This window comes from Phyllostomus hastatus, unplaced genomic scaffold, assembly GCF_019186645.2.
Source record: "Phyllostomus hastatus isolate PE091 unplaced genomic scaffold, TTU_PhHast_1.1 phas_contig_40, whole genome shotgun sequence".
Lineage (NCBI taxonomy): Eukaryota > Metazoa > Chordata > Mammalia > Chiroptera > Phyllostomidae > Phyllostomus > Phyllostomus hastatus.
This window is the reverse complement of record NW_025333872.1, coordinates 88,841,032-89,057,250: the sequence shown is the minus strand read 5'-3', so window position 1 is coordinate 89,057,250 and position 216,219 is coordinate 88,841,032. Positions and strand designations below refer to the sequence as shown.

The 216,219-nt window shown below is 47.1% G+C and overlaps 1 protein-coding gene across 5 annotated transcripts; it reads right to left on the bottom strand.

Moving 5' to 3' along the window:
* Nucleotides 1-5,686: 5,686 nt before the first annotated feature.
* On the bottom strand, nucleotides 5,687-212,175 carry PLEKHG1 (pleckstrin homology and RhoGEF domain containing G1). Of its 5 annotated transcripts, none has more exons than XM_045843148.1 (17): nucleotides 211,977-212,175; nucleotides 158,273-158,337; nucleotides 87,771-88,282; nucleotides 60,639-60,739; nucleotides 47,612-47,681; nucleotides 42,263-42,309; nucleotides 38,057-38,207; nucleotides 34,617-34,748; nucleotides 32,368-32,550; nucleotides 32,179-32,274; nucleotides 31,901-31,987; nucleotides 26,619-26,652; nucleotides 24,184-24,261; nucleotides 22,548-22,586; nucleotides 20,535-20,557; nucleotides 15,419-17,066; nucleotides 5,687-9,266 (listed from the first exon to the last, which is right to left on the bottom strand). In XM_045843148.1, the coding sequence occupies exons 3-17, from the start codon at nucleotides 88,179-88,181 to the stop codon at nucleotides 8,191-8,193; spliced, it is 4,176 nt and encodes a 1,391-aa protein (XP_045699104.1). In that variant the 5' UTR covers nucleotides 88,182-88,282; nucleotides 158,273-158,337; nucleotides 211,977-212,175; the 3' UTR covers nucleotides 5,687-8,190. The 5 variants fall into 5 exon arrangements, with proteins under 5 accessions (XP_045699104.1, XP_045699105.1, XP_045699106.1 ...); XM_045843149.1 differs by lacking the exon at nucleotides 211,977-212,175 and adding an exon at nucleotides 211,133-211,200; XM_045843150.1 differs by lacking the exon at nucleotides 211,977-212,175 and adding an exon at nucleotides 162,291-162,315.
* Between the last annotated feature and the right edge of the window lie 4,044 nt (nucleotides 212,176-216,219).

The following is a 216,219-nucleotide window of genomic DNA, read 5'->3' as shown; positions in this document are numbered from 1 at the left end:
ACAATGTGCAAGTAAAGTGGGAAGAAAACTAGTTCAAATGTCAAACACTGGTTTTCCATCGGCTACTGTCAGCCCTGTACTAGGTGCTGGAGATACACCTTTATTTAATTCTAAAAAATGTAGTGAGTTGAGTTTTGTCCTGGTTTTCAGTCTTGGGAAACAGGGCCAGAGGGGTCACTTGTTTTTTTTTCTGGCAGAGCTGGGAGTTTACCTGACTTCAACAAACATGTTTTTAATCTTAGGTCTTTTTCTGTATTTTTCATTGTGGGATGATTGGCACGTCTGACACGCAGCGACTTTTGGGTATAGGAACAGCTAACATCTCCACCCTGTGAGGTAGGTGTTAACACGGTTCCCCACAGAAGGAGGCAGAGTCACAGAAGTAATCCTTGGGGAAGTCGTAAAACACGCTGGAGGCTTATTCATCTCATTATGAGTCATCTCACAAACATTCATAAGACACTGCTGAATAAGGGCCACTGGCTGCAAGGGTGAAGATTGCCCTGTCCGCAGGGTTATGTGGGAAATCTTTGTATCGTCCTCTTAATTTTGCTGAACCTAAAATATCCTCCCCAAATAGTCTTTTTATTTTATTTTATGTTTTTTTTAGAGAGGGAAGGGAGGGCGATAGAGAGAGAAAAACATCAATGTGCAGTTGCTGGGGGTCATGGCCTGCAACCCAGGGATGTATCCTGACTGGGAATTGAACCTGCGACACTTTGGTTCGCAGCCCGTGCTCAATCCACTGAGCTACGCCAGCCAGGGCATTATTTTATGTTTTTTAATATCCAGTTCCTGCTCTCAGGAAATTCCAGTAGTAGCTCTACCATGGTAGTGACAATTGGCCGCTCCCCCTGACCCATGCTGACAGTAGTGATGTTTGAAGAGACTGTGGAGACCTGTGCTGTGTGATCCCTTTGTGCGAAGTGTCCAGAACAGACAAGTCTGCAGAGACTGAAAGTCCTTAGTGGCTGCTCACAGCTGGGGGTGGGGGGATGGGGGAATTGGGAGGTCATAGCTCATGGGTACAGGGTTACTTTCAGAGGTGATAAAAATATTCTAAAATTAATTGTGATGATAGCTGCAGAGCACATTTGTGAATTTTCAAAAAGTCATTGCATTGTACACTTTAAATGGGTGAATTGTACTCTATGTGCACTCCATGATTGAGATAACATTTGGACATATGTCAAAGAAAGTTTTCAGTATAAGGAATATATAACTGATATACATACTGGGTCTGGCAGAGGTAATCCCTGCTTGGGTGTCGTCACTAGGGTAATAACATGGGTGTAATGATTTATAGTTTTAATTCGAACATTTCACCTAAAATGTCATGTGGTGTGCTTGAGTGTGATATTGTTATGTTACAGAATTACATGCTTATGATTTTGTCATAAATGAGTTTGTAATAAACAAGGGATGTTATTTGTGCCAGACCCTGTGTATATCTGGGGGAGAGAGAGAGGGATGGAGAATGTATATATTATAATATATATAACATATAATAAATAAATATATTTATATAAATTTTATAATATAAAATTTAGAATTTATTATTAAAATTTAAAATTTATAATTATAATAATTATAATTATAATTTATAATTATATTATATATTATAATATATTATAATATTGATAGAATATATAATATAGTCTTAGAATATATATTATAATATATTATATATTATTATATATAATATATAATATATATTTATTATATACAGGGAGGATATATATATATATATAAAATCTCCTGATATATAGAGAGAATTTGCTCCATAGCAGGCTCTGTGCTAGGCATGTAGTTAAGGAATAACTTGAAGGAGACAGGCACAGTCCAGGTCACACAGAGTTCACAGTAGGGCACACAGGCATATTAATGACAGTTACGATGAGTGTGATGGTCCCGAGTGTGCAAGAGCACTGGGAAGAGGCCCCTTCCTGGACCTGAGAGTCAAACAAGCCTCCTGGAGGAGATTCTCTTGAAGGCAGTACACAGGCAAGGCTGATCCGGGGGTCAGGCTGAGGGGAGGACGGCTGCTGGAAGTGAGTGTTCTGAGTAGAAGGGACTGCATGAGCAGAAGCCTGGTGTGCAGGAGACGGCCGGCTCCGCCTCTGAACTTGAGGTGCTGGATGGTAGGAGAAGGAAGAGCCTCCCCTTAAGACATGGAGTATGTGAGCATGGAGCCTGGGGGTGGCCCAGAGCTCACAGGGAGGGGGTGTGGGACGATGAGTGGTGGCGAGAAGCTGGTTCAGGGAAAAGAGAGCTGCATGGGGACGGGAACAGGAAAAGGGGGTCAGAGGGGCCTACGTCCGGGCATGGGGCCCAGGATAACAGGGGTATGAAACATGGAGACAGACGTGGTCCAAAGGCCAAAGAGACAGACCCAGCAAGTGTCAGGGAGGTTAGGAGTATAGCGAGTGTACTTGGACTTTTCACGGGTTGCACTTCCATGGGCGTTCTAGTGCTGGACGGACAAGGACAATGGTCTTGCAGGATGGGCTGCCTGAGGCTTGGATGCCTTGCTTGGACTTAGAGAGGAGCTCTGCATTTAATGCGGTTTTCCTGAAGCTCCCGGGGAGTGGCTCGGCCTTGGGCTCTGTGTTCAGGGTGGAAAGCAAGGACCCAGAAGGCACCCACCGGCCTGATCTCTAGGAGTGCGGGTAACACACACCCACGCTGGTCTGCAAAACCCACATCATCACCACCCAGCTCCGCAGGGGGGGCCAGAGGTGGAGACAGTTGGCACACGTTAGTTTAACCACACTGACAATAACCTTAGAATAAATTAGTAGATGTATAATTACTGAGCCAAAGATTATGAATTTCAATGTAATTGAGCCATGTTACTAAGTTCATTTCTGCAAACTGTATACTTATGACTTATATTCTCATTTAATTGGTAGAAACCATCTTCTCCATCCTTGACAATTTGGGGTAATAATTTAAAAAAAAATTTGAATGCCATGGAATTACATGATTGTTCTGCGGCAACTCTCTGTGGGTCTCCTGCATTTTGCATTTCTTCCTGTCTCGTATTAGTTTTGTTCCAGCTGTTGTTGCAAAGACATTTGTATAGCAAACTGACTTAGAAGATAGTGTCTCCCTCTGGGGCAGAGGGCACACTTATTTGCTAACCATCTGCCCTTTAACTAGGAGTAAAGGTAATGTATTTCCCCAGGTGCAAAGATCAGGCAGGTATGGCAGTAGCCCTGAACTGGGGATTCCTAAATTTTGAATTCTTCAGCTGTGAAACAAAGCAAATCCTGCGTGTGTGTGGTATGCCCTGGGCTGCTCTCCATGCCCCTACCCCCACCCCAGCGCCTGGAGGAGCAAGGAGAAGCAACGCAAATGTGAAGCTCATGCTCCTTGCTGTGCTGGGAGTGATAACGTCCTTTGTCTCTGACCTAGGAACCTCATGTCTTCTGCCAGCATCCATGACATGGAGGAGGCTCACTGGTTAGCTTGGAGTACAGTCCAGGACACTGCAGTTCTTAGCGGTAACTTTGGAGCTATCAGGGCTATGCAGGTTTTCTTCTGGACGACAGGGGCTGTGCAGGCGACAGGAGCAGCTCCTATGGGGGCACAGGTAGATTCGGGAGGGATTTGGAGAGAACTTGCTTCTGCTTGTGTTTGGTGACTGTTTTGCTGGTTAGGAGGAGGATGGAGGTGAGCGAGTCTGGAAGTGGGGAAGGCAGTGGCGAGACAACCAGTGAGGAAGCGGTGGTCATCGGCCACGAAAGGAAGTGCACGCTACAGAAGGAGGCTCAGAGAACCAAAGGGGCCCTGGACCGGGTAAAAGGACAGCCCTAGTGGAGATGTTCCAGAGTAAATATCCTCCCCGTACGCAGGAGGCAAGTCTAGGCTAGACATGGTGTTTTAGGAGACAGAGTACACGTGTTAGTTTAAGCCTTGGGTGGGTTGGTATTGGAGAACAGAGGGGATCCTGAGGCTTGGAGAGGCCAGGCAGTTGATACAAACTAGCGAAGTGGACCAGGTGTGAAGTTTCCCCCAAGAAGCAGTAGGTTCTGCAGACCTGCTATGACATATGTTTCCTTTACATTGAGGAGAGCCTTTACTTGCTGTCTACAACATTTCCATTCAAGTGCTTCAAGGTAGCTCTAAATGTGCCGACAGAGTGTATAATGGAGAGCAAAGGGAGTCTGGATTTTCACTTTGAGATTCTCTCCTCAGACCTCACAGAGTCGCCTCGCTGCGAGACACCTCTTGGTGTCCCACGCTCTAAATGACTTGTAAAGAAAGAAAAATGTCAGATGAAATGTGAGAATGCTTACGTCTTTATACTTTTTTTTAACAAAAAAAAATACTGCAAAAGCATGCCTAAGAAAGCCCCAGGCCTTATCCCTAGGACAAAGTTAAAGGTAAGGACATGTAGACATGCGTAAGTTAGCAAAAAATGCTGAGGCCGTTTCCTTTCTTGTAATCTGGCTTGGCCGACAGAGCGGAGTGTGGTCAGCACCGTCTGGACGGAGGCAGTGACGTGACAGGGGCTGGCTGCGAGGGCGCGTGACGCAGTGTTAATGTTTGCTTCTCAAAACAGAAATTGTAAACGTTTTTGCGAAAGAAAACTCAAGACAAATGTTACTAAATATTCATGTTTAACAGCTATATTTATAGCTCACTTTCCTTCTGTTGTTTTTTAAAGATTTTTTTTTCCTTCACCTTTGGATTATAGTTTATGTGTAGAATTTACGCAGGACATGGTTTTCTCCTACTGTCATCTTCGTCTCTAAATTGCATTCTTATGACTATTTTTTTTAAGCCCCCATCTCCTGGCTGGCGTAGCTCAGTGGATTGAGCGCGGGCTGCAAATCAAAGTGTTGCAGGTTCGATTCCCAGTCAGGGCACATGCCTGGGTTGCAGGACACGGCCCCCAGCAACCGCACACTGATGTTTCTCTCTTTCTCCTTCCCTTCCCTCTCTAAAAATAAATAAATAAAATCTTAAAAAAAAGAGGTCTTCCTTAATCCCCTTTAAAAAAACACACAAAAAAGCCCCCATCTACTGTCAACGTTAAGGTGGAAGGGGAAGATTCGGTGAGTCTGATGGGTCCTCGGTGTGATGTCGGGGACTCTTCACTCAAACAGGCTCCGAAGAAACATGGACAGCTGTTTTCCTCTGCACGAGGAAGGCAGGCAACATACGTTTTCATTCCACGGGAGTAGGTTGTTACTTATATTTGGAAATAGCACTGCTTTAGGAACTGTCTATAATTATCAATTTACACCCACATGCTTTTGTTCTCTACAATGTTTTTGTGTATCAGAAATATTCAGAACGTGAAATTACATGGAAAAAACCCTTAATTTTTGTCCCAAGATTGTATAATTTTTGAATTCAATGATGAATTAGGTTTAAAGGATGTCTTGTTACTACAAAACTAAAAAGAAAAAAATGAAAGATAACTGAGTGACACATATAACTTAGCCCCTGTGAAGAAAACAAATACCACCCAGGACATTAAATTCAGTATTTCAAAAGTACAAAAATCCAAAGGTACAGAGAACGGTCAGTCATGGAAATGTGGTGAATCACCACTACCCGGAGCCACGCCCTGCACAGACCATACGGCAAAACAAAATGTTTTAACTAAATGTGGTTTGGAGAAAGGTGGACCTCTCTAGAGGAAACACATTAATTCACACTGAAAGTAACTTGGTACTTTATAAACTTTATTAAATAATGAGCATTACTTTCATTAACTTATATACAATATTTAAACTATGTTTTCTTAGATGCATTTGTTTTGTTTTTTTTTTGCACAAAGAATAGAGTAGGTGAAAAGTGAGCTGATAAAAAAAGTTGAACCTTCAGTACACAGACCTAATAGAAATGTGACATGGTTTGAAGTACATACACCCCTTCTTCAGTTATATACAGCCTCACCCACCTCCAAAACGAACTATTCCAAACAAAAGCACTTAATTGATAACTTTGAGGAAAAATACAAACATGAGTTTATATATATACACACACAGCTCCCAAAATCTGCATCCTGGGGACAGACGCCATCTACAAAATTAGAGCTCTGTCCTAGAAACTAAAGAGGACCATGTAGACGTTCTCTGGAGCAAGCCGTCCACACTGGCCGTGGGGCGTGTTCCCACAGGGCATATCAGAGCTGTCGGCGAGACCCTGGTGTTAAGAAGGAATCATTTCCGAGAAACATGGACACTGCAGAATTTTGGTGGCAGAAAGGAAAAGGCAAAGTGCGAGACCGCATTCCTGGGATGACAAGAGTCAGGTGACTGTGTTTTCCGCGCACTGACAAACACCCCCAGCAAGTCTAGGAACATGCCTTCTCACAGTGCCGGTCTTTTCTGATACTGCTGATCTTGAAAACCCCTACCACATGCAAAGAAAGGGATGGAAAGAAGAAAGGTTTCCAGAAGCATGCCATTTAGTGTGGACTTCGTTTTTTATAAGCGACAAGAAGCAAGAACAGTGTGGAGAAGCAAGAAACCTGGGTTCCTTTTTGTTATTGAGAAAGAAAAACGAATGCCTTAGGGACCTGTGTGTACAGTAACGGTGGTAACATTTTGTGTTTTACAGTTGAGAAAAAGAGGCACAAGACTTAAAAGGGGGGAAAGAATGAGGATAATTCAATGATAAGATGTCCCTGATACAAATCGATACCCTTGCTCACCTTCAGGTGAAAAGCCCAGACCCCTGGCCCTACTCACACTCTCCTCCTTTCACAGTGAAAACTGGGCAGGGCGGGGAGGGAGGCTGTGAAACTGCTCCAGGGGAGGCTGCAGGAGCCGCTGTGGCCCTGACCGGAGTCTTCACTGAACTGGTGTTTTTTTTTTTTTTTATAAAGGAACATCGGGCCCGACTTCACGCTCCTCTTCAGCGTCGTAGATTTCGCCTTCTACTCACAAGGTTTCGCTTTCGTTTGTAGTTTCCCTCTACAGAGAGTTACGTTAACCCGACCTACCACACAACGGCGATGTAAAGACCCTAGTCACAGCATGAAAGGTGCTTTTAGCCAGAACTCGTCAACCAAAGATGCCCTTCCTGTATAGCCTCAGAACAATGAGAGAAGGCGCCCCCACGCTATGTCTATGTCGGCTTTAGGGAACAGATTTCACTGCGGTGGGGGAAATCCTCCAGGCTGAGATGAGGTCACTGGGCTGAGGACAAAAGTCAGGAAAGGACATGTGAAAAACGGCTCTAAAAAAGGGGAACTTTAAAGTGCTTTTTTGTATTTTTAGCTTGTGGTTTTACTTCAAGTTGATGAGAGCCAGGCACAAAAAAACAGTCAGACCAGTCCTGTTGGTCCCAGCCCTCCCACTGATACCTGAGCAGGTAATCCAGCTGTTCCCAGATGTCAGCCCATCTTTCCTAACGGTTGAGTCAACTTGCATTCTCTTGCCCTTGGTTTTCTTTAAGCCGTCGAAGGAATCACTTGTTATACCCTAGAAATCATAAAATAAATGCGACGAGCAGCACATTCTTCAGGCTTTTCCAGGAACCCTGGTAAAGATTTTTGTTTCTGAAAATCGGTCTCGTTACCTTCTGATTCCCAGTAGTTACACAGGTTCTGCGTTACAATAAACGGATGCAGGAAAACCAGACTCGAATCCCTGAAGTGGGCACCATGGGCTAGACTCCAGTGAGAGCTTCAACTGTTCTAGGGTCCTGCCACAAATGAAACGAGAATGCCAGATATGATAAGCACAATCCTTTAAACAGCTTTAGTTTTCTTTTAAAAACAGGGGAAAGCTCCCCTGCTGCCTTTGGGCCAGTCCTAAGACGTAACTACTCGTGGCTTCTGGATAATAAGAGAAGCATATTGCATTTCTTACAGTCTGGGCACTATTGTCAGAAGATGGGAAAAGAGATATGGCCATCTTATTAAAAAAAAAGAAAGAAAGAAAAGAAAAAAAGAAAACCTAGACATTTTCAAGTAAGACCGACGCACGTGAAACGCGAAGACGACCAGCATCAGAAAACACAGCAATGCTGACTGACATGGCTGCAGTACAGTCCGGGCCGGGTCATCGCCGGTCGGAGAAGTTGTGCTGTGGAAGGAAGTACATTTATTTACACCTCTGGCGGTTACAAGACTGTTCAGGCCGGTGCACAGAAAACGCCCGCCAGGCTCCGGGACTCGTGAGCGCTGCAGGGAGGCAGTTCGGGCGGGCGGCCCCTGCTGAGAGCCTAGGCAAAGCTGCTGGAACTAAGACACTGGAATTTCTCCCGCAGACTCTGGACGATGTTCTGCTGATTGGGAGACGGACTCCTCCAAAGGTAGTCGTTCAGTTTGTCGGACTCGCTGTACGGTGTCAGGAAGGGTGACACCCCCAGTCGGCCGCTCACCGGCCTTTTTGCAGTGCTCGGACTGTGCACCGAGTAAGGCGCGTCCTGGCGGCGGACACCATCGGGCAGGCCGGCGTCCGCCGCCTCCGGCTCCGGCTTCCTTCTGCGGCTGTGGGACGCCTCCAACTCCGACTCGTCCTCTTCGGACTTGATTTCCACGTAGTCATCTTCGTCTCCTTCCGTCTCTTTGAAGTTGGAAAAATAGTTCTGGGTGGCTATTTGCGCATTTAAGGGTAAATTTCGATTGACGACCAGAACTTTCTGTGAGTCTTGGAGAGTGAGGTCTGAGCGTTTCCCAGGCCCCTGCGGACAGGAGTCGCCCGCGCCCGCGCCCACGCCCGGCAGCAGCTCCTGGTGGCTCTCACACCTGGAGCTTCTGTGTACAGACGGCAGCTGCTTGCTCCCCGTCTCGTGGGGGTAGTTGATGGAATCCCCTGACTTGTTTATCAGGATGGAGGACGACGACTGGGACCTGTTGTAAGGCTGGGCTTTCGCGCCGACCCCTTTCCGGCCCAGAGAGTTATAAAGGTGGCCCTGACACGCGCTGTCTTTGTTGGGCTGGCTGACCACCACGCTGTGTCTCTGCAGGGGCCCCAGCGGGCGGTCAGCCGTCTGAAGGGAAGGCACCGAGCAAGCCGGGGACAGGTGTCGGGGAGTGCTCTTGGTGTTGATCTCCAGAGTGGGGTATTTGGGCTTCGAGGTTTGCTCCGGCGGAGGACAGAAATCTGCTAATTCTCCATTACTGTAGGTTGAATGCAAAAGCCAGTCCTCACTCCCGCGCTGGGCCCGGGAAGGTGACGCAGTTCTGAGGTTGGGGGATTCTCGAGGGCTGGCCCAGCCGTCCTTCGGAGTCTTAAAGGGCGACTCTCTGAATACAATCTGGTCATACAGTTGGGAATACTCAGCAATCCTGGCACCTGGGAGGCAAATATCAAAACAAAAACATATACAAGATTATTCCTACATGAGAAGATTAAAGAAATAAGAACATAACTTTCCAACCTATTTTAAAAATTTAAATAGTCGACAGGACTTTTTAAGTTTGAGGATGACTAACCATTGACTACTAAGCAACACAAGCTAATAAAATAACCCACAGTTTAATAAATAAAAGTGCCACCTAAAAGTTCATTTAATTTGAGCTAACTTTAGATGATTTTATTTCAACAGTAGGTCTGTGTTTGCTATTTGTTGTGAAAATATCTAGTGTTCTTTATAAGCATGAAATAGTGTCAGTGCTAAAAACGGACATCATAAAAATAAGGAAGTCAGCGCTAAACCCAGGCCAATGAAAAATACGTAGGCACAACAAGAAACTGACTGTACTCCACCACGCAGTGGCCACCCCTGGCTCCTCACCAGCCTTCACTGCTCTCAGACAGCTACTCTCAGAAGAACCTGCTCTCTCTGCGTCTGTTCCCAAACTCCTGGTTTCCAGGCAGACCCTCCACAGCCCCTGTCTGGGGAGACAGTGTCCGTGGGGGGGGCCTCTCTCTCAGTACTTCAGAACTGCAGGCACTGATGGACCCGTCTGTCCTTTCCCACCCCCAAGAAGCTGGGCCCTGAAGTCTGTGCTTCCAAGACATTAAGGATGAACGATCTGTGCGTGTAATCGATACCCTACTGCCTCTCACACTGGTTCCAGAACAGGATTTGCCCATTAGTTCCACAAAAGCCATTGCCACTTCAAAGTGATCTATGGGGCCATTCTCTGCTCCCCTTCTGAGTGCAGACTTTTCTAAAGACATTCATGGAGCCTTACTATGAATAGAGCATTCTCTTGGGCCAGGAATGATTTAAGAGAGAGAGCCCAGAGATGTCAATTTCAAGAGCAGTTTCCCTCTGAACCCCCAGTCAGGTACCCCCGTGGCTACCCTAGAATCAAAGAGTTCCATGTACCCTATAACCCTCAGACCACATCTCCGTGGTCTCTAAGGAGGGACTCTATCCCATGTAGGACAGTCAGCAAGTGACATTATATTCTCTTCTTCTTTAAGCTATTTATATTTTTAGTAAACTGTTGTTAGTAAATTATTCCATAATTTAAACTAAATTTTTAGTTCAATTTCTGCCATTTCTCTTGAGTCTATCTTCTGCGAGGACAGAAAACAGCCTGCTGTTATTCCGGGTGCCCTTTAATTACAATCCCCTCACATTACTTGCTCCTTGGTCCCCCAAATCAGGGTAAACAATCTCTTTAACTTCTCATTATAGGTTCTACATCAATTCGTTTAGGTTTTCAAATCCAAGTTCCTAGGAATGACAGAGGTTATTAGCTTAGACTTTCTAGTAATAAATGCTTGACTATTACACCTTCCATAAAGGGCATAGTAACAACTCTCAAATACCAATTAAGACCTGACAACCCCTTAGGAGACTGAAAGTCTACACAGGCACCAAAGTCCCCATGTTAGCCATCCTGGAATCTGTAGTACTTATTACATGTAGTATATATTTATAGATATATCCTGAAATCTATATTTATTACATACATAATATACATAATGTAATATTAACTATGAAACCCAACAAAGGTAGCTGAACCTTTAGACGTAGTCATTGCTTAGCAGTCCCACCTGCAAGTCCGAGGGTTCTGCCCAAGCCATTCTCACCCACACGAGGGCCCTGGGCCGGACCCACAGCTGACCTGGGAAGGCTCTCAGCTTTCACAAGGTTCCAAGAAGATAACAACTTTGAGGAACGCAGTGAGAGCTAATTAAAAAATTCGCTCACACTATTCTGTACCCAGAGGTAACCACAGAGTCTTGTAAGAACAATTAGTTCTTGACTTTAGAACACCGTGGCTCAGATAATCTGAAATCATGTGTCATCCAAAATATTTGTAGTATTTCCCATGCCTTTTTCTCCCTTATTACACTCTTCTTCCTTTGCTTGATAAAGTCCTCTTTATCTCTCAAAACCTTTCATAAGCCCTACCCCTTCCACGAATCTTCTTCTGATTTCTCTTCTCTGAAGTCTTATATACTTCGTATGCACTTGCATATACTTACTGTGCAACCAATAGTAAGTTATTGGTTGTGCACAAATATGCATACCTGCCTGCATGCACACACTCTTGTGCTGCTTGTTGTTTCATATGGGTGAGTTTATTATTCCAGCTAGTCCGCCAGCTTTTCATCTTGGGGAACAATCCCTACAGAGCCCCACACATAGCTGAAGACAGAAACGGGTCTCAGGAGCTACTTCATCACTCAGATAACGTCTGGACTGCCTCCTCCCATGTTCAGCATGGTGTGAAAACAGACGTGCCTCCCCTAAGACCATGCCACCGAGAGCGGAAAGGCAGCCTCGAGGTCGGGGGTGTAGCAGGACACGAGGAAGATAACCTCTGGTTAAAACACTCCCTACAGGTAACTCATAATGCATACAGTTTACTTTTGGATAATAAAACAGTTGGCCATTTATAAATTCGGAATAAAAAGTATCTCGCAGGTAGACAATATACTGTGTCTGTCCAAGTTTTGTTTTGTTGTTGTTTTGGTCTAAGCTCGACCTTCTAAGAGTGACTATAACTTGCTTGATGCCAGTGTGAATGAGAGAGAAGCTTCTAGAGCAACAGCTGTCATTAGATTTCCTGAGCCAGATGTGTAGGAAACAGCCAGCCCAAGATGACACCAGCCTAAAAAGCTTAGTGTCGGCCAGCGGGATCAAAGTCTGCCCCATCCTGGGTCCTGCCCTTACAGTCTGTATAGAACCTGCACATTATCACTATGTGACGACCCCAGGGCTTTCTCTGGTTTCTTTTGTGAGTGAGTGTAAAAGGTGGGACTTTTAATGATTCCAGATAAAAATGTGAAGGGATGCTTGTTGACAGAAGTATGAAATACACTGTTTTCAAGACAGAGGATTAAAATCAGCATGTCTGGTATTGCTGGAGATGTAGAAGGAAGCGTAAAGTGCTCTTTGGCCTTCCCTACTTTGCCCAAGGAGGAAGATTTCTCGAGCCTGAATGGCGTTTCCTCCCGTGTAAACATCTCAGAAAAGGGACCCCCAGGCCTCGCCGGCCTCAGAGGATCTCAGGAGGAAGCCAACAAGCTGCATCGCGCTCTAAAAGGTGGGAGTGACTAGACCTGGTTGGGTGAGTTCTGGGCGGATCTGACCCGGGGCCTGTAGACCCCGGCTAGGGAGTTCAATAAAGGTGCTCGAGAGTCTCAGCAGGTGAATAGCGTGCTCCTCCTTCCGGACAACACCGAGAGCAAGCTCCTGGCAAAGTGGCAAGGCCCACACGAAGAAGTCTGGAGAAGCAGTCCGTTCGATTACGATGTCCTGTGCCCAGATAAACGAGAGAGAGAAAAGGAGTCGTCACGTCAACTGATTGAAAGCCTTATGGGCACAGGAAGCGGTCTCCATCCACCCAGGTGGAAGATTCCTCAGGTCGGAGAGGCGCGAGGCCCGGGGACGACTCCGCTCTCGGAAGATGACGCGGGCCAGAGCTTCTCCTCTTTGTTGGGGAGACCCCGACAGCAGCCCACCAGGTCCAGAGAGGACCCAGGCACAAAGCCGAGGAAAGAGTCCGTGGGAATCCCAAGTCACACCCGCAGGCAAAACAAAAAGGAGAACAAACCGAAAGTGAAAAGCGAAAAGAAACCACAAAGGGAAATCCATTCATACTTGTAAGAAGGGTCCTACAGGAGACTGTTCGAGGCAGCTAGCTACAAGCCATAGGCTCAGTGCTTCCGTCAGGGCTGAGCTTTGCATGTGAATGGATGGTCTGTGTTCGAAACCACCAGGCTCAGGGGAGGGCCACCTCTTAACCAAGTCTGCCGGCATAGAGCGTCAGCATGAGAAGCTTCAGTGTCTGGTTTTCTCTCATTCTGAGGAGCCCCAGCCCAGATTCAGTCCGTGGGTGCCCCGCTAACTCACTACCAGTCCCAATGCCACCTGTGCCCCCCAAAACAGTCCTTCTGCAGCTGGAACCGAGCCACGTTCTCCAGGAACACCAACAAAGCAGCCAGGCCATCTGGCGTTGCGAAGGGGACACGGATTAAGTCAAGCGGATTACGGCAAAGAGAAATACATGCGATCCAGCCTCTCTCACATTCGTACAAAAGTCACCTTTAACCTTTATTTAAAAAGAACATCTCAAAGAGAGTCTGCACAGTTTTCCAGGTAACAGGTCCAGGGCCTCACTTCCCTGTCTGTTCAGAAATGTTGTTACATGATTAGCTCTAGGAAACGAGTAGAGCTTTAGACAATTTATAAATACTCTTGAAATTGAAACAAAAAAACAAACAAAAAAAGTTCCCTATAGATTCGTGTCATGTAACTTGTAGATTCCTCTAGGACTCGGATATCCCCGTCTTATTCTCCAGTTTCCGTGAAGATAAAGAAACCAGTCCCCAAAAAGGAGGACAGTGGCGTCCACCGGGCAGAGAAGCCACGTGGCCACCAAGCTCAGCATCTGAACGCAGCCTGACCCTGAGCCGTTGGGCTTTCACTTTGAGTTGGAGAACTGTCTCCTCTCATTTGCTACTACAGCGGTCCTTTGTTGGAAAATCTAGGGCAGGGAATCCTCACCTATGACTGAAAGGCCACACTGGTTTAAAATGCTACGTCCTGGGCCCACCCCCAGAAATCTCTCTGGATCTGGAGGTGAAAAGGTCCTCAGGTGAGAAAGCCAGTGGCTGGTGGGGCGGGGAGAGGGGGGGTTCTTCTCGTGACAGTTGCGTGCTTTATTCTCGTCTCTGCTCCACCACCCAGATCGGTGTTAAGTTTTGTTCTCCGGGGCGCTCTCTAATTTAGCCAGGGGTACGCACTTCTTCACAACTGAGAAAGAAGTCAAGCCATGACCTTCTCATTCCCCCGGTCCTCACCGTCCCAACATCACACCTGAGGTCCAGGTTTAGTTCTGCCCCACCAAGGAGGCTGGACTGAAAGAATCAAACTTCTTGGAAGCATGTGTGAGAATCCCAAACGCACTATATGCATTGGTGTTAAGTGCATCATAGCAGCTATTTAAAAAGAAAAAAAAAAAAAAACAACTAGTAACCAGAACACATGAGAAAACAACTGAGTGATAGGATGAACAGGTAAAAAAAAAAAAAATGCAGAAAGGATTCCTTTTTGTCTGTTAGGCCAAGTAGGGACTTTTGTTGGGATTCTGGAGCAAGGAGCTATTTCATTCCTTAAGGTTCCAAACCGTCAAAGCTCACGGGAGCTGCTCCTCCAGGCATACTGATGCAAGGGGAAAAGCCCGAGATGCCGCAGGTGAGACTGACCGCCATTTCCCACGGTTCAGATTACGTTAGCGAAAAGTCTCCAAACATCGAATCTGCGGTGACAATGACACGTGCACAACAAAACCCTCTGGGACCACGTCACGCTCCGACTCACGTGAGTCAGTGAAGTGCGAAAGGGTCCGTTGCTTGCTGGTGAAGGGAAACAGACTTTGCCACCCCAAAATATCCCTTTGGGGATGTTGACTATTTTAAGCTGGTTATTTTTTTAAGGAAAGGGAGATACCGGCAAAAGCTTTGACCTCCCCCCTAACTTCCTAGAAAGAATTTAGATAAAGGACCTGCTTCCGGAAGGGAGCCATCATTATATAGTTTAGTAAAAACTAGTGACAGACAGCAAGGAAGCTACCGAGGCCCATTTGTTCTAAGTCCTCTGTGTCCACGTGAACGATGGCTCCCCAGACATGCATTTACCAAACATCCCTTTTCTCCGTGTGCAGGGCCTCCCTGCCCTTTCAAATCCCCAGCCACGCCCCCTCCCCTGCTTTCTCCTTAGCTCCATCCAGAATGACATGTAAGCCTCAACTGTCTAACGTGCCCTTGAGTCTCATGTTCTTAAGGCACCCCCACACATATGACTACGGCTGTAATAAATTGCGGACATTTTCTGATTACGAGCCCAGCCAGAAGAACTCGCAGAGCTGGGAGGAAAATTAGATTTCTGACAGCCCACATCAGTGACCCCGCGGTCTCCCTCCGAGAGAAGGCACATTCGAGTGGCACACTTCTCCCGGTCTCAGGGGACCTAGCGCCTCAGAGCTGCTCTGGCATCTGCCCTTCGAGAAGGCGGGAAGGCAGTGGGAGGAACGTACCGATGGCTGGCCCTCCTTGCTTCTTGTCTTCCAGGATGGCTGCCAGGTCTTTGGGCGCAGACTTCTGCTGCTGGCCGGCCGGCGGCTGCTCCAACTCGGGGCTCTTCACTTTCAGCAGCTGGTTTGCCTTCTTGATCTTCTGACTGTACTGCCTGGCCATCATAAACACTCTGCTTCTGGTCTTGTCTGTGGCGTCCGCCCCGGGGTCCGGGATGTCCAGGTCAGTCTGGGACAGACTGCTGTTGGCCAGGTCGTAGGGGTTCTCCACGGGAGGCACTTCGCTGGCCAGCGGGAGCGGGTTCAGGCTCAGGAAGGAGCCCTCTTTGGACAGGAGGTCTTCGTCCAGGGGGCAGCTGGCCCGGCTGGCTCTGCCGGGCCTGTCCTGCGGCGGCGTGAGGAGGGCCTGGCGCTCGGGGAGCGAGAGCGTGGACAGCGCCCGGCCCGCGTCCCGGCTCAGCTCGGGCGTGCTCTCGGCGTGCCGCCGCTCCTGCACGTCGTCTTTGCCGACGGGGAAGGCTGCCAGGAGCCGGTCTCTAGCCTTGACTTCGTTTTTCTTGATGTAATTCTCCAGGTCATTCCAGATTTCGTCTACTTCCTCAGAGAGTCTGTCCGATATAGACTGATCGGCGAGAGGCAAGTTGCAGCTGAAAGAGTTGTACAGCAGACTCAGGTAGTCGTTGCTGTCGGAGGGGCCCGGGTGGCTGGGCGTCTCGTCCTCGCTGAACTGCAGGCTGTCCTGGGACACGAAGGGCCTCAGGCTGTCACAGCAGGCGAAGTCGGCGTCCAGACCCAAGAAGGTGCTCCTCTTGGGACGCTGTAGGCTGCTGCACTTGAAACCCAGCGAGGGCGGGTCCGGGAGCCGGATGGTGTCGTAGATGTTCTCCTCCACCACCTCGAGGTCATGGGTGCTTTGGTTGGCCGCCTCTCGCCCTGTCAGAGGTGGGTCTCTGTCTGTGTGCACAGAGCTCTTCCCGTGGCCAGCTAGGCTTTTCGAGAAGGCTAGCTCCGGGGTGCTCTTGGGTCGGACAGAGTCCCTGGTTGACTTCGGGGGAGTGGATTCAGCTTCTTCCCGTTTAGCGACCATGACTTTCAAGTCCTCGTAACTTATGTTGTCATAGACATGGTTTATGTCATCAAGGGTCAACTCTATAGACGACCCAAAAGGAGTCATTGAGTCCTGCCCTTCAGTGTTAGGGCCGTTCTGCAGTTCCCTGCGGGGACTGTACGGAGAGCCATCGCTGTCCCCGATTCGTATTTCAGGAGGGCACGTGTTGCTCTCGCCGGCACTGCTAGCTCGCCTGACAACCCTGTGGCCGGCACTGGTGGTCTCCGTGCACTCGATCTGTCCCATGTGCCAACTGCAAGGGCGACTCGAAGTGCCGTCTTCACACAGTCTGGCAGAGTTCAAGTCCGAAGAGGAAAAGGATGGCACGAACATCTGGTAATCATCTTCATCGTCCTCGTGCTCCTGTGGGGACCGTCGACTGGGAAACAGGGCTTGCCTGATCTGGTGGTCCGTCCAGATGTTTCTGACGGCTCCACCCCCGCGAAGCACGCTGAGGATGGCAGGACCGCTGGCCTGACTGCCCCTCTGGGCTGGAGACGGCGCTGCCGAAGTCCGCTGGGGAGACCGCGGCTCTCTGGACACCTGAGGAGGACGGAAACACAGCGATTGAATTGCAGCACCGTGGACACATCACTTACAACGTTCTCCTGCATTTACACGCGGCCCCTCCCACTAGACTGTGAAATTCATAAAGAAAATGATCAGTAAACATGTTGATTTTAACGGAGTTGAAAAGCACTTCAGATTTTTTTTGCAAAAGGGGCAGAAAGGACAGGGACTGGTATTTACTTAGAAATGAGCTAGGCCATTTGCAGGCACCCTCCAGACCTGATGTTCGCAGTCACTCTAATTAGAGACGATGGCACCAGTTTCACAGGAAGGACATCTATGCTCATGAGAGCTCAATAGCTTGCTCCCAGTAGTCAGTAGAAAGGCTGGGACTCAACCTCCGGTCTGACTCCAAATCCCTTACCCCAATGCAGGGAACCAGCTAACCACAGAAACTTCTTAGCTACTGCCAATAATTCCGATGAGTGCTTGGCACATAACATATAAATGCACATATATAGACATCAAGGGCCATGGTATCCAGTTTGTATTTGAGGCTTGACTCCTAGGAGTCTGAATGCGGCGTTCGGTGTCCCAGGATCCCGTCAGTGATCCGACTGCACGTCCCCAGGGCTTCCCTCAAATCTGCAGACCTGCCGTGAACCCGGCTAGTGCTGCCTTGGTTTACAGGTTCTAGGCAAAGCCTTTGCTGCAGGCATGTAGTTTAATCTACCGTTGAGCTGCTGACACTTTTACTTACTTTCAGAATACATTTAATGAAGTAATACTTAGATGCTTGTTAGGAAGTAAAGTGTGAGTGACATTAATGATGTCCAATCAGAGAACATAATGGGGTCTTTTATAACTTATAGATGGGTCTCACTACTGTAGACTGGGAGTGGGTTGCCCGCTGAGGTCCCTGTAGGATACAGATTCGCTTTGAAGAGCTAATTTGGAAGGGCTAAGATCCGTTCAAAATAATTACTATCAGGGACATATTTTCTGATCAAAACACTGCCGTAACCTATCAGAAATGTCAAAGGAGCAAGAATTTTTCATTACTTGTCAACGAGACTGGGATACACATGGCCTTGGGCCATCTCCCTGTCCACATGTCTGTGTGCCTGCCTGCCTGTTTATCAGGGAGGGAAGAGAAAAGTAGGGAGGGCAAGCATAAAATCTCATCCCGGGTGTTATTTTTCTATTACAATTTTAAAACTGAAAAAAAAATCCAGTTAGTTATTTAATCTTGTGCTCATTTTTTTCCCCACAGAGTATAACTTCGGACCCTTCGAGGTCTAGGAATAAATGAATGCACATACATGGGCATGTGCGTGCACACATGGGCCTATGTGCACACACATGGACATACGTGCATCCATGCAACTATACATGGTCTTCCATTCACGTCTCTGTCTTCTTCACCCTTCGGTACTCCTCCCCTTTAGTCTTACCCAGACCGCACTGGTATGTTTATAAAATATAGGTGCCTAGTAACTACTTTTATAAATAAAACAAGTTAGTGTTAACTAGCTAACTCACAGCAAAACACTTTGAAAGTATAGTAAAACAATTTTGTAGACAGCCAAAAATAACACCATCTTAAAAATCATCCCAGAAAAATCCCAAGACATCTTAGATACTTAGGAAACCTGAACTGGCAATATCAAAGTGTATTTTTAAGGTAAGTACACTTGAGATGAAGTGCTTTGAGATAGCAGTACTCTGGAAGCTGAACTGTTACATCCAGTACATCGTCAGGAGAGCGGAAGGAGCTCTTAGGTTAAGAAACAATCAGTGTGTGGACTGCGCACAACCTAGAAGCACGGAGGTTAGATCCCCGAGTCTCACTGGAGCCACGGCGAGCCTTCCGCCCCTGGTCCTCCACACCCTCAGCATTGTGGCTGTTTAATAATAATACAACAATAACTGTCACTTGTGAAGCACTTGCTTTGTGCCAAATATTGTACTGAGCACTTTTAAAAACATCATCACATTTAAACTTCATAATAATTCTGTAAATTAGGAAACTAATTTTTGGTCATGTTAGCAGCCTGCCTGTAGTCACAGAGCTCGTCAGTGGCAGAACTGGGTGTGCGTCCGTCTTAATGCACAGCCTCTGTGTGCGCCTAACCTTTCTCTCTGCCCCCTCCATCTCTCTCTCTCTCTCTCTCTCCCCGTGTGTGTACGCATACACACATATACACATGGCATGGGAACAGACATTCTGGGAGAAATGATAAGATATTATTAAGGACTATGCCCTGTTAGGAACTCTTTAGTCATCCTTAATCTGTTCTCCTTGCATTTAGCATTTGTGTCCATACTATTCGCAGACGGAATTTGAGCACTAAGCAAAAAGTACATTGGTGCTTTAGTTCCCTTTTGTCTTCAGATTTCATGGGATTTAGCTATTCCCCTTATAGAAACTTGGCTTGATCTCTATTGTAGAAATTTCCCAAGAAGCTGTTGAGATTGCATCTCTGGGTCTGATAGAGTGGGCCCCTCACCACCCCCGGGGCCTGGCTCCACCTCAGTTCGCCGCCTTAAAGAGCCAGGCACCGCCACCCCCCTTTCCCCTCCAGCATTTGTTTATGAAAACAAACTAGGTTAAAAAAAATCAAAATCTCGTGTCATATTTCAGGACAATCAAACAATTAATGTTGATACGTTTTAAAAGCATGCAAACAAAAATATGCACTACCTGAAGAACCCTCCCTGCCCTAACTTTCAGAAAAATCACTGAGAGATAAGACTGTATTGATTTTCAGACATTTAATGGGATCTAACCTAAAGCTACAGCCTTTATTAACAGGGTCACTCTGGCCGTGTGCTAAGGCGTGGTGTAAGTGACAGTTATGTCCTTGTAGACATGGAGCGTTGAGGAGAAAGTCATGATTGCTTCTCTAAGAACCGTTCATTGAGACAACGGATCAGGAGCCATGTGGTGGGGCACGGTTTACTTCGGTCAGGGTGCAGCAGCTACACTTCCTAAGTCATAAATCCAGATAAACATCTTCCAGTGGAACATGCCGTGTTTTACTCCCCCCTCCTAACTTTTTATCGGAGGAAGAAAAATCAGAAGTTGTTGTAGCAAAATTGCGTGGTATGACACAGGACCCCACCTCTTACACCACCAGAGGGCCATGTTCTTAGCAGGGGACCTTTGTGCCTGAAGGCTAAGGCTTGGAGAAGGGAGCCATACACAGGATGCAAGAACCTCAGTCTTACATGTGCAGAGGCACAGGGCGACGTGGGGTGTACAGCTGTCATGACCTAAGGTAACCTTAGGGCTTCTGAGAGGCGGGGCGGAGGGATGAAGGAAGGATTGCCCTAGTTCTGAGAGATGCAGCTGGGAGAGATAATAAAGATGCGTCCTCACCTAACTCTCCTTCCAAATGTGAAATAATTCTTTACATTTGGAACACAGGCTGGAGATGAGATATATAAGGGTACCGATAAAAATAAACGTTTCAAAATAAGGAACGTAAGAGCACTTACCTTTTGGATGTCTTGTGCTGTTCCTGAAAAATAAAAGTTACTGTTTTAAGTCTGTGGCTTAAAAATGTATCTCATGTATAAGTACTCATATTTTATAGGACTTTTACACTTATGGCTCATAATTAAAGCCCAAGAGGTCTTCTGGGCCCTTTGGACCTGATTTTCAGAACTGCTACACAGTTATCTTGGTTGTATGCCCGGCACTATAGGTAAGACAACCTTACATCCACCAGAGAATGATCTTCCCTGATCCCTCAGAGCAATGGGCCAGTTCATGTTAGTAAGTTTCAAAAGCCACCCCCACAAATATGTATTACCTGAAAAAAAAACGCCACATAGACTTAGCCATGGAAATCATTTAAACATAAGACATTGTATTGGCTACAATGGAAAGACACAGCATGTATTGACAGGGTCACCTTGGCATTGTGCCAGGGAGTGGTGTACCTAGAATTCTGGGGATCGATTTACGGAGCCAAACCCTTACAGGGACTCTTACATGCGCCTGGATTATGTGCATTTCATCGTTAAAAGTTGCTTAATTAAAGAAGCATATAAAGGAAAAAGGGATCAAACCTTCTCCACGAATCCCAGCCAGTGGAGGTAACCGGACTTCACAGTGTGATGTTCACATTTCCAGGTCCCTTCCCGCTGCCCCCATCCCACCACAAAGCTAAGTGTTTGTTTTTAAAATAAAGGTGCAACGTGAAACATTGCATTTCTTGCTAAATATATGTGGACATGCTTGTCAGTAGGTAGAGATGTGCTTCCTTCTTTCTGACAGCTGCAGAATAGTCCCTATAATGCACATTTTAAATGTAAATGGATATTACCACATTTTGCTCCAAAAAGGTTGCAGAAATTTACACATGAAGAGTTTCAAAGTGCCTGCTTTCCTGTATCTGTTGGTCAAGCTCATGCCCCCCCCCCCCATTATCTCACTTAAATGTATGACTTTTCTCATGACTAACACAGGTCACCATTTATAAACTTTATTGGCAGTTTGTGTTTCTTCTGTGAAACTGCCCAGTTATATTGTCTGTCTTTTAAAAAGGGTCCTATTTCTCTCCATTTTGATATATAGAATTTTTTTTTAAAGATTTTATTTGTTTATTTTTAGAGGGGAAAGGAGGGAGATAGAGAGAGAGAGAAACATCAATGTGAGGTTGCTGGGGGTCATGGCCTGCAACCCAGGCATGTACCCTGGCTGGGAATCGAACCTGGGACACTTTGGTTTGCAGCCCGTGCTCAATCCACTGAGCTATGCCAGCCAGGGCTAGAATTTCTTTTAATAATAGGCATATTAATCCTTTTATACCTGTTAACTATATTGCAAATGTTTTATATCATTTGACTTTACATTTTATAATGGGGCACTTCTACTTACATGAGGCGGTGGAGGGGGGAGACCCAAAAAACCCCCCAGAATTATCTTATGGAGGGCAGGCCCCTTGCAGTACAGTCTTCCCCACTAGGTGAGCCTTCTCAGAGCCCATCTGTGTCAGTGCACCAACTGGTGTTGTTGTGAGAGGCTGCATTAGGATCCAATGAATTCTTTTTGAAGACTCAACGCGTTAGCCCATTTCATGACAGGGGCTTTATGAGTGCACCTGCCCGCACCTCACTGAGTGTTCAGCAGTTTCTGACCCAGAGGGGCATGGCTGCCCTGCCCCACCCACCTTATTCTCCCGATTATGCCCCTAGCAATTTTTTTTTGTTTCTGTGGATGAAAAAAGTCCGCAAAGGGAGAGGTTTTGCCAATGAGCAGTTGAAAACAACATCTTGATGGATATATGGAATCATATGGAGAGTACTTTGAGCGTGACTGAGGTTGAAATATGTAAAAATAAAACCACAATTTTTTATAAATAAATCCAAGTTGTTTGGGGTCCTCCCTTGTAGAAGTTAATTCAGCCTGTCAATCTGTAATTCATCTGGTGCTTTTTGGGTGTGTAAGGCTTGATTTAGTCAACATCAACAACGAAGAAAAAGAAAAGCTATTTTAGGACTTACCACTGGTCTTCAAAACTTTATGTGATCTTGAGGAAGGTTCTGGGAGAAAAAAGAAGGCCAGTGTCATTTGCAAAACCAAATCAAGAATTTTTTTCCTCTACAAGTAAATTATTAGTTTCTGGGCAAATTATTTCAGCTCTAGACACTTTCCATCAGAGTCACCTAAGGCGCCACTGCTTGGAGATCCGTAGCGGCCAGACTCTCGCCTCATCAAAGCTGTGGGGCAAACCCTGGACTGTGTGGTCAGGAGTCACGGAGAGACACCAGCCCTGCCAACCGGCGTGGCAACTCCCTGAGCTGTAACTGCCACCTGTAACAACTGCCAGCTGATAATGTTCGACTTTATACGCTCAGGCTGGACCCCAGCCCCAAGCCTCAGGCCTCAGCTGCCGACCGCCAGTGTGGCATTTCCCTGGCGTTCCCGCAGACCCAGCAAACGCAGCAGGTCTCCGCCTGGGCTCCCCAGTCTCCCCCCACGCCTGCTCCTTCATCTGTGTTTCTTATCTTGGTTCTCACTGACTATATCCTGCAAGGTATCGACCAGGACCTTTGCCCTGCTTTCATCCATGCGTCTTGTGGGTCCTGGGAGGGCTCCACCCCACTCACTAGTGTCGTCACCCAGCCTCATCATCTCTCACCCAGATGGGAGAGACAGCTTCCAGTCTGGTCTCCCTGCCCACCTCATTTTCCGTATCCAGCCAGAATTCCGTTTTCGAAGGGCAAATATTTCATGGCTTGGTATCTTTCCGTGGCTTGCAGGATAGAGCTCCAACACTGGGTGTAGCCTACTAGCCTTCCACAGTCGGGCCCCTCTCTGATCTCTGGCAGTATGTACCTCTCTCTCTGCTTCACCTCGCCCGCCCCCACCCCCAGCTCCACCCCGTGTTCCAGCCGCTCAGAGCAACTGGTAACAGATGTCCCATCTGAGATATGCTGTCTCAAATCCCAGGCCCTCTGCGTGAGCTAGTCTCCTCCCCCATCTGCCTCCTGAGCCACTGGGTTCCATAGGGGGTGCTGTCCTCTGCTTCCCGAAGTCTGCTCTCTGCTTCCTGGAGGGCTAACCTCTCCTTGGACTCCCAAAGGAGCCTCCCATCCAACCTCTCCCGCAGCTCTACCACACACACTGGCATTTAGTCACTTCTTTGACTTCCCCACTAGACTATGAACTCCCGGCAAGCAGCAGTCATGTGCATTATTTATTCTTGCACTCTGGTCCTCGGCATGGATTAGGTAGGTACTCAGTAAACAGATTCAAATGAAAAACAGATAATGTGAGGTCTGGTTCAGCAACTGCGTGTCACAATTTTAAGTTTGATTGTTGCTATGTGTCACAGGATAAAATGTTTTCACTGGTGACGGTAAATAGGGTTTAAGTGCATGGGTGCTGATGGTAAGATGCTATGCAAAGCAAAATTACTTGATTAATACGTGTTATAATCAATGGGAAAGAGAAAGTGAGGTAGAAAAGAGTTTTAGAACAAAAGCTTGAGAGCCCTATCTTGATGCAGCCTCAGTTTTACTGGGACAGGCTGTGAACGCCAGAGCCAGAAGGAAAATGCCTTTTGGAAAGGGACTTTCATCAACAGTCCCCCCCCCACCCATACTTAGGACACTGTGATCACAATGTTCGAATTACCAGATTTTCTCCTCGGCCGGTAGGGAGTGGAAAGTGCTTTCGCCTCCCCCTCAGGGCTGTAACAGAAGCCTGGATAATCTGCAAAGACAACGCACGCATCAGAATCTGGGTTAGGCGGGGTTGGGATTCCTACGCGTTTGTGTTTATTCTCTTTCTCCGACATCATAGCCCTTCTTGAACCACAACTGGTGTTCAACACGCCCCTCGGGTCTTGGTTTATGTTGCGACTCCTGGGTAGCAAGTTGAGTGCCCTCTCGCCCTCTCTCTCTCTCTCTCTCTGACTTGCTACTGCCACTGTGACCCACAGAGGTCAGAAAATGCCCCTAGAACAAAACTCGGTGTGGCTGAGCGTGTTACCGGGCCCCTGACAGATAGACGGCGGTGACGGGCTGCACGCAGCGGAGGCCCTGTCGGGAAATAGCACCTGGAGAGTTCTGTGAGGCGTGTGTGCCCGGTGGCGAGCCCTTCCTGCCCCGTGGGCGCGCCCTCCAGTTCGGTGACTGGTAATTAGTCTGTCTAGACCTGGCTCCTTGGAGGTCTGATGAGTGCTTTAGGTTCTCTTATCAGAAGAGGGCTTTCATTTGATTCCTGTTGTTTGTCTGGCCGCCCCAGCTAAAGGGCGTGTAGAGCAGACTTTGGATTAAGGAAATCTGGTCTAACCCTAAAGCACTGCAGCACCTCAGTGACCATCTGCATGCTGGAGCCCAAGGATGGAGTAACAATTCAAGGAGGGAGCTGTAGACCGGTGATCTTCAGATCAGGGTGAATGCTATTCAGAGGCATCTAAAGTCTGAGAGAGTTCTGAGGGTTATAAAGACCACATACACTTCTCCAATGTTAGTGGTAAAGTTGTATGAATGAAGCCATTTCTTCCAGTGGACTGGCCTACTCTGTTCACACTCGGCGAAGTCCAAAGTCAGCGTAGGGCACATAAGGTTATTTTCCTAGGCTAGGCTGGCCTGGCCTGGCCTTGTCCGGGACCCAGAAGAGAGAGAGACATGGGGCACCAATCTGTGGCTTGAAATTATTCTGTGCACCATAAAATCTTAATGGTGCTCAGGAGCTGGCCCAGACCCTGGAAATAAGTAAGTCATTTCACTACATGGAATTCATCGCAACAGGGGCTGGCCTCTTCGGATCCACCTCTCCCTCCACCTTTCCTCCGAATTCTCACCTGGCCATTCCCGACCTTGCCTTCTCCTCAGAATGCTTTTATTAAAATCTTAGAGACTTCCACTGAGTCAAATGTGGGGATTTAGAGACCCCAGGGCAGTGAGCCCAGTGTGGGGATCACCCCTCAGAATCTGGTGGCCCTGAAACGGGGACTCCCAGCCACCGTGGCAGGGGCGCTCATCTCGGTCCCTCGGGAATGTTTGTTCTTCCGGAGTCACCCACCAGCTGGCTGGAGGGTCAGCGAGTCAGTGTTCACCCTTGGGGAAAGACTCTTCAAAAGTAAGTGCCTTTGCAAGGTTTTAGTAAAAGTCTGTCAGGCCTGGCTGTCAGGCCTTAAAGTCATCGCTTCCCTTTTTCTCCCACTTAGCCTGGGAGGTGACAAGACTGTGATAAGTGCTGTAGAACAGGGTCTTGTTTTATGGAAGAATGGAAGAGACTTTGTATTCATTCTCTGCCTGCTTGTAGAAGCCTAGAAATACAATCGCCTCGGTGGGGCAGTTGTGATTTTGAAATGTGGGCTGTTATCGGGAAACCAGGAACTATCTAGTTGCCAGGAGGCCATCAGATAATCCACAGTGACGTTCTCTGGGTGGGTGAGGTGGGAGGCGGGCTGTGAGGCCTCACCGGTGGGTGCAGGCGGAGATGGGGGGGAGCTGACCCTAGAAGTGCATCTACATCGCTACCGTATTTTGCCATATATAATGCGCTTCTGTGTATAATGTGCGCGACTACGTTTGTTGGCCCAAACTGTCAGGAAAAAGTCTTCTGTTTTAATGTTGCAATTCAATTATTTATTTATTTACATGTAGGAACAAAACTGGTTATCGTATTCCAGGACATTATTTTGTGTACGGATATCGTTATTGCTTTCTACAGTTACACGTTTAATGCATACACATAAATGAAAGAATAGAAACATTTATATAGGTACGGAATCACTATTACCCATGTATAATGCTCACCCTTATTTTTCCCTAAAAAATTTGGGCAAAAAAGTGCGAATTATACACGGCAAAATACGGTAGTCAATACAGGGCCCTCACCTCACTGCCAGCTGGGGGACTCACAGAGAAAGTGGGAGGAATCAGTGGAGAAATGGATCGGTGTGTCGGGAAGAGATAACACTGCCTATTCTGGTTTTTGAAACAGTGGAGCGCTGCTACTTCTTACAATTGACACTGTTATAAACTTCAAGTTAGAAAAATGGGATAGATACAAATAGAAAATGAAATTCCAAATTCTGTAAAGAAAACCAGACTTACGAATGGCATCCATTTCAAGTATTGCTTGCTTGGCCTGAAAGAAAGAAAGTGTAGCTGTCATTGCAATGACCTTTTCTTGCGGGGGCTGCTTTAAATTACCAGTCCTAATATGGGTCTTAGCCCACCAATAAGGGGTTTTTGAAAAACTTTCAAATAAATTCATTCTTTCTTTGAGGCATTAACACATATAGTTCAAGGGATTCAAACAAAGAAACGCCCCCATGTGGGGAGTGGATGCTGCACCCAGAAGCACCAGAGCTAAACCTCAGCCCCGCCCTGGAAGGAAGGAAGGAGGGAGGGAAGGAAGGAGGGAGGGAGGGAGAGGGTGGAAGACAAAGGGAGGGAGAAGGAGGAAGAGAGAAAACAGAAGAGAAACAGGGGGTGGGGTTAGGTGGGAAGAGGGGAAGAGGGGAGAGGAGAAATAGGAAACATTTCACCAAACAGTTCCAGAACCAGGCTGGTGGTTAGCATCTGTTGGTCAGCTTATTGTAAAACGCAGCTTCCTGCTGCCCAACCCTGATCCCCTGAACTCAGCCCTTATCTGCTGAACCAAAAGCCCAGGGGATGGGGCCTGGGATCTGCACAACTGGTCTTCCCCACCTCACTCAAAAAAGATTGCTGCAAATTTCCTGTTTCCCTCCTTCCAAATGCTACGAGATTATCATCAGCTAACTCTCCTGGCTCCCTACAGCACCCTTGCACCTCCCACCTTTTGTGTATGCCCTGGGATCTCCCAGAAGGGGATGGAGCTGTGGTGCGGTGCGAGCAAAGGGCTCTGAAGGACTTTGGGTTTGTGATCTCGCTCTGGCACTTGCTTGGTGGGTGCTCTCTCGTCTGTGAATGCGCTCCCCCAGCCTGAAGAAGGTCACAGGGCCTGCCTGCCAGAGCTGCTGCTGGAACCAAACGCTAGGTACTCGGCGCCCCCCCACCCCCAATGGGCCTGAGGACCTTGACTTTCACTTCCTCCACACATACTTCTCCCCACCTCTGCCTCCGCTTCAAGAGTTCCATGCTTTGAGGCTTTGAAAAATTATTACTGTTGTCGTAAGTTATTAATATTTCAGGGAATTTAAAAGGATAAGATAATCACCATAACTGCCTGAGGATTAAAAAAAGAAAAAAAACTAGGTTGGGTAGCCTTTCTTGCTTCTTTAATGTAATTTTCATTTTTTAAGGGTAATGTAACTGAATCTACAAACATTATGCTAAAAATTACCTTAAAAGTTCTTTTCCTTGTATTTTGCCACAATCTGTGACATCACAGTGAAAATATTTAGACTGAGTGGCAATCATTTTTTTTTTAAATGAACGGGGTGAGAAAGAAGACTTTATTCAGTCTCCATAACTTGGAGAAAACACGCTTTTGTTATAACACTGATATTTTTATCATCCATTCAGACTTTGAGATTACTTGTTGGAATTAATTTCAAATGCACCTGTTAGGTCAGTTTCTGTGTAGTGCAATTACAGAGCCAGGGGAACATATACAAGCAAAAGTCTCTACCTTCACCTTTCTTCTCAGTTAATCTGGGCGAGAGTTCGCTTATACACCGTGTATGTGAACAGGCCATGTGACTATTTCCAAGAACCTTTTGGGCATCTATCAACTTGACCTTAAAGTGCTATTCCCACACTTTCCACTAGGGGTCAGCCAGGGACCATCACTGAATTAAAGGACTGGAGGGGGCTGGGAGGAACTACACTGATGAATTTCCCACAACTGTGTTAGCATTATCAGGCTGGTGACGCATTTTCTGATGTTAAAAAAATTCCCCATTATGCGTTTCCTTTATTCAATGGGAATACCTTTGGATAGTTTTAAGAAAGCAATTAAGAAACAGTCAAGAAAAGAAGTGAAAATCCAAATCAATAATCTGCTTAAATAAACGAGAAAATTATGATATCACCCCAGTGGCTAAAGGGCATGAAATGAGTGTGTTTGCATCACCACTGGAAACGATGCGGTGCAGACCGGCTCTCTGGAGCCAGGCAGACCTGGGCTGGAGCGGGCCGGCCGTGCACCACCACTAGCTGTGCGTAAACTGGGGCACATCGCTCACAGCCCCTGAGCCTCTGTGTTCGCTTCTCCGGAGTGGGGGGGGGGGGGCAGGGCCTCTCTCAGCAGGTGCTTTGCGTGGGGTGAGACAGGAATATGAAGTACCCAGCACAGTGCAGGTACGCTCAAGGAGGTGTAGCTGAAAGAGAATTAGATTCTAAAAGGAAGTGGGCTAAAAGGTACAATTCTGTAGTGGCCGTTTGTCACACAAAGGAAAGACTGCCTGGAACACACACACACCTAGCGAGCGCGCAGGAGGAGGGGGACAGGTGTGTCAGCCAGTCTTGTTTCGTCATGGCCTCTAACTGCCCTTGGTAGATCTGAATTCCCAGACAGGTAAACACAGGTGGGGCGTGTCAGAGACACCCTGCCACTGCTCAGAGGGGCATAGCAAGGCGCAGGCCGGCAATCGAATGACTAACCGAGAAGAAAGCGCAGTCACCTGTCTGCGTGAGCTACCTGACATCTGGAACCACCTGAGACTCCTGCCTCGGATGGAGCACACACCCCTGCACACTCATTTCCTGGGCACGACATCATTGCGGGCCACCCCTGAGAAGGCGCTGCAGGTGCTTTTCAAAATATACAGGGGGCCAAACTGACCCTGGGAGAAATCTCGTGCGTCCTTATTTTCCACCCAGTTCCACTCTCGAGGTCTCACCCCGCTCTCTGCCCCAGTTCCCTCCTCCCCGCCCTGGCATGGACCAACCAGTTCACCATCCATGCGGATACTCCGTGCTCCGCCCTCACCCGGCTCCTTGCCACATCCTCTCTCTAGCCTTTCCTGCCACTCCAGAACAGCAGCATGTACTCATAGCTGCCCGCAGAACCCTGCTGCCACCCAGGGCTGCCCTGCCTCAAAGGCGGGGCTCCCAAGGCCCCTTCTCCGGCTACAGACCTCAATACTTCCACCTTCAACTCCCGCCAAACCAGTTCTCTGACTTTACAAGGCCACGCCCCTCCCCCCTTCCTATTATCCTAGTTGGTTTCACCGTCCCCTCAGCCTGGAAATCCCGCTCAATTGCTGCCATAGGTGCTGGTGGGCACCCTGCCTTCCCTGCCCTGTGAGCCTTCCCTCACCAGCCCCCACCGCTGGGGGACCCATGTGCACCGTGGTGCCTCAGCACTAGCTGCTGAGTTGCTGAGTAGATCTGAAAACGATCTCACCCCACTGACTCACGGTGGCCAGCTTCAGCGCGGTCTGTGATGCCTTTCCCAGGTCAGTGTGGTCGTCCCTACTGACTGGATGGTCCATTTCTTCAGCAAGTGTCCTGGACCTTTCCGCTTGCAACCCCATCTTTGCTTCCCTCGTGCAGCAGCTGACATCACCACTGACAGCAGTGAGATCGAACCCCTGATCTTCCCTCTGATCCACCTCAAAGCTTCTCTGTCCTCTCTCACCTTTCTTCTCCCTGAGCCCAGGAAAGACGTGGCTGGCCCTCAAAACTGACCCCTGGACCTGAGCTTCTGATCCCCTCCTGCCACTCCCCCCAGGCCACACTCCAAGGAGCATCCCTCCACTTACCCTGACTGTCTCCCGCTTCCCCTGCCTCCTTCCCCTCTGGTTTACGTGTCACGTGACCCGTCACTCCTCACCTTCAGAAAGTGCCTCGCTTTGATCTCATCTTCCCTCAAACTTCCTCCCTTTGCCTTCTCTGAACTCTGTTTAAAAAAGATAAGCCTACACCCAGTCCGTTCCTCCTCCTGCCTTTTCTCTTCCACTCGCCATGGTCTCTCCCTGGTCCCTGCGTGGACAAACCTGAGGGCTACTTTTCTGTTTGCGTCTGTTTTGCCCTCTGCAGCGTCTGAGGCTGGGACTTCGCTCCCTCTCCCTGAGATTCTTCCCTTCCTTTGTTGCCACGCCTTTCTCCCCGTGGTCTGACTGCCTCCCTGCTGCTGGTCCCTCCGGTGTTCCCCAAACCCCCCACCGCGCTGTAGATCGAGTAGTTGTGGGGATGCCCAAGGGTTCTCCCCCCTCTAGACATTCTGCAGGGCCCTCCCAGCAACCCCAAGCAGTCCGGGTGGAGAGAGCCTCCAGACCCACAGCTTCCAAGACCTGAATTTCCACCTGCAGCGGACCCACCCCGGCGCACGGGCGAGCGCTCTGCCCTCTCGCTCCCATCCGACCGGTTCCTCCCCTCTGCCGCCTATTTTGGAGCTTACGACACCACCCTCTTGGCCCAGCTCCTGACTCATCCCTGACTCTCATTTCTCCCTCTCCTCATGCACTTAGTGGGCAAACCCCTGTTCCCTCTGCCCCGGTGATGGGTTTGGCATCTGCTCCCCCTCGCGTGCTGTGGCTCCTTGGCAGTGCCCCTCGTCCATTTTCCAGGCTATTTCGGTGGCTCTCGTTAACTCCCCTCCTGCCTCCAGTCTCACCCCTCCCATTCACTGCCCCACTGCTCCCAGAGGCACGCTCTCAGAGCAGGGGGCAGGCTGTGCCATCCGCTTCCTCCAAAACCTTCAGTGGCCTCCCGCCACCAGCACGATCCCGACTCCTCGTGTGTGGGGTTGAAGCCCTTCACAGCCTGGCTGGCTGCCCTCCAGGTCTCCCGCCTCGCCTCCAGCTCCCTCTCCTGAGGACTCGGCCCTCCCATCTTGGTTTTGTTTATGCTGTTCCTTCGGCTTGATTTTCCTCTCGCATTTCCTCCACTTAATAAAGACATTCCTCATCCTTCAAGATACTGAAAGGCATTTTCCTTCCTCTCCCCACTCAACTGAAATTGAATACTTTACCCTTCCTCATCACTTGGCTTATACCTTCACGAATTCATCCTGTGTAGCAGATGGTGAAATAATAATGCACGGCCAGCTCCCTCGCCTCCACGTCCCTTCCCAGCAGAGCCAGGGCCTGGCTGGCCTCACGCCAAGCCAGCTCCGTGCACCGCCCACGCCCAGCGCACCTCCGGACAGTTCTCACGGCTCCCTTGGTCTCCCACTCGTTCTCTAGAAATTTACTGGTAGTCTTTTCCTTATTTTTTCTTCTTTCAAGCCCCCAAAGAAAAACACAATTTAAAAAACAAACCAAAAACCAAAACGTCTCTGCAGTGTCTCACTCACTACATGTGAACCCTCTCGGTGCAAACGGCTGGGTTAGCCGGTGCCTGGCGGGCCCGCCCTCTCTCTCTCTCCTTCATGTGGAAGTTGGGCGTTCACTGCTGCCTGGCTGCCTCCCTAGGACCTGCATGTCCTCACACACCGCTGTGCACTGGCCTCGCAGTCTCACCTTCGCTGGAATCTTGGCCGCGTGATTCTCCAGGATCAGCCTCTTCAGGTGCAGAATCCACAGGCGTTTGTCCTGCTGCGACTTCGCCTACAGGAAGGAGGTTCGGACAGTCAGACAGGTCTGGCCTCTGCCGCCACCGAGATTCCCAGGTCCCTTTAAGCCTCTGACGGCATGGAAAACACACCGTGCAGCCAGAAAGCTCTGGGAAGCCTTCCTGGCGCAGGGTGCTCATTGTCACGGAGAGCGGGCCTCGCAGGGAGCTGGGGCCTGGCTTTTACCTGAACCGTGTGCTGCAGCTTGGGGTTCTTGTAGTGGAAGACGCTGAAGCTGAGCGGCTCCTTGGGGATCACCTCCACGAGCATGAGGTTGCCACACTGCGCGGGGAGCAGAGACAGCGTGAGGTCGCTTGGAGGGGACGCAACAACGGGCCCCCGACGTCCCTGCCCGTGACCACCCTGCCCACCTACCAGGATGTGAGCTTTGTACGTAAACGTGTCGTCTCGCTTCTTCGTGATGAGAAGCGCCTTGTCGAAGAGGAAGAGGGTCCGCTCGTTCTTGGCCCGCTGGAGGCGGAAGGTCCCTTCCAGCACCAGCTCCCCGTAGCTGGTCAGGTCGGGCCCCTTCCAGTTGGTGAGCAGACTCTGGATCTCCTGGAAGACCAACAAATGGATGTGTCTTGCAATGGCACAGGAGGCGGGTGGCGAGGCCGCGAACGCACGGCGGCCCGTTCCTGGAGCCTCCAGAATGGCATCTAAATACCTGCGACAGGGCCCAGGGGATCTACGTGGGGTCTGACGGGGTCTACCATCCACGACATTCATCCACATTTCTGGGTGGTGTCGTTTAGAGTTAACAGAAATGAATCCGTTGTTGGTTCACAAGATGCCAATTACTTACTTCCATCCTAGATCACCCCCCTCCCAGGGCTGGCTGCGTCAAGAGGCCATTGGTGTGTGACCTTCTCAGTAGGCATCCTGCCCTTGACTTTCTCAGCCCCTAGCCTCTGGACAAAACCCTTGAGAGCTATGGACCCGGATAACTTCTTCCAGAAACGGAAGTCCACACCATGTATCAGTCACTTAAAACTAAAGCCTGTGGAAAATCATACAAGACATGTCATCTCAGAAAATTCCTGCTAGTAATCCCATTTATTTAGGGAAAGGAAATGAACATTTCTTCCCCACTAGGTTTTGGATGGAACCTGGTAAATATAGATTGATAACAGGACTCTGAAGTTTCTCTGGGATGTACTGTACATCCACATCGATATTTCTTAAGGAAGCTGGACGTATTACTTTGAAAAGTGAAATGTCCGCAAACAGAATCTAACTACGCAGCCCCCAGGACAGACGAATGAAACGTCTTTGGTGGAAAGTGCACGTGGAGAGGAAAGGAGAGGAGTCGGAGCCGGAGGCGGAGCCAGCGGCATCTGCAGAACGCCAAACAGATTCGCAAGGTATGAAAACCTAGTCCTTTAGCCATGTTTGGAAATGCAACAGACATCATGTCTGACATTACGTCCACAAAACATTCGAACGATGAAGCTTTAAACCCTTTTTATTGCTACAAAAAACAGACATGGCCTGAGAGATGAGAACATCCCTTTCCTTTGATTTTTGATAGTGGATTGCATCATACCGCACTCTGGCTGCCTCTCAGTGAAACCCAGGATTTTGTTCGCAGCTCTGGGCCAAATAACGTGTCTTTTATTCCTGAGTCAGGCACGGGTGTTCTGCGGAACCTGGAGTCACTCTGGGCTTTGTGTCTCACTCCAGAGACACCCAGGAGCCTGGCTACTTCCTCTGGGCCCACACGGCCTTTTGTTTTTTAATAAAGTATCTTTCGAGGTGCCCAGCACATGACCACTGGCTCAGCATCTACCAAAAGTTTTCAGGGACTTAGGGCTCAAAATGCTGGTTCCAGGAGGAGCCTTAGCAAGCCCTCGTCTGTCTTATTTTAAAAATGAGGAACCTAAAATGCAATGGTGGTTCTCATCCCACAGGAAACTGCAAAGGACCTGGCTGCAGACTCAGCTCTCCTCTCTCGGGGTCCCCTGTCCCACTACCACACGCATATCGACCACCTTGTGACTGTGCATGAACGAGTGACAGAAGACTAGAAGTTTAAGGAGAAAAACAAACAAACAAACAAACAAACAAACAAACTTTTAAACAGCTTAGAGAGAGTTCATTTCAACAAGAATTACTTCTTTGTGCCCTGGCTGGTGTGGCTTCATGGACTGAGTGCTGGCCTGTAAACCAAAGCATCGCTGGTTCGATTCCCAGTCAGGGCACATGCCTGGGTTGCAGGCCAGGTCCTCAGTGGGGGGCACGTGAAAGGCAACCACACATTGATGTTTCTCTTCCTCTCTCCCACCCTCCCCTCTGCCTAAAAATAGATAAATAAATAAATAAAATCTTTAACTAAAAAAAAAATTACTTCATTGTAATTAACATAAGATAAGGCCTCAGGAGACTCAACATTTTAACTTGGATCACCGAAGGGGATATGAGCAAGCAATTCGTTTAAAAGTTACCACGGGACTTGGTCCTAAATATTGTATTCAACGACATGGGCGTTATCGGGGTGCTGATCCTTCCTCAGGACCCGGGGGAAGACCGTGACCGAGGTGCAGCACCGAGCGGCTTTGACACCGGGTCTAGGAGAGGCCGGCGCACCTGCAGCAGCGCCAGGCGCCGCCGCCGCACGAGCTCACCTGCAGCCGGACCGCGTGCTCGTGTTTCCGCTTCATGTCGTTGATGTGCCAGGCGACCCGCTGCATCGTGTCGATGGCGTCCAGCACCACGTCGTAGCCTTCTGTGTCCTTGTCTAGGTGGTTTTCTATTTCCTTAAAAAAAAAACAAAAACAACAACCCAAACTAGATATTTTCCATTTTTCTCCATTTATTCAAGGAAACAAATGTCAATTAGTTCCCCGTGTTTTATTTCTGCTTAATTACTTACACACTACCACCCTTCTTTAAGAAGTTGAGATAACTTCCCAGAAACACCGAGGACAAAAGGGCTAGATGGGAAAGAAAAGGGAGCTAGGAAAGACAGAAGTGGATTGGAGTGTCGCGACAAAGAGCAGGAACCTGCACACAGCCGTCAAGCCTCACGGAGAGAGTATGGTTGTTGCAGCAGATGTGAGAGTGGGCATTAGAGTCAGATTTCTGAGCTTCCTGGGGCCCATGTCAGAGAGTTCTCGCTCTTACAGGATGGCAAACTTACTTACTCTTTTTCTCCCAGAGAGAGGAAGTGTCTCACACAGGGCTTGATGAATAACACATGACTGGAAAATAGCATATTATCTTTAAAAAACCCTTCCACGGCAAGTGCACATTCACGTAGTCGAGGCATCGCGGCCCACACGGTGCTCGCCAGAGACAACCCCCCAGCGTGCGGAGGAAGGCCTCCGGGTTCTCACGCTCGCTCTCTGACGGTCGGCACTCAGCCTAGCGCTGGGGTCCACGATCCCAGGAGGGAAGAAAGGGCGCGATCTCTGCTCTCATTCTTCCCAGCACGGAAGACACATGTCCCTAGAATCCTCGAGAGTGTCAGGACAGAGACTATCGCACAGTTCCTTTAACCCTTTATCTTCTCAACAGTGCCCACCAGAGAGCTGGGTGGTCAAGAAAGGCTCATCAAATTGAAGCTCTATCTTCTTACAACAAAAACAACAATAACTCTATATAACTTTGTAAAAACAGTAAGAAGATATTATGGTCCCTCAGATCGTTTCCATGACATTCATCATGCATATTCATTAAGCTAAAGGGTGGAGGTGGAGTCTTATGGTAGAACTTAGGAAGATTGGCTCTATCATTTTATAGTCATACTTTGCAACTCTTTACTTTTACTGAGTATTCACATTTTCCATCCAGCTAGAAATTGGAAGGGAACTTACATCTGCTTTCACACTCAGAAAGGGCCTATAAAACTGTATCACCAAACTAACAACTCCCAGGAAAGGCCAAGATCAACAGCAAAGCCCTGGATGGGTGGCTCAGTTGGTTGGAGGGTCATCCCGTGCACCGAAAGGTGGCGGGTTTGATCCCCAGCCAGGGCGCATACAGGAGGCCACCGATCAATGTTTCTCTCTCACATCAGTGTTCCCCTCTCTCTCTCCCGCCCTTTCCTCTCACTCTAAAATCAATAAAATTTAAAAAAAACACATATCCTCAGGTAAGGATAAGAAAACTTTTTTAGGAAAGAGGTCAACAGCCAAGTTAAAAACCATTCACTTCTTGTTTTAGCCTGAGAGGCAATCCTGTTCATCAGCGGACTCAGGAGCACGGAGTGTGTTCTTGGGCGGATCTCCACAGACGGCTACACAGCTTTGAAGCGATGTGGGCAACACAGAAGGGGCGCTCTCAATAAAGAACGAAAGCAGAAATACTTCCAAGGCATCCGGACGTTAGATTTAGATGACTCTCACGGCTGTTCTCCCCTCTTCCCTTCCTCACCAGCTGTCACAGACTGCGTGTTCGGGTCGGCCCCCGAACGCCTATGTCGAAATACGAACCCCTCACGTGGGGGCCTCTGGGAGGTGATGAGGCCATGCGGGTGGGACCCTCACGGGTTAGTGCCCTCAGGGAAGAGACCCCCGAGAGCTCTCTTGCTGCTTTAGTCCATGTGAGGGAACAGGGAGACAGCAGGAGGCTGCGACCCCCTGGGCTCTCACTGGAACTCAACCGTGCTGGCCCCCCGATCTCGGGCCTCTGGAAACGGTGAGAAATACATGTTTTTGCTAATGCCACCAAGTCTGTGGTACTTTTTTATAAACCCAGACTGACTAAGACACTGGCTATTAACTTATAGAGTAAGGGCTGATTTTTCTATCAATTAACTTTTTGTAAGGATCACGACTTGTTATATCAGACATGCTTATGTCACTGAGATCGTAGACATTTACTTTTGATTGACAGCTCTCTTCCTGCCTAGAAGTCCATATTTAGAGATCGTGGGGACATACTCGTCTTCGATGTCATATTAGCAGAGTCCAGCAGCGGTTTGTCCCAAAACAGGCATTATTTATTTAAGAACTATTTGGACACTGATTTAGCAAATTAACCCCACTAATCTAACAAGTTATTAGCATCAATTTAACAGTTAAAGTGCTATCCCCGATGTGGCTTCACAGGGCACCAGATTCTGCAAAGATGAGCCACCCAGGCAGCCAGACAGAGCTGGGAAATTTCTGGTAAAGCTGTAACATAAGGGTTCTTAACATTTTTGATGTGTATGAACTGAGCAATCCTGGCTTGTCTAAGTTAGAAACCTGGGGTCATTTAAAAAGAGATACCTATAAATTGCAGATGTGTTGACATGCAGAAAAACTCTGGATTGAAATCTCTTTCCTATTTTTTTACTTATTATTATTATTATTTTATTTTTATTTTTATTGATTGCCTGTGAGCCGCAGTGCACACGGGCAATTTACAGCCCCGCCCCGGAGCCCAGCCCCTAACCACCGCGCCAGGCTGTCTTCCTCCTACTGCATTGGCTATCCGATCCTGCCTACACATGAAAGTTACTTTCAACAACGCTTTCCCCCCATTTTTATCCACTTCCTTGGAGGATGAGAAATGAGAATGTGAGTGCTAAGTCTGCCTTTGTGCCTAAAGCCTCCTTGAATTTTGCAAAAAGAACGGGAAATGATATAGAGAACAGATACCCTGATGGGACGCTAGGCCCAGCTCAAAGATCACTCATCGCGCTGCTCACCTGTCTTCTCCCCTTTCAGCCCCTTCCCTCTGCCCCTACAAAAGCTGATCTGTGACAAATCGCTCTCCCTCCCAGCTGCCTACTGAATCAGGGCGCATGGAAATAAAACAAAACAGAAAAAGCCTGGTTTTCATTAAGATGATAACTCCCCTGCGTGAGACGGCCACGGCCCAGAGTGAGGGGCTCCGGAGCCCTCTGAGAATCGGAGCTGAAACGAACCTTTCCTGGGCTGCTGTGAATGGGGTGCAGGCCTCGGACATAAATAAATCTAATTCCTCAAAGCAGATCAGTCCGTTGTAAGGTATGAGTGTGGAGAATGTTTCCATATGTCCCCAGCCTTTTCTGATCTTTTTTTTCTCCCCTAAACCTAATACACAGACACTTAATCCTCATCCTCTGGAAAGAACCCCGGCCCAGGCAGAAACTCACGTGCAGAAGGAGGTGATACTTGAGGATCCGCTGAACTGGCTTCAGGAGATACGACCCCAGGGGCAGTGAGTGTTTCAGAGTTTCCTGACGCTCCCTGAAGAATTTGGCCAGGGTCTTGTTCCTCATGCAGTCCGTTAACACAGCCACAGATCTGCGAGAAGAATAAATATCGTCATCTCCATGGAAACGCCTGCTTAACATGGGTATTCTGGTTTTAAATGCCAGTGCAGGTATAAATGCCCTAGCACAGGTAGGGAAGCGACAGCGCTAGGGCTAGACGAGAAGGCCTCCGGGTAAGTTAGACCGAGGTGTCCCTCTGGGTGAGTGAACTAGCAAAAGGCACTCTAACGGTGACGGTAACAGAGCTTCTAAGTAGCAAGCTCCTTCCTTCCAGGGATTTGGCCCCTACAAGGACGCACAGCTTAGCAAAGGGGATGCCCACTGGCTGTTAGCCCCCACCTGTGCCCCATCCGGGTGTCTCTGTGCAGTGCCCGAACCACACATCCGTACTCAATGTCCACAGGGGAGATGGCAAGGAGGGGGCCCTTTGCACTGAGAAAAAGCAGCTCCTTCTCCCCAGGAGATCCAGCCCCAAGCTGGATGTTGTCACCCCTTCTGCTGCTGTCTTTGTATAATGCACAAACGGTGTGCCATTACGTGCAGGTCTTTGGAGACCTTGCCCCACAGTTCAGCTTCCCTCTGCGAATCTTTGAACAGACCCTTCTTTCCACCTCCAATGGCTGTGCTTATTCTAAAGACAGCTCCTGAAACAGCTGGGTAACCTGGCTCCTTAAGGAGCGCGCTGCACGGAGTGGATTAGAAAAGGGGGTCGCAATGCCTTCTCTGTTCCCGCTCCCCCAAAGGTAGGAAGGACGGCCCTGGAGCACCCTAGGAGAACAGTTGAAACAATGCTCAGATCTTCTACATAAGGCAAGCTGGTGGGCTTGCGCAGTCACACACACATATAAATCAAAGCTTTATGATCGCATAACTTAGAAGGAGGCAGGTGGAAGTCATTTCTCCCCAAGTCAGTAACCTCTTTTCAGAGTTAATTTAGGAGATCAGATAGAGGCAAACAACAAAATAAAACTCCTGGGAAGGAAGGAAGATGCAGGTCTCCTAGTTACACCATTGGAATCTCTTTGGAGCCCATCTGCTTTGAGAAGTATCTATTCACACAGGTTTATTTTCCCCTGAACTTGAGATTTTGATACTTCTTTAAAAAAATTCTATAACCAAGGAGCTTTTGTCAGAGTCAGGATCAGCTGCTCAGGGGCCACGGGCCACCCGACGGCCGCAGCTCTTGTCCGAGGGTGAGAACCCTGCCCCAGGCCCGAGCGCCCTGAACTCTGGATTCAGGGCAGCGGGCGACATCTGAGGACAGCGACCTAAGGGGGCCTGGGCCCCTCCCTGGGGGAACCGGGGCGGCCTGTGTCTCTTCACAGAGGAGCCACTGGGGCGTGACTGGTATGAGGAAGGTGGACATCTGTCAAGGTGTGCTGGCGACATTTAATATCACCAGCCCGCGTCTGAAGGGGGAGGGACAGTTGTCAGATGGGCCGAAACCCCTGGCCCTCTTGGCTTACGACAGGACGGGAAACTTTGGGCCTCGGAGAGCAACCTGACCAGAGACAAGCGGGCAAAAGAGGCAAACTTTTTCTATGACTTTGAAAACCACAGAACTGGGCAAGAACTGGATGGGCCTGCTCCACTGAAAATGCCTTAAAACGTCTTTTTTTTTTTTATGAGAATGTCTTTCAAGCATCTCCAATGCATTTTTTCCTTCCTCAAGTCAGATTCAAAATAAAAAATCACTTCCTCCAAGAAACTGCCCTTAAAACTCATCACTGGAGACTTACTCCTCCTTTATCTCAGTATATTTTGCTTCTATTGCACATTACTGAGTTCGCACTATATTAGTCTGTATTTATTAATTTGATCTTCTCCAACTCGCTATGTATCCCACTGCTGCATTCAGTTGGGTCCCGATCCTCGAAAGAATATACTCTGCCAGGAGGCAAGGGGGAGGGTTCCTGTTTCTTTTCAACATTCACCCAACTCGGAGCCATGCTGTGGGTGACAGGCTCTTAAAGACGTTCCTTCACAAATGGTCTCGCCTCTCCCCTGAAGACAGAAGCCTCGTGCATCAAAAGGTGCCTTTACTTTGTACTCTGCATTCTTATTCCTAACTCAGAGAAATCTTAATATAAACTTCCGAAATTGCAAATTCAGAAGTTCTTCTTCAAACGACCTGCGGAAGACGAGATGGGCACAGCCCTCAGCTCCCGGCAGGCCCCTCGAGGGCCCGGGGGCCGACCGTCCTGTCGGGTCCGGAACTGTGTTGACTCTGTAGAGTCCCAGGGTGTGCTCTCTTCCCTCAGGAAGACGCTGAGCTGCTGACTCTGTGACTTCTCTGCACGAGGGCCGGTGCTGGCGTCCAGCGTGAGCACCACGGGTTTATTAGTCTGGGCATCCTACAGTTCCCTGACACCCCTGCAGACATGTGGAAACTTCAGGAGAGAATCAGGGGTGTCCAAACCGCAGCACGCAGGCTGTACTTGGCCCAGGATGGCAATGGATGAGCCCCAACACAAAATCATGAATTTACTTAAACCCCTTTTTCTGCTCATCAGGTTTCATCAGTGTTTGTGTATTTAACGTGGGACCTAAGATAACTCTTCTTCTCCCGGTGTGACCCAGGGACGCCAAAAGGCTGGACACCCTGGACGTGAAACCGTGTCAGCTGTGGGTGGGTCTACGGAGGTGTGTAGGTGTTAAATGTACTAATCTGTAGGTGACTGTAGGTAATCTGTGATCTCTAGGGAAACCTGGGGGAAGTATCAAATAAGTCGCCCCAGCCCGACATCCTGACCGATACCGGGAGGAGGAAACCGCAATCCCCAGTGGCGAGTGTCCTGCCACCAGGAGGACCGAGGCCCTGGCTCCATGCCTTTCAGTCCACGCTGGCTCTCTGGGGCCACTTGAGCCGGGGCCCCGCTGGTTCTCCCCACGGAGCACCATGGGGGGTTCAGCCCGCGGCTTCTTTTCCAGGTGGGGCCCACCACCCACTTGCTGCTCAGGGACACGTCTCTGCCATGACCGGCGCAGAGCATGTAAAACCGCCCTGGCTCTCCTCGTCCTGGCTGGCCGCTGGGATAACAGCGCAAGGATCATGTGGGAAAAGGGACCACAAAAAGGCATCGGGGCTGGGGGTGGGGTGCAGAAACCTTACGAGGATGCAGTAGCGTGAGGTCTGAGGCTGGAAAAACCTCTCGGGGCCCCTTGTCAGCTATGGGACCCTTGTACCATCAATAGACCTACTGGAGCCCCATTCCTTCACCCCCGCCGTGGGGATGGGGCAGGGTGACGGCAAACTAGCACGGGCTGGGGACCTAGGACGTGCTCAGCACTGGGACGGCCCTTCTGCTTTGCTTTTAACCCCCAGGCATCTCTGGATTGCTGTGCAAGTTCAATTCAGCAACGTTTATCACTGACAGCGCTTTACAGTGACTAGGCATCAGTAAGCGCTCAATAAACGTCTCACGCACAAAACAAGACATTCAGACAGTGGTCTCAGGCCTGACTCCTCACTGAGATGGTCCCTGTAACAACGTCCAGGGGCTGCACTGCCCCCGTCCCTGAACTGCCCACCTGCCAGCGCTCCCAGTGTAGGCAACACGGAGGTGGGGTCCAGGGCGGACCATAGGTCCTCTCTTCTCGCCTAAGCTTGCCATGACCTTTCCTTTCTCCGAACTCCACAAAACTCACATAGGTCATAGAACTTAGCTAGCAGAAATACAACATCTTGTCCCCGGCCAGGTTATATACACTCAGTATCATTGCTTCTGATAGTTTTAAAGACATGGCACTCATACAAAAGGGTTAATAGACGAGACTTGTAGCCAAATACACTGGTTTACTGGGTTTTCCACTGAAGGACACCTAGCAACCTTCTGGTCTCTTTGAAGGTCTTGTGTGACTCTCCCTACCCTGGCTCTGCTGGGAGCCCGAAGCCTGAGCGGAGCAGTGCTGGGGGGCCCCCCACCTCCGCCCCCAGTAACCCGTTCTCAGCAGGTTTCCCAGTTTCCCCACAGTGTGCAGCACAGGGCCAGGCAGGTAGCGCCTGCCGCCGACAAGCACTGGACCGATGGACTCGACCGGATACAGAAGCGGAGAAAAGTACTCCCGAGCACTCACGGAGCTTACCTCGGGTAGTTCGTGCAGTACTGCGTGTAAATGTGGAACTCTTCGCTCTGCAAGGAAGCAAAAGAGGCGTTTATAGGCAAAAAAGCAGAGACAGCAACATTCACTTAAAAACAATAAAAAATAACAGCATCCGGGCTTTAAATTTGTCTCTCTGATGATGTGAGCCTATATCTCCTGAGTCCGTGTGGCAATCATTTGTGCCATATTATCTGTCTGGTGTTATATCTAGAATTCACATGCACTTGAACCCATTTGAGTTTAATAAACACTTATCGAGCATCTGCTGTGTTAGGTAAATTCGAAGGTAAATACGAAGAGGAAGGAAATAACGTTTCTGCCCAGGTGCTCATCGTCCTTTGGTAGATTATACAGTGTGGTGGGGGAGATGTAAGTAGGTCATTTACATGCCACGTGGTGAGAACGTAGCAGAAGCACGTGCAGGGCCTGAGCAAGCTGCTCTATGTGCCTGCAGGTTCCTCCTCGTGTATTCACAGAGCATACCTCGGACGGTTCGTGCAGTTCTGGGTGTAGATGTGCAACTCCTCACTCTGCAAGGAGACAAAGGGCTCCTGACCTGACCTAGAGCCTCCGGCAGCCGCCTCGTTTCCTGGTGCAGCAAGAAGTTCCAGCCCTTCCTGCAGGCTGCCCTCCCACACTCATTCCTATCGGAGCCCTGGCTCCCTCAGGTAGGAACAGCACTGGGAACCCCCAGTGTGAGCAGCAGGGATGCTCTTTGCTGCTGGGGTGATGATTAGTTCTAGGCCTTTTCAGTGGGCAGAGTTAGAAAAATGGTGTGGTTTTTTTTTTTTTAAAGATAAAATGTATCCTTTAGTTCATACTAATACTTGCAATTCAGATTCACGACTACAGCATTTTTATTAGCTTTATTCTTACCCTGTATTTTCTTCTGCCTACCAATTCCAGTTCTCAATGACACTACCATAAATACTCATTTGCTTTATCCCACAATACACTCAACAATTTCAGGGTAAAATACTGACACCACCATAGGTGATATATCATGACAGAAAATGGTTAAGGGTGTATAGGTTGAATATTGTCCATAGCATCTTTTTTAATCAGTTGGAATTTCCTCTGCGTGATTATATAACAACGTGGATACACAATTAGGCTAATTCCACTTTGCTTTCAGTTTTTGGAGACTGCTTTTTTAAACTTTAGTTTTGCTTTATAATTATGTAAAATATGTCCATGGTTTCAAAGTCAACTCTACAAGGAAATGCACAGGCAAAGAAGCCTACCTTCTATTCCTTTCCATTCTAGTTTATTTTCTCCTTTTCCCTGTCAGATGCCAATATTTAGTTGTACAGCTTATCTTCTTTATTTAAAAAATACACATTTGAACACAGGCATACCATCCCTCATTCCTAGATAAATGAAAACAAGCCACGTCAGTGGCTCGCAAACTCGAGTGTGTTTCAGAATCACCTGAGGGCCCGTGAAAACACAGGCACTGGGTTTGGGCAAGCCCCCCAGAGTTTCCGATGCAGTAGGGCCGGAGTGCGTCCTGAGAATTTGCTTTCAGACAAACTTCTAGATGGGACTGGTCCAGGGACCACACTTTGAGAACCACAGTGCTATGCATACTTTTATTCCTTCCCCCTGGCACGCCCTGCCCCTCCCTGGTATATACAGAGATATTCTTAATTTGCTTTCATTGCTTCCTAGCACTCCGTTATGTGCTTCCTCAACTGGCATCTCGTTTATGGACATTTGGGCTGTTCTATGTATTTCTATATGTATATGTATGTATACATATATAAATGTTCCTATAAATTGTATATATCTACACAATCCAACAATTGTTATTGCAAAGCATAGTGTCCCACTTATTGAATTTTTATCCCTGTATCTTTGGAGCCGATTTCTGGGAGTAGAATGGTTGCACTAAAGGGTGCATTGAGACGTGCTTCTGCTAGATGGAGCCAAATTGTCTTCCGACAGGCCTGTGCCGTTTGGTTTTCCGGTAATTGTGGGAGTACCTGTTTCTCCATGGCCTCGCCAGTTTAGAAGGCTGCCAAGCTTTCAAGCATCATACTGTAAAAAACCCAAATTAGCTGCCAACTTCTAAAACATAGGTAATAAAAATATCTTGAGTTCTGGTTTCTCCTGGAAAAGCAGTAGATCCACTGGTCCTGGGCCCACAGATTCACATGACACTTATGTCCCCAGGAGACCAGGCGAGTACTGAGCTGGCGGCAGCCTCCCATTCATGCACCGTGTCCACTGGTTGAGCTCTGGAGAGCACCGGGTGGCCAGCCCTGACTCCAAGGACGAGAAGAGCAGAGTCACTTGCCCAAGGTGTAGTAAATTAGCGTCAGAGGCTGGAGCTTTTCTCTGCGTTTGTGCTTGCACCCTCTCAGTTTTTTTTTGCTTCTTTCCTGCTTCCTGCTACACTCAACCTGGGACTGAGCAATGCCAGGTTGTCTTTCCTTAATTTCTGAGAAGTTTAGGATTATTTAAAATACCACACTTAAAAATCAATGACCTCAATGAAAATGTCTAAATTACACCCTGTATTTGACCTGTGAAGACCATCCCTAATGAAGCCTCAAGACTTCGGGGCAATTGAGAATTTCTGTGCATTTCGTGACATCATGACTCTAGTTTTGTGTTAAAGTTGAGGGATTTGATTCAAATTGGCTTTATATTGTTAATATAGGACCAAGTGTATATATGACCTTAGACCTGTAAGATCTGTCAGCATTTCAAACAACAGCTCTGCACAGAAATCAATAGTTCCTAGTTGGTTAATCCTTAAATGCCTATCGATATTTGCCTCCCCAAATCCTTTTCAGGAGTATTTAGGGGAAAAGAAGGCAATGATAAAGGAATTATACAAAAATAGATATTTCCTTCTGGTTACTCAACTCTCTCAGACTGCAATGAGAGAAGATGTAGAAAGGAGACATTTTATTATGAAAAAAAACAAACAAACAAAAATATAAGGTAGTCAGGGCTGTCCCACTGAGCACATAGGGTGCTCAAATGTCTGTTGAATCAATCACCACTCCCTCTCTCTCACACACACACACACACACACACACACACACATACTCACACACTCACTGGCCTGAGATGTTTCCCAGCACACCATGAGAAAGGCCTAACGTACACAGAGCACATGGATGAGGCAACACTGCCCTGACAGGAATATGGGCGATCAGCACTTCCTGAGGACACTTCCCGTACGTAAGTGCACGTCTGGGCCCTGGAGGGAGGAGAAAGGCCCCAAGGGGGCTGAAGGCCATGCATCACGGGAAAGGAGGAGGTCAGCAAGGGGAGCTTGGGCCTCTGAAGCCAAGCTTTGTCTCCTCGCTCAGCGCTGCCCAGGGTCAGCCCCCGCGGCAGTCAGGGGAGGAAGCGAGGGTGAGGTGAAGGCAGGAAACAGGTAAACTTGCTGCAGGTGTTTCTCAAGCCCAAGGAGCACACAAAGGCTCAGCTGGGAGGCTGCTTGGCCCGCCCAGTAGGGACCTTTGTCTCCGTCCCTCCTGCCCGTGCGCGCTGTGTGGGCCTGCTCTTTCGTGAGCAGCAGGTCAGAGGCCGCCCTGTGCTCTCCTGCTGTCAGTAAGGATTTCTGGAACCTCCACGGACCACGAGAGCAAGGTCAGGGTGAATCTCTGTGCAGGCCCCAGTGATTCAGATAAAAGCCCAAGTCAACCACCAGCTTTCTTTCTTTCATTAACAGCCTGTCAATTAACGCAATTTTCCATTCCTCCCCAGAGCGGGGCAGCTGGTTGTCTCAGCAGACATGCCATCTTCTGAATTTCGGGGTGCTGAGTGAAGAGCAGGCTGCGCCAGCACCAAGCACTCCCTCCTCATTCCCTGCTTCCTCGGGAAAGTGCGGGGTGCCCAAAGTCAGTCTTCTAATTAAACCTGGCAGCATTACAATGAAAAACTAAGATTTGGGAGTTGGCAACACAGCACATAAACAAACTTTTATGTGAATAATTAAGCCAGAGCTAAGCATATGCTGGACCGTCTTTAATCAACTTGTGATTACAGTTACCAGTAAAAGCCCGAGCGTTTCCAAAAGCCTCCGTGTTGTTTACGTGCTGTGGTTATTTTAACATATCTTCTTTGATATACTTGGCATATCTTTCGACCCATTTCTCCCGCTTTCATTTTCCCTCTCTTGTTCAAACTCCTACCCTTTAGGAGGATTAATTATGACACAGGCAACTCGGGGAAGGAATCGCAGGCAACCCTGTGAGCACAAACATTTCACAACTTCACACACCCACACCCGCCCACAAAGTCAGGCGCATTTTATACCCAGGGCCATCAGCTGCCTGTAAGGAGCCCCACTTAGTAAAACCCAGAGTGTGATGTTTGGGGTCAAAACCGACGGAGGGATTTGCAGCTGGCGCAAATGACCCTGCGGGACAGGTCCGGAGCCTGGGCAGCCGGGGAGGATGTCTCCCGGTTCCCATGGCCTTGCAAAGGACTCTGGGGCTGAAAGTGAGGTGCTCATGCTCAGTTGGCCCCCAAGTCCCATCATGAGCTGCTCTTAAACCTCTGTACAGGTGAAGCCGCAACTGCAGATATCACACAAAGTTTTGCTGCAGAACAATTTCTGCTAGAGGTTTTCCAGAGGGGAAAAAAAAAGAAAAAAAAAAAGCTGTTCATTTTTTCAGAGACACTTTGGATAGGATCTGTATATAGTGGGTAGCATCTCCTGAAAGTAATGTTGCAAAGGATGGCCTTGTGTATTTCAGAATTCTGTCTCCTGTCCCAGCACAGGGTGCGAACCAACTGTCACGTAAGCTTTAGAAGTCGCATCTTTTCCTTGTGTTTTTCTAAGCCATCAATGCAGCTTAAGAAAAATAACAATGAATTTTTAAGATGTAAGAGAATAATTCTCCTCCTTATCCCCTAACCTAAATGATAATTATATAGCCTAGGGTAGTGCCATATTTTTATATATAACATATTTATAACCTAACTCGTCTAGTGGTATTTTATATTTATTTATTTATTTATTTATTTATTTATTTTTCTAACATTCTTCTATTCCAACTTTCCCCCAATGTAAAGATTTTGTTTTGTTTTGTCTTGTTTTCTACGAAAGATGAGTAACATCACTCAGTTACTAGATGAATTCCAGGAAAACTACTAAGTTAGTATTTCCTAACTTACTGGGAACACTAACAGTATTTATTTTTTCCTTGCTGATAAAAAAAGAAAAGAAAAAATGAAACCAGCGTGAGAGAGATTAGTGGCTAGCTTCACCCCACATGGAATAAGCAAGTCATTTTAACTGTGGAGTGAAAACAATTTGGGCTCTGTATCTGTCTGGGTTGGCCTGGAGAAATGAACCCCGCTTACCTTGGACACGAAACATTCTGCTATGGCCACAGGGTCATTTTCACAGTTTTCCAAATCTTGCAGAAGTTCACTAATAAAAGAAATAAAAGAAAATATTAGACTGTAGTCTTATGGTCAAAGACATTTTATATCATTTAGAAGTTTAAACGTTTGCATGGCTTTTACAAGGAATCATTTAATTGGGTAACTGAGGACCTATTGCCACTACATTCAAGGTTTAGGTAAGGGACTTGCTCGAGGTCACGGCGGGGTAAGGATTTAAACACTGGTTGGATCTGTAACTCCTCTGACTAACACAAGCCTTGTGGATGGTCTCCTCGTCTGCACGGGTGCTCACCCACAGCCATCGAATAGTGTCCCAGGCACCGGGTATCGTGCCAGCAGCAAGAGCAGACACATCAGTGAGCAAACTGAGATTTGGGCCCTGGTCTCCTGGAGCTTGGGGGTCCATGGAAGAGTCAGACATTCTGTGAGAAATTACACTAGCAAATATAAAAGTTTAAACAAAGCTAGTGCTCTACAGAAAAGATATGTTAGTGCCATGACTGGTGTGGCTCAGTGGATTGAGGGTGGGCCGATGAACCAAAGGGTTCAATTCCCAGTCAGGGCACATGCCTGGGTTGCAGGCTGGGTCCCCAGTAGGGGGCACATGAGAGGCAACCACACACTGATGTTTCTCTCCCTCCCTTCCCCTCTGTCTAAAAATAAATAAATACAATCTTTAAAAAAAAGATATATTAGGGAAGAAAATGTGTTTTCATCGATGTAAATCTCTATTATTTTTTAATGGTTCATTATTTGAAGTGACTGCATCAGATTTCATTGAGTGGACATAGCATAATCAATTTAACTAATTTCCTACTACTGGACAAAACCCTACAAATGGAATTGCTGGGTCAGAGGGCATCCTCAGTGCCAGTGTTAACACATTTCCAAATTGCACTTCATGTAAGTTGTATTGATATATATTTTACTGTGTTAAGAGTTTATTTTAGTTAGCTGTGCACGACATATTTTGATAAAAAAACTCAAATAGCACTGCATTCTGTTTCCCATTTTCGACGGCCTCTCTTTAGAAGAATCTTCAGCTGTCACTGTTTTCGGCTGCTTCGATGTTTCTAAAGAGGCCGATATTGCATCTTCATTACTTTTCAGTCTTACACATTCTGACTTCTGAATTTCCCCAGACCTACCTTCCTCCCATCTTCTCAAGGAGTTGTTACAAAATTTGACTAAAGACAGAGCTTATAGTTTTAGGTATTATTACATTTTAAATATTATTCTCATCTGAACCCTGTGGTATACCGTAATTACATTTCCTTTCTTGTTCAACCATGCTTTCCCTGCATTTAAAATTCTCTCTTCCTTTTTTTTTGTGCTTCGTATCAACATACACACCACGAGTTTATTCCCCAGCTCTGCGCCAGAAGTGTGTCGTCTGACTGTGTGCAAACACCAGATTATCCGCTGGTTGTGTCCCTCCCTGGTGACCCCCTCTGGGAGCCCCGCGTCCTTCCGCCCCCACCGGAACGGCTGCGTTCTCTCTCCAACACCACCCCGGGGATGCCCTGTACCCGGCTCCCGTGTTGGAAACCTGGTTTCTTAGATACCATCTCAGATGTATTTCTTCCTTTGGGAGGTTACCGAGCCCAGCAGCTTTCTGAGTAGGGGTCATAGGTGGTCAATTTTCTGAGACGCTTCCTATTTCAAAATGTTCTCCCTTCGCACTTGGCTGATTATGTCGGTGGAGAGAGGACTCCTGGCTGGAAGTCATTTCCTCTGAGTATTCGGGAAACTACCTGTGGCCTCACGAATTCTGATTTATGGTCCAGGCTCTACTTGACCTGTTTCTCTGTTCTGGGAGCTTTTGGAGTTTTCTCTTTGTTAACATAAGTCTGAAAGTCGGTGATGGGTGGCTTTGGGGTAAGTCTTTTTATTCATGAACAGAGCCAACTGGAATATTTGGGAAACATTCCTGAACGTCCGTTCTCAAAGTGAACCCCAGGGTCCCGAGACCCATTCGGGAGGTCCAGAGGGCCACCACTTCCCTGAAAACACTCTGGCCCTGCGCTCCCACTCTGTCGTGAGAGTGCAGTGGGCTTCTCCGGGGGCTGTGTGGCCTGGAGCGGATGGAAAGCAGAAGCAGATTTGAGAGTCCTGCTGTCTTCCAGGAACTCAGACAGTGCAGAGATGTGCAAAAATACAAAACAATGCCAACGCACCTAAAACGTTAGTGGGAAGAGTAGTAAAATTAGTCTTCTAAAAATCTGTGGGTTTCTTACTGTGATTATTGAATACGCTGATATTTCAACAATTCCTCAGTTTTCATTTCTATCATAAACCATAGACAAAAACAGCTTTTTGGATCCTCTGTACTTTTTAGGCACATACCGATCCTGGGGCCACAAAGCGGAGGCACCTCCGACTCTGAAGACAGCTTTGGTGTTTCCTTCCCTCCGTTTCTCTTCTCCCTCTTTTTGAAGCTCCCGTTATCCACACTTTCAATCTCCTATTTTCTTTCTTCTTGCTTATTGCTCTGCTTTTGGGGACACTTCAACTTATTTCCCATCCCATTTTATTGAATGCATTTTTATTGTCTTATTTTTCATTTCAAAGTGGTTTTTTTTTGAAGTAAGCACTTCAGATGTTTCCGTTCTTACTTTATGGAGGTAAAATCTTTTATCTCTGAGGATGACACTGTTGTTATTATTTTGGACTTTTCTTTCCTGCTCCTTGGTTGTGACCAAGCTCCCTTTTCTCTGAATATCCTGGCTTCTGTCTTTCCTGTTAGAGGCTCTCCCCAAATGTCTGGGGATCTTCCCTTGTCCTTTTCTATTTGAAGGTGAGACGCCACAGAGCCGGCCGCACACTTTGCAGGGGTTCACCTTGTCACGGGAGCTCCTCACTCCAAGGCCGAGGATCCCGTGATGTCGGTTAGAATCTTAAGAGTTCTTCATGCGGATTATGTCTCTCAATATTTTACCACATTAAAAATGAAAACAACTTTTAAAAATCAATCAACTCACTTCATGACAAGTAGAAGCCTATGTTAACCTATATAACTTTCTGTGAGGGTTTTATAAAATAAAAAAAAAGTTAGAAGAGTGGCATTGCTTTACATTTTTTGCAGGTCTCTAACATCTACTTTGACCCGGATGGAGTCTCGTATCTGCTTCTGCATTCGGTCTATTGCAATCTGTCGTTTTGGTTGAAGTGTATAGAAAAATTTCTGGCCTGACACACACGTGTCTACTAGAAAAGGGAGGAATGGTTTAATGGCCTTTTAAATGAGTGGGACTATTTTTCTTGGATATTACGTTGAAACCCAACAAATGGTAGTTTCTCAGAGGTCTGCTGGGGTCTAACACCGCACCAACGTACTACACCCTGTTCCTCTAAAATCCTTCGGTCTGTCTTGCACTTCGAAAGGATCTTTGACCAAATGTATGATTTCAGGATAGTCCCAATTTCAAACATTCCTTCCGAATATTTTTATAACTACCATCCCTTTGTGAGAGTCTCTATAGTTCGGAAAATCTGGTTCTGATATTTGTACCAATACCTTTTACAGGAGCATCTGAGACCCTGCTCCCCAGCACATGTCATCAGTTTGGCTCGAATAAATGAATAAACATTCAGAAAAATCTTTATAGGAAGATGGGTATGATTAAATTAAAGGCAGTTGCAATCTAATCGTTGGGGCCTAAACACTGGATGGAGATAAAAGGCTGAAGGGAAAGAAAAGCCAAAGCAGCAGCATCTGGGCTAGTGTCCCCCGTTCCTGGCAGACGCGGTGCTTCGGACGCAGGTTTTGTGTCCCGGGCTTTCAATAGAAACCCTCTTTCCGAGCGCAAAAGAATTTTGAGCAGAATCCGTCATGTTACTTCTCTGTTACTTCAGCTTGACAGAAATAGTCCTGACAATGTTTAGCTCCTTGTGTTCCAAATGTTGTGCTCATCAGGCTCCCTTGTGAGCTTTCATTTCATCTCGGGAGCTGACTCCCCGGCAGGAGGAAGCGACCCACCCAGGCCCTAGGTAAAGCTCACAGGTGAGCAATGCATGGCACTTATTGCTCAAGAACCACAGATCTGGGAGGCTGCTCGGTCCCAACCCCTAATTTTAAGGGGAGGAAACCATGGCTCATAAAAGGGAGGCGGCTTACCTTGGATCACACAGATAGTTATTAATGGCCACCCAGGGCTGGGGTTAGTGTCAGGGCTCCAAATCCCAGTCCTGCACTCCATTATAAACACATCTCCTGAAAGATGTGTTTGCTGATTGATTCAAGAAAGCTAAGGGCTATGTTCTGCATTATGGTGTCTGACTACATGGCAGGCCTTGTTTGAGTCATTTGGCTGGCTTCCCTTTACAACTTTTTTTAAAAAAATTTAATCTTTATTGTACTTTTTTCCATTACCATTTAGTCCCCTTATATCTCCCCTCACCCCAGCTATCGCCACGCTGTTGTCCCTGTCCATGAGTCCTTTCTAAAATAAAAGGAGGAGCTTGGCGGTGTGTCTCGTGCGAGGCATAGAAAGGAAGCTCCTGTGGCTGGAGCGTGACGAGCAACAGGGAGTGGGGAAGATACAAAAGGAAGAGCAACTATAAACTAAGATGCCATGTACCACGGGTGCACAGATGGCGCCACGGGATGGGGTATGGCAGCCACTGGAGATACTCCATAAAGATCAGACGCCGGACTGTCCCTTTCAAGTTGCAGCCTAACGGGGTGGGGACTAGGTTTCTCATCGCACCAGTGCAGCTGATGACAACTCCACATGTACATGACCGGGAAGAGGTGACCGGCAGACTGTGTTTTATGCTCAAAACTAAAGTCCTTCAGGCTTGGGACATTTTCCCTTTTCCCTGAGTAATTGTTTGAAATATGTCCCCTTTTTTTGAGTATAACTATAAGAAAGAAAATAAGATTTTTTTACTTGCGCTCAAATCCCTTGTTTGGATGGGAAATTAGAAGAAACGCTGTTCCCTTTTACAGGATGTATTACGTAAAAAATGTTCTCTGACCACTGACATGAACTTGAAGTCGGAAATTGTATTTTGACCTTGAAGACTCAACTGTCCTACACTGAAAGAGATTCAGGCACGGGGCTTCTTCCCTTCTGGTCTGCAACAGACTCTAAGCACCACCTCCTTTCCCATCCACCGGTGTCGGTCAGCTCGCAGTGTAACACCTGGTGTCCACGGGGCACATGTGCACGTGGGAACAGAAGATGGGGTGAGACAAACAGTGCTAAACGTCCTCGGTTTGAGAAGTTCACAGGAATAGAGGCTGTGGTTAAAAATATTTCTACCATTGTGCAGAAATTCAAAACATTTCAGTGGTATGAAAATGCACTACAAGAAATGATATCTGGTCCCACCTCTCCTTGCCTTACTGTGATATGTAGCCCATGATTCATCTTCTAAATTACCTTTCAAGGGAGAAGAAAAGCATGGCCCACATCATTTTTTTGGCTTTCTGGCTCTGTGAAGCTTTCACTAGCCTCCTCAGATAAGATTAATTGCATGTGCCTCAGAGTTCTCAAAGCATTTTGTTCGTGCCTTGATTATAGGACTTACTGCCTCTGCCATACAATGGTGTTATTCATCCCCACACTACCAGACTTAGCCCAGCATTTTATATGCCGTGGGGATTCCACATAGGTGTTGAAGGCGAGTTGAAAGAAGAAGGAAATTTTTACTCCATTTTTTGAAGAAGGAAGGGAGTTCTGATGATTTTAATTTGCTAAAAAATATTTTTTTAAAATAGAAATTCACAATGGAGGAATGGTCTCTATTTCCTCCGTGTTTATTCTTAAAGATTCGAGTTACAGTTTCAAGAACTCTATTTTAAGAGAGTGATGCTTTATAAAACAGCTGGCATTTCTTCCTTGTTTGGTAGTTAAAAAAAAAGGTTTTGAGATTTTAGGGACAAGGTAAAATGGGGAAAGTGGCTTTTTTTGACAGACCTAGTTTCCTGACCATTTGGGGATCTCTTCCAGACACCAAGCCAGAGACATAAATACCTAGGCTATCACAGGGATCAGGACAGAAAAAGAGATTTTGATACACAGAAAGAAAAAGATGAAGTCTCAACTGCATTCCAAAACATTTCATGTTGGAAGGTTTTGTGATATAACAATTCCAATCTAGTCATACACCAAAACTGAACAAGGACTATATGAGGAATTATATACTATTATCACTTATGAACATGAATGAAAAAATTCTCTAAAATTTATAAACAAATCAAGCTTATCAGTGTGTAAATATATAAAACATCTACCTGTGACCAGGTAGAGTTTATTCTAGTAATGTATGTATAATTCAAATCAGAATTCCTATTAATATAATTTACCAGATTTTCAATAGGAAAGAAATCACATGCTAATTTTCTTAGAGGCATAACATTTAATAAGATCCAATATTCATTCCCAATAAAATCTTAGCAAAATAGGAAAAAGTGTTTATCTTACTATCAGAGCAAACATGAAACTTCATGGTAAAACAGTTGAAACATTCCCACTAATGTCAGAAAGAAGATAAGGATGCCCACATCCAATCAACATTCTATGGTGGGACTTACCAAAGCAATAACACATGAAAAAAGGTGGGGGTGGAGGGAGGTTAGAACTGTAAAGGAGGAAAAAAAAAAAAACTCTTCTAATTTTCAGATACCATTGTCTGCGTAGAAACTCCTCCCCCCCCAAAAAATTTATAAGCCATTATTAGAACTAATGGGAACATTTAGAAAGTTAGTTGGATACATTATCAACATAAAAAAATCAAAAGCATTCCTAGATGACAATAATAGTCCATTAAAAATAGAAAATTAGAAAATATAAAAGTTACATGTATGAATATGATGAAAAAATTATAAAACATTATTATAGGACATTTAAAAAGGCTTGATTAAAGAAAGATATGTTTATGGATGGGATGATTCAATATTGTAAAGATGCCAATTCTGCCAAAATTAATCTATAAATTAAATGCAGTCCCAATAAAAATGCCATCAGAGTTCTTCGCTGAACTCACCAGCTCAAAAGAGTCAAGAAGAGCTAAGCCAGTGCTGAAGAGCAGCAACACGGGCTCAGTAATGAAGACAAAGTGGTTGGCACAGGGACCAGCACCTCGACTGACGAAACAGAGCACAGAGTTCAGACACAGACCCACGCACACATGTAACCTGGCCATGGGAAGAACATGCAACCACAAGTCAGCATGGGAAGGATATGTTTTCGACCAGCGGTGACGGAGTCATGGGCTAGCCAGATGAAAATAAGAATCCGACTTTCCTAACACATGCCATGCTCCCACCAATTTCAGTTAGATTAAGGCTATCTGTAAAAAGCAAGATGATAAAACTTGTAGGCAAAAATAAATGTATGAACTGAGAACAGGAGATAATTTTTGAAACGCAACACAAAACCCACAGACTATAAAAAGTATATTTATTTAGTGTAGTCAAATTCATGAATTATACAACTCCTTTGAAAAGAAACCACAATGAAAGTCAAACAGAAAACCAAGTCTCACACTAGGACATGATCTGCAGCTCACATAACCCACAGCGATCACTAGCCAGAATTCATCAACTACTCCTCTGCAGCAACGTGAACAAGGAACCTCCCAACAGGCAGATGAGCAATGGATGTGAGCCAGTGAACAAGAAAAGATGCTCAGTCTTACTGTAATCAGCAAAAGACAAAGTAATGTATTCCCCCAATAGAGTATTATATAGCAATTAAAATAAAATACAGTGATAAATCTCAAAAACAGTGTTAAGTGAAAAAAAAAACTGTGAAAAACTGACACAGTTTATGCCATGTTTGAAATAAGTGAAAGCATGTTTCATGTTTTAAATAAGCACTTACATATAGAGTCATGGCAAAAAAAAAAAATCACACTTGGAAATGAAAAACCAAGTCTTGGCTGGCAGTTACAGCTATGGTGGCACATTGAGCCAGATTACACTGGCTTGTGTGCGCCAACTCTGCACAGCTCGTCCAACTTCCATGTTTAGCGATGTCTTGTCGGTAGCTCGAAATCTGCTGTGATGGAGCGCTTGCACGGCAGGAACTGGCAACACTCCACCTCAGGTTTCCCTTCCTTGTTCTCACCCTGGAGAGCTGGTTTGCCGTCACCGTGCCATTCTCCCCAGAGTGAAATGCAATCGGGAGGGCTGCACAGGGGGGCTTCCACACGATTTGTAATGTCTTTATGCTTTAAAGACTTTCTAAGGCAAACATGGCACAAGGAAAGGCTTTTTGATAGAGTGGGGTGGTTCATGGGTGTTTACTCTGTGCTTTTCTGTATTTTGGAAATATTTCCTGAAGAACAAAATCTACTCAGATGAATTTTTCAGGGCAGCATAAAACCACTTCCTTTTTGCCCTCTTTAATTTTAGAGATTTAAATCGTGTTTAGTCATAATAATATATGTTGAAAAACCTGGACCTGAACTAATAATAGAAACTTTAAAATTATTTCAAGCCCCAGCCATAGATTTGCTGGGTACTTCTACCTTTGAAATCAACTGATGTGGGGCGATATTTAATAAAAGGTTCATAAGAGGCAGTAACATGAAAAGTAATATCAATATTATTACTTAACCAATTATAATAGCAAAAATATCCAAGCTCTGAATTTAGACTCCAGATTTAAGAGAAAGGAAATAAAGATGAATAGGGATAACCTAGTACAATTTAACTGTAAAAGTTTAATGAGAAGATCTTGAAAATAATAAAATACTACTACTAATAATAGAGGTTTGACAAAAACCAAGGCATTCAAAATAGTCAGGACTATGTTTCCAGCTCTGTGACCTTGAGAAAAGGTCTTTCCACACGCACAGCAGACCGCGAGGGCCTGTTGGGTGGGCGCCCAGTCTCTGAGAGGTGCGCCTGATCTACCTCTAGGAGCTAAGAGGGTTAAATGAGGTCATGCATGTGCAGGGGGCTACTGAAATGTGCCCTACAAAAGGGACAGGCGCAAACTCGGTCACGTATCATTGTGTCACTGTACAGACATCTCACAGGTCATCACCACCACACTCATTCGCTCTGACTTGCGTTATTTCAGAGGTGTCTGACTTCCTGGGTCCAGGAACGCCACAGAGAAAAGAACAGAGGGCCAGTCCTGGAACCCAAAGGAATTCTCACTCTTCCAACTGTTGCAGACCCGGGCTCCCGTGCCCAAGCCCCGCTGCCAAGGCCCCATCTGGGTGATAGAAGTCCCAACTCCATTCTTATCTTTCTTGAAATGAGGAGACGCATGAAGATCTGAACTCCAGGGAGTAAAATGGCCTTCCCGGATCCCACCACAATGGGTCTGGACTCAGAGGAGCCCAGATGAGGCATACAGGGTGATTGATCACACACGAGACTCTACAACCTCTGGTGCGAAGTAAGCGCTAGATAGACAGCCGGTGCCGCCAGCTTACAGCCAATCCACAGGGGGGCGCACGCCCGGGCCTCCCAGCGCCCCGGCCCTCGTCCCTCCTTACGGTGCCTCGGGTGGACTCTGGAAGGCCTGCTCTCACACCCGCACGTGACGTGAACATGCAGACTCCACGTCCCCTAGTCCAGCTTTTTTATGTCTTTTCTCTATTTTCCTATTATTGTGGTTATTTGACGTGGATAGTGTTTTTCAACCATGGTGCACATTACAAACATCTGAGGACCTTTTCAAACATCCTGATGCCCCGGCCCCGCACCAGACCAACTCATCAGAATTTCTGGGCATAGGATCCACCACACTTTAAAAGCTTCCCAGGTGATTCCATCCAGTATGTAGCCCCGGTTGAGAGCCACTGTCTCCGAACATGCACACCGGTTTTCAGAGTCTACTGAAGCAAGTGGCAGAGATGCAGCAGCCCGGGCATTTTTGACACCCTAGGCTTTCAGAAGGGAAGGATGCAGACGACGTGCTCAGGGAAAGCGCCTCCCAGAGGCCGGGCCTGGGCTAGGGGTCAGGGACTGAAAGATGGCGAAGGAGACGCAGATCCGGCCCGCCAAGAGCTCACCTGTACCAATTTCAGTACGGAAAGCGGGGGAGGATTTATAATTTGCATTGTGGTTCAGTCTCATAATGGCAGAGCACTGCAGCACTTGATAACGGGGTTTTACTATATCAAAATCACCGTCAGCACTGGTGAACATTTTGGTGTTTACTGTGTGCTGGCATTGAACTAGGCACTTTAAGTGGGTCAGCTTCACAATAACCACATGAGGTAGACACATGTTATTGTTTCCATTCATTCATTCATTCATTCAGTCATTCCACGAAAGTTCTGATGCCTCCTATTGGCCAGGTGTAGTTCTAAGCACTTGGGCAATCAAAGACCAGATGGACCCCTGTCCCCAGGGAGTGTTCTGTGAGTGGGAGTGGGGAACAAGGAAACAAGGTCCCTATCCCCAAAGTCAATCACATTTTATGTTAGAAATTGCTAAATTCCAGGAGAAAAAGAAAGAGCCAAACAGTTAATATGTGTGTTAACTGTTCCTGGGTAAGGGGGGGGGGGCGGGGGAGGGGGGCGGGGGGGGGGTTCCTGGGTAAGAGCATTAAGATAGGAAGATTTGAGCAAAGACTTAAAAACTGAGCAAGTTCTTTCTTTTACTTCACTAAAATTCACCAAAGGGTATATACACGGTTCAGCTGGGATGCAAACCCAGATATTCTGGGAACCCAAGCCTGTGTGTGTGTTTTTTTAAATTTAATCTTTATTGTATTTTTACCATTACCATTTAGTACTCCTAAACCCCTCTTCCTCCAGCAGTCACCACACTGGTGTCCATGTCCATGAGTCTTTTTTTCTTTTGGCTCAATCTCTCCACCCCCTAACCTCCACCCCACTTCCCAGCTGTCATCCTGTTCTCCATCTGAGAGTGTGTCCCCATTTTTCTTATTAGTTCAGTTTGTTCATTAAATCCCACATATGAGTGAGATCATATGGTATGTGTCTTTCTCTGATGGGCTTATTTCGCCTAGCATAATGTTCTCCAGGTCCATCCATACTGTTACAAAAGGCTAAATTTTCCTCTTTTTTATGGCTGAGTAGATTTCCATTGTATAAATGTCCCATAATTGTTTTATCCACTCATCTATGGAGGGACACTTGGGCTGCTTCCATATCCTGGCAATTGTAAGTAATTGTAAATATATTCATTGCAGTGAACACAGGGGTGCTCATGTTCTTTCTAATTAGTGTTTTGGGTTCCTATGGCTATATCCCCAGAAGTGGGATAGCTGGGTCAAAAGGCAGATCCATTTTTAGTTTCTTTGAGGAACCTCCATACTGCTTTCCACAGTGGCTGCACCAGTCTGCATTCCCACCAGTAGTGAAAAAAGGGTTCCCCTTTCTCCACATCCTTGTCAGCACTCGTTGGTTGAGTTATTGGTGAGAGCAGTTCTGACAGATGTGAGATGGCATGTTACCGTGGTTTTGATTTGCATCTCTCTGATGATCAGTGGCTTTGAGCATCTTTTCTCATGTCCACTGGCCATCTGTATGTCCCTTTGTCTGTTCAGGTCCTTTGCCCATTCTTTAATTGGGTTGTTTGTTTTTTGGAGTTGAGTTTTGTAAGTTCATAAATTTTGGATATTAACCCCTTATCAGATGGATTGACGAATATGTTCTTCCACTCTGTGGATTGTCTTTTCATTTTGTTGATAATTTTCTTTGTTGTGCAAAAATCTTTTAGTTTGATGTAGTCCCATTTGTTTATCTTTTTCTTTTGTTTCCCTTGACTGGGGAGATATATCTGATAAAATATTGCTACAAGCAATATCTAAGATTTTGCTGCCTATGTTTTCTTTTATGATTTTTATGGTTCTGGGTCTACCTTTTAAGCCTTTGATCCATTTTGAATTTATTCTTGTGTATAGTGTAAGAAGGTGGTCTAGTTTCATTTTTCTGCACATATCTGTCCAATTTTCCCAATACCATTTAGTGGATAAACTATCTTTAGCCCTTGTATGTGCTTACTTCCTCTGTCAAATATGAATTGACTATAAAGATGTAGGTTTATTTCTGGGCTCTCTATTCTGTTCCATTGATCTATGTGTCTGTTTTTATGCCAGTACCACGCTGTTTTAATTACTATGGCCTTATAGTATGGTTTGATATTAGATAGTGTAATTCCTCCAACTTTGTTCTTCCTTCTCAGGATCACTGTTGCTATATCAGAGTCTGTGCTCTTAACCTGCCGATTACCTGGTCTTCCAAAAAGTATCACACTACTTTATAGTAAGTGACTTGCTTGTCCAGCCCCTTCAGCTCCCTGCCTGTCTTGTTTACTAAGGAAATTATCTTAGCCCAGTGCCTGCTACATAGCAGGTACTGAATACATGTTTGAATTAAATTAATCATTTTAAATTTTAATTGTTAACTAATACAAATTAACATATATGATTTAAGTATTCATTGTGTGTTTACTGTGTCCTGCCCACTGGCCAGGCAGAAGGACATTTTCGGAAGCGCAGTGGAGGTGAGGATGCTGCAGACGAAACCCGTGGGGAGGTTTCCCCATTTGTATCCTGTGAGAAGGACGATACCACTGCTCTGCCAGGGAACACCGGTCTCTCCTCTGAACCAGAGGATGCAGCAGGACAGGATATTGAACACATGGGAGACTCGTACACAAACAAGAATGCTTCCGGGGCCCTGGCAGGTGTGGCTCAGTGGATTGAGTGATGGCCTGCAAACCAAAAGGTCACCAGTTCGATTCCCAGTCAGGGCACATACCTGGGTTGTGGGTCAGGTCCCCAATTGGAGGCATGTGAGAGGCAACTAATCACTGTATCTCTCACACACTGATGTGTCTCTCCCTCTTTCTCCTTCTCCCCTCTCTCTAAAAGTAAATAAAAGAAAAATGCCTCCAGGTGGAAGATTTCATGACGCAAAAGCCCACACAATGTTATGAAGTCAAATCAAAGATTCCAGGAAAAGTTTTCTTAGTCCATATTCATTTGAGAGAAATTCATAATGTCCCCACGTGAGAGCAATCTTTTGAGTACTCACTTACCTATTGAAGTGGTAGATATCCTGTATGTTTCCAAAAAGGGCTGATCTTTCTTCTGTCCCCAGAGGGAGTTTCGTTTGGTCCCTGATGCAGTCAAGGTAATCCTGAGAAAGCAACGAGAAGGCTGTTTTAGATGCTGCTGTCCTCCTGCAAGTCACCTTTAGTTTGCAAGATGCATCTTTCTATCCATGTCAAGTAATTATCATACAGATATGCTCAACTCCACTCTGAGAATACAGAGTCTCTCTTTCATCAATGATGCTAATACTTAACGTATTTATAGAATGAGGATAGTGAGCAAAGAAAAAGAATGTTGTATACATTAATGATCTGCCCTCCAATAGTATTAGAACTTCTCTAGATGGATACTATAATGACCACAGTAACCAATAATAGAGTTTTGACATAAAAATAGCATCTGCTGTTTCTTTGATATGATATCATGACATGATAAAAGATACTCCAAACTTCATACAGTGAAAAACCAGAAATGCAGATCTTAAAATTTCTCATCACAAGATACAGTGAAAAACCACAAATGCAGACCTTAAAATTTCTCATCACAAGAAGAATAACTTGTAACTATGTGAGGTGATGGATGTTAACTAAACTTACTGTGTTTAGTCAACACACTGTATACAGTTAACATACTGTAACACTGTTATACATTGTCCACCTTAACGAATGCAATGCTGTATATGTCAGTTCTATCTTAATAAAACTGGGAAAAGTGACAAGAGTCGATTTAAACATACCCTTTAAGATAGGAAGAACTCATTGTTACAGGACTGAAGTCTTTCCCAAATACCAATTTATTTCTTTTAAAAAATTTCTTTTAAATAAAGCACATCATGCTACCTACTAGGCTATGTCAAAGATCCATGGAAAACTTCGACATGATTTTACTTGCTGAATATTTTTATTAACAGAGAAACAGCTGCAGACAGAGCCAGCCGGGACTCAGACCCACAGCGGGTTCAATGTACACGGCTTAGAAGCTATTCGAGCTGCTGAGAGCGGGAAACTCCTTCCGGCCCTGAGTGCCCAAGAGTTCAAACCCGAGCATCCCTGCTCCCCTCAACAACGCCCAACAAAGCTAGCTCTGTAGGAGGCAAGAACACAATAAAGAAAAAAGTGAAAACAGCTGAAATAACATAAATTAAAAAAAAAAATCAGTGCAAGTTCCTGCCCTGAGTGTGTACCGTGCCCCTCTACCGAATGCCACAGGGGCTTCGGCGGCACGTGGAGGTAGTGACCCAGCGACAAGTCAAGCAGACCATGAACATCCCAGCACTGGAACCTCATTCCGGAGTCCGTCCAGACACAACGAGGTAGAGGCAACTAGCGAAAGGCGAAACTGACATTGAGGAACCATTGGATAATTGTTTCTTCTCTCTTAATCACCCACATTCATTCTCTCGTGTGCTTTATGTTCCACAGATGAAGAACAGGCAGGGTTTCATCATTAACTTCCTCAGTGGCACATCTGACAGACGGCATCAAACAACTTTCAAACATTCTCGTTTTTTAATATTAAGATCACTGTCATGCATGAACCAATGTTCATTTTTTTTTGGAAACAAGCTTTGTGGTAACATCTGTTCTTCTTAAGAAAGTAGTCATCTCAATACGAAATGAGTCACAAGATTTAAGTGCAGTTGTCATTAAAAACCCACAATAGCAAAACCTAGTCTCCTTACTTTTATGAATGGAACAGTTATTAAGAGGCTTATGTATCTGCCTCAGAGGACACAGAGTTAGTGCCCACACAAGAAATGCTAAAGGAGGTTAGAATTGATGTAACAGCATTTTGAACATGTTAAAACCTAAATTACATTTCCTCAAAAAAAAACAAAAAACAAACAAACCAACAACATGTGTTCACTGTTATTTTCATAAAATTATATATGGTCCTAAAGGATGGGCTGACATTTAACTTACACTAAATAGTTGTATTTGACAGTTGCTTAATACTTTAATCAGCATTTTAAAAGGACAAATTGCACATAAAATCGAGAAGGTAGAACAGACGGATGCGCATGGGCATGAAATGAAAAAGTGAGTCAGAAAGCTGTGGATGAGCACAGTCCGCACCCTGCTGCAGGATGAAGGGAGAGACGGGGGCGGTGTTGCCTGCACCAGATCCACCTGGCCGGCTGCACTGGGGCTCAGCGAGACGACGAACAATCCCTTTTCTCGCTTCAACTGCGAAGCTTGCTCGTTTGCAGAAACCCAAAACTAAATTCTCCATGCGAGGGAAAGGCTGAGTGAAGGGGCTTGAAGAATTTCATCTGGGGCGAGAGACAAAGAACCGTGGCCCCTTTCCAACCAATGCTGGCCCCTCGCCAAGCGAGAGCGGTTCAAAGCCCCAGTCTGTGGTGGAGAAACTAGGTTGTAAAAGCTGCTTGCTCTGAAATGGTTGAGAAAATAGATCGTCAGGAGTCCAAATTTTTGTAGGCCGCTCTAGAAAACAGATCAAAGTCACATGGCCACAACTTGTTCCCCCCGCTGATCATAATTAAGTCCTTTAAATATGATACTTTAACCCTAACCCAGTTACTGAAAACTACTGTAGCATGCACTGCATTAGCAGCTGTAATCATCTGAGGCCAAAATGAGAGGTTTGAAGCTCAGTGATAATAACAGCTCATTCTGTGCTCAAATGACAGAGGAAAGATACCAATGAAACTTATTAGAGCCTGTCATGCTGCTTATTAATTTTATTGGCTTGATGTTAGTGCCTGTTGCTACCCTACTGTTAACAGTGAGGGGCCACTTTGAAACTTTCGCATTGGACAATTACTCTCCAAGGGAATCAAGAATTTCCTCTACTTTGGGGAGATTCACACAGAAAAGAACTTTTCACCATTTGGATACTTTTGTTATATAGTTTTAAATTTTGCTTAGAAAGCATTTATTTTTCTATTCATTTATGCCCTTAAGATTTCCACCATTGTAATGATTTGTACCTGAGTATCTTTTTCTCATTAACTTTTTCATTCCTTGTAATGTCTGTTATTGAAAATATACAATAATCTAATTTGGTGCTGTTTGAGGTGTGGTAAGTGAACAGGATCCAGTTTGCAAACTGCTGGTTACCGGCCTGCAACAAAGTGCAGAAATCAAGAGAAAGCATGATCTTATGGCCCAAAGGCCGGCAATTGACAACATGTAGAAACTTACAGCATTTGGGCAGAATGGGGTCTTTTGAATCTAATGATAAATTTGGACTTGTATTTTGCATGTCTGATTTTTTCTGTTTTATTTTTCTAGTAATTCTTTGTATTATTGTACTTTTCAAAAGTGTCAGTGTGCAAGTGATGCATGATTGCGAAACACAGACGCACGTCCCTCATGATAGAAAGGCTGAGAAGCAGAAATGCTGCAGAAACTGGGGAAGAGGCACCGGCTGGGTAGCCCAGTTGGTTAGAGCATCATCCCATTATGCCAAGGTTGTGGGTTCGATCCCCAGTTAGGGTCATACAATAATCCGTCACTGAATGCATAAATAAGTGGAACAACAAATAGGTATTTTTCTTTCTCTTTCTAAAACTCAATAAATAAAAAAAATTAAAAAATAAAAGAAACTGGGGAACTTAGATTCAAATTCAAAAAGGTTGTGTTCATAAATCCTGCTCACATTTCAAAATTCTACCCACTGATTTTATGGCTTAACCTTTTCGATCTAATCTCTGTTGTTAGCACTTCCAAATTCCAAGTCTTGGATATGACTCCTGTGTAAGGCTTTTCCATCTTTGTTTCGGAGGATGCACCCTTTCCTGGTTCCTCATCCCCTCCACCTTTTTCTAGAAACCAGTCATCTCTTCATCTAACAGCCTGCCTCCCGAATGCTGCCACAGGTTGCGTGGAGATGCCACGTGTACCGCAGTGACTGACACTCGTGCGTCCGTTTTCAGTCAAACAGCGCAGCCACATTCACGCATTCAAACCCTCCTCCCCACCTTTTTTGAGGACACAGGAACGCATGCCAAGTTCTGTTTTACAAGCTAGGAATTAAAAAGATGAATAAAACATGATCCCTTCCCCCAAGGAGCTCCCTGTGTAGCTGAAAGACAAGTGTAAACAAATAAGTACAATACGGTGGTGTTGAGGCCACAGGGCTGGTAAATATTCAGTACTCAGGAGAGAGGCTGCCCACGGGGCAGCGGTCAATTCCAAGCCAGGGAGAGGCTCTACCGAGGAGCTGACAGGGGAGCTGACTCCTTAAGGATGACCAGGAGTCTGAAAACAGAGACGGGAGTAGGAAGGACAAGACCACATCCAGGAAGAGAGAAGAGTAAACAAGCACGAGGTCGTGGAATGCGGGGTGTGGCCAGGGAACCAACAGGAGCCCAGGTGGGTTAGAGGGGGCAGGGCGTGCACATGCGCACACAGACCTGGAGGTGGGGCTGTCACGGGAGTGAGGACAGGACTGATCCAGGAGAATCTTCCCTGCTCTGCAGGTGGTATGACGAAAAAGGATGTAATGAGACCAAACACCATCCCAGCATCAGTAAAGAAAATGCAACAGAAGCTATAAAAGTGCCGGTGGGGAGGCAGAGCAGCGCCGGTGGGCGCAGACCCAGTCCGCCACAAGTTGCGTGGAGGGCAGAGGTACTGACCCGGGGCGAGAAGAGGGAGAGAAAGGGGGCCGGTCAGGGGTGAGTGTCTCAGTGTAAGTGACCGAGGGGCAACGTTGGCTTTCAGGAGGAGGGAGTCTGGGCCCTTCTCTCTTCTTTCACTTCCCACTTCAAGGGTGACTGGTGCTGTCCCCCTAGCTTTCGGCACAGACAGTAAGTGAATTAAAAGGCATTGATACCCAGTGGCTGCAGCGTGGAGACAGCCAGGGAGCTCCCTCTGGGGAGGACCCACCAGCTTTCATCCTTCCTTTGGCTCCCTTTTCCAGGTGGCTGGGGAGGCCGAGCATGGATCTAGCGCTGTTTCTGCAGGCTGAGAGGGCAGAGACCTTGGCGATGCAGTTCTGGGCCTTGGGGGCTGGCTGGTCTTCCTCACACCCAGATAACACACTTAAAGACACCCCTGGGGATTCGCCGTGGACAGGAGACGAGGCGTGTCTTTAGCCTGGCTCATCCAGATAGTCCAGGGCTCCCGCTCCCTTATCTTGTTCTTGTTAAGGTCAAAGCTCCCAGGAGAAGTGCGGGTTTCAGTTCCCAGCCATTGTCCTTTGCACACACCAAGCCCTCGGGGACCGTCAGGGCAGACACAACTGGTTCCCGGTCCCAGGCGCTGCCCACATCTCCACTCGGGCACTTTCTCTTCCCATGCCTGGGGGAACTGGAGCGAAGTGGGTGGTCACTCTAGGACACCCCTCTAAGAAAGGTTTGTCGGGCACAGGAGCTGCGAAGCCACATTGAGCAGTGTGCTCACGGAGCTCTGGGGGGTGGGGGTGGGGGTGCAGACCTGCCCAACTGTGCAGTTTCGGGGTCTGTCTACTGCAGCATTGACAGAGGATGGGGCCCAACCGCTCTCCCAGGCTTCTGGGCCCGGGGGCGTGTCAAGGGTTGGCCTCGAGCGGGCAGCTTTAGAATAATCTCAGCGCTAGTAAATGACTGACAGACAGATGCCTCTCTCTGCCCCTCTATCCATCCATGAGTCTGCTCATCTCTGCATCCATGCATCCACCCATGAATCCGTGCATGCATGCATCCATGCACCCACCCACCCACCCATGCATGAAGCATCCATGAATGAACAGGCTGGTTGGTGTGGGAATGGAGAAGGTGGCGGGAGGAGGCCTGGCGTGACGAGAGGGGAATAACTAGCAATGGAGAAGGGATGAGCACTAGTGATGAGCACAACCAGCAGTGACGAGCACTGAAGACGACGGAAGGCGGCAGTCAGGGCGGAGGTGAAGGGACGAGAGCAGCGGTGGAAGGCAGAAAGAGGAGCCCCCCTCCCCAGGGGAGGCCGGGCAGGGAGCTCCGTCTGTTCGCGTGGGGCAGGGACTGGGCAAGTGGACGCTGGTCAGCTTCACTCTCTGCCCTAGACAGGATTCTAACAAGCCAGAGTATTCGAAGTAAAAAGTTCCCTCTCCATCCACACAGGCCTTCTTTTTCTTCCCCAGTGTCATCCTCCAGCAGTAAGCTGCTTAATGATGTATCATACACAGGATTCTGGGGTATATTCTAGGGCATAATTATATCTTCCAAAAATGAGATTCTATGCTTCATTCACAACTTTGTGTTTTTTTCCATTCAATATATATAAATACCCAATTCTTAAATGTAAATACAGTTCCTTCTCATTCTTCATAATGGCTGCATTGTATATAATGCACTTAAATAAAGATTTCTGGGGGGGGGGTGCACCCTATGTGCTAGTCATGGTGTGAAGGGGGGCATTCAGAAATGAGTAACATGTGAGCCCTGTTCCCTGAGGTGCTCGCCAGAGAGAGTAAGGGAGGAAGACGTGAAAAGAAGTAATTGTCACAGTGTAACAGTTTAACTGTTAGAATTATTTACAAAGTGCTGTGAGAGCACAGAATACATTTTCAAATGAAAGAAACCTTTATCTTCCTCCCAAGTAAGCCACTAAACGGGGTTTATAGTAAAATTTCCTGCTGTAGCCTGCAGATAAGGTATCAGAAGTCTAATCTTCCAGTTAATCTCTCTTTTTTCTCTATCCCTATCCATGGGGGAGGCAGGTACCGCCAAAGAAATGGGTGAAAGCAGGGGTCTCTGGCCACGCCCTCAGGCTGGAAACAAAAGCTCTGATTGTGGGAACAGCGTTTTCCCTGAGTTCATGTAATGTAGCCCCCACACCACAGAGAACTGGAGGAAAATACAATATATCACCAACATGACAAAATCTGTCTGCCAGTGTGGGTGGGGGTGGGCAGGAAGGCGGGGCAGGAAGAGACAGCAGGAGGAAGGGGAGGATCACTGGGGTGGGGTGGGGAGGAGAGGGGGAAAGACAGGTAGGGAAAGAGGGGGAAAGAAAAGGGGGGAGAGGGTGAAAGGGGAGAAAAAAGAAGAGGGAGAGGGTAGATGGAGTAAGAGAGAAAGACACATGCACACACTTGAGAGAGAGCACAGAGAGGCAGAAGGAGGCAGGGAGAGCCGGAGAGAGAGAGGTCTGTCTGAAAGTTAGATCAGCTTGCTTTACTGCTGCTGTGTCAGTTCCCCCTCCGTTTTCCTAAGTGGTGGCGTGGAGGCTGGCCTTGGCCGGCGATGTGTGGACCTCGGTGTGGACGGCTCTCAGATATTGGAGCAAGAGAAACTCCTGGGAGGTTTTAGCCTCACTTACCTTCTACAATCCTTTCAATACAAAAGACATCACTAAAAAATTCCAGGAATGGCCATTCTCCTTAAGCTGTGACAAATGATACCTGTGCCTGTTTAGTCACCTCTACTCCTTCTCATCTTCCCCCTGGAAGAAGGGAGCCGGGGGCTCCCCTCCAAGAGAACACTGGGGAGCTAGACCTAAAGCGGAGGGGGGTGGTGGCGGGATTGGGCGGTTCTTCCAGAAAGAGAAACTTTGTTGGGGGGCGGGGGGGACTAGACTTCTGTTAAAACAGCAATATTGAGTACACAGAACAATAATAGTCTTTGCTTGAAGACAGTAACAGCACAAAAACCATTTTCTATTGATTTGTTATACATTCATTTAAAAAATCATGCTTAGAGCTTTCAAATCACACTGGAGATGTTCTCAGATGCGAAAGCTCTTCTTAGACTACGAGAGGTGGACACACCCCAGGAACAGGTCCTGCGGCACACTGGAGATCTCCCCATGAACATGTGAGACTGGCCATCCCCCTGTCCTGCATCTTTAATCCTGTCCTCATGTCTAGCTACCAGATTCCAGCCCCCCCCCCAAAAGCAGCATTTTGGGGATAATCTCTGTGCTTATGGAATGCACAGAAATGTAAAATATCTTCAAATCTTCAAAATGGGCAACCAGAGAGTTTACCGGAACCCTGGGGAGGAGAGCCTAGCACACCCACCCCCACCCCGCTCCCTGGGGGCCCTGGGCAGGCGGGGAGGCCAAGGAAGTGCACCAACCACTCCCTTGGGAGGGAGCCTTCCAGACGCCCCACTTTCCACCAACTCTCTCCTGACATTTTCCTCCTCACTGGGTCAACCTTACTTAGCAGGATTTATTGTTTTCTTTTACTTTACTTGACTGCCTCATGCCCTGCAGGTCCCAGGGCAGGGAAGCCAGCAGACAGATGCAGTTAGGCGAGGCTCTAATCCTGTGCGGGAGAGGAGCGGGGAAGCCTGCTGAGGTGCTGGAAGGACGTGCTGTCCTGGCGAAGCCTTAAGTACCTGAAAATTAGAGACTGATTCATCTCAGTTATAATCACGCCACACTGCTGGTGTAATTCGAAACACGGTAATTAAGGAAAATTAAATAAAGCCCACAGGGTTTTGTATATGGGAAAGAAAATAAAAGATCAGTAAAGGAAATGTATATTATTAGATCATCCGAAGTTTAACTCCTCTTCACTGCTATTTACTATTGCCATCACCTCTGTTGTTGTTATTATTACTATTATTATTATTACCATTACTATTATTTTATGTTTATTGCTAGGTACTGAGCTTTCTGCTTTATATGCATTATCTCATTTCATCTTCACAGTGACCCCAGGAGGTGGGCCCCATCATTAGTCCCATCTTATGTGAAAGCTTAGAAAGTTTCCATTGTCCCCCAGGGTCATACAGACAGTGAGTGACTCAGCCGTCGCACTCAAACCAGGACCAGCTGAGGAGGCCTGGGCGCTGAAACGCTGCACTACCGCTTCAGAGTTTTTAGTCCTTAACACGGGGTCTCTAACCAGCACAGGAGGTTGGCTGCCTGCCTCTTCTGTGGGACTAACTGTGACTTTTATTAGATATAGGGCTGGAGCCCGCCGAAGATGACAGTGCTCGCTGACTAGGCACCTCCCGTGTGTCAGGACCTTCACAGCCTCGAGTGAACTGGTGTCTGTCCATTCACGTGCTGACCCTGCTCCTTCCCCTTTGCATCGACCACACCCCTGGCTGTGCTTTCCCACTGGCCAACACACCAGCGTTCAACTACCCGCCCTTGCACTTTCCACACCGGCTCACACCTTCCGCCTGTTCCCAGGAGCTCCTCCTCCCTTCTCACGAGCACGTGGTTCCCGCAGACATCCCCACCTCCAGTGCCACCCGGCCAGGCGGGGCAGCCATCGCTCGCGAGTTGCACGGCTCTCTCCATGCCGCTGCCCCACAGCCACGCGCCCGCTGGACAGGGCCAGGCTCTCGGAATCATGGCAGCTGGATTCTTCCAGCCCTCCCAACCCAGCAATACTCTTAAATACATACAAGCGTTTATGAGGTGAAGAGCTCGGAAAGCAGAATGTTTGGAGGGGCGAGGAATCGCTGTGAAGTGCAGATCAGACACGCAGCGAGATCGCAGCTGGGAACGCACGGGCTTCCTTGGAGGGAAAGGCCGAGGTGCCGTGATGGAGGGCGCGAAGGCCCCGTGGAGGAAAGCTGCCTCCCGCATGGGGGACGAGCAGGAGCAGTGGCGTTTCACTGCCTCCCCCGCCGGGAGCCACACAGGAGCGAGCTTGTTCGAGTCACTTCCGGCGTGCTCTTCCGAAGACAGTCTGGGCTCACTCAGCGAGGCTCCCACTGCTCCACAGAGCTCCGCACGGCACTTCAGGTCACCGATGGCCTAGAGCCTACACTCGACTTTGAAATGTGGCCTTTGATTTCTGCAGCAGAAGTACTTCCTGATCACAGACCAAGCAACCCAATCACCACCCACACTGCCCCTGAGGACTCTTCGTTCTTGGCACCAGCAGTTTGGAAATAAGGACACTGCATGACGGCCCACTGAAGCAGACAGATGCAGCCGCAGGGTACCATGTACACATTACCAGTTACTGTATCTTAACCCAATCGTGCATGGGAGAGTAACAAACTATATGGCCTATCTAATGCGTTATATCACTTTCTAGTCTCTTCTCCTAAGACAGAAACTGTAATACAGGTAATTCTCATAGTAATTGGTCTACATATGAGGGGGAGCCCCAAAAACCAGAATTATCTTCTGGATGGCAGCCCCCTTGTAGTCCAAGCTTCCCCTGCTAGGTGAGTGTTCCAGGGACCCATCTGTACCAGTGTTCCAGCTGGTGTTGTTGTGAGAGGCTGCGTTACACTTCCGTGAATTGTTATGAAGACTCAACACATTTGCCCATGTCATGATGGGTGATTTACAGGTACATCTGCCCATACGGCACTGAGTGTTCAGCAGTCTTTAACCAAAAACAGAATGACCCCCATGCCCCACCCTCCCTATTCACCTGATCTTCCCAAGCACATATTCTTTTTTGGTTTCCCCAGCTGAAAAAAAGTCCTCAAAGGGAAACGTTTTGCCAATATGGAAAAGGTGGGGCGGGCGGGGGGGGGGATGGCAGAAGCACTGAGAGGCATCAAAATTGACGAGTTCAAAAACCGTTTTGAGCAGTAGAAAAGTCTCGATAGGTATATTGCATCCAATAGCGACTACTTTGAAGGTGACTCAAGTTAAACATATAAGAATATGCAATTTTAATTTTTAATAAATTGTGTTTGTTTTTGGTTCCTCCCTCATAGAGTAGGTGCTCATGTAGTGCTCATTTGACTGATATGAAACAAGACTTTACAGACAAAAGCCTAGTGCTCTTTGTGCTAATTTACTTAGAACTCTAAACTTAAAAGGAAGTTCCCATCGGGCCAAAAGGCAGGGACTACCAGGGCGATATTGACCAGCGAGAGGAAGAAGCTGGAAGACATTAGCTGACTTCCCATCTAGTGAGTCATACAGATTGATAATCACCCTCAAGGTCAAGCGATTCTACTTGAAAACTGCAGTGCAACGAGGCTGTATATATTGAGATAAAGAATCTACACAAGGACGATCCCTTCACCAGCGTTTTTTCAATGCGGATGGATGTGATTATACTCGGGCGGGCTGCATTAGGTAATCCGGGCTAAATATGGAAATGCATAGGCTGAGCTGTTCCGTTCATTGTGCTGGAAACAATGAGGAGCCCTGGGGGCGTATTTTATGGCCTCCCTGGCTATACAGTTGTTGATCTCATCACAGTAAGATCTCAACCAGAAGTTATTTATTGACACAGAAACATCGAGGGTGTGGTGACCTGGGGGGAGGGCAGCAGGGAGAGGCACTGTCCAATGTGTCAAAGAAGAGAAGGTGGGCCAGCACGATGGGACGCTCCCCAGAAACTTGACCTTCTCAGAGCACTGGAGGCCCGGTCCCCACTTGTGCCCATAGGGTGAAATGTGTGACTGGAGGAAAACGACTCTTTCTTCTCTCTGAAATCTAAAGCAATGTTATGGTCATCTTGTTACGAGAGAGAGATATCCAAGGATGAGGTTTCCGTAAGTGGTTTTCCAAGAGATTGTATAAGCTGAATGTCAACAGCGGCAATTTCACACTCTGAACAGAAGTACACTCCGTGCTTGTTCTTGCAAGAGATGCGGTGTCCACCTGCGGTACACTCCTCTCCCAGGACAGCAGATCTCCCTGGGGACAGACTGAGTCACTGGGGACAGGACAACGGACTCCTCACGGGGGCCTCCACTCCCGTGCACTGCTCCCAACTTGGGGGGGGGGGGCGCGTTGAATGCACTGGCTGCAAAGGCAGGCACCTGGGTCTGAGCGCCAGACCTTGGGGAGGTTACTGAACTTGTGAGACTCCCCTGTGTCTGCTGTTCTAGAGGGGAGGTACGGCTACCCATGTCTCACGATCACTTGCAGGGGTCACAGGAACAGGGCCACTCTGCACAGGGTACCCAGCTCACATTGGCTGGTAGTGCTGCCAGGGGAACAGCGAGACTAGTGCCTCTTTTAGTTCTAAAGCAAATGAACTCTATCTGCACAGGGACAAGTCATAATAAAGAGTTCTCCACCACCTTTCCCTGCCGTAGGAGGGAAAACCTCCTTGAGCAGCTTGTTATTGACCGTCACTGCAGGGACAGAGTCTGGACGTTGTTAGGGAGTCATGCATACAAAACCCCACGATGCTCAAGAGTTTCCCGGACCCTAGTCCTCTCTCGCCTGCTGTGTCCAGTGGACAGAAATTCCTACCTGTCCTGCCCAGCTCTCTTTTGAAACTGACCACTCCTCTCTCATCGCTGCCTGGGCCTTGGTGTTCAACTCCCACTGGGACCTCTGCAAGGACGTCCTAACGAATCCCCCTGTGGCGGGTCCCAGCTGCTCCGACTTCCCAGGAAGAACCCAGTGTGGTCTTTCTAAAGCTCAGATGTGATGGGCCTGCTGCACAAAATCCTGCCGTGACTGACTGGTCACAGCCGTTGGCTCGGAGGGAGGCCCTTTGGGGCTCTGCCTACCGTTCTGGGCTCTTTTTAAACTGCTTTCTTGCCCCCTCCATTCTGTCCCCGCTCCCCAGCCCCAGCACACAGGCAGGACTCATTCCTGGTCCTTTCTGGCCTGTTTCCTGGCCCCTGTTCTCTCCTGCGTCTTTGTCTCTGTTCTGTTCTCATGGCCAAGATCATCCCTCCTACTGGCATAACCTGCTACCTCCTCCTTCAAGATTCTTCCCCCAAATCTGTCTCCCATCCTTCTTACCCCTGTCTGGGTCAGGTGCTCCTGGGCGCATTTCCATTTATAACTGCATGATATAAAGGAAGCTAGGGTAATCACCTCGCATTGCTACAGGAATCTCTCTGTGGTTCCTTCTCTCCCACAAAACTGAGGGCAGCCATTGGCAGGGCAATGCATTAGCTCTCTCAGCACTGTGTGTTTGCAGAATGAGCAATTGTGGGGGATTTCTGCAAACTGGATCAGCCTGCAAAGCAGGGAGGCAGAGCCTGGGAAGGCAAGGGTTAACGCTCAGTCCCGGCTGATCCCTCAAGCTCTCCAAGTGGCCAAAGTTGTATTGAACTGTAACCCAACCCAGCATTCCTCTTTGGCTCCCTCCCCACCCCTTTGTCTCAGGGACAGCATTTTTACCGCAGGCCCTCTCAACTCCGACAAAGGTTCCTACACTAGGCATTCCCTTTTTAAGTCCCTTCCCGCCCACCCAACTCCCCCTTTGCACAAGGAAAAAAAAACGCTTCCCTAATCAAAAGTAGATTAACTCTCACCCCTCGCTCTCGGAGCATTTGCATGGGGAACACCATTTAGGAGGCTACAAACAGACCCCCGGGGCTGAGTGATTTATCTGCTGCTCCACAGAAAACAGGACAAAGGCCGCAGTCTTTTGGGCAATTCTGTATTCACTGTGGGCTGCTGCTGGCAGCCAGCGCCCTGCCCTGCTGTCTCATCTCCCACTTAAAGCCTTCTGAAAGGTTAACAGCAGAACTTGAAGCCCCATTATAAAAGCTCAAGGGACCCTTGTAACATTTCGTGTTGCTCTAGAGAGAGGCAAAAAAAGGTTTGTTTCGGAAGAAAATATTTTAAAGTGTGGTTTAAAGGAATGGCTCACACTGCCTCCCGACACACACACACACACACACACACACACACACACACACACACAGCCCTTTAGGCAGCGTGCAGTGAAAACTAAGGAGTAATTTTGCCTCAGTGTGATTTTTTTTTTTTGAAATCACAGACTTCGCTGCAGCCTGTCTCTGAGTGGCCTACTTTGGGGGGAGGGGGTGCTGATGACTCAGGCCCCAGAATCATGATGAATTATTCTATATCACTTTAACAAAACAAAGAATCCCCACACTGAGAACAAACATTCCACTTTGCTTTCTTTGGGTTGGAGGGATGCTTGCAATTTTTCATCACGCCTTTATTATTTTCATAATTTTTTCCCCTATAGAGCAAGAATGGTTCTCACTTTTCATAAAGTGTCTTCTCATTTTTGCTAAGGGACCAGCTGTGATGCAAGAATTTCCTCTAGGTATTACAAGTGAGTAATAATGAATGAAATTCTGACACATCCTACAACATGGGTGAACCTGCGAAACATTCCGCTGAGTGAAATGAGCCAGACACAGAAGGACAAATACGGATGGTCCCCACAACTGCAGGGGCAGACAGCAAACAGCCTGGGGTGGCCTGGGGTTGGGGGGGGGGGGAGCGTGGGGAGTTACAGCGAATGCAGTGGGCACGGAGTTTCTGTGTGCGATGATGAAAAAGTTCTGGAAACGGACAGTGGTGATAGTTGTACAACAGGGTGAATGTGCTCGGTGCCCATGAACTGTACACTTAAAAATGGTTAAAATGGTGAATTTTACGTTACGTACATTTTACATCGGTGAAAACCATTTAAAAAGTCCGTTATTATAACAATCGCTTTACTTATGAAGGCCAGGCATCAGACAATATATTTGAGGTGCTATACCCAGTATAATAAGCTTTTCGTGCTATTCAGGCTCATTGGTAAGGACCTCAGCTATGCTCTCAGCTGTAATTACGAGTACAGCTCTCCAGGGAAACCGAGGACAGTCCACCCCATTCTCGGAGTGGCCTCACACCAATTAATCTGCTAAGGGGCTCCTCCCTCTGCTCCTTAGTGCTTGTCACAGCCACCCCCTCCCAACCCCTTCCTTTGCTGTAGGCTAGGAAACCAAATAATTAAGCTTATTTTAAACATGTAGGGTAAATAGGCTCTTAGTGGGAGCTTGGGGCCTCTCCTTGGGTGAAGACAAGGATTTACTGTTTGGTGTTTGAAATCATCTATTTTGGCTGCTCAAAGGACTTACTCATTTCCCAGTTCCATTCTTCAGAGCCGAGGCTGGCGGGGATGCAATCTCCACTCATCCTCAGAGCTCGGCTTTTTGAATTCGACTCATTTACAGAGACGACGCTGAGGTCAGCCCGGTCGTCTGTCCACGGGCACGCAGCTGCCTGTCGGCGTGGCCCCGAGGCCGGGCCAGGGCCCTGTCCCGTATGTCAGTCTCACTTGGACTCGGCTCAGATCAAAACTCTCAAAATAATTTCCCCCTGCCACTGCAGCCTATGGGTATTGGAATGGACCCCCACTACAGGCAGGTATGTCGTGTAAACTAAAACCCACAAGGTGTATCCTTTTCAGATTGCCCATTTAAAACAATTTTCAGAAATAATACTTTAATATAACTAGAAAGCACAACATTAGTATTCTTTAAAACCTACCAGAAATTACTGGCCTTGTCCAAATACTACTACTACTGCTGCTAATAATAATAATGGCTCTCATTTGAGTGCTTACTGTATGCCTAACACTCAGCTAAGCATTTTGCATGGATAATCTTATTTAATTTTCACAACAACCCTATTATTCCCTTTTGCAGGTAAAAAAAAAAAAAGGTTACAGAGAAGTGCAGTAACTTGTCCAAGGTCATACAGAGAAAAGGCAGAGTCAGGATCTGGATTCAGTTCTTGCGTATTTTAGCATTTCGTCATTTTGTTATATTCCCTGGGGGGCGGGGAGGTAATCTGTGCTGCTGTTAAATGTCTGTTGTTTCCTTTAGAACAAAAGAGGAAAAACTCCCGGTAGGACTGTAGGCCTCAACACTGATTGATCGCCTATGGCATGTGGAGAGCTTTCGGAAAAACTGATGCCACCCCCCAAAACTCACATTTCATTTAGCCCAGGGTCCAGCTCAGGCAGCAGGTGTTATAAAAGCTGTCAGGTGCAGCCTCTGCTTTAGAAAAAAGTCCTGTATTTTTTAGCTGCTCCTCCTAACCGTATTGCTTAGGTGATAAGTGTGAACAGCTCAAATAATAGCCCCCTTGATCCCGTTTATGAGGCCTCCCTGTCCTCGGTGTGGAGCTAGCTCCTGGCCAGTTAACAGTGTGTTCTTCATCACGGATCTCTCTGTGGTTTACTTTTCCCCATTTTTGACGCAGGGATTTTCTTCTACTGGATTTTCTCACCAAAAGTGGTTTTTGAACATTCTAGATAATTTTGACTATTAAGTAAATTTACTCAAATTATTGGGGACCTTCTTTACCCTACTCCTTTTCATACAGGACTGGGAACTTCAGAGCCAACTCCGACTTCAGAACAGGACTCAGACCAAAGGGTCCCAGAGTGTCCAGGGGTCTGTTAATTGTCACAGTGGCCCAGCTCGGACAGACTCCCTGGTCTTGTAGGTGACAATTTCTTACGCTCAAAAGGCTGCTTATACCTGTGCTGGGGGGAAAGGGCCATTTCACAGGTGGCATTAGACTCGCCCCAAGAAGTTCCAAGGAAGTGACCGACTGTTCCCACTTCCCCTCTGTATCGCCGCTCTGTTTTGTCTCCTCTATGTAGCGGCCGGACACGGAAGTGACAAACTCTTCCCTTCACTCACGTCTGTTTCATCCTTGTTGATGGCCGAGATGTAGGAAACTGGGCGAGAAAAGTAATAGGTTTCCAGAAAGTTTCATTAGCAAGAATGCATGAGGACCCTCCTTAATTGGTGTGTAAGGGGCACTCAATAAACGTTTCTCGTTTTTTTCCCCAGTTGTTTCTAAATGAAATGGGTGGGAAGGAGGGCTAGGACACAGTCCCGGCATTGCCCTGGCTCAGCTGCAGGGGATGGGCTGGAACAGCTACCTTCTGCAGAGTGCTGGCAGCCGGGTCTGTGCTGAGCACTCCCAGGCACCGTCTCAGCCCATCCCCACCGCGTCCTAGGAGGTGCTCAGTATCTCTCTCCTTTTACGAGGGGGAGACCACTGATCACGGAAGTTATTCAATGTCAAAGGGAGTAACTGACAGAACCAGGATTGGCACCCAGTTGGAGAAATCACTTGGTCCTCTGAAGAGCCATTTTCTCGCCTACAGAAATGACCAGGTGGGATGAGAGCATTCACTCAGCCGACATGGACTGAAGGCCCGTGGTCACATACATTGCTGACACTTTCTTTTCCTAGAAAACTTAACCAACGCCTCTCAGCCTTTCAGTGTCTATACTCAGACTTTTTTTGAGTGTTTTCCAGTTCTAAAGTTTGGTGTGATCCTACTTAATCAAAAATTCTGTGCAACCAGAAGCGATCTAAGTGTCCACCAAAGAAGGAACGGATAAACAAGATGTGATACATCCATATACGAAGAAAGACCATCTGACACAAGCCACAGCACAGGTGAACCTTGAAGCCAGGAGGCTGAATGAAACCAGCCAGACACAAAAGGGCAAATACCGAGTGATCCCACTTCCGTGAGGCGTCTGCAATAGTCAAATCCGCAGAAACAGGAAGTGGAACGGTGGTTAGGGGAGGAGGGGAGCAAGGCGCGTTATGTTTAATAGGCACAGAGCTTGGTGTTGCAAGACGGAAAGAATTCCGGCGATTGGTCGCATGACACTGTGAATGTGCTGGTGCCACTGAACCGTGCACTTGGAAATGGTTAAGATGTTAAATTCTATGTTATATGAATTCTACCACAATGTTAAAAAAAAAAAAAGATTGCCCGAGGCCAAGGGAAGGGGGGATGAGGAGTGGCTGTTTAAGGGGCACCCAGTTTCAGCCCGGGGTGACGGAAAAGCTCTGGAGGTGCACGGTGGGGGTGGCTGCACAACGTGAATGTGCCTGATGCTGCTGAACTGCACACGTAAAATGGTTAAAGTGATACACTGCGTGTGTTTCCCCGCAATTAAAAAAGAGGTGACAAAATTCCATGCGGGCTGCTGTGCAGAGCAATGCCATCCCCCCGTGAGTGGCAGAGTAGTCTTGGTGGGCGAAGCAGAAATCGAAAACAGAAACGATTAGAAAACAGTTGGCCACCAAGTTTTGTAGACTGACAAGCCACGCATCAGCTCGGCCTGCCTCTGCCTTTTCTGGGTGTTCCAGAGCAGGCTGCCTAGTCTCTCTCTCCCCCTCTCCCCCCCTCCCCCTCCCCCCTCCCCCCTCTCCTTCCCCCCCCCCTCTCTCCCTCTCTCCCTCTCCCTCTCTCCCTCTCTCCCTCTCCCCCCCCCCCTCTCTCTCTCTCTCACTCCTCACACGACCTGGGTAAATTCTTCCATACAATTAGTTCCACAAGGTGCAAACAACATCTATTCTTTGGGAGGAATTTCTGGCCACAGGAAACTTCTCCCAACTGCAGGTTGGACGGCTTAGAACGCAATTTCCTGAATTCTATGATTTCCTGCCCACTCAGTGTAACTGAGTCTTCAGGACGGCACACACCCAGAGGCAGCACGGTTCCAGCTGCCCTCAACAGGTGTCCTGCTGACACTCAACAGGGCCCGTGTCAGCAAGTCTTCAACAGCATTTTGCCCACGGGCAGTCTTTGAAATCTGTGAGCGGTCCTTTGGCAGACTAGTAATAATAGCGACTCGGTCACCAAAATTAACTGAAGTGTTTGAAATGCCTTTTCCTTAAAAAAATCAAAATGCTGCCTTACAAGAAGAGGCTGATGGAATGGGAGGGACGCTCCAGCGGCAGGCGTTTGTGCGTGAGCTGGAGCGCCCCAGAGAAAGGAGCACACTCAGTCCCGCCTGCGAAAAGCACACTTTCTCCTTTCTCCTTCTCATCCCCGCCCCCACTTACATCGTCAGTCCATCCTTTCCTTTAATGCGCTGTCTGGCCTCATCTGCCAGGGCAGGTGGGAAACATTGTTCTAATTTTAACATCAGAAACACTGATGGTCACCTCTTCAATTTCCTTGGAGAACTCAAGAGTTCCACAGATGCCAAATGCTATGGTTTATGCAAGAATATTTGATGCAATTGCAAAATCCTTTCGGTAAAAGAAAAAATATTCTAACCGTTTGTATTTTTAAATAATCGTGGTTGTCGGTCCAAGATTAGGGTAACAATCTGTTGGTTTCAAAAATATGAGTAAACTATCAAACTGCTAAGAAAGCTTGAAGTTCTTTTAAAGCATCATTTTTTTCATATAAGGTGGAAATAAAGCTGCATTAAGGATATGTTTATCGTCTTTGTTAGTTTTATTTAACACAAATGGACACATGTTTTTAACAACTGGTCTAGCGCTCTTCTTCCTTCCTGAGGGGACGGGGCAGCGGGCCACCCACCAGTGACCAGCCCTAACAGTCTGAAACTCTAAATACAGACAGTTCTGCTTCGACGTTTGTTTTGGAAACAGGACTCTGTTCCCACACGATCAATACGGTAGGGAACAATGTGAGCTTACTTCAGATTTCCTAAATTTGCCTCTGTTTTCAGCAGGATTTCGTCCATGGGAAACACTAGGTGAGCACAGGAAACTGTACCCAGTTCCAGACATCAGCACAGAAATACACAGACAGACAGACAGACAGACACACCCTCTCCCCCCTCAACTGCCTGCCAGCTACTCAGCCCACCTGTGTGCGCGACGAGCCACGCCCACCCGGGGCAGGTGTGACAACTCGGCATCCATGTCAGGCAGCCCTGCTCCACGACAACTCAGGAGCTGCAGTCCTGCAAGGAGCCTCCTCTCTGATGTGTCCCTTTCCTCCCAGCCTGTCTTACATTTGCCCCTCTCTGTTCTCAGTTCTTTCTCTTTTTAATTGATCTATTTTCCCACCTTATCTCCCGCTCCCTTCCTCTCCCTTCCTCCCACACGGAGGGTGGCAGTTATGGGAACTGGGTGTCTTCCGCAAGGAAGTTCAGGGTTTTTGTGGTGAAGTGTTCTATTCGCCAGAGCCTGTCTGTGTTTCTTAACCACTTAGCATGTATCAAACTGCCTCCATTTTTGTTAGGTTCACATCTTTTTTTTAATGTATCCCCGATGGTGTTGTGGGGTGCTGCACTCAGCACTCATTTTTCTGCGGGCCTTATTTTTCCCCACGTGGTTTTGCACAGCGAGTGACTTTCAGGAACACGCAGGTCATGTCACATGACAGTGGAACCTCCTGTAGGCACTTGAATGAAACCACTCAGTTCTTTCCTTGTATCAGCTGCCCCCTCTCTTCCCTGAGCCTCAGACATTTGATACAGGTGTTAAAAACAATCCCTATCGACAAACAGTTCTCAGATCACCAATTCTTGCAACTGGGGAAGCCTGCCTCAGCCTCTCCCACCCTGGGCATCCTCAGACGGACCCCAGCTATTCACCCCCGATCCAAGTTTCAAGAACGAAGGCACAAGTCAGGAACTCAAGGGTGGCCGCTCCACTCTCTGAGATTCAGTATTTCATGGGGAGACAATGAGGAATGTCACTGCATCTGTAATTATTATATGAATTGATGATCTTTACACTATTGCGACAAAGTTGTTAGTAATTTGAAAACTGCTACAGGTAAAGGTTAGCAATATACAGGTGACCCCTGAATAACATGGGGGCCATGGGCGCTGACCGCCCCCCTGGCCCTGACACATAGGTGAAAATCGGAGTATAACTCCTGACTCTCCAAAAATTTAACCACAACAGTTATCCCTCTGTATCCAAGAGGGACTGGTTTTAGGACCTCCAATGGACACCAGAATCCACGGATGCTCAAGTTCCCTGTATACAATAGCGTGGATTGATGCACGCAGTGGGGCCTCCCCACCCACGGGCTCCCAACTGCAGAGCAAAACCAGCGCAGGTGTTTACTGAAAACAATCCACATCTGCCCTGGCAGGTGTGGCTCAGTGGACTGAGTTCAGGCCTGCGAAGCAAAGGGTCCCTGGTTCCATTCCCAGTCAGGCCACATGCCTGGGCTGCAGGCCAGGTCCCCAGTAGGGAGTGCATGAGAGGCAACCACACACTGGTGTTTCTCTCCTCTTTCTCCTTCTCTTCCCATCTCTCTAAAAATAAATAAGTGAATTTAAAAAAAATAAAGAGAGAAAGAAAACACATCCACATCTAAGTGGACCTGCGCAAATTCACGTTGCCCAAGGGCGAACTGTGAATAAACTGCCCTTTATGGGTGGTAAACGTAGTTCCCACAAGTTCACCCCTGAAACGCTGCAGGCTGACTTCCACTCCTTATGAAGAGCATCCGTAACAGTGTCAGCTGACCTGGGGAGTGCCAGGCTTAGGACATATCCAAACAATTTCCACACTCTGCTTTTTCATAGCTTATCTTTCCTTAAAGTAAGTGTCCATAATCCTCACTTTGGCTCCTCAGAATGGCCACAGAAGTGAGTTTTTAAAAAGGGCAGGGCAGTAGAAAGGAGGGCATTCGGTCGTCTCACAAACTTTATCAGTGTGGCCACAGACTTGCAGCTTTCAAGCACCGTTCTTCCATGGTGTGGCTTTACTCTGTTGCCCCCATCGGTTCCCTTGCACTCCCAGAATTTCCAGAACACGAGCAAGGTAAGCACGATCCCTGACTTTGAACTCAGACCCAGCTGCCCTCTTTTTAAACGGGAATACCACCTGGTCTCTGATGATTCCGAGGAGGCCCATCGGCAGGTCCAGTGGATAGGAGTGAACAGGAAAACAAAACGGGGGAGGTGATTAGGAGCGACGGGGGTGGGGGAGGAACCGGGAAAAGTGGAGTTGATGGAGAGGTGTAGGAGGGGAGAGAGAAGCAACAGAAGATGCATCGGTCTGAATTTAAATAAAGAACTCAATTTCAAACATTCTATAAGGTTATTTAGTAGTAACCTCAGCAGTAATAATCATCAAAAAATCTCTCTTGCTTCCTTCTTCATGGGTTTCTATACTTAGTGGTGGGGAGAGGGAATAGGCTGTGGGTTTTGCAGTGAGGATGTGTCAATCACTGTTGACCCTTGAACAACGTGGGGATTCACAGCGCCAACCTCCACACGGTGAAGATCCACGTACAAGTTAAGCTGGCCCGCGCACATGCAGATTGCCAGTCGAGGATCAAAAACACATGGATACGAGGTTGGTCGAATCCATGGATGTGAAACTCTGAGGGTATGGCGGGTTGGCTGTGCATTTATTGAAAAAAGTCCATCTATGGGTGGACCCCCGCAGTTCAAACCTGTGTGTTGTTCAAGGGTAAACTGTATCTATAATGCACTACGGAGACTGCAGTTCCCAAAAATGTGTCCTGCCTTCTCTGGGCACACAGCTAGACCACCTGCACCTCCCAGCTGATGGAGATGTGCAGGCCACCCCAACCTCAGAAGCCACATGCTGCAGGCGACAGAGCCTCATCCGCGTGGGTCCCTGCTGACTGCATGAGGAGCAGCGTGCTCACTAACCAGAACACGCACACTTGGCTGGGACAGGGGAAAGAAATGTACTGCTGCTGCGTTGAATCACTACACTTGGGTCTATTTGTTACTGCAGGTGAGCCCACCCTTATACACTGTGTGTCCCAAGTCTTCAGAGCAATGGGTCTCAACCAGAGGCAATTCTGCCCCTCCAGGGATACTTGGCAAAGTCTAGAGACATTTTTGGTTGCCATGAGTGGGGATGGTGGTGCTTCTGTTGGCACCTAGTGGGTAGGGGTCTGGTTTTCTGCTAACCATCCTGCAATGCACACACCCACAACCAAGACTTATTCAACCCAAAATGTGCATGGTGCTGCCACTTTAAAACCCTGCTCTGGAGAGCCTAAGGGCTTTGGAAGATGACCAAAATCTTTGAATTCTCTGCTCCACTCTGAGAGATTTGTGATAACAGTGTGGACTCGTAGTAGGAGCCATGTTCTTTGGGTAAAAGCTGGGTTCCACTTCCAGCTCTACCACGAACAATTACGTGACCTACGGCAAGTTAATTCACCTTCTGTACATTCGATATTCTTGTGCTAAAACAGGAAAATTACAATAGTGCCCACATGATGGGGCTGTGGGTGAGGATGCAAGTGCTTAATCCAGTCCTGATACATGGTACACACTCAAGTAATAGTGGCTGTTAATATTATAATTTTTTGTGTTTTTGTTGTTATTGAGGCACAATTCTAGAAAATTTAGAAGTGGTAGTAGCTATGCAGGATATTCACAGTTGTTGGAATCCAAGAGGTGATACAGGTCACAAAGCTTCAGGTGTCGCATTGGTCACACTCCCTGTCTTCCAAGCTTGCACGAGAATCTGACCGGTGTAGGTATTTTAAATAACTTTCCTTAATTTTGACTCCAAGACTGGTCATATATGAAGATTTGGCTGTAGAAATTTATGTGTAATTGAATAACCTAAACTGCCACCAGTCATTAACCACACACACGAGTTCTCACGAGCGGCCAACGGCTCCTTTTGCACAGCAGCTCTGCAAACCTCCACTCACTCGGCTTTCATTGCATGCTGCTCACCTTGAACTCCTTTCATTGCTCATTAGCAATCAGTCAGAAGGCAGTAACAGAACACTCAGACTGGGCAAACCCATCAGGCTTGGAGAGAGGTAAAAGGCTGGCCCCCACGCTCCCTCCCACAGGAGGTGACAATGGGTAGGAGAGAGTGACACTCAGAACCACAGTGTCCCCACCTTCTCGATTTTTGTCACTGTTGAGCAGCCAGAGATGAGAGAGAGACAGGATAGGTAGGAAGGGGGGCACAAAAATAAACAACAACAAAAAGACATGAAAATAAATAGCGAGATTTGGGGATTATGCACAGTGATCAGATGTGCTATTTCAGGGATGGTTTCTACATGAGCATAAAACTACTTAACAGGTTTCCTCCTAACACTATAGATCTTAAATGGTTTTAAGAAAGATCTCATTCATCCATTATGATAAAAGCCCTCAGAGGGAACAACAAATAGAGACATTCAAATAAAAGTGCTCAAATGCCACATAAAGAAAAGGTACATTAAACTGTGCCAAGTACCACAGTGTAAGATCTTTATTAGATCCACCCACATAACAAGCCTTCATTAAAGATGATCCCTGCCGAGTCCTACACTCTAGCGTTGAACACACATTTCCCTCGGCATTCAAGAACTTTAGTCTCCATGAACTTCATAAAAAGTGTCAGTGTAGTAACTGTTGTTTCACCTGGAAGGAAAGTATCGAGTGAGGACACCTGCAAGTACCAAGACAACACCATCTACAACAAGTCACCTATTCCCACCGGCCTTCTCCCCTGGTTCGAGACCATTCTCCGCTCGTCAAGGGTCCTGAGCAGCCACGGCTGGTCCCGGGAAGGCCCACACAGAGTCAGTCCTTTACAGTTCAGGGAGAGAGAGGCAGAGACAGGAACTACCCCTCCCACCCTCAACGACCTTGTCTCCCACAGGATCAGTGGGAAGCCACGCTTCATCAGAAACCACCTCAGATCCACAGTGCAGTCCTTGAGGGAGGGGTGGCCTGGGACAAAAGCCAGCTCAGACTCCCTTCCATCCACATTTCAGTCACCTTGTGAGCCTAAAAGCTAAGTCTCTGGGCAGGGCAAACGGTGGAGTCACGGTGCAGACTCCCCAGGCAGGGTCCCTGGGTTTCCTGCTTCATCCTGCACAAACACAGGAGAAGGCCCACTTCCCAGCGTGAGAGAGTTCCCTTTCCAAAGCGCTGATGCCTCCCTACAAACAGCAGCCTCTTCTCCAAGATCCTGCAATGAGCAGAATAGTTTCCAAGGTGTTTCACTTCACAATGTGTGAAGAGCATCTTTCTCTCCGCCACCTACCCTGACCCCGTCTATGCCGTCACACAATAAACGAAGAGTACGTGTACACTGACACACGCGGGAGCTGAGGGCAGCGAGGGAAGGGGGAGCGGCACCTAGTTCCCACCTGGGTGCCCCCTCTACGTTTGGGACACTTCCCCCCAATCACCCTCCCTCGCAACACCCTTCTTCCTCCTCTTTCCTGTTCCACCTTAAATTTTCAGTGGATTCACTAGAAATAATCCACCTGCATTCAAGTAATAATGTTGGAATCAGTTGTTTAAAATTTTTTTGCTCATTAAATTTCTACTGTAGTGAATTGACTCATGTTTCTCTGAAAGTCCCTATTAGGTAAGATGGAATAGTTACTCTCAACTAGCAAATTCAAAGGAGGTTGGTGATGATGATAATTTCTATTTTTTTAAGATTTTATTTATTTATTTTTAGAGAGGGAAGGGAGGGAGAAAGAGAAAGAGAGAGAGAGAAACATCAATGTGCGGTTGCTGGGGGTCATGGCCTGCAACCCAGGCATGTACCCTGGCTGGGAATCGAACCTGCGACACTTTGGTTCGCAGTTTGCGCTGAATCCACTGAGCTACACCAGCCAGGCTGATAATTTCTATTTATTAATTGTTTACCACATGCCAGGCACTGTTGTAAGAGCTTTTCTTTTTTTATATATGTTTTTTAATTTTTCAATTACAGTTGACATACATTATTACGTTAGTTTCAGAGGCACACCTCAGTGATTAGATTACATAACGTACTAGGCGATCATTCTGATAAACCTCACACCTGTCTGACTTATAAGAGCTTTTAATATATTATCTAATCTAATTCCCAGAATAATAACCCTATGAGGCAGGTATTGTTTATTAGCCTCATTCCCCAGCTGATGAAGTGTAGGCACGAATTTACAGTCTAATACAGCAGTCAGCACATTCTGGCCCTTGGGTCAAACCTGGCCCTAAAGTTTTGCTGGAACTTCCACGCCCATTCATTGCCATAGCGTCTATGGCTGCTCCTGAGCTACAGCTGAGCAGTCGTGACGGATCGCAGGGCCCAGGAAGCCTGAAATACTTACTATCTGGCTCTTTACAGAAAATGCCCACCAGCCCCTCAGGTAAAACATTGCTAATTCGTGGATAAAGAAAAACAGGCAAGACCATTTGGATAGCTTGAAATAGAATTTTTACTGAAACGTTCTTAGCAAATATTCTTTTTATCACCAAAAAGGATTTGTTCGGGAAGGAGAAAGGACCGCGGCCTGGAGCCAGCAGACACAGCGACCTACCCGCCAGTCCTCTCGGTCTGTTTTCTTTCCCGCACATCGAACCTCACTCCCTCTCACCTGGGAGGGACCCACCAGCCCAGAGGGAGGGCGCGTGGACATGGAGCACCAGCTCCGTAACTAAAGGCTCCTCTCTCACTCTAGCAAGTTCTGATGGGGCGGAAAAGTCTCCAGGAAAGAAAGAAAAAGGATAAACCCAGAAAGCTTTGACAACCATAATTTTCCTAAGAGGCTGTAAAACGTTGGCAGTTTCACAGGTATTTCTTCTCAAGTACGAATGACATCACTGTTGCAATTACAGAACCACTGGCCTGGCTTACTTGACATTTGGTATCACATATTGTTTTGGTTGAGCATCAATCGATTTCTCTATTTTTACTGGGAACTTATGTCATAACTATTTTTAGTAGGCACTGTCTGGTTCTATTATCTGTGGAACTCAGCACACAATCATGCCTTAGATTTTTTTTTGTTTTTGCTAAAGCTATAAGAATGTATATATTTGGCAGAAAATATTTTCATCAGTAAATGTTCTATATTCTGAGACGTTTTAGATTAAACATCTGAAACAGGAAGTAGGCACTGAAAAATGAAAGAATTTGATATATTACTGGGCAGCAAAGTGGGGGTGACTTTATAATACACAAATGTGCCTTTGAAATATTAATATTTTTATCACTGACGGTGAATGAGTAATTCTTAATCCCTAGAAACCTATCTATAAATCAAAGTCAAATTAAGAATTGAGTTTCCAGAGTATGAACGCTGGCACATGAGCTGTCAACTAATTTATGCAAAACTGTTGACAATAAAAGTGAACAGAGCGAACCAGTAAAAGTGAACAGTGAACAGGGACTTTCTTAAGTTATAAGAAATTCCCAGGACAAGACAAAGCCCACTGATTTTCTTCACCCTTCACCACGTTCTGCCAAACGCCCACTGATGCCGAGAACAGCACAGAACAGCAACTCCCAAGCTGGTCTGCGTATGAGAGTCACGTGGGATCTTTCACAACCCCCCCCACCCAGTCACACCCCAGGCCCATGAAATTATAGTCTCTGGAGGTAGGACAAGGGGGCCAGCATTTTTGGAAGCTCCCAGACACCAGCAGGCCGTTGTGATTAAGGTGAGGACAGCCTGACGGACTCGGTCCAGGTCCACCCGACTCCTGCAGCCCAGGAGTCCTGAGGTCCCGCCCCCACCCTCTGCCTGCTCCACCATCCGCCAGGCACTCTGACCTTCGGTGCAGTTGTCAACACAGCACCTTGGCGAACGCACCGGCATCGTCATTCTCGCTCCTAATGCATCATCGATTCGTGAACGCAAATCGTAAGAGGATTCCGACAGAAGGAGTACGGCCCTGGGGTTTCTCTTAAGTTATAATCTGCTTCACTGTTCACACCACCTCTGCACCTCAGCTGACACACACCCCAGACACCTGGCTTTGCTCTTTATTCTGCAAACATATTTATCCTGAATGACAAAGTTAAAAAAAAACAAAAAACAGTTTGCCTTACCTCTACGATGCTTTTTAAATCTTGCACGTACGTCCGTTCGGTCTCCAGGATTTCCTGAACAACTCTGTCCACGTAGAGCAGCTTGGGGCTGTTGGCCGACTCCGCACTGGTTTCAGTGGCCCCGTGGGCCTCCGCTCTCCTCGGCGTCCGGGACTGCCTCTCGCCGCTGTCCGCGTCTGCGTGCTGTTGCCCGGCCAGGCTCTCCCTCTGCAGCTCGCTGCTGGAAAACGGCCTGGCTGGAATCAGCTCCAGCTTTATGGCCCCTGCCTCCTTATCCTGGGGAAACAAGCCCAAGTGGCTGTTGGAAACTAAGGTCATTCGGCTGCAGAAGGAACCGTGGCTGTCCCGGGAGGAGGCGGAGGATGACGTGGAGCCGAAGCTGACTGGGCGGTCGCTGTCCGAGAGCTCCATGGTCTTCGGTTCTTGGGGCTGGGAGTACTTGGCTATGGTGGTCTTGGGATCTGGATCCTCGGTTACAGCTGATGGCACCTCAAGACGCGACGGGTGGACATCTGGATACATGAAAAGAAAAAGGAACAAGGACGGGATAAGCAAGGTGAGTCTTTTAAAATGATATTAAACAGAAGATATAAAGGGAGGTAAAACTCAGCCCACATATATACAGTCAGAAACAAGGAGGCAGCAAGTTAGTTGTAAAAGGACATGCAAAGGTACTGGGGCGAGTTAGAGTTTCTCAAGCACCACCTGGGACTGCGCTAGAAATGCGGAGTCTCCGGCACTACCCAGACCTGCTGAGTGAGCTTCAGGCTGCATTTTGACAAGATCCTGGCACCACCTGCACACTCATTAGGGTTTGAGAGGCGCTACAGCCATTGCCTCAAAATGTGACCACCTGGAATGACTCACAGGTGCTGACGGGTCCCATTTTCTATACTGAAAACTCAGTGGTCAGGGCATAAGGAATCTATAGCTTTAACAAGCCTCACAGGTGATTCTTATGCCCTTACAACGTGCCCTGTGTGATTCCCGTGGTGTTTGGGAAACGCTTCTTCATTCTGGGTAACCCACCGTCATTCCACAAACTTTTAAGCCTCCGTCCTGGAACCACTGCCACTTGACTTGGCGGATGCTGACAAGTTTACACTTTACTAGTACACAGCGTGAGAGAAAGTGTTGCCTGGGTAGTATTTTTCTCATCCTGGGCAAGAGAAACCCCAATAGTAAAACCCACACCCCCTTTCCACCTTACCCTCTCACTACGACACGTCTACATGCCCCCCTCAAAAGCTGACGTTCCATTTGTGGGGTGCATGGGGCTACGCGATTACAGACTATGTTCGATTAACCACCACACGCACCCTGTGAAGTCAGATAATGCTACAGTGTAACCACATAAGTAAGTAACTAGGAAACAGAGGAATTCCGCTATGAGAAAACTATGCCGTTTTAAAGAAATGGGGCTGTCGGTGTTTGGAAGAGGGCATGCGGAGGGAATGCCTTCAAGGGAAGAAGGTCCCTTTGCACCCACAGCACCGAAATCTTGGGTCCAGAAGGGCTCTGTGTGGCATGTAACCTTCAGGAGCTATTTCGGTGAAGTAGAAAGCTCCAAACTTCTTTATCTGTAAGCGAGGATCGACATTCCCCGCCCCCCACCCCCCCCGCCACGAATCCCAGGTTTATGGAAACACAAGGCCTTGCAACAAGCAGTGTGATGAATGAAGAAATCAGCTTCATTTCGGTAGATTACCTTCCCACCAACATCCATGTTTATGGGGCTTGTTTAGAAATTAGGAAGAGAGAGACTCATGTTTGGAAGGTTCGAACAAGACCAACACAATAACAAGACTACGGATTAATGATCCCTTTTCCAAAGGAACTTGAATTCGGTTTGACTCTATAATAAACATCATCAAAGAGCTGGTACCACTATTTCTAGAACAGAAAGAATCCATCTAGTCTGCACCCCTTCAACGTCCCGGCTTTTCCTAGAGAGTCTGTATCTGTGGCAAATGTGAGCGCCAACTTATAATGCAAATATTAAAATTGCTGAATCTAAGGAACTAACTTGGGTCAATGAGGAAGAATGGTGAGAAATGTGTAGGAAATGAGTAGTTTATCAGCATAACCACTACCACACGGCATAAGTTTGCCACAATTTTTTTTAAGCGTTTGCAATATTCTTTCTGCGTGCCCTGTAACAACTTTATGGCCTGTAAAACACGGGCTGGTTATAGCAGTTAAAATGCACTTGCCCTACACAGCATGCTCCAACTTGAGTGTGGCACAAATCCAAGGAGCAGCCAGGCACTGAGGTACACTTGCCACAGAGGAGGCTTGCCCGCATTTGGGATTGGTGCTCAGCAAGTCGCGGGCAGGTCTAAGTGGGAGCAGACACAACAAGCTTTTCTTCCTATTGGCATCCACCAAAACCATAATCATGAGGTTATCTCACTTTCACAGCTGGGCATGTACTCGTAAAGTATATGAGGGTTCTCTAAGGTCCCCAGGGTCGAATGAGGCTGTGAGTTAGGACCAAATGTAAGCTGGATGTAGTGTACGTGATGGGCCCCGGCAGGCTCTCCGTCAACCTCCCGCCGTAGATCTGGGTGCCCTGGTTTCCAAGGCAAGTTCTGGTTTTCTGCCTAGACTAGAATCAACCTTCTCTCCAGTACAGAAAACTGTACTGAGTCATATAACTCTTGGCAAACGTTCATGATCAGGAGTGGTGAAAAAAGAGCACCCTAGAGACTCTCTTTTTTTTTTATTAACTTACTTTCACTCTAAATTAGCCAATATTGGGAATAAGGGATGAAAGAGGAACAAAAAAAAGCACCAGTGATTTTGGGAGGCGTCCGTGTTGGGCTGCTGGGGATGCCAGTGCCCTTTACACCTTCAAGGGTGGGGCGACGTGGGATGGGGGACTCGCATCAACAGGGGATTGCTTCGTGGGTGAGTCGAACGCAGAACCAACTGGGCCCTGTTCCAAAGCAGCATCATGCAGATGCTACAACACCAGGCCACATGCAGCTGACCCCTGAACAACCCAGGCTGGAGCTGTGCATGGGTGCACTTTTATGCAGGTATTTTTCAGTAAACACCTGTACGGTTTTTGATGGAGAGTCTGCGAATACAGAGGGCCGACCGCATGCATGGATCTGTGCATCTTACACAGGAGACTTGAGCATCTGTGGGGGTCCCGGAACTGATCCCCTGCAGATACTGAGGGACAACTTCAGTTCTGGGGGAGTGAAAGGTTACCTGCAGATTTTTGACTAGGTTGGGGTCAGCACCCTAACCTCCACATTGTTCAAAGGTCAACAGTATCTAGGCCCCTGGACCGAGTTGCCTGTTCTTTGGACTGCCAACTAGGTACTTGATAAGACAGGCTACTTGAGATAATCTTATAGCTGTAGTATTTAGCCACGCTTACTGCCCCAAATTCAACACCTTCCAAAATTACCAATAACAGAAGTGAAACATTTAAAGTTAGGTTGTATAATGGCATATAATATGAGGCTGCATTTGCTAATGGATACCATTTTTCATGTTAATTCATTGCTTAGAAGATAATTATAGTTTTCTCAGGTAAAGAAATACACCTCATAAAAACTGTCTAGTCTTGTTCTCATCTCCCTCAAAATAATTTAGGATTTCCACCCTGTCTGGCCTGTTCTTTTTAATGCAATTCACCGATTTTTTAATATTTATTTCCAGAGCTGCACTGGTCAGCATGGCAGCCCACAGCCACAGGTGCCCACCAGGCACTCGGCGTGCAACCAGTCTGAACTGCAAGGCGCTGTATGTGTAAAATTTACACCAGATTTCCAAGAATTAGTGTGCAACAGAGTATACAATACCTCACCAATAATTTTTATATTAATTACACGTTGCGATAATATTTTGGAATCATGGGTTAAATAAAATACCTCCTTAAAGTTCTTCTTACTGGTTGCATTTTACTCTTTTTAACGTGGCTCCTAGAAAATTACAAATTACATTTGTGGCTTGTGTTACATTTTATTTATTTATTTATTTAAAGATTTTATTTTATTTATTTATCTTCAGAGAGGGAAGGGAGGGAGATAGAGAGAGAGAGAAACATCAATGTGCGGTTGCTGGGGGTCATGGCCTGCAACCCAGGCATGTACCCTGGCTGGGAATCGAACCTGAGACACTTTGGTTCACAGCCCGAGCTCAATCCACTGAGCTACGCCAGCCAGGGCTAACTTGTGTTATATTTTAGTTGGACACATGGATCCAGGTATTCTAGATAATCCTATGGTTCTGTAAGATTCGCCTTTGCTTCCTTATCAGTCTTTGTTTAAATAACAGTGAATGGGGAGGTGCATATAATTCAGTCTGTCCCTTCTGAGAGCTCTACTCACGAGTGCACAGCGCTGTTAGGAGCCGACAGAAAGAGAGCGGGGAGACAGTGCCTGCAGACTGGATGTGGGGGAGCTGGTCTCCCGTGATAAACTGAAACTCGAGCTAGAAAACGGCAGTGCAGGAGAGCTGCTCCCCTTCCTTGAGGGAAGGACGTTGGCGGGCTGTACGCATGCACATTCGGGGAACGTGATGCTTTGCTTTCCTTTCCTTTTCACAGCCTCTCTCCCTGTCCTACCAAGTCTCCCACACCGGGCTAATCATACTGCATTTTCTATAAACCTGCCAAACATTGCTAATGGCCCATGTCGGTGGCCCTTTTGACCACGAACATCCTAAAATAAGCTAGTTCTGCCCACCCTGAGGATCTTGGTCCGTCTGACCCTTGGTCAAGCTGCAGATGTTGGCAGTGCCTTGGAGGCAGAGGGCCCTGGGAGTCCTGATGATTCTTGCAACCAGAGGTGCCATCAGCCTAAGAGCCATCTCATTAAAATACTCCTCCTTGTGCCATTTTCAATGTGCAAACAAAGGCTACACAGCTACCATGTGGGAACGCTTTCACCCATCTCACTTTAGGACAAGTCCCTCTCTCTGTTTCTCTGTGAAAGAGCTTTTACCTCCTTGGCCTGTCTTTGTCTGCTCTTCCAACTTCCATTATTTTAACTGCTCTCCTTCGGAATGGCGTGGCCAGAACCCAAAGCGGCTCTCCTTGGCCCTGGCCGGTCTCCCGAGCTGACTTAGGGTTGCGGCAGAACGTTCCATGGCTACTCAAGCCCTAGCTGCCTGTGACCGTGCTCACATGTTGAGGGGGGACTGATGGATCCACAGCCGACCCCTACTGTCGACCCCAACTCCCAAGGACAGTTTTCCAAGGTGAGGCAGAGCCCGGGGCAGCACCTGGGGCAGCACCTGGCGCACAGCGGCTGCGGCTAAGGAGCAGTCAGAACTTCCCCATTCTGCTCAGTGCTATCCTAGACCACAAATACCTAACCGAGTTCCTTGTTGGGGCAACCAGGAAAATCAAGAGAATGTGTTGTGCGCAAGGCCGATGGATAACTAAAACGATGTAGCTCCCCGCCACCCTGCCTGCCAATCGCTTAAAGAGGGAAGGCACAAGAGAGACTAAAATATAAGCAAGAAGTGATGATATCAGCAGCCAAGTTCATTTTTTTGCACAGCCAGTCCTTGGTAGAGCCTTAAAGATACAAACAACCAACTTCATGATTAAAAAATAAAGAGAGACACCCAAACATCTTTTAAGAGTCAACATGATAAGAGATCTATACACGTACATATTTCAAAGACAACCCCAGGTACACGAGGAGAGAGTTCCTCTCCCACACCTCTGGGGGAGGGTAGAGAGCACAAGAGATAAAAGCCCCCAGAGAGCGACATGAACTTCCCCCTCTTGGCTTCCTGAAACACCAACATGGTTCCTGTGTAAATGGCAGGGCGGGGACTGCAATTCCACATGTTCCACCCAGGGAATGAGCTTGTCACACTTATTTGTAGCTGTCAGGCAACGAGGAAGTCAAAAACCTTGTTACTACATTCACTGTTTAGTTTGACCCATGTTTTACGGTTATGCAAGATGTTTGCATTAGGGGAAGCCGGGAGAAGAGTGTATAGGAACTCTGGGTTTATCCTGGCAACTTTTTTGTCAATTAAAAACATTCTCAAAATGAGTCGTTAAAAAACTCTTGCAGCATCGAAGAGTCAGTAAAGCTGTTATCAGTCAGGGGCCCGGGCCCGGAGCGGGCCTGCCTCAGGTTGGCCTGCAGTGTGTGGGTTCGTGACTTCATGCAGGAGATATTTCACAACGTGGGTCCAGGTGGTGTGTGTGGGGGGGGGGTGTTTACTGAAGCTGCAGACAGTGCGACAAAGGGAGGGATTAGGCTAGAAGAAGCAACGCAACAGGAGAGAGTGTAGGCGGGGCTGCTTGGGCTCATTGAGAAGTCAGAGAAAAGGGGCCTGGGAGACGGGTTTGGGGGTGAGCCTGGGGTGAGCTGCCGCCGCCCGCTGCTCCCCTGGTTGCAAGTCTCGCGGGGACTCTTAGAGTTTAGGAGGTGTGCACTTGGGGGGAAGGAGAGAGGGGACAGGGAAGGTGCCGGTGTGCTCCCAGGAGGGAGAGCATGAGCGAGGGCCTTCGTTTCTGAGGGCTTTTCAAGGCTGGGCATCTAAGGGAGGTCTTGGGGGGGAGATCTCAATAGAATATTCATCAGGCTCCCAGAGGTGCCCTTTCGGAGGTCATTCGTCATTGCACCTGGTCCTGGCGTCGCCTGCCTGGCTTTGCTGCGTTTCTGGGCCTAGAGCTGAAACACGACTGAGGCCTAGAGGTTACCTCTGGGGAGGAAAGGTGAGGGGGGTCCAGACCGAGTGGCCATCGTTATGCTAAGGGAGGAGGGGCCCCCCTGGTGGTGAGGTCTGGCAGCTGTTTTGCCTGTTTCTGGGCACCCAGGCTTTCTGCCCTGGTGACCTTCTGGCTCTGGCTGTACATTGCCTGGCCATTTCGCTCAGTTGTCTGTCTCTGTTTCCCCATTCCACTGGCCAAGGAGTTCCCCTAGCTTCTTACTTCCCTGCCTCATAGCAAATACTGGAACAAGACCGCAAAGAACAGGAAAGATGCGTTGCAAAGATGCTCTTGGTATAACAAGAAGAGAGAGGTTAAACGAAGAACAAAAATACCTTCAGGCTGTCAAGTCTGATACTAAATACTCAGATAATTTGCTAACTGACTCCTGTGCTCGTCCTTGGGAACTGAGAGGCCGAGGGCCGCCGCAGCTGTGGAGGGGATGAAGCGAGACAGGTAATGCGGCACATGCATGAGCTGCACGGCTTTCCCTAGTGGTGAGTCCAGAATCTCTGTGCTGGAAGGCACAGGCATGCTTTTGGGTTAACAGAGGATCTTAGCGAATTCCCTTCAGGCCTTTTGTGCACAGGCAGCTGTTTTTATCTTTACTGTGTGCTTTTCCTTGGGGTGGTTCCGGGTGGGAGGTAAAGGGCAGTAGGGGGTCAGACAACACTAAACTACGGGCTGGGTTCTCCCTTTCAGAGGGGACTGTTAGTTGTCCACCAAAACCCATGTCCCCTTCTTCTTCGGTAAATAGAGTTTCAGCTGAGCACACTTCCCAGCTTCCCTACCTCAGCTAAGGCCACGAGGTCAGGTTCTCACCCATGGAGATGATATGTGTCCCTCTGGGGGTCTTTTCCTCAAGCATTAGACATCGTTCCTTCATTTGTCCCCCTTCACACTGGGCCCCAGAAATGGCAGGGGTCTTGCCCAAACCATGGGCATGACACCAATGCCCCAACGTGGCAGTTTTCAACCTTTTTTTTTTCATCGCATGGCACACAAACTAATTACTGAAATTCTGTGGCACACCAAAACATGGATCTTTTGCCGATCTGACCAAAAAAAGATAGGTATAATTTTGATTCCTTCACACCAGACAGCTATTGCATGTTGGTTGCTGCTGTCCTTTAATTTGGCCATCTACGGGGGGAAAAAGGTCAGCGCCCCTAACTCAACAGTCAGGTACTGACCGCAGCACAGCGCCTGAAAATCGCTGCCCTGGAGTACGGCGGAGCGTGGAGACAGAAGGAAGCTTGCAGTCCCTGGGTCTGGACGTGCTCCGAGCAGTCACCTTAAAAAAGGCTGGTTGTCCCGAAGCCCACGTGCTGGAGAGACCAGGTGGTGAGACCACGCTGATGGGTGGAGAGATGCTCCAGGAACCTCAGGTGTTCTGGCCGCTGCTGTTTGTCTCCAGCAGGCCGCAGACAGGTGGGAGGGAAGCCTTGGGGGTGACTGCACTGTTATCTCCCCCAGCAGCTTCCTGGATTCATGAGTCACAACCACCCAGCAGGAGCCTCTCCTGAACTCCTGACCCCCAGCCACCTTGAGAGAGTATAAATGACTTTTACTGGTTCAAGCCGCAAGGTTTTGGAGTGATTTGTTACACAGCAAAGGATTACCCAGTCTATTCTAACAGATCAGCCTTGCATGTGACGGTCACTCTGTTAACTTTGTATCAAAATGATCCTCAAAAACAAACTCACAAACAAACAAAACACAGGCTCAAAACTCATTCACACGTTGTTACGTTAAACAATTTTATACAGGGGAAAAAAATAAACAGAGAGGTTAAGCAACATTTTGGTCAAAGTTGAACTGTGAATCAGGGACCATGGTTTCTGACTTCTAGTCTACTTTGCCTTGTACTCGGATATAGATTTCACACCACGGGAGGGCAGAAAAGGAGCTCAGAGATCAGGAAATGAAGGACTAATCATGAGCTACCTGTGTAAGGCCCCTGCCACCAATGTGCTGCAAGGACCTACACAGTGTGCGCGTGCGTGGAAAGGAATGGGTATGCGCCCGACTGTGTGTGTAGGAAGAGCTCAGAGCACCGGCCAGTTATTAGCTGTGGTATAACATGCTCTCCTTCGGACACAGAGTTTGCATGTCTGCGCTGGCCCTGCACCATCGAGGTCTGCACTGAAACCTCTGGGTTTCTGGTTTCCTCATGTGGAAGTTAGACATCTGGACAGCATGACTCCCCAGGTCCCACCCAGCCTCCAGGACGTGACTGCAGCCCCGAAACAAGCACATCAGAACGCTCGACTGCACTCACTGCCCGCTCCTCGCCGGAACCACGGCCCAGGGAGGAGCCACAAGACAGCAGTTTTCTTCTGCCTCCTACTAATGCCGGGTCTTGGGTCATGAAATACACATCACTGACTTTCCAAAGGCTACAGAACTCTACTTTTACTTTAGACTAAATAATAATCTATACTCCAGCTCCACTTTGCACAGCATCTTCCTGTTGGTGCAGGAATACGAGTCTCAGGGCAGCGGCCGCCCAGTGAGAGCGACACAGGCCGGCTGCCGTGTGTCCGTGGTGAGCACCCTCAGTTCCTAGCACTGCTGCTGCACAGCAGAGAGGGAGGCATTAGCCTAAATGACATTTTCTTAGAAAAAAAAAAAAGAAGGAGGAAGAAGAGGAGAAATCCAAGTGACTAACAATAGCACACTGAGTAAATAAATCCATCTATAAAGTACACTAAACATTTTCTTTGAGAAAAAGGAGGAAGTGAATTCAAAGTGTCTAACAATAGAGATCTGAGTAAATAAACCCGTCTGGAAGGGCCAATATCGGACGGACTACTAAATGCCATGCCCTTTGATACGTGTGAGGGTGTAGAAGACGGTCAGAACACACAGTTGAGTAGGTTTCGACCACTTATAAAACAGACCTACAATGTCATCCCAATTTTGAATTTACACTGTCACTTACTATCCACACTAGAAAAAGACTGAAAGGTTATACAATAAAATATTAACACTGGTTTTTACTAAGAGAATAAATGCTTTTACTTAGATGTTTATCTGCAAATATCACTTTTCTTAGATACATGTATTACTTTTATAATCTGAAAAAATGATCTAAACAAGGTCAAATCACAATTTCAATTTGTATCAAATACTTAAATGTCTTAAATAAAGATAACTGATTTTAATGTTCAATATGATTAAGAAGAAGGAACATGGAATATATATACCTCTTTCAAATATATTAGCATCACTAAATTAAAATAATAAAACAAAATAAAATCAGATTCCAGTGTGCAGCAGACTTGAGTACAATCCATGCCTCCAGTTCCCCAATTATTTCTCCTCGCAAAAGTATTTCTTACCAATAAACACTCAAAATGGAGACTGCGCTTACTGAGTCCACCCTGGTCACCCCTAGCCTCCGACTGAATCTCATCACCGCAGTTGCTAAGCCTCCAATTTGCAAACACTGATTTCGTCTCCCAGCTAAGCCTGCATAAGCCTCACAAAGAGAGCACATTAACATGCTGAGGACTCCATGCAGGGCAACTTCGGATTTCAGCTCTCTCCCCAGACTCCCAAACACCAGCCCTCTAGATGTCTCCACCGAACTTTAAAGAATGACCGAACATCACACCTACACAGGGCAAAAAAGCCTTGTAATACAGACTGCAGATCCGACGGAGGAAAAACAAAATCACCTTCCAGGCTAGTCCCATTGTTGGAGCGCTCCTGGCCACAGATCGCAGTTGTAACAGGACAGCTGTAACGAATCCGGGCAAGCTGCTGTCCCTGCCGGCGTGGCGCAGAAACCCCCCTGCGACCGCCTCTCACCGCGGTGGACGGGGGACGGGGCTCCCTCTGCCCCACGGGGGAGGCAGCGAGTTACTCGGGCGTTGCTTCTTCGGGGCGCACTCACGTTAGCGCCTACCTGCGCTCTCCGGGGCTGAGCCGCATCGTCTGCCTTCAGCTGATGCAGTGACCTCACCGGAGGCTCAGGCAGGTAGAACAAGAAGCTTTTACTAGTCCGTGCAGCTCCTTCCGTGGAAATATTGCATGAGTCAGCTTTTATCTCTCAAAACCCGACACACACACACAAAGGCTTTACAAAAACCTGATTGGCAACTTTCTCACTGCCTTTTTCCCCCTGGTGTGCAGACCACAGACTTCAGCATCACGGAGAGCCTTAAATGAAACATGACATCATCCAATTGAGAAACAGGACAATAGACACCACTGTGGGTAACTTGAAAATGCACACTTCGCTGAGCACCACCCCGCGCTTGCCATTCTCCTGCGGACATCAAATCCAGCCCTCGCTGGCCCAAAGCTGTGCCGGCTTCACCTTCCCAGCCCCACCGCCATTCTCGTTCAAGTCCACCAAAGACGTGGGGGTTTTGGATATTTCCAAGTTCACTTCCTGAGTTATAAGTTTGTTTCAAAGTAAATGGACACATCTTCCAGTTTTGCAGTGAAGTTTGGGGGTGGGGGTGGGGGCGGGGCAATGAGTAACACACAGCAGGGAGAAGTTTGGACGCTTAGTTTCTGTTTGTTAACGAGACATTTAGCGCAGTCTCCAGTAAGCACGATGAAGTGGGAATATATTAAAGCTTGATTTTGCTTAAAAACAGTATTTAAAATCTATCTGAAGACAAATATCTAAAATGTAAACTTAAGGGCATTTCTTAGAAAAAGCTACATTCTGTGGTTGGTAGTCGAAAATACTACCAAGTAGAGGCAGAATGATTAAGTCCCGACTTCAGCAGGACAGACTTTCGAATCATTTTGGGCTTTGGTGTCCCTGAGCCCACCTGTCAGTTTGAAAGTACTTATTATCTTTTAAAGAAAGAGAGATGCAAAGGGTTCACATTTGAAAAAGATAGTGAATTCTTTAGATGAAGCTCTTCAGAAGTCCAAAAATGTTATTGAGAATGGGCACCAGTGCACCAGGGAGCCAAAACTCAGAATACGGATTATGCCCACGTATAGACATCTAAAACTCAATGCGGAATCACCATCCTGTAAATAGGAGAGTTCCATCTAATGCATTCATTTGTGGTTATGGAAAACAATGTTAGCTGATCATCTTTAATATAACCATTTCTATCATGCCTATTAAGTGATTTTAAACTAACAACATAATAGGATAATTTGTTTTAATGCCCATTTCCTTCAAATAAGGCTGAACATATACAGGCCTATTGAAGTAAGCCATTTGGATGGAAATTTGCGCGAGTTCCTTTGTAACTTGTTGCAATGATTTCTCCCCCACAAAATGTAGTAGCCTGATGGAAATCACTAGTTTATGGATGCTCAAATGGCAGCTTGAAGGGAAGGGTCCTCCCTGGGTTTTGGGGACTCTTAAGCCTCCATTCTGAGGGTCCACAGAGACCTAGATTGCCCCCCAAATGGCATCCCCAGGCCCATGTTTCTACTTAAGGAAGAGTCAACACAGGCCTTACAAGCTCCACCTGATTTTCCACAACACCCTCCCGCCCACTGCTCTGTCCTTTTGTTGAAAGGCTGTTTACTATACTTTGAGTAAGTATCAGGTGGTCTCATACTGAATTCTTTCCTAATTGCCTCTCTCCTGCCTGGACTGTCAGCCTGGGGAGCAGGGAGTCTCCCTTTCCTGCAGATTAGATATCCTCGAGGAAGATACGAAGACCTCAGTTCTTAGACAGGTGTACACAGAGGTTGCTCGCTTCTTGGCTCATTTGTTTTCTGTGCAAATCCCCAGACCACAAGTTAACTACTTTTATCTCCCAACAAAGTATCATCGTACAGTACTTGGATTTTTTTTTTTTTCCGCAAAGGAACATTTTTTTTAAAAGCCATTTCTGAGAGAGGCTGTGTGTTACAAGTGAACGAAAACAGCAAAGCTATTTGGAGTGTGGATGCTGGGCCATCCGTAAACCGCATTGCACTAGTGACTCAGCTTTGACGGACAGCTCTGAAGGGCCAGCACAAGCCACATGGGGTCCCCTGGGTCAGTCACTTGTTAGTTCACCTGCACTTCTTGCTCTAGTAAAATCATCAACTTGAATCAGTAAGGGCCTTTCCCACGACCTGCCAGCAGCCGGAACTACCCTGTAGTCCAACCCCAGTCACGGAGGGCTCACCGTATTTTGAATCTAGTTCTTTTTTTTAATTAGAAGGGTTTTTTTAGAGCAAGAAACATACACACACACACACACACTTTTTTTTGCCTTTATATTTATCCCAGTACTAAGTATTTGCTGACTGAATTAACAATTGAATGGTGTACAGGGCCCTGGGAGGGACGATACAGACACATAATAGCAGAGAGAGGGGAAAAAAGGAAGAAGAAAGTTACATTTCTTGAGCAACATTCAAGGCTCTTTCACACCTGAGCAGAGGAGCCTTCTGGGTCTCAGTCTTTTCTTACCGCCTGCGTTCACCCTCGCTCTGCATGACCTTCTTTCTAGTTCTTCCCATCTCACATCCCACACAGGGGTCATGGGCGAGTTTGAACACCTCTTGCAGGTGTCCGGCTGGCTGCCTTGCCACTAGACTGGTATGCATGCAGCCACATACATCCCAAGACATGCGAAAGGCACAAATACGCATCCTGGCCGCTTCCTGCTGCATTACGTATTTGCCAGTATTAACAGTGGGCGAAAGGATCGTTTCTGTTCAGCAAAATCTTTTTGTAAACGATAGTGAGATTGGCCGCAGACACAATGCACATTTATGCCCTGTCAGGTGAAAAAGATAGATAGTTACTGGAAAACAGCTCTCGTGAACCTCCCTCGCAGCACTGGTTACACAATCAGGAAGCAGGCGTGGGACCCGGCACCCACAGGACATGTCTACGGCCAGCAGGAGACAATCCAGCCAGCCGGCTCGGTGCAGGCCAGCCTTGTGGCCTAATTGGAGGAGGACCAGAGAGTCCCGCCATTGAAAAACATCCCTTTCTGGAACCCTACCAGGGGGCCTGGCATTCCACGACCAGAAACCAACTCTCTTTGGTTTCAGGTAAATGCCCTAAGACTCTACCATCCTTGGGGAAGGGCGAAGGAGTCGCTGTCACAGTTGTCACAGCAGTGTGAATTAGCCTGCCTGTCCTGCCGGGGGTTTTTAGGCCTCTCAGGAAGGAGGTGGGGATGGGGCGGTCTGGAGGGGCGGGGAGGCGGAGGGGGCGAAGCGGGAACAGCCTGCGGCCCTACAGGCTTGACCAGGTCTGACCTAGTTGAGACACTCTGCTGACTCCGTGGCCGGCCAGGCAGCAGCTCCCAGAAGCTGTGTGAGGGAGGCCAAGAGGACGGGCCGGAGAGAGCAGGAAGGGCAGCGGCCTGCACACGCTTTTCAGACGCCAGCGGAGAGGCCGCTTCCTGTAATCCACGCTGGACGAGGCAGGCCTAAAAAATAATCTTGCATTTTTCAGACAGAAAGACCTAGACGTTACAAGGCGTACTTCAAAACACAACTCATAGTCTGTCTATGGAGCACAACGGTTTAAACGCTGGAGGAGGGGGCGACCCTGGTTCCCTTGTGATTTAAGACGTCGTCCCTGTGACACACACGTCCCAAGACAAATGGTGATACCAACTGTTTTCTAAAAGGCAGGCCACCGACAAAATGGTCTTAGTTTTTTTTTTTGTCTATTGGAACTTTTTTCTTTGAAAGACTAAGGCGTGGGATTACATTTTCTAAGCGCACACCACAAAGTAAATGATAAATAGTAAAGTCCGCCGCACGCCGGGAGGCGTCACGCATCCCCACTGATGTCCCGTAGGAGGACACGCTGACCTCCCTCCGGACACCGAGATGTGATGCACTGGTGCCTCTGCACTGCAGGGCTGTTTACTGAAAATCTATACACGCCCTTCTAGACACGCTACCATAAACCCAGAAAAGGTCCCCATCTATAAAGCCTGCCTTGCGATTGCTATACGGAGCAAATGATGTATTTTGCTAGACAAACAAACAAGTGAATCTGTTTTTTTTTTTTTTTACCCCTAAGGGACTATTTTCAAAGTGAAATGGTTTTAATGGTAAGTGAGTTTGTCTTCACAGATTTAAAGCGTTTACTCTTGGCAACAGACATATAAGTCTGAGGCAGACAGAGCACTGAAGTACAGGAGAAATTAAATGAAAGTACTATTTTTGTCTGTCCTGGAATACTGAATCTGACAATGGAAACCAAACTATAAAGAATGACCAGTTACCAGGACTGAATTTTTCCGGCTGAAAATATAATTCCTTGTCCCCTATGGCACTAATGTGTCTGTATGGATGCACGGCCATAGAGTTTTAGAAAACAAACACACAAAACCCATTATTCGCAACACCTTTTCAGGGCCCCCGCCCCTTACCTGACAATCAGGTCACGGTTTACTTCATCATACATCAGTCTGCCATGAAAACCGAGGGGCCCGGAAGGGCGCACACCCTCGCTCTCCGACATCTGGTGGTCCCAGGAGTCTCCCCAGGGGCGTGTTCCTCTGCCTCTGGGACAATCACTGGCTCTATTTTCTGCTCTGTTCTTTTATTAGGCTATTTTGGTCTTTATTATCCAGAGACAATGAAATCGAGTCTTAGTTATTTCTGAACCGAACCATTTTTAGATATCAAGCAAGCAATATGTTACAAATAGCCTCTGGCTTTCAATATTAGATCAGTCCCATCTTTGAGGACACCATGGTGGGGGGGGACTCTCTGTGCCGAGCACAATGAGCTAATTATCCCTCTAAGAATGCAGTCTGTTTGCAGACACATTTTTTGTAGGAGATAACCCACATCTAATCCATTCATAATGAAAGGCATTCAACACCATCTATACTTTGAAAGCTCTCTTTAAAAAATATACCTGAATGTGTAGAAGGAGCTTGGACACACTGCTGAAATCCTGCAGCAGTATATTCCAAAGTAAAAATCAAAATGAAAATCTATTATAGGTTCAGAGCGCACCCATGGAGGTTCACAACCTCTGTGTGAGCTTGCAAAGCCATTTCACATTTCAGCAGAGGAGAGGGACCAGCCCCCTTGGCCAGCTTCCCTCCACACCCCCCTGGCGATGAAGAGGAGGGGAGGGCTCAGTGCGACCTGGCCAGCTGCAGCCCTGGTCTCCAGACCCTGCGATGGAGGGTTTAGAGACAATTTCCAAAAGCGGCGCTGGTGAGGAGCTGAGCTTGTGGGGCGGCTGTTCTGAATCTTCCGCGTAGCAATGGCCGCCCCTCAGGGTGGCCACTATGGTGTTCTTCCCCCAATGCCAAGGCCACTTTCATCATCGCAGGGGCTGACAGCTTAACCACTAGATAGATGTATGATCCGAGAGCAAATGGACTTCTCCCGGGGGAGGCTGGCTAACTTCTCGAACCGAAGTGGGTGGTTTGAGCTTCCTTTTTCTTCCTTGGGCCTCTTGCACCAAGTCATGAGGACAACCCCACTCAGGAAGAAATCTGTAAAAGGCCAAATATAGTTCCCACTTCAGGGAAGCAGAAGTTACTCTTCTCCAAAGGAGCCGAGATGACCTGATACCTGCCAGGATTTTTATTTTTAACTAAAGAAGGCGACAGGAGCCGCTAACCTCAGGTGTCCTGGGACAGTGGCCTTAAACACCCGTCTTCGCCTTCCAGATCTCGGGCACACACAGTGACACCCACCGGCCTTTCCCTGGACTTTAAGAACATCCGCCACTTTGTCACCCTTGCTACCTGGGGACGAGCTCCACAGCAGGCTCCGTGCTGGGCTCAGGGGTCCGACACAGGCTTTGCCTTCTGGGAGCTCCCGTGGAGCAGGCTGGACAGGTACCAGGTCAGGAATGAGGAGTGCGGCCAGTGCGCTGAAGCAGTGTGGGACGCTGCGGATGTCCCAAGAACCGTGTGCTGAACGAGCACTGGCTCCGTCTTCCTCAACTGTCTTTCCCTCTCGTTTCACACGCCCTCCCGGCGCTCCGAGAAGGGGACAGGAACTGGATGCTGACAGTGAAATCCAGCTAAGCGCGGCTGCCTTCCCTTGTATTTCCTTTTCCCGTCTCGGAGAGCGAGCTCGGTTGGACTCGTCTTTCATCTTATATTTAATTACTTGGTATCCAAGCTGAGAGCCAAACTCGCTGAAAGATTCTGTGAGTCCAAACGCTTGCCTAATCCCTGGTTCCCACAGAGGTGCATGAAGTAACTTGTTTATGTTCGCAGAACAAAGGAGAGGAAGCAGAGCTCTCTGTCGGCCACGGGCTTCATCTTAATTAGGCCAAGAAACAAGTGTAATCAGATGTATTTGGGTTTATTCTGAATAAAAATGTTCAAATCCTTTACCAGTATATAAAAGAAAAAAAGAGAAAGAAGGAGAAAAAGTCAAAACATTCATCTAGAGGTTTAAGAGGTGAGACTGTGGGGGAGTTTTCTCACTGTGATCCAACCAGTCTCAGCATTTTCTTGAACGGATGTGTATTACTTGTGTGATTAAGGTAGAAGGTGGACAGAATAAATTGATGTGATGGTTATTCCCCATGTATTGACCACCCCCCTCCTCTGCCTTGCCCAGGTCTGCACGCACTGCCCCCTGCTGACTGGCTTCCAGGTGGGTTTGGCTAACCGAAGATACCGATGTTAGAGGACAAACAGAAGAGGCAGACAGGCTCTGGCTGAGTAGCTCAGTTGATTAGAGCAGCATCCTGATACACCAAGATTACAGGTTCGATCCCCAGTCAGGGCATATATATATATATAAGAATCAACCAATGAATGCATAAAGAAGTGGGACAACTTCTTTCTAAAAAAATATTTGATTAATAAAATTTATTTTAAAAAGAGCAGAGGGCAACAAGGGCGTGGGCAGGGGTCGAGGGCCCAGCATTTAGCTGTGGCGGCACCCAGGGCTGCCCGGCCTCCATGGATCTGGCACTCACGGGGCTCTCTCAACTCTGTCGTTCCCTTGGCCCTTGGGGGTCCCTGAGGGGTGTTCTTGAGAACGATGGTTAAAGTGTCCTGCTGTTGCTGCAGCCTCTTGGTGCTTCCCATTCCTTGCTAGCTCCCTTCGCCACCCCCCCCCCCATAAGGAAGCAGCCCCTATATTAACCTCTCCATTTGGACCGGCTGAGCTACTTCGGCTTCTTGCCAGTTCCTGGACTGGTACAGCTTCACACTAACTGAAGGCTGGCCTGACACGCGGATCACAGTCGGACTTCACAGGCTCAGTCAGAATGTTGAGCATGGCTTTTACTGCCCAATCTTAGCCTCTTTTGTGATTGACAGGCTTGGTTTGGGTCAATGCCATAAATACTGGATTTGAACCTATCCAATGCCAGAAACACATTTCTCTCTCTCTTTTTTATTTTAATTGTTCAAGTACAGTTTTCTGTCTTTTACTCCCACCCCAGCCCACCCCCCAGCCCTCTCCAGAGAAACACATTTTGAATTTGCTATCAACTGATTACGCCTACTCCATGAATATTTATTAAACAGCCACAAAGTGCCAGGCTAGGCCTTAATGAAGCACTAAAGATATGCCAGTGAGGAAAACAGGTAAAAATCCCTGCCTTTATGGAGTTTATTTTGAGTAGGGGATGTATGGATTGAAATCCTATGGTAACAGTATATCAATACTCTGAGGTTTTCCAGTCGAACTTACCTGCTGTGTGAATGAGCACTTACAATAACAGCTCCTCAGGCATGCGCTGTGCTGGGATCCTGTCAATCACCAGGCATGTGATCCCTGCTCACATAACCAGTCCATCACACTCCGGAGCAGTTCTAATCCTTAAAGTGTTTTCCCACACTGAGCCCAAGTTCTTCAAAGGCCACTCCAGGAAAGCACAAGACAAACCACACCTTGCCCCCATTGTGAGTTGCCCTAGTTATCCGAGATGCTACCAGGTCTCCCATAGCATATGCCTCCTCATTCCCATATGTGGTGAGAAACTACCCGTAGTGATTCCTGGAGGCAGGGTTGACGGGCTGGGGTGGGGGGGTGGGGGTGGGGAGCATTGCCCCCGTGCTGTGGGGGGCTGGATGGCACTTAAACAGAGCGCCCCCTCTCACCACTGTCTCCCTGTGCCTTCAAGATCCTGCTTTTCAGTGGCGGCTGCCCCAGTGTTTGCAGAGTGTTAACAATCCTGCCAATTCACTACTATTTAAAAAAATGTTGAACAATGTCAGTGTTAGAGAATGTCTTCTGGAAAATAAACGCTCGCCCTGCTCCTCCTCACTCACACTTTCAGATATGGCACAGCACCCGTCCTCAAAGGCCCGCCGTGTGGCCAGGAGACAGCCGCTGGATGGTCCGCCGAGCAGGGCGCCGTGCAGGGGAGGTGCGGGTGTTGTATGAACACGCCGTGGGGGACCGGCCCGGGCCGGGTGCTCACGGAAGGCTTCCCTGCAGGAGCAGTGTGACCTCCGAAGACGGGAAGGGGTGAACTAGGGGAAGCCAGGCCGAGAGAAGAGGTTGCCCAGGCGGTCTGACTTCCTTCAAGTGTGGACGGCTGGCATACACCTGGCGTCACGCCCACAGTGACCACCCAATCCGGATGTTTTTCTGGACAACCTCGTTCGCCAATATGCTGCGCATGCCAGAGTAATAACTTGTTTACTGCTAACGGTGCCCTCTTATTAAAGTATCTTCTCGCTTCCTTCTCCACATTGGGGTGACCCCCTTCTCTGCGTACACCAGCCTCCCTCTTCTTGGCTGTCCTTACTCCGCCTGCAGACAGTGGGCAGGGCTGCTGGGCAGCAGCTTTGACTGTTCTCGCCCAGTCGTCTGTCTGGACAGGGCCCCTGACAAGGTGTGGTTGCAGGTAAGCCACATCGTAAACTTCCCTGTCAGGCGCTTTTTCCAGTACAAGCAGACTCGAGTGAACATCCGAGGGGCCCTCAAGGAACAGGGGTCAGGAAGGACGGATGGGGGAGGGGTCGCCCTGCTTGGTTTGTCTTGGTCCTTCGGGGGGGGGCGGTGCGGGGGGAGCTATGGATTGGCCGTGAACACGTGAGCCTTGAGTATTCCCCAGGATCCCTGGGTCACCATTCCGTCCGAGGACACCCACAGCTGGGGACAACTGACAACTGCTGGCATGGCTCCCAACATGAGACATCTGCTCAGGTGTCTGTACAACGAAGACGTGACGGAACGACAAACCCCAGGGGGTGATGCTGCTCCCGGAGCACTGGGGCGTTAGGTTTTCACCATGGCAGCTGGTCGTCATCGCAGTGACGCGGCAACAGAAACCATCCCCGGAGCTGAACTGATTTGTTCAATCCAAACCGCTACGTACTGCCCGTGAAATGACAGGTGGAACGGACACCCGACCTGGACTCGGGCTGTGTGGGATCTCCGCTGTCCTGGACCATTCTGTCGTCTCGGGCTAGTCACTGACCTCTTTGGGTTCCAGATGGCTCTGGACTGGCAACATGAAAACTCTGGAGTCTGTGACATTTAGGAACCCTTCCCTAACCTACAAATCTAAGAGTCCACGGTTCTGGATGATGGGGAGACACGATGGCCCACTTCTTAACTCCACCAACAGTCTCTCTTGAGGCTCCCACATAACACGAGGATGTTTAACGTGGCCCCACTATGCAGTCAGGTGACCATGCGCTGATGCAAAAACCGGGAGCATGTGGCCTTTGTGCGGGGAATCTGCTTTCAATTACCCATAATTCCTCATGTGGCCAAACTCGGGATAGACACCTGACTCCACTGTTCTCAACAGAAAGATTCCCCACAAAAATTATGAACATCACCTGGCAGAAGGCCAATGTCTAGCATCAAGGTTATGCATTTTACTTATTTAGTGACCTCATCTCTACTCTCTGCAAAATCGTGTTCTGAAAACAAGGTTATAGTGAAGATTATGAAGTAACTCATCTGACCACAGGGGTATATAATTTGGTGTTGCAGCCCAACCACGCACCTGGCCTCATATACTCCTGGAATAGTGGCAACATAAAAGCTGATATAACTGTACAACTGCAAAAATTATGCTCCTGTATTTACAGATAACGAGAAGTATGGCTTGTTCTGAATGATCTGAGGAGTGCATATACTCTAAGTACCTATGCGATCATGGTGATCAGAACCCATTCAGTGCAGTGGGTGTCCTGGTTGAGCCTCCGTGGGAACTAGGTAAGACTGCAACATTCTCTGTAGTTGTCCCCCAAGCTGGAACCTGGTTGACTTGCTTTGATTCGCTGACTGAGTGATTGATTGACTTTCAAGGGATCTATTTCAGATGGCTCCAAAAAAAAAAAAAGAATCTGACAGTATCTGAAACCGGGATCCAGGGGTATGTGGCAGATGCCCTGTGGGGTGTGGAGGACGGGGCTGGAGGCGAGTGAGCTGACGGTGACGAAAGAGTTGGTGGTGCTGGGAGGGGCTGGGGAAGGAACAGTCACAGAGCCACGAGGGTCAGGGGAAGTACTGGCTTCTGATTTCACGAGGAGCAACTACTCAGGCTGACCTTAGCCCAGTCACCTGGCAGCCTGTGAATGCCCCAGAGAAAGAAGATACTGGGTAGTAAGAGAGAGAGAGAGAGAGAGAGAGAGAGAGAGAGAAACATCTCAACCAACTTAGAAAATACAAGAGGAAAGGGAATCCTTTTCCCATGGAGAGAGAGGTGGTCTCGGCAGCCTGGGCTTGGGTGGCCCACGAGGTGAACTCCCCCGGGAAGCCTGGAGGCTCCAAATGTCTCAGGACAAGGGCCCTGGGTGGGTAAGCAGCCCAGGGCAAAGGGCAGGGAGTTGGGGAGCCAGGGAGGCACAGCCCTGGAATAGAGGGGAGGGGGTGAGGTCTTGACCCTGTGCTGGTGGGAAGGGAAAACGGAGCTGGCCAAGTTTAGTCTTTCCGTGTGACTCGCCAGTACCCATGGGGCTGGTGGGGCCTGGAGGGGCCTGGTGGGGGCTGGTGGGGCCTGGTGGGAGCTGAGGACTCACCGCCTCGGGATGTTGTGGTCTGGGGCCGAGCAGGCAGGGGGTGACCTGAGGACTTGTTTGTCAACACAGGGTTTAAATTTCTTTCAATTGAGGAACCAAATTTTCAAAGTCAGGATATTTTATGTACAAATGAAGACTTTTTTTTTTTTTTGCTTGGGAATGAGGGAGGCCAGAAAAAGCAGGAGGAAACATCAGTCACCACCACTCTTACATTCCCACTCGGCGGTGGCAGGTGGAGCTGAGCTCGCTCCCGTTATCCTGGCCTCGTGCTTTCCAGTTTGCCGCAGTCCCCACCACTCCCTTCAGTCGGACACCAGTCCCCCTTCACTCCTTTACGCGATGTGCCCGTCCCTGGAGCCTAGACAATCTGACTCTGGGTTACACACACGGACAGAGTTGGACACTGCACTGTATCTAGGTTAGTTGTTTTAGAATGCAGATTTATAGAAATAATCTGGTAAGAACAATTTATCTCTCTTCAATTTGTGAGTCATAAGAAAATGAAACAAACACTTAAAAATACCACTTGTTGTTTGTTATGCTATTACAAGATTAGGGGGGAAAAAAGGTGCCCTAAGATCAGAACCAGCACAGACAGATTCGGTGTGGGGCGAGGGGCACATGTGTGCGGGGACGAGGGTGGGAGAACACGAACTGCGGGTGGGAAAAAATCTCAGCTGTCTTCACCAGTGGGCCCCAAGAACCCTTACTTTCATTTTTTTTTCACTCTTTATGTTAATCAAATCTTTATCCTGGTAGCTTTATCTCACAAACCTTCAGCACATCAATAAATGTGAGAATTTGCTCAGGGTCTCTATGGAGGAATTAAGACAGAAGACACAGTCTAATTGGTAATTCTGCCAAACCAAACACCCCGGCAGCTTGGTGTCATACTTTCTGACATTGAAAAATCCTGGGACACTAACGCAAAAGCCACAGCTGGAGGAACGGCACACTGAGGTGTCTGGCCACACTTGGGGGTCCGGCCCCCTAAGACCCTTCTACAAATACTGAAGTGGGGCTTCGCTGCTGATACTCTTCTGAAAACCAAGCCAAGATCAACGATAGATGTTGAAATTTACATATCACATCCTAATCTCATAAAACCTTGTTTTTTTTTGTTGTTGTTGTTGTATCTTTTAAAAAAATCATCGGACAGAAGTTGAGACTTAGAACTGGAGGTCCTTGTCCCACCAAAATAAATAAGGGCTGTGAGCCTGGGTTCATGGGCAAGGAAAAAAAGAGGACTGAGCAGGCCCCTGACTTGGAAGAGCAACTTGTGCATCTGACACTCGGCATTTAAAACGACGGCCAGGGGCACTAACCAGGGGCACTTTTCCTAGAAAGGGGGAAAACCCCATCCTGCGGCCCACACCAGTGTGTGTTTCTTTCTGAACCCTGCGGATAAAATGTGAATACCCAGAGGCCTCCACAGGGACTGGCAGAGGTGCCCAAGCCTTTCTGAAGGAGAAACTCTCTGATATGTGATCTCTTCCCTCAGGAGCCGGAGGAGGGGGTGGTGGGTGAGGGGGATGGAAAAACACACCCGGCTCCAGTCCTCCAGCCTGATGTGCAAGACTTCGAGAGCTTCCCCGAGGGAAAAAGCTGCTCCAGACTTGAGATGCACCGAGCACGTCTAACACACCGCAGACTGCTTAACCGGCTGGCATGCATCTTCGCCACTGGGAAACGTGTGTAAGAGGCCACGACTTCTTTCCCGCACACCTCCCAGCTGGCCCCTGGCACGCGGGCACGGTGGCTTTCTTCTGGGTGCTTCTCTGGAAGCCCCAAGACAAGGAAGGAGCTGTCTCTTCTGCATCAATAAATCCCACTCCATGATTTAATTTTAAACAGTTTCTCTGAAGATGAGCAAAACCATCTATGATTTATGAACATGAGCGCTCTGATGGCATCCAAAATATACTTTGCATTTACATGTGTTTTGTAGACACAGATTTAAATCTATGTAGACGTTTTAATACACCCTTTATCAGGATGGTGCTGTAAACTAAGTGCTTGACAAATGAAATCTCTGGTGGTTAGCACACACTCGAAACCAGCCTTTTTGCAGGTGTGGTCCAATGCCTCTGAAATCACTATTGTGGACTGAATGGTGGGCACCCCCACCACCCCCCAAATCACATGTGAAACCCTATGATTGGCATCACAGATGTGATTATATTTGGGGATGAGGCCTTTAAGGAGGTAATTAAGGTTAAATGAGGCCACAAGGGTGGGGCCCTAATCTTATGGGAATGGAGAGCTTATAGGAAGGGGAAGACACGCCAGAGAGCTTTTTTCCCCCCTCCATGCAGGGCACCGAGCAAAAGCTACACAAGGACACAGCGGGATGGCAGCCATGTGCAAGCCAGGGAGAGAGCTCTCACCAGAAACCAGCCCTGCTGGCACCCTGACCTTGGACTTCCAGCCACCAGAACTGGGCGATAATAAATGTCTGCTGCTTAGAGCCCCCAGTCTGTGGTATTGTGCTCTCGCAGCCCAGGCTGGCTGATACGGTCACCACCAGCTGCATTTTCAGCAGCAGCCGGACTGCTGCTTCTGGCCTGAGCACACGGAATCAGAATCTCCAGGGATGGGCACCTGGACTGGGCATGGGTAGCTGAGCTCCCTGGTGATTGCTGTGCCTCGTAAAGGTTCAGAACCATGGTTGCAGCGGAGCTCACAGTGGCTACCAGCCCCCAAGCCCCTCCCTCTGTCTTCCCTAGGCCATCACCCCAAAGGAGAAAGGTTTTATGGGGTCACTGATAAAACGGAGACCTCAAGTCTCCCCAAAAGAGGAATCGAAGATTATAAATAGAACTAATCAGAAACCAGGTCTGGGGCCAGGGTGAGGTAGTTGTAGGAAAAGCCACCTCTGTGTCTAGACTTGGGCTCTTCGGAAAGGAGCCACGTGAGGACAGCTCCGTGGTGTTGTGAGGAGTTGATGAAGGTTCGGGTCTGAAGCCCGAGGTAAAATTAAGAGTGCCTGTGATCTGCAGGTGCGCCCCACCCTCCGAGGCCGGTGTGGAGGGTGTGGTCTGGGTACCTGAGACTCTGCATTTAGGGCCCTGGCCATCTCCTCCCTCACTTCAAGAATCAACTAAGAGTGATATCCAACATTCTAACAGGTAAAAAAATGGAGTTGGAGGATACTCTTCAACTCTGAAATTCAAGGGCCGAGAGAAAAGAAATTCTTGCTGTTGTGAGACTCTTTCTGAAACTCCCCATGAAAATCACCACAGTGATTCACCAGAGTGAAGATTCTACTAAGTCAGCCAAACTGACTTGAAATTAACCTGGTTGTACTCTCAGGGATAATGATAGCATGTAAGCAAGTTCAAAGGCACCAAGTAGTTCAATCATGCAAAAATGTTACACAAGCCCTGGCTGGTGTGGCTCAGTCGACTGAGCACCAGCCTGGGAACCAAAGGCTTGTGGGTTCGATTCCCAGTCAGGGCACATGCCTGGGTTGCGGGCCAGGTCCCCAGTAGGGGGCGCATGAGAGGCAACCACACACTGATGTTTCTTTCCTTCTCTTCCTCCTTTCCCCTCTGTCTAAAAATAAAATAAATACAATTTTTAAAAAAATGTTACACAAAATCCTGCATGTCTTAAAAAATCAAGGTATTAAATAATGATCAAACACTGTTTTTAAAAACAGCATACTCTCTGGAGGGTGATACCAGGGCATTAGTATTTTTTCTTAAAGTGACTCATGTGTTGCCAGGGGAAGGTCACAGCTATGCTACAAGGATGTTACTGCACCTCTAAATTAGGGTACTATGTGATCCTGGAATTTAACATTGATCTCGATCCAACTGTCTTTTTTGACATCAGGAACCATCTTATTACATGGGTTACAATTTGATTTACGTGACATCCCACTTACAAAATATCCATCATGGTACCTGGTACCCAATCATAGGAAATCAAGCTGTGTACTCCATAATTTCTATCTTCAGAGTCCCAGCATAGTTTAGGGGGAGAGAAGTCGGCTAATGCCTAGTGTGGGAGTACTTCCTATGTGCTAGACATTGTTCCACATGCTTCACATCGACTTCTCACAGACCCCTTAGGACGTCGGGGCTATTCTCTCCACTGTACAGAACAGGAAGTCTCAGTAGGCCACTCGGGTGAACAGTGCTACTAAGTGGAGGCAGCGGGGTTTGAACCCAGGCAGTTAGATTCCAGAGCCTGTCCTCTCAATTGCTGTGCGATATGGCCAGGTATGTACACTTACGTCACAGGTCTATAGAATTGGAGCGCTTGGGATGTGAGTCTGGAGTTCAGACACAGGCGGCTTAGGAACAGTTTACTACAAATCTCCCATGTCATAGAAGAAGCTGAGGCCTGGAGATAGGGTGGCCCCTGGTAAGCCAGCCCAGTGCTTCTCAAAGTTCAGCGGGTGCCAGAATCACCCGGACGGCTCGCTAAACACAGACTGCCGGGGCCCACCCCAGAGTCTCTGACTCTGGGGGTCTGCGGCAGGGTCTGAGAATTGCTAACAAGCCCCCAGATGGTGCTGATGCTGCTGGTCGTGGGAACACATTTTGAGAGTCAACGGCTTATTCGGTGGCTTTGCAAGAAGGAGGCATCCGATTTCCTCATGCTACATCTTCCCAATAAACTGGGGGTACCTGCTGCTCTCTAACGGTGAGCAGCTGAGGGAGGCTGGTCGGCCTGCTAGCGCAGCCCTGACCGCCGACATGGAATGCCTCCCCCTCCCAGTTTAGAGGAGACATCTGGAAGCTTCTACCTGGCATGTGACACCATGATTCACTCTAATATTGTACTTTGTTCTGACCCTCTCTGCTTACCCCAGCACATAAGCAATCTGAAACAATACAAATCTGCTTGCTGCTAATAATAAATATTATTCTCATGCTGAGCTATTTACCAGAAGTTGTGATCTAAAATTTGGCTCTCTCAATGTTAAACCTAGCAGGAGTTAGCAAAGATCGCAGGGGCGACGGGTAATTGGCAGTACTTATTCTCAGAGGAGAATGACTGCACAGTTTCAAAGTTTTCTTTTGTTTACATTATAATTCAAAAGGAGATTTTTTTGTTTATTTGTTTAGCTAAAAGGATCCATTGCCTTTCATTAGGATCCCTCATGGAGTGAAGTATTTTGCAAGTAGGGACATTAATTATTGTTTAAACATGCCGTGTTTAAAATTGCTTAGTTTTCGTGTTGTCTCAGGGTGTTCTGGGGCTTAAGACACTGAATGAGCGCAAGGCATGAACCTGGGACACACTAGGTGCTCACAGAATGTGACTAGCTCTCCACGTTACTGTTCCTCGTCCTTCAGAGAGCCCGAGGGTTGGCCCGATTGCTTAGGCAAGTGGGTAGCGCCGAATGGCAGGACCTGAGTGAGTAGGCAGACCTCAAAGCCAACACTCTCTCTTCCCACCTAGCAAGGTGGTTTAGAGACCACGACACTGGAGAAGCATTTATGGAATACTGAACCAAAGCGTATTTTCGGAATGTCTGTCAGGCATTGGAGAGCTCAGGTAAGTTACATAAAGTATTTTTTAAAATGTTTGAAATAAGTACAACTGAATAAGAAGTTGGGGGGAAAAAAGGAACAGAAAAGAGAAAAAAGAAGGAAAAGGAAAGGAAGAAATGAAAGAGAAAAAGCAAATGAAGAAAGAAAGAAAGCAAAGAGAAGAGAAGATTATAAAGGAAAAGAGAAGAGACTAGAAGGAAAGGAAAGGAAAGGAAAGGAAAGGAAAGGAAAGGAAAGGAAAGGAAAGGAAAGGAAAGGAAAGGAAAGGAAAGGAAAGGAAAGGAAAGGAAAGGAAACGACAAGAGAAGGAGAGAAACAAGGAAACGCTGCACAAGGTCGCCCTCCCCCAGGCTCCCCCAGCGGTGACGCCTTGCACAGCTGTAGCTCGGGAACACAACCAAGACCCCAGGGCAGTCCAGTCCACCGAGGATATTCAAATCCCACCAGTGTCAAGGAGAGTTACATTTTGGTTGTGAGGGGCACGAAAACAAAGGAGAAGAAAGAAGACGTAAAGGCGATGAACACAGGCCATGACTACCATGAATGTTACTTTGCGACTGGTCTTGGTAGTAGCCACGAGAGGAAAACATAAATGTTAAGCACATAACTTGTATAAATAAGACTCTCCCTGGGGGAAAAGAACTTCAAAAGAATTTTTTTAAGAGTCTGAACTTAACAATTATAGGCGAATTAACTTGTATTTCAAGTTAACTGTAGATGCGAACATTTATTAGTCAAGGCAGCCTCTTTAAAGGGAGAGGTGAACCTAAGATTGGATACACGCAGATCCTAAGCCCACCCAGACTCACACACAAGCTTCACAATTGCTGCAAAAGAGCACGTGAGGGGTCTCTAGAGCTCTCTGTATTGCCTGGCCTGGAGCGGCGTGTAGGGGGCACTTGGACTTGGTCCTGTTTCCCGCAGTCAGCTGTGGGTGCCTCATCACTGCACTTGTGGTCAGGCAGTCCTTATCAATTTGCTAATGGTTCCCCAGATATTCTTCCTTGAGCAGGCTCCTTTTCATACGGATGTAAATATTAAAACAATAGGTAAGGTTTCATTCTGTATCTCATTTTCATAATATAAAAAGTCAGGTCAGGGAGTCAAACCATAAATATGCCAACTACTCGAACTAACAACCATCTTTCAAACTGGATATAACACCAAGGAGTTTCACGACTGACCTCTGAGTTTGATGTGTTTGCCACTATTGGGTCCTTAGCTGACTTTTTTAAAAAGAAAAGGTGAAGGAGAAGCCCACTGGAAGAACCACGTGTCTTCAGAAGCCCCCGAGAAGCAGGTCCTCTAGGACTATCAAAGAGGGCTCCAGCTATGCTCCGGAGCAGGCAATGATGTGCCGACATTTTTGATTCCTCTCCCTAAGAAAGCTGCTGTGGTATCAGGAAACAAAACACAGCATTTTCCCTTCGCCCGGTTGGGAGCCGTCTGAGTCGGCCTCCCCCCAGCGAGGCCAGCCAGCCTCACAGATGTTTCAATTGGAGCAAAGAGCTCACAGCCCCCACTGCGATCATCTGAATGCTGAATGACAAAGCAGAACTTCTGCAGAGGGCTCCCCCTTCGTGGCCCGCCCCAGGCAAGACTCTGAAATAGGGGAAGCTTGTCCGGGACCAGACACCTCGACTTACTCCCCAGGAGAGTGTCCTGAAATCACCCCGCTCCCCCTCCCTCTGCCCACCCAGGATCCCTCCTTCTCCTTCAAGGGCTGTGCCCTAAGCTCGGCCACCCCACAAAGCGTCTGAGGACACGGGAGAGGGCTCAAATAGTCTGCCCAAGGCAGCCAGCCAGAGGGCTGCAGGCCTGACTCCAAGTCCAGTGCTCTCTCCGTAACCTGCGGCAGGCCAGACTGCTCTGCAGGCCCAAGGCAGTGAGCACTGACTGTTTCATCCGTGTTTGAAGCTCAAGAACTCACAAGTTGTTTGTAATGGTCCTTACTTTTTCAGAATCACATCATCACATACAGTCTATTTCAGCTCCTGGAGAAATTTGTAAATGCTTGAAAGTATTAATATGCTTTAAAGTACTTCTGATAAGAACATATGGCTTCCAATCAATATTTAGGAAGCGACATCAATATGTCGCCCAGTGTGTATGTGTGTGTGTGTGTGCGCACACATATACAAATATACACACACCTATAAAGTTAAAAACCAAGAAATTAAGCAAAACTGAGGAATTCTGCGGTGATTACAGCATGATTTTTCCATATTTTCTTGGTAGTTCTAGGTCATTTTATCTTTTGAAATACAACAAAGCCTTACATTTAATAAGTAATATGTAAAGAAAAAAACTCTCAAACTGGTTGTCTAAAATCACCATAACACCACCAGGGGACTCAGCCTCACACACACACAACCTTTAAAGAACCCTTACCTGGGGACCTTTCTCCTGTGCACGGATGGTTTCTTACGTCTCCGGACTTAAAAAACACTTGTAAAATTATGCTCATGAGTCTCTCACTCTCTTCTCAAATGCTGGTTGGCTTCCGATGCCTTCCATGCATTTTGCACGGAGATGCCGTTGTTCAGAAATGGAGCCACAGAGTGAGATCAAGGGTCTGAAGGGAAACAGGCCACGGGAATAAGCATGAGTGTGTCACCGAAGAAGGGAGAAGAGTCTGTGTGTGCATGTGTGCATTACATGTGTGTGTGTGTGTCTGCATGCACATGTAACTAGGGAGTCACAGTGTTTACTGCAAGAATAACAAGTGTCTAAATGTCATCCTCTGATTTCAAGTGAAAAACTGCAGGTTTTATTCCGGAGCCGGCAGCCTGCCATCACCGTGGGCCTCAAAGTGGCTCAGGGCTCTGGGGATGGGGAAAAAGATGCCCCTCTCGGAGTGTGCCGCCTCTCCCACCAGCGGCATCACTGTGGGTCTCCTGGGGTTGGTGCAAACCCCGCTGCGGGACTTCCTGGACTCTCTGTGGGAGCTATCAGAGAAAGCTTTCAAGGATGTACGGACTTTAAAAAGTCTTCACAGAGGGAAGGCATTCCAAAACACGTTCCGTGACCCGAGTCCTTCCTCGTCCCAGCCTTGACACATGTAGCCAGGGCTTCAGACACTATTTCAGGCTGATGGCCTGCTCTCTGTACTCTCCTCGAAACTTACAAAAAGAGCACCCCACGCTCACATGACTGGTTGTGAAAATGTCAAGATGAGGAATTAACATTTACAAGGCAAAGATTCTAAATTTGAATTATGTTAGCGTCCCTCCCCCCTTTTCTTCCCGACTAGAGTGATTAAATAAGTGCCCTTGGTCACTTTCCAGGCAGTTTCACACACAATCCCCTTCCACTCGAGGAGGGCACATTCTGTTTCAAGAAAACGTCAACAGCCAGATGGGGGCCATCCCAGAAACTCGAGGGTCAGACATCTGCCGCAACGAGCATCTGAGTGCGCGAGGTTGTCCGGCCCGGCTGTAAGCGCCTGATACACACCGCCTCATTCAGTCCCTACAAGACCTCTGCCATCCCCATTTTAAAGATGGGCAGCCTGAGGCTTGGGCAGGCTGGGTAGAAGCAGCAGAGTCAGGGGTCTATCCAGGCCTGTCTACTCTAGTGCTAGAGTTCTTAACCACTGCCCTAGGGCTTTAACATTTCAAGGAAAAGGGTATCAGCGATTTTCTCTCTAAGGGAGAAATACTTTCTGCAGTCTAGGCCACTAGCCTGTAGAACAGAGATGTATCCCTAGTGAATTCCTAACATTTTCTACATCCTTATCTCAAACTAAGACCGACAAGAGGCGACTCAGCATCAAAACCCAAAAGACAATGTGCTTGCTGAACTTGCAGCTTTTAAGAGCTTTTCCAAAGAGATCACACATGAAAAAGTACATTTGCAAAAACCTCAGGCTAAATGGAAGTTCTAGAAGCATAAAGCTCAGAGCAACTTCTTTGGAAAGAAAGTAGAAACCAGGGTGGATTTTTAAGGAGGACAAATACTGTTCTTTGGAACAGAAACCTGTTGCTGGATCTCGCCAGGGAGCAAAGGGCTTATAAACTTTGAAAAAATGAGGTTCACATGGAAACAAAAACACAACAGCGACCCCAATACGGAGGCCAACAGAGGCTGTGTCTTCTCTATTCTTTTAAAAGCCATGGCTGGCTATTAAACTGTCAATGCAGGAATGATAAAACACCAGCGTTTCTAGTATTCCAAGGCAAATGCTTATGCTGAGGTTTTTCAGCTTCAGTTTTATAAAAATTTACTAGGAGAGGAGATTGATGGACATGGAGACTTACAAGATTGGGCAGCTCTGGTTACCAGGAATTGGCTAGAAAACTCAGAGAGACGGGAAGCACAGTCATGAGGACCACAAACTAATAAGTAATAATAACAGTTAATACTTACTGAGTGTTTACCATGTGCCAGGTACCATTTTTAAAATTTTTACTTTTTATTAAAAAGACTTTATTTACTTATTTTTAGAGAGAAGGGAAGGGAGGAAGAAAGAGAGAGAGAGAAACACCAATGTGTGGTTGACTCTCATGCATCCCCCACTGGGGACCTGGCCTGCAACCCACGCATGTGCCCTGACTGGGAATTGAACCGGTGACCCTTTGGTTCATAGCCCACACTCAATCCACTGAGCCATACTAGTCAGGGTGTAAGCTTCTTTTCAAAAAATTAACTCATTTAAATTCTCATAACCACTCTAAGAGGTAGGCATCACCACCATCCCTATTTCACACTTGAGGAAAACGAGGCACTGAGAGATGACGTTAACACTCCAAGTCAGACAACTAGTAAGTGGTAACACTGGTATGTGAGCCAGCCAGGCTAGCTCTGGGACTGAGATCTGACACCCTGTGCTATTATCACTCCCTGTCACTAAGCCCTGATGCAAGGACAGCGACTGTCCCCACATACCTAAACTCACGGTGGACAGAGAACAGGAATTTCTGCCATGTTCCTTTGGCCAAGGCTATTAGAAACTAGACTTGCGATGCCTCTGTCTGGGGGTTCACTGTCCCGTTAACGAGTCAAAGCCCCAGACAGACTACTGGAGCGCGCTGCAAGATGAAGACGCGTGAAGCAATACCTACCTCCAAAGTGGAACCGGTCTGGCTGGGAAAGCCTTCTGAAGTCTCAGGGGACATAGCCTCCATATGCTTGAACTGTAATTTTTGCATCTGTCACTATTTCACCCTGTCCCTTCAGCTAGTCACAAGCTCCAAGGTCCTGACTGCATCCCCACCATGGCCTGGTGCAAAGGAGTGGCTTCCTAGACCTTGTTGCAGGATTCGTGGACACCATGGACGCCTTCCTGCAGAGGCTGAGCACTGAGCTGGCTCTTCACGGACGTGAGGCATGAAGATGGACGGAGCGCGGGGTGAGAAGGCAGCCAAGAGTTAGAGAACAAAGCTGTAGGGACGGAACTCATGGGGAGCGGATGGCTGGAACGGAGGGATTGTGCTGGACTGTGACCAAACAGGGTAGCTCCTGAGGCAGGACCTCACTGTCTCTCCCGGGGAAAATCAGACATCCTCTCATAGGCCATTGAGATCATTGGCCAATGACACGGGGGAGGAAGCAATTTGGTAAGGGCTTTGTTTGCTGACACGAGAGCTCCCAAGTCCCAGAGTTAGAGTGATCAGAGAGGGGCCAAGGTTGAGAAGCATTTCCAGGAAGGGAGGGGACAGTGATTAAGTCACGCATTTAATGAATTCATTTATTCTAACACACCAAATGATGGGCCACCAGCGTACGTGTACATACTTACAGAGAGACAGTGAACCACATAAATCTGCCTCTACTCCTTAATCCAGTGGCCGCTGGAGCAGTTTCTATAACCTTCCATCACTCCTTTTCAGCGGGAGGAGTCTCACATCCTGAGCCCAGAGGGAGAGCAATCAAGCAGAGAAAGCCATGTGCGACAGAGCGCAGAGATTAGTAGCAGGGGGCGCTGGAGGTGCTGACGTGTAGGACTGAATCCAGCTCCAAAAACCGTGATCACTTCTGTGAACTTGGGTAAGGTGTTGAATCACTGTGGGTCTCAGCTGCTTCATGGGTAAAACGGGGGCAATTTAGTATATACTGCAGATTGCTGAGAGCAATGAATGTGATAATGTGTATAAAGCATTTAGCAAAGGGTCCCGGTACACAGGTTTTTCTAACTCACGTTTTCTTTGATTCTGTATTCACCTATTTGGCCTCCATTCACCACAGGGCCAACCTAACAGCCCAGGTCGTTTCTAACTCCCCTGTGATCCAGGGCACGCACTCTGCGCTACCTCCTCACCTGACTCTCACACATAAAGGCAGTGCTTCCCCTGCACTCCTCACCCCGGGGCCAGGTACCAGACAACAAGGGACAGCCCCTATGTGCCCAGGCCTGCTGGAATTAGACTAACAGCTGATGCCACGCAGTCTGCCCTGCCCTGCCTTGCCCTTCCCCTGGAAACCCCAATAAAGGCTCAGCCCGGACTTCCCTCTTGCTCCGTTCTGCCTCCCAACCGACACTGGCGCTTCCCCTTGGGGCCCTGTGTGGCCTGCTGTGACCCTCCTCTTGGGAAATACAAGTCACAAACATCTTTCAGGGGCATTAGTCTCTCTGTCTTGTCATTCAGTCACCTATAAATTAAAATCCATGGGTCTAAGCATTGAGACAAAGCTCACTAAATAATAGCTGTAATTTTTCCATAGGTCATAAAGTAGAATCGATTACGTTTATGTCTCTTCTTTCCACTCTCTCTTCCTATCCTTACTGTCACTTTCATAGTTTTGGCCTGAATCATTGCAATACCCTCCTTAATCTATCTTGAGAAATTCAATTTCTTGCTTCCTAAGGCCATTTCTTTCCATAGCTATCTTCTAAAACTCAGGATGTAGATTACCCTCGGCCAGGAAAGCCTGATGTAGTTCTCTTTGGTCTACAGATCAAGTCCAACCTCTGAGTCTCAGCACTGAAGTTCAGTTCTTCTGAAGTCTCCCCAGGCACTGCGGCCACACAGGACAGCTCAGCACCCCACAAACGCCATGAGCTTGTCATACCTGTCTGCCTTGCTGAGGCTGGTGCCTGCCCTTGGAATGCTCTCCCCACTCTTCCCTAAGCGTGGAAATCACAATGCAATCGGGGCCCCTGGATTTGCATACATGGTGTAATTGCCCCTGATAGTATATCACTAGGCTAATCCTTTTTCAGTTTGATTTAGTAGGTCCTTCGTTCATTAAAAAAGACTACAAGTATGATCAGAGCAAATATCGTATTTTGCCATATAAAATGCACACCCACGTTTATGGCCCAAACTTTCAGGGAAAAAAAATTTTTCATTTTAGTATTTTAATTAATTTATTTATATTCAGGCACTTGCTTTTTTGTGTTATAAAGGAATTTTAGCATTTATTTGTGAACATATTATGGTACAAGAAATTTCATGTAACAAAATAATTACAAAACACAAGAGCAGATACAAGGTATTTCAGGCACTACCCATGTATAATGCATACCCTTATGTTGCCCTCAAAAATTTGGGCTAAAAAGTGCACACTGTACATGGCAAACTACGGTATTTGCTTTCTATTAGCCCTAATTCCAGAGTCAGGAGTATCCTCAAAGATCTGGAGGGCCCAGTTCAAGTTCTACTTAGGGGGAAAACTCTACACTGTCTCTTAAAATTAATCATTTCCTCTACTGACATCCTCTTAGCAATTAATTCTGCCTATTCATACTGTATCTGTTGCACTTGTTTATGCTGGTTTTCTCTAGATTACAAGCACCTTTTCTGAGGTTAAGAATAAGCCTTAGAAATTTTCCATCTCTGCAGCACGCTCATTAGTGTTACACATAGCAGCTGCGCGGTGAATATTTATTTCACAAGCCCTGTGATTATTCTAATTAAAATAAGGGGCTCTTATTAAGTGGTAATTGCATAGATAATTATGGGAACAGGACTATATACCTGATGTAAACTAAGTCAAATTACTTAGGTCAGAGCATGAGTCCATTACATTCCATCAGAAAACAGATAATGGTCAATTATTTTAAAAGCACTATTGTCAAATTTAGTTATTACCACTCATTATAAAGTGGGGTACATTTTGATTTTGAGTTCCGAAGACAGAATACTTTTCGTGTATGAAGAAACCATAGACCAAGCTGTGACATGCGAGGTCTCGGTGTTCATTCATTTCGCCCACGCCTGACGCTGCTAGGCCGTGCGCGGGCTGAGGCCGAACCCTCCAGCTGAGATTCACAGAAGCCCGTCTGAGCGGGCTGCTTCAGACTCCACCTAGTTCCGAAGAAGGACATGGGCATGTCCTGGCTGTGAGGGAACCCAGATGCAACCCCGGTCCCCTGTTTCTTCCAGCCTAGGCCGGACCTTAAGGAGGACGTCAGGCTGGGGTAGGACTCAGTCACGCTGTAATGACTAACTGAAACTTTTCAAAGGTCCTCCAGAAAGTGGTGATCTGACTTTGTCATCTGACTTTCTTCCCCATGTAATTTGAAAAGAAAAACTGGCCAAGATTTACCACTACCTCTTCTCGCTGGGGGGAGGTCGGGCTTGGGAAGGAATGGGAACCACCCCACCATGAGACACCCCACTGACACCAGGAGAAGCTCTTCCCTAGATGACACCGTGGAGGAAGCAGTGGTTTAGAAAGAATCTTGAAAATCACTCAACGATGATTACAGGCTGTCACTGGGAAATGAGGAAGGAAGGGCTTTCTGTTCGAGTACCGGGTGTACGGCTCTACAGTCAGAAATTATTATTTTATATTTAGGCCGATGGTAGTCTGTAGGCCTTTGAAATGTAGAAAGCAATAATAACTTAAGTACCTGGTGTGACTTACAAAAGCCTCGAGAGAGACTGCACAGGCCATCTATGAAGACCAGGCTCCTTACTTTATAACGTGTCTCATTTCATGTTTCCAAGGTCACTGCTGCCTAATAGTCGTTGGGTGCCTCCTCGTCGTAGGACATTGCGCCAAGTGTCCTACGGTGGATGTAGAGAGCACCAGGGCGCAGAAGTCTCACTGGGCCCATCGTTTAGACCAGGAGGGAGGATCACAGGGCAAGTGTACGTGTGGCATGTGCGAAGCTGCGTGAGCGACACGACCGTGTTTCTGGTGCTCGCGGGGGCTCCATGGAAGGAGAGCAGAATGCCTGAAACAGCGCACACACGAAAACGAGCGGTTCCCCTTCGCAAAGCACGTGACTCAATGGCAATTTAAAATTTGCAAATGTTTGCTCGTGATGAGCCATTGAGACAGTGGGCGGGGAAATCATCTACAGCGAAGATACACTTGGATGACTTTCAAGTCCAAATCCAGGGGTTCATTTTGCATTCCACATTCTCCCTCTCATGCCCTTCACACCTCGGAAACAGCCAAAGCGCGGTAAGAGCACATTTTAGTGTGGGCTGCCATCTGTAAATACACGTGTCCTGACTTTATTGGGGCAGAACTGGCAGAAACATAATTGCATTTTGTACTTAAAGATGAAAACTGGCAGTGAGTCCCCGCAAAGCCACCTTTGCCTGCAGTTCCCTAACTCCAGTGAGGTCTATTAGGGCTTCTTGAAGTTATGGCAGGTTCCATGGCGGTGTGACTGCCCCCAACTCCTGGGCCCAGCACTGAGAGGGAACAACAAGGTAGATGGGGCCAAGTTCATGCATTGGAAAGACTTGTCTCAAGCCACACTGCTTAGCAGCTGGGCTGCTCCGATCACGCGTCATCAGAAGCATCCCCAGATACGCACTGGAGGCACGAACCAGAGGTTGTCGGGTCTCCCGAGGGAACTCCTGACATATCACAGTGAAATATTTACTGCGTCTTTATACAACACGTCTACTCTTGCAATCGGTGATTCTGTGGAGAGTGACACCGTTGCAACCATCCATTTTTATGTCATAAGAAAAGATCCCTGCCCAGAGAGTAAAGAACTGAAGCATAAAGACCATATAGGTTTTTATTTAAAACCTCTTTCCTGATACCTAAGAGTAAACCTTAAAACTAATCATTTGTTCATATCAAGATAAATTTGTTGAATCATTACTCTATGCCAGAACCTGGACTAGGCACTAAAGAGAAAAGAATTTAAAAAAATAAAAGATTAATCTATGGCCCCTGCCTTTAAAGAACTAACTGAAAATAAATACCCTCCTCAGAGTCTCTTCATGCTATGAGTAACTTAAATATAAAAATACCAGTAGACTGGAAAAATAACCGAAGATTCTTTCATGAGCAGGTTAGAAATTAAGGTATATTTAAGGGAAAGAGAATGAGAAACAAGGGAATTAAAACCTTCCTTCCCATAAAAAGGAATGAAGTTCTGAAACATGAATAAATCATGAAAACATTATACCCAGCAAAATAAGCCAGACACGAAAGCCATCCAGAAAAATGCTGTGTGATTCTATCGTTATGAAACATCTGGAACAGGCAAAGTCATGGCGACAGACGGTAGGATGAGAGGTCGCCAAGGGCACAGGGCCAGGGGGAGAATGGGGAGTTGCTGATTATTGGCACAGAAATTCTGTCTGGGGTGACAACAAATGTTTGGAAATAGATGGAACAGTTGCACAAAATTGTGAATGGAATCAATACCACTGAATTGTACACTAAAAGTGGTTAAAACACCAAATTTTATATCAGATATATTTTACCACGACTTTAAAAATAAAACATGTAAAGCAGCAAAAAACCCCATGGAACTGTACCCTTAAAACGGGTGAATTGTGTGGCATGTAAATTATATCTCAGTAAAGCTGTAAAATAAAAAAGACCATTCCTTCCTTCCTTGTTAGCACATTACTCTGTTGTCTTGTAAAACTCTGAACATTCTCAAATAAACGGACTGGGGGAAGAACCAGGTGATCAACACCTGAAATGCCGTGAGTCACACTTCTTACTGAATGCTTCAGTTTTTACAAATAGTTACTGATGCTTTGGGCAGCTGAGGACACAGAAGAGCCCTCTGTCTTCTGGGTGTCTGGTCAAACAACTAATTTACTATCTTGCCATGGATATTTACAGACCACTTTTTTACTTTTTATTTTTTATTGTATTTTTTCCCAGTACCATTTAGTCCCCTTATAACCCCACTCACCCCACCCCCCCCAGCCACCACACTGCTGTCCACGTCCATGAGTCCTTTTTCCTTTTTGCTCAATCCCTCCGCCCACTAACCTCCCCACCCCTTGGCTGTCATCCTGCTCTCCGTCTATGAGTCCGTCTATGAGTCTGTCTATGAGTTTGCTTGTTAGCTCAGTTTGTTCACTCGTTTCCACATATGAGTGAAATCATATGGTCTTTGTCTTTCTCTGCCTGGCTTATTTCACCTAGCATAATGTTCTCCCAGTCCATCCATGGTGTCGCCAAGGATAAAGTTTTTCTTTTTTACAGCCAAGTAGTGTGTAAATGTCCACAGCTGTTATCTACTTATCTGCTGATGGACTGGCATTTTTTAAATAATCCATTGGCTTGATGCTTCTTGAATATAGTCAGCCAGGAAAATATGGTTGGAAATCACCCTCAGAACAAAATGCAAGACAATGTTCTGTTTCTACACCTCTTAGTCGTAGGTTAGCTATATCAGTTGTATTTTAGCTATAGACCAGAGCATTCCAGCATCTAGAAAAATGCCAGGCATGTACTGGCTTTTGATACATATTCGTTGAAGTGAAAGGACAGTTGCATTTACTGCCTAGGAGGTGCTCAGGGCCCTGGGTCAGGTAGAAGCATTTTGAAGGGACGGCAGGCCAGCCCAGAAAGCCCCAGGGAGCCGATGACCTCTGGGCTCGTCCTGGCCTCCTGGGCTGACTCAGAGCTTCTCTCAGAGGTCCCTCGGCAGCAAGACCAAAGAGCTCCCTCCTAGATCAGTATCATTAATAAGTCCAAGGTCTAGAACAGCAATTTTCAACCTTTTTCATCTCATGGCACACATAAACTAATTACAAAAATTCTGTGACACACCAAAAAATGTCTGTTGCCAATCCGCTGAAAAAATAGGTGTAATTTTAATTCATTTACACCAGACGGCTATTATTGTGTTGGCCATTGTCATTTTGTTACTTGACAACAGGAGGGCAAAGAGGTCAGTGTCCCTGACTAAACAGTCGGGTGTTGCATGTTTTGAAAATTCGTGCGAAGCACCAGTTGGAAATCGCTGGTCTGGACAGAACAGAATGAGGTCAGGTATTTCCAAAGTATTTCATTCCAGCGAAAATTTATTTCAGAAGAGGCCATAATAACCTTTTGAACAAAGTTAACAGGCCAGCCAGATTCTGGTCGGTAGTTTTATTGTTGCTTCAGAACAATTGCATCAACACAGAAAATAAAAATAATGAATGCGGACACCCAGCAGTAGCGATCCTCTTTTACCATTTCCCATGCCAGAGGTAATAAAATCATACGGTTTAGACAGAATTTACTAAAAGCTGGTAAGCCTTTTCTATCCTACCAGTCCAGTACAAATAACATGAAATAAGGATTTTTATATTAAAATAAAAGCTTTTGAAAGAAAATAAGGTGGAAATAATAATCTTTTACTGGGTGGCTATTGAAGGTACCTATGTTTTTTACTAGAAAAAGAGAAAATAACCTCCCACAAGTGAGTCAGCTGTAACACCTAAGAAGAAAGACAGACTCTAGATTGTCAATTCTATCTTAATGGGGGGAAGTCTACAAGCTCATCATCACCTTCCTAAACCCTTCAGAAAGGTCACACAGTCATAAGGAAAGGTCACAAACATACCCGGAATCCGAATTCCACCTTGGCTCTGGGGGGTGAGGGGTCTGGACTCCACCCTTCGTGGGGAGCTGCGGTTCCTCCAGCCTCGGACCAGGGTCCCCACCATGGTCGCTGAGAGCATGCTCCCCAGGCAGCCGTGGCCGGCAGGGTGGCAGGCGCGGGCAGGCGGCCTGTCGGGCTGCCACCCTCGGGAGAATCCTGTCCACCTGGGACGAGGTGTCACACCCAAGGCAGACAGGTCGGGGCGGTTCTGCCCGCCTCCATCCTCCACCCACATTCTCGCCTGTCCTGTGTGCACCCTCCCCCAGGAGGCCCAGGGAAAGTCTGGCCGGCGAGAGGAGAAGCGGCCGACACCAGCAAAAATCAACCTGAAGCCGTGGACCCAGCCAATCAACAGGCGAGGGCGGCCAATGCTACCTACGGCAGTGCCGATCTCCTGTGTATGAGAGCTTTTGGGGTTTTTGTTTTTGTTTTTTGATTCTTCACTTTCCACCTCAAGGAGTCCAACTTTTCAACCTGTAAACATGACTGTGTGTGGGTGGGCCATGCACCTACATATCTTTCTTTCCCCGGCCTACTTTCTCTCCTGACTGGGAAGAGCTTTCAGGTAATGGTTTTTCCGAAGGGAACCATTCTGCCAGAGGAACAGAAGTTGTTTACAAAATATGAAAAGTATTTCTAACGCTCTGAGTGTTCCCTTCCCAGAATTCTATCAGCTTTTGTGGATGAGGAAAGTTGATTAAGGGAATTTAACAAAAACTCACAATCATGGGAACTGTTAAAGGCTTTTTAAAAAACGAATTGACTCCAGTGGTTTCATTCTTCTTCTGGTGAGGTTGCTGGAGTGCCTCACACGGAGTAGGTGGGACCTGAGCTTCAGGTGCAAAACACGTTGCTCACATATGCCCCCTACTGGTCATGATGCTAGGTGCACATGGCTTAGAGACCATTGGCTGCATGAAAGCTGTGGGAGGGGCAAGCAGTAGAAAGTTCTAGAATCCCTTGAGTATCTCCATATGCTATATTCATCAAGCCTGAGTGGGACTAAGATTCAATTAACTGCAGACAGCCTGAGAGGTTGGGATATTATTTATTGTCCTTATGACTTTTATAGGTGACGCAGATAGAATGATCCATATCCGATTTCACTTTCTCTCTGTCTCCCAGTTGCACCTTATTGAATAAGATCAAAGGTTCTTTTTGCAGAAGGCTGGCAAATTCCCCCAAATCCCGCCCCTCCCCCGAAACTGACTTCAATTTTTCTTAAAAAGCCCAGTTTACTAAAAAAGCAGCAGTATTTTGAAGACACACATTTTACAGTCATTTAGTTGAAATTGCCCTCATTTGGTAATTACTTAGACATTTCTAAAATTAGAAGAACTTTAGACTCATTGCAGATGGCGGGAAAGCAGAAATGAAGGATGGGACTTTCAAACGGTAAGAGGGCAGGAAGCGGCTGGCTCCACACCTCCCGTGCCCCGACCTCCATGTTCTGGGGACAGTGCGATCTCGGGGGCAGCGCCTGAGGAGCGGTACACGTCCTCTCCTCCTCGGGGCCTGCCTCTCCTTCCTCACGCAAGTGGGGGCTCCCTTGGCAGTGGGCGGCTAGGGAAAAGGACAAAGAGGCCTTCAACAGTCTCTCAGTCCCTGTGGCCACCTCCTCCCCGCACCCAAGTCACAGAGACGTCCTTGGAGGGAGGTGGCGGAGATGACACAGCGGGGCGAAAGCAAAGGATCAGCCACCAGGACGAAAGCACTGCTCCCACTCTCCCGACGGAAGCTGTCCTTGGAGGCCCGACCACGGCCACACCTCCGAGATCCCTGCAGACGACAGGCCCCCGTCCCCAGCCGGCGGTGAGAGACACAGGGCCCGTGGCCGTTTCTGAAGCACGGCAGACTGCCCAGACTCGGACACCGAGGTCCCTGCACAGCTGCTGTGGTCGCCCACCAGAGGAGGTCACCGGAGCCAGCTGGTGCTTCCGACAAAATTCCCCAACCCGGCACCTGACTTTTCACGGGTGCCTCCTGCGCGTGCCCAGGGTCCCCGGGGCTCACACCCCAGCGCTGCTCACCCTCCTGCCACCGCCCGCTGCCTCACGCCTGTCCCAGCCAGCCAGCCAGCCCCAACCTCACGGGGTGTGACAAACACAACACATACACACCCCCGGGGCCTGTCCCGAAAGGAAGCCTGCGTTTCCTTTCGCCCGCGGCACTTTCTTTCATCGCCAGCCTGGAGCCCACCCAAGGGTGGTGTGAGGACACCCAGTTCCTCGGCTGCGGCTTTCTGAAGTCCGGGACCAGAACCCGTGCCCACTGTGGGTGCAGCGTGGTGTGTGGCCTGCACCCGGCGAGCTGGGAGAAGAGAATGCACACGGTGGCCAGGGGTCCGGCCACGTCCACCCCGCGTCTCCACGCCAGTCACGGGCCTGCCTGACCCCTCATGTTTCCACGAAGCACCTGGAGCCAGGTGCCACCTCATGGCATCACCTTGTCTTTCCTGCAGCCCAGACCCCCCGGGGTCCCCGCATTGCACTCGCCTGTGACGTTTGGGCCCGCGACATGACCCGCCGAGGCAGCTGTCTCCTTTCCCTTCAGCTCCACAGAGAACGGCTTCATCTGGGCTTCAGAGGCCCCAGGTCCCTGAGGACGCCGAGCCGGGGTCTGTACATGAGCTCCGGGCTCGGCGTTCACAGCAGCATCGGACAGTTCGCTGCCGTTGGCGGGCCGGTTGTGGCAGGTGGACACTCGGCCTCCCAGGTTTTCCCCGACAGGAAGCCGAGCCACGACCGTGACCCCTCTGGGAAACGCGGTCAGGAAGGGGAAGCGGAGTAATATCCTGGCCGCGCAGGTCAACCCGCCCTTTCCAACTCGTGCACATGCGCTTCCTGCGCCAGGTCCGCCCCACCCCCCTCCCGCGTTCCAGCTCCAAGGTGTTCCTGCAGCGGCAAAGGGACACAGCTCCGCCCCGAGCACATGAGGTCATTTCCCCCGCCCCAAGTCAGTCTTATCATAAGACACTAGCTCCGCCCCCCGCGCCCGCTCACGAAAGGGTCACGCTGAAGAAGGACGCACTTTTCCAGGAGACGGCATGTCCAGAAAACCAGAACCACGCCGAAGGCTTGCTGAAGGCCAGTACGGCTCACGGCGACCTTCAGTTCAGAGAGGTTTGCTTCTGGTTTCCCGCGGTGACTGCGAGTTACCAGCCGTTTTCTACAGCTCACACGTGGGAATACTGTCTGCACCCGCCTTCCGCAGACGACAGGGGCTCGTCAATCGGGTCACTTGCTTCTCTGCAATTCCCTGGGACCCGCGAGAGCTCTGGGTGCGCGGAGGGTGCTTTGACTGAATGAATGGAGGTCAGCTCTAATGCCGCGGGTGCCAACTGCTGAAATGTACACCAGCCATCAGAACTGACTACGACGACTTCCACCCCAGTACCAACTCTCTGACCTCCTGCTGCTCCTTCAGGAAGAGGCTGGTGGGGCGGAGGGGGGGGCTGCGTGGGGAATTTCTTCCCCTCTCCCTCCGACCCCTCACCACGCGCTTCTCTTGGGGGCAGGGATCAGGAATCAGGAATCAGATCAGCGGAGTGTGGACTGGGACGACTGGGCGGCGTAATCTCAGCTCAGCCCATTCGCTGGCTCTATGGGCAGAGAGCTGCCCACGGTTAGCACACAGTTAGCTCTCTGTAGACTGGCGCCATTTGGTTCAACTGGTAGGCATCCGTCTCTTTCTCATGGAACTTCTTGGGAGCATCTGACAGTTTTGGCCACTCCCTTCTTGAAGCGCTGTCCCCCTTAGGGACCATGATCCCTTACTGTCCTCATTTTCCTCCTACCTATATTGACATTCCAAAGTCCCCTTTGCAGGACCATCCGGCGACTCTTCTGAGCACCAGGGCAGTATATCCAAGTGGCTATTCGATATCTCAGCTTTGAGATTTCACAGGCGACCGAAATGTAATAGATCCAAAATGAAACACAATCTTCCCCCCAAACTTGGTCCTCTTCCAGCGGACACCACCACCATCTGCACGGATTCACCAGCCAGAAACGCAGGCGCTGTTGTTTCTACTTTTTCTCTTTCATTCCAGATATTCAAAATCGTCATCAACTCCAGTCCGTTTTTTTTTTTTTTAACTTCTTCATTCTCTTTCTCAAATACTTACCTTTTATCTACCACTACCCTGGTCCTCTTTCCTCTGCACTAGTATAATGTGCTAATCTCCTGGAGGATATAGGCCTAACACACCACAAACTTTTCAAATTGCGGGTCTGATGCCACCCCACGCTTACCCCACCAACAGCGAACTCTTCCATGCCTTTTCATTTCTTCAGGAACAACAACCCAGTCTTTGACACAGTCTTTGACACCTCGCGTGTCCAGTCCCTGCCTCGTGCTGCCCTCCCAGGCCTTCTCTCCTGCACCACTCCAGACTCACCCCTCTCCTCCAAGTTCCTCCCGGGAAGCAAGGTCTCTCCATGTTGCTTTTCTGCCACAAACAGCCTCCCACTGCAGCTAGGAGCAATCGATCTGCCAGATGCCGGTTCAGTCACCACCTCCTCAGTGTCTGAATTTTTTTTTTCTTTCTAGTGTTTACAATTTGCAAAGAATATTTGGTTTATAGTAATCACCCCAACTAGTCTACTCAGTGATATTGATGAGGGTGGGGGGGGCATGTAGTTTTGCCCACATCAAATCTGTGGAGCCTGGAATGGTGTCTGGCACATAGCCCATACTCACTGAATACTCATAGAATGAATGAATGAGTGAATGAATGAACAACTACTGCGCACCGGGGACTTTGGGATAATTAGAGTGCACGGTAGTATTTCTATTATAGCTTTTGTAATTTTGAAAAACATGCTATTGTTATAATTAGATACCATGTTCTATAAAGAAAATGGCCCATAATTATAAAATCATTCCCATGGGAACATACGGTCTGTTTTATCATACCTACTTTATTTCATAGATTCTTCAAAGAGAGAACTATGGTGAAGTGTGGGTCGCCTACATTTATCTCATACTTAGGTTTAAAATTTACATCTGCTGTGCCCCTAGAAATCCTATTTTTATTGTTTAACAGAGAGCCATAAAGCTCAAGAAGTTTAACAAATGACTAAACATCTCCCGCAGCTCAGCATGCATTATAAGATTAGAACCTAGGTTGAAATATATTAACAGCTGTTGACCTTGATTAAAAACACAGCAACTCCAGTAAAAGCAACAGAGAACAGAGCCATCTCAATGTCAAACCCAGAACAGACCTGCACAAATGATTTCAACATTATTTTCTCCTCTACAAGATAAGGTTACCTTACTTTCATGAGGCACCTTCACTTACATATACAATGGAATAAGAATTTGTTGAACACATTGGTTTTTTAGAAAGTTATTAATATTTTTGTCCTTTTAGGGACCTATTTTCTTAGAAATGAAAGGCGATGTGTTTAGACTGATTTCTACTTTACAATTAACTGGTATTCGGGGATTTCAGGCTTTAAAACTATAAAATCAATGTTAACCTCACATGATAAAACCCAGGTTTTCTAGCCATATTTAAAAGGTACCTAGAAATGTTTTGTCTTTCATTCACATAATCATTCATTTGCTCATGGATGGTTGAAACGGATTCCAAGGAAAAACCTCAGCATTTGGCAGCTGGAAATAACCATCTGCTTTAGCAAGAGCTTTGTTAATTGTAAATCCATCCTGAAATCTGAACCCTATAAAACTGCAGAACTCTATATGAGATTGATGCAGAACCTTAAACCAGAGAACGTGCCAACATTTCTCCCTCTCTCTTAAAGAGTATGTGGATGAATCACAAGGCGCTGACTGATTTGGATTAGTCTTTATCCCTGTCTGCAGAAAATTAATTCCTCCCACTTACATCAATTAGATTGGGTCAAGATGGGTACTTCAGACTGAATCTAATAGAGGAACTTCTGTTTACGAAGGCCCTTGAAGTTAACACGGATTATTTCTGTGAAGAAATGGTTCTTGTTTATACGTGGGACATTACAAATGGCTAGATTTCTCCATGCTCACTCTGTGGACTTATTTACTCAAACTTGCTCAGGCCCTGCTCAGTTGGGGTGTCCACTGGGAGCACCTTGAAAACACTTGACTAGAACAAGAGAGAAAACATAGTTACCCTCATGTTGCCCCATTTTGTTTTTAAGTGTCAGATAATATTCATACTACGATTTAAGCGGTCACAAATACTATTTACACTACAGACAAGGGAACGCATTAAAAAAACCATCGTACCTCAGTACTCATTGGCCTCAGAACCCATCAAACCCTGTACTCATCGCATTTTGACGAGAAAACATTGTGTCAGCCCTCGGGGCTTGCTTGGGACTCTCTGAACTTGTGTGAGTCACGATGCCACCCCGCAAGAGAAGATGCTTCATTGTTCGGTACTCACCAGGAGTCCCAGAACAAACTGATGACGAGGATCGCGGTACCACTGTAACTCAGAAGGCTTCCTACTTTATTCTTGCCAAAAACACTTGATAATAGGCTTTTAAATGAGTAAATAGTGGGCCTACTGGATTTTCTAGCTAGTGGGATTTGGCAATTTCACCTGGGCCACCTCCTTTTCTCGGTGACCCTTTCACCGGCCAGTGGCCTAGGTCTCTCCCTTGATGCTGCTGGAGGTACAGCTCTCCCCTACTTCTCATCAGCTGTGGTTGTGCAAGGCTCCCAGACTCAACAGAAACCTGTTCGTTTCTGCCGACAGCAAGGAAGTGAGCAAAGATACACAATTTGTATCCATAATTTTAAACAGCTGTAGCTACCACTATTCCTCAACTAGTATAAAATGTAGTGTTGCAGTTAGAAAAGTTAATATATTTTTCTTCAAGTTAAAAGGGAAACAAACGGTTCAGACGTCAGATTTCGGAATGTCTTGGCCAACAAGGACAACATGGTACATGAGGGGTTTGCTGGGTATTGTGTTAGACACAGGCGGGCCCTTCCGCCAGTCTGTGTCTGTGGGTATCAGAAACGGACCCATATCATGAAGCTGTCCCTAGGGGGGCCTACATGAACTGATTCCAGAAAAACAGACAGGAATAAATGGGAGTCAGCAGCCTGCCTCTAGGGGTCAGGATGAGGGACGGAGAAAGGGGATCTCCTGTGCACAGACCCCTGGGGGGACGGTTTGGGGGAGCTACAAGCAGCACAGTCGGGTAGAAACCGTGGTGTGTCCTCGGGTAGAAACCGTGGTGTGTCTGCGTGTGTTAGCAGTTGTGAGGAGGGGCAAAAACAAGAGACAAGACTAGAGAGGTAAACAGGAACCAGGCCATGAAGGGCCTCCTACACCTAACAAAGAGTTTGACTTTGTCCTGAAGCAAGGAGGAGGTTCAGAGGCTTTGAAGGTTTGAAATTGAGGAGGACCACGATCAGTTCTGTGTCTTGAAAAGGCTCTCGATGAAGTGGAAAGAGATTGGAGGGAGTGAGAATGCAACCAAGCAGAGAAAGGCCAGCCAGGAAAGAGGTGAGGACAGCCTGGACGAAGGCAACTGGAGTGCAGATCATATGGTCTGAGAGTTGATTTAAGGGGGTTGGGGGTGGGGTGTGAAGGACAGGGAGGAGCCAGGGAGGAGCTAAGGCCTGTGGCAAGGGCTCCTTAGACTGCCCTTCCCTCATGGGTGTGGGTCGAAGAGCAGAGTTTTGGTTGTAGGGTGGTGGGGGATTCAGGAAAATGAGTTCTGCAATTTTTAGGCATTTAGGCGGCCACTAGTCATTTTCCCCACGTCTTTGAAAACATTCTTGAATATGTATTGTTGCAGTTCCTTTGAATTGCCCTAGTCACTCCTTCAGATGACAATCTTGTCTCCTCCCTGTCCACTTCTTGCAGCTTCCAACACCGCAGTTGCTCAATAATTCCTTATCTTGTGATGTCTTTGGGACAAACTCCCAGACAGAGCACTGCAGGTTCAAAGGGTAAGACTTGAGTAAGTCTTACTTCCAAGTGTTCTCCGAAAGAATAGGATTGATTTACATTGTCAGCGGTCATGCGTGGATCCGTCTTACCCACAACCTTTCCAGTGTTGGGCTTTGCCTTATTTTACTCAGTAGGTGGGAAATGTGTCGATTTTAAAAATTCATTACAGTCAAATTTATCTTCATATGTGGTTTTCTCTTTATTTTCTTTTGGTTGCAATCACTGTTAGTATCCTGGGACCAATTATCCAATTAAAATCTGATCTTGCACCCATTTATATAACTCTGTGTGTGTGTGCATGTTATCAAGTCTCAAATTTTTGCTATGTATATTTTTCTCATTTTGTTTCTGTCACTCTGTTTAGGCTTTAAAGGAGTTTAAATTTTAGATAAATACATTTGTTCATGTTTTGCTTTTCAATTTCTTTTTTGCCTTCAACAAAATTTTCTTCTTTATATCTGAAACTATGCTACTACACATACATAATTCTTTAATTCACAGGGAGTTCACTGAGGTTATCTATCTATTTTATGGTATGAGGCCTGAATTTAGGTAATTTTTAAATTATATCTGTGGTCAGTAACTTTATTTTTAGTTTTTTACTCAATTCATCTATATTTTATTGGTATTTTTACACTGACATCTAAACAAAAACATTTATGTAGGTTCATTTTTGCTATTTAACTTTATCATCTTAGATTTAAATAATCCTCATGCTTATTAAAAAAAAGTTTCATCATTAAAGACAAGAGGCCAAAATAAAACTAGCTTAGAATGGGAGTAAATGACTGAAGAGACACAGTTATACTAGAAACATGAAAAGACCCAAAAGATGAGGTTGAGGGGGGAGAAACTCCCTTCTCCCAAACCCCTGCCCCAACCTGGGAAGCATGAAAGGAAGAACAGGAGAAACAGCACGAACATAGGAGAGCATGTGAGGAAATGCACCAGGAGGCATGCGCTTTGGTGTCCGACAGACCTGGGCGGGAGTCCTGCTCGGCCACACCGGAGCTGTGCGACCTTAGACACGCTCCTAAATTGTGTAAGTGTGCCCACATCGGGCACCAAATGGTGCCAATGGAAGTGGATCGAAGGGGACAGGAATGAACGTGGGAAGACCATCCAGGGGCTGCCGTCACAGGGCAGTACAGGAGAAACAGCAAGTGTGCTGAGCATCTACCCGCCACCACCTGCTGGCACCCAGTAAGCTCCAAATATGTCCCTGTGATCATTATATATTTCTCAGCTGGGCAACTGCATCAATTCCTATACAACTTTTGAGTTTACTAAGTTTCAAATAGAAAACACTTCCCAATTTGTATGGACCTTTTATAGGAAGTATGTGAGGTGTAACCTGGCACTATGCAATTTGAAATAACAGTCAATCCAGGCGCCATAAATATAGCTGTACAACAATCTGTAACAATAGCTGGAACCCAGCTGGCTCTCTAAATTTAGGCGGGTATCATTCTCAGATGAGCCCATATACTCCCGGGTAGCAAACTGACTCTGGGAAAGTCAGGTGCAAAAGAGCTTGGCTTCTAAGGTCAATAATTCTGTCATTATTATTCGAGTCAAATAGCAATTATCCAAATCCCTCAAGCGATGAGAAGTTCTGCCTAACTGAACTTTCTGCTCACTTTAGGGTTAACAGTAAAACTCCTTTCAACCCTTGTTAATTTGGTGGGACAGGATCATACAAGTTCCCACTTCAGTAAGTAAGTACAATGTCCAAACCCTGATTTGATTCAGAGTCTTGGCTCTGCCTCGGGGTCAGCTCTGTGAAGGAGGAGCACCACATCAGACTCGAGGAAGAGAAGGTGGGTAAAGCGGGTTTAATAAACACAGATAGGGTAACACGAGCTTATTCTTTTTTCTTTAAATAAATCCCTCATGCCTAAGTATTTTCACGTGTGGTGGGAAGGAAGGGCTATATTTTCTCGTAGAAACCAAGTTTAGAAAATAATAGCCCATTAAGGGAATTGGCTTCTCTATTTTTTACTTGATGACAGGTGTATGTAATGCCAGAAATGAGAATTTTGTGCCCTGAGAGGTGTTCGTGAATATACTTCAACTTTTAATAGCAAGCACTGCCTACAGACAGGCAGGAGAAAATCAGCTGTGTCTCGGTATTCTATCTGAATACCAAGGGGCTGTTCTAAGGCTAGAATGGGGGCTGGATGAGCTCCAGTTCTGCAGAACGTTGGAAAATAATGCAGTACTGGCCAGATGTGCAACCGCTGGCCAATAAAAGGATCTCTTAACAGAATGCCGCTTACCTTAAAAGTATTTTTGGAACTTGGATCCATGATGATTTGCCCTTTTAGAGAGGATGTTAAAGGTTAATTGTCTATGGCATAAGGACTGCAGACAAATGCCAAAATTCTATTCCCGGACCGAAATTATACAATCAGAAATAGAGCACTCAAGCTGCACATCAAATAGTCTCCTTTCTGGCAGACTATAAAAAAATCAGTTTCCATGTTTGAAGTAGGCATTTGTTTATAGAATGCGACCAACCATGACTGCCAAACACAATAATTAAATGCTTTAACGAGTGAGAAGTCTTGCCATAATATGTAATTTGAGGGGGGAAATAAGCAGAGGGTTGATACGTAGCAGAAAACGCTGAATTATTTATTTCATGCTACTCAGAGGCAGGCCCCCTGCTGGGGGTCTACCTGCAGAAACACCGAAAGGGAAAGGCGTGTGTCAGAAGGGGCCAGTGATTTCATTTAAATCTTGTCTTATCTCTAATCCATAAGCAGTGCTTTTCTTGAACTTGAAAAATGAGTCCTCGCTTTCCTTTTATTATAAAATTACATGTATGAAAATGAAGTTAAGCATCTACAAAAATAAATAATTATGTTTCTTTTTTTCATTCTTTGAATTATCAACAAAAAAATCTCTCTTCTGGAGAGGGTTAGAGGTTTTGGGTTTTTTTTTTTTGACTACATGATAAGAGAGTGCTTTTATGTCATTTAGTTCCATAAAAATAAATGGAGTATTATGCCAATGCATCTTCAAAATGTCCTGTCATTCCAAAGTCTTTGATATGATTTTGTTATAACATTCAAAGGAAAAATTATAATATATTAACATGCATCAATGCTTTGCTATTGCTTAAAATAACAGAGAACATTCTTCAAATATGACATATATTATATTCAACTTAATATATGTATATTATACATAATTCAATACATACATTTAGATATTAGTTTATATTAATTATATTATACCCATGTCAAAGCAATAATGATTTACATTTCTTGTATTCTCTTATATCATTTAAATGCTACTATTGGTGAAATAGAGCATAAATTTAATATCGGCTTATTGTTACAACTAATTAGAAGTTTTCAAAGGGTAAAATTCCATGACAATTGTAAAATCATTCTTAATTTCCACGTTTGCTCATCTCCAGGATCAAACAATATAAACGTCCTCTGGCTTCCCCAAGAATTGACAGGGACCAAGGGGAAAGCAAAAGAGGCAACAGCAATTTCTGGAATTTGCACGGTATCTTGGATCACCTAGTAACGATGACTTATTCATGGGGGGACTCAGGCTCTAACATTCTCCCAGGTGTGGAGAGGACCCAGGCGGAGAAAGTTCTTGCACCACTTACGAGGGCCAGTGAGCAAAGGGAAACACTGGGCCTACGACTTCTGGGATCATTCTTCCTTTCCATTGCCCAAATAGGGGTTCCTAGATAACATTCCCTTGTATGCCCGGTAGGGGAATTTGGTGAGTATCAGGGATCCCCTGCTCCAAGAGATCATTGGCTCTTGACTAGCCAGCCTACTGCCAACGGCCCCTATCCAGTCACCCTTTTTTCACTCTTATCTGCAATCCATTATCCACGCCAGAGCTAAAGTGAAGCTTCAAAAGCTAGACTAGATTACAACCCTCCCCTGCTGAAAACCTGCAAATATATTTGCACTGCATTAAGAATAAATAACCAAACTCCCTAAGTGGCCCATGAGGACCTGCAGAACTAACCCTCATCTGTCCCAGGAGCCCCATCTCATCATCCCACTTGCCTGTTGCTGCTCAGGGCCTCCAGACTCTATGGCTTTCAATCATTCCGTCTTTCACCCATGCCCCAACTTCAGACCGGCCTTCCCCGATCTCCTGCCAGCAAACGCCCTGCCTCTCAGGAGTTCCCTGTTCTCTTCACTCACAGCACTCACCACAACTTGTAAGTATGCACATACAATGGTCTTTAAAAGCACCTTGCAGCTCTACTGGACTGTAAGCTCCCTGTGAGTGTCAGTTCTGTTTTAACCACTGTATCCTCGTGCCCCCCGTGGGCCCTGGCGTGTGGAGCCCCCTGCAAGGCTGGCTTCGTGACAGGCTGAGCAAGTGAGGTGTGGCAGGACTCCTGACTCTGACCAGCTCCTCTGAATGACCACTGCCTCAACAGTCTTGGGGTCTGGCTCCTTCTCACTCCTAACGGTTCTGCCGTTTCCTCTGTAAAGGATCACGCTTTAGGATGGAGGAAAAAGAAGCAACAATATGATGTCATTTGCCTCAGGCAAATGGACTATTGTTCGGGGTCAACAACCCATAGACCCCTTAGCCACGAAAGCTTACGTGATCCAGAGTGTTCCCATCATTCTTAAAATAATAAGTAAAGTCAGAATTTGATGAATAAACATAAAGATGCAAAAACAATTTGTATAGCTTCAGCTCTAGGGCAGACAAGCTGGCACAACCCGAGGGCCCCTGGTCACAGAAGGCTCTGTGACCAGCACTGGTGGAGGGTGGGGGGCAGGTCAGACCTGTGTCGCCACAGGTGGTGGCCCTGCTCAGGTCCCCAGTGCTGCCACCTGGGGAATTAATTGTTCCAGCTTTATGCTTTGCTCCTAGGTTTATTCATCATCATAAACCCAAGATTCCTTATTTTATACTGTCTTTAAGATACAATTAAATGGGCATATTCCTTATAAAGTCAGTAAAATAAAAGTCAGTGAGAGGCTATGAAAAGAGAATTTACTTAATTCATTTTCTTAATTAGAAAACACCCCCATTGCTGATTTCTGAAAATTGACTCTTTACTGTTTATTTACTTTGAAAACATAAGCCCATGAGAAAATATGGTATAATTTTTTTCTTGAGTTTTCAATATTTCTATAAAAATTCATGGGGTTTATGAAGAAAAATAAACATCTACTTTGCTGAGGGAGTAGGGATAAAAATTAATAAAGCTACTGCTTTCCTTAAATACAAAAATCCCTTAGTAATTCCAGGAATGGTTTCAAAAGGAAATTAGAAATACATCGTAGGTCGAAATCTGGGTTAGTGTAATATGAACATGAAGAACACCATTGGAAAGAACCCGATGGAGTTCAAGAATTATTCCTACACCTGCTTCACAGGATTCTCTGCCAAAATAGTTGGAAGTACCTTGGACATCCAAGTAAGGTGTGGAAAGCAATTTAGGCACAAATTTCCCCTAAAGAGCATCTCATAGTTTTCCATGTTAGCTCAAGAGTTAATTCTCCCCTTCGACTGAAGCTTGAGGGGTTCGAGCAGAAGTAATAGCGAGGAAGAGGAAGTCGGGCATCAGACTAGGTCAGGGACTGTCCTCTGTAGAAGCTCACAGGCCACCTCAGCAGCCTTTTCAACCCCCGCCCCTCCAGGAAACAGCCATCGCTTCCCTCTGTCGGCTCCTACCCCACTTGCACAATCAAGTCACCGCCCAGCTCTCTACCAGGGTAAGCCTTGAACCTTTTCGTCTCCCTCGATTTGAGGACCAGCCCTAAGTCAGCCCTTTTGTCTCTCCTGAATGCACCACGTAGCTTGCAAATGCTTGAGTTAAAAAAAATAAAATAAAAAAAGAATTGGGTGGTTTTTAACAGTGATCTTTTTTAGCCATCCAAACAAACGAGGTGGGGGAGAAACAAAGAAGCCCTTAGAAGAAGGCGTGCGTTCAAATGTTAAAAATAAATTAGGATTAACAATTGCTCTGAGGCATCACCACCATAAAATGAAAAGATTACTGCCAGATGCACAACCTAGATTGGTCACAGTCATTTGGCACCCTTTTTATTTACATTTAAGGTCAAACGAGACAAATTCTGTTTTGCGTGACTTTGCACAAAGTAAGGAGGACTGGAGAAACTAGGTTGTATCATTAGAAGACTAAATATTTTTTTCCATAAACCAATCCAAATTTAAATCAGCAAAAGAAACACAGAGTATTAAACCTTCACCATGTACTTTCCTCCCGCACAACTTATTTTCAGTAATCACACATAAAGCTCTGTGATTTGGAAGCCCTTTGTGCAAGTGTCCCGGGTCAGGCCTGAATGGGAACAGGGACTGGAATGCTGAACTCTCCCTTGGTCATCGGCCAGCGAGACTCCATGGAAACCGGTGAGTCCCAGCAGATCAAAGAAGCGTTCAGCACTGGAGAACTGCCTGCGACGACCCAATCACAGAAACGATGCTCCACGTGGGTGCAGTTTCTCAAATGGACCATTACATTTTATTGTAGAAGAACTCAAAATCTAGAAATTTACAAAGCAAATGTGTTGGCTCTCAGAGAAAACCGTAATTCCTTCTTTGGAACTAGACTACAGGGAGTGGAAGATTATTTAATGGAGCCATAAAGAACTGACTCATCCTGCATTATGTTTAGAAGGTGTTTCGGTTGTTTAAGGCTCCCATGATGATATATGGTTTTGTTTTTAGCGAAAGTTCCAGGTAGAGCAGCCGATGCTTTATGTCCTATCTTGGCAGGTTACAGAGAGCGGCGAGGTTGCCGGGCAGTCGGCGGGAACGCACCAGGACACAGCGGCACATGCGCACAGGAAGCCTTCCCTAACTCACAGAAAAGCTCTCACACCAGAGGCAACTAGCTTTAAAAAATAGCAAGTAGACTTTTAGCCTCAATCTTCACTTTGATGTTCCTGGAAAGACCTATTTAATAAGTATTTTAGGCACTGTGCACGAGTCATCTTCAAATACTTCTGCTGTTTACCTCTTTTTGCACACACAGCTCTCAGACAGACAAGGTGTCTTGGAACCTTTTTATACCTGCTGAGAAATCTTTCAAAGACTTGGTAGCACTCAATGACAATAGGGTAGTGGTTTTAACTCATTATTGTTGCTGGACTTAATACCAACTTTACTTCTAAAGCAGGGTCATTTCTGTTTTTTACAGCCTCATTTTCCCCCATATGTCTGAACTTAGCTTCTCCAAAAGTTCCTGAGCAGCACAGAGCCTGCGTAGGGAAAACCATGTGATATTAGGTACTTTTAATACAGGAAAATATCTCTGCTGGAATTAATGAGATAGACTATTTAGACACATCTGTTGCAAATAGGAAAAACTATACTGCTATGAGCAAGGGAAATTAATTATACTACAGGAGGCTGTCGTCAGTGGATTCTGTGCCTCAAACTGCTCTTTTGCAAGATACTTTATAGTGTTAGATCATGCATGACAAACCAGAAGTGCATTCTGCCCAAGTCCATGTTAGTGTCGCATTAAGACAACATAATGCTGCCTCTGGTAAGTTTGCTGAAAACCTAAGACGCATTGGAACACATACTAGAAACTAGCAACCTTCTGAGTGGCGATCCTTAGTCAAAGACTAGGTACCCATAAAGTCACATGTGGAAATTATTTCGAAAAGTCCTAGCTGTAGCAATATTTAAAAGGGCTAGTGTTCAAATATTTGAGGATGCTAGAAACTTGACATCTTAGTAGTTTGGTAACCGCTACTAAGGGGATACAAACCTGGCCCTAATATATGTTTAAAAGACCCAATTTTCACATTGTAAGGTTTAAGTAGGTGGCATCCCCAGCTCCAAAAAGACAAAATTTACAAATGAATTTTTTAAAAACCCACCTTTCTCATTACTCATCAGTTCTAAAAAAGTGTGTGTGTGTACACATACCCCCTTTGCGGAGAAAATAAAGACTCTTCTAAATGCAGCTGGTATGCCAGCAATGGAACTGGGCTAGGAGACCAGATATGTAGATGCCAGTTCAGTTCCAAGTTGCTATGCAAACTTGATGGTGTCCCCAACTCTCTCTGAGCCTTGATTTGCTCACAAGCACAAGATACTTCGGATCTTTTCTGTATCTAAAACGAACAGCTAGGTATGGCTGAGGGGAGCCCCGAGAGGGGTAGAGATGCTAAGCTCACTGGTTTTCTGGAAGGGAGGCTTCTGCCCCAAGCAGAGCAGAAGGGCATTTCACGGATAGGGAAAGATGACAAAGAGACGCAGCTTAGCAGTGAATGGACCGATGTGGTCATAGCAGAGGGGGTAGGGGATAGGGAAGTAGCAGAGATACAGCTGGACAGAGTCAGACCATAGGAACCCTTGGAGGGGAGAGCCGGTGTTATCTAGGGTGACCTCGGCTTGTTGAGAGGAAGGCTACGTCTACCCTTGTTCCTAAACTCTCTTCCCCGGGCAACACTCCAGTTTGAACATACTGGCTTACTGCAGACAACCACAGCCCCATCAAGGCTGCAGAAAGTGGAACATCTGACCCTTTAATACATTTCGTCCACATTGTACGCCTGCGTTCTATTTATACAACTTGTCTCTTTTATCCAGAGTACAGCCAGAGAGGAGGGAAGACTCTGAAGACTCAGACATTTATCTGTTATAATGCTTTATTGCTGTTGCTTTAACAGGGAATTCTTGCTCGAGCAAAAGCTTTTCCAATATGGAGAGAAGGAAAAATGACATCAGATGACATCAGTTAAGAGGTGGAAGCAAAGCACTTTTACGACAGGCAGACAGACCTACTGAGGCCAAGTTCATACATTACAAGTTCCTTTGGCCTTACCTGTGCTTTTCTCCTACTGCGTGAGCTCTGGAGTAGGGCTCCACAACTATCTCAGCCAACTTCCCCGGATTGCCGAGTTTTAAGGAATAAAGGAACAAATGCCAGAAGCAGTTGGGGGTGGGGGGCTCCCACCTACTTCATAGCTAAGAGAACCAATAACCTTTCCCCAGTGGTCTGTGCTACTGCCTTTATGGAGCTGAGAAAACTGATCCAGCAGGAAGAAAGCCCCCTGCTTAGCCTTGACATTGATGATCAAATCGAATCACTGAAGCCTTGACATAGGCCAGAAAAATAAATTTCTATCTTTTCCTGAAGCTTTCTTTCCTAATGACATGATATTATAGGGAAAAGAGAACAAGAAGGAATTTTGTCCTGTAGTGACAGTGACCTAAAGGACTGTAGCTTATTTAAGTAACTTGCAAACCACACACAGATTGTGTTCTATAGCCTTCTGAGTTCAGACTCAAATTCTGGAGTCTAGAACCCATTTTCTGGAGTCTGGAACCCATAGCTGTAACATTATAAAGGATAAATGGGTTACAAAGTTGCCTACGTTGGTCTATGTAACTGAGGTGCTAAGTACCACAAGAAGCCAGTCCTCCTAATTACAACCTAGTTCCATCCGGCTGTCCAAGCCGGAAGCCAGGAAGGCGTCCTCAGCCGATCAATTGTTGGTCTACTGTCCCCAGGGCCTGTGTCTGCCACCCGTGTCTGAGTTCTAAAGATAGAGGAATAGAGAACAGAAAGTATTTTGTTACAGAGTAATTTTCACTCAAAACTCCACGAGCTGAGAGAAGCGTTTCCCCAATTCTGCAGAGAATAATATAGTGCGACTGCAGGACACGCTCCAAAGAACACAGCACTGACTGGCCTCAGAGCAGGCTCTGCGCACGGGAGATTCTGGATGGCAGCGTCAGCTGAACTGTGGGCTGGAGACATTGGCAACTTAGACCACAAGATGAAGACAATACCGTGGCTGTCCCTAATATGAGACATGCTCCACCTCCTCCAAGGGGACAAGAAACAGCTTGAGGAATTTTATAGAAGGATGGACAGTCTGCAAGAGTATGTAGGGATGAGAGCTGAAGACTGACAGATTACACTCAGAACTATGTTTTACTTAAGTCCAACAGTCCCACTTTAATGGGCACTATTGGTTGCTTACCCAGCATCTGTTTTCCACTTCTCCCTTCCCAACAGTTTATTTTGTTTAAGTATCCACCTCCTCGGCCCTTTGACACATGGGCATATATATGGAAGAGGTGCAGCCGATCGCATCCCCAACACAACTGGTAGACCCTGATTGATCTAGCCAGTCACTGCACGGCATTCTCAGTGTGGTTCCTGCTCTCCTTGAGGTAGGTCACCTTCTCAGACTGGAAGAAGGGACTTGTATTCCATGGCTGGGGAGAGGGTTCTCACTTTCTCCTGGAGCATATGGACAAGGGAATCTGTTTATCCATTTGTGTTTAGCAGCCATCCTGCGACCATTTAGGAGAACCTGCCTGAGAAAGAAGCCAGGAAAAATGGCAGAGCAGAGATGGGAGAAACTAAATCCTCTGTGATGTTCTTGAGTCACTGAGTCAGTGAGTCTAGAAGGCCACACTTCCTCAGGAGCAGTTCAGTAATTTCCTTTTGTTTTAGCACGTATGAGTAAGAATCTCTATGAGAGTTGAAAACGTTCTATCAAAATGAAAAACCAGTGAAAAAACCCCAGTATAACCAGTAAAACAATGAAAGTAGAAAACCATCGGGGTGGTGAGTGGGAGATAAAAGATGTGATGCATATGAACGTGCTTTGAATGTTAGGAAAGAAAGTACCTTACATATCTCGAGTGCTTTCTCCCTGAACATACACTCATATATTAAAATTTCTTTACAGTGCAAGTCTTTAATTTGCTATAAATGTAAAATAGAAAGTGCTCACCATGTGCTCTAAATGGTTCAGAAACCACATTTTCCTGAACCAAGACACCCTATTATTTAACTCATCTACCGAGCAACTGCTCCGTATACAAGAGTGAGCAGAGCTAAATAACTTGCCTTTAAGGCGAAAGCCTGGTGGTGGTTGGGAGGAGAGAACTGACCCTCTCTATACATGTAAACAGTCAATGTTCCAACTGGTGCTACCAAAGCATGGATGATTTGTTTAATTGCAAGTCTGAATGAACTTCCGAGAAGTGGCTGCAAATAATGAGAAGAGAAAGTTCTCTTGGCTGTCTTTCAAGACGGTCAGAAGAATGACCGCGGAGGAAGAAAAATAAAGTGTTCGATACCTCCCAGCAGGTCAGCTGGTCGTGTCAGCAAACCTCCCTCCCATCTGTTTTTTGTCCTCTAAAGTGACCCCATGGGCACCATAATCATTTTCATAAGTGTTTAAAGTTCTTGCTCATAAAAAAAAATCATAGAATGGGAAACTCTGGAATGTTATTCTGTCTCTAAGGGAGGCAGAGATGAGACGAGTCTCTAGGTGTACAAAGCGATAGAACAGTTCATTGAGCTCAAAGGGAGAAAGCCCTCTGTCTCCCATGAGAAACTAGCATTTTACTGTTCTCTGCTCAGGCTCACTCAGCTGTATATATACAGGCAGAACCAATTTAAACATGGAACATGTTCCAAAAGACTTCTGGTAAATGTTTCTTTTTTTTTAATTAAAAAATATGTTTATTGACTTTGGAGAGAGAGAGAGGAAGGGAGAGAGGGAGAGAAACATCAGTGTGAGAGGGAAACACCGATTGGCTACCTCCCATATGCACCTTGACCGAGATTCAAACCCACAACCTAGGAATGTACCCTGACCGGGAATTGAACCCCCAATCTTTTAGTGTATAGGTGATGCTTCGACCACTGAGCCACATTGGCAAGGGCTCCTGGTAAATGTTTTTTTTTATTTCTATAGGAAAATTGTTCCAGGTTCTAATGGTATGCTCAGGGTGGGACAAAAGGAGGTTTACAGTTGTTCCTATGGAAAATAATACAATAAATTAATGCACAATGCAAGAACAAACTCTATTTCACATATTCACAGCTGTAAACCTACTTTTGCCCCACCCTGTGTGGTTCCCAGTTCTGCCTATAAAACCTTTTTAACCCATTATGATCCTCACATGTGGGATCTAACCACAGCTTATGAGTGTTTTTATGGAAAACTATATGTCTAAGGTAATAGGGGGAACCCTGACTGGAAAGATGAGTTGTTGAAAGGAGGAGGGACAAACAAAGATTTCCTTATCCTCTCTTCTTCTCTTGTTCAACCAGCAAATCTCACCTTGGGGTGGATGATGGAGTCGGACTTTCACAATATGCACATTTCACCTGCCGATAGCCAGGTCTTCTGAATTGTTCCCTCCTTCCTCCTCCCCCTCAGAGGCTCAAACAGGCCATCATTCTCATGGCCTCCTCGTCCGCCTCTCAGGATACCAGACCCTATCAATATTGTTCATTTTAAAGTACTCCACTTAAGCTCTTGCACCAAGTAAATAAGAACTCTTGCCCTGGCTGGCATAGCTCAATGGATTGAGTGTGGGCTGCGAACCAAAGCATCGCAGGTTCGATTCCCAATCAGGGCACATTTCTGGGTTGCAGGCCACGACCCCTAGCAACCGCACATTGATGTTTCCCTCTCTCTCTCTTTCTCCCTCCCTTCTCTCTCTAAAAATAAATAAAATCTAAAAAAAAAAAAAGAACTCCTGGTTCTTAGAGTTTCAAAATTAAAATGGGGCTAAATAAAAAATACATAAAACTTTAAAGTGCTATATAAAGTGCTATATACAATTGTCTTCTGTCATTGCTGTCAAGTGTTGATGAAACTGTCCTGACTCACTGTTATACATGATCACTCATGTCTGTATTACTATAATTTTACGGCTTACTCAGGTATCTCCTATGTCCAAAATCAAGATACATCACCTAATAAAAAATGTTTAAGTCTCCGTCTCTAGTTTCCAGGAAGTGAGGTTTGTGCACAGATTTTGGAATTTCAATTGTTTATGGGGCACCCTGGGGAAGAATGCCAGTAATGGGCATTGGCCCCCCATTTGGCTCTAACTGCATTTCTGGTACAGTAAGGGTTAATAGGCTGTGTTTGCTGGAGGACGACCCATGTATATAGCTTCACGTTTAATGAGGAAAAAAACACTCCGAAATATTTTTCAAATGAACTTTTGGAAAACACCCCTGGCTTAAACCGAAGAGCGCCGCGCACAACACAGGCTGCGCTTACACATGGTTGTACGGACTGAATCCTCCTTAGTGCCCGGTCTTTCTCTAGAGAACCCTGGTCTGGAATGTTCCAACGTTCTTCGCAGATTCAAAATTTTCTTTTAAAAGGGCATTTTGCTAAGAGAGAGATCTTTCCTTATCCCGGTGGCAGCGTGGGTGAGCCAGCCTGTGCCTCTGCGCCCTCTGGGGCTTTATCTAGCCTCGTCTCGCAGACAGACAGACAGTAAGGCTGAGGATACAAAGCAAAGAATTCAGTCACCGAGGCAGGCATTCCAGGGGAGGATACCTTTCCCCAGCTGGGGGGGGGGCGGTGGTGTCCAACTCTTCACTCCCCCTCCTTGACCCCAAGAAGGAAGAATGCCATCGTGGGGGTGGGGAGGGCTCTTCCAAAGGAGCTCACACAGTTCAGTTTCACAACTTCAGGCCCAGCAGTCCAAGGACACCTCTTTTTTCCTTAGGTGACTATTTCAACAAAAATGACTTTTTCCATGTAGGCAGAAAATATTGCCAAATCAGGAATACATATTATGTTTCGAAACAGACTTAGCGTAAGTGCATTTAAATGTGACTTTTGAATGGAACACCTCCGTCGGCCAGTAGAAGTTGCTCACAACTTGTTTCCAATGGTTTTTCTCTCACCAGTCCTTATCTGGTTTAAAGAGGGCGTCCCAAACGTGCAGTGCAGATTATAAATAAAGCACAGAGTTCTAAAAAACTGGCTCTGAATAGGCAGCGATTAAATAACATGAAAACACCCATCAGTAACAAAATTATTCTTTCAGTTTCAGAGTGCCACCACATTTTTATCTCTATACGAGATCTTTTAGGATTCTCCTTCAGGGATATTTTTATGGGACCATCCTCTTCCCACCAGACCCTACAATGTAACACCAGGCTGGGGCGGGGCGGTGGGGGAAGAAGAAGGTATCTGGACCGAAGAGACAAAGAGAAAGAAATGAAAATCCAACCAAGAAAAAACTGAAGTCTGGAACATAATAGTTATGAAGAAAAGTAAAACTTTTTAAAAAATTTGGAGTTACTCTAAGATAAATCATGACACAGTTTTAAGATTTCCCAGGGTTTAAAAAGACAGTTTTATCAGAAACTTGGGACAGTAAATTTTATTAAGAGTTTTCAAAATTTACTCTGCAACATTCTTCACGTTCAGAACTATGAACAAAGGAAATCTGGGTTAATCACGCTACATGCAGGCACCCATGTGTGAACCCTGTACACCCAAAACCAACTCAGCTCATTGATTTCCTATGAATGCATGTGAAATTTCTTAATTTTGAGCCAAAAGAGTTTGTGAACAGTTCCGTACAAGGCGCCAGCGTATGTACCCTGCCTACGACCTGGTCCTGCCTCTGCATTCCTTCAGTCCATTAGAGCAGGAATTAACAGCACTCACTGAAGGCATTTCAGAAGGATTTTCGAGATCACAAAGCAGTGTCAAGAGGCACCACATAATTAAAATTGCTAAACGAATTGTTCAGGGGCTAGCTGATACGGCAGCTTGGAGGAGGGGGAAGATAAAATCAGGTTGGAGTAATTGAAAGAGGAGGAGAAATTTGAACTGAGTTTAAAAGGACAGATAAGGTCTAGATAATAAATAGGATCGTGGCTACTGCCCTGCAGCTCCATCTGAGAGCCTGCCAAGAGCCCGGCTCTCACTGCAGTTGGCATGGTGCGCGTCCTCTCCCGCTCTGCAGCACGCCGAAGCGAGGGTAGTGCCAAGACTGGAGAGGTGAGGATGGCCAAAACTGGCCCGAGGCCTCTCAGGAAGGGGACGGGATCCGCGCCCAGGACCAGCGGACCCCAGAGCCCACTGGGTTTCCTCGCACCATCTCCACGAGCAGAGAGAATTCTGGGTGGCGTAAAATACACTTGTCTAGAATAGTTGGCTTAAAGATGAAGAAAATAAAAGGTTGGAGCACAGGGAGCCAGCAACAACACATCACGGTGAATGTCAGACCAGACGCTGGACATAATTAACCCAGCACTTCGGGAGGACCAGCCAGGTGGGCGGAGCGAACTGGACGTCCCAGCGTTTGGAAAAACCAAAGAGAGGATCTGGTCCTTCTGCCCCAATGCGGCAACCGGAGGCCCGCACATGGCGGGGCTGGGGGTGGCATTTCACTGTCCACGGCAGTCAAGGAGCCAATGAAATTGGACTTGGATTTTGTAACTAGTCCTGTTTCAAAAATGACTATTGCGTGATTTCATGCAATGACTTAAATCTCCAAGAGCTTCTGTTTCCTAACCTGTATGGTCCAATTCATGATAGCAACTGCACAAGGCTAAAAGGCTAAGAAAAAGTATACTGTGTGTAGTTTGTGGTAAATGCTCCAGTGTTTCCCCCTGCCCCCCCCCCCCCTTCAGTGAGGCCATGAGAATGGAAACCAAGAGAAGACACCGATGGTGAGGTATATTTAGTGGGATTTGGTGACAAATTAGGTATTGGGGGTTGGGGTGGGGATGAGAACCAGAGAGAGATGTCACACGTGCATTTGAAACCATAAGCCTGCACAAAAATACCTTCATTTTTCTCAAACAGGAGTTAGGAAAATGTGGTAGTTTTAAGAATAAATGGCCTCAGAGGTGACTGGAAGATCCCCAACTGAAACCAACCCAGAAAAGGGTCAGAAATAAGACAGGAGGCTGAGGACGAAAGAGAAACCCGGGAAAAACAATTTGGCAGCCCTTTGCCTAACAGCCTGGTTGCTATACTATTCCGTTTACGAGGACCTTGTGAAATTGCTAAACTGTTTTTCTTTGGATGCCTATGCTTTAGAAATCAAAGGAATATATATGAAGTTACAACATTTTAAGAAACCGAAGCCTACATATTTTAAGACAAAGAATATTAAAAGAAAATAGTCTACTTAATACAGGACGGGAGATCGATTGCAGCTCCCTGTCTTTTGATTTTAAAGCACAATGATTGCTTTAATGCCCCACTTAACTCTAAAACTCGTTATCACAAATGCAATCTGCCTCCAGAACAGGCATTCCTTATGGCACAGCAAAGGCACCACGGTGGAAGGCAATAACAAAACACAGATGTCTAAAAGTATGCAGACTTTGAAAAATGCAACTGAAATTGTGACGGCTGGGATCTGAATGAGACAGAAGAAAGGGCTCAAGACATGGGGGTGGGGGAGGGGAGGTGGGTTTTATTCAGTCAGCGTGGATATGGGCCTTGATCACCTAAAGCCGAGGTACATAGTTCTGTTTTACTGACTTCTTGAGCTTGGCGAATCTGGCCCAGTGCTTCCACAGGTTTCTCAATGATTGCAACTAATCATCTGTTCCAGACACCAGATTCATTATCCACCGCTGCTGAAAGCAGATCTGGAATCATCACTAAGTGCATCTGTGTCTTTTGACGTTTTATCTGCTGGTCTTTCCGCGCCTATGAGATGGTCCCTGGGCAAGCCGCTGGCAGGCCTGCCTGAGGTTTTTCATCAGCTGCGGATTTAAAAGCTTGAAACCTTCAATAATCTGTGATCTCACCCTTCATGGGGACATGATATTCTGTGTGGTTTCTAAAACACGAGCATTTAACAATTACCTAGTAAGTGAATATTTTGTTAACCTTTATGTATCTGAAGCATAGCTTTGAAACACATAAAGGAAAAACTGATAGAACTAAAAGACTGAAAATCTACTAACACGATGAGAGCGCCAAAACTGCTCTCTCAGAAAACAGGTCCAGTGGAGAAGTTAACTAAGCATATTGATGATCTGAACAAATAAATGACTTTGATCTAATTCATGACGTTGTACCCAACCAACAAAACAGCCATTATTTTCAAAGACACGGAACATCCACAAATAAGCAATTTACATGGAAAGGACATGGCTTTGAATCACATTTCCAACCCCTTTGGCACTCTAAATTTCTGATACCACTTTCTATCACACACTGCTGCGCAGACATGTTATTTGTAGGTGTGTTTTACCTCCTCTGGCCACTGTATCATCTTTGCTACAAGGACAGAAGCCTTGTGTTCCTGCCTTTGCCTCCCTCACAAGGTTAAGGGCTTTAGACACAGTGCTCTGCATGAAATGGGTGCTCATTTATAACATGGTCTTCCTGACACAGGTCCCTTTGAACAACGTATTGAAAAAAGGTTACACTAAGTCATTCCATGCTACTTGTCTTCCAACAGTGTGTTACAGGAAGAGTTCGTCAGAATCTATCAAATGTTATTAGACCGGAGGTCATTTAAATAGCTAGAGATCTAAAGAAACTTCTTCCACATTAGAAATGCAGATGACAGAATGTAATCCTTTGCTGACCATTAAGCCAGCGCTTCAAGATGCCTCACAGGTTTTACAGGGAGTATACAAGTCGTCTACAGGGAGACAAGAGGTGGGAGACTCCCTAACTGGGACACTTGAGGGCCGGCCCCGTGACTGGTTAGGGTTTAGCCCGTGGAGCTAGGGCATGGGTCCTCCTACAGGGACGGGTCACAAGAGGGCTTCAGCTGATTTACATTTCTTCTTTTACCAGTGTCTGTGTTTGTGCCAGCCACGTCCTCGTTTCCATACTTGACCTTAACTCTGCCTGTAGCAAACTTCCATAGAACCACATAGTGATAGGTTAAAAAAGTAGGAGGTGGGGCAGGCTGCTGTCGGGGGCGGGCAGGGTGCAGGAGGTATTCGTGGATCAGTAAGTTTGGGAAACCCTGCCAGTAGCACATTCCGTGATGAAGACCTACTATTCAGGGCAGTACAGGAAAGGCTTTGCAGAAAAAGAAACTTACTAACTTTGCTTAAATCCCAAACCTATCTGACCATGAAGCCCTCTGCTCCTCCTTGTTTTGACCAAAACCTATCACTATAATTCCACAGAACTGAGGACATATTGTCTTGAGAACTCCCTAATGCTCAATGCCAGGAAGGGGAACTAGTTCCTCATTCCAAAGCTCATCACCTCGTGAGAAAACAAGTACATGTCTCTTTCGATTGATGTCCTTTTTCTCCCACAACTGTCGGGACTCCCTCAGCCCCTCCAGCAGCTATAACCAAGGACCTACAGTGAGAGAGTCTTCTTCCAGCCCCTCTGCCCCCACCTCCCAAGGGTGTCTAGTCTCTGTACCAGCTTAAGGTATGCAAACTTCTAGGTGATATTTTTAAAATTTTTTGCATTGTGCTAAAATACATACAACATGCAATTTACTATCTTAACCATGTCCGAGTGCAGCTCAGGAGTATTAAGCACCTTCACCCTGCCGTGCAACCAAGCTCCGGGCCCCTTTAATAGGAGTTTTCTTCTTCTTTTTTTAATAGTTTATTTTTATTGTATTTTTTCCCATTACCACTCATCCCCCTTACACCCCCTTTCACCTCCACCCACCCTCTCTCCCCACAATCACCACATCATTTCCATGTCCACGAGTCCTTTTTCTTTTTTACTCCATCGGTCTACCTGAGAAGTTTTTTTTTAGGAGAGGAAACATGCCCAATACTTCAAATCAAATCTGTACATCTTTCTGAATGCTGTAATTTTGTGCTCCATTTTTGTAATTGCTATATTTAATTATTCTAACAGTTTTCACCTTTGATTATACAATAATTTTTTTTCCATGACATCACCGTATCAAAAAACAATCAGGGGATTTTGCAACAGAAGAAACTGAAGCAAAGCATCTCAACAGCTTTTGAAAAGATTCCACACCACACTCAGCCCCTGTGCTCTGGGCCTGTGCCAGGAATTGCACTGATGGTTATATTATTAGCAACGTCTAGCTCAATACAGCAACTTATTTATTTACAATGTGAATCACTTATGCTGCAGCCACTGGTTATTCTTCTATTAGCTGCCTTCCGCCCCAAGTAAGGCACTTAGAAGGCCCTGGGAACACAGTGGCAAGGTCACTTCTAGGACATGTGAAGGGACACATAGTGTCGATTCCTCCCCAGGCATGTCTTCCCCATATTGTTTGTAAGATTTAGGGGTAATAAGCCACCATATCCCAATCCCACAAAGGCATCAGCTTTAAGACTCCACCCTATTGAGGTGATGGAGAAGCAGCTACTAACTGGGATGGGTTCAATGTGAAGTCGTCCCACAACTGCTCACAAAAAGGCAGTGCAGGTCCTCAGATAGGGATGCAAGGAACTATAGCGATGCTTAACATCTGGAGAAGAGCCCGTCCGCACAGAAGGGCCACAAGGCACCATGAGAGCAGTGCTTAGTCACAGCAAATGTAGGGGGAAAACGTAACCATTCGTGCTCTTTGGCATCTTACTAAAAGCACCCCACTTCCCTGTCCCCCCGACTTGGCAGTCTGTGGAGCTTGGCATCTGAGAGCAGGAACAGTCGAGAGGAGGACACCCCGAGCACCCCAGCGCCCAGTGCTTGCCCTGGGACATTGAGTCGGCCCCTCCTTCTCCTCGGGCAGTGCCATGCTGTGCACCTCCAGCCGCCGCTTCTCCCCGAATGCTTTCATCAGAGTCGGGGCAGGTGAAGGCTGGCTGGGAGGGCACTGAGAGTCAAGGCAGGGGAACACCAGGAATACCCGAATGGACACATAGGCACACGTTCTTCTTGCTGGCACTTCAAAAAGGAAGCCTTGAAGCTGATGCTTTCTCTCTCTCTCTCTCTCTCTCTCTCTCTCTCTCTCGCACGCATGTCATATCAACAGAAAAAAAAAAAAGCTGCACTCCAGTTCCTCGAGGGTCAACAAACTATGTAAAATTGGGTTCTGATTTTTCAAATGTTTCCGTAAATTAACACTACTTAGTCAAGTATTACCAATTAAAGTCAGAAGAATTTAAAAAAGAAAGTATTTGAAGCCAGTTGATTCCTTCTGTTCACACCCCCAGACTTGGGTCTTCAGTGGCCCATCCCTCTAGAATTCTCTAGCTTTCCCAGCTCAGTTTAACTAATTGGCACCAGTGGCCCATGCTGGCTTGATTCCCTAGTGAGGTGGGCAACAGATTAGTAGGTTATTATTTTATATTGATGTACTATATATATTTCTGTAGACTTTCCCAGACACTTGCTGGCCTGAAAACTAGAGGTTTGGCAGTTCACTTACATACCCCAAACAATTTTGGAACAATTTAATTAAAAAAAAATCTATTTATTGAACTTATTGGGGTGACATTGGTTATTAAATTTCAGACCTACTGGGGACCTGGCCCACAACCCAGGCATGTGCCCTGACTGGGAATCGAACCTGTGACCCTTCAGTTCACAGTCTAGCACTCAATCCACTGAGCTACACCAGCCAGGGCAGCAATGTACATTTAAAATAAAGAATTGTTTTAGAAATACAGGGGTGCTTTTTCCTCCAGGGGTGTTGGAAAGAGAAAGCTTGGGGTACCTTGAACTGCCTGACATGACAATGTGGTGAGGGAAACCCAGGACAACCACTAAGATAGAGAAGGCCATTAGATTACCTTTTTTTGTTGTTGTTTTAATTAGTTCTGGAAGACCACAGAGGTTCCTTCCAGCCCGGCTGCTGTTTTTGTGAAAGGGTAAAATGAGCCTCAAGATGGGGACCGACCAGCACAGGGCTCCCCTTCCCAGGCACCAGGGACAAGGCCGTTTCAGTGCCCAGTCTGCTACTGATGGGAGTGGGGAAGGGCGGGGGATGTGACGCCCCAAGGAGGAAATTGGCTCATTTGTGCTTCCAGCAAACATCTGAGCTTCTTTTATATGCCTGGCTTTTTCTAGAGTGTATACAGCAACAAACAAAGCACCCAGAGACCCCCGCTCCCAGGGAGTTTATACTTGAGTGGGCACCGATTTTGAAAAAGTGGTCCCTCAGGCATGCAACACGCTAACGTTAAATCAACAAGTGATTTTCAGAAGATGTTCCGTGCGCAATTTCTACGGTCACAGCAGTTGAAGACCCACAAAAATATTTCCTACCAAACCAGATCATGGTTTCAGAAACAAACAAAACCAGATCAGCTGTGGTAATCGAAAAGGTTGTGTACACAGGAACACAGATCAGCAATCACCAAAGAACTACATAGAATTCTGGACTCCGGCAGCAGCGGGCAGGCGGGGTGAGGCCCTCTCCCAGTGGAACCCACGCCCCTCGGGCAGAAACGGGACCGGAGAATCCCGAGTCCTGTCCCGCCATCCCTTCCCGTACTTTCCATAGCCTATTACACAGCAAACAGAGTATCACTGGGTCTCTCAAGGGAGAAATTTTTAATTTTATGCTGGGAAACATAATGATGTACCATAGCTACCTAACCTAACAATACGTCATTTCTTTCCTTGTAGATAGAACTATGCACCTTGCTGATGAGCAGACAAGTCTATAAACTCATTTACAGAGGAGACAGTCATTTATTTAGAAAATGATTACTACTCCCCACCCCCCCCAAAAAAAAGTGCTCAAGTGACTGAATCTGTCATGGACGTACAGTGAGCCTGTGGCCCAGTGATGATGACGTTCTTGGGCTCTGCACACTTTGGCCCCTTCTTCCATACAAAAATAGTTAAGAATTATATTTTATGACTGCACTGGTCTAAAGAAAAAGATAATCCAGGCTAGGTCCATTATGATATATTCACTATTATTATATTCGTTTTATCCTGCTTCTGGGAGAAATGACAATTAAAACATTTTCGTGGCCACTAAAAGCATCCCAGACCCTGGGCACTGTGCCTAATGGTAAGTCAACTCTGAACCACAGACTCTTCGTGTTTACGCTGCGCAGCACTGCAGCCATGATTTAGGCAAAAGTTCTCCCGGGACTTTCTTGCCCGTAATGACGGTCTGCAGTAAGCAAACCATTGTTTTACCAGTTAACCAAACACCAGAGAACCCTGAACTCTGACACAAGCAAAGTCATCTTTACACCATTAAAATGCTGTTTGTCTTTGTAATCGCTCTTAGTACTTCAAGAAGAATAATGCAGTGTATCAAATATTCATGATTCCAGTAAAGCATTATTATTTTGCTAGTCGAGGGCAACAAAGCTCTAATCCATTGTAACACTGAGGGCTTTCATTTTGTTTTTCTTTTATTGTTTGTGTCAACAGAAAGACCTGTATGCAAAACTGAAAAGATAAACTCGTGAGTGACAAATGAAGACGCATACCTACCCAAATGAGTTCCTTCATCCGCTCCTGCCGTCCCAGTGAGCATTCAGCACGCACCTGAGCAGTGTCAGCTCAACGTTCCAGGTCTTGACAGAGAGCTTATCGTGTGGTCAGAGTACGAAAAATTAAAGTATTTGGAAAAGAGACTAAAATAATTGCCTAGACTTCCAAAAGAGTGGCGGGGGAGGCATACTCTCTTCCTTCCTTGGCCTTTTATCATTCTTTGTGGCTTTTCAAATACTACTGCCACAAAATTGGATTGAGATTTTAAATCTTGAAGAAAAAGAAGAAGTTAAAAAAGGACAGGAAGAACTTTTCTGGCCAACGAGAAGCATGTAAAGTACTACCTAAAGACAGACCAACTAGAAGGCCAACAGGAAGAAACGACCCCGAACTGGGTCACTCTATCGTCTCCTTTTCCTGGTTCCATTTTTGTTCTTCATGTGTGTCTTTTTGAAGTCAGCATTTTCTTTCGTAATTCGTCCTGTAGTTAGAATATTTGTTACTCTTTTACAAACTAGTTAAAAGAAAAACTGTGCCTACAGTGTACTTCCTTTACAAAAATACCTAACAAACCTAAACTTTGAATATATTAATTTTTTAATGTGGTTCATACTCAATGGCAAAAAATGCAAACAGCTTACTTTTATAGCTGAGGGAAGCCTTTATTCAGTGTGGTCGCCCAGAGACTCCTAATATCCGTCTTCACCTGTAGTGGAAACACAAAAAATAAATGTCTTAATTTTACTTAAATAAATACTTAAGTAAAAACTTTATTACTTTTCCCTATGGATGAGAAGTAGGGCTCACTCTAAGTAGCAAATGGAAGACCGGAATCAAAAAGACCAAAATTTTCCCAGGAAAATGCCACATCCATGTTATTAGTCTATAACAGACGTAATGCAATAATCATAACAATTAGTAATTTAAAAACAAAAAAAAATAACAGGATATAGTATTAGAAAGTTACTTTGACTTTCTCTTTCCCTTGACATACTCAGAAAGTTCAAAAGAGACTTGACCTTTCAATAACACTTAATAACTAAGTTCACTGACTTGTCAGAAGAGTTTACTCTACCTGGGGGAACAAACCCCCGAGGACTGGAAAGAAAATGGACTATTTCACTCAGTCGCAACCATAGTATCCCTGCTTCCCAAACAAAAGTCCTCCACAGCAAGGGGACAGCCTTCTACGGCCATGGCTGTGGTTGTTTCCCATGATTCCTCTCATCTCACATCTTTGCAAAGGACCTGGATAGGGGGACAGATGTTCATGGCGGCGATGCTTACATCCGGTAACATTTGGGATTGCTGTTTTTCTGGCCACTATTTTTAAAAGGAAGGGACCACAGATATTTTAATGTTTTTTTAGGCTTTTAAAGGAAAAACAAAACCCAAATGTGCCGAGAAATTTATCAGCTGGGTATCTTCATGAAAAACGTTACTCAAGAATATTCCAGTTGCAGAGGGGTAAATCAAAATAAAAAGCTCAAGTGGAAAAGCGGTCCCGTAGTGGTAGCGCGGTGGAGAGCATTGAAAGCAAGGGAAGGAGGAATGAAGTAGGCCAGTCACTCTAACTATAGTCCCGGCAGAGTGTGAACTTCCAAATTCCTGAAAAAAAAATGTAATGAAAAACTTTACTATCATAACTAGCCCCATCTAAGTCTGAAGTCCTGGATCACGTTATTAAAACCACAGGCATAAGCGGGGGCAGAGGGTAACGGGGAGCTGGCTGCATTTGTGTACGGGCAGTGAAGAACAGGGTTTCATTTGCAATGCTACTTCTTTTTATCGTCCTTGGAGAGAACAAAGAAATGAACTCAATATCTAAGCTCAGTAAAGTGGAAACACAATAATAACTATAATCTAGAAAAGGCAGAAATAAAAATAAAAGCAGTGGTTTTTGTATTCGGATATTTAAAAAGCAGTTGCTGGTTAATTACACAATGAAATACCCTGTAGACAGATTTCAGGCAATTCTAGTCGTAAAATCTAACAGAAAACCAGAATTGTTACAGGAATGTATTACAGATACGGGAGAGATTAAAAAAGGAAGAGTGCCATATAAAAATATCCTTGTGAGTAAATTTGGACATCTCAATGGAAAGAGTCTTCTAAGGTGGCATTTAATTATTAAAACTGAACCAAAAATATAAAAACTTAAAAACTAATGAATGTGGTTTACTTCAAGAATTAGATTATCCCCAACTATATAAAGAGCTTTCAGCATCCGAATAACTGAGGCTTCCAGTTTGTTTGATGAAGTTATCCCAAGCCTGATAACCAAATGTGTGATAGGACACAAAGAGAGAAAAAAAAAAGTAATAGGCTTGTTTGACTTCAGTAAGATAGAAGAGTACTAAATAAAGGTCTCAGGAAACTCAATTTTAGTATGGTAAAACAGTCATACAACAATATATATGGGGCTCATTCTAGAAACATTCTATAAGTAGATCTATTCTACTCTAGCGATAGGGTCACAAGAGAGCAACACACACTCATATTTTCCAGGATGCCAGAATGACACGCGATAAACTCAGTACTGATATCTGGCAACCTCTCGGCCACCTAGAAATAGATCCCTTACTGTGATTTTTTTTAAAAAAGGTTTACAACCCACAGACATTTTTATTAAAAAGTCAGGATGAAATAAAAGACACTCACAATGCAATGGGGAGCGGAAACAAACTGGCTAAATTACCACCATCCGCAGGTGACGAGTTTGAATACCTAGAAAACTCAAGAGAAATCTCTAAAAAAATGCCCCACTGGAAATAGTGCTGCGAGATGGTTTGAGGAAACAACACGGAAAAGCACTGTTCTTTTTTTAAAGATTTTATTTATTTGTTTTTAGAGAGGGAAGGGAGGGAGAAAGAGAGAGAGAGAGAAACATCAATGTGCAGTTGCTGGGGGGTCATGGCCTGCAACCCAGGCATGTACCCTGGCTGGGAATCGAACCTGCGACACTGGTTCACAGCCTGCGCTCAATCCACTGAGCTACGCCAGCCAGGGTGGAAAAGCCATATTTTTTGTCCAGTGGCATCGACGTCCAGTCACAAACATGGGAAAATGGAGACAGTCTAAAAGTAGACCATAGTCAACAAAACTGTGCTTATAATGAAGGATTTATATAGAAACATATACGGAAATCTAGGATACTGCTTTCCTCATGAGACATGATGAAAAGTACAAATGTCCTTCCCCAAAGGTGGGGAGGGAAGCATCATATAGCCAGGAAATTCAATACGAGGTGAACCAATGAGTTTATATGTGGGGGCTGTACAAAGCGAACTACCATCATAGGAACAAGAGAACAGCAGGAGAGCATTTACAATCAGTGGTGCTTATTTATAGGTGAGTAGCTGAGGACCCCAGAGGCTGTTCTATAAATTAAGGATAGGATTAAAAAAATTGACTATCCGGCCTGAAGTGCAAAATCCACTAACGCGTTATACTTAGGACATTAAGTAAAAATAGAATTTTATGTTAAGAAAAATATCCTCTCTGAAGATTGGGGCTATGTTATAAATACCCACAGAGGTTATGTTTGTGAGGAGATGCTGGCCGCACCTCACTGACTCGCAACAAAACCGGTCGCGTTTTATTGCTTTTGGCCACAGAACAATGCGGAACGTATATAGTCTGGAGTGCAGGCAAGGTAATGTTTAAAGTAAGTTATATAGGCAAAACACAACTAGCGTGCTTTTGAGAATAAAAATAAACGAAATGTCAGGGTTGGTTCTGTAAAAAGGAGACGCAGCTCCAATATGTCACCACGTCCTTTTAACTACACCATCTAAAATAAGCTTATTCTTAATGTCAGATGACAGAGTGCAGAGAGAGACCAACAGCTTTGTGTCCCTAACAATAACTATGGGATCAATTCTAGTCATTCTGAAATGAATGCTACCAAAATTGCCCACAGGAGAGACCAAAATAAAAGGCCTGTTAGCTTTGGAGGAACACCATATCCAGGAACGGGGTAAATGTAGCTTTTAATGTAGCTTTTAATCACCGAATTAGGTGATGTTTAGACAAAGAATGATTTAAAAGTCATGTCTGATTTTTAAAAACCCACTTCTTATGATAAGAACTAAGAAAAAAAACAGAGTACTATCTTACCTAAAATGTCAATGATCTGAAATACAGGAGCCCTGAAGATTTGTTTATAAGCACACAGACTTTGTTATCTTTATTTCTTGGGCAAAACACATGAAATTCATAGAAGAAACCAAGCAAGGGTAGAAATCCATACAAGGAGTTACGAGAAATCACAGGACTTTAGACCAGTATAAACTATAATACAGTTAACAGTAATACTGCCAAGGCACAGCAAATCTCTGCATGTTCCCCCCATAAGGATCTAAAAGAGATGGTCAAGTAGATAAAAACAAAGTATTTTTGAAGGGATACGCAATTGGATCATGTTAACCCAAAAGGAATCTCTGTATTGGGACTGGAGTCCTGCTTCTGCCCCATACCTGCCACACTGGGTGCCACCTCATTCTGATTTGGGAATGCTAGGTAACTTATGGCTCTAGGTCCACTGTGCCACAGAAACCACATTCAGAAACCACATGCTGCTTCCACCTATCCTTCCTTAAGCTGCCTCATTTCCTTCCTGGACTATAAGCAATGAACAACAACTGGTGTAATACAAACCTTAAACTGGCTGCTGAAAGCAGGCAGAGTAACAGCATCCGTTATGTGAGAAGGCCCATGTCCACCTACCTTCCTTCTAGCAACTGTACTGGCGTCTTCCTCTACCTCTCCCTACTCCCAGCCCATTTACTTTGAATGGCATTAATTAGGCTAAGCCATTCATCATGCTTCAGCCCTCTAATTACTTTGATTGGCTCATGGATAGGCACATGGCTCAAGCCAGACCAATCAGGGCCAATGAGACCTAATTTGGGGTATTTTATTAAAACGACTGGGGAAACACACCCTTTCTTGTTTCTACTAGACACAAATAAGAGAGGATTTGGAGGCCAGAGCTGCTGCAGCCCTCCTGCAAACAGTGGGGCCTGCAAATGAGCCAACATGGAGAAATCTCACACTAATATATTGCATGCTTTTGAGCCAAAACTAGACATACACACTCTAATGTGACTTGCTTTCGTCCACTCAGTATTAAGCGTGTGAGATTCCTCCATATTGCTTTGCTAACCAGGTAGTGCAATTGTTTGCACTAATGGACAGTATTTCACTGGATACTTTGTGATATGAGTGTTCATATGCTCCACTGTTGAACTTTTAGACCACTTCCATTTCCCCCCTCCTCATTATAAGCCATGTTGCACATTGCCCTGATACAAGGTTTCTACCTCGTATTTACCTGCTGATGTGTTGGTCATACGCATGTTGAGCTTTATTGGGCTATGCTAACTTTTTTCAAGAGTAATTGCACCAATTTAAAACTCCACCCACAGAATATGAGAGTTCATTTTGCTCCATATTTTGGCCAACTTAATACTATAAAATTTTTGCCCAAATCCCATTGTGTAAATTCCTATAACTTTATAACAATGTAGGAGGTCTGTCCAGAAGGTGTTCAGCCATGTATTATGAAAAATAGAGACATTTATGGAAGAGGATACAAGATACAAGAAACATTGTACCTAGGACAGTGACGCTTTAGTCCCCTTCAAAGTAGGCACCTTGGGACCTCACACAGTTCTCCCAGTCACCATCAGCTGCCCCCTTGCATTTTCCTGAATCTCATCAATGGTCTGAAATCTCTTCCCTTTCAAAGGTGATTTTAGTTTTGGGAAAAGCCAAATCTAGTTTGGAGGGGGGCTGAGTCACCTGGATGATCTGATGTTTCACCAAAAAACTCTGCACGAGATGTGATGCGTGAGCAGGCATATTGTTGTGATGAAGCTGCCAATCACCAGTTGCCCATAGCTGTGGCCTTCTGAATCATCCGAACGGCATCCATGGAGGAATGTTCAAGCTTAATGCAAACTTAGACGCAGATTCGTGGCTCTACCTGCTCAGTCATTTTGAATGTGACAGCCACACAGCACACATGCTCACTCAACAGCATCTACTGCCCCCACTGACTAGTACAGTGAAGTCGTCATTGCTCACACATGCGCATTCCAGTCCACTCTCCTTGGCTGTCAGGTTACATCAATGTCGTGCAAACCATTCTTGTTATATTAACAATGGCTCCACTTTTTCTGGGGAGGCCTCGTAAAATAGCATCTCTAAATCCTCCTACCTGTTTCTTCTTCTGGATTCTTTAGGCTATTCCTGGATCTTTGTTCTGTAAACATTTTAGAGTCAGCCTAAGATCCACCAAATACATGTTGGGATTTGGTGGGGACTGCATTGGATCTATATTAGAAAGAATTGACATGTTTATAAAATGAAATTACCTATGACTATATGTTATCCCCTTTCCATTTTTAGGTCTTTAAAAGTATCTTTCAATAAAATTAGTTATTCCATTTTCTATATAAAAGTTTCACAGATCTTTCATTAGATACATTTCTAAGAACCTTAATTTTTTTTATTACTAGAGAAGATACCTTTTAAAAAGGTATCCTGCTTTTTCTAGAGAGGCTGTTAACTTAAAAGTGTTATATTCGGAAATATAAAGAAAAGTTGCAAAAAACAAGAGTGTAAAGAAGACTCTCTTTTCCTAGTTCTTTCTTGCCAGAAGTTTACTGGTTGTGTTCGCCCTTTCCTAGAACCACGGTGCGGGGATGCTGTAAGTACGCATAACTGTTCCGATACAAACAAGAAACCCCACCAAGTCCACAAGAAACTGGTTGAGCAAGCTGGGGTGGAGGGACAGAATTTAAGTGATCCCACATTTTAGAGTAAGAATGTCAAACAATCACAAGCTGTTCCCATTCATACGGGTGATTACTTCAATATGTCAGACTCGGTCTTTATTTATTAACCCAACGAGGATTTAGGGCCTGTTACGTAGGGACCCACATTTCTATTCTCATCGAGACCTCCAAACACAGACACTCCACAGCTTTTCTTGCAAAGTCAAGTCCATTTCTATTTGTAATTTGGTATTTCTCATGGACCAGCTTGTGTTGCCAAAGAAAAACAGTAGGTTTCAACCACTTTAAAAAACAACAAATGCTAGGATTTGGAAGTACAGACGATGGAGAAGTGGTACAAATCTTTCAATAGCTAGGATTCATTGGTTTCCTCTCCAGTAAAAATACTAGTTCTACCCATAATTTGATTAAATTACACAGTGAATGCCTGATATGTGCCAGGCACTAGGCCAGGCACGGGGTTACGGAGTGAGTAAATCACGGTGTCTCTGAGAAACGCGTCTCATGTTACACAGTGAATGGACGGGTTCTTGGAAAAACTACGCACATCAGCAATTTTTAATAAGTTTGAACTTTTTTCATTGGCGTTTTAATAGGTACGCTGGGGGAAATCCGTCAGAGTGAAGGTTCTACCCACTCCATCCTGATGTTATACAGGGTTTGGACATCTCATCAGGCACTGATTGAATGCCGCACATAAATAAAATTTATGAAGTGAGTTCAGTTTTCAAGACAAGTTCAGTTCTTGGCTTGTATCAGTTCCTGGGCTCCACAGGCCCACACACCGATACTCGGTAGAATGGACGGCAGGTCTTTATGCCGTATGAAGGTATGGTAGGCCATCTGGGATGCTTCCCAAATGTGGGCTATATTTCACGGCGAACTGGCTGCGAATCTTTAAAAAGTGAACCCCAAGGCAGCGAGACAGCACAGGCCCCGCACCCCAGATGCTGAAGGTCTGGACCTCAGAATCTGCCATTTTCTCTTCACTTTTTTAAGAGGCTACCAGCTGGCATGACTACTTGACAAAGTACTGTTAATTCTAATACTTAATCAGGGCTACTGGAAGTCCCAGGAGGTGACTCCCTCCTTCTATTTCCCTGTAGGTCCCTTCCTTTTTTGTTCTTAAAAACAAACATAAAAGCAAAGTGGGCCTCGTAAGAAGACAAGCTGGCCAAATAGAACGGGGGATTTCAACACCCTCTTTCTTTATTTTTCAATGTTGGAGACGCCTGGGCAAGAAAAGTGAAGGAGAGAGTGTTTTTTTTGAATGAACGATGTACACTCAAGTGCTGTTAAAGGCACTGGAATTACAAAGAAAAACCCCAAGCCGCTGCCCAAGACGGCAGGCTCTGAAGGAAGAAGGGGGGCAGGCCGGTGAACAGATGGTATCTGGGTTACAAGTGCTATAACACACTTACCAACACCTTCCTAACTAACTCTCTTCCCTATCCCTCAGGCAACCCGTGCCACTCCCAAAATGCCTGGAATGCATCCAACATCAGAGCAGCAAACAACGTACCCGGTATGGGTGGGGAGGACCCAGGTGTGACGAGGACAGAGTGCTTCCCCTTAGGGAACCTGTGGCCAGCGGGATGGGGGTGGGAGTGGAAGGGGTGTCACAGAGTTAGGGCAGCTTCAGTGGTGTAGTGTGTACTCGAAAGCATAAAAAGAACACAAGTCCTTCCTGGCTGGTGTGGCTCACGGATTGGGCACCAGCCTGTGAACTAAAACGTTGCTGGTTCGATTCCCTGTCGGGGCACACGCCTGGGTTGTGGGCCAGGTTCCCACTTGGGGCGTGCATGGCAACCGATCAATGTTTCTCTTTCTGCCTTCCCTCCCCTCTCTCTAAAAATAAATAAATAAATATAATAGTTTTTTTTTAAAAAAAGAACACAACTTTTATGTTCTTGAAATTGGGGGCTTAATATTGAAATCGGGGGCTCAGTAACACACCAGTGCGGGAATATTATGGGTAAGGCAAGACTTTCCAAAGATCCTCAAGTCCAGATATAAATCAGGAGAAGAAAGGTAACTAGGAAAATTAAGGTTTTTAGCAAATTCTGTACTTAATACATTGTCCACAGAAATGGACAGACAATTTCTAAGCAGAAAAATGTTATAAGGAGGACCTTTTATAGATTGAAGTCCAAGAGCTTCTTTCAACCTAGATTAGTAGTATTAAGCAATTAAGATGTGTTAGCAAGCAGCAGAAGTGAACAATGTTAATTAGGAAAGTGAAACTCCCTAAGACGAACAGAACTCGGGTGGCTGTCATTCTTGAAGCTGGAATGTCTCATAAGGACAACAGACTTTAGTAAAGGGAAACAGAAGATGCCGTGTTTCTTTTGCTAGTTATGTAACAATCCAACATTTTGGGAGATAGCTTTAGAAATCTCAGCTCGTGACTGCCTGTTTATTTAATGGTGAAGTACTGATTTTTTTTTTAAGAAACCAGGCTTCTAAAAAAACACTTTAAAAAAACAGGCTTCTGTAAAAAACACTACTCTTATTCAGGCAACATATGGAAAAAACTGTTACATCACTTTAGAATGTTATATTTAGAAAGGTAATTTCCTTTCACTGAAGGGCTTTTTTTCTTCTTCAACCTTTCCACATCAGTCAAGAAAAACAGGCTTTGACATATCAGTTTTTAAGAAATGAACTACCAACTCTGTCGCAGAGTTTTTATTGAACATCCATCTTGAGGCTATTTCAACGAGCTTTCAGGTTCGGGGAGGGGGAAAAGAAAACATAAATATGGCGTGCAGACTCCCAATGAAACATTTTACAGTTCTTAGGGAGCAGTGATTTATTCTTCTGCATATGCCCCACCATCACGGCAGCTACCGCTTCCTGGAAATCTCTGGTTCTGCTAATGTGGTCTGCTTTTCCTTCTGAAAAGAGGGGAAACGCTAAAATTGAATTATGTCGCCCGCGAGGAAAATAGGAGGGTGATAACAGAGGGGTGGGGGCGAAGAAACCTTGTCATTTTAAATCTGTCCTTGGGAAAACGATTTTTCTTTTTATTAAATGTGTCATTAGCACGTGGGGTTGTGCTTGCACATTTATTTTCCTGATGTCAAAGGTTCAAACTCAATGTGAACGCCATTTAAAAAAATAGTTCAGGGAGTCCGAACTTCACAGATCATCTTTTCTGCATCCCCTGCCATAAAATTAGAACTGCGCTTGGCAATCCCAATGTGCAGCAAGCACAGATATTTAGCATCTGTGTCTCCCATTAGCCCACATGTGGCTCCACTTCTTTTGGGCACGACTGGCGTGCCCAATGCTCAGCACATGGCGGCGGCCCACAAATAATGATTCTATGAATAACTGCATGCGATGTGCTCACTGGATAGGTATCTAAGAGGAGCGTTAAATGGGGTAGTCCAGATGATATATATACATGTTGACAGGAAGGATCTTCCAGAGAAGAAGGGTTTGAAAACCCTGGAATATGAAAAATCATCAAGAGTACCCCTGAAAGAGACAGGAGGACGTGGGCCCAGGACCCAGGACCCAGGAGCCTGGACCCGGCGTAAAGTAAGGCTGGGGCACTTCCACTGTTAAGACAAGGGGCGGGCAGACGATGGTGAATAGATTTGGATGGCAGGTAGAGAAGCTAGTGTGTTCCTGGGTGATTCTGTTTTCTCTGGGAAGTCACGGACCAGATCACCTTCTGAAGGTGGTGGGCAGGAATGTGTGGTGGGGAAGATTAGGGAAGGCTGGAATTGCATCTTCTGGAAGAGGCCGGCATGGGCTGGCTGGAGGAAAATGGTAAGCCTGTACATATCACACTCTGTGTGATCAGCTACCAGGTGATAGATAGATCCTCAGGTGGAACGTAGGCCTGGGCATGCGCTCACCAGAGAGGAGGGGGGACAGGTGAGTGGCTGGAGTCAGAAGAAAAGCCCTGGTTTCAGAACCAGGAGACTTGGGTACCAGCTCAAGCTCTGCTAGAAATGAGTTATCCGACTTGGAGGAATCACTTCCTCCCTTTAGGCCTTAGGTTTTGCCATTTATAAAATGACAGCATTTCTTACCAATCTCCAACGTCCGTCCCCTCTAGTTCTAAAAGGGTCAAGTCATTCTAAAACACCCAGTAAATGAGTCTAATAGCGGCACAATTCATACAGACTGAAAACTTAGAATTGGACAGGAGCGACTTTTACTGACTTAGCCCATAGCTTCATTACTTTCTGGTGGATTACATCACAACCTCCCCTCCTGTCTGCCTCTAATCCCACTTCCATCCTGCCATCTGCAGGACAGACATGATCATGTGACTTCTTTGCCTCAGTCCTTCCAAAGTTTCCCACCCCCGCCATTGCCGTCTGGATGACCCCAGACTCCTCAGCCCAGCCCAGAAAACCCTTTGTCATTGGTTCCTTCACTGAAATACCAACTTGCAAAATTGTTGTTTTTTTTTTTAAAGAAGCATTTTCCAGCCCTGGCTGGCGTAGCTCAGTGGATTGATCGCGGGCTGCGAACCAAAGTGTCGCAGGTTCGATTCCCAGTCAGAGTACATGCCTGGGTTGCAAGCCATGACCCCCAGCAACCGCACATTGATGTTTCTCTCTCTCTCTCTATCTCCCTCCCTTCCCTCTCTAAAAATAAATAAATAAAATCTTAAAAAAAAGAAGCATTTTCCCTATGAAAGCATAGATAACCCCCTAAACATACCTGTCACAGAGATTTGGTCTGAGCACTTCTCAGTAGCAACAGTGAGAATTTGGTGGATGAGTTGAAATACAACTAAAGTGAATTCCTTTCACTTTTCAAGGGGAGTACAATATAGGTTAAAGCCTTCTCAAAAGAAATGGGCTTTCCAGAGGAAGTGAAGAAAGAATATAAATAACATCACCCCATTCATTAAAAGAATGGTATTCAATGATGTTTACACAAGTGGTTCTCACTCTTTAAACTTAAGTCTAAATATATTTTAAAAGCTCTATGTAAAGTAGTAATTTACTGAAGCCAAACCACAAAGAAATCTCAAGAATGTATCCAGGTTATATAATTCTGTCCCCCCGCTACGTAAAGAGAATTTTAACAGTTTCTATCTTGGCCATCTATTGACTAATTGCTACTTAGGAGAATTTTGGGAAATAAGTTGAAAAATTAAGCTTCAGTCGAATTAAGTTTCCAGGTAAGAGACAGAAATGTAAGCCCCTAACCACGGACAAGCCATTTCGGGGTACCTGGCTGGGGTAGCCTCCACCTGGCCACTTGGCCTCCCCATCGTCTCCCTGCCATGACTAGGAATTTCCTTGTCCTCTTGACACCCTTTATGGGCCTCCATCCTGCTGCAGGTGTGGCGGCCCTCGGTGCGAGAGAGGGAGGGGCAACGACAAGGTGATGCAAGGGCCAATGAATGTTAAATAAAGGGGGGACTGCTGCGGGCTGGGGAGGTGTCCCAGAACCTTCTGTGTGAGCAGGGTGGTTGGGGGGGGGCGTCAAGGGAGAGCTGGGAGAGAGAAGGAAAGACACACAGAATCACCGGGAGAGCACAAGAAGGCAGACAAGGCTAAGCTGTCCAAGGAACCAAGATGGGTAACTTAGTTGGAGCTGGGGTTTGGGTGGAAAATGGCAACAACACATTCTACCTAAATATTGAAGAAGTGTTGAATCTTGGAAAAGAAAAATTCTAAGCCATCCAAGAAGATCATCTGTCAAGATCATCATCGTCAAGAACGATGCTTTCTTAAGGTCCGAAATAACAGCCATAGATAGTCACAATCCTTCCATGGAAAAAAGATCAAGAACAGTCAAGTTCTCAGATTATTAAACAAATTGGTTCCAAACCAGGAAAGTCAATGGACTAAATAATAGACTTTATATGGCTAAAGACTCACTCAGTGGGCTTCAAAATTTAAGCCAAGAAAATCTCCAGTACCCACAGCAAATAAACAAAGAGAAGGAAAAGATGAAAGACATGGAAAATCAATTCCAAAAGATCCAAAATTCATCTACCAGAGTTCTAGGTAAAGAGAGTAAATGTTAGTAAGGAGGAAATATCCTGAACTAGTGGAGACTTCAGGCCAATTAGGCCAAAAAAAAAGTGGGGGGGATTAATAAAAAAAAGATCATTAGTGAAATAGTAGAACTAAGGATAAAGCAAAAATCCCTAAAAGTTTTAAAGAGGTAGACAGATGGAGAGAAAGGCATGCATGTGGACACACACACACACACACACACACACAATCACCTACGTGTAAGAGTCAGCCCACCACCAGCCTTACTGACTGCACTAGTCTGCAGTGTGTCAGAGAAGCAGTGCCTTCCAAGTCGAGGAACTGTCACTTCAGATCCAGACTGAAATTACCGATCAAGTGTGAAGGTCAAAGCAGACATATCGAACATGGGACAGAGCTCACCATCCGTGCATGCATCTTATGTATAAAAGTTACTCCAAGGGACGGGTCTGCTAAGTGAAAACAGGAGTTTAAGGAAGAGAACAACATGGAACGAAAAGACTGTAGAGGCCGGAGATAAAGCAAAAGCAGAGGAGTGTCTATAAGGAAATGACACCACTGGGAAAACCTCCTTAGAGCGGCAAAATTCAGTGATCCGGGATGGAGTTTCTTTCTCTGTGGATCTAAGTCTACTCCATGGCTGCACAGTGAATAATATTGGCAGGATGGCTTTTGATTTTTAGAAACAGTCTCCAGATGAAACACACATTTATAGTTACTCGGTAACAATAACAAAAGTATTAAAGCACGATAGTGCACAAATTAGAGTCTAACACGCGGGGAGGTGATAGGTAGGGGCCAGGGCTCCTGAGGCCCCGGGGGTTCCCAGATGTGGGACTTTCAGCACTGAGACTGGGAAAGTCCTGGGGAAACCGGGACTGGTCACGGGGAGAAGAGGTGGAAGAAGGGTGCCAGTGTCCGCGCCGTGCAGAGCGGAGGCCCCCCAGATGCTTCAGGGAAGAGCAATGAGGTGACAGTCCACACGAGCACAGCACCTGTCAGGACTGGCTCCCCTTGAGGAACAAGGTTTCATGTCTGATTTCATCCCCTTCCAAACAGTTCGGAGTTTTAAAACAATACATCCATACAGAGTCGAGTCAGTCAACCCTTAGGTGTAAGGCGTCTACCATCTCACAGAGAGAAGGTTTCAAAATGAGAAACACCTAAGTCCCCAGACATAGGAAGCTCTCGAGCGTTGACTAAGCAAGGGATTTTTATCTCAACTCTGATTTGAAAGCAAGAGCATCAACAAGATCGAGGACAGGAAGGTCTGTTCCCTTTGTCTAGGGGCAGTGTCTGTTCTCTTGTGAAGAACGGATGGTCCCAGGAAGGGACAGGCGGAAGTCCTCAGTGAACCCGGACACAGGGCAGCTGAGCCGAGTTAATCACATGCGGGCCGTTCAGTGCCACGCTGGGGAGGGCAGAGTCGCCCGGGTCCCTCCACGTGACAGCTGCTCACAGACACACTGCTTCCTCTCTGTTTGTGTGACTGTTCATACCCACTACAAATTGTCTGTTACGTAATGTGCACAACATATAATGCATTGCATACAACACAACATATAACTGTATTTAATAAGTAATATGCATATTAATTAATGTGTCTGTATTGTATAATACATATTCTATATAATATAAAATATAATAAGTAATAAATAATAGACCATATAATATAAAATGTGTGATATTACATACATGCTATAATTTGTAATATGTGATATTGTATACATGCTACACATTACATTAACATTTTTTAAAAAGTGATAAATGCCATACCGTGATCTGGTTGTTAAATGCTGACATAGTAACTCCTATAAAAATTTTAAATAGGGCTTCTTTTCATGAGCATTAACACTTTGAAGTGCAATCAATGACCTTGAAGAGGGATTCCTATCTACAGATACATGGCTTTGAAAATTTTCTTGACTTTAAAGAGAACTCCAGTCTCAGGTGTGCTGATCCACAGTTATTTGCACAGGAAGCCATTAACTTATCTACAAATGATAACACAACCGTGAAAGATCATAATTGTTTCATTCCCTCCAACTCAAGAATGCCCTCTGCTAACAGCCAAGAGAGATAATATTATTTTCAATGTAAAATAGAAAAGCCCACGGTCCTGTCTTCTGTAAATCACTAACTACCGAGCACATAATCCACATCCATTACGAGTGTTGTACAGAGCGAGGAACCAGGGCCCTTGTGCATGGGACAGCTGGACCGGTGCCCGCCAAATCGCCGCATGCCTATCACGTTTCCTTGCTTTATGGTGCACTTGACATTTTTAAAACATACCTGCTTCAGGATGTAGCTTCTAATTAACATGAGCATTTAAAGGGGCTACGTTTACTTATGTGCCCTGTGAAGCTGTTAAATCAATTGTGTATCTTAAAAACCCCAAGTCTAGCAACCAAGCAAATCCAAAAATACTACATTCGTAATTCGCTGGAAATGGATACGATAATGACTAACATGTTTGAACCCATGAAAGGAATTTTTTAAAATGTAGCTCCAGATACGCTGAGAGGTCGGCCCAACAAGTAAAGACAACTGAGGTTAAAAACATTAAAAAGGACAAAATTAGACTGACACAGGCACGTTTCCCGATCCTTTTGAACTACAAATTGCCTATAGTTGATCCACAGACTCCAAAAGAAAAATCAACAGAACTCTGACTCCTCAAAAATGTCTGTTCGTAGTTTTTCTGTTTTTTGTGTGTTTTTTTTGTTTTGTTTTGTTTTTAATTACAAGACTCCTAAAATTCCTATTCAAGTGCTTCAGGGCATTGAAAACATTTCAATGTCATTTATTAAAGGCAAAATTTGCAGCCCATAAGTCTCCTCGACTCCCCCAAACAGAATTTTTAAAAAGGAATGAAAGTGGCAATTGACTCGCTCTCCAGGAAACTAACTGAAATGTATTGGGGTAAACTTAGCAAACTAATGTACAATGATTGTGTGGGACTCCAAGTATTCTGTTACAAGCCCTTTCTGGGTGGGAGTCCTATCTGGTCCCCAGTGACAAGCTGTACTGAATGTTCAAATTAAACACGATTGAGAAGGAATTAATTTTCCAGGAGAAGAGTCACGCCACATCTTTAAAACTTGGGTCATTTTATGTTTCTGTATCAAAAAAATTCTTCTTTTCTCCAAACTCTTCTCGGAAGGATAACATCCTAAAAATTCCTATCCACCCTCTCCTGAAGTCAGTTACAAACCACAGAACTTGCGACTCTCAGACAGAGATGCTGGTGTTTGTAATGACCCCAAAGCACAGAAATGATGATGCACCCCCAAGCAGTCACTGTATTCTCTACAAAACAAAGGTTTATTGTTCAAGTGCTTCATTACTTCATGACTTTAATGGGTTTCTCCCAGAATTATTAGGCTTCAGCGTTTAGAATTGAGAGTTAAAATTTCCCATATGTCTGAAATTAAGCCATTTGATCTAGTCATGGAGAGATGGATTTAGTCTTTAGGTTAAAATATTTAAAATGCTTATTTCTATTCACTTTGTTAAAATGGAAAGCTTTCTTGCAGAGCTAAGTTTCAGGCCTCTGTATTTCTCAGGTTAGCCTTGACCGTGGTTCAAGTACAGGAGTCGGCATGGCAACGGATAACTCACTCAGGGCACACTCGGTGCCTTTTGAGCCTCCCATCCTTTTTCTGTCCAACCATTCAAAGTGTGTTCAGTTCCATCAGGGTTTTCCAGACGGCCTGAGCCCTGGTACACTTGAGTCCTTCACTACAATACCATTTTCGTTTTTATTATTCTCTACCACTCTCGTGGTCGCTTGATCACACACTTTGTTTTTATTTAAAAGACATGTCTACCTTTCCTCCTAAACCAAACCCCAAGCCAGTCTGATGGGCAGGCAGTCTCTCCTCTCCCCTGCCCTCTAGTTAGTTACTCATGGCCCTCGGCGCAGACGTGGTGGCCCACACAGTGGCCACCACAGAGGAGGTCCTCGAGGGCTTTTCCCAGTGGGCGAGTACGTGTCGTGGCTACAGAATGTACTCAGCACCGTCCTCTGTTCTGGGAAGGCAGAGATAACAAGACCCGATTCTTAGCAGAGTGCCAGACACTGAGGCTATTCCCAGTCATGTCGACCTGAGTCAAATGTGATGCCGTCCCCAACTCCCAAGGACACCTCCTATGGTTTTCTTTCACTACAACCTTCCCTTGGACTTGCACGTTGTTGTTGTTGGAAGTGCAGGCTGCTGCTTATTTCGTGACAAAAACTTAAAATTAACGATATGCAAATATCACTTAAAGAATGAGGAAACGTGTATTTATGGTCTATGTCACGGACACAGTGGAAGTTGCAGCCCCACCTTCCGCACGCTGATGACCTCCGTTCCCTTGCTCCCCTGCGCCCCCCTTTCGCTCCTAGTGCACAGGATCCTGCCCGGCTCACCTCCTAACCACCCTTTCGACGACAGCCCTCACTGCCTTCCATCCTTGAGCTCTGCAACTGCCCGGGGAAAGCCCAACACTGGGTTCCTGTCCACCTTTCCGTTTTAACATACACCTATCTCTGAGACTGGGCACGGAAGAAAAACCACACACACACACACAGTATCGAGATACATCCACGCCTGCCAGCCTCAGCTGGGCCTTCCCACCGTCTTTTGACATTGTTTTTTAATTCCGTATTAACCGAACACCTACGATGTGCCAGGGACTGTGCTGGGATAAGCTGTCCTTGCCTTTAACCCCAGGTCAGCAGTTTTTACTGCGTCCAACAAAGCTTCTAACTCAAAACCCTCCCCCTCCCCCTCCCTGTTCTCAGAAGACAGCCCACTCCGTTGAGGAAAACGAGCCCATCAGAACTATTCCCTGAGCTCTGCACTTATAATCCGCCTCTGGCTTCGCTCTTCTTTGCCATCTTCCTGCAAGGCACAGCGGAGAGGACGGTCGGACCCGAGGTGGGAGACCTCGTCACCAGCGTCCTTCTCACTGTCGTGGTACATACCACTCTCCCATCCACCCGGACCCTCCTTCTCCGCTGGCTCCGCCTGTACCCACGACAACAGCACCCCAGCCTCACTGGCACGCCTCGTACCCGCTTCTCCTCTCGCTGCTACCGTCTTTCTCACTCGTCCACGTTTTTGGTGTCACCTCTGTGACCCTCCACCTCCTCCTCTCGGCTGACTCCACCCTGCTTCTCCTCTCCTGGTCCACCCCTGGGTTGACTGAGACCCGGGCTGCAGAGGCTCCGGAATCTTTCCGTCCAGCTTCAAGCAAGGTCTCCAGTCTCGTGTCCCTAAGTGCCTGGAGAGCAGCTCCATGACAGTCCCCTGGCTGATTGCCCCGCAGCGGGAAGCCCCACGCCCCACCCGATCCTTGCCAGCCCCACCGGACTCCTGCAGGCCCCACGACGCTGCACGCGCTGGCGATGCGGCGCAGCCTGCGGCCAACGCTGCCGGACGCGCCTTTTCCTCCTCTCGCCCCCGCCTGGCGTGTCCCTCCCCCGCTTCTTACCTGCCCGACTCCCTCTTGCCCCTCAAGACTCAGCTCTCACGCCAGTGACCTCCTTGGGAAGGTACCTCTGATCCGCTCGCTTCGGCGCTGAGCCGCAGCTCCGCCCCTTCCTTAGCCCAGTGACCTCAAGGGCAGAGACCGTGTCTCACCTGAGGGACCTTGGGCCCAGAGTCACCACTCAAAAATGTGAAACTCAATCAGGAGTCTTTACAGGAAAGCTTATCCATTCTTCGGTTGCTCCCAGATGTGAAGTGTGTTTTTCGGCTTAGTAAAAATAAATAAATGGAGCTTTGAAAAAAAAAAAAAAGCATTCCATAAAGTATTTGCATAGAGTCGTTTAAAAGCCTAAATAAACAAGTCATTAGTAAAATATCAACTGAGTTAGAAACGGGAAATTCAAGTGACATCATACCAGAAGTGCATGCAAACTTCAGTCTTTGACACCCTCTAATTTAAAACCAGCTGGTTTTCCCAGAAAAATGTTCGGTCAATAAAACCAGTCATTAGCAATATATATAATTTCATAGCAAATTTGAAAGTATTCTTATAAATATCACTTCCAAATGGACTTCTTCATTCACCCCTTTGCCTTTTAACCACCGATAACCCTACCACCAATTCCACCTATGAGAATAAAAAGTTTGAAAAATGATCCACTGTATCTGTTTATTGTTTCCTAAAGTTGGACTCACAAAGCTAGCCATAGGTGTTTCGATGACGAGGCACTTGAATTAACTTCATTACAAACCTTATCTTCCAACAAATGCTCAGTATGGTTACAGTCTATTAACTGCAAAAGGCAGGCCACAGTCCAGATGTATAGGGTAGTGGGGTCCCATATTTGAAAGGAAAAAAAAATGACGTGTTTGGGGGAAAACACTGAAGGATATAAAACAAAATGGTACAGGGGATTGTCCCTGGACGGTAGGGTGTAGGTGGGTGTTTTTCTTTTGCATCCCCAGCCCCAAGCATCACGTATCATTTACACACTCTTTCAAAAAAAGTCCTTTAAATAATCAGTACACTGCGATGCATTCCACGGAACTCAGAGCTCTGACACCCTGTGCGAGCTCCTCACACCCCTCCCTGGAACAGCGTCACCCTGGGCCCTGGCACCAGCCCGGAGACTGCTCAGATCCGCAGGGGAACAGGGACCGTGTTTCCGAGGGCTTGATACAATCTTGCAGGATAGAAGCTGAGATCCAGGTATTTGCGTGTTTGGGCCTGATAAGATTCTCTAAATGCATTCTACATGTTCGATGACCATCTATACAGAATGCCTGATTGTTCAAGATTCCGTCCACGTGTCCTCTGCCCTGGGAACTTGCCCCGGTCAGTCTGAGCTGGACTGAGTGCCGTTCCTATTTGCTGTCGAGGTCTGCACGTGTCTGCCATTCTGGTGTTCTCTCCCATGCAGTGTGACTCCTTATTCCTGTCTGGATTCCCAGCTAGGCTCTGAGATCCTACAAGGGGGTGGTTACTTTCCTCTCTTACTCACCACCCACAACACGAGAACAATGCTGGACACAAGGCAATACAGACGTTCAACAAGCATCACTCAGATGAACTAATCCATTGGTACAGAGTACTCTCCTCGATCCCGGGTACTGTGGGGTGGATGCCCTCACATGACAGGAATGTCATTTTTCTGCCTTCCCAGAAGCCATTGGGACAGAATACCCAACAAACTGGCTGAAAAAGGTGATGAGGGGTCCTTCGAATTAAACTGGGATAGCCCAGGAGAGCTTACAGAAAGGTTGTGTGTTAAAGCTTTGGCAGGGGTTCAAGGTGGAAAGGAAAGGGGTGACCCCCTAGAAGGAGACAAGAGCAATGGTCAAAGGCAGAAAAAAATACGGTGTTTTTGAGACAAAGACACATCACACGTAAGCATACTCCACATCTCTCCAAACCTGCCCACCCTTCCCACGTGGTCTAAATCCCTCCCTTCACCATCATTACTGTCCCGTGCTCCCCTCAGACGGAGCGCCTGGGGAGCAGGGGATACCCATTCCTCTGCAGATCAACAGTGATTCCCTCAGTGGTTTAACTGTGCTCACTTTATACATGGACAGGATATCACATGAGGCCCCTCCATACTTTTCTGTTATTTTGTAGATAGGTACGTATGGACATGGGCTTTATCCAACTCCACACGCTAGAGAACAGTGTTACAGATTTAATGTGGGGTGTTCCCAAAGTGCCATTCCCGTGGTGGTACTGAAGCATGTTGGATGATTTGTATCCAAACAAGACTCTCACTGAACGTGCGAGAGACAGAACTCTGCTGCAGCCAGTCACAGAACACTGAGTCATAGGGCAGTGTGCGTAATCAAGGATGCACCTTCAGGCTCTGCTGGATCAAGGAGTATGTCGCACTAGAGCAGGCCGTCCCTGCTGGCCATCATTTATGCTTTCCTGTGACAAACCTAGGATGGCCATTAGAAGCTTAGTGAATTTCCCTGCAGGGTTTCTGGGCCTGTCTGGCAGGCAATTCACATCTTGGTGTTGGCAGATCTGTTACCAGAGGAGAAGACTTCTCCTTACCTTCCCCCTTGTCTCCACCAGCCAAACAATCAGGAGTTCTCACTATTCACTTAGTTGAACTGCATATATTTATCAGAACAAGTTTACATTGTGTTTGTAACCATGAAAAGCTTTGTTGCCACCACTGAATAGCAGCAATAGGCACCAACTATTCAAAACACAGACCTTGTTCTCCTAGTTGTGTCCTCCGGGCAGCTGACACTCTCCAACGGACACAGGGGGACAGAACCCTACCACTTTCAACTGCCCGTTCTATACACAAGGAGAAGATTATTTTGCTGTGTAATCACTGAGCAAGGTTTTATGAAAAAGTAATTACGAGATGGTTAGTAAGGGATTTTTTTTTTTACTACTAAAAAGTACAATGTCACAGCCTATGTAAACTGTTTATGCAAAAGATGACACCTCCCAAGAATCAGGGGCTCATGCCATCCGACAGACGGTGACCATGGAAACGTAAAAGTCAACCTTACTATTGAGTCTGGTGCCTCCTTTTCTTTTCTGAAAAGGAAGGTGGTCCCTCTCATCCTGCTCGGAATGAAACGTGGCAACATGGTTCAGATTAGTCGTTTAGATCGTAAATGAACCAAGAAGCCTTCTATACAAAAGTATGGCCACATTATTTATTGTTCTTGAATCTTAACAATGCATATAAAAATCAGAGGATTGGACTAATCTTTAAATTACCACTTAGCTCCAAGATTCTGAGATTTATACATGGTGACATTTGTGTATATGTAATACATGTATGTATATATATTTATGTATACAAATATGTATATGACAAACACACGCATATACCACCGCTCTGAAAGTCAAGGCGACGGTAGAGAGACACGCATAGCCACGGGGTCTGAAATTCAGGAGAGGGGCAGCCAGTGTGCAGAAGCTGCCCGTAGCAGCTAACAAGCTCTTTGGACCCGTAAGTTGCCTCTCCCACGACCACAGGACTACTACTCGCCAAAACAGTGGTGAGTCACCCGGAGCTGACTAGCTTCACCGTGTGACTTTTCATCCAAAACAGAACCACGGCTGCAATGGAGAACGTGAACATTTCAAAAGTCCCCACGGCTCTTGCATCCCATTGACATGCATGCTTCCAGCCCTGGTCCCCGCCGAGGGGCTGTCACCGGCACCGCTGCCTCCTCAGCCCGCTGGCCACACTCCGTCACTCCAGTTCCCCAGGAGGCCTGTCAGCCTCCAAGTCCGTCCTGAGGACCCGTGACCCAGAGTCTCCTTGGCCTCTCCAGCACAGACCTCCGCCACCCAGTTCAATTTTCTGTTTTTCACATTTGCATACATTTTTCTATATAAAGTTTCCTTCCTACGTCGCTTATACGGTTTTAAAATATTTGGAAGTCGTCGTTGCCTGGGGTAAGGAAACGAGAGCTCAGAGCTCCAGGCCCCCGCTATGGAATTTACTAGCAGCGTGGCCCCGTCCGACATCAGTTCCCTCACACTGGAGCAGCAGGGCGCCCTTCTTGCCCACCTCACGCGGCTACAGGGGCTCAAGAGAGGAAATGCGTGTTAGTCCTGAAATCGTCGTCCCTAGTGGATGTGGGCCCCTGGACGGTCTTCTCTACCAGAGCTGGGTGCCCCGCCACGTGTCAGGAAGGAGACAGGAAGAGCGGTGTGGCTGTCCTGGGCAGTGTTTGCCCGTGGGCCACGACGGCCCCTCCAGCTCTCGTCTTCCCACCAGCCCCACCCTGACCTGTGTCCAACGCCCAGGCCACCCCGCCTCTGACAGTCCACGGCGGCACCAAAGCCGCAGAGAGCAGCCTTCTGGGTACCCACTTGCCAAGGCAGATTGTAAACGTAGATGAAAGTATTGAACTTTGGAAGCAATCTTTATATTTATTTCTTTTTAGTTATAAAAATAATTGAGGCATCCTGTAAAAAGCTTAGAGAATAAAGAAATATAAGGAAAAGTCATCACTTATAACTCAGAGACAATCGTGGCTAATGCTGCAGTGCTTTCTTTCCACTCTGCCTGTGTGTTGCTAAAGAGGATGGAAATTAAACAAGTTTCTTGTGCTGATTGTTTTCTCCCCACTGAGCACTGTAACACGGGCATTTTTGAGGAAAGAACTTTGAACTGTTGGCCTTTTGCTGCTTGCAACAAAAACTCTTCAGAAAAACATCAAAAATGTCACATTGCTTATTTTAGATTCTGGAGAGTTCTGAAAGTGGCAAGACTTAGTAGGCTAGAAAGCATGGAAACTCTGGTGGGCAGCGTGGTGGCAGTGGCAGAGAAAGCAGCCAGCCTGCCCCTGGGAGCCCCTGGGGATGAGAAGCCCCAACAGGAAGCTGGCCCCCACCAAGCCCTGATGCCTACTTCCCCCTCACATGCACCCGCCGCCATGCTCTGAAGAGTCTCTGATCCTCCTGCCAGCCAGTGGAGGGTGACTGCTGGCGAGAGGAAGAGGAAGCTCTGAACCCACGGGCGCAGGGAGAAGTGCTCTGAAGTGCAGACTTAGAATGTGTGTCTCCTAGCAGTCTTCCTGAGCATGGTCGTTCGGTGACTTTGGGTATCTTGTTAGGTGACCTACAGATGCCCTCACTATGGCACGAGTCTTCACACCACAAGACTTTGTTAGACAACAGGTGAAATAAGGGGTGGATGTCATGTTGGGCCTCTGGGGGTCTCCCATTAGTCTCTGTGTATAGGGCATGAGGTGTCTCCAAAAACTGACATCATCCATTGCAACAGTCCCCACAGTCCTGTCTGTCCTTCACCTGCAAGCAGACCCAGGAAGGAGGGTTCTAGGTGGAAGACAGGTGGGCTTCATTATTGCTTTTCATTAGAAAAGTGGGGATGGTCATTGTGGTGATCGACTGTGACGCAGCAGAGACAGAAGGCTGCAAAGTTGGAGCTGAAGCGTACGTTTCTGTCCAAACTGGCTGGAGAGTGACCTGGGGGATCCCAAGACTTGAGACGACACAGCCACCAAAGACCTAGAAACCTGTGCTCCCAGAACCGTTGCCTTCCTGGGTGCAGATGTCCGTTGCCTCTCTCGCTCCCACGGTGGCCAGGGAACCCGTGGAGAGTTTCCGCTCGCTCTTCAGATTCAGAGACACTGTCAGGCCTTCGTCCCCTGCCTTCCACTGAAACCTCACCGAGGACACCAACGACCTCCCCGCCACAAAGCGCAGTGATGGACTCGGAGCCTCTTACTCTGCGGCAGTAACGATAAACTCTCCTCACTCGGCTTTCAGGAGACCGCAGGCCCCGGCTCCCCTTCCCTGCGGGCTGCTCTTTCTCCCGGGCTGGGTCTTCCCCTCATCCGCCTTCCAGCCTCTTCTGTCTACTTGGCGTCTCTCAAGAGAGCTTACCGAGCCCCATGCTTGCACACACCACTGACGGACATGCTGAGAGTTTCCAGGTGTCTACCTCCCTCCTCCCCAGGCCTCTCCCCTGAACGCCAGGTTGATTCACTCATCTCAGTGCCCACGGGGCTTCCCCACGGAAAGCTGAGATACCTGTGTGAGACCTACCACACACGCCTCATTTCTCACCCTCACTAACGGCCCTTCCCCACGTTTCCCACCTTGGCCAGTGATGCCAGCCGCACTCAGACATTCAGGCTGATGTCCTTGGCCTCGCCCTGGACTCTCTCCTTTCCTCGAGTTCTGCCGGCTCCACTCCCAGCCGATGTCCAACCACGGTTCACCACCGCTCCAGCCCCCACCCCGACCGAAGCCCCATCACTTCTCATCTGGAGTGCTACCGCCTCCTCCCGGCTGGCCTCCCTGGGGCGCTGGGGCCTCCCAGCACTGACACATACCCAGGAACCACAGCCATGCGGCTCACATGCAGGATCATGGTGCCCCTGGTTCAGACCCCTCTGACGCTTCCCGCCAGGCCCCGAGGGAAGTCCAGGTCCTATCCAGGACCCGTTCCCGCAGTGCCAGTCTGCCCGGCCCTGCCCGGCCTTGCAGCTGAGCTCTTTGAGGAGAGCTCTGGGCATAGCACCATTCAAATATACAGAAGGGTCTTGTGAGCGATCCCCACCTAACCTCCCCCTCCCCCCCCCCCCCCGCCGCCTCCAAATAACCTTTGGCCTCAGCCACACTGGCTGGGGAGGGGTTGCGCAGAAATCCTGAAAAATACAGAAAAGTTACATAAAATAAAAACCAAAGTGTCAGAGCCTAAAGATAACTATTATTGGCACTACTATTTGGTCTAGTTTCCTGTCATTCTTTTCTATGTGATATTGATGTTAAAAAAATTTGATTATTCCATGTTAATTTTATCCTCCCCTTTCTGGTATGTCTTAAACATTTTTCTTTTATCATTGAGAGTTCTTAGGAAATCTTACTTATACATAATAGTCCCTTGTAGGAATGTACCATGTTTTACCCAATTGTTTATTATTACAATTTTAGGTTCTTTATTGCAGCAATGTAAAACCTTGCATATAATCAGGAGTACAAAGAGGCTGATATCTTTAGGGTATAATCCTAGAAATGGAATTATGGGTCAAAGGGTACGGGCATTTGAGGCCTTGATACAATTGTCAGCCGGCTTTCTGGAGCATATACTTCAAGCGGCCATGTGTCCCTGCGCTCACTCCTTTATGTCAAGCCGTCCCGAGTGCACACCACTGGGATGTCCTGAAGTCATCTCCGGCTCCGAGCTGGTGTGAATCCTGCCCTTCACACCCCGAGCGGCCCTCTGGCCCATTACTGCCCTGTGACCAATGCCCGTGTAGTGCCCAGGCCAGGACCCTCGCCCTGTCCTCTCAGACTCCCTGCAGGCCACCCTCAGCCCGCAGCATGTGTGCATGCACGTGTACGCGTGCGCACACACACACACACACACACACACTCTTTCTCTTGGGTTGACTCCCCCATTTCTGTCACTTTCCAGCCTGCTTGGAGGCCTCACCACCTGCACTGGGGGCCAGGGCGGAGGTTAGGGGTGGTGTGGTGGACAGCGCCGCCTTCCCACTTGCCACCTGGACTGCACTTTTCCACATACCTGTGAATCACCTGTGGATATTGTTACAACGCAGATTATTGCTCTACAGGATAACGCGATGATTGCCCAGGCACCTTGTCCTCTCTGGTAGATTATAGGGCCACGAACACTAGGGGCAGAACATTAACCAACTCTGTTGAACTAAATGAATTCACCCCCGAACTCCGCCCGTCGAGTCAAAGTTAATACATAAGCTGGAGAGGGTGTGACGCAGTGGGGCAAGGACCAGCGTGTGAGCGTGCCTGTGTGTTTTCCTACCCACGCACCGTCCCCAAACAAATGCCCGCTTGCGGAGGGCTCTCAGAGCATGGACCTCAGAGGCTCCCAAAGAGAAAGCGGGATCCGAGTGCTACATCTGGGCAGCTGCCGCTCACGCTGCTCCTCCTGGCCACAGGGCCTGCTTCCTGCCTGGTCAGCGTTCTTTCTGAAGTTCGCGCCAAGAAAAATATACGCATATTAAACAGCGGTGGCAATTTGCTGAAGAACAGAAAATCCCACTCAGAGAAAAAGACAGGCAGAAACATATTCCATTTCGACCCTCCTCCAAAAGCGGGAGTTCAAATGCCAAGATCATTGCTTCCCTGTCCAGTGTTGCTGCAGAAACAGCATTTCCTCAGGCAAGCATTCCCATATTACCAAACCTTTCAAACATCTACTTTCGGTTCAATCTGTTTCCCGTATGTCAAATACAAGAATCCTCAAATTTGCCATGCTGGATCTGTATCTGTTGTATCTATGAGAATGGGTTCTATTTAAGAATCCCATTATCATGTGGTTACAAGGAGATCATTAAAAAGAAATATTAACGGAGGCCTTCATCTGTTCTTAAAACACAGGATAAAGCCTGCATTCCATAAAACTCGCCGCATATTAAGCAACATGTTTGGAAGGCAACAAAGCAGAAATTGTTTGTTATTATCTCTGTAATCTGGATTGACGTTTCTAAAGATCGCAGATGGCAATGAACTCCTCCGATTGCGCCAAAGGCAAGAGTGTGATGAAAACCTTTTCTAACTGTGGCAAGTGTATGTTGACACAGATATTTATATTCCCTTCTGCCAGACAGGGCGCATGGGGATCCAATGCTGTTTAGCCCTATCATCGTAACAAGCAAACTCTGTGTCAATGTTGGATTTTTCAGGTAGGTAGTAATTTTTTTAACGGCATACTTGCAGACGAGACTAATAATTTTTTTTTTTTAAAGATTAAGGTCAAACACCAGTGCAGTTTCCCAGAAGGAAACCAGATGTTTAAGTTTTTCTTCTCAAAAATGATGTTAGTGCTGATTTAGGGAAAAAAAAAAAAAGACCACTGTTATTTGTCAGTTCAAGTTTCGTTTCTCTTCAAGTCTTGGAATTTTCACCACAGTCGTCCCCGGAAATATTCCCTCTTCCGAATGGAAGAAGCCACGATAACCTTCCACTTGAACAAAAGAAAAATTTCGCTTCAGAACCAAGACGGCTGCCACGTTCTCGAAATCTCGGCAGAGGCACCGACGCCTCTGATCATCTCCTGAGTGCAAGCTGTAAGAGATGCTATAGCTTCTCAGGAAAGCGTCAAAAGAAACATGATTAAAAACTTTCCGTCTCTGCCTGCCACCAAAACGCCTTTCAAGACGTAAATATTTTCCATTTTTCGAATAAATATTTTGTCCAGAATTTGACACGGTATAAACAAGCGCATCTGTCGGTGGCACTGCTGACTTCACCCCCAGGCGCGGGGCTGGGCGCCGACCCTGCCCTCCCCGGTCTCCCACAGGCAGCTCGCCCCACCGGGCCGTCTAGACGGTGGCTCTGCCGTCCCCCCTTCCGCTCACAGGGTCCCGTTCACCGCAGGGCATGGGTTACTTGCTACTTTTCTTGCATGAGCTTTTCTCAGTTTTCTAACAATGGAGGGCAAAGACATTTAACTTTAAATACATTTCTATGGCCTTGACCTAAACTGAGGGTAAAAATAACACAATGTTTCTGGATGAAAATGGAACAGTGCTTGACAGAATAGTGCCCCTCCCTCAGGCACCCCGAACAATGGGCCTGAGTGGGCCTCTGAGGCTTTGGAAATGGAGCTGATACCCACTTCCTGAAGGAGCTCTTCTCGCCTTAGTCATAGCCCCAACTATTTTGGGGGTATCGTAACTGAGCCCTAAAAACAAGGAGCGCTTTTTGGCAGGGAGCCTCTGAGGGGTCGGGAAAAGTGAGTGCAGCTGCGGTGCCTGCTTTTCCCCCGGCACTGCCACGCGCCAGGCAGGGTCCCCAAGGTCCCCTTCACAGACAGAACCACACGGGAGACCAAAACTGACCCCAGACCTCAAGGCGCTGGATGGATCCTCCGGGGCCAGAGTGTCCGATCCTCAGGCTTCAGGAAAGACGACCCCGAGACCTCGCTAGGGCCAGGAGCTCTGACCTTTGCCTCCAGAGCTCTGGGTTGGAAAGCACCCTCTCTTCGGGGAAATGGGCAATATTTCTGCACCCCCTTCCTTACAGGACACAAAACATGCCCTTCTTTTTCTTTAATGACCTGCGGGTCATTATTCTTACATATTTTGGACACTAGGCCCCTGACTACTGCCTGGTTGCAGATCCTTTCTCTGCGTCTGTTCCTCTTTTTAGTGTTTTTTGCTCTTTTTTTCATTGCGCTCGTGACTTTTTGTTGTCGCAAAACCATCCGAAAGCAATGCACAGGTATCCCTCCTTACCCCTACGTATTTCATCACAGATCCACCATAGTGACACTTTCCTTTAAAACCCACCATCCACAGCTGCACTCAAGAAAATGGACAAGAATTCCATGATGCCATCTAACACCCAGTCCATGTTCAAAGTCAGTGTCATCTTTTATGGGCTGAATTGCAGCCCCCAAAATTTATTTCTTGAAGACCTAACCCCCAGGGCCTGAGAGGGTAAGTGTATTTGGGGATGGGGTTTTTAAAGAATAACTGAATTGAAATGAGGTCATTAGGGTGGGCCCCGATCCAATCTGACCCCCATCCTTAAAAGGAAATGCGGACAGACACACACACACAGGGAAGACCACGTGAAGACACTGTAAGAGGAGAGACATCTACAAGCTAAAGAGACAGGCCTCAGAACGAAATCAACCCTGCCCACCCCTTGATCACGACCTTCTAGCCTCTAGAGCTATAAGAAGATCAAGTCTGGTTATTTAGAGCCACCACGTTTGCAGTGCTTTGTTATGCCAGCCCTCACAGCTAATATACTACCTTAAGATTATTTTAGAGTTATTTAATAGTTTTTTTTTAAACTAATGACTCCATCAAGCTTCACTCATTACATTTGGTTGTTATGGAAAAATTATGAGCTTATGTCGGACAAACTGGATTTCAAATACAGCTTTGAAACAAGTCCCTTGTTTCTGGCCTTCAGTTCCTTCCCAAGAGACCACACAGATCACCGTGCCGTGCCGGCCACTGTGCACGTTGGGCTGATGACGATAACCACTCAGAACGAGTCAAAACTAGAGGCGGTTCCAGGGGCCGTTTTCTTAAGGGAGGATGAAGAAGGGCTCGCTATGCCTGCAAGAATCCTGAGGATGCTGGTAGGGTCTCCCTTCTTGTCTTCCACAAACTGATTCAATTCCTGGTTCAGTTTCTTCAAAGAGACCGTCCTGCAGCAGTCGCCCACTGAGTCCTGCATCGCACGGAGGCCCTCCTTCACCCACGAGGAGTTACAATCGGCACAGGGGTGAAAGGGACACGATGAAATCGTTGTTCTGCGTCATGGAAGGCAGTGTGTGAGCACTCACCTTGTGTCAGAGCCTGTGCAGAACGCTTCGGAAGCGAATGCATTTGTTCTGCAGCAGAAATCGAGGAGGTGGTGCTGTTTTCTCCTTATAGAACCTAACAAAGGGGAAAACTGAGCCTCAGGCGTTGAGGGTAGGGGAAGGAGGGAGGGTTCCTCTGCAGTCAGAGTCCCTTGGGGGTGGGGTGGGGGACAGGGCCCCAAGGACAAGGAGAAGAAAAGGTCAAATGGGAAGGCACCGGCATGCCCATGGCCCGGGCACTCCCAGGCCACCTGGAGTGCAGGGCAGGACAGGAAGGAAGGGCTGGAAGACGAGGCCGGGGCTCAGAGTGACAAAGGTGCAATAGGCCCTGCAGGCGCGGGTGATCACCGGGGATGTTATGCAGGTGCTGTACCTCTGAGGCGCTGCACACTGCGCTTCTAAGGGGGTGAAAGATGCAGACCCCCCTGCCGCCGACTCTTCGGTTAAGAGCTCCTATGTTACACCCACGGGTCTCAAAGTTTTCTCAGGACCCACACGCATGCTGAAACACTGCCGCTGATGCCCAAGAGCTCTGGACTGGGCGGGTTACGGATTCTAGTATTTATCCTAGTAGAAACTATAACTGAATAATTTTCAAGGCATCTATTAATTTATTGTACAATCGTAAACCTGCTACATGTTAATATACATATCATTTTAACGAAAAGTCATATTCTTTAAGCCAGAGACATCCAGTAAGATGAGCGGCACTGTCCTACAGTTTTCTAAGTCTCTGTACGCCCGGCTTTATGGAAGACAGCCGCATTCTCACACCAACTCTGCTTCAGTGTGCTGTGATAGCTGTGCCATGGAGTCTCGGGAAAACTCCACTGCACCCTTCAGAGGGAGTAAAAAAAGCAGACAATGTCTCAGTATTATGACAAAAATAGCATGGTCTCGTGGGCCCCAAAAGGGTCTGCAGGACCCACATACGGACCCTTAAACACACTCTAAAGGTTGCTGATCTAAAACCTAATGATTTTAAGGGGTGAGGAAGGGGGGAAATGCGGCCAAGAGCAAAACCCAAAACGCCCTCTAATGCTTTTTACTAAGTGGCATTGAAAGTGGCGGCTACGTCCTCGGAAGGCACTGCCGAAAGATGGCTCGGTCGCTGTCCGCAGCAGCGGAAGCTCTCACAAAACTACATGACGTCCACACACCCGCTACCCCCACGGTTATTTGACTTGCGAATGACAAAAAAAAAAACAAAACAAAACCCAACCTCCCCATCTGTTTTCCTCTTTGCAGCTGCACCTGTGTGGTTTCAGGCACGATAACATCAGATGTGACTTCAGTGTCACTTGATAAATTACAGCAGAGTGAGGTTTGGGGTGGAGAGAAGTGAAACTTCAAGAATGTGTCCCTGACATACAGGATACCTAACAAATGACAGGAGTGGCCTCAGCAAGATTGCTCACTCATTTCCTACAGAACAACAAAAAATGCTAATTAAGTCCCCATATCTACTGGACACAAAAGGAAGTGCCACCTCCTCTCTGACAGCGGGAACAATGCAGTTGACTAGGTCTTTCGCCTTAGAAGGGGAGGGTGCCACTACAGAGCCTCCTTTTTTTTTTTTTTTTGTCCAATAAAAGGGCCTTACACACTTTTAGGCACTTAGGAGGCATTGAAACAAACATTTGTTGACTTTGAATTTCAGTTTTGGGCAAAAGTTCGAAATTGGTTTTGAAGGGAAAAAGTCTCCAATTTCCTGTGGCAGTAAAATGCCACAAGTGCATCTTACAGCGCCCCTCCGATAACACATCCTCTGGGAACATCTGTCTCCCTTCAGCTAAACCTGCCTGTGGCAGGTGTGGGTGGGGGCGTGGGGGAGGGGGGGTTGGGGCGGTTAGGGGAGAGGTTCCTGCTGCCTGCACACGGGAGCTGGGAGCTGGTGAGGGCGTGTGACTCCTTTAAGAGGAACATGCGCCTGGTTGGCTCGACTGGAGCGTGGGCTCCCAGGGTCCGGCTTGCTCACCAGGCTCAAGTTCAGTGGCACGAAGGGAGAATTCTAGAGGTGGCTCGATGGTGCCTGAGAACCTCTGGCACCAAAGACTGCCCCCCAGGGCAGGTGGGATGAGCTGGGGAGGAAGGGCACAGGGTGGGCGCCCACCAAGCTGCCCCCGCACTGGAACAGCCTGGTGTCTCCAATTGCTTTGATTTTTTTCCAACTTTCAAAACAAGCCTGTCGCTAGGAAGGCTTCCTCTTCGTTACTGTAGGCAGTATGACAAACTATGACTCTTTATCTCTAGGCTAAAATTACCGCTCATCATTATAGCACCTAGACTAGTGCCTTACAGACAGTAAATGCTCACATGGAAGTTTTGCTTTTCTCAAGATTCATTCATTCAACAAAGCATCCTTCTGAGACACCCCTCCTGTAGTATTATCATTCTGCTCTCCGCTTCCTTCGACTTGGTACACCATGAGCGACTGTTGGCGGCACAATCAACTGTCCCCAGAGGCTGACGGAATCCTCAGGGGAGGGTTTGTGTTGGGGACCCGTAAGGGCAACAGAGGCTCAAATGTGAATTGGATCAAACATGTCTCTTGCATCTACAGCGCAAGGTCAACTGCACTAACAGGACACAGCTGGACAGGAGCAGCCAGGATGACAACGTGACAGGGAGTAGCCCCTGCCGCCAGGTAGCGAATTGTAAGGCGTTCAAGGGACAGATGTCGCCTACGTGGAAAGCAGGCGTCAGAAAGAGGACAAGATGTGCAGCAAGAATGACCACAAGATGTAGACTTTGAGAGCATTCACAGTTAGATACACCATCCTGGTCCCTATTAGTGCTCAGCACCGACAGCTACGTTCACCGGGTGCTTCCGGTCTTCACATTGTGCTCCCACACTGTTTACAGCGATTCGCACAACAAACTCCTCTGAAGCTGGGTGGGCTAAGAGGGCCAGAGAGACAGTGGCCGCCTTCCTGTCCCCCGGCCAAGCAGCAGCTCCGTCGCCCTGTCGTCCTGGAACAGAGTCTCCTCGCACAGGCACGAGGCACCCGCAAGATACAATTACCGTACATTAGTGTGCAATTAGAACTAACACGTGAGCCCTTACTGCTCGCAGCACGTGACAAGTATTAACTCAACTCTTCTTCGCAGTAACCCCGGGAGTGTGCGACTATCATTCAAGTCATCTTTTAAAATGAGACAACAGGGACCCAAAAACTGAAGAGAAAGAGAAGCCAGAGGTTTTGTGTTCCTCCCAGAGGCAGGAGAAATTGCATGGTTTTATTTACCACTTCTGGCCACCGCTTTTAACATCAACACTTGAGGTTTATTTGGGTAACTCGAAGAAAGAGAGTGTTCCTCCTCCATCACGTTACCCTGACCGACTTTTCTCCGTGGCCCTGCCCATTCCCGGCGACACGGGATGTTGACTTGCTCCTGCCTGTCTCCTGCAGCGAGTGCGACCTTCCCCGGGGCAGAGCCTCGGTTTTGCTCCCCCTTGCACCCTAGGTGCCCGCACAAGGAATGAATGACGCCCGGCACAGAACAGTTACTGAATGAACCCACACGCATGCGCACACACGCCTCCTTATGGTAGGAGTCTAGACAAGTTAAAAAAAAAAATAGCCAAGCCGGTCAGAAAGATCTGGTGACTTAGAAGACAAGCAAAATAGAACACACTCGGCCTTGTTCACCCCCACTTGGGTTAAGTGGGTGTGGAGTACCCGATGGTCACACAGGGAGTGACAGTGTTTATGCAGAGCCCTCCCTCACGTGCATGAATATTGAAGGGGTCTGGGGAAGGGGGGTTGGGCAGAGAGAACAGGCCAGGTGGTGACAGCAATCTCCTGTGCGATCAGGACCCCCCAGGTCTGGCTCGGGTGTGGCAAGGGAGGGCAGAGCAGGGGGCGGGCGTCCCTCTGTGGTGAGACACAGTCTGGCCACCCAGCGCCTGGGGCTTCCTGCCTGTGGCCGGGCGAGGATGTGGAGGAGCCCACGTTTAGAATTATTTCTAATGGCTAAAACCGAATCTGTGATTTTCCTTCCCAACACACACACACACACACACACACACACACACACACACATCCTCTTTCAGGTTAAACACACAGTGAGAAGGATAAAAATATTCAGAATGAAAAAAACAAAAGTAAACACAAATGAAGACAAAAATAAAGATGAATGCAGTAAGAATATAAAGATGATAGGGATCCAATAAGACGCGGCATTTATACAGAAGATACAGCAGCATAAATGTTAGTGTAAATGCTATAAAATCATCCTCCTTAACTCAAAACATATCTTTTGGGAAAAATAAATTAATTTATGCCCCAAACTATAAGCAGTCCAACAGCAAACGTGCTGAGTTCTGAACGCTCCGCAGTCCCCAGCGTGACCCCGAGCTGGTCTTCACCTTCGCTCCCTGGGTGGGCAGAGGCTCCTTGTTCTGGGCCCTGGGTCTGTGGAGCTGTGGGCAGCGTGAAGTGGGAGGCAGAGAAAACCCAACAACACTTCTCCTTCCGTGTCTGAACACGCATTTTGTTTTCTCTAGCCCTCCACCTGGTCCATGATAGCCACCCTTGGGTCCTCAAAACCCGCCTGCTCCTGAACCACCTTCCTTCCTACGAAGCACCCGCTCCCTTGGTAGAGAGGGTCTTGGTGGCCATTGGAATAACGCAGTTGACACTGAATTAATTCAGATGAAACTGTGTCAGGAAAATACGCCTATTTCTACAATTTTCGACTACCCCGGAAAGGGGGTGTGAGTTCTGAGTGTCCTCTGTTAGGTGAGCTACAGAGGGCACTCTGTTAGGTGGGTATAAGCAAATGCAAGGATGTGGAAAGTGAAACAAAAACCAAAACCAAACCACTCTGCAAGGGCAGGAGAGAGGGGCAGGTGAGGGAATTTGTGGGCCGGAGGCAGGGACGTGTGGAGGTGGGACAGGCTGACACCGCTGGGAGGGTGGACACTGCATGGAGGAACCCTGAGCTCAGAACAGAAGTGACCTTTGAACCCTGCCCCCCAAACTGTGAGCACGTGGATCTCTCAAAAGGCAGGATTTTGAAAACAGTTATCACTTGAGTCAAAATGTCTAAAATCTGTGCCCAGAGCAACTCTAACCTGCTTTTTGCTCCCCAGAGCTTCTTCCCTCAGATTTCTGAACACTCAGGGGTCCCCCCCCACCCCCGGCCCAACAAGGCTGACAGTGCCTGTTGTCCCTCTGTGTGACTCCCCTCACCCCTAAGTGAGTAAAAAGCCATGCGGGAGGTGACCAGTGGGGGGTCTCCAGCGATGGCGGGGCAGGGCCGACACCACCCTTTGGATCAGCAGTAACTCAGAGACCCCCTGTATTTAGTTACCTGAATGCAGTCGCCCCGCACCTGGCAGGAAATCACCACTGCTCCTGGAACTCTGTTTTGTCAGGTCGGAAACTTCCCGGGCGACCCTCTCAGTGAAGTGCCTCTCGGCTTCTCTAGACTGTGCCAGTCACTCTCCTAACTGACACCCTTTTCTCGAGCAACCCACCAGAACCCACGGCTCACCTTCGGGAACCTCTCCAGACGGTTGTGAAAGCCATCGTTACAATGCAGATACTAGAAAGTTAAAGTTAAATAAGTTGTACTAAAAACCAAGGTGCGAAGGCTTAAAACTCATCATTTCTCAATGAGTTTCCTGTGTTGCAGTGATACCTTTGCTCGTGAGGTCACTGGCGTCTATTTTACGTGTCTGGGAGGAGCGCTCCACCGATGGTGCCCTAGCAGTGCACATGTCTTCCCAACGCTGCACTCGGAGGCGTTGCGTTGGCAGTGTGTACGTGGCCGTGCGGAAAGCAGGCAAATCCTACAAATCAGGGCTTGATTTCTTCTCTTCATGTCTAAGAAAGTGGTGGAGAGCATGTCAGTGATACAGAATAAAAGTGAACATGTGTGTGTCTTTAGCTGTTAACGTCGTATAAATGGCACCCAAAACTGGGCGAATATTCATCCAGCACTTAGCTCCACAGGTGTCCCTCGTGTCAGTGACAGATGAGTGACATGCTGACGTTCATCTTCGCTGATGCACTTTTGTCTTTGTAATGGGAAAGAAAATATCTAACAATAGTCATGTTGAAACTACACTCACTTATGAACAGGTTGGTTATGAGTGAAGTTGAGGAAGTATCATCAAAAGCATGACATGAGAAGCAATTGGCATTTTTGTTATTATCTGTAAATTCTGCGCTATCCATCCTTCACGTCAGTACGATTTATAATAAATGTATGTTATGTGTGTGTATATGTATGTCACACACACACACACACACACACAGTCCCCCACCCCCACCCCAGCAGGTTGTTAAACCCACATGCCCTATTTACGCCCACATGCCCTATTAGCTTTCACCACCCCTGAGTTGGGATACAGTCCCTCCCTCCTTCAGGCCAGTTCCCACACCCCAGGCCCTCCTCAGAACAATGCTTGCTGATACGCCCATCAATAAGCTGCAACGGATTGTCTGTCAAACATCCTCAGAGAATGGAAGGAAATCCTTTGCATTTAGAAGCCTGGGGAGCACTCTGCTGCCCCCCCTTCAGAGACGCACTCCCACCAGCTGGAAGCTTTATTCACCACTCACTGTCCGCATCACAGTGCTTAACATTCTTGGGCAGCTCAGAAAGGGATCAACACCTTTAAATTAGGCCCGAATCTTACTGAGTTCTACGAGAAACAATGCCAAGGAGATCCAGAGTTCTGTACTTCCAAAGGCCTCATTTTCTTAACAAACAGCCTTCTTCTAAAAGTCCCCTGCCATTTGAATAGTTAAAAAAATTTATGCGCAAGTTTATTTTATTACACTAGTGGTTCACTGGTTGATTACTGTTCATTGATTTACTTTAAATTTCACTGGGATATCGAGTTTGATTTTGGAATTCCAGCAGAAGACCACTCTATTGACTCAACTGGAGAATAAAAGCGCTATCTTAGCAAAATCTTTTTTTCTGAAAGGAAGTCTCTTAATTCTTCCCCGGGCCACCATGAAAACAAGTGTGATTAAAGTGATTGTTGCTCTCCGAACCCAGCAAAGCGCAATGGAGTCTATAATCTTCACCAGAAGCACACCACCGAGTGAGTTGTGTGTTTTTTTTAACTTAACAAACCCTCCGACTCAGGATACCCTGTTACAAAGGACTTCCTGCAGTTCTCCAGGGACACGCAAAAGAAGAAAAATCATAAAATTTTAGTTTCTGAAAATACACAGTGTAACTCAATTATACTTCTTCAAATTCTTAATCTTGGCAAAAATCTTTGTTATCCAAGTTCTCCATTTTCTTTCTAACCCTCTTGAGAGTATTTAAATCATCCCTCCCTCCGTTTAGGTCTTAATTCTAGGACTTCAACACTTACCAGTATTTTTTTTTATCCTAATAGATTGAGAATATTGCAGCCTCAGTCCTTACTTTGATTAATCAATTCAGTCCACACAAGGACTCCTTCAAGCTAGTGCCTGAACAGTAACCCTCTGACAGCAAAGCAAGTTCTTACAAGACGGTAAGCTGAAGGAGGCAGCAAACCCTGTTTTCAGGTGCTTCCTGTCGTCACCACGGATGACTGACATCCTCTGATGACTAGCATCTTGAGAAGTTTCCTCCCCAGAAGAAACTGCCTCTGACTCTGTTAGTAACCAGCCCTTGCTAGAATGAAACGTGTGTTGGAAGTGCCCAGTTATTAATCAAACACGAGCACCTAATATTTATTTGTACTTAAGCAGGGCAACCCACCAGGTGTTAAACATTTTAGACGTGTTTTTTCCTTTAGAGAAGACATCCTAACACTGAAGTACTTTTCCGACAACGCAGCCCTCAATTTTAGCTGGGTATGTGGCTGCCCAAACAAAATTAAGATGCCGTCTCTCAGGGCAACAAGATGGAAGGAGCTGGAGTTCCCGGGAGGAGAGAGCTACCTACTGGCCTGGGACCTATTCAGAGCTGTGAGTCCCACGCCTCCCCCACACTTGGAGATGAACCCACCCCTAATCCACACCCCACATGTACTGTGAGCGTGAGATATGGGGCCAGTCTGTGGGCACGGATCCTGACACTGCCATTGATCAGCTGGGTGTCTTCTAACAAGTTATCCAACCGTGTTTACATCACAGCATCCTCATCTATGAAATGGGGATGACTGAACGTATTCAAAGTGCTTGCGAGCATGAAATTAGTAAACAGGTGCAAAGCCTGGACTAGTCAGTGCTCAGGCAGTGCTAGCGGTCATTTCCACTGTGGCAGCTGCCACTGCAGCCATCAGCCAGGGTGCGTTCCTCTTTGGTACAGCAGGAAATGACGGGACAGGCGGCCGTGGAACCGGGAAGGTGCAGCTCTGTAACCAACCCCCCCCGCAGACCCCTGCACTTCCGGTCACTCTGGTCATTCTCCCCGTGGCGGTTCCCTCGAGACCCCACCCCTTCCAGTCACCTTATTCCCTCCCTAGAATTTCCACTCTGTTCCTTCCAGCAGACTTCACCCACTGCAATCCCTCCCTGGTCTGATTCTTCTCACAAGAATGTCTAGCCTGTGGGTATTTACATCTCTATATAGTTCCTGTTGTGAGAATTCAAGTAAATACACGGTACAAGTGTCCCCCTGGGGAAAGGGGCCGTGATGAAGGAGAGAGGGAAACAATGCAGATGCCAGCTCCCAGAGGCGGGAAGGAGGCCCAGTGGGAGCAAGGAGAGAACTCTGGACTGCACTTTGGGGCTGGTCTGAGGGCAGGGGCACAGACGTCTGACTCGGAAAGGCTGGAGGTGTAGGTTCCGCTGCAAAGCTGTCGGAGTTGGCTGTCATGCTCCAAAGCCCTGGGTGTGGAGGAGAGGGACTGAGCTTTCCTGAGGTTGCGGGTTACCCAAAGCTTCATTCACCTCCAGTCCCAGGGTCATTTGCCTCAGAGCAAGCATGGTCCCAGAAACAGAGGACAAGTCCTTCCACTCATGAAATCGAGAAGGCATTTCTGTGTGCCAGATGAACATGTCTGCGCTTTTATTACGAGAAATGATCTGCCCGTGTGTTATTGACAAGACTAGTTGTGGCCTCAACATTTATTAGGGAGCCCAGTGTGCCTGGCGGTAATCTCGCTTCGATAGGAATCTGAAGTGTAAACCAGTCTTTCGTTTGGGTTAGCACAAAACCTGATTTTCATGTAACTATTGTTCCCCAGTGTTTACTCAAAAGAGAGGGTGAAACTATAAGGATTTCCGTAAATCTCACTCTTAGCAGTAAAAGCTTTTTGACTTAACCCTCGCAAAGGCAGTGCACGGCCCAGCCGGGAAACCACAGCGCGGCTTCCCCACTCCACGGTAGACCACAGCGAGGGTGAGGAACCCTCACGGCTCCACTCGCAGAGCCAGAGTCAGACGGAGGGGCTGGGAGGCCTGTGGGGGCCGGGGCGGGGGGTGTGGGGGTCTGCCTCAGAGAGCCAGCTTCTGTTCGGTACCACCCGCCCCCCCTCCACTGTCAAACCCTGGGGGCCTTCTCCCGTTTTGGGAACTCTCGTCTTGGAGATGGCCAACAACGGTGGCTTGACAACAAGGGAGAGATCACAACTGCCCACTAAACAGCTGCTCAAGGCCAAGTTCTGGGAAACAGTTTCCTACTCTTTACGTTCATAACAATCCTATACAGTACTTGTCATGCCTGCCCATTCTACGGTTGAAGGGAGAGCTAGGAAGTAGTACAGTTCATATGCAAAAGGTAATCACTCAGCTCTAAAAGCAGGAGCCACGTGATTTTTATTTCCTGTCCAAGAAGGGGGAGGAGAGGAGGAATTTCTGAGGCACAAGAGGCAGGCTCAAAGGCAGCCCACTCCCGGCTGGAACTCCGAGGGCGCCTGCTCACGCCGAAATGCTGGTGTTAGTCCTACTGTACCTGTGAACGCTAGACAGAGCATGGCCCCAGCTCCATCTTGAGTCAAGTGGGCTCTGTGTCATTAGCCCAAACTCACAATCACCCCTTGTAATATTTTTATGGAGTTCTCTTCCAAGAGTAAAACTTACGAATACAGGGCCCTGGCTGGTGTAGCTCAGTGGATTGAGCTCGGGCTGCGAACCAAAGTGTCGCAGGTTCGATTCCCAGTCAGGGTACATGCCTGGGTTGCAGGCCATGACCCCCAGCAACCGCACATTGATGTCTTTCTCTCTCTCTCTTTCTCTCCCTCCCTTCCCTCTCTCAACAAATAAATAAATAAAATCTTAAAAAAAAAGAACGCTCTGAATGATTAAAAAAAAACACCCAAAACTTACGAATACAACCTACCCACTCATCAGTGCAGGGCCTTGTACGTAATACTTGATATTCGACAGTAAACGAAACAGGCAGAAGACCCTGCTCTCACAGGAAAGTTAGACTGGGAAAAGGGTAACCGCTGAATTCAGGAAGTGCTGTTGTCTTCACCAGGCATTTTGATGGTGGGGTGGTTACACGGAAGAGTGTGTCCTTACCAGCGGGAAATGCATATTGATGCATGTGTGGGTTAAACAGAATGATACCTGGATTTGCCTTTAACACCCCAAGTCGGGGAGGGAACACCAATGGGGGGAAAAGATAAAACAAGATTGCCAAATGTTGATAATGATCGAATCTGGAAGATGGGCACATGGGGCTCATCATACTGTCTTCTCCACTTGTGTTTTTTGGGAAGTTCCTTTAATCAGAGACGAATTCCTCCCTCCGCGGAGCTTAAAAAGATAGACATTAATTTATGGTGTGTCATTCAGACAGATATGTGTGCTACGCAGAAAAATAAACCAAGAAAGGGAGATAGGAAATGCTCAGAGGGAGTGGATAAATGTAATATTTCCACATGCATGTAGTCTTTATTTTCTACATATAATTTAAGAAGACCTGAGTTGATAATCAGTGTAAGGCATTAATACACAGCAAGCTGAATAAAATGGTAATTAAAAGGCACCCCAGTTTTCCAAGAAGCAAGAGAGCAATATGAGTTTTATGAAGGACGTGAGTTTTGAAGAAATGTTCATGGAAACAATGGCAGCTAACACTCACCTAACTCTCCTCCCGGATAAAACCAGGTTGTGCATGCATGTTAAAGGATGGTTGTGTGTGATCCCCTGTTGGAGCCCCAGAAGCTGGGGCCGTTTCCCTCAGCTCTAAGACGCTGCCCCTGAACTCGCAGAGTCTGGACAGCTTCCCCAAGGTCATGCAAGCTCTGAGTGGTGGAACCCGTTTTGAATCCAGGTGGTCCAGCTCGAGAATCTGAACGTTTGTCATAGGGCACTGCCTACTGTGATGGCTAAGCAGCACTCGGATAAATGATGGGTAAAAGCCTGGGCATAAATATGAAGCAGCGACTTGGTATTTCCTGAGTGTCTGCCACACACGAGAAGTTGTCTGGTGCTGTGAGTTCTGGGGAGGAACACGGCAGACATGGGGGAGCAGCCGAGAGCACGCTTTTCCAGGGAGGATGGGGCCAGAGAGCAGACACTACGGGCAAGAGGCCCAGGCAGGCAGATGCAAGAGCCCTTGTCCAGAAGCCCAGGAGTCTGAGGGCAGGAAGGGAGGAAGGAGGAGTCACTGGGCAGGCTCCCCGCCACTTCCCTTCCTGTGCATCCACCACCATCGCCACCCACCCGCCCACAGCTACATGCCTGCCACACCTCGGGCTGCTGATCTCATTCTAGAACATGGTGCTACTACTGTATCAGACAACCAGAACTTACCTAGGAAGCAAAAAACAGTAATGGCCAAGGTGACATTGACAGATTCCAAAAAACATTTAAGCTTTTCTCTGCTGGGCACCGGATGAAAACATTGGGAATACAGTGTGCACAACACGAGGTCTCTCTGCTCATGAGGAACAGGCAAGAGACAAATATATCCTTTGTGAGGCGTTGACAAACGCTACACATAAAAATGAAGTTGGGTAAGAAGGTGATGGCTTGCAAGGCCACGGAGAACGTGATCAGGAAGCCTTCTCTGATAAGGGGACACGTGAGCAGGGAACTGGAAAAAGTGAGAGAGTAAGTCTTCAGTATCCGGGGGAGAATGTCTTAGGCAGGAAGCGGTTTGTGGCAGGAGCTCGTCGGGCATACTTGGGAACTCAGAAGCTGGCTGGCCAAGGCATCGTGAGCACGTGGTGGGTAGGAGGCGAGATCGGAGTAGAGAGGGCAGAGCAGGGCCAGACTGGGGAGGGTCCCAGGGGCTGTTCCATGGACTGGCTTTCGAGTCTGAGTGAGACAGGAAACCACTGGGGGAGTCTGAATTAGCCGACATATGCACGGGTTCACTTGGCTGCTGGAAGATAGTAGGGGGCGTGGGTCTAAGCAAGGAGGCCAGTTAGGAGCCTATTGCAGTAATCCAGGGAGAGAGGGCAGTGGGCGGGACCAAACAGGAGCAGTGAGGACTGCGAGAGGTGTAGGAGGATTCTGCGTGTTGTGGGCAGAGCCCACAGGGTTTGCCTGTGGACTGGACCTGAGCTGTGGGGGATGTGACCAGAGAAACATTAAAGGCTTTCGAACTGAGCCTTTCATCTCTACCTTAAGTTCTGCCATCCACCTCCCCTTGGGGTTAAGCCATTAGCAGGGGCATTCACTGGTCAGATTCGAGTTCTAAACATAGCAATCCCTGCCGGCTCAGCAATTATTCTACTTGTCTAGGCACGAGATAAGCATCCACAAGGCTGGGAGGGGGGCGCATGATGGATAAGTGAAGATGGATTGAGAACTGTTTAGGAAGTTGTTGCTAACTGATTGGACAAGGCAGGAGAGGAAAGGCAAGTGGCTTACCCTGACCAGTGAGCTGTGGTGCTATGAACTAAGAACTGCGTAAGGAGGGGGGAAAAAAACCCAACCCTAGGAAGCCCGAGGTAGGTCTGGAAACAGAGATTATGAATCCATTTCTGGGTGGGTGACTTTGAATCAATTGTGCAGAAGCCAGCAGATAAATCCCAGCAGGCATGCGAAGAAGAATGGGAGACTCCGACAGGCCCACTGCACAGTTTTGCTTTTGGTTTGCTTTGAAATACAATAGGGCCTCGCTCTTTGAGCCAAAAAAATGTAAATCAGACTATGCTAAGAGGAATTTCATTTCATTATTTTCAAAGAGGCATAGTCACTAAAACTGGGCTACCAGAATCTGTTCTCTTTTTAACATGACAGGATCCTTCAAAGGCCTGTGTTAATAAACTAAACTTGCAAATAACAGAACAATTTTTGTAACAACACTAAACAATGTGGTTTGACTATATTCATCTCCCCCCCTTCCCCAGTAAAAGGGCTAAATTCTGAATAGGAGAATAACAAAGATAGACTTCTTAAACTTGTTTTTACATTTCTGAGCTCTATGTTGGTACACTAGAATTAAGGTTTTCACCCAAACCCACACACTAGCATTGAACACGAGACTTCTCAATTCCACTCTACAGTGGAAATAGAGAACCTGCCCACACTTCAAGTCAGACATGCAGTTCAAGGTCAATGGTATGCCGGTGTACACGCTCTCGACTAGGAACACGAGGATGAATGTGGCATGATCTCCGCGTCCCGGGAGGCACGCCAAAGGTCTGAAGCGCCCTCCGCATGCAAATAAAGGCATGTTTATAGGGTTGGAACAGGGCTGATATCCTGCCTGGAAACACAGAGCAGTCACTCTGCTGGCTTGGAACATTAGAGAGATTTCTTACCACTGAAATTTCTCTGATAGTTGTTTCTATTCCAGAATAAACACTGTTGACTTTCCAATTGCACTATAAACCAGTGAAAGGCAGGCAATGGACATAAATATTTATAGAGCACCGCATTTCCTGCAGACCCATAGAACTTCCAAAGCAAGAGCTCCCGGGCTCCCCTTACAGAAGGTTGTCTGAACAAAAACTCTCTGAAGACACCTGTAGGAAGTGGCGAGTCAGAGGGCCGTCGGATTTCCCCAGTGCGTTTCCTTTCCTCCTCTTCCCTTCACTCCTCCTCCTTTTTCTTGTTCCTCCCTCCTCTTCCTCCTCTTCTTCTTTCTTCTTCTTGAAATATTTAGCTACCTACTCAGAGTTTCTTGTCTTCAAGTAGTGTGTGAAGACTGAGATTTTTGCCTGAATTTGTCAAAATTCAGGAAACAATTAGTTTGCTCGACCACTTGCACCCAGGAGCTTGGCGGAGTCCAGTGAGGAAAGGCAGACAACTAAATAGTTATGAAAATACTGCATCGTGAGTGCCCGAGATGAGGGAATGAGAATGTGAAGGAGCTGGAAGGAAGGGGTACTGAGCTCTGAAGGGGCTGGTGGGGAGGTGGGCTTCTTCTCCCTTGCTGCTCAGAGAGCATCTCTTGTGGCCACATGCTGCCCCGGTTACTTTTCTAAGGGAGCCACAGAACAGAGGCCGATGGGAGTAAAAGGTGGAGACCGGTAGCAGGTAGGTCAAAGCAAAGGAGAGTGGCCGTGCTGCTTCCTCATTCCCATCAATTCCTTCTTGTGCTGCATTGCTTTGGCTGATATTCCAGTGCCGAACCAACCTGAGTCTCACCACCTATTCTGTAGCATCTTTTCTGCGCCTGCCATAGCTTCCCAGCTGCTCCACCTGAATGATAACTGGGCCTCCATCCACTCTGTCCCTCCCCTGCGTCAACAACAGCGGCTTTGCACTGGGCTTGTGAGCTGTGCTCAAGACCTTTGACGCTATGAAGCGCCACGCAACCAGGGCCCCGCCCACCTTTGCAGCTCCATCTTCCACTTACGCGTGTTCACACACACAGGCTGCCTTTCTCTCCCTCACACTCACACTCACAGGGCCTGTTCTTCTCTCAAGGCCTCCACACGTTCTTTCTGTCTGTCTAGAACACGGGTGTCAAACCCATTCTCGCCGGGGGCCACATCAGCCTCCTGGTTGCCTGCAAAGGGCCGGATGTAATTTTGGGACTGTAGAAATGTAACTCCTCTTTAACAGTTAAAGTGAGAGCTTGGTACTGCCGCCAGGTAGCAACAAGGTGCCAGGCCGGATAAAACAAGGTGGAGGGCCGGATTCGGCCCCCGGGCCTTGCGGTTGCCACCTGTGGTCTAACATGTCCTTTCCTTAGAACTTACTCAGGATGTTTTGTTATTTAAACCTTCGCTCAGTGTTACCGGCTCACAGGGGCCCTTCTGACCACCCAGACAATGACAGTGGCCCCGCCCCATGCCCCTTCCCCCTGTCTTCTTTTCCTTAAAGGGCTCACAGCGCTCACTACAGAGGGTCTACCCCCTCCCCAGATCTGGTCTGTTTTGTTCATCACTGTGTCCAGAGAACTTTTGAAAATTACATTTGTCCAATAAACTAATTCTAATCTGAATTCCCAAGTGTAATGAGCACTGTATGTCTCAACCACAGTGACACGAACAAAGACGCGTGTCTCTTCCCTGTCTCTGACCACTGACTTTTGCCTCAGGAAACTGAAGGGACTTCTCCCTCCACCGGGACAGCTTTCCCCAGTATTTTCACGTTGGATCATTGTCCCAGCCACCCAGTAGCAGGGAATTAAACTGAAGTGAACATAATGAAAGAGCTGTTATTTATCAAGGGTTTATTACGTACTAGGTGCTACCCGTCCATTATGCATTTAAACCTATAACATCTTTATTACATGGTTTTGTCCTCGTTTTAGAAGGCGTTTTCAAAGAACTTCCAAATGACACGTAGAGACGGCCAAATTTCAGACTATTCCTGCATTTCAACTCTGAGTATTCAAACCTTAGAAAAACAAACCTATCGCTGCCATGCATACCTTCTCCCCCAGAACGAACGTCACAGAAACAGTGTTTGAACTGAGTACCACAATGAGTAAGCAAAGAAAGTAAGAAATTATTGGCTTTGATTGCTGTGTCTGTTATGCATATTGAAGTATCAAGGGAGAGTTTCCTCAGTCAAGAGCATGGTATACGTTTCTCAACGTTTGTGAAAGTGTTTTCTGCATACATTAGTAATCCCAAACCAAGGAGATGTTTAGAGTAGTTATGGCTAGCTGGTATGTCTTTAGCTGGTACAGGAATGTGTTCTTGTTTTCATTTACATAAGAAGTTGAAAACAGCCCTGACTGGAGCAGATCAGTTGGTCGGGCATCATCCCACAAAGCAAAAAGACGGCTGGTTCGATCCCCACTCAGGGCACGTGTCTGAGTTAGGGGTTCGGTCTCGGGTCAGAGTGCAAATGAAGGCGACTGATCAATGCTTCTCTCCATTTCTTTCTCCCTCCCCTCCCCTCACTCTACAGATAAGTAAATAAATGTTTTTAAAACAAAGAAGTTAAAAACAAATCCCTGTCACGCTCCTACCTGGAAATTTCTGAAACTACACTATCAGGTTACATAGTATCCCATCTCCATTGCAACAGACCATCAAGCAAAACAAATCCTCCTTCACTCCTCAGGGGTATTCTGGGTTTTGGAAGGCACTGCTATTATGGAGCTCATCACACTTCCATCTTTAGAATCCCATATCATTTTCTCTCATGTCAGGATAAATTCTAAAAAGAACGATGGAAAGAAAATAGAAGGTGGTTTTGGAAGTTTCCTGGGTCCTAGGTTGCTGCAGGCAACGCTTCGCCAGGACAGGGCGCGTGCGCGGGCGCAGGGTTCCACACGCCGCGGGGGCGTTGCTTCCCCGTCACTTTCTCTGCCGTTTTCGTGTCAAGATCAGGTCTTATTAAATATTGTGAGTAAATGGTATTCCTTAGAGTTTAATATTAACAACTGCTATAGGAGCGGGGTGGATAAGCATGTGTCTTACAGAGACAGCGAAGCAAAGTGGAAGAGAGCCAAGACCACCAAGGTTTCCCTCCATCGCTAAATTCCAGACGCGTCCAACTGTTTCCCCCGAGCACTTTCCTGGACAGAGCCGGACCTCCTCAGCTGGTCTGCATACCCGTCTCCCATCGGTCCCCTGACCGTCTGCACGTCCTTAGGGTCCCATCTTTGCTATCCTTCGTGAGAAACTGACTCCAAAAACCCTGATCTGGGATGGGCAAGGCATGACGTCAGGGAAGCTTCTCCTTTTACAAAAATTAACTTGTAAAGTCTATGTCTCCCCCAGCATGCCCCTCTCACACCCACGCAGTACACCTGTAGTACCCCTGACTGGGGCCGTCATGTTTCGCACTCCATGTATATCGTTGATTCAGAATTTTAAAGGTGTGAGGCGCCCGAGGGTTGAAGCTGGAAGTCGTCTCAGACCAGCTCCCATATCCCCCTCTGCGGCAGCTATAATATTCTAGCACAACACAGATGCTTAAACTAATAACAGGTTTACACTGTTCAAGGGAACAAACATAGGGTGGTACATTTACGCCCTAGATTACAGCCCTTCCTCTCTCCAGCACATCAGAGAGGCGCAGATGTGAGCGTTTGAGACCGTCTGTAATCACGCAGCCACGGGAAGCTAGCTGAACGCTGGGACCGCCTGGGATCAGCCCCTCCAGCCCTCCCTCGCAGCCGCCCATCCTCCCCGTTCCCCCTCCATCATCCTCAAGCTGAACAACGGTGCATCCTTCCCCGCCCCCACCCGCCCCCACAATGGCTACAAATGTCCTGTCCTTAGCATTTGCTCCATTTCCAAAGTCTCCAATTTCTGCGGGAGTTGGTGTCAGACCTCCTGAAGCATGAGGTCTTTAGTCACAGGAGCAGGTGGAGGAAGGAAGGAGGTGGCGCTGGAAGGGGAAAGGCCTGCCCTTGGCTTCCTCCTTGGCCAAGGGCTCACAGGCCCCTCCCAGGCAGGCAGGGTGCGGGAAGCAAACTTTGCTGGGGCTTCAGTGGCACAGTTGGGAGAGAGTAGGGGGAGCTGAAAAATGCCCCGAAGAAACAGCTTCCCGGAGGGTATTAGGAAGGGCATGCTCACCGTGTATGGAGGGCCAGCATGCCACCCAGGGACACGGGTGACATGTTGAAATTAAAATAAACACTATGAAAGCACACCTAAATACAGTGAGAAATAGCCACGTGTTGTCAAAGCTCCCACTGAGTCAACCTGAAACGGAGTGAATCACAGACAGAAGTGAGAGCCGGAGGAGGAGGGTGTGGAAAAAGAACTTGAGGAGGTTTCCGAGTCTAGAGGGTGGTCAGAAAGCAAAGACTCCGGCGGGACTTGACTCTAAACAGGGAGGAGGGTGGGAAAATGTTGGGAGAGGACACTGCTTGGAGCAGGACAGCCCAGAGCCTTGCCAGAGGAGGGAAGGAGGTCGGCTCTCAATGGAGCCCCTCCGTTCTCATTATTAGAAAGGACCCACGTGGTCGGAGGGATGATCAACCCCTTGAGATGCTGGAGAGGAGTATTTGCATTACATTAAATCTAGAAAACAGAAGGCAGTGAGCTCTAAGTTTATGCCTTCATTGCCCTGGGGAAGGCATTGACGTGCATTAAGGATTCACACATCTCTGCAGACAGATGCCAAAAGCAATGATCTGGCCGCCAGAGCTGCCCAACTTCACCCCTGCCCAAGTGTGTGTGAGCCAGTTTCACTTAAACAGGATTCGCTACTGCACTTCCTTCACTCCAACGGCCAGAGTGAGTGTTTTAACCTTGAAAAATGTATCAGATCACAAATGTCTTACAATACTTTCGCGTACTATGTTGTTATCTAACTCTTTACTAGTCCAACTCAAGAAAGGGAGAAAGTCAGTTATAATGTAAACCACTGAAGCAGAATCCTGTGAGCAATCATAGAGTAAGATTCATTTATTTAACAGATACTTACTGAGGGTAAATATCAATGCATTTTATTGATGCTAAGAAATGCTCCCCCCCTCACAATTTATGGATGCATCTTAAGGAGGCAATGTCAATTTTATTGACAGAATTTCTTTTCTTAGAGATACATTTTTTAAAAAAGGTTCCTTGTAAAGTGTATGATGGTCTGAACATAAAAAAAATACAATAAAATAAAGTAAGAAACAACGTATTCCTTTGTTTTTTCATCTTAACCCAAGGACATGCTTATTGATCTCAGAGAGAAGGGAAGGGAGGGAGAGGAACATTGATATGAAAGAGACATCAATCGGTTGCCTCTCAAATGTGCCCTGACCAGGGACCAAACCTGCCATCTAGGTAGGTGTCCTGACCGGGAATTGAACCCACAACATTTTGCTTTGCGGACTGATGCTCCAACCGACTAAGCCACCCCGATCAAGGCAGAAACAGTGTCTTTCAAAAGTATCTTAGATCTGATGAAACAGGAACTCATGAATACCATTAAAGTTGCAGTTCAAAGGTTGCCTTTTCTGGGTGGCATCCCAAATCATCAGTCTAAGGCGGCCCCATCATCACCCTGATTCTCCCCCCTTGCTGATCACATCTCTGTGGAGACCATGCCTCTTCAATAGCATCAGGCATCATTCTAGGCTTAGTAAGTTTTCTTTCTTTTTTTTTTTTAAGATTTTATTTATTTATTTTTAGAGAGGGAATGGAGGGAGAAAGAGAGAGAGAGAAACATCAATGTGCGGTTGCTGGGGGTCATGGCCTGCAACCCAGGCATGTATCCTGACTGGGAGTCGAACCTATGACACTTTGGTTCGCAGCCTGCGCTCAATCCACTGAGCTATACCAGCCAGGACTAGGCTTAGTAAGTTTTCAATGAATGGCTCTGGAATGAAGAAAAGTTACCATTTCTTGAGCAATTACTACATGTCAGACCCTGAACAAAATGCTTTAAGAGGAAACATTCATTTATCCTAGCAACTCTAAAGATGGGGGACCCACAGCAGGTAAGTAGGGAAGTAAGGACCAGGCCTCCGCTCAGCCTGACTTCAAAGCCAGACACACAGGCACCGTGTGATACTGTGCATCACACACAAGCCCTGGAAAGTTCTGTGCTACATTCTGGGACTCGTCCAAAGATGTACAACAAGATCCAGAAACTACAGAGAGGGATAAAGCTGTTCCCCTCTTCTGGAAAGGTACTATTTACCTCCTGGGTCACCACATTCCCCTCTTTTTCTAGGTGTTTCATGTATGAGGTTCTGCGTTAACATGGAGGTGGAGATGCCTCCATCTCTGCCCAGTAAGTTGAGAAGAGGCTGCAAGGAAGTGACAGAGGTTTAAACCTCGTGCGGAAGGACCCCTCCGTTGGTGGAAGTGAGCACAGCCCACAGAGGGCTCTGGGAGTGGTCTTGGATGATGGGGACATAGGGGGATACACAGGGGAGGAGCTGGAAGGAAAGTGTGTACAGGAACTTGGAGGGCCAGGCTCGGGGGTCTGACCTTTGTTTCCTGGGGTCAGTGAGCTTCATCAGTGGCAAATCTCAAAGTGGGCTTCCTTCCGTCCCAGCCGAGACTCTCTCTCCATTCAGCATCTAACTCAAGGAAGAACGTTGAAATTGGGCACTGCCATTCCTGTATCGACGGATGGCTATGTCCAATGACTCCTAACCCCCGTGGTAAAGAAAAAATAGAGAAAACCAGCTGGAAAAAAAAGGAGTAACAAAGGAGATTGGGTTCTTACGTTCGTATATATCACCTCAGCGCAGAGAGAGCCTATGAAACTTGTCACTTCGGGTCTCCGTGAAAGTACTGAAGGATATCACACACAGACAATGTTTCCTTCAGGACAGACCGGGACAAATGCGGCCCGCGGACTGTTCCGTGTGGCTCTCAGGCCAAGATAAGCTCTTGCATTCTTCACGGGTTGCAAACAAACAAAGAATATATAAGACACACACACACACACGAACCACAAAGCCCAAAATACTCACTATCTGGCTATTTACAGGAAAGCGTTCACCACCCCCTGACCTAGAACTTATCGCTCTCCTCCACCAGCAGTCAGACACAGGCCATTCAAGTGCATGAGGTGACCAGACACAGAGAGAACTAGACCTGCGTACCGCTTCACTAATCAGAGCTAATTTCAGGGTGCGATGATTTATTGATTTAGTGATTCCTCTCACGCGAATTCTACAGTTTTAAGCCATTATGAGACTCACACCCATTTTTAACTTTGTCTTGGACATTCTCGAAGATGTCCTTCTTACACTTCGGACTTGCTACCTTTTGGCCAAAGGCTGTAATGGTTGGACCTTCCCAACGCTGGTGTAAGAGGCTTCAGTAGGCTCTGCATGCAGCACACCGGTTATTAAAGCTCACCAAACCAACCCCCTTAATTAGAGACCCGTGAAACCCCCGATCCTCCTCTCATCAGGTTAGCACAGCCAGTGGGCGTTGCTGGGCTCTTTTTAAAACTTGGCCTAGCATTATCGCGCTTCAAGGTGCCCTTCATCCAAGACGATGGGGAAGGGGGAAAGAAGAGGGCGGTTGTAAAGTTTCGGTTCCATCAGTTCAGCATACTTCAGTTATCCATCAGACAATCACTCAGTATGTACCAAAAGAAGATGTTTAGGCTTGGGAGTTTTTACTGGGCTTATATCTCATCGGAAAGACACATTTTGTGTGTGTGTGTGTGTGTGTGTGTGTGTGTGTGTGTGTGTGTGAACTTGTGTACACAGATTTAGAAGACACTGAAACGTGCCTCAAAAATGAAATCTATTCCAGAGGTAGGATACCGTCCACCCCTGACCGCCAGGATTGGGAACGGCCGGGCTTACCTGAGACTGTTCGGCAGCATCCGAGTAACCTGTGGCCCAGTTAGTCTGCAGCAAACCTGGGCCCCCTTGCTAGGACGGTTGGGCTGTATTTCTATCCTCTTTGCTAAACATCTGCTGCCTTTCATCAGCGTGAGCAATGTAAAGAGGAGCATGTAGTCATCTCTTAATTGCTTGAAAGCTGGCTCTGCAGTCGGTTCTACTTGGCAGAGGCACCCATGGCTCGGAATGCCCGATTGGATTGGGGTCAGCTTTTCATTTTGTTGATGCAGGCTGACGAAACATTGTATTTCGGAGCCTGCCACCTGCCAGGACTAGACGGCTTAAGGGTCCCTGTCTCGGAAAATGTTTCCATTACCACTCCTAGTTGAATACATGGGCATTCTGCCTTAGAAGCCAGTGTTCCTAAGTCAAAAGAGACAGTGATGTTTTCCCTTAAAGAGTAAACCAGTGCATTTCATTAAAAACATGCCTCCGCACTGCCGTCATTTCCAGGTAGCGCATTTCGGGGGGAAGAGAAGGGAACCCGGGTTAAACCACGGCTCCGCCAACAGAGAGCTGTGTGAGCCCCGCCGTATCGCTCCTTCCCGAGACTGGGTTTGACAACAACCGCCACCTTCAAAGCACGCTGCGTGCCAAGCTCTGCGAATCATTCCATTAATCATCAGCGGGGCTCAGCCTGACTCCAGAGAGAAAGGCCATTATTTCCTAGATTACGGAGGAAGACGTGAGCAAAGGTGAGATAATCCAGAGAGAGCAATCAACTGTGATGATTCCATTTTCCTGATTGTAACATGATCGAGCCTAAATAATTTCCTACAGGGGTCAAGGTCTCCGTGCTAATGAGCTGCACGGAGAAGCTTCATATACGAGTGGGCTACTTCCAGAGCGGTTGGTCCTCCCCTCTATCACGTTCCTAAATCTTTAAGATCACCCCAAGATTTAGCCTGGCCCCTACATTCCAGCTTTACTGTTCCGTGGATCTAATCATCCCAAACGGGGGTTAAAAGATGACAATTGTTTGAAAGACCAACTACCAGCAATGAAAGGCAGGAGGGGCGAGACCAGCAACATGTGGACTGCAGCCATTAAGAATCAGAGTACAGACCCAGGGATTACTTTTAGTTTATGAAGGGGCTCAGAAGACATAATGCCACTGACGCATGCCCCATATTTATGTGTCAAACCACAAACCATCAAGTCTTAGTTAAATTGCTTAAAAAAAAACTCAGGTCCTTAACGGGGTGGGGGCGAGGGGACAAAACAGTACCGGTTATTTTGGGGTTTGCAAAACTACTGCCACTTCCTTCCTATTGGTTTGTTACCAAGTGATCACCCAGACTCTTTGAAGCACAGATGGAACTTCCCATGGAAATGTTGAAGCTTGGACCTGGTAACAACAATCATGCCCATTCCAGGCGGGGAAGGAAGCTGGTGTCCAGGGGAAGATGGAGATGAGCCGGAAGGTGCGAATGATCGAGGAAAAGCAGGGTTAGGGCACGGTTCCGACCAAGAACTGTTTCTCACTGCGCCCGGCCGCCCGTGTCAGCAGTGAGGTTACACAGCTGCGCCCGGAGGGAAAAGGAAGGTGATGCAGGGACGGCTGGGGACACCCTGCAGAGGAGGAGGCCCGGGAGAGGGGAGAACTCTGGGGAAAAACATTTATTTCTGCAGGTGGTTTGGGGGCTTGGACACAGGGCCTCAAGTAGAACAAGAAGTCAGAGCCAAGTCAGAGGGTCTTATATCAAACCATCACTTTTGTATCTAAGTCTTAAACTACTGGAGATCGAATAAATGCCGCGGGCCTTGGGGGCGGGGTGGAGTAAGCACGAAGCTTTACAAAGTACCTGGTTCGCATAAATCACTTTAGGAGGGAGGCAGCCCAGGCCACCGGAGCTGGCAGAGCTTGCTGGGGTCTCATGTGGCAAGGCCCAAGTTACAATGATGTTTTCTTACTCCTCGACGCAATGGGCTTGGAAATGTTTTAATAGAGTTTAATCAAAGTCTCACGTTGGTAAATTCTTTAAAACCATGCCAACTACAGAAAACCGAGAAGCCAGAAGATGCCGATTTTAACACTCGGTAACTATTTTCACAGCGTTCCGCGACCTAGCTGGGCCTGCAATTCTGTTTGGGCGACAAATCTGGCCTAGCGACAACACTCTGGCCTCCGCCTGGTTTGAAAAGGAAACACGAGGTAGTTCTGTATGCAATCTGTCGGAAAACCCCCAAATCGACTCTGCCTCCGAGAGTGGCCGCGTCCTTTGTAACGCCCGCTGGAAACCGCCTCCCACGGGACGCGCACAGGGATTTCAAAAGCGCGTGCAGTAGCCACGGCCACCTGAGGGCGGTACGAAGGGAGCGCCGAGGAGCAGAACCTAATGAAATACCCGCTCTGCAAACCAGACTTCACCAGCGCATTTTTAAAAACTCACCCACCTCATTGTTTCCAGTGACCGGGATACAATTGAATCGCTCAACGGCTTCCCCCAACTGGACCCTCCTTCGCCCGGTAGTTTAGGAACCAGACCCATCAGGGCACACAAAGAGGGCCGCGCTGCCGGCCTCACCCGCAGACCCCAGCTGTTCCTCGGGAGCCGGAACGGTCGGCGGAGTCCCAGGGGAGACCAGGTGTTACCTTTTACCCCCGAGACAAAAGAGCCCCCGGCTTTCTACGTACCCCCGCCCCGCGCTGCCCCGCCCCGGGCGTATTCGCGGAGCTGGGCCACCGAGCCCACTGCCACAAAGGCAGGGATCCTCCGAGCCCGACGCGCCGCAGCCCTGGCCTCCGACCCCCGCCGCGGTTCGCCGGTGCTGGGGCCGGGCGCCCGGACCGGTGTTGGGGGCGCTCGAGGTGGCCGGCGGTCGGGTCCCGTTTGGGGACTGTCCTGTTGGAGTGGTGGGACTCGGCTTTGCAGAGCTCGGGGTTCTCGGAGAGCCAAGGCTGCAGCCGCCGGGGCTGCGGGTGCAGGGTCCGGGGCGCCGGTTACCCAGGTCCAGGCTGTGCCGGGGCTCGCGGCCCGGAGCCCGGAGCGGAGCGGCGGGTCGCCCCCTCCAGGCGGCGGCGGGCAGCGGCAGACCCCGGGTCTCCGCGGCCGGGGGGCTCTCCCCAACACCGTCTGCCCCCGCCCCGGAGGGAGCGCGCAGGGAATGGGGTCCAGGCATCACGCTCCGTCCGCCACCACCTGCTGACTTGGGGGCTCCTTCCCAATCCTCGGGGCTCCCGGCGAGCGGTCCCATCGCTTGGAAAGGACCCCGGGTGTGAAGGAAAGCCGGCGCTTACCCGGAGAGGGGCGGCCCGCATCGGGGGCCGCGCACGCAGGTTCGGTCCGGGAAGGGGCGACTGCGCAGCGCCGGCTCCGGCTCCGGCTCGGGCTCCGGCTCCGGCTCGGGCGCCCGCCGAGCGCCCCGCACCGCCGCTTGGGCTCGGACTTCCTCTTCCTCGGGCTCGGCCCCCGCCGCTCGGCCGCGCCCCGGCCCGCCCCTCTCAGCGCCCGGGAGCGGGCTCCGCCAGCCGCCAGCGGTGGATCCCCCGTCCCGCCTCCCCTCTGCCCTGGGGCGAGAAAGGTGGGAAGGAGGAAAGAGGAGAGAGAGAGAGAGAAATCGAAAGAGATTAAGCACTTGGACTTGTCTCTGGAGGCTTGCCAAAGTGAGCAGTCAAATTACAGCCCCTGGGGCGGCGTGGGGGGGCGGGGGGATTTAAAAAAAAAAATCCTGCTACTGTTTTTGCAGACACATCACTTTTCTTCATTTTCCAGGATCATCAGGGTTTTTTTTTTCCTTTAAAATAATACCAAAAATAATTCTTTTAAGTCAACATTCTAGTATTACACAGAAGCTCTGGGGAACTATGTAAAAAGCGGGGGGTGGGGGGAGCTCACTGGTTTACAGGCACCATTACCCTAATCACCCGAGTTAATGTACCAAGTAACGTTGGCTCAGGGAAAGTGGAAAGGAGCAAAGACTAACCTTTGTAACAGCCGGATGGGTGTTTAAAGGCACAGCTGTGCGGCGAGGTGATGACGACGGCCAAAGGCACGCGGATAATTTCTTAATTAACACCTCTCTTCCTTCAAAGGCAGGAAGACAGTCCCGTACCAGGTCTGAGTGCTGGTTGCAGTAGGTTTTGAACCTTGTAAGAAAGCTCTTTCACATTACTGGTTCACAGTCCTTTAACGTAACCAGTTAACGTAACCAGCTGTGTGGCCTGCAGGAAATTCCTTCACCTCTCGGTGCCGCCGCCTTCACCTGTAACATGGCGAGAAGGCTGGTGCTCAGGAAAGGCTTGGGAGACGACCCGACCCCTAATAAAGCCTGGCAGAATGTCAGCTCTTCTTGTTGCTGATTTCCCCCTTTTATCCGTTTTTATGCATGGACATAGTCCTGGAAATTATGATAAAGGTTTGGAACAAAGTGACGTTTGGGGCAGGAGGACCACGTCGTGGCCTAGTTCTCTCCCTACAGCGTGCTGCCTGTGTTCTGTTTTGTCATTTATTTTGTCTCCACAACTGACTGGTGTCACCTAAAGCTCGGAGGCTGGGCTATGCCTGGAGTACATCTGCCACAGATGATTTGCAATGGGACTGCAGCAGACACTGGCCATCTTCAAAGCCAAGTGCCGGTTGGTCTCGCAATAACCCTGTGAGGCGCACGGCACAGGTGCTAGTTTCCTTTCCTGGACAGGAAGCTGAGGCTGGGGAGGCTTCTCGAGACCCTCCCCAGTTCCCTGCCTGTCACCCCGCCTCTGTTGCTATTTGCAGCAGAAGCGAGCAGAGCTCCCCACACGTGCACAGCACATATCGGTCTCTTCCAGCCCTGCGCGCCAGGTGCTGGCCCTCAGTGGACACTCACAGACGAAGGTGCAGAGAGACCAACTAACTGATGAGCATGTCTGCGGCCATGCCTGACAGCTGGGCGGGGGGCGGGGCCCCTGGGAGAGGATGGGTTTCCTCATTCCTTGCGCACTGCTCTCTCTGCTGCTCTGCTCCCTGGCCCCATGTAACCACGCATTTCTCCGCACAGATGACTTCCAGAGAAGCCGTGTGATCTGACCGCCAGTTGCAGACTCTGCCACTGACTAGCTGCTCATCTTAGACAGATAACAACTCTGGACTTTGGCTCTATAGCTATGGAGCGGTGACTATATTTCCTGCCCAACCCACTTCACTTACTTCAGTTTATTATTTAGGGGACGGGTAGAAAGTGGAAACAGGAATGGGAGATCTCTTATTGATATTGAGTGCCAAACACAGCACTAGGCACCTACACCACCTTGTCATTCCTGATGCCCAGACAAATGTGCCCTGCCCTTCCGATCGTGAGAGAGGGGTCTCGAAATCACTTGGCCTGATCCACATGTACCTCGTGCATCTGTGTGTGCGCAGCATTGAGCTCAACTCCTAACTCACAGTAGATATGAAATGTGCAGAGGGTGGGTGATTGGATGGGTGCGTGAGAGGACATCATAAGAATTGTGAAAATGCTGTTCTGTAGCATTCCATAACAGAAACATGCCACTCCTCCCTTTAAGGAAAAGTAGCCAATGGAATGACTTTCTAATGGTGCATTCGGTATTGGGAAAATTCTTTTGGTGACAGGTCTTCCTAATAATATTATCAGTCAAGGTCAAACAAGGGAAACAGAAACCACTTAAAGTATTCAAAAAAGAGAGACTTTGATGCAGGGAACTGGCCCACAAAGGATGGAAATACCAAGAATCCGAAAGCTGTGAGGCAGTCCGGATATTAACACCAGCAGAAAGTCGCCACCACCCATAGGATGGAAGGGCGGGGTGGGGAGTTCCAGATGGAAGCTGTCTGTGGGCAGAGAGGGAGGTAAATATCCTGGTTTCTCCCTTCCTTCACACTCCCATCCACTGCCTTCCGTGGGCTGAACCCAGATGACAGGGGGACTTGGAACACTCAGGGCCTGCCACCCCTGCCCTCTGTGGTGCTGAGCAAGGAAGGGGCAAGAAGGGTCTGAGGGCAACCAGCCCAGGCCTCGCATAGCCCGCTAGTCATACCTTTCAGGTCTATCCGTTACATCGCTTTGGAGGAAAAGTGTTTGCCCTTTGAGATCACTGAGTGTCTCTCATAGCATCTCATTTATTCCTCATAGACACCTGGTGAGGTAGACAATATCATCCCTAAGTCACACGTAAGGTCGTAGAGACTCAGGAAGTTCCAGTGACTTGCTCAAGGTCACACAACTGCACATAGCAGAGCAGGGTCAAGCACGGCGCTGTGCGTTCCAGCTGTCCGGTGCGCTCCACTGACCCAGCTGTTTCGAACGGAAGGCAGGGCAACCACACACAGTCCCATGTCAGGGTTGCCAATCTATCACACACACATAGGGGTTAATATTTGTAAAGGTTACAGAGTTAAAAGGAAATCGCATCTTGCTTTCATTTTATGGCTTTTGGTGATAACTTTTATGAAGCTGTAATGACTGGACTGAATTTATGATCACACAGAATCAGAAATACTATGTCCACTGGACTGTAGGAGAAGCTCAGGGAAAAACACAGGCAGCATTTATCCTTTTTGTAAAAGAATGCCGTTTCAGTTTCAAATTTGGTTTGATGATGATCTAGAATATTCTGACCATTAAGGAGATGAGGGTATGAGAAGGGGCTTGCGCAGTCGCCTCACGTCGGGAAGACAGAAAACCAAGAATGCGAGTGCGTGCATGCGCGTGTGGTCGCGTGACTTGCGTCCTCAGAGTCCCTCCGCCGGGAGTGGGATCGGAGTCTTGGCGGGCACTGGTGCTCCCTTTCCTGAAGCCTCTAGTTCGCTAGAAGATTTACAGATCAAGAAGCTATGCTCATCTCAAGCAGTGAAAGGTAAAGTGGGAAGTGTCCACCATCACTAGTATGCAGCTGAGTTGGGCCTAAGAGTAGGCAGAGGAATGCGAGGCCACCTGGACATCCTGGTATTTGAGAACTCCCCTCCCCAGTAGCCAGGGGATTCGGGCTGGTGTCCAGGAGGCAAGTGCAAGTTCATTATCTACCAAGGATATAGGGCAGGGTCATCCTGCTCAGTATCACACTCACAGAGTAAGTGCACCAATCTTTGTGATTTCCTGCTGGCAAGGAAAGCCCCGGCAAAGGAGAGGGACCCCAGATACCAGCCAGGCCAAGAAGACGGCAGAGGGGCATGGAGAGACACAGGAAGGGTGACAGATACGGGCTTGGGTGACAGGAACGTCTGGAAGAAAAACAGTAAATAGCCCATGGTCAACATGATCAATGTGTCTGTTCCTCTAACTGCCTAAATTGCCTCAATTTCGATCAATAGAGTTAAGTAAGATACGCATTTGCATGCTTTGTAAATATGGGTATTTGCAGGAAAACATTCCAGAACCTGACACTTTTAAACTTAAAGTTGATTCGTCTTGGTTAAACAATCCAATATTATTTTAGGCAGATGCCCTGAACAGCTTCGTAATAGAGAACAACCTTAATTGTATTACACAGAAATAAAGCGACACTGGATAGTTTACACTTCTGCCTCAAAATTAGCTTTGTT

Excerpts from the sequence above, each read along its gene's own strand:
- PLEKHG1 (XM_045843147.1), bottom strand. The coding sequence starts at position 127,674 with ATGCTCTCAGCGACCATGGTGGGGACCCTGGTCCGAGGCTGGAGGAAC. Across the intron at positions 42,310-47,611 it reads CAGAATGTTTCGTGTCCAAG|AGCGAAGAGTTCCACATTTA; the intron begins GTAAGCGGGGTT and ends GCTTCCTTGCAG. Across the intron at positions 17,067-20,534 it reads CAGCACAAGACATCCAAAAG|GTGTCCAGAGAGCCGCGGTC; the intron begins GTAAGTGCTCTT and ends CGTCCTCCTCAG.